We start from the raw sequence: 280,816 nt of genomic DNA on the forward strand, positions 1-280,816 counted from the left end.
GTTCAGCAGTGAAGGTGTTTGGCTCAGCTGCAGTGAAATGTTGTGATTCAAGACTTCCAGAGTTTCATTTCAGTTGTGGTATTTCAGTATTAAATCCCTCAAAACTTGGGTTTTCCAAAACAACCAAAAGCGTAACCTTTTGTTACACTCAGAGATGGAAGCGCATGTTGAAGGAAGCCTGGGAGATGTAACTTGGAGATCAATGGGAACAAGACCCTGAAAGAGCCTGTCTTTGTCTAGTGTCTTCTCTGAGGGGAATTTCTGGCTACCACAATGGGTATACAAAGGGTGCTCGCAAAGCACAAGAAGTTATTATAGCTAGACGAATGGATACACTAGCCTCCAGCAGAAAAGTACTTTGTTTTCTTACCCTGCTCACCTCTGATAGGCACACAGAAATTTTACCATTCACTAGCGGGGGGGGGGGGGGGTAGCACCAAATGACTGCAAACACTTAAACAAAACAGCATCCTCTTCGAAAGCGTCTGAGAGTGCTACTAGTTAGTTGTAGCACTTGAAGGTATTATGCATTGCAGCACGCATATTTTGAAGCAAAGTCTATCTGTTTGGCCGTTGTCTTCTATGACTGAGGACACACTTGTAGTCTCATCCTCCCGTTGTGTACCTGGTGGAGTGTACTGGGACAGGGATCATGCATGCCATCTTAGGTAGTCGGGCAGCTCGCTGTTTTGTATACTGATGCTGGCAGCTTTCAAATGCTTTAGAAGAAGGTTCAGATGTGGAAAAAGAAGTCTACAGAGTAATAATGGACTGTTCTGCCCAAAGAGGACTTTTGTTTCTGGCAGAGAGCTGCTTGGGAAACTCTCACCTGAACTTTGCTCATAAGGAAGGTTTTGCGACCCGCTCCTCAGAGCAGTGAGTCCCCCTTTTTGGACTCAGCCTGGCAGCGAGGGCACCCTCCTGGAAACTGAATCTGGGTCTTGAGATCATCATTCTGCCTGGTTTTAACACAGGGAGTCAGATTTGGTTCTTGTGTTTTACCTTCTGCTTTCCAAGCTGTTCAATGGCATCATGATCAAGCTTTTAAGCTTTAGTAAAACCAGTAGCTCATTAGAGACGTGTGGCAGAACTGTGCTATTTAGCTGCTCTCAACAGAGGAAGACTGCAGTTTCTGTATTCTTTTTCACTTTGGTTTAGCACCTTGTCTGAAACCGTGCTTTGCCAGAGGAGGTGTGTGATACTAGCTGTAGCAGGAAGCTACCCTTTCCAGAGACATTTGAAAATGGGATCTGAAGTAAGTGGGCACATTAAAATACACATTTTTGGAGATGTTTTCAGTTCTGTCCCTTTTTCTCATTGCTACAGGTTTGTTCTTTGTTGCTAGCACCCATCTGCTCTGAGCTCCTTGTCTGTCCTAGTTTTCTCCCCTATTAATTCTCCATGTCAGACAAATACAGCTTTCCTGCATTGCTTCAAAATTAATAATTTCTGAGACCATTTCCTTGGCTACAATTGCTTTAAAAAACGATAGAATATCCTCACTCGCTGAAGAACCACACAGGCAATCAGTCTGCAATGTCAAGCATTTTCTATTCAGCCTTTATTAGAAGCTGAAGCATTGGTTGCACACAGCTGTCATGCTTACAGACAGTTTAGGACTACCAGGCATTCGTGATTTTAAATGTCATTCACTATCCGCGTAATAGCCTCATCAGCACAAATGCTTTGTGTCACAAAGAATTGATTCCTGTTACGGTAGCACCTTTGCTGATGAAAATCATGTAGCTGACCTAATTTTTTTTCCCCCAGAAAAATATTCAGAACTTTGTTACTTATTCGGCACTCACTGTACAGTGATGCGGATGTGCAAGCAGAGTTGCAGAGATACAAAGGGTAAGTCTTCATTTGGGCTTCTCATATTTGCTTGTTAAAACTGATTCGTATTTGTGACAGTCCTGCATTTTGTTAGAAGAGAAGCCTCGTGTGCTTATCCTGCACCTCTCCCTAGACAGCCCTTCTGGTCACTGAACAGACAGAGGGCTAGATGAACATCTGAAATGACCCAGGGTGGCCACCCATCAGTCTCAAGGTGTTGTGAGTGCACTTGAGTTTCTTTCCATTATAGAGATTAGTTGGGTAAAATAACCAGCCTGAAACACTAAAAACAGTTTTAAAGTTTCTGTTTTAATTTCTCTTCCTAGTGCTGGATAGAGCTACATACAAGCAAAAAGAACGAAAGAAAAAGATGAAAGGGACAGAAAAGGACAGACTTTACACAATCCAATAACGTGAAGCTATTTCAATCGCGTGCGTTAGCGAAGCTTGTCAATCTATTGATGCAAAATGAATGAACGAACTGCACGTATCTACTCATGTCTGTCTGCTGGCCAGACTGTGAGCTCCAAAAGGCAATCAGTTGTCAGCAGCCAGGACGCCTCTCTTCCCGTGCAGTGATTTGTCTTTCTTGGGCCTCTGCCACCAGGTCGGCTAAGAAAGCTAGCATCAAGTCAGAAATCCGTGCCAGGGCAGTGGTGTTCCCCATCCCTGTCTGTCTCCTGTCCCTTGAGTGGCTCTCTCCAGCATCAAGAGCCACTGATGGGAAAACCCAAGGAAGGAGAGCAGATACATAACAGCTGCTTGTCTAGATACCCCTTGGAGCAGGAAGGAGGCCTTTCTGGGCAGTTCGATTTGCCCTACTGGGGACATCTGAACTAGCCGGGTGATTTCCAGCCCAGAGGTGTCTTTTTCTCTCTGAGGGCTGTGAACAGCGCCTGTGGTGACTGACTCAGGTGTGGAGAGCCCGCAGCCTGACTCTGAAGGTGAGAAGAGGAAGGTCCCTCCTTCTGTAGCCACATCTCTGCAGGTCCTGCACACTCCTGTTTGGTGTGCGTTTCTGTTTGGGGATCTTACTTTGCTCTGCCTTGGCTCTGCCTCGGCTCTGCCTCCCATCTTCAAATCCTCGGAGGCTGTGGCTTTTATTCTGTTTTTTGCCAGCTTGTTTTCTCACCAAAAATGTTAATTTTAAGAATTCTAGGCAGTTTTTTCAAGTGCATTTGGGTGGGTGTGGATAACTGTCTACATAGAGAGACCTCAAACATTTACTTAATGTAAATTCCCAGAATAGCCATCATCCCTTAGGATGATGACAGATCCTTAGGTCATAATTCTTTGTGCTGTGAGCAACTAACTCTGATTTATAACCTCAAAAGTCCAGAGCAACTGCATGACCCAGTGCCTTGGCTTAGCATGCTGTTGGGAATGGTTTGCTGATCAGCACACAGCAGTTAATGGTTTTTGCAGGGGACACCATGCCCAGGGACAGCAAGTGAGCAAGTTCAGCCCTTCATGCTTTGTCCCTTTGGGGTTAAATTGCTGTCAGCGTGGCTTTCCTGCACCGTCACAGCTGTTTTTCTCCACGCTGACATGCAGACCATTCCAACAGAGGGGCTCCAGCAGTTCCCAGGAGTTTCAGCTCCTGTGCTTTGCCAGGCTGAGCTTCCCAATCAGGTTTTGCAGCAGAGGATGCCACAGAACCCACCGCCCCCCTTACTAAGACATTTCTGTTCATAATTTTTCTTGCAAAGCCGAATACAGCCCAGGTACACTGTGGCAGGGGAAGCTCAGCAGGACCACCAACCTGCACCTGCCTCACTGGCACAGCCACGATGGAGAGGTCTGGGAGGGTGAGAAAAGAGCAGTAAGCCGTTATCTATCTGAGCCTGTTCCTCTGAAATACCCGCATGCCCCCTTACACTCTGTGTTGCGCATGGCAGCACATGTCTCTGCAGAAGGAAAAGCCTTTTGATGAATATGTATGGCTCTGTGAGAGCTCTGCCCTGGAAGAGCACTGACTCTGGCAGCCTAATTTCAGTCTCTGCAGATGATTTCCAGCAGCTCTAATTAGGGTTATCCTTTTCAATGTGGCTGCGTTTTCATTCTTTCTCCCAGCGAGACTCCTATGAAGGCCCCGTTACCAGGTGAATGCACCTAGTTGTTGCACCAGGTTTTGCAGTGCAGTATTACCATGATTACACTATGCTCAGGCCTTCCAAATTCACCTGGGCCACAGCGCCAAACCTTCCTTAGCAAAGACCTTCAAAGACCTTCGGTACACTTGTCAGTTTATTGCTCATATGACAACCAATATCCTACCATATTCAAATCATATTATTGAGCCTATTGTAAGTGCGAGATAATGAAGTTTTTATGAATGACTAATTTTTACCCGCTTGGATAAACCTACTCATCACAAAAGTGTCCTTGGAGAAATCTCTAAGGAGGCATGTGTCTCCACCATTTTCTCTCTCCTTGCAGCACAACCCTGCACAACTCGTCTTTCTTGCTAAGCCCTGAGCACGGCTTGCTGCCGTGGCAGTCTCGCATTACCCATTTTGTTCCTAAGGGTGCTCTTAGAGGCTCTTTACTGTGCTCTCAGCTGAAGCAGGGGAGCATTTGAGCTGCCGTGCTGAGCATTAAAGACACCCAGGAGAAAGCAGCCATACTCGCCTGGGGACCAGGAGCTTCTCCTATGTCTGGTGAGACGCAGCAGGCTCTATTTCAGGTATAGGTCAGGGCCAGGGGGACCTGTTTCTTGCTTTTAGCGTTGCAGAGACTTTTCCTGAGCATGACCCAGGGCACCCACCTGTAGGGACGCTGGTTAACAGTGAGAGTGCCCGGTGTTTCAGCCGCACGTTGCATCAGCAGCCGGGGCCCGTGTCGGGTTAGGTAGGGTACCAGCTGGGTACCTGCCTTCCCGAGCTACTTCGTGCCCCGCTGGTAGTGGCACCGAGGGATTGGCAGCACCAGAGATGATGCAGAGAGCAGGAGGTCTCTGAGTCAGACCAGCTCGGTGGTCAGCTAAGAAAGGTGCCCTTCCCTATGTCTCGAGGGGGGAAAAAAAAAAGCCCAAAGCCACAGCTGTAGTTATATAAAGGGAAACACTGAATATTTTCAGTATTTAGAAGGGCAAGTGGCCCATGTGAAGCCCGTGTGAACAAATGCAAGCGGTCACTTGTGAGTGTGAAGTGTAACTAACACAAAAAGCTGAGTGCCATGTCCCTTTCAGAAGTGTTAGTGACTAGTCTCATCGGCAGCTTGCTAAGATGTCCAATTTCCTGGGAAACAGGGAAATACACAGCTTTAAAATAAAGATAGCAGAGAACTCACAAATTGTGTCTTAGTTCTTTTATTGCAGTGAAAACCTGCACAGTTCTAGCCTACTGAAAGAATGAAAGCTGCAACTTTTCATCAGAAAGAAGTCAATCCAAGATAAAAATTAGAAATCATAGCCGTTACAAACTATAAAGACTGAGTTGGGACCTCCGGCTATTGTTTGTCATTGCAGTAGGTCCAAAGATCGCGAGATTCTTGATGGAAGTTTCTCCTTTAACAAGCTGGGGAAGGGAGGGAAAAAGGAGAAGCGGATTAAGGGACGTGTTTTCTCCACGAATTACACAGGATGCTAGGAAATGTTTTGCCTAGATGCAGGACATCAAAAAGGCAATTTTTTAGCAGTTGCTTTCCCCTCCCTTGTATTTCCTAACTATGATTCAGATCAGTAAAACCAAATTATGGTGAATTGTTTCCAGTACAAAATATGCTGTGGCATGGGTTAGAATTGGGTGAGGCTATTGGTTATCTATGTTAGATATACTGAAAGGTCAATCCTAATTAAAAAAAACAGAAGGAGGGGATCAGAAATTTCTGTAAATTTCATTCCCCATTTCTAAAGCAAAGCCTTTTCTCTCTTGTGATAAAGTAGATGTGAGTTTGGTAGCTGCACCTCTACCAGTGCATTAGCTGAAGGCTTGAGCTCACACCTGAGCCCGGACTACCCGTGCAGCCCCATTGCCCATAAGTCCCTGGCTTAGATGCGTTGGGAACACCCACCCTCTGTGCCAGAAGTCGGTCTTTTTAGGGTTTAGCCACTTCTTCTCGGCTCATGCCCTGGGTGAGGGCTGAGCTCTGCACCCACAACAGGAAGGCATGGAGACCCCATCTTGCTCACTCCCTCAGGCACGGCCCCTTGCCACGCCGGGCTGGCACAGCGCGCCAAGCACGGGCGCAGCACGGACCCCGCCAGGAGCTGTGGTGCGTCCATGGGGACACAAGGGACGGTGTCTCGGTCAGGACATTACCTGCCTCCACCACGCGGTGGTAAAAGCACCAGGGGACACCAGCGGGCTGTGCCCTGAAGCAGCACCCCTTCTTTTCACACTCCTTAGCCGTGATGCCGGGGAAGCCGCAGTTTATCCTGGCGTAAGGATCGTTGGGACATACTTTCCTAACTGCGTAAAGCAAAAACAAAGGAAGGAAGGAGGCTGTGTTACTTTATGCTCTGTGTACCTGGCGGCATAATTCACAAATAAAAGGTGCGGCACAAAGGTGAGGTCAGTGAGCAGACATGACAGCCGTGATGACCTTCTCCACACCGATTTCAGGCAGCAGGTTCACCCAAACCCTTACCATGCCTGTCAGGCAAAACTAAATACCAAGGGGTAAGGAATTGCTGCTGTGCCCCAGAGGTCAGAGGGAGCAGAATTCGTCCCTAGAAGTGCCTGTCAGGCAGGAACCCAGCTTTACCTTTCCTAGATCCAGCAATGGGGTCAAGAGCTGAATGTCTCCCGTAATGGTACTGCAGACGCTAGGCTCAGACCAGGGTATATTCATGACCTGACCCAATGCTAACTCCGGAGCAGCCTGGCTAATGCGAGGAGAGGAAAACCCAGCCTCCTCTGCATGCCAACTTGAGTTATGGAAAGCAGATAGGCCATTTAGGAGGAAATCACAGCTCATCCAGGCAATTAAAAGTAAAATCACAGATAAAGAGGTTATACCACCTTGCCTGACTAATTCAGTTTTCCTGTCCTGAAACAGTTCTGCTCAGAAAAGCAATTCTATGAAAATGACACTGTAAGCTGCTGCCATTTGTTTTTCAAGATTTTAATGAAATGCAAACTGTTTAAAAGCAAAATTATATTTTTCCTCTGACAACTCTGAGCCCTGTTGATCAATCTTGATTCATATCAAGATCTTTTATTGGGTAACGTCTTTGCACCCTCACTTCCTTCCATTTCACCTGTGCAACTGCTGAGACTGCCCTGAAGTTCTCCTACGAAGGAGCCGCACGGTCAGCCCAGCAAATGTAGCTTACATTCCGCAGCTATGTACCATACAGACCCTGTCCTTGAGGGACTGGGAGAGCAGCTCTTACCCTCTCAGAAAACAGGCAAAAAAAGGAGGCAGGAGTTTAGAAGCTTTAGAAGGAAGAATCTAATGGAGAAAAGGATTTCCCCTGGGATATTTTGGAGATTTCATTGAACAAAGACTGGGAGCAAAAACAGGAGAGAAAATAAGAATCACCAAGTGGAGTCATGCTGGGCAACAGGAAGGAAGTAGCAGTTGTCAAAACAGGCTGGAGAAAAGAGCAAAAAGCCTAGAAGTTACGGCATGTCTGTTATCTTTTGTACAGGTGACAAACAACTACAGATGGACTCATCTACTCAGGACTTTCTGATTTCTTTGACGTGCAGTGCTAAAGTCCTCCTGAGCCACATAGAAACCCATTTAAATAAGTGCTGAGGATCCCTTGCTCCACTGATGAACGAGACCACAACCGACAGTGAAAAGTTTTTAGCTAATCAGCATGGGTTATTTGACAACTAGAAGCCTGAAGGAAGAGGAAATATCTTGTGTGAAAAGGATGAGATAGAAGACTGATGGGTAAGCAAGGTTTGACTTTGCATTTTACTACCACTGGTCTTCTAACAGAGAGGTTTGTGCTCGCTTCATTGGCCTAAGAAGAGAAGCAGAGCTGCTCCCCGTTGTACACATATCTGCGTAATCACACATGAGGAAAAGCAGTGTTTCTGGCGGAGATATTACCTTTCTTTGCTTTAGGAGCAAAGCACCAGGGAACGCCGGGGAGTGCAGTGTTGAAGCAGCACCCAGCTTTCCTGCACTCCGCTGCTGAGATTCCCGGGTAGCCGCAGTTCCTCCTCTCCCTGAGGGCCACTTTACACTGGCATCTTGCTGTTCAGGAGAGAAGTAACATGTTACTGGGTGCCAGTTTGCACGCTTGTTACCAGAGGTGCATTTATCAGGTGTCCACTGGGAACAATGATCTTTCCCTCGACTCTGTCTGTCTTCGTAACAGTACCTTTTCTGTCGCTCGCTAAGACCAGAACTTGTGTGGTTTAAAAGCTACTTTTAAACTCCCACCAATTTCAGTAAGGGTTGTACTCCACCCTTTGAGAATCTGTGGTCTCACTTGCGGCCCAGCCAGCCCAGCACAGTGGGGTCTCTGGACTTCAAATAGACCACATCAAATGGTAAAAACCCATAACTTTAAATGTCATGCTAAGTAAATGTTTGTTGCTTTGCCCATCCCATGTGAATAAAGAAAGAGTTAAGGGTCCAGTGGATATTCGAACAGGTGTAAAAATACAAAACCTTTGCATTATCGTCAGGTGACTATAAAAACATAGGATTACATGCAAACAGTTGCATCTATACTTTTAACATTTTAAGTCTACTGCACAGTCATCCGCCACCAAGAAATTCTGGAGATGTCCCTAGGTGTCTGCCATTGAGCTACTTGCTTTCCAGTTCTTAAGTTGTCGAAATGACTTGTCTGCTATTGAGGAGGCAGATAGACTTCTTTGAAATTGTATTCATGTGGCAAAGTAGCATAAAATAAATGTCAGAAGACTATTTAGACAAAGTTAGCTCCTGTTCCTGTCCTGGTCCTGTTCTAGCGAGCTCCTGGACATGTCTGTCCCTCTACCTTTGTAGCAGGTTCCTGGTTATTCCACCAACACCAGAGCTCACCTGCAGTCTTTTTTATTTTGCCATAGATTTCTCTGAAAAAGTTAAAAAGTAGTCTCCAACTTCAGTAATAGTACCAGAGCAAGACATTCGCTGTCTGATACGTAAACTGGAGACATGGTCTTGCTGCAGTTACAGTCAGTAGGATCAGGCCCACATATATACCTGTGAAGGCAACAGCAGATGAATGTACTTACTTGGTGGTGTCCTTCCCTCTGCCAAGGTGCTGAGGGCTACAATGAGGATGACGGAGAGCACACAGATCACTTTGAGATCCATTGCTCTTGGAAGGCGGGTGGATGAGAGGTGCCGCTCTCCCTTGGAGCAGCTTGTTTTATGCACTCCTCGTGTTTGCCCAGCAAGGTCTGATAACATTGTTCCATCCGATGCTTCACCCAGAGGTTGGGTTTTCTTTTCTTTAATTAGGAAATGTTGCCATGCGTATTTTAATATCCCTGAGATAAACTTCTTAGGCTCCCGTGATCTGCTGATTATGTATCTATTACGTACCTATATATACGTATCTATTACGTGGTCCTATAATCTATTAATTGGATGCTGCTGGGTGCCTCTGGCAGCCCCAGCTGATTTCATTGCCAATAGAGTATTTCAGACTTCTGGGCAGCTCTAAATGTTTGCCACTGCTGAAAAATATATACATATACTTCCTATCCAAGTGTATCTTTTCTGCCTGAATTTTTCCCTCATTATGCTTGCTCTGAAATGGGTAAGGCAGGAGGGCTGGAGGTGTGACACCTCCGAGCTTCAGGAGACGACAGGGCAAACCATGCTGGGGAACCGAGAACCGCTGCTGCAGTCCTGAAGAAATATGTAAACAGAGAAAGTGGAAGGTATGACTGTGAAATACCGAGCCCGGCTGAGGCCGTTGTTTGTTTCCACAAATAAGGCAATTTACACCAGTTTATAATAGGAAAAGAAGGCAAGACCAAACAAGAGGCAACAGCATAAAGAGACTTGAGAGAGGAAAGGAGAGTTTCTGTATGATCTCAGCCTGACCCACAGGCACTGTGCTCATCTAGGAGTCAGACCCCAGCCGATATTTTGGACTCAAGGTCCTGCGCGAGGAGGAAGGTCAGGCTCCTGGAGCAGCCCCCCTCCCGGCCTGCGGGTCCTGCCCTGGGGGGGGCCGCAGTGAGGGCTGCCCCCGTCTCCTCTGCCTGGTCCCCAGAGCAGAGTATTGCTTTGCAACACATCCCACACCACAGGAACGTGATTTGCCAAAACCAAACTTCTGAAGCACCACATTTGACCTATTAATTTCCCAATTGCTTTTCTCCTGGTTTCAAAGGTGACCTTTAACGCAGCCTTTGAGCTGTGTCAGGACAGGCCTTGGGACTTGGACTGCCCAGTCAGGCTTTAAGCTCCCTTTTGGACCTTTTTCTACCATTTACTGTAACATTTCTTAACTTCTAACAACTTTTCAATGCTTGAACACAAGCAGAGCAGTGCCAGGGAGGGGGAGATGAGCAGCAAGATGGTGGGACCAGCTCCACACCCCCTCCAAAGGAGGCACCCACAGAGCAGGCAGGGCTGGCCGCAGCCCCGTGGTGCTCTGCACCATCCCTTGTCCAATGGGAAAACTACCAGGGAATTCTTCCTGTCCCTCAACAGAAAAGGGATTCAATGCATTTTTTTGATCTTTGACAGAATTAAGTCGTCATGCCTTTGATTTTTATGTATGAGTTTATTTTGTGCCTCTTTCCTTGGCAAAGTTCAGAGTGAGAACTTTTAACTTCTATGGTTGTGTTTTGAAGGTAATTTACTTGTGGAAAAGTATTTTGAACTCTGTAGGAAGGAATTTGCCCTACAAGGGAAAAATAATAGAGCTCATTTTCCTGCTGTTTAACTTTTTTAATACTTTATTTATGCCCATCCCTATTTAATATATTGATGGCACTTCTCATTGAAAGTCATGACTCGTAAACCAAACATTTCGTGTATCCTTCATTTCACACGATACCAAGCTGCAGGCAGAAGAGGACTGTGTTCCAGCACTCAGCAGTTCGTATCATGCCTTTTACGTCCATCACTGGGAGAAAACATCAGATTTAAAACTTAAAAATCCAGTTTTCTCCTCATGTGCAACATCGACGGTGCTCCCAAATGTCCATCGTGATGCCTGGTCCAGCAAAGTCATTAGCAATTTTTCCATAAGCTTTCTTCTTACAGTGCAGGGGATGAGATTGGCTGAAACGTTGCCCATCTACAAAAGGAAAGCCGTCATCCCGAGGGGGGGACCATGCTGCTTTCAGACCTCCATAGCAGTTCTCAGTAGATGATTGGCCCATCGCATGAGTCGGGTGAAACTTCTGATAACATTTGTCCCTCCTGCCTCTTACTGGACATTAATTAAGTCCTTATCTGTCAGCTGTCACCTCTTGGGCCAAATCCCAACTGCGTGCACAAAGGCAAATGTACCACTGAGTTTTCGCTGCGGAAAGAGCCTTTGATTGGCATCTTAAAACAAACACATTGAAAGAAATAAGCTTCTTGCTTTCTGCCAGTGGATTACTTCAATATCTTTAATATGTTTATATAGCAAAGCCTTGAAAATTATCTGGGGCTTTCCTGTAAATGTGTTTCCTTCCCTGAGGCTGGCACCTAGCTAGACTTTTTGGTAACTCGGCGCAGGGCGCTCAGGCTCAGCAAGTGCCCAGGGCCAGAAGGGGCTTGGAGGGTTCCTTCCTCCTCTCCAGCCTCTGTGTCCTCCCTCACCACCCTCCTCCGGTCCCACGGGGCTTTTAGCTGAACTGTGGGGCTCTCACTTCCTTCCCAGCAAGGAAACAAGAAATCACCATGGCTGGTACGGACTTTCTTGCTGTGGGTGAATAACAGGCTGCAAATTTGTATTCTGATATTGCAGAACTTTTAAAGGATGCGGGTATTTTTTTCTTTTCCTTTTCACTTAAAAACAAAGAACCAGCAACCAACAGCACAAATTAATTTTTCATCATAAAGGGAGTTTTTTGTCCTACAGGGAATTTCCTTTTGGGGTAACTGTTAGTATGAGCGCTGACCTGAGAAATCTGTCATTGTGCCAGCACCACTGCATGTGAGACCAACAAAGTAAACCCCAAGTTTTGAGTGTTCCCTAAAATAAATCATCATAAAAGAGAAGAAAATCAGAGACAAAGGAGGGGGAAGTCTTCATCAATTTTTTTCCTTCCAGCTGTGCAAGGGGCACTCAGCAGAAGGAGAGACTTGGAGCAGGGATAGCCTGACAACACCACTTAGGTGAACCTCGCTACATGCCACTCATTGACTGCAGTAGTGGTTGTTATGAGAGTGTTTCTAGAAACCATAGCAATGAGCAGTACTCTCTCCGATGGCCACTGGTGCCCTGCTATATCTCCCTTCCTCCATCCCATTTGCAGGTACCTGGGGCTTTGTGTGGGGAAAAGGCAGCGCAGGTGCCTGATCCCCCCCACAGTGTATGGCCTATAAGACCACAATGTTTAAAGGTTGTATTTTTCAGGGTGTACTTTCCCTGGGGTCCACAAGGCTGTGCCGTGGGTCTACTCTACCCTGATGAGTTATATGGATGGTTTGCATATGGAGGTTTTGTCATTCGACCACTGGAGACAGAGGGGCATATCTCGACATGGGGTCCCTGTGATGACCCTATTGAGGTGGAAAGCAGGGCTAGGACCTGCTATGACTCTGCCTGCGACAGCCCCGTGGGGTCTGGACGACCCTCTGCAAAGGCTGACGGCACCCCTGAGTGACTGCCAGCACCTGACCCTGTCCTAGTGCAAAGGGGGTGGCAGGGACACCAGCGAGGGCAGGGACAGGGAGGGGCTGGGGCTCCCAGGGGTCCCTGTCCCGCCTGGGAATTGCACACAGGGACCTGCAGTCCTGGCTGCAGGCTTTGTGCTATGCTTGCGCTCCAGGCTCGTCCCCTCCCTGTGCTGGGAGGTCCCAGCCACTGGCTCACACAGCAGGTGTGTGACTGGGACTTGGCATTTATTTTTGCAATAAGGAGGTGAGGCAATCTGCCCATGCAGCTTGTGGCAGCGGTGCCCAGGTGAGTGGGTGAGACGGTGAGCGGGTGAGACGGTGAGCGGGCAAACCACGCACAGAGCAGGCACCGACACAAACCGCCTACGTGTGCGTACTCACAGGGTGCCCTCGCAGGTGCTCCTGCATCTGTGGGCAGGGTCTGGCCTCCCGACGTGGGGATGTTCATCTCAGCGTGCATCTCTGGACAAGATGCTGTGGAATTAGGGACATGGGCCTCTTCCAGCTACTGTCCTGCGGACCCTTGTGTTTTCGATAGGCGCATTCCCACGTGCCACTTACCCTTGCAAGGCATGGTACAGCGATGAGCTTCCTTGCTGCTCTTGTTAAAACCTAGAGAAAATTAAAGAAAGATAAATAAAGTAGAGGGCTGGATTTGGAGCTGCAGGTTTCTGCATGTAGAAGGGATCCTGGCAGAAATAATTCCAGCCCTCCCCAATCCCTGGTGCAAATTAGAGTTACCTGGAGGTTGAAAAACTTGTAATGGAAACTTTAAGTGATGTTGCAGTCAGTTCCTAAGGTTCCTTCCTCTTCTGAGCCTCTACTCATTTATTTCTGTGCCAAACACATCTGGGAATGGGATTTTCAAGATGCCAGCAAGGTTGTTGGGATTGTGCAGGAGCATGCATTTGAACAGAAGCAAAAATACCAGGAAGAGTTTCCCAGTAAGATTCACAGCTCCACGCCTGTAACAAGATTCATGGTATCAAATCTGTATTGAGCTTCCCTAGCAGAGGTTATTCTCTAGCCCACACAGGAAATCTCTGTGTTTTTGAAGCTTAAAGATCAATATTTTGAGTGTGTGTGGGAGGTGTCTAACCATGTTATTTTTAGATATAGGTCTGTTGTAAAACATGCTTAAAGATTTTGTTTCCCACAAAGCAGGCTGTAGCTGTGCTGCAGCTTGGAGGTGTCTGGGCAGAGCAATACAACCTGTGCTCCTTGCTAGGGTCACCCTTGTTGGGCATAGGCTGGCTTTCCCTTTTTGTTTCAGGGTGGCCGCCATTTCACAAGCAATCAGCCAAGCAATGCTTCACAGCGAAGCTTAAAAATACCATATCTGGGAAAACACAGCTGGACCTAACTATAGTGATCTAAACTATAGAGATCTAAACTATAGACTCTAAAGCTTGAACCTGTGCATGTTGTTAAACATGGGCTGAAATATGGGACAGGTGACATTTTTGGAAAAATTTAAACATTCATTTATATATGTAAGCCCTTGGAGTCCAGTCAAAGGTTTTGCAATGCTCCAGTTGCATGGTTGCTGCCTGGCTTACTTTTGCAAGCCATGCTACAGAGAAACCTGTTGCATAAAACCATCAGCCATCAGCGCGGGGGCAGGTATGTATCACTAGGGAAAACAGGGGAAGCACTGAGTCAGGAGAAACTGGATATAGAGAGGAACTCTGTGACCCTCACGTACACCTAAGTTTGGATGTAGGTTACTGCAGCAGGCAGTGTCCCACCGCACTTGTCTCCCCAAGCTGCTAAACTCACCCTCTGTGGGATTAAAATCTGAACAGGTCTGGGGAAGGAACTGCAGAAAAGGGAAGAAGCCTTGAGCTGTAAAGGGCGGGGAAAAAAAAAAAAAAAGGAAGAAGAAAGTAGTAGGAATAAGAGGTCCTGTACAGTCTCTGATGACCTGCTGTGTAAGGTGTGTTGATCCATGTGTTGGGAGCAGTAGGAAAACCCTGGCATTTCTGGTGTAAATGAGGGAGGGTTCCGTTAGCTTCCCACATATTTTAACTAGATGAGTTATCACACAAAAGCCCTCAATTCAGGATGTTATCTGCCCACCTACCAAATAACACTGTGGGTTCAAAAAATAGAGAAAACCCTACATCTTAATGCTGGGAATGGAATTCAAAGTAACCATTGAGATCCATCGCTTTGATAAACATACCTACCTGAGATAGATATACTAATGCAGGTGTAAAAACCAACTTTAACCTGGTGACTCCTTCAGGGGAATTTTGTAAAAGGCTATGTCATTTCTATAAACCAGAGGCAGTGCTGGAGGCGGTCTTTTGTCACATTTCTGTGGCCAACATCCTTGCACAAGGTAGAATGAAAAAAATAATTACCTGAAGTTGATCAAATATATAACTTAGAGCTGAGTCAGACCTAAAAGCCTGAATTTCAACATCCAATACATGATTGCAAAAATTTTGGTTGCAACTGCAAAGCTCAGTGCTGATTTAGAAATACAGAACTGAGCCTGTTATTTTTCCTAATGCTTCTTGGTTCTCCAAGCAGCATGTGATACCCACATTGCCAGCATTCGCCTTTTTTTTGTGAGCACCAAAGCAACACCAGAAAATGCTTATGGTTGCTGAGATGAGGTGGGGACCAGGCTGTGGAGCTAAGGGCACACTGGCTGTAACCAATGTTAAGATGTAGTCTTAATCTCTTTTCTAGACCCCATCAGTCTTTGCAGCGATGCAGAGAGGGGAAGAAACTCTTGAATTCAGCCTGAGAAATGCGGAAGATCTGATTCAAGACATGGCCATTGAAAGGCCTCTTTATGATAGTGGTCATGATATATTCCAGTTTACCATGCCCCAAGCAAGAAAAAAGCCCAAATCCTGATCTATTACCTTCTAAAAAGGGAAATGTATAAACCAGGGAAACTTATTAAATTGAACTTAAAGGAAGAGTAAAATGGGTGAAATGCTCACAGACAGCAGGGTGCTATTTAAAGATGCAATATGAAAGACTCAGAGTAAATCATAGAATTATAGAATCACAGACTGTCCTGAGTTGGAAGGGACGCACAAGGATCATCGAGTCCAACTCCTGTCTCTGCATAGGACAACCCCAAAATTCACACCATATGTCTGAGGGCGTTCTCCAAATGCTTCTTGAATATTGTCAGGCTTGGCGCCGTGACTGCCTCCCAGGGGAGCCTGTTCCAGTGCTCCACGACCCTCTGGGTGAAGAACCTTTTCCTAATGTCCAACCTAAGCCTCCCCTGGCATATCTTCCTGCTGTTCCCACCAAACAAAAAATATGAAAATGCTGTCCTCAGGCACACATATAGACCCAGAATAAGTGAACAGCAGAGTAAAGGAAGCTACTAGAATAAAAAAAACTTTTTTTCAAAGCCAAATTAAAAAAAAACGGAAAAAAAACCCTGACCGCAGGAAAGTAAAATCATAAAGAGATAAACAAATAACTTCTTTTAAGATAGGAGACAAAGGTCAGCTATCACCAGGGAGAGAAGAGGATTTTTGTTGTTCAACTCATAAATGATCAGGAAAGGCTGGTGAATAATGAGGTGATGAATATGCTGATGATTCAGAATATTTTTCATATTTTTCAAAAGTACAGGTAACTAAACAGTTGAAGAAATGTCTTACAAGACTGAGTGACTGGGTGATAAATGGCAAATGAAAGGCAGAGTGGGTAAGTAAGTGCAAAGTAAAGTGCATGGAGGAAGAGTAACCTAATTATATAAACACAAAGATGGGCTGCAAATTAGCTATTGTCACTCAGAGAGCTTTGCATCACTGTGAATATGCCAATTGAATATTCAAAGTGTCAGAAAGGCAAATTGAGTTATAGCAGTTATTAGGAGAGGGACTGAGTACAAAGTGGCAAACATAATTTTGGTACTGCCGCAATCCCTGCTGCTCCCATGCCTGCTTCACTTTGTGATGTTCTGGTTGCCCCAAGTTAAGAAAGAGAAAGTGTAATTAGAAGAGATGCTGAGAAAAGCCCTCTGGCTCAATGAGCTATGAAAAAAAGATTTTGAAGAGTGTAAATATCTTTTAGAAACTAAGGTGTCATACGACAGACAGGGAAGTTTTCTCCTGGATAAATAACGAGCTAACAAGCAGAGAGTGGGAGCCAGTGAATGGTTTTCTCTGTGGGGAGAGGACACGAGAAGGCTCCTGCAGAGAGCTATGCTGGGGCCTTAGCAGCTTAACAAACTCATAAACCATCTGGAAGAGGAGACAAGAGGGTAAAATTTGTTGACAACACAATATTTCTGTGGTGGCAAAGATATGAGCCAATTGCTCAGATGGATTGTGCAAAATTGAATGACTGCAGAATAAGATGGCAGGTGATGCTTAATGTCCGTAAATATGAAGTGATGTACAGCTGGAAAAGGAGCAATCCTGCCTTTTCAAATAAAATTATGGGCCCTGAGCTGACTGTGATCATTCGAGTACGTGCAAGTGCAATGTAAGTATGACATGAGCATATGGAGGATAACAGACAGTTTTATGAAAACACCAGCTCAGTGCTTAGCAACCATGAGAAAAACAAATGGCAGGTTAACAATTATTAGGGAAGGGACAAAGAATCACACAGATTCACACTATTATACCATCTTATAAACCCACAGTACATCCACTTTTTTCATGCCGTGTTCTCAATCTCCCGCCTGTAGAAGGTCCCGTGACAGGGATGGCGGTGTGGGACAGCATCCACGCCAGGAATGACCACGTACACTATGTCTCTCCAGGCTGTGAGGTCTACACAGGTCACAGGAGACAGAACTCACTGTCTCATCTAATATAAAAATCTGAGTGGCAGGTTAGAAGCACGTGAAGGAAGATGGTTCTTCACCAAGCACGTAGGTACGATGCAGTTCAGCTGTGGAGCTCCCTTCTGCAGGACATTGTGGATGCTAAAACTTCACACAGGTCTGAAAAGCAATTGGATGAACTCATTGAAGAAAAATTGTTTAGGGCTAGTAAATCCCCAAACTATATGTCTATCTCAGGAAATGTCTACGCTGCAAATCACTGGAAGCTGGAGGAGTATTCTGGGAAAGTATCACTGCCTGTATGACTATTCTTGCTGCTCTTGAGGACAGGACACTGGCTGGCTGGACGTTAGCTAATGTTACTCATCATTTCTCAGAATACAACAACCAGAAGGCATTCAATGAAATGATGAAGCAGGGATTGTAAATGAGAAGAATGTAATGTATGACTGTATTCTCTGTACTCCTTCTTGAAGTCTTCCTGTAAGGAACTGTGACTGGCCATGCATAGCATGGGGAACTGGGCTGGGGATGGACTTAGCCTGGCTTAGTCTGGCAAATCCTATGACTTTATCATTGCATCTTTTGATTTTCATCATTTTTTAGGAGCATCTTTTCAAACTCTCCCAAATTGATGAGTTTAATCATCTGGTGAAAGTTTTGAGCTCAAAATCAAGAAAATCTAGTTTGTTTTTAATTCTGAATCTGGTAAAAGTGTCCCAGTTTCGAGAATGGAAAATGGGTGGAGTTTCACAGATGCTTCTGAAACTCACCAAAACCCAAAGCAAACCCACGCCCCGTGGATCAGTTGCAATTACTGGAAGACAGACTCAAATCTAGCACCGCTTGTGAAGATGGGAGGGTTTCTGGGTTGGCTCCCTCCCACGGTGACTGGTGGGAGGGATGCTCGCAGGTGCGGGGAAATGCATCTCCCGCGGTGCAGCCAGCAAGGGGTACGAGCAGGCCACCACCTCTCACCTGCACCTGAGACAGGGGATGGGGAGGCACTGAGATCGGCTGGCAGCTCCAAACACTTCCGTGCTGAGGGCAATGGCATGAAGCAGCTGATAAATATTGCCTGTATTGTATCATTTTAGCGTAATTCATTCATTAACATCAGAGCAGCTGGTAACATAAGTAGGAGGATGCAGGGGTTAGTAGCCATTAATCCTTCAAGCTAAAGGTCAATGTTCCCCTTTTAGTTTTCTTGCAGCTTCTTAGACCAGATTGTGAACTGTGGTTTTCACCTTACATGTGAAGGACTGAACATTATTCAGGACATATGAGAAAAAAAAAATCCGTAGTTCTCATTTGCTACTATGGGAACAGTGGGTGATCAAAACTTTGAAAACCAGGTGATGCAGGCAAAGGGCTGTAAGGTTATTTCTGGCATAAATAGTTAAAGAGATAAATACAAATGAGAAATTCTTGAAATAGGAGAAGCAGGAAACCTAGGAAATAATGTGATCCTAAGACATCATGTGGGAGGAAAAGGTCATTTTCCATTTCAAAAGCAGGTAGTGAAACGATACTGCCCAAACTGCTGTCTCCAAATAACAGTGAGGACTGGAGAAGGCTGAGAGGGAGGTACAGTGTGGCAGGGTCTGTATAAAAATTAGAGGGCAGAAAGTGACCTGGACTGGCTCAGCTGAGCTGCTAGCAAAAATTACCTACCGTGGTGGCAGAGTGGAGTCAAGACAATTGCCGCTTTTAGCAAGTTTCAGTTATTGCTCTCTTCATTGATGATAGTGAGTGGAGGAAATACTGGCTGGGAAGTGTTTCTTCTGTACCAGTTAAATGTGGTTAAAAATAGAGGGAGAAATATTAAGCTCTAATGTTAGCAAGAGTATATGAGGATTAATGGGAGAGCTACTTCAGGGAGAAACCATCTCTCTATGTAGTTAAATTCTTCAAAGGAGTTAACAAAATAATGAAAGAAAAAAGTAGGAAGTAGAAGGAAAAAAGTAGAAATTTCAAAAGAAAAGAGAAGGCTAGCTATAAAATTCCTTCGAAAGCTTCCTTTTAAAGATTTTAAAGAGAGTAAGCGTATGAAGTGAACTGTAAAGTTTTGGCAAGAATCTGAAAAGGAAAAAAAATATTTTCCTCCTCTCAAAACTATAAAACCTTAATAAGAATTTTTTTCTTTACTATGTTTTTTATAATATCATACTGCAGGTGAGAGCATTGCAGAAGCCACAAAGCTCTTTAGCTCAGGCCCAGACGAGCACGTCGGCCGTCTCCAGCTGGGATGAAGGATGCCACAGCGGATGAAACGGCACCTGAGGCTGCCCTTGCTGCGTCCTGCTTACCTGGTGTAACCTGACAAAAGATGATGCAACACACTGGACTGTAGCTGAGGTGCGAGAACTAGATCAAATGTACCCAGCAGGATTAAAACATTGCTCGTTAGAGCTGGCTGGGATTTTTTCAACATAAAGTTTTGTCAGGACGAGTAGATTGAAATAGACACTTGATGCCTGCAAGGATTGCATTGGCAGAACACCACTGTGACAGTTCTTCCCGATCTGAAGGTGTTTTGGGATGTGACAGACAGCAAGCAAGAGCGCTCTCTGTCAGCTCAACAAAAAGCTATTTGCAACAGTTTCTGGAAGGAAAAATCCATCCCAGCTTTTAAAAACCCCAAAATATCATAGTTGGTTCATGAATCCCCTGAGTCAGGAATACCCAGCAGCTGGGAGTACACAAGAAATGAATGCTTCCCCTCTTGCTGTGACCATGGAGGCTGGTGTCGAGGGCCCAAGGCAGCACAGCTTTGCTCTTTCACACTTGTCAAGGAGGTGGCACCTGCTCAATCTTTTCCTTTTATGTGAAAATAAGGCCCTATCTCAGATCCGTGAGGCAAAGTGAGAGCTAAAGCCAGAAAAACCCTTTAATAGTGAGAACATACGTCCTTTTGGGTGCAAATAGGAAAGCAATCAAATTTTAATGATAGAAGATATTGTTCACATTTTCTGTATATGTCACACAGACAATACAGTAGCCCAGGAGGGCTCTCACATTGGCTCACTGGATTAAATCTCTCATTTGTAGCACAATAAAGTAAATTGTCAAACACATTTCTGTCCACAGTAGCAAAACAGCAGTTGATTCATGCCCATAAATACAGGGAGGAAAATGTCAATATTGCAGTAAATCAAGCAGCTTCCCTCTATCATATTTTGCTTTTCAGAAGTGAGACCTGAATTCTCAATGTCTCTCTGCTAATGGAAAAATTCTAAAAACTAATTAAAAAGTCTCTATTCAATGGGCTGTGGGGAATTTATAGCAGTGAAACTGTCTCTGTCAGACAAATATGCTATTGATAGTCCTGTGGGAACCAATGATGAAGGGACTACAAATAAGAATAGAGAGAGAAAAAAAGAAATAGGCAGTACGCTGGGCACCGTTTCAGGCAGCTGGATGCTGGTGTGCGGGGAGGCCGAGGAAGGGAGAGGGCTGGGGGTATGCTGGTGTCAGCGCTAACAAATGCCGCTCCGGAAGAGGTTTTGATGACAGAATCAGAGATGTCTTGTGGGCTTTTACCTTTTCTCAATAACGGTGCTGCATCTGTGGTTTTGGTTAACCAAAAGGGCAGCAAACCATCCCACCAGGCATCACTGTCTGGTAACACCACAGATCCCTCCTGAAAGGTGAAGACAAACAGTGAATCACAGCACCAGACCATCCTGGACGCTCTGTTACCTCCAGTAAACACTTGGCCACCCTGGCAGTCACCCACAGCTCCCTGACAGTATACACCACAGCCAGGCTCAGCTATAGCTCTGTAGGACACTTTTTGGGAGTTCAGGGGCTGCTTCTTCCCTGCGGCTACCCCACACATGAGGGATGTCGGGGTGACCTGCACCCTGGGCTGAAGGAGGACAACGCTGCTGGGATCGGCTGTGAGCACTCTTTCTCCTGTTGGTCCCCAGGAGCTGTGGCATCTGCATTACAGCCTTCCACTGCTCTTTGTTCATAGGTGAAGGCACATTAACCACATCCAGGCTAGACAAGAAGCGTTGGTGAGATTCAGTGACCTGTTGTAACAGCCATCGAGGCTTCTGCTCTTCAGCAACCACGTCTGCAAAAACACATGTGCGGAGGGCAGGCTTTGCCATTGGTGAACTTCATGCAAACCTGGCAGACTTCAGGCTGAGTCTATGGCATTTCTCATTTCACCAGCCGGAGATGGAAGACTGCTTTTTTCCCAAAGTGAAAGCAGTTTTCCCAAAGCAGAAACAGGCTCTTGCCCAGCCGTTACAGGCACATTCACATCAGGGAAGCAATGGAAAGCAGGCCAGCCCTCTCACCAGTCCTGCCCCACTGAAAACACTTCCTTGGTGGCAAATGCCCCCCTCCCACACCGCTAGAGACCCACTGTGTCGCATCTTGAGCTGGTTACCAGTGCAAAGCATGGGCACACAGCACTTCGCAGCTGAGGGCATTGCAATGGCAGCACCCATTGCTGATGGGAGGGTTTAATTACATATAAACTGGACAATGAGTTTCTGTTCACTGGAACCCACTCTTACTTTGTTCTACAAATGCTGTTTCGGTGGTTTAGTCTCAGGCTGGCTGGACTTTGTTTGGAGAGGTTCAAAACCTCTTTATTCATCTCCTTGATAACAAAGGAGAGCTTTAGAAACATGGAAAACATGAGGCCCCTTTAAGAAGGGGCCTAATTTCTGAACAACAAGCTGGGGCCCCTTACGTTCCTGCTAAATGTCCTTCTCATTAGGCAATAGGATCAGCCACTCTCACCTAATGTGCATTTAATTGTTTGCATTAAGGAGGGCCACCTGCAAGGGGAGAAACTGAGAGAGGAACTATGTGAGTCAGAACGAAGCCTCAGAAGTTGGGAGCCCCAGCCATGTGCCCTCACCTGAAGGTTTTGGGGTTGGCGTTTTTCCCCTCATTCTCTCCTCTAGCCTGGACTGCAGGTAAATCCCTGTCTCAGTCCCTTTGCCCCTTTAAGATACTTTTACTTAGTGAAATTACATTAGTAGTAAGAAAAAGTTCTGCCAATACTTTAGTTAAAATTATTTGTTGCCATCTATACAGCCCCTGATGTTTGTGTTGGGATCCATTCAGAATAACTATTATTTAGTAAATGCTTTGTTTGCCATTCCTAAGGGCAGCTTTATACAAACTGTGATTAAATCATTCCCTGCCCAGCCAACATGCTGGTCAGAAATTTTCAGTCGGAGGTTTTTTTCCCATGCTGTAGCTAAACTTGGCCACTGTAACTGTGTGATGTAACAAAATGATTGCTATTTTAAGGGACAATTTGGTGAATTTTTTGGTATTACATTAGTCTCGGAGATTTTCAGTGTTCAAAACAAATGATCCCTGTTGTTGGCTCTTGGGAAATGCAGACCCGCAGATGGTGCAGAGTAGTGATCCTGATGAGATACTCTCAGCTAAAATGCTCCTGAAAAAGTAGTATTCAAATAGACTTCAAGTGGGAGATGCCATTAGGACAGCTGGGAGGTCCTGCAGAGGGTAACCTTGGCAATGAGGCTTGATCCCTTTCTGAAAGAGCCTGTCTGGCCACAGAGAGAGCTGGGAAGGTAAGCTTAGCTGGCTTTAACGGCCCCACGGTCAGGGCTTCAGCTCGGCACGAATGTTTGGTTCCCATTCACATTAGGTGGGTCATCCTAGTGCCAATAGGACTTTCTGGTACTGGCCTGACCTCATTCACTTTACCTTTTAACAGAAAGAAAGAAAACACGTTTACGTGTGTTCTTGAAGAGACCTATTCCTGTGCTGTGGTTGTAGCAAAATGGATGGATGAGGACAAATGGCTTAATATGCTCCATCTGTCGTCTTTATGTTACTCTATGATATAGAAATGTGAGTTATCTATCTGTATGACTGATGGGGAGAAAAGAAACCCTTAAATATTGTTTATTTCTTTCTCCTTCGTTTTCTTTCTTTCTCTTCTTAGTTGGTTAAATCGAAGTGGCTCTGGGCATATAGACCTCTACACAGCAGATGTGCTTTAAATCCTGTGCTTTGTTACACTTACATTTGGGCCATTCCCGTCTTGAACTCATTACTCTCCAATGACATGGCTGGAAGGAGGATGAGATTTAGGAGAAGGAAATAATTTTCTCTGAGTATCCTTTTACCTTTATAGACAATTTAAAATAAAAGATACACACGCTATAGCGAATACTTGCTTTAATGGCTTCAGGTTCCTGGTTGCACTATAGGGTACCCCTCCGACTACATGTCACCTGAAGCTCAGTGTGGGCTAGCAATGGCTTCATAGGGCTTGATGTGACTGCACCTTGCCACTAGGGAAAACAGCCCAGCCCTGGCTTATGCTAGTGTTGCTGGTTTGTTCCTGCTTGGGCTGGTGGCTTTTAGTCTGACGCACCCTGGACTAGTGTCCAGGGAAATGTGACAGCAGCCCCAGACTTAGATGGCCAGTCACCTTTTCTCCTGCCTTCACCAACCAGAAGGCAGCAGGGGTGTCTCAAGCCCCTCTGTTCATGCTGGGTCAGTGTTCACTCCTGAAGAAGCAAAGTCGCACTTGCTGGATCAGCCCTCTGCCCTGAACTTCGAGTGCCAGCCTTTCCCCCTGAGGTCTTGCCTAGCCCAGTGTGCTCAGAGGACATAGGCAGCAAACCCCCTCTGCAAGAAAGGAGTAGGAGGAAAGCAGTTTTCAGCAGGTCCTTTACCCCACTGCCTTCTCATGCGGTTAAACTTAGAAGGTGTCTTTCCTCTCTGGTCCTCTATACAAAGTCTCATGGGCCTAAAAGTTAGCAAAACTGTTTTTGAAATCCTCTTCCACAGGCTCTAGGGTAGGGTTAATTATCCAGAGTTGAAATCATAGGAGGAAACCCCCTCTGAAATGTAAGATCCTTGCAGGAGATTGAAAGAGACAGAGTCACAGTGGTTTTATTCAGCAGGTTTAACCCTGCAGCCAGCACAGAGCTCTGCTGCCCCAGCCTTTGCCTGTACCAACACCTTGCTGCCTGCAAGAGAGCGCAGCCAGGACCACAGGCTCCCGACCGCTGGGGCTGGCAGCAGGTCCATTTGCTCCTTGTGCTGTCTGAGCCTTTTTTCCCCAATTCCCACGAAAACACAAGTGTTCGTGGGTCAAGCAGCAGAAGTCCAACTTTAACTGAGCCACAGGAAGGGCTGAAGCCATGGCTGGACCCTCCCTGCCTGTCCCTGCCTGCCTGCAGCCCTGGACCTGGGGCTGTCCCTGACCTTGGAGAGCTGCTGCAGCCCCAGAGAGATGCTCCTGCCCTGCCAGCCCTCAGGGCTGTGCAGGAAGGGCGGATAATTGCAAACCCCATATTTTCCTCCAGCTTTTTCTTCTTCAGCAATATTGGGACAGGAAATATGAAGGGACTAATTACCGGAGATAGGGGTCTTTATTTTTTCTTTTTAAATTGAGCATGTTTTAATCTAGGAAGCATTGATCTTCCAAAGCACTGTGCCCTGCTTCATGAGTGGGCTTTGCACTCCCTCTTCTGGCATAGGGACCAGGTGTGCAGGGGGAGGAAGAGGAGGGAGGGTGGTGGTGGTGGTGGTGGTGCCCTGCAGAAAGGCTGCTAGCTGCTTGCAGGTGCTGGCAATGGGGTACCCTGCCTGTCCTGAGCCCCTCTTGGCCTCACTGCTGCCAACCCAGCTCTCCCCAGCCATCCTTACCTGCCTGGAGGGCCTTTGGCTCCTCTCTGCAAGGGAAACCACAGGAGCCTCCTGCCCCAGCTGCCTAAGTGCAGACCCTGGTGGGAGGGTCTCCTTAAGCAGAAACCCCACTCTGTGCGTTGTGCTGGAGAAATGACCCTGATGGTTCTGGCTTGTGGATTTGGGCGTGCCACGGTCCCTGCGAGCTTTGCATGAGGGCTCGATTTGGTTGTCTGAACCCCTAGTGCCGGCTGCACTACCCCATGGCGTCTTTGACACTCCTGGGTGCTGGTCAGTATCACACAGGACCTGGGGGGCTTGCTATAGGGCACCCAACACTCAGGTGTGAGTGACCCAATCCAGCCCTCAGCCTCTCTTCCCTGTCGTGGCCCCTGCGCACAAGTGACCCAATGCTGCTTGTTTAAACGGTTCCCGCAATCCGGGCGCCAGGGGTCCTGAAGGGTCATCCTCCTGTTTCCCCCTTCCCCTCCCTCCCTCCACCACCAGCTGAGCACACCCGTGCCTGACTTGCCCCACAGTGCTCCAGCTTGATGCAAGAGAAAGAAATCGATTGTTTCTAGTTAGTTTGTGTACTTAATGGCCTCAAGATGATAGAATTTTTTCCCTTTGGCTTGGGCCAATACACAGATAACCCTGAGTTCCTCCTAGCACTTGTTCTTGCTCCCCAGTTGCAGTCACTTGGAGGAGGAGATCTCAGCTATCAGCACACAGTGGCATTTGCCTCCCCAGTATTCCCAAGCGCCTCCTCCCACATCGCAGCCCTGGTAGGTCAAGCACCGAGGTTGCACCACACCACAGGCTGTCTCCTTGGCAGGACCTGAGGGTTGCACGTCACAGGGCCCCAGCGTCAGCAAAGGGGAGGGGAAGGAGCAGCCTCTCCTTGGCCCCCCGTTCACATCAGGGCCACACCTGCCTTTGCTGCTGTGCACGTTGGCAGGTAGCCAGCCATATATCTATATCATAGGATCATAGAATCATTTGGGTTGGAAAAGACCCTTAAGATCATCGAGTCCAACTGTAAACCTAACACTGCCAAGTGCACCACTAAATCATGTCCCTGTACTGCATACTGCTTTCCTTCAACCTGTGGCATTGTGCTATCAACCAGAGAGCAACAGAGCTGCAGGTGGTGTGATGTTTAGTTGACCCTGGGATGCATTCTGCAAGGTCCAGCATGGATCTTAAAGTGCAGGTGCACCAGTGCTGAGCCCTCAGCATAGCACAGGTCCAGGAGAAAGCCACAGACAGAAAAGCCTGCCGTTAAAAACTGAGGAGAACTGGCAGTGCTTCTGGTGGATACTGACTGCCTGGAGACAGGTCTGAAGCACCAGGGCACATCTGGGGCGGCTGGGTCAAAGCAACACATCTGTTGTAAGCATTGTGATGACTCCGTGATACCTAGAAATCCACGGTTTTCCCTGGCTTTTGAGTGCACATCACATTAGTTATAGTCTATCACCTAAAGCAAAGGATAAGGTAAACAACATGTATATATATCTATATGCCACACAAACATATGCATACACGTACATACATACATTTATATAAAAATATATAAAAGCATAGAGATACATAAATATTTTTTTTCCTAACTAATCAATGCAGGCACTCCAGGGTTGCATTTGACATTTGATCTGCCCAGTCAAATATCAAAAATAGCTGTGAACTCAGGGGTGTATTGCCTTCCACTATAAATAGGCCCAACACAGGTCAATCCTCTAAGCAAAGGGCTACTTAGTGAAGTAGGTTATGGTCTTGGCCCGCTATCAGAAGCAGAATATGCTAATCTTCGCAGTTTAATGGTTTCCCTCTCTTCATGTTAGTCCCTAGCACCTATCTGTGCATACTGCCGTAACATTGCTGTGCAGAGTGGTGTGCCTCTAAACGTCATCCCGAGGAGCTTCTGAGGGGCTGACACTGCACTGCTCTGCTTCCCTGTGGAAAAAGACTGCTGATAGTGGTGGCGAGTTGTAAACATCAGATATTAAAAGTTGGTTAGGTGTAAACATGAAGCAGGGTATGTCTTAGCTGTAATAGGACAGTGATGCCACTGAAACTGTGGGCAATATGTCAGGGATGGTCCATGTGAAAAGTAAAGGGGGATCATGCAAAAAATCTCAGCTCCGGTGCGGCAGCGACAATGGGGTGCCTGCCTTCAGCCTGCTCTGAGGCAAAGCCAGGCGTTTTCCCCTCCATCCGCTGGAAATGCTCTGCTACAGCCACCTCACTGAGGATGCCCCAGGGACCAGAGGATGAGCCAGAAGGTCTGAGTCGCTTGTCGCACCCTGCCTGGGCACCAATACCCCCAGCAGGAATCCTTTTTTCATATTTTGCAGAGTACTGCCCATACACGTCATGCTTCAAACACCTGAGAGACTCTCTGACTGACCCTGTGGCTCTTAAATTCCTCCTTTGCTGGGGAGCTGAAGGCAGCTACATAAGGAACATTTCTGACCTTTATACAGCAAGGATTATACAGAATGATGCCATAGAAACTTATTTAAATGAATCTTACTTACATTATGAACACTAGATTAACTAAATATTTAGAAAATCTCCTTTACTTCTGAATATTGGCTTATTTTTTGAGTTCATTTAACTTGGAGAATTAAAATTGATTAGATCTTCTGTAATGTAATCCTTTAGGGATGTTCTCAACACCACTTTATTTTTCCTGATGCCACGTACACAACAGAGTGAGAGGCACCCATACACAATTTGAAAGCAGCTACATAGCTTCACTCCCTGATTCTCTGCTAGTAGAATGGGGGTGCTCCCTTTGAGCTGCTGAATGGTTTAAATTCAAGATTAAACCTGCTTTTCACCAACTCAAGAAAGAAAAAAAATCTGCAGTAGTCCCTGATCAGATTCAGAAAAATGTTAGTTTTGAGCTGCTCAAAAAGCAGCGCTGCTGGGAAAGCAGATCTGCATGTGACTATGCTACCACAGCTAAGAGAAACATAAATCATTGGCACCTCAATCTCTCCCCTCCCTCCTTCTGATGGAAACAACACTGCAAGTGTCTCAGTTTGCTGTGTCTATCATGTCTTTTATGATCCTGTACTGAGTTATGTTTTACCTCTGCACATAGCTTTACACCTATGAGCATAGTATTCACTTAATGTTTAGTATTTCTCAATAATGAAGCAAGCTCCCCATGAAAAATGTTATTTAGCAGCACAGGCTAATTTCAGATGGTCTGATTTTACACTCAGTACAACTGCTGGATGCTGATATACAAACTCCTAAGCTCATTCTCTGAGGGGCCGCTGAGGTGGTGAGGAGCCAGAACAACATCTTCAGCATGGCTGTCCTCCATCTGCAGCCTTTAGGCAGGATGTGTGTCCACAGAAAAAAGTCACTTTTGAGGCTATTTTATATTGGTTGTGTTTGTCCAAATACTCCGATTTACATTTGCCTGAGGAGGAGCTTTTGGCTGTTTTATTTTTTTTAGTCACTCTTAACATGTTGTTAGCATATTTGGTGTCCCGTAAATAGGCAGGCGGCTGATTCTGGGCAAAGGCTGGCAAAGATACCCAGTTCAGTGTCACGTCTGTGTGGCAGCAGGGTTCGACCATCAAATTGATCATTCTCACCGGTGCTAGCCCGGCTCTCGTTTATCACTGGGTGTGCTGCCAGTTGCTAAAGAAGTTATTTTCAGCGTGGTAAATCACCAAGTCAATGCTTTTATGTGTGTGTACAGCAATATTTTCTATTTTATTCTTAAATTATGCAAGTGATGGGGAGCCTTCAAATAATGCTCAGTCCAGGGACAAAATGAACAGGGGGTGCAAGTGCTGGGAAAAAAAGGAAGAAATGGAGTTTCTTCTCTAGTAAGACACATAAGCATAGAGCCAAATATAAATGGATTTGCAGAGGGGTTTGTTATTACCCTTCCTTTCTTTTAACAGTGTCTGGTAGATATGTACTCCTAGGTAAATGGCAGAGGAGCAGTCGTGCAGCCCCTACACTCCCAGCTCTTACTGCATTGCTGGATAGCATACACAGTTGTCTGTAGCACTGGGGAAAACTGGGGCTATGGGTCAGGTGGAGCTGCACTTCTCCCCTTCATGCTGCAAGAACATCATCAGCAAAACGGTCTGGAAGAATTCAGGTTCCCACATATGTCTGTGGTTTCTGTTGCTTCCCAGGAATTTCAACAGGGCCTAAAGAAAGGCCTTTAAAATATTATGCTCATCACAGTTGCAGATGCTGTCCATAAGGACTGATAAAGGCTCAGTCAACATCGCAGAGCTGGGGACATTGGTGCTGTAAAAGGGGTGATGCTGCTGCCTGCTGCGCTGCACAGCGTAGGTGGAGGGGTTACGCTGGGCAGGCGCAAGCCTGGTGCAGGCAGCCCTCAGGTACAGGCAGCCCTCGGGTTCAGGCAGCCCTTGCAGGGCTGGAGAAGCCTGCAGTGCAGGCTGGGGGCTCTCCCGGAGCTCCAGGTGGGCGCTGGCCTTCCCCTGGGATGGCCCCGGGTCTGTCCCTGCTCTGCCGCAGTCTTCAGTGTGTGTGTGATTTATGTGGATCCTAGCGAGTGACAAATCCCCCATGACACGCAGGTATCCGTAAGGAGGAGTCTCACAGTGACGTCCCTGGTGTCTCTCAAAGGGATGCTGGCAGCACTCAGAGGGCTGCCGGGAACAGCAGTCACTGCTCTCCCCTCCAGCTCACCCATGTCTCGGGCAGGGATGAGGAGCTTCAAGTCCCACAGGAGTCAGTGGTCAGCATTTGCTTACTGTCTGACTGCAACGCGAAGGGGAATTAATTAATCATCTGGAGCGGCATTTCTGAGTCTCCAGTCCCAGTGTCTTAGTGACCACAGGGGGATCTGCACAGCAGCCTCCAAAAAAAAAGGAAAAAAAAATCTTTATAAATATGAACACGTGCCCACAAGTACAGGTGGATGAACAGAAAAAGGAAACTAGCATAAATAAAGAAGCATCTCTATTTGTAAATAAAAAATAATTTTGGCTGCATGGTGCAACATGGTCCCTAGCTTTGTTTAAAATGACTTTGCAGCCTTCAGATTCAGAAAGGTGGGAAACACTGATCCCAGTGTAGCACATATGCAGTATATCTGGCATTACACAGCAGGCAGGGCTGCCAGAGAAAAAGACCTTGCGTTGGCAATATGTAAACTGGGATGCTCCCAGTTTGCTCTGCCTGCTGCTGGCAGGGAGGGCAACGGCTCTGAGTCCCTCTGACAGAGGCAGGGGCTCTGACATGGGGGTCCTTGCAGCCGCCCAAGGCAGTGAGATGTGCTCTGCCTCTGTAGCCGCTGACTTGGGCTTGATTTTCTCTGTGGAGTCCAGTCTCCACCAAGCACACCCTTTGGGGGTGCTCCTGGGCTGAGGGCAGCTGTGAAATGGGGGAAGCAGCAAGGTCCTGGAGGGATGCTGGAAATGAACCGCAACCATAAAGCTCCTTAACTTTTCCAAGGCCTTTTTTGCTTTGTTGGTTTGCTGGCTTATGTTTATTTTCAAGCCTATTTGCTTTTTTGAGGCTTCATTGTTTTCCCCGCTTCACCCAAGAAGACAAACACCCTGGAGGCTCAGCTCCCCACGGCTGAAGGATGAGGCGGCCAGGAGGGCTGTGGATGCCCTTGGAAGGAGGGGTGGTTGGTGCTCAGACATCACGGCCACCGCAGGGGGTTGCATGTGGCCCCTCTCCCTGGAGCAGGGGACAGGGCTCTGCCCTGCGTGGCACCTGCGTGGGGACAGCAGCAAAAGCACAAGGATGCTCAAGTACAGACCGGGGCAGCGTGACAAGAGGCTTCACCCCAGGGACATGAGGAGTTCAGGAGGAGGAGAGGCTGCTACTTTTGGAAGTGAATGACGGCTTGAAGCTATCCCATGCCTTGGGGATATGTGTGGGGTTTTGCCTGGTTTTGGCAAGCAGGCTGCATGTCTGCCCTCCTCCTGCCTGGCTTCCCAGTCCCCTAATGGCTCCCGAGCCTGTTGGACATTTTAAAAAATTTGAGGGAGAAACTGGGGGAGAAACTATTGAACCAGTCATACAAACTTCTGACAAGTTTTGCACACATTTGCAGCTGGGAGGAAGAAAGAGATCTGAATGACTTCCCACTGAAGGAAAAGCAGGGAGGTTTCAGGCTTTTGTTTGGCACCAGCGGATCAGCCGCTGGGCTGACCGGCTGCTGGGCTGACCGGCTGGATGGTGCTTGTCCTGCCTCCTGCCCAGCCAAATGCCATGGGCAGGGGGACATGAGGGGCAGCCAGGGAGGGAAGATGGATATTTAGGGATACAGAGGCATGGAGAAAGCAAAGGGCTTGTGAGGCAAGAAAGAGGTCTTGAGAGGTGGAGAGGATCTAGGGGTATTGCAGAGGAGGCACTATAAAAAGCAGGGATTATCGTGGGGTGGGTGGATTTGGGGACACAGAGCCACAGAGAGGCAGGGACACAGAGCCTGACCACAGCCTCCCTCTGGCACGGCCGTGCCGTACTCCTCCCGCAGGGATAAGCAGGAGGAGGAGGTAAAAGAAACCTTGAATAGGTGACCATCTTTCCCTTCACTCTCACTGCAGCCATGGTGCAATGAAGTAATTTGTTTCTGGAGAAGCTGTGCTTTCATTTTCCTACCAGCTTTAAGGGTTTCTTAGAACTAAGCTATCTATCTAATGGGTATCTGCACATGGCCATAAGTGTCTGACCCTGGGTACCTGTACAGAAATATTTGTATGTGACAGTTATATTTTTGGCCTCAGGTCTGTAAGTTGTGATAGCATCCTAGACCTAGTAAAAGTGCTAGTAAAAAGGAAGGTTGCTAAATCTCTACATAAACTTTTTTCTTTCTGCCATTGGTGAATGACACAAAATAAACTGCAGGGAAAAGGCTCTTTTTCACTGTTATTGTCCAATTATATCTTCAGTCTCAGATGGAAATAGTCTAGCCAGGTAGTTGGAGATGTGGACAATACACTGCTCAACAGATCTCTCTGGATCAAAACCAGCTCTGCAGTGACATATTACTGCTATTCTGCTGTAATTCTTTAATATTTTCAAAATATTAAATATATCACTTTTAAATATATCAATGTATGAGAAAGCCTGAGGCTGTGATTTCCAGGGCATCCTGTAGCGTGCACAGCCAGGCAGCTTGGGGAGCTGGGGTCAGCACCCACCAGCGGAGACCTGGGGAGGCTTGTGGATGCTCTGACCATGCTCCTGGGTGCCTGAGAGTCCCTTCCTTTACTGGGGGAGCTGCATCTCCCCAGTAACCTCTCCTCAAATAGCCAAGAGTGCAATGGGGACCATAACTGTATTTGCATTCCCCACTTCTGGTGGCTGAGGCATGAACTATCCAGTATTAATTTTTTTCTCTAAAACAGAGGATGTAGGCAAAATTTTGATGTATGCTGCCATCTGCTGTGGGTTTAATATTATCATAAGCGTTTCAAATTTGTTTCTGATAGAGGTAATGCTGGTGAGGGTAAGGACACCCAAATAAATGATAGAAAGCGGTTACCCTCATTGTATAAAAAGGATCTAAAACTGCCTTCCACTTGACCCACTATGCAAAATGGACGTCAAAAAGTGGGAAATCTGTAGGAAGGAATTACGATTTACTGGTGATTTTATTTTTAAATGCAAATTATTTTGCCTAAGTGCTTTATGCTGTAGTGTTTCAAGACAGTCTTGTTCTTTACTCTTCCCTTCTCATTTTTCACTCCCTCACTGCCTTCCCTCTCTCACCTGAAAGCTTCAGGAGGACCATATTTATTTTAAGACCACACCTCAGAGAAGAAGGCCTCATTCCCACTATTGCCATTGGGAGCCACTTTAATTTAATTCCGCAAGAATTAAGCAAACCCTTTCTCAGGAAAGCCACAGGCGGTCTCCCAGCCACCGGAGCTCCACCAGCCTGCCCTGCATGAGGCTCAGCAGGGGACAGTCCTTGAAAAATGGGTGCACAGGGTAGCATCTCACTTGCTGCAGGTGATTCCCATTTATTTAGTCCTCTGCTAAAGGATTAAAACAGTTGCTTTGGCCTTATCTTCTAAGGTTGTATTGTGCCAAGCTTGTTGTCACAGTGCGGCTGTACCCAGCCCTGCCTACAGGGACACACAGATGCATGCTGTCAGCCTCAGAGCAGAGCACGGTGCCCGAGGTGAGGCCAGGCTCCCTGCTCAGCTGCCCATCGTGTGCCTGCATTTATCTTGTGAAAACACACTTCAGCGTTAGGAGATGAGGGATCATTAATTTTTTTCCTCTTGCCCAACGCATTTTACATTCGTATTGCTCAGACTGGCAGCTACCAAAGTGCTCTTGAGGAAGATGAATCAGTTATGGAGTCAGTTTTCTTTTAATCAGGAAAAATTGGTCTGGCTGTTTTGTGCCATCCACAAGGCTTTATTTTTACCTCTTCTCTGCCAAATCTTGAAGCAAACTGTTCAAAATCCTGCCCGTCTAACTGGTGTCGATGCTGGGGACACAACCTGCTGTCCTCTACTGGAGCAGGAGCTCCACCAGCAAGAAAATGTGCGACAAAAGCAACAAAACAAACTCAGAAGCCACTGCTCGTGTAAAATACACAAAAACGGAGATTAAAGGCAATGATCGAGTGTGCTCTTTCAGTTTAGATGAGAAACATTTCCCTGTACCTTCCTTCCCTAAAGTTAAACAGCTGAAGCAAGCTCACTTCTTACTGTGCTTTATGTGATCTCAGGCTCCTGCTGCCCGCAAGTGTGATACTGCTTCTCACAGGGCTATTTGGTGAAGAAAAGAAATTTGATCTGCACATCTTAAAATGGTACTACACTCACAGAGATACTGGAGAGCGTGTCTCTTTCAGGGATCAAACCAGGTTTGTCACCAAAACCAGCAAGATTTACAGTGTAGCACTTAGAATATAAGATTTCAACCTGCTTTGTTTGGATGTTGAAGGCGGTCAAAAAATTGGATGAGCCAGATCTATTTTTTTTAAGTTTAATGTACAGTTCTTGAATTTGCATTTACAGACTTATATGAATCTTGCCAGTGAGAGAGCCCCTATGAGCAGGGCTGTGCGGCATCCCCGCCTCTGCGCAGCAGTTGCTTGCTGGTGTGGGATGTGTTGGCATGTAAAAGCATGTCACCTCTCAGAACACGCTTTTGCTTTCTCAGACACCAAACTTAGGCATCTGGTTTTATGCTTATCTCTATATCTTTACAGAAATTGCCTTTTTATTGTACATCTCAAGTGAAAAAAAATTAATTTCGGATTGGCCAAAGGAGAGTTTAACCGTGTGATGTTTTCCAGAGTGTCTGGGAAAACTGCATATTGAATAAAAGTCACATCTGGTTCATCCAAACTTACCTCTGGAATTAAATGTCATGATGACAGGCATAGAAGATGAATGGTAAAGGAATTCTTCTTCACATACTGGACATTTCTTGTGAGGTTATACATTGGATTCATTTTCTGAGAGTCTATTACATGTTGATGCAAGTTTGCTCCGCAGGCTATGCATACAAGCAGGCTGTGTTTCAAAGGGATACTATGGCTGTAACGTAATCCTGTGTTAAAGAAATCATTTTAACTAGTGATCTGAGTTCACAAGCTGGAAGTTGTTTCATCAGCCTCTTTAATAATTTAGCAGATATACACTCCTTTAGTATAAAGATCGTAAATACTTTCAAGGTGTTTGCCACAAAATTCCTAATCAGGATTAGTTAAACTAGACCTGCCTTCAGCCCCACCTGGTTTGGCAGGCCTTTGTACATGCACATGCAGTGTAGCTAATTATTTTCATTGACCAGAGAGAAGACAATCCCAGGAAAAGAAAAGGCTTGGTAACTTGTCATATCACCTCTTTGAAAAGTTGCTTTACTGTCTGCCCGTTCGTTCCAGCTGTAATACTGACTACCCGTAGAGCCGAGCTCATCGATCCTACCTCCCTTCGAATAAAACACAATGCTCATCTCTGTACAAAACCCTTCCCACGGCAAACGTCCTATAACCCCATATATCTTCACCTGGGTTAACGCAAAGAAATATGCTAATATTATATTTCTTTTTAAACCCCTGGCATGCATGTTAATGGCATAAGTTGGGGGAGGAAAATCCAGCTTTACAGAATGACTCTTTTGTATTCTGCTTATGCCTAAGACACCACAGCAAGGGGCATGACAGAAATCAGAAGAAAGATTTGCAGCTCAGTGAGCCTGGGCTAGGTCTACCCATAAGTGACTGTCATTGATCTGGGGGTCAATGTGGCTTCTTGTTGGGAAGAGTTCACTAGCTTTCTATATTTTACATTGGATTTCTCTTTAATATAAAGGCAGACCGCAATGGGTACTTATTTATTGTACAGTCTTTTTATGGAAATAGAAGGAGTTCAAAAGGAATTTTCAGGAGTGTTTTCAGAACCATGAAATAACAGCTCCGTGAGCTCAGGGAGCAATGCCCTCATCTCCAGACTGCTGATAAGACTAAAACACGAGCCAAGTTGGAGCTGTGAAAATGTTATGACAACAAACAGTGAACATTAAAACTCTGGTTCTGTCAAGTTGAAATTTCACATTTCATTCCAATTTTTGTGTCAGCTTTGCAATAACGATTCCCTCTTCTATTTAACACCATGTCATTTCTGGAAGTGCTGTTTCCATTGCACTGCAGTTTCTTTAGCCAGGGTGAAAGGTACTGATGCAGTGTCCTCTGAGATCAAAGTTTGTATCCACAGAACAACGTGGAGGTTGACAGTTCATGCGGGTTTGCTGTTCTCTCTCAATTCTGACCCGACGCGTTGCAGTGACAATGCAGTTCCAATTCTGCCAGCGCTTTCTTGCAGCAGTGGTGGATGACAGTGGGATGCAGACACTGATTTAGAAGCGTATAGACTGCATCCAAAACCACATTTCAAGCAGATCAGCAGCACTTGATCAGATGATAAGATCAATTTTAGCTGATATTGAAAAGCTCTGAAAATATTATCCGTTGTTCACCCTACCTAGTCCCTAGCAATCAGTTTTAAAATTGACAGCTTTCATCCCTGGATTTTTACAAAGGGCAAGTGCAAAGCGATCAGGCGTTTTCCAACCTAACACCATGAGGCTGTTATATTAAAATGGCTTGTAAAACAGGAAACCACGGCAGCACTTCGGATAGTTGGCCCTTGCCTGGCTGACATCAGTTCATCCGCACCACTCACGTCACCAACAGGTTCAAAGAGTGTGGAATCTATATTGTCCTGTCTGCAGAGAAAGGGAGGGAAAACAGGGAAGGCAACTGAGCGTGAGTGCCTTGGTGAACTCTACTACATGATGTGAGCTTGGGAGTATTCAATGGCTATTGCACCTCATGGTGCATCATGGACAGAGCAATGATTTTGGCTCTCTAGCCTACTGAAAGGGAGTAAAGAAGCTCCTCTCCCCTTTAAGACTCTTCAGTAATCTCAAAATTTTTCAGTAAAGTTACAACCTGTGTGTTGCTCCTTTCAGAGCTATTTACCATAAGAAAACACCTAAGAATTCAATGTTTAGGGACTTTGTTCACAACCACATGATAAAGGATTTGAATCCAGAGATTTTTTCTAACAGGAGTTGAACATACTTGCCAAATGCTTGCCAAAATTGTCAACTGCTTGCTTTCTGCTTGCTTTATGGCTTCAAAGAAAGCTGCTGCTGCCTGTGCAACAGAGCATGGACCTTACATATGGATACTTTCAGGAAAAAGGTCTTTTTGTAGTCTGGTTCTTGGAAGGTAAGTACTAAAATAAGAGCTAACAACCTGATCTGAAGTTGCTCTAGTCTTTTACTCACGGTGCCTGCAAAACTTTATTGTGATAGCATCCTGGGTTATCAGTCTTAGCACTTTTTCTACATGTGACATTTGTAGCTGACAGTAAATACGCATGCCCATCATCGAGCATCCAAATGCCTCTTCCATCCAAAAGAGGCTGAATGTGCAACAGTTTTCATTAAGTAGTTACCGGTACCAAAAAGAAATGGTAAGAAGTATTCTGTGAAGGTACAAAGGTCAGAGCAGGTGTCCAGAAGAGTGTGGTGGGCCCTTCTGTGGGGCTCGAGTGTGATGTGGGTTTTCAGAAGTCCAGCGCACTGCCACTCTCCTCAGGTCTGCAGTTCTTCTCTCTGGGAAGTAAAACCAGTTATGCATCTATTCAAATGCTCATGTTGCTGCCTGTTGGACTTTGAAAGGGAATGACTTTTCCCCCCCACACTCTATACTAGGGTCACCAAAGGAACCGTGGGGCTGCTGGAGCCACTTCTGCCAGCTGAAGTTCTTCAGAAAAACACACCACCTTGACAAAAGATGTGTGGTCCAATTCCCTTGGCATGCACTGTGAACCTGAGCAAATACTGTCAGCTTCTCTAACCTCTTTAGCTCACTGGTTCTCAGTCTTGCATGAGCAAGAAACATAAGGCTCATAAAGAAATATGGTTAAGGGGGGGGATGGAGGAATATATTAGTAGTAGTGGTAGATAGTGTATGTATAGGACACATGGATACAGGGAGCTAAGTAGGCTTTAAAGGGGTTTATTTTGTTTCCTCTTAGTTGTTCCATTGATGTTTTTTTTTTTTCTTTTTTGCTGGGGTGAGAACCTTTCATGTCTATTCAGATTTAATAGTTGAAGCATAATATTTCTCGGACAGTAATGTATATAAGTCACTGGCACTCCCCTTAGTGCTATAAACTTTTTCCTTCCTCCCTAGTGGGAGAGCTGTTCAAAATGGAGGTGGCAGAAATTCTGTTCACAATGTTGGAGAAACATCTTGCTAAATGACATCAACTAATTTTCACCACTTAGTGGAAAGCAATAAAAAACTTTTCTTTGCACTCACAAGAGAGAGCCTTTAGCAAAACGTTTGTATCCTCCTGAAAATCTGAGAGGCAGAAGTGCTTTATTCAGGTTTCAAAACTGGAAATGGAAGATCAGAAAACACAAATGCCTCCTCTTTGATCATGCCTTGCATTAGGTGATTGGCCCTGATGGGTGAGCTCTTATAAAGCTAATTTCTAGAAAGAAAGCTTTTAAGGGCATGCTGATGGCCAAAGTCCTTATCTTGCAATTTTGCATCTCTTAGAATGGATCTCTTTCCTAACTCCTTTGCTAAGCCTTAGCTAGGAGAGTTAATTTTGTTTGAAGAAAGCACAGAAACTTCTGGAGAGACCAAATGGACCCCAGACCACAGTGGGCAATAGCAGGTAAGAGCAGATCAGGACCATTATGCCACAATACAAATCTGCCAGGTGCAAGCCATTCCCTTGGTCCCATTTTCAAAAGCACACTAGTTCTACTTTCTTTTGATTTGTTTCAGAGTCAATTAAAAAGTGTCCATGTTTCTGTGCTGCAGTTGAAAATCCTTTCTAAGAGGATAAATTGATGAATTAGTGTTTACATCTGAAAGATGCCCCTGTGAAAAATTATAACATGTTAGCATTTAGCTAAACAAAGATTTAGCTGTACTTTTTTCCCCTTGATCAATTCTTTATAATGAAGATCTGTGCTTTCATTCAATACAAACCCTTCATCTGAAATGTCTGGGCTTCTGTATCTGCAAATGAATCACAACGTATATATTTGGGGGGAAGAAAGAAAAGTAATATTAGAAGTCTTAAAGATTTAGAAATGTTATCCTGCATTCTTTAGCTTTGTTGAGTGACAGATAGGCATGTGATAACATAAATCTTCATGTGTAATATAGGTTGTGAAAACAGCGTGTGTCATACAGTATACAGATGGGGGCTGAACTGAAAATGCACACATAACCTTATTTTGGGCATTTCCTTGCCTGTGGATGCTTGTTATTGGCACTCTAGGTTTGAGGAAGAAGCCTCACATATTTCACAAACGCAAAGGGGGCAGGAGTGGTTTCACCACGTGCCATCACGGTGGCATAGGCAGCTGTCAGGGCTCGGGGCTGTATTGCTGGTGCTGGAATAGCATCATTGCTATTTATTCATTCATTCATTCATCCATTCATTCATTCCAGAAAACTGGGTGCTGGAATAGCAGCACTGGCACCACCATCTGTGAGGACCAGGCTAGAGCAGGATGGGATGTACACTCAGGTGCTTAGGATGGCTTTGCCATGAAGCTAAGAAAATGACAATTAAGAGCCCGTGCATAGGTGTCTACCTGTAAGCTATGTGTCTGGGCTCCTACCAGGGCAGTGGAGGATGGTTCTCTTGCCTTGCACATGCACTATCTAGTGCCGCTTGAGGTGTCTTAGTGCACTTTGCTTGACCTCCAGCAACTGGTCCGGAAGATCTCAGATCTCCCATAGATCCTCTATCATATCTACCTGAGCTGTTGCAGGGTATCTGAGACATCCCCACGGGGATCATGGATACAATCCAGGGCTAGCGGCAGATCCTTCCCTTCTGCAGGGACACCTGTGAGCCAGGCAGGACAGCCTGGGGTCTCTAAAATGGCTCTAGATGCCTCTGCTTAGGCAACAGATCCCTGCCCTCGAGTCTATGTGAAGCACAACGACTCTCCCTGTTCAGCTGACCGAACCCAGCATCTCTCTGGCAGCGCTGGAGGGGTGCTGACAGCAGAGGACCTGGTCTCCAGACAGTGGGCCACCCTCAGGTCAGGTGAAGGTGGCTGCAGCGTCCCCCTACTTCCTTGCCTCTGCTCTCCTCTCCTTCCAGCCAACACCATCTTTCCCGCTCCCCAGTTTCTTTGACCAACTCAGCTTCCACTCCCCAGGCTTTTTTTGTAGCGGCCTCATGGCTTCAGGTAAAGTCCCCTAGCATCTCTTCCCTTGCCTCCCATTCCTTACTCAGCCCTTTCACACCTTCCTGCTCCCTGCTCTGCACCTCCAGGCCCCCTCCCCAGTCACTCCCATGCTCCTCTCTCCTCTCTATGCCTGCCCTGGTGCTCCCCACATATTGCTAAGACCCCCACACTCTGCCCACTCTACGCGTGGACCTGCCCTGATCCCCAAATGCACCCTCGAGTCGCATGTGTCCGTATGACACAACTCAGCTGTGACAAATATGAGCTAAACCCTGTGTGGCACCAGTGGAGCAAAGCAACAACCAGAGATGGAGAGACAGGGCAAAACCAGACCTCCATCTGTTCGTGTATCCAGTCCAGGAAGGAGGTGGTTCGGCTGTAGACGCCCGGCTTGTTCTTTTCTGCACAGCCCACTCCGAAGCTGGTCGTCCCCACCAATTTCCAGATACTCATATCTTCGCATGCTAAAGGGCCCCCACTATCTCCCTGGAGGACAAAGAATTAAAACAAACATCAGTGCCCCAGAAAAAGAGAGAAACACCTCTTTGGGGGGGTAGGGGGAGAGGCATAGTCCAGTAATTCAAAGTCTCTTGTTTCTGCTCTCTTCTGGGTCCTAGGAAAAGCATATGTTAGAACAGAAGTTGGAGACCTCTTAGAGACATGTATTAGATCATACTTTTCTTTCCCCAGTTAACTTTACAGTACAACAGAAGCAACGTTGAAGCCTGCTGTTAAACAACATCTAGGTGCTGGGGAGCGTGCCTGTCCTGCAGGCAGGGCATTGCTGATCTGCAGTTTCCATGCCATGGTCTTGGTCTCTCACAGCTGCTTCTCTCAAAAAGCTCCTAGCTATTGAGCTGAGCTGAACCCAGAGCTGCAACAACAAGCTTGCTCCCCACCTCCTTCCCTGCCTGCTCCTGCAGTCTCGCACGCTACTTTTCTGGCCCTTCCCAGGCACTTTGCTAAGCAGATTCAATTCAACGGACTCACATCTAAGTACTGAAAACTCCCAATTTATTTTGCTGAGCAGTTTCCTGCCCTATGAGCATCAGAGCCAGCACAACCACAGAAAAAAAAGGGAATTTGGAACAAACCTCTCCCTTTGGTGAGCAGGGCTCATTTTGTCCCTTTGGGCAGCTCTCCCTGGCTTAGTGACGTGCTGGTGCCAGGTACCTTGCTGGGGGGGTTGTGCAAACAGGCGCTTAAATGAAGATCTATGCACCTAACGCCTTTGCTTTGTCTTGTCCCATGCGTAATGGGGACTGAACAAATCTGGAAACATGAAGCTCCTCCCCAGCCCTTGCTCTTCATCCATGACTAGTTAGGTGAGTCCACATTAGCGTGTATCAGGATGAGACCTGGCACAAGGTGGGCACCGTTATGACTCTGACAGTGATTTTTGACTCATCACCACCCTGTGTTGTGAAGGATCCTCTGATCCATCGCTGCTATGAACACCTCTCCCCCAGAGTCATTACCAGTCCTCTGAGTTACTCAAATACCTATCCCCTTCTTCCTTCCCCTGCCTCAATCTGCTCTTTCCAAAATCAAATACTTCTGCTTCTCTAATGATATATGCTTTGGCTGCTTTTCACCACAGGGTATCTACACCTTGCAGGTCTCCGGAGCTGCTCACAGTGCAGTGCAGTGCAATTCAGTGCAGTACAGAGGCCACAGGCAGGGCAAAGAAAGGATGGCACCATGCTGTAGCACACTGCAAGAAATTAAAAAATATCTTAAGTAAATTTGGCTTCAGAAGTGGCAGATATGGTCCACAGAAGAAATATAAGAAGGGAATTGTAGCATAGGAATGCATGCACAATCACTGATCGATATTCATAGTAAACAGAGTAAATGGCACAAAACCAAATGTTTGCCCAAGAAAAGCCTGGGAGTGCCTCCTGATAACTTATCACTCATGTTTTTCCATTGCTGCTGTTAATGAGCACAGTTGCAGTTTGGAAACTTTCATACCTGGCAAGTGTCTACCCCTCCCTTTAGGAAACCGGCACAAAGCATTGAAGGAGTTATGATCCCACCATAGACATCCCTGTGATTGCAAATTGCATTAGAAATCAGAGGAACACCTGCATAATTCATGGTGTCAGATGTATCACCTGTTAAAAAACAAAAAAAAAAGCCAAGGAAAAAAACTCTCTAACCTTGAAACTAATCTCAAATTATAAACAGAAAATGTTTTAGTATATGAAGAACTGGCAAGCAAGGGTGAAAGAAATAACAGTTAAAATTACAACATACAAGTAAGGCAACTAAGTGTCTCTCACTTACAGAACCCAGTAACCAGCGATTCTGTAGAGCTGTGGATTATCACAGTATATAATATAAAGCTGTACATTTTATGTTTCTACTTCAAACTAGACAATCAATGACAGTAATGAACTTAAAAGCTAGTTGGATGCTGTCTTCAAGACTAGTGCCAGAATTTGTTTTGAATTTATCACCTGTTCTGTTAGTCAACAAATCATCTGCAAACATCCGATTTATCTTGTAAATATTTATTTTATTCAGAGTATGAATGGATCATTTCTATAAATGGGAGTATTTGCACACTGCCTATTGTCAATTTATAGCTGAGGTTTTATGTGGTAAACCTTGCTTTCATTTTTTTCCCACCTATCGCTATTATCTGTAGGTCAGGTAATGTACTGTTCTTGTTCTCTGAACAATGGGAACACATTAAATAAGATGAATGAAGAATGATAAACAACAATGACGTGAGAATTCAAGCATTTTCCCATGAAGGTGATTCCGTATATATTGTTGATTAACATGACCTGTGAGTCATGGGGAAAAAAAAAAATCCATTTTCTTTGTGACATTATTCACAGATCCAATTTCTACATCATCCAACCTACCTGAAAATGCACACATGCTTTCTCTGAAAAAATGGATGGTTGATTATTGTATTCATGCTGAGCTTTCTATGCTTGAAATTACAAAGGACACAGGTCTGTTTAACTGAGACTGAGTACAACATTGCAGACAGTGTTGCTGTCTACATGTCATTTTCAACCTTTTCACAGAGTGTACCCATCCATTCCCTGTGATAAGGGTTTGTACAGCACTTTTGCAGTTCAGGGTGAGCATAAAATTTAGGAATATGTATTCTTTTCCCCCAACAGATATTCCAGAAAATTTAATGTTGAACAATGCTCCAACCAAATCTTCTATTTACTGTATGATGTGAGATGTTTTCATGTAGGGTAATCAACAGCAAACCATTTGAAAATACCTCCTTCCACAGTTGCTCCCCATCCTGATACCCAACACATTTTTCCTTCTGGGAACTGTTCACCAAAATTAGGCAGACAAATTGGCTCTATGTGACCTATTTAAAAAAAAAAAAAAAAAAAAAAAAAGTGAGAGAGAGAGAAGAGAGAATTGCTTTTAAAATTTAGCAAAAAATTGTATGCCTCAGTAAAACTTGAAGATTTGGCTTGCGGTAAACTTGTTATGAACACCACCCACTCCCCGCATAAATAGCCTGGCAGTTCTGCAGGTCTTTTCTCTAATGGCCAATACCATAAGTTTGAAACAATACCTACACCAGGCCTAATTAGTTTCAAGTATGAAGCAACAGGAGGAGGTGTTGGCAGGTCAATAAACTGAAGAATGAGCAAACAAGAAATGCATCACGTAAGCAGCTGGCAGGCAGATCAGAGACCCCACAGCATCCTGCTGAGGCAGAGAAATGGCCTTGGCTAACCATGGCACGACTGCGTGGCACCTCCTAACAGGTTTTCTGCAGCGGCATGTACAAAGAGCCTTGTGTGCACATCTCTGCGCTCTCCTGAAAGGGCAACAAGACGTCTGGGGTGCTCTTCGCTTCCCACCCATCGGCTCATAGAGTTCCAGTGCCTCTGCGCTCTGGGGCACTGAATGCCACGCAATATAATCAGTGTTTGATGCATGCAGGGACAAACTGTGATGTGTCAGGATGAGCTGGCACTGAGCAAAGGGAGGGAAGATACAAGGTATTACTGGGAGGTTCCTGGTGGTTCAGTTCACAGTGCAATGATCCCAGCTGAAAACATCAAGCCTCCAGCGTGGAGCCTTCAAGCCCCCAGGCTGCCCCCACCCCCCAGGGCACAGCGGGGATCTCGCTCAGGTGCAGAGCCATTACTGTTCTTGACAGCCTCGCAAACTTATTCCTGAGCAAAAGAAAACAGCACTAGCTGAGATATAAACCAGAACAAAATCAAGCTTAATTTTCATCCAAAGTGGAAGTTTAAGTATTTCAAGAGAATTGATTTAGGAACTGACAATCTAGATGCATCAGAGAGAGCCAGCTCCCCTTTGCAGAGAGCTCACAGTGATTAGGAGGTACTGGCAGGTGATCATTTAGATTCATACAATATTATTATACATTATTTCAATTCACTAACTGTGGCAGCTGTAGGTAGCATCCTGCTGAGAAAATAAAAGCAGTTTTAATTTAAAAGCATCATTATATTTGAATTGCCTTTTCTTCTCTTTGAAATTTAAGCTTGATTTTCAGCTTTGGACACTGCTGGATCTCCCTATATTCACGGAAAGGACATGATAAAAATCTCTGTGACCTCAAAGTAAAATGAGGTGGGGCGTTTATTTTAGATAGCAAAAATATTTAGAAAGAATAAAGTTAATGTTTGCCTATTATTAAATGCCTTCAGTGAGCCAATACCAGAATGGACTGGGAACATTTTGCAGAGCCCAGTGACCATGTTGCTGCTCTCGGTGCCTGGATATCAGGTACAGAGGAGTTCCTGATACTGAGGCCGGGGGGGGACTTCTGCTGGTGTAGTCTGAACAGGGATCGCTGTCTTGCCATCACAGCAGCAGGCTGGCTACATCCACGCTACACAGCTCATTGCTTTTAGAGGCAGCGGGGGCTCACTCAGCTGTCCTGGGTCACAGGCACAGGGCGCCAACAGAAATTTCCCTCTCTGTACTAGGAAAGACCCTTCTCGCTTTTAGCTAGAAAGGTGAGAAAGTCACGTGAAAGCTAACAGAAAGAATTACCATTGAGAGCAAGCGGTGCTGCCAGTTTCATCAGTGCTATATCATTTCCCATTGTCTTGGGTTTATAATTTCGGTGGTATATAATTTTTTCCACTGAATATGGGTGAACCTGGGTGTCTTGCTGAGTCACAAAACCAACCTGCACGCTCCATGAGCTCGGCAAGTACAGGCTGGAACAAAGAGGTGGGAGAGAGTGAAAAACCTTCAAGAAAACCCTCAGGTTTTCTAATTGCCTCCTGAGCTTACGAACCACATAAAACTCTACAGGCAAATAGCTACTGTCTGTTGTACTTGTTTACCTATCTATTAATATTGGCTATGTTTTGCATCTAATTTCAAAAAATATAGAAAAGGTGACTAATCTTGGTAACACACTGGGTCACTGGTATATTACCCCTGCAGCTTTCTACACAAATACGGGAGGTTCACATTGGCCTACGTGTCTGTCCTCCTATGTGACCCCACAGCAGTTGATGCTGCTGCTTGGCACACCTAGGCTCAGCCACCCGGCTAGCTCAGCAGCACTTGTGGCAAGGCGTTTTCAAGGGAAAAGCTTTCCTTCTGGAAGGTGCTTCTGCCCCCAGTTCATGAGCAGCCACATCGTTCAACCTCCCGCACACGTGCAAGTACTCTTCTCTTGGCTTCACCTCACCAGGATAGCAGCGGGTTAGCGGCAGTGCTGGGAAAAGTCTCTGGGGATGTCGGTTGTGTTGCCAGCTCCCATCCGCATCAGCCTTTGAACACACCACAGCCAGCTGGGTTTTGGGAGACAGAGCTAAGGACAAAAGTCCTAAATTGCTTAGTTCCTAAGTAATTATTTTTATGGCAACACGGAGCTCTAAATAGTATCTAGGAGTGCCATTTGTGTGTCTCATCTCTTCTTTCTACTGGGTATAAAAGTATCCTACAGGACTTGCTCAGAAGCAGGCATCCATGTCGTGGGTGCCTAAAAGTAGTCAGACAAATCCCATTTTAGCTGTCTAAATATCTTCGGTGGAAGTGGCCTGGAGTTTATAAGAGCAAGAAGAGCTCTCCTGCCCTATTAGCAACAAACAAGGCTGCAAAGCCAGACAACTCATTATAAACAAGAGAAAGGACTATGTTTATAATTACACAAAGAAGAGGAGTCTAAATAACTGTTTAGCATCTATTTACAACTCAAAGACTACTTCGAACAGCATAAAAAGGAGCAGTGAGTATGTGGTAAAAGGCACTAAGCACAGTACAACTCACTAACTACCACTGATTGATCCTGTCAACTTAAAAAGGATCGTGTAATTTATTTTGGAGATCCAGAGTACCAGAGCAGCCAAGTACAAATTCCTCCTGAGCTGTTAACTCACATGCAATGTCCAGAAATTGCAGATCGGAATACCTAAAATCTAGCACTTAAATGTTGTTTTAAGCTGATTTCCCAGGAAGCAGGGAGTGCCCAGAACATCTGAAAACCTGGGCCCCTGATTTGAACCACTTCTTGGGGAGACTTTTTTTTTTTTTTTTTTCAACAAAGACTTGCACTAGTGCAAGAAGAGAGAAGGTTTAAATGTTATGGAGCAAGCCCATGAAATAAGGATAACCCAATCTCTCCTGCAGTTTATTTTTAGGAGAAAGCACGGTGCATTAGCCCTCCTGTGCAGTGGTCCCACACACAAACCTGCTGCAAGCGGGGTCAGTGGGGCACCCCAAGCAAGACAATTTAGGGACTTACTCATAGACACAGTGGGCAGCCGTGATGATCCAGCGTGGGGTGATGACGGACCCTCCGCAGAGGTGGTGCCCGTGGAACTGCAGGCTGACCTGCCAGGGCCACTGCCGGGGGGAGGACGCGTTGCCCCCCACGATCCGTGGCCCATAGCTGGCCCGCGTCCCACACACTGCCAGAAAGCAAAGGTTATGGTCCGCAAAGGAAACGCAGGCATGTTTTTGGTCACCTTCAGCCCCTCTACTCCCAGCCTTGCTGAGGCTGAGAGGTCTCTGCAGCAGGACCATCCCCACGGCCCATATCTCCGGCTGTGGCTGCCCCCAAATGTTTCTCCTCCTCCCTCCCATCCCTGCAGCATCATGCCTAGCAGCCAGTATGTGGGCTGTGGGGCTCACATCTTCACCCCTGCAGTGGTAGTACTCAGCTGAGCTGTAAAACCCACTGTTCTGCCCTCCTTAAATGCACAGGGTCCCAAGGGCCCGCATAGGCAGGCTGAAGCATCTCGTCTCCCCTGGCGATTATTTTGCTGTCGTTTTCTGACTTTTCATATCCCGATCTGAAAACTAGCTGACATGGAGAGGTGTGGGGTGAAAGTTCAAATGTTAAAACAGAATTTCCCTTTCCCTGCCAAGATGGCAAAGACTTGGAATTACAGCATCAGTCCATGGACTCAACTCACAATCCTTAAACGTCTGCTTCCTACCTCAATTCTCACCAAAACGCTCTGGCTACCTGATGCTCCCAATCTGCCCTCCCAGCCTATTCTCACTTTTAAATTTGACATAAGAAATATAATTTTTCTTTGGTGTGATAAACTCATGGTATAGTATGCCTCGAGTACACAATTCCTCCTAACTCTTGCCCTGCAGTGGATGAAAAAGGACAATTTCTGATTTTATTTTCACTTTTCCTCATTCTTACCCAAACATTTTAAGATGATCACATTGCCAGATGTGCATTCCTCTCTAAGATGAAAAGACAGTGCAGTATTAGTTCCAATTCACAAATATTGGGGTTTTTTTCAATATTGTGTCATCTTCCTGTACAGCTATGTGCACATAAATATAAGTAACTCATATATTGAAAGAGGTACAAAGTCATTTACTCATCCAATCTACTTAAGGCATTTAGCTGAAATACTTAAGTTAGGAGCTTAGACACCATCGGGAGCCTGCAGATCATATGCTGCCCTGCTGAAGAGTGGTTCACTCTTCCCCCAGGGGAGGCTCATCAGCAATTTTTAACATGTGATCTGTAGTCTCCTTGGATCCATAGCTTGCTTCTCGGTGAAAGAGAAGTAACTAAGAAAAACAAGCAATTGTCTGGAGGAAGAAATGGACCGTAAAGGGTTCATGAGCCCACTGGGAAATATCTAGGGATCTGTAAACTGAAACAAACTTCTTCACGATGGTGAAAATATAAGTGCCTGATGTCTATCCATTTGCAAAAAAGGGATCATGGGACAAATAATTTTCAAATAGCTTTTTTTAAAGCCTTTGTTGATTTTAATGGGCCTTGGATCAGGCTCTTAACTTGTATTCCAGCAAGACTGCTACTGAACCTTGGTCTATGATGCATAACACCACCAACCACTTATGAAGTACTACATGCCTGCAAAAACAGGCAACAATCTCAAACTATTAGTAATTCTCCTTCTATTAATTGCTCTGTTTCCGTCAGGATGAACAAACTGAGGCATACCTGAGGTTTGTCGCATTGTGCAGGGATGTCACTTGATCAGCTGATAACCAGTGGCTGAGGGATACGAAATGTCTTTGAAACTGTTTTTCGACTGCAGCCACGGGCAGGTAACCTGAACTCACGTAACTGCAAATAAACCATAAACACAGCTTCCTCAGACCGCATTTCAGCAATCTGTTTAAATAATTCAGCGGTTCTGCTAATGAAAACGCAGTGTAGCAACCACAATAATTGGATTCTGACACTTGATAAAGTAATCCTATCCTCTCCAAGAAACGCTTCTTATAACATGCATATATTTTTGCCATAATCATGTGTGGAAGTCACACATGCTGAGAGGCATTTAACTGGCAGAGAAAGTAATTTTTAATTCTAATATTGCAATAAAGCTTTTATTGTAACTGACTGGCACATTTCCTGAAGCACTAACAAGCTCATTGTCTCCTATTTCTAGAGTTATGTTTTGCAGCAGGGAGGATGAATAATTTGTAATTTTTTCTCATCTTTTTTGTTGAACAATTGAGATGTATTTTATCCTAAAAACAACAAGAATTTATTTAAAGAAGCTTTATACCGCTGAGTATAATGTGCAGAAATCAGAATGACGCCATCATAAGAAACAACAGAGCATCATTGCAAGTCACAACTTCAAATGCTTTCTCAATGGTGCGTAAGTTTGTGAAAGAAATGGTGCTTTTTCAGGAATAGGATCAATCCAGTAAGAACCGCCTCGCCAGGTTCTTCTCTAATTGTGAGGTGGACCTTAATTCCTAACAGATGTCATGACATGTATTGTATATACAATTTTTCTACAGAGGAATTAAAAGAAATGGATTGCTCATATGTTTTTTAGTGCCTCTCTGACAGGCTGTAAGCTACTAGAGAGACAAGTAGGATTCAGGTACCTGTACCCCATAGGGAAGATTTAACCAAACCATTGTATTTAGCCATCATCCAGGATTTATCGAAGTAATAAATGGTATTTGCAGTGCACAAGTATTCAGGACTATTTCCCACATCATCCCAAATCTCCTCAACCATATCATTCACAAAGGTGGATTGTCAAGTCCTTTTTTCTTTTAAAGCACAGACGAATGCAAGGTTTCATTAGAAAGATTGAAAACCTCAGAGCTTGTTCAAAATGCCAAAGTTTCTCCCATTTTGTGTTCATACCTTGAGAAACCCAGGTGTTTGCAGGTATTATTTCCATATTCTGATTTCCAGTCATCAGAGCAAACTGTTCGCCACGATCCAGAAGTGAACACTTGCAGCACTGCTTTCTTGCCACTCAACCTGACTTTGAGATTCAGGAGAAGAAAATCCTGAGTGAGTTGTGAAGAAGAAACACCAGGTACACAACAGGTATACAACAGTGTCAATGTACCACTGTGGCATCCACATTTCTTGACTCACTGAGTTTTTACTACTTGTCTTTTTATCACTTGGATCCTTTGACAGAATTTTTCTGTGCTATTTTTTTCCCCCCTTAAGGAAGAGAACCAAGGTATGCTGAGCTTGAACAGCCAGGAGAAAAAAGTCTATGTTCATGGGAACGGATAAGGGATGCTAGCTCTAACACAGATAGAGAAGGCTGCCTTGCCCTCCAGTGAGCCTAAGCAAGTCTTGCTGATTGCAGTGAGTTGGAGCTGCAGATGCTTGGCACCGAGGAAACCTATGATCAAGATAAGTGATAAAAGGTGGTTGGCACCTCCTGCTCTGCACAGCACAGTCAAAGAGGTGGATGTACTTGCACCCAGCCACCCCTGGGGTCCCGTGGAGTTTCCTACCTGCTTCCCTCTGCTGAAAGGGGACTGGTGACTCTGGGCTGATTAGCATGTAGAGGCTGTGGAGAGGAGAGATGTGCAAGTTGGGAGCTTCGCTCCCAAGGACTTCCTCCCCACGCCAGCCTGGCTCTGTTCAGCACAGCCCTACCTACCCCGTGGGCGGCTCTTCACTAGCTCCACAGGGCTGAGCCACCCCATGGAGCTAGCACTGCTGCAAGCTGTGCTGCCTCTGGCCAAGAGACGGACAGGGAAATACTGCAGGAGGCCCAGGTACAGAGCCACCACCCACGGTCCCTTCATCCTGCGTGTTGCCATGTCCTGCGCACCCCTGCACCCTGCATCACAGCTGCTGCCGGGGCGCAGTGCCCTGGCTGAGCAGGAAGGACATGGACCTGGGAAAGGGCATGTCTACATGGTCTTCCCAGGGAGAAGGGAGGCCAGGCACATTGTCACTACTGAACAGGGGTTTCCTGCAGGTGCCCATGAGCCAGTGTCATGGCATTGCAAAGGCAGACAAGAAAAGCAGACGTATTGCCCACAGGCTCCACAGAGGTCTGAAGCCTCCCTGGGGAAAACACGCCAAAGGATGAAAGCATTGTGTGGGGTTAGCTGGGGCCAAAAGCTCATGGTTCTTTTCATTCCTCATATTGCACAGACGGAAAGCTGTGCTGCCTCATTACCTGTAGGTGCAGGAGTCAGAATTACAAGTGCACTGATCTAAAAATCAGTTATTCTGTTTACTAATATTAGAGTCCTCTCCCTCCAGTGGCTGCAAACACTACAGTCATCTTCCATAGCACAAGGCAGGGAGGGAGTGTTTAAAATGGCCCTGTGATGCCCAAAACCATTACAGAGAGAAACTCAGACATAGTGGCATACATTTCACACACGAAGAAGCAAACTCCACAGTACTCAATGCACAAAAGGTGGTGCTGATCTCTCCCATTCCCATGTCCCTTAAGATAATAATAGGCTTTTGCAATCTTCAAAAGTGACACAGTGCCACTGTGTGCCAGTGAATACAGAAAGCGTTGTGTATACACACCATAATGCAGTGATGGTATACCTTGCAGGCAGAGGAAATGCTAGCAGTCAAAAAACATCTAGACTTCTAATGGAAAAACATGCCTGGTATGGCAGTGGCAATACTCAGTAATCATCACATTTATCTTAGGAGCAGTTTGGCTTCTCATAATCCGTAAATCAATACCTCAGAGAGATTGTTCCTCTGAAGTGGTGATTTAGATAATCCATCAGTCTCTATCTTTCTTGTCTCACCCAAACTCTTTACAACATGCATTTCTTGATAACATGCCAGATGCTACAGGAGGAGGTAGGAGGGATTTATCATCAAATTTAAATTACCACATCCGTACTCATCCTCCCCTTCTTTACAGTTGAAGACACCATTGCACCTGGCTGATTTCTGGATACATTTAAAGGATGATCGGCAGCGAAACTTCCCAATGCAGTTGTATTGGACTAACAAGAATGAAAGAAAACAGGGTGATGAAAACACACTTAGATATAAATTTAACACTTCTGACTTCCATTATCTGGCCAGATTCCTGTCTTGCTAAGGAAAAGACCACTCCTGTACTCTAGGAACTTTTGAAATACAACCTGGACGTTGCTACATGGTGCTGCTAAACTCATCCATTAGTAATGACTTGTAGGATGAGTCAGCCTTGCTGTCTGTGGCGACTCCTTCCCAGCTCCCTCTACCCAGTCTATGTTTCACTCCAGGGTGAGTTTATGCCTGGTGCCTCAGCCTCTCAGCAGCAAAGCAAGGAGACCCTTGCAAAATATGGCCAGTGCACTCCCTTCCTGATGGGATGCCTCAGCCTCCCGCAGGCTTATCCCTGTTGCAAGTGTGAAGGCACTGCTCTACCATCAACATATTTGGCACCTAGACCTTGGCAGGTCACACTTTCCAGTCACAACTGAACACATTCTGCGTTCTTTTTTCCTTTGTAGAAGTTGTTTGTGATAGGGGAAAGTTCTTTAATTCTTTGAAAACAAACTTAGAGAATTCAATTACAGGACAAAAATATGGTGTGTGCTACCTGAAGCCTCCCACAGTTTCTAAACTCTTAGCTCACCACCCAAGAGGAACTGGTGAAGTTTTACTAGAGAAAGGTTTCCTGGAGCTGCAGGTTCCCCAGTGTTGTAAATATTACACCAATCTTCTCATGAGAGTGCCAGATCTATTTTGTCCCTACATGTAAATAAAATTTATAGCCATCACATCAACAAGATTTTTTACTTCAGCAAACAAGCTGCAGTAACAGTTTTAATTCCACTCTAAGTAAAAGGCTCATGAAAAATTAAGCATTTGAATGGTTAAGTGAGAACTTAATGAATAACTAATTGTACTCACCACCCAGGCCAATGGCAACTGCTAGGATTACTGCAAAGAATAAACCACAGATATATGGAAAGTATTTTAGGGAGATAAAAACATGGCACATTGAAGGTGGTTCGATATCTCCTAGAAACCAAACAGAGAAAACAGCTTCTGTGAAGTTAAACCAGCTTGGGTTGGCAATGAAAAAGATTTATCTAACATTATACTAGATGGCAGTAGTAACCCCTGCATACACTCTGTGAGCTGACCTGACCCAGAGGGGTTCAGATCCCCCGGCTCAGGGGCTGAGAAGGCTCCAAGTGCTCTCAGACACCCCTTCAGCATTTTCCTCACGAGGGGTCTGAATCATGCCCTTACAGCGCACCTGGCATGTCTTCAATGCAATCGAGAATATGAGCTCTAAATTTTTATTTTCATGGGCTACATCACACTGCGAGCTTTAGAAGTATACAAGCACCTCTCCTGAAAACGTGAGTCCCAGAATAAAAATGAAATTCAGACCTGTTTTATTTGTGTAATCAAACCTGTGTGCAGGATACAGGTATACTCTCTGAAGACTTCAGAAAGCTCAGGTGGACTAATAATTTTTTTCAGTGGCAGTAGCAAAGAACAAACTAGCTTGAGTCTGCTCCTTACAACCATTCCTGTCTGTGATGCCTCCTGACTCTTGCCGGTACCAAGCCCGCAGTCCCAGTGCTCCCTCCAGCCGTAGCCCCAGCTGGACGCGGCTCTGAGCACTGTGTCTGGGACAACGGAAATCCTGGGATGAGGCTGGGGGCCACATAGCTCCGCCTTGTGCACCGGGGAGCTAAGTCCCACATGCGATGCATTCCTCCAGAGTTGGGGTAACAGAGGCATGGAAACAAGTAAGAGGAGCCTAAAGATTTGAATAGGAGCCGGGATATCGGGAAAAGAAAGGACTAGCTAGTAAATAGGTGTTCAAGGCAAGAAGGAGGAAAGTCACTGGTCCTTTTGGACTCGGAAGCAAGGTTAACTGAAAATGATAGAAAGCTAAATTTGCAAAAAAGCAGGGCCCCCAAACTAGTCTTGAAAAATGTAGGAAAAGGTGGTCTGTTCAAAGTTTTGCTATAAAGACAAGGAGAGAACTGAGCAATGGCTCAAGGCTGAGTTTTGAGTTTTCAAGGAAAAAAGATGCATCTAAAGTTAGAATATACATCAGTAGTAATTGTTGAATGCATTTCATGAGCTGGACCAGTCCTGCTCACCAACCACCTCCATAGCTAACCTCAACTTAGTGGTATTGTCAATCTGGAAGACGAAAACAGATTCCACTGAAAATAATGAACAGTTCACTTGTTTCAAATGTATTCTGATATACAAAGGGCAAACTATGGGAAAATAGCATACACAGCTCGATCATGGGTACACACAGGAACTGGCAGAACCTTGTCTTCAATTTTAATTCATGCAGCTCTTCACCTCCTCATTCTTCAAGCTTTGACTTTGAGATTGGCAGACACTTACAACCAGTCAAGGATGAGGAGTGTCTCCCAGTGCCTACAGACTCACAAGTAAATCCCAGCCTACACAGCCTCTCTCAGCAGCAGCTGAGTAACTGGTTTTGGCAATCAAGTTGGTGTCTGGTATGCCAAAAATCTTAGACAGCTGCAGTAGCTAATGGACTAGAAAACTAAATTGCTCTATCTTCATCCTTGATGCTCAGCCTGCCTCTGTTGAAGTTAATGGTTATTTTTGCCACGAAATCTTTGGGAAGCAGCAAACATGCATGCTATTCCTCCAAGGCTGCTGTATTGTATATTCACTTTTAATGGACCAATTTCCAGGTTGGTAAAATTTCAAATAAGCCACTCAAAAATGTGTCTGAAAAGCGTGGGCAAATATTTGCTATGCGGCTGAAGTGTGTGAATAATCTGGCTGCGCAAAATGTTTGCATATGCAAGCCAACGCAGGGTGTCATCACCTGTTAATATGCTGGCAAACCTCAGGGCTGGGGGGGTGAGGTTGTGTTTCTTCTTCCTCTAACCGATTGCTTTCTCTGACTGAGTGGGCAAGCATAGTTTTGCAAGGTTAAAGACCTACATTAGCTATTTAGATTACAAAGGTCAAAAAGTTGTGCAGTATCCCTACCAGATCCATCTGCACTGGGGTCCACTTTTGCTTGCGGTATGAAGAAAAATCTTTTGAAGGAAAACTGAATTTCTGGTACTGGTGGTTCATCTTCTGTAACAGAGATGATTTCAAGACTTCCAGTAGTGGGATTTGTCTCTTGTACCTGACTCAACAGGAGAAAAAAGAAAGTAAAAAGAAGATAGCCACCTTGAAAAATATTATCATCGAATCATAGAATATTTTAGGATGGAAGGGACCTTGAAAGGTCATCTAGTCCAACCCCCCTGCAACGAGCAGGGACATCTTCAACTCGATCAGGTTGCTCAGAGTGCTGTCCAGCCTGACCTTGAATGTTTCCAGGGATGGGGCATCTGCCACCTCTCTGGGCAACCTGGTCCAGTGTTTTACCACCCTCATCGTAAAAAATTTCTGCCTTATATCTAGTCTAAATCTACCCTCTTTTAGTTTAAAACCATTACCCCTTGTCCTATTGCAACTGACCCTGCTAAAAAGTCTGTCCCCATCTTTCTTATAAGCCCCCTTTAAGTACTGGAAGGCTGCTATAAGGTCTCACCAGAGCCTTCTCTTCTCCAGGCTGAACAACCCCAACTCTCTCAGCCTTCCCTCATAGGAGAGGTGCTCCAGCCCTCTGATCATCTTCATGGCCCTCCTCTGGACCTGCTCCAACAGGTCCCTGTCTTTCTGACACAGTACATCAAGTTATATTCTTAAAGTTCATGAAAGGAGCTCTTGTAATTAATTTACCGGCAAACTACTGAAGTTAATTTTTGTTCAAATTTGTTTAAGTGCTGTAGCTACTTTTAATTAACTCACACTGGGGGTGTGAATCACTCCCCTGCTCTTTAATTGCAATAGGAAACAAGAGAAACACTAAAAAGCATATGACACCTGCACAGCACCTGACAGGATCCTCATGCAGGGGCCCACTGAATTTTATTCCATAAAACCTTTGATCACTTTCTACACAGTGAAAAACAATTAAAAGAGGCTACACTAGAATTCAGGGTAAATAGATTTGAAATGCTAATTTCTGACTCCAGTTCTGCACATTGTCAAGAATCATATTTTTGAACTCACAGTGGTGTGAAATAGGTCCAGGTTTGTTAAAGACAGTGGAGCTGGTAAGCTGTAAAAGCAGCATAAGTGTTTGCAGAGTCAGTCCCAGAAAATGTTCACAATGACACATTTTAGGCAAAGAATACATGTTTTTTCTGTGACACTGTAAGTCACCTGGAATATCTTTTCACCTTTCAGCAAACAACTGCAATAAGGTTTCCACTCTTTCATTTGATAAAATTTCATGTACATTTCAACGAACATAAATTAATTTTGCATAGAATCTCCTAGCTTTAAGGCAGAGAATAGGACAGCTTACTGTGCATGATTTTTAAATATTAAAAAAAAAACCTTCTAACCGGTGCATAAGTTGTCCATCAGGAAACAAAACAGCATTGCGAAGTATACTACACGAAAGCTCAACGCTGATGTGCCGTTTGTTTACAGGATAGCACATACTCCCAAAGCTTCACTCACCTCTTCCTGAGAAGTCATAGTTAAAAGCAAAATTGTTTTCTTTCTTCATTATCAAAAGAAACCAAAAGGAAATTCTGAGGTTGCTAAGCCAGTCTGCTCTGGAAAGGTTTTCACTGAGCTGCCCGTTCAGTCATCTGTTGCATATGGCATTATGGCAGCAGCCTGTGTAATTCAACCTGCTGAGGGGTATCAGGTAGCCCCCGATGGCATGGCTACGGAAAAAGGAAGATAAAAATTCAGCATGCTTTTTAATTAGCCAAAGAGCGTCAGGTAATATTGTAGTATTTGCAAACCTTTCTGTAACCCCTCAGCAAAGGAGCACCACAAACTGCACAGGCTCACACTTGCTCGTCTTCTACCAAAACTCATGCAGCTGAGAAGAGGAGCCTGCTGATAGCTGTGGGCGGCAGAAGGCAGAAGCCCCAGGTGCTTCGTCTCTTCAGCACACAAGGCCCATAGGCTCACCTTGCTCTTCCTTCACTTGGTTTAGCCTTTGCTGTGTGCTTGCAGCAAAGAGGACACTTAAAGAGGGTTTTTGAAAAAGACCCATGCTTTAGTTATGGATAACTTTTATAATTAAATATTGCACAATATTTTGGAAGTACTTTGCAAGCATCTCATGTTTCTGAAGTATCAACTCATTTGTAGTCTGGGATTTAGAAAATGAAAATGTATGCTCAGCTTCATAAAATGCTCAAGAGCAGTAATAATTTGGCTTGTTTTTTTTTACTAAGAAGAGAGACTGATGACAGAAGGGAGGGTGGAGGGAAGAAGGAGAAGGAGAGATGAAGCAAAAAGCCACAGTAGTGTAAGTAAAACAAGGCTCCTGAGAGGCCAGGGAAGAAATGAATGTTTTCCATGACAAAACTCATGTCCCTGGAACACGGCTGCAATGAGGGAAGCTGTTCAGTCCCTTTGCTGTGCACGATGGAAACAGGCACTTCCAAAGGAGAGGACACCATGTCACGATCCTGTTAACTGTTCACATCTAGGCCATGACATCAAGAGTTCTTCATCATCTCTTATGCCACTCTTTCAGCAGCCTTCCCTGGAAATGGAAAACACAGGGGAACACAAAGAAAAAAGAAAAAAGAAAACAGACAAGGATGTATAAAGCAAGCTGCACTTCTTGAGTTGCTCACAGTGCTCTGATGCTCTCGCCACTGGGCTTCAGAGACAAACGGTTGGAGAAGCAGTCTAAACTGGCCAGGTGCCCCAAGGGGAACTTAAGCCAAAGGGGAGAAAGTGAGGGCTCATTTCAGGAGACCAGCAGCTCAGGTGACCCTTTCAGTCCACAGGGTGAGATGTCCTGTCCTCTCCAGGGAGCGGTGGTACCTTCAATGAGAACAGCCCAGGCCAGAGAAAATTGTCTCCAACCATTTCACCATGCTGAAAACCCTGGGGACCAGCCAGTGCAGCTCTACAAAGGTGCCCATGGTGGGACTAGCACCACCAGAAAAGACAGGCTTCTCCCTGCTGCCACCCTGAGCTGCTCCAAGCCCAGCCTCAGGGCATGATGTCTAGATGGGACATTGGGTTTGACCTTGCTCAGTTGGCCAGCTCATTGCCTTTGGCTGAGAAGACCAAAGCAGGAGCCATGTATGATAGGGACGGGAGGACATGAAAATCAAGTCCAAAAGGAAAGAATTTGGTCTACAGACTAACTTCTTACATGCTGCAAGACATCCCCGCTTGCCTCCCCCACACTGCAGTAGCAGCTCAGGTGGATTTCTTGGCTTTCAGAAGACAATTTAAAATGAAAGGCTAAAAGATCCCATCTCAGACCCTTCAGCAAGTCCACCCGGACTGTGGTGTTCACCTTTGGACTACTAGTCTTGTTCTGCTGGGGTGGATGGGAAAAGCCTGCAGATAGCTTTTGCTTTTTTAGCCACCTTAAAACAAAAATTCAGAGATGCAGATGCTACGAAAACAGGATGTCAGCTTTTGTCAGAAAAGATCACAAGAGGTTTGAGGTTTTTTTTATTTTAGCTGCCTCTTTCTCTCTCTCATTTTCTTACTCCCTCCCTCCCTCGCACCCTCCTCCCACCTCCAAATTTCTGTCAGCACTCAGCACATGGCCAGGGGAAGATTAGAGGAGATGGCGGTGGCTGAGACACAGCTGTACGCAAAGGTGTCCAACAAGCACAGGAGCAAAAGCACCTCTGTACTCCTTGAGTCTCTCCTCGCCAAAGGATTCACGGCTCATATCGCGTGAGTAATGTGTTCGGCTGCCTTTGCACAGTAAGAGGTATTTAAGATATAAGAGGTATTTCTCATAAGAACCTGACAGCAGGCAGGATCAAGAGAGCATGCTGCTACCTGGGGGTGATGTCCCTATACAGGGGCCAGACCCGTCTTGCTTTGAATTTCTTGTAGAGCAGTGCATATTGCTCATATTGCAAAAACAACCTTCTCTGTATCCATTTTTATAAATACTGTGTATATCTGAAGACATGCGCCCTTCCACATCTTCAGGTTGAGAGGCTTCACAATGAGTTAAGAAGTTGATGTCCATAGTTTGCCCTTGGGATATATCCTCTTTCATTTTTTCTGCTTATCACTTTTACTATAAGGAAGTTAAATGTGGATGTAACGTCTATCCAAAGTTGTTTCAGGCCTGGCAAAGATCCGCTGGATTTTGTGACTGGAAACAGTTTTAAAAGAGTAAGCTTTCCTTAACAAGATGCCACATAAGTCTGTCAATTTTTCTTCCTGTCTTGAATCAAGATCATGTTCCAAGAGCATGTCCTACCTGGAAAATGTAATAGTAAAGAATGAGGCACTATTTTTGGCAACCCCAATGGATGAGAGATTAACTGGTGGCAGCTAACCAAGCTAATAAAAAAGAAACGTGGTGGTCACTCCTCCCCCAAACATCACTCTGGTTGGACAGGGAAGTTTTGGGGAGGATTTTCCAACTTCTGAAGGGCAAATATGGACACTTCGGTTCAAATGTTCAAAAAATAAATCTTTTTATTTAAATGTCAAAGAACTCATAAAAATATTTTAGAAAGGAGAGCAATATCTCTCCCTTTTGACTGAAAATTAAACAAGTCGAAAAGGCTCCATTCGTAAGTGCTGTGTTGCTTTTTTAGGAAGAGCTGTGTTTAACAGATCAACTTTAGACGTGATGGGCACTGCTTACAAGGAAACTATGGGTCCCGTGTTCCCAGTTATGCACAGTGGAATTTTAGCTGTGCAGCTGAAAACCTGGCTCATCATTTCTCTAGTAATACTATAAGTTTGGTCACCCCAAAGTAATGGCTAGTTTTGGAATTTTTTGTCCTGTATGTGAAGTTCTTCAAATTCCCTTCAAAACACTTTCTGCTGTTACTGAGATGGCTTTGTGCTTCTCAGGTCAAAATGAAGAAACAGTGGCAGAAGAACTGTGCAAATCGACATAAAATGACAAAATGTCCAAAAGCACTTTATTTTTTAATTTATTTGCTTTTATTAACTTTAAGACCTTCAAAATTTTGATTGCATTTTTATGAAACCTGTTAGCTGTCTCTGTAGTTCCTGGATTGAACTGAAATGAAAGTACTGAAAAGTTGTTCTTTAGAGATGTCCTGGCCTGAGAAAAATGAGGCTGGATGGAAATATTACAAAATCGTTCATAACGTAGAACCAGCATGCCACAGCAACATTTCCTTAAAGAAAAAAAACCAAATATGTGAGGATCAAGCCTAACATCAGATCAACAAAATGGGCCTCCCCTGGTGTTTACACAGAACTGAACTGTGTCAGCAGTTTCTGCTTTCGGGAAGAGCCGTTTATTCTCACTGTAAAGACACTATTTTTAATACAGATTTTCAATGGTTTATTCCTGCTCTCTATCTGTGAGAAACTGGTATATATAGAATTTATTCTGTGCATTATCTTTCAATCTTCACTGCCCATCTTTGAAGCATAGGATGTCTAGCAACAGCCTAATGCTCTCCTGATGCTAAGGGCTCTACAAACCCTGCTGGAAAGCATCCTACAGCCAACGTATATGATGAGACAAAAGGTGGGAACAGGCACAGAGAGGAGCACAAGGGAGCAAGGAGATAGCCCTGAGCAGCATGACAGTCCATGGTCTTAGGTCTCACTTGTCTTATTACATTTATGATTTCGCAGGCCCTATGGTAAAGAAAAGCTGAAGTCAAGCTCCGTTTGGCTTCAGGGCTGTTTGCACAGGGCTTGTCTCCAAGAGGGAGGAGCAGCATGGCATGAAGCGGTAAAACACTCACTTTGAGCTGTAACAAGTGGTTGACAAAGTCTGGCATCATTGGCCAAGCAGTGGCAGGCACTGACATTTCAACACGATACGGCAGGAAGGGCTGCATGGGGAGAACGACAAAAACACAGGTTGTTCGTGTTTGAGGTGATGGAGAAGGGGAAGCCAGCAAAGGCGTGGAAAGAAAATGTGCACTATTCAGTCACAGAGGACACAGGCTAGTTTTAGACTAGGTAGCTCATTGTTTTGCATTGATTTTGCTCTGGTAGTTGATGTACTTTACGGAGAAGAAAGGTAGAAGGTAAAGCTTGAGTGGAAAGACTCAGGTTAGCACTCATCCATGTTAAGTCCCCCCTAAAGAGCCAGGCATGGTCACACATACGCACAAGTCATTTAAATGTTTTTAACAAGCCCATGTGTAGTTTTTGCACTAGAGAGAAGACAGAAGGCTAGGAGGAAGCACCAAGGACAAACCTGAGTCCTGCTGCTTAATGCACTCATTGCACTGCTGATGCGTGCTCAGGTGTCACAGGGATGGATGGAGGATAAAAATGTGACGAGACTAAATGAATCAATGCCCTCGGGACCCAGTGGCCAGAAAGGATGGCCTCAAAAGAGAAGGAAAGAGATGAGCAGATGCCAAGTAATTTAGCAGGTTTTCCTCCATGTCCTCTGTCTCCATTTCCCCTTCATGTCTCTTCCAAGAAGTTTGTAGGTGGGTTGCAGGGTTGGAAATGGGGTTCATGGCTGCAGGTGCGGCTTAAACACTGGAACACCTGTCACCTAGTGTTTAATCACAAAGACTTGTTCATGTGAAGCACATAGTTGGCATTTTGAAAACTCTAGTGAGAAAAGGAAACGCGAACCAAATCCGATCCCAGAGAATGTCAGTTGCATTAACAGAGAGAAACGTGAGATATTGTCTCTCATCTTGGACTGAACTGGTGGCTTAGATCTGGCTCTCCGCTGGCCTATGGAAGATCCTCAATCCATATTTTCAAACCCCTATATAAGTATGTTTTGCTTTGTTTATATGTATGGGCTTGGGCCATCTTAAACCAGAACATTATCCTATGAACAGAGCAAACCCTGCTCTTACAGTGCATGGATGGATGGTTTACCCAACCCTAAGGAAATCCATATAGTCAGTAGGGCTGCTAAGGAACCACCTCCAGAACACAAAGGAGGACACCCTGTAGGGAGGACAGGTTACCAATCTTCAAGGAATTAAAGACTTGCAGTGGAAAAAACTATCTGGAGGGCTTCAAGAATGTTAATATTTGCCAGGAATAACCTAGTTGTTAAAGGTCCTGTCTGTGCTGGAAAACAGACTTGGTGACCACAGCATGTCCATTGTTTACTTTCTAGGAGTTTTGTTTCTGTTATTCTGATGAATCCATTTTGGTTTTTTTTCTAGGCTAAAAGCCTTGGCTGCTACTGGACAAAAGACAATAGAAGATGCTGCAAAATGGTAAGTACCTGTGATTTCTAAGGAGTGCTTTCACATTAAACCTGGCTAAAAATCCTTGTTCGTGTGCTGATTCTGTCACTGAATTTGAAGTTAGCTGTCATAAAAAACCCTGCGTCTAAGTTCTTTTTTTTAATTTTTTTTTCACACAGAGAAAGAAATAATTGTGTTTGTACTTATTCTGGGAAGCAAGGTTATTTGCAGAAGGTCCGGGGTAAATCAAAAAAGCTGGGGAGGGAAGGGCAGTCTTGGGCAGAAGCAGCTACTTTTACCACAGTGGTGTTAGTGAATTCATGGGACTGGCTGCTCTGGGCAGACACTTCTCCTCAGTTTTAAGCCTCCTGCTTATTTATGGCCATGGCTGCTGAGGTCTGCTCACTGCCTCTGCAAGGCGTTCCTGGGCTTCGAGCCAGGATTGTGGTCATGCACCGGTGCATGTCTGGGAAGGCGCTCGGAGGCACCCGTGGAGTCCATGTCCTTCCTGCCTCGGCACAGCGCTCACACCTCGTGGCATGCACCCACGGGAAACAGGCACAGGGCCCGAGGCGGGAACCTGGACTCTCCATCCCGGAGGAAAGGAAGAAGGAAATAGGGGAAAATATCTGTAAACCCATGGCTGGAGTTACAAATGCATGAAGGAACAGCATGGAGTTAAATGGCCATGGCTGAAGGCAAACAGCCCCTTCTTCCCTTGAGAAAGGCTCATTATAAAATAAGCTGAAAGGCTGATGGTCAGAGGGAAGTCGTTATCATCATTACAGTCAAAATCACTTGTTAGCCTTGATCCCTGCAAAGTTTTTTCCTCTGTACCAAGAATCTCACAGAGTATTCATATGTAATCCATATGCTGATAATTGATTTTTTGCTTAAATTCACCTTCAAATTAAATCCAGTCTTTCCTTGCACTTTCTTCAGGTTTTTGTTGTGCCCTTTTTTTTTTTTTTTTTTTTGCTTGGTTTGATTTCTTTTTTCTTTTTTTTTCTGTGAAAAGCCAGAGGAGACATTTGAGAATGGCATGTTCTTCCCAAATAATTTTTTGTCAGGGATGCTATCGCTCTTTCCAACAATCACTCCCAATCCAACAGCTGTAAAGCCAAACACAGCATGTGAAGAACAAGGTGAAGGATGTCATCACATGGGATGCGAGTTTCTGCTCTTTGCTTGTGCATTTTCTGATTTGTCTTGTTTGCTTTTATTAGGGCTGAATAAAAAGGTTAACTCTTTTTGAGTATTTTTTTAATCTTCAGTTAGTTTTCATTTTGTCATTCTTCAACATTTTGTACCCATTGCTTCTTTTTTACCCTCCAGTCCTCTGTTTCCAGTCATGAAAAAAGGGGAAAAATAACCCAAAAAACCTAAAAAAATCTTTTTTATTGTCTTTCATTTTCAGACATTGAAAGAAACGAAGGCACATCATAAAATGTAAAGTACACAAAAAAATAAGCAGGAAAAACCCTATTCTCTATTAGTTAGTACTAAAAATTTGTAAAGAGCTTTTATTTTAGCTTTTCATTGGTACGAAAATAACAACCTTGTATTTCCTTTATCTCGTCTCTACTATGGATGCCTTCAACCGCAGGAAACAAGAGGAAGCGGTGCACGCACTTACTCTCTGCTCTTGATTTCAGGTTGCACTCCCACTGCAATGACCCCTCTTTGGATGACCCAATCCCTCAGGAGTATGCTCTTTACTTGTGTCCCACCGGCCGTTTGCATAACCACCTTCAAGAGTTTTGGAAGGAGAGCAAGCGCCAGTGCGGGAAAAACAGAGCCCATGAGATTTTTCCACACATCACTCTCTGTGATTTCTTCACGGTAAGGCACAAAAGACATGCAAGGGTCATATATCAACTACTGGTGAAACTGGGCCACCTGCCGTTGTCTTAAACCAGAACTTCTCCTTGGTGATCAAACTGACATGACCCAGGGCCAGGCGCGCTTGCTTAATATTTGAGTGTTCAGCCCCTGGATAGGCACCAGGGGCTTTCTTCCCACCACCCACTTTAGCTACAAACCTTAGGCCTTGGCATACCTAAAAATTGGATGCTGGGGCCAGTCGGATGCTTCGGGGTAGCTGAATGACACATCTTGCATCCATCTAGAGCAACCCTGTGCAGCCCAGGCTGCCCATGGACCTGCCAGTAGGAAGCACTGCTCCTCATATGCAGCTATCGGCAGGCTTCAGAGACTGTGCTCATTACTGCATCGATCTAGGATGTTAAACCTTGCTGGCCAGGGCAGCAGTGGCTGCCTTCAGCCAGCTGTGCAGCGGTGACAGCGTTATCATAGGATGTAGACAACTTTGGTATTATGCCTACGGGAATCTCAGGGAAACCCCTGCCTTCCCGAGAGAGTCCCAGCCAGAAGGTCATTGCTATGGTGGCGTGTCCCAGGCTTTACCCTTTCTATTGAAGCTTGGATATTATGAAAAAGCCAGAAACAGAATGCACAAGGGAGGGAAGGAGCAAGGGGAGCCAGACTGGAGTCCAGCAGTGCAATTCAGTCACTTCTCAATAATTTAACATGGAAGTTAGGCTCCTGAGCTGGACTCCTGGTGGGCTCTTTTCTGGTTCTAGAGATGCTATTGTCCTCCTAGGTGGCCTTCTGAATGCTGGGTAACCCGCCAGAGAACTTCACAGCAGAGCTGCTTCTCCTGCATAGGTGAATGTGCCAGTATCAGCAAAGACCAGCAAAGAGTCACTGGTCTGGAAAAACTCTAGAGCCACCTGAATCCAGTTTTTGCATGTTGATGGTGCAGCACATGAACATCAGCTGCAGCTGAGTTGTGCTAAAACAGGCATGAGCTAGAGCAGCTGGACAAAAATTATTCTGTTAATAATACTTTTATGCTAAACCATGCCACTTAGTACAGACAGTGAAAATAAGAGTATTTTGTTGCAAAATATTGAATGGTACTGTGTGGCCATTAATCACAAGTATACAGAATAGAAATCATTAATTAATAACGAATGCCATGCTCTTGAAAGGTGTCAGGTTTAAAGGCCTGCCCCTGGAAGAGACAACTGAATTGCAACCCTCACCTCGCACATCTCAGCCCCGTTTCAGGTAGCATATTTCTAGGGATAAATGCACCCTCCAGTGCTGTTCCCTGCTCCTCGGCTGTCAGCAAGAGCTGACCCGGGCACCTCACAGGCAGAAAGCGAGACTCACTGACCTGGCTCCCACCTCCTTCTCCCAACCTGGCCCTCTCCTATTTCCTGACTCCCCATGTCTTTTGCAGCTCCCAGACTCATCGGCCCTAGAGGAGCCTGCTACAAGGCACTCGCCCTGGTGCAGAATCCCACCCACCCCGTCGCCCCGCAGCCCAGACTGCCCGGTGCCCCTTGGTGCATCCCTCCTCCCCGTGGCCTGAGAAATGCTCAAGAGAGAAAGATGGTCTAAGCAGGAGGAGCTCCTTTCTTCTCTTCTGCTCTTCCCTTCAGCAGCTTGACCCAGTGTCAAGGCTAAATGGAGCAAATAGCTCTGTGGAAGAGAATAAAGCAGCGCAGAAATTGAGCATCATTAATGTTCCTGTCTTTAGCTGGACAGCACAAATTCCACCTTTGTCTCTTCACTTCTTAAATTGCTTAATTGCCGCTTTTTTTGTGGAAGCATAGCTCTGTACAAGCCTTTCATTTGCTGTGATTTGAGCATTAAGGATCATAATGACAAAGATGCTTTATGAATTTTGCTAGGTATGTTGCTTAGCATCTGAGATCTTGAACTTTTAGCAGGAGCAATTTCAGCTAAGGACTGTAGCATAACAATAACACAAATTCTTACTTAGAACTGAAGAGGCAAATCATGATCCCTACCTCATTTCAGGCAGGTTACTGTACACCTGTCAGACGGCAAAATGTCTTGGCTCTTTCCTACCCAGGCTAGATACCCCTCCTGGTAGAAGGCTCAATCTCCTATTATAGCACCAGGATACTGTGGTGGTCAAATTGCCCAATATTACTGATTTTAATGCCAGGAATTTCAGGCAAGTTCGTAGGTGTGTTGTCTTTCTCAGGAAGTCCAATGCCTGCACTGTTTTCTGGTGCTACTGTACAACACAGGTTATGAGAGTGGCTGTTGAGCCGGTGGGTAAAGCCTGCTCCTCCTCTGTTTTCTTTCAGTGTGAAGACCAGAAAGTGGAATTATTGTATGACACCTTAAAGAAAGTCGGTGACAGTTTTTCACAGTGCTTTCCACCATCCATTTCCCTATCACTACATTCATCCACCAGCTACCTTGGCTTCTTCATTGGTGACAGCCATGCAAATATCCTCAAAGAGTTTGCTCTGGCATTCTCGTCAGAGGCTTCGTCCCTGGCAGGTAGGACCAACATCAGAGGGAAAGTGGGTGGGTCATAGCACAAATGCTTAGGCATGGTACTGAAAACATCTCCTGTGCCTCTGAGGGAGCTTAGCTGATGTTTTACTGACAGCAAGCACCCTTTCCTCCTACAGATTTGAAAACAACATGGCTTGGGGAGCATATTTTAGACTTTGAAGACACAGTGCTTTGTCTAGAAGCTGCAATGGTTGGCTGTGTGACTTAATAGGCCATCGATCAGGATATCCAAGAAGGGCAGGGATATAATACTTCCTATTCCTAGACCTCCATCCCCATGGTGCTATGGCCCAGCCTGATGGTCCAACAGCATCCTTGAGATCTAATCCTTGATCCTAATCCCCACTCCAGTGACATCCAAGGGAAATTGCATCACCAGTGGAGACTGAAGGGACACAGCCCCAGCATAGCTTCATCTGGGAGAAACAAGTTCAATACATCTCAGACTGGGAGAAGAATTCAAGCCCTGTTCATTTTTTTCTCCCAGCTGAAGCCAGGGAGCAAATCCAGTCCAGATTTGGAATTCTTTTGGCATGATTAAAACCATGACATTCTGCAATATGATCTACTCTATTACTAATTACTATGGTATTTCCTGCATCATGCAAAGCATGTAGCACAAAACAAGAAGAGTTTTACATGACCTTCGCTTCTGTGTTGTGACGTGATTGTTTCATTCCTAGATTGCCAGGTGAAGCCCTGCCTAAAGCAGCTCCACCTTACCTTGGCTCACAAGTTTTATCCTCACCATCAGAAGACTTTGGAACAATTGGCCAAATGCATTAACCCAGGGGAGACCTGCCAGTGGGTAGCTGCTCTCTACTCACGGGACATGCGTTTTGTGCATTACCAGGTACTGTCATCAGATTTATTTAATTTCCTGAGCCCGCGGTCAGGCTCTTTGCTACAGTCATCTTGCCTTTTTTTTCATGAAGAAAATTAGTGCATGCACAGTACCGTGTTCCAAAAAGCATGGTTGTTTCAAGTACCTCTTTGGGCTGAAAAACTGTACTCATGAATCAGTAGAAGATACCTTTATGGTAGGCTGCTTGACCTGCATGTCAGCAAGGTCTAATTCCAAACTCCAGCAGAAAAAACTAATCTTACCATGACATGAGAAAATAAAAGTGACAGGAAATTATGATCCTTGAATATTTGCTACGATTTGTCAGATCACAGCTTTGCAGTAAAATTCCATTCAGCAAAATTAGTTTTCTCGGTTGTTCCAACCATGATGAAAACTTCACAGATTAAATATCAGTGAGCAGGGCACAGTTCTCGCTGATGATTTTCTGCTTAACAGACTCTTCGTTAAAACCAGTCAACATTTTTCCGGTTCTCATTTCCGAATTTAAATTCTGGAATGACAACATTTTTCAGTCAGATCAGTATATCGCTTTGTCACAAGTCTCATATTGGATTTTGGTCACACTCAGGAGAGCTGCCAGTCGTCACGAAAATAGCTGATAACGCTTTTGCTATGTTTGCTTTCAAATAAATCTGTACTAGTTACAGGAAAAAAGTATTTTTATGAAAACTAAGTGCCTATTTTTACACAGACTGCAAATGTGCTAGTGTCTTCCTTTTTCGCTGCTGAAGTGCCATTAAAGAGCACCTTGCAGAGTGGAAAATAGTACGGGTCACTGTGTCCAGTAGAGAGTTGAACAAGCATCACCTGAACCGCTGCGGCACGTGCAGGAGCAGGCTCCGGGCAGCAGCCTGACCCTGCTGTATGTTCCCCCCAGACGCTGAGGGCCCTCTTCCAGTACAAGCCTCAGAACATCGATGAACTCATGATCAACGCCGGGGACTTCATCTACGTTGACCCAACGCAGCAGTCTGACGTGAGCGAAGGCTGGGTGATCGGGACCTCGCATCGGACCGGCTGCAGGGGTTTTCTTCCTGAAAACTACACTGAGAGGGCCAACGAGTCAGACACGTGGGTTAAGCACAGGTAAGTTGGGGTTTCGTGGGTGTTGCTTTACATCAGCCACTTTTCCTGCTGGGGAGCCGTGGCAGCGGCTGTGGGCTGCCAGGTGGGAGCTGGAGGTGGTGTGGGCAGAGGAGAGAGGGATCGTGGGAGCCTGGGGGGCATGCTGAAACTTCTGGAAGAAAAGACATAGGACACACACCCACAGACACGCAGAGTTCATTAGTTCAGCTGCTCAAGGGATCACCCCTGTTTGCTCTTGAACAACCTGAACATCCTCATGAATTTTAAAAGACCGCGTTCTGCCAGGCAGGCTGAGCCTTCAGCCTGGCTCACTGCTTTCTTCTTTCTTCTTTTTTCTCATTTCAAGAGCTTGCAAAGTTAACTTGAAATGAAACCACGCAAAGGTTACTCCACCACCTTGAGCCTACCCTCATCTTGTTGATTTACTCCGTATCAGCAGGCATCTGTCTGGCTTCCTGCACTTTGCTCTGCAGCTGACAGCGCGGCTGATGCTACTTGTAGATTAGAGTTGATTTTTCTAAGCAGGGAGGTGTAGGTGCACTTCTTGCTCAGTCCTCAGAGACAGAGAGGAGGCAACCGGGTAGTATTTTTTGTTTGAAGATCACACTTTAGCAGGGTTACACCCAATATATGCCATCAGTTCATATTATTTTAGCCTGATTTTTACTGGGCAGGTTCTAAATCAAGAACAAACTGATGAAGTGGATTGCAAGTGTGCAAAAAATATTGAATGGAATATGAATCCTGACTTACACGTCTGTAGACAAAATCATGACTCCCTTCTATTTGTGTGTGTGCTCCCCTATGTTTGTGTGTGTGTGTGTGTTGCTTCTGCTTTTTCTACAGGGAATATGTTTTTGCAACAGTTTCAAGATTCTCCACCCAAGCTGAAAATGAACTTAATGTAAAGCTGAATGGAGAAGTGCATAATCCTAATATGTCAAGGAGCGTAACCAATGTACTTTCTCTTCAGGTAATTGTTTTCTTCCATTTCTTATCTTTGCCATGTGCTTGTGCAGATATACTATTAATTAAAAGCATTTAGTAAATTTAATAGTATCTTCCCTTTTAATTTCATAACATTTACATGTTATGTTTTAATGCACACATATATATATATATATACACACCCACACACTCATATGCTTATACTGTATGGTATAATATAAATATTTTGAAACATGCATGATGTATATTACTCTTTTACCTTCTTTCATGAAACTCTTTTCATTCCTGTCATAATAGCACAACATATGAGTTCTCCGCTCAGGTTTCTCTGTGCACAGCCTTACTGGGCAAGCTGTGCAGAGGTATGGCAACAAGTCTGACAAGTGAGATGCAGGCACAACTTTCCCTGACTTTCACATGGGTTCATAACAGAGTAACTAGAGCAGAATTAGGCTCATTGTTCATTGTTACTTTTATGTCCAGATTCTATGGATGTCACCTTGGTGGTTTATGTCGTCCCACATCTTAGCACATTTAAATGTTTCATCTTCTTTTGTATTTTTAGATACATAGCTAATGCAAATAACTGCATAGAACCGCAGCAAGAGAAGAGCTAGCTGGAAAGGTTAGCAGCACTGATGGGATTACATTTTTGTCCTAGTTTCAAAATCAAAATGTATCATTTTTTTTCCCAGGTTTTTCACTGGTCTTCTGGTAGGAAGAGCAAAACAAATACAGGCTCTGTTTTTTTACCTATGACACATTTGCACCTGTACTGCCTTATTGGCTCTGACTGTCAGGAATGCCAAGACAGTCCTTTCTGGCACACTGACATGCTGCAGAAACCCCTTTGGGCTTGCTGGCCCCACGGCCTCTCTTCTCGATGTGCTGGGGGATAACCCCGGGTTCATTTGTGCTAACATCAGAGAAACCTGAGGGCACCTTGAGGGAACTTCCATCCTGGGGCCTCCCAGGACGCTGTGTGTATGACTGTACGACAGAAACTTCTGCACGGTTCACACGTCCTTCCACCAGCTCTTGATTGCTCGTGGCCTCTCTTATCTAGCTCAGATCTGTGGCAGAGCTACCGCTTGGCCTGAGGAACATGCTTTGCAGATGTGCACATCTTCTCCAGCCTAGGAGTTTCCCCAGCCTCTGGGTTCCTCCTAAGCAGAAGAGCAAGACCACAAAACCTTAGTTTTAAACTCTGATCTTGGGGCAGTTGATTTGTGTTTCATGCCAGAAACACAAGTGTTTAGCAGAATACATGAATATAAATCTCATACCACTTCTTAAGAATTCCCTTCTCTGCTGCTGAAGATACACATCGCTAACCTCAGTGCTGCAGCAGTAACACTGTGATGGGTTACTGCTGAAAAAGTTTTAAAGCCTTTGACCTGTTCCTCCTTATCTTCTCATCTGTATCTAACGTGCATTGTATACTAACCCCAAACTATTTAGAACTTATTCATAATGCCATGCAGTCTGAGTAAAAATGTGGCCTCAGGAGATCTGGGTTTACTGTTGACTTGGCCACACGTTTATGAAAAGTGTAAAAGTAGTGTTTTCATTAGGAAAAGAAGGATGAGCTTGATGTTAGTCCTGATGTAGACAAGAGCATTACCACTTAAATCTTAGCTAGTTTCCCTCTTTTGTTTATACCAACCATATGACATATATTAAAATTACAGTTCCTTCCCACACTGGAATTAAAAGATCTGTTATCAGCACTGCCTTTCACTAGTGTAAACATAGAGTTAAAACCTAATCTGTAGCCCATGAAGGTCTGGGATGTTTCATTTGCCTTCAGTAGAGAGCCAGTCAGGCTTAGTATTGTCCTAAAGATAGGCATCTATTATAGCAGCTCCTTTCTCTCCCCCTCTGTGCTTGTTATAAACCTCCCAGGACAGGTCTGCTGCTCCTTCCTCCATCAGGGAGCATCCAGGAATCTAGACTTTTAATGCAGGTTATATATAATATCGTAATGAAAAATCCTTTTTACACAGCTGACTCAGAATGCCACCCTGCGAAGAGGTGTGCTGGTGATGCACCACGGGGAAAGAGTTGATCAGGTCTTTGGCAAGTCTTGGCTTCAACAGTGCTTGACTTCAGATGGTGAGTGAGATAATGGAAGGATCTTAGCAAATCAGAACCAAAACCAATTAACGCCAGTAATGGGTACAAGAGATTCAGTCTCCTATGTATAAATGTAAACACTGACACAAAAGAGTGAGTAACATTGCAAATCAGGTACAGCACTGCTTTGACCTGCACGTAGCCCGTATTTCATAATGTGCTAAAGTCTTTCATGTTTATGTTGGATAAAATCTGCAGAACAAACAAAGATCTTGTGATATTGACAGATGCGTGTCTCATTGACGGATGTACAAAACACTAGATCTCTACCGCTCGTCACACAAGGTGGTGGTTGTCTGACCCCTCCACCTTTCCACGCTTGAGTCAGAACCATGGTCTGTTGATCAGAGTCACAGTACGTCACTAGTCAAACCTGGGGAAGAAGAGCAAGAGCAAACCATGGTGGAAATGAGATGTCAGCACCGACCTGAATTAAAAGCTGAATTTCTTGGCCCTCTCTCGCAAAACCAGTATGTTTTGAGGTGAAGAAAACTGACCCAGAACAGGGAAATATGTGTCAGGAGGAAGGAGGGGAAGAAGAAGGTGGGAGTTCAGAAGGGAGAGCTTTGTGCTGAAAGTCTCCTTTGTTATGCTGGAGATGTCCTATATTAAGTGTGTGAAATTCACACTAGATAATGAGGGTGGTACCTTCTGGCTGCATAATCAATTAATTGGTTTCATTTTTCTTCAGTGGGAATGTTGGGTTTTGTCATTTTGGCAATAGTAAAAGAATATCAATATGGAGTGGATTTTTGTTTCATTTGAGTCCCACAAACCCGAATTCTCATGATTTCTTGTCCTCTCCCTTCTCCCTCCCATTTGCTCCTTCAGAGCTTGCAGAAGAGGTGCTATTTTGTTAGGACAGGTGATTTTCCAAGCCAGTGTTGTGATCTTAAAATGTGATCTCTTTAAAGTAACAGCAGTCACCAGGTTTTTTTCATCAGTGAGACACTATGTCTGTAGTACTAAAATAATCCTGTAGGCATCTGAGTTCAGGCACTGCCCCACGATCCCCCAAACTGCTTAGTTATTAGCTGTCTCCTTGGTGTGGTCTCAGCTTATGGCAGCTCCCCATCGCCCACATGGTTTCCAGGCAAGGTTTGGGGAGAGCACAGACCATAGTCCGTCCCCAGTAGACAGACAGCATGGGTTTTTGAGGTGGATGGAAGAGAGACTACCTCCTTGGGCAGATGCCCTGCTTCATCACTTGCCCTCGTGGCCAGAGAATGGGCCTCGACCTGTTTAATTTGCCAGTCGAGTTGTCACTCTGGGCTGAGTTTTCAGAACCAGCCCTCCAACCATTCAGAAGAAACGAAGCCATTATAACAAAATGCCACCTGTGCATTCAGCTGCTGCCTCCCTTGTCCCACCTCGTTTCAGGAAAATACTACAGAGCAGATCTGAACCTCCCTTCCACCCTGCCGAAGAGGAAAGACAGTGTGAAGCATTTTGAATACGATCCTCCTTTATCTTGCTGTGGTATTTTCCAGTCAAGGCTTATAGGTAAGCTGGATAATATCCTACTGCAAATGTCAGGATTTGGGAAGCAGGCTTTCATCCTCTGCAAAAGCTCACACTGGCTTTGCAGTAGAGAAAACTTCCTAGCAGCACTTATTGTGGTAACACTTCTCTATGGGCAACCAGTGCAAGATCTTAGTAAACAGTAAAACAGAGAGTGGGGCTGGTTGCTCATCTTTGAGACCCATTCTGCCAGTTCCTGGCAAAGTTAAAAGAAAGAAGCTGCGACACTACCTGTGCCCTGCTGCTGGTCTGCAAGGGACTAATGTCTCACGCAGTTGTCACTGAATGGGCAGTGAGGAGTGAAGGGGCTGGCCAGAGGAAGCAGCTTCATCGTCAGTGGAGTGTGGTCACCTCATCACAGGCGCCTGATGGCTGGGTGGTACGGGTCACTCTGTCTCAATTCTCTCACCAGATGTTGTTTCTGCTCCCTGAGCAAGCGTGCCTGGCTGTGACAGTGCAAGTCTGGTGCAAATACTTGTCTCTGATGACTCAGATATATGGAGACAGCCAAATGCCTAACCGCAGTTTGCAGATTTGGAGTGAATCTTCCGTAATTATCTTTCCAACACTCATTTTAAATTTGCTGTTGCCACCAGAATGAGTTTTTTAGTGAGCTCAGTCAGCCGATAGTGTGAAAAAATGGATAGAAAGGGACTGTCAATGTATCCCATGTCAATGAAACTGAAAAGCTCCAAGCTGCTTTTTGCAGAAAGTATTTTGTAGTACTTTCTCATCTGTCATGATTTGCAAAAGAGCAACTCACTTTGGTGTTCCTATCCAGGGGAAGCTCTGCTGGACCAGGAGGTGACAGTCAGCTACGTGTACTCATCACCCGCACTCCACTGCATACAGACAGCTCAACACGTACTGCAGGGTAAGGCAGCAAAACGAGCCAGGTGCTTTTGCCATGGTGAAAATGTCTTTGTCAAACTTCTGTGAAGTCTCTGAGATGAGTAATTAAGAAGATGTACAACTTTGTGATTATTTGTTGTTATATTTAAGCAGGGAAGACAAGGTGGTTTTGTCTAGCTGGTAATATAGGCAGTAATAAACCTGCTGCCATGTGTATGGTCTGGAGAGTACTATCCCATTAACTGTAGTCCTCGATAGTTAAAATGGAATCTAATGTTATATGAAACAGAGGCGTTTCACATCAGGTTGAATTCAGCATCAGTAGTTGCTCATCAAATCACCACTGCCACCTCTTCTAGAAAATATTCTGAGCCAAAAAGCAAATGTTTCCAGTGCTCTGAAGGATATGTACGTGAATCAGGGAAGACAGCTTTCTCCTGAAAGCATTTGCCTTTGCAAGCCAAACTATTTTGGGTGAGGAATTGGCTGACGGGCTGCACCCAAAGGGTGATGGTAAACAGCTCTTTCTCAAACTGGCAACCCGTCACAAGTGGGGTCCCCCAGGGATCGATATTGGGCCCAACGCTATTCAATATCTTCATAAGTGATCTGGATGATGGGATCAAGTGTACACTGATGAAGTTTGCTGATGACACCAAACTGAGTGGGGAAGTAGACACTCTGGAAGGGAGAGCCACCTTGCAGGATCTGGATAGGCTGGAAGAGTGGGCTAACAAGAATCTTATGAAGTTTAACAAGGACAAGGTCTTGCACCTGGGAAAACATAATCCAGGAGTTCAGCTCAGACTGGGATGCACCTGGCTAGAGAGCAGCTCCATGGAGAGGGACCTGGGGTCCTGGTGGACAGGAAGCTCAACATGAGTGAACAGTGTGCTGCTGCGGCCAAGAAGGCCAATAGGATGCTGGGTTGCATCAAAAAGGGCATCACCAGCAGAGATAAAGAAGTCATTATCCCACTCTACTCGGCACTTGTCAGGCCACACCTGGAATACTGGGTACAGTTCTGGTCCCCGTTATACAAAAAAGATGTGGACAGGCTGGAGGGGGTCCAGAGAAGGGCCACCAAAATGATCAAGGGTCTGGGAAGCCTGCCGTATGAGGATAGGCTGAGAGAGCTGGGTTTGTTCAGCCTTGAGAAAAGGAGGCTTAGAGGTGATCTCATCACCATGTACCAGTACTTAAAGGGGAGCTACAAAAAAGATGGATACTCCCTTTTTACAAGGAATCACATGGTGAGGACAAGGGGTAACAGGTACAAGTTACTCCCAGGGAGATTCCGACTAGACACGAGAGGTAAATTTTTCACAATGAGAACAGTCAATCATTGGAATAATCTCCCCAGGGAAGTGGTTGACTCCGCTACGCTGAACACATTTAAAACTCAGCTGGACATGGTGCTGGGCCATCTCATCTAGATTGTGCTAGAAAGGTTGGACCAGATGATCCTTGAGGTGCCTTCCAACCTGGTATTCTATGATTCTATTTTAATTCCTTTATATTGCAGAACCTCTTTCTTCTCCCCCTCCCTCTCCCTCTCTTCTTTTTTCCTCTCCTGTCCCCTCCTACAGGTCTGTCAGAGGTTCACAGTTCATTACCATGTTTAGATCAGAATTACAACGGGAGTGCATTTCTTCCGGGAACTAGTACCACTCAGTAACCTCCCTTGAGAATAATCAACAAAATAATGTGTCTTTTGACAAGAAAATTCCATTTCTAACACTGTAGGACAATTTATTGCCCCACCGAGGACCACTGAGCAAAACACTGTATAAAAATGGTAAAAACATTTCCTGTCTAAAGTTTATTCAGATTGCAACATTACTGAGGTCTTTTCTTCTATTCTCTTGTGTACCTTGCAGATCATCACAAAAGAACTCCAGAAATAATGATAATAATGTAAGAATTTGTAGTGCCTTAACATTAGTCAGACAAGAATATAATGTTGGCTTCATTTAATCAACACGATCCTCTTTTGTTTGACAATAAGTAATTATTTTTCATTAATGAAAACATTACAATGAACAAGGTAGAATGTACAGCACGAATGTAACACTTGGAGCGTACCTTTCTCTTCTTAATAAATATTCCTTGTTCTTGCAGGGCTTAAATTAGATCAAAAAGTCAAAATCAGGGTGGAACCAGGACTATTTGAATGGACCAAGTGGGAAGCAAGCAGAGTAATTCCTAACTTCATGACTGTGACAGAACTGGCAGCAGCCTCTTACAAAATAGACACAAGTTACAGGTAATTTCTCTGTATCTAGCTGTTAAAGACTTTTTTTTTTTCTCTGAGGTATATCTCTTCATCTTTTTATTTGTCATAAACCTTTAGAAACACTGCAAAAAATGGGTGATTCTGATCAAATCCAAGTCTGTGTGATTTGTTCCCAAAATATGATATGCTGTCAGCTGTCTTGTGCCAAGAGTCAGCTTTGCTTGCTGCTCTGACAGGCACACACGCTTGTAATGTGCGCGCACGTAGCACGCGAGTGCACCTGCACATGCACGTACACCTGGTACTTGTGTATGGGACCAGCCCTGCTTTGGTGCTGCCTTCAGAAGCACCGGCTCAGGCCCACGGTTTGTTATGCACAAGGATAGCTGCATTGTAGGCATTAGTGTCAGGTACCAGCAGTTTTGTTTTTACCCTTGGCTCATGCGAAGCACACTTTAGAAATGTGAAGAATAACCTGTCTGGTAAATAACACGCTGCTTTTTAGCGACGAAGAAATGTGACTTTAGAAAAGGTTAGTAAGCCCTTTGTTTAGGGTCTGCAGGGCAGCAGCAAGAGGTCTGCCCCACGGCTGAGGATGAGCCCAGGCTGGGAGGTAGCAGGGAGCACAGCTCCGCACCTGAAACGCCGCTGGTTTGTGTCACTGAAGCAACAGCTGCACGAGGAAGGGAAAGCGGGGGACCATGCCCGTGCACCCAGGGGCAGAGCCACGCAGGGTCTGGGGAGAGAGAGGTGAGCCCGACACGAGCCAGCTGTCCTGGTTTTGGGGGCAGACAGGGTAACGGCGTCTCACTATAATTGATCTTTGTGCCATATTCGGTCGGGGAGGGGGGTTGTTTTGCTTTGAGTTGCTCAAAGATTAGCACTGTGCTCAGCAAGGACTTTTTGGGGCTGTCACAGCTTCGGGGGGTGATGCCTTTTCTGAGTGCTTGCAAACCACAGCAGGGCAGGAAGCGATAAGGCTCCCATTCAATCTAGCTCTGCATCTTGCTCGCAAACCAGGCTGCTCTGCATTTGCAGCGCACAGCCAGATCCAGGAAATTACTCAGCTAATAAAAGTGAGTGTCTCTGGGGTTTCCCACATACACAAGAAAGGGGGAAAGGAAACGTCTCATGTCTTAATGCATTTCTTACAGCCAAGCAACTGTCTTCATTTGAAATTGCATGAAGGAATAAAATCCTTCATTTTCTTGGATCATAGTGCTTTCTGGTGTGTTTTGCCACTAACAGAGTGTTTTCCCTATTTTTTTCTATAAAAAATCACCTGCCTCAAACTTCCACATAGAAAAGAGAGCAGTGGGAAGTTCAGAGGGGAAGCTCTGAAGCAGTGCTAACTACAGGCTTCAGACCCCTCACAGCTCACTCAGCTCCAGGCAAAAGTAGGAGAGATGAGCTATAAAATTGCACATATGATGCCAGTTTCTTTCCATCACATGCAGGGTTCAAAATCCTTCAGGTCCCAGGGGCTGGTTTTACCATATTCACCCACTGCAAATGACAGTCTTCAACTAGGTTAAGTCCCGGATCGTTCCCTGTCAGCAGCGGAGGCCATCCTGCCTTGTAGGCTGTGCTTTCTGGACCCCTGTTCACTGCTCCCCTCTGGATTTTCTCTCGTTGGTCCTCATCGCACTTGCACTGTAGCAGTCACAGCTGGACACAGGACTCCCACCGAGACCTTAGCCTGGGCTGAGCTCTCCTGTTGCTATTTAGCCTGGAAACCACTTGGGCCAGTGCTGGGGATGCTCAGTTCTGCTGCAGGATGACTAGTTAATAACAGCGTTAATACTGAAGGCACTGAGGTGCCAACAGGACAACACATTAAAAAAAATTGCAGCTCTGCCAAAAGGCAGACTAGTTTTGAGTACCCCAATCTAGACTTCTCCAACCTAGCCAGGATTAATATTAGCTATGATTAAGAAGCCCGCATGAGCTTTTCACATGGTTTTACCACCTATTTTCTACTTCTGCAGTTTGTGCTGACATAATGTACCGAAGACTCACCTGTGAAAGTACACTGCAATACCATACCTTACCGCAATATATTAATCCAGTCTTATTCCTGCCTATTCACTGACTAAGGAGACAATCAAATCAGGGTGAGGGGGGTGGTTGTTTGTAGAAAAAAAATTAACACCCTATATTGTATCACAACACGTGGCTAACAATGTTTGCCAGCTGTAGCAGTGAACTCCTCCCCTTCCCAGAGAAGACAGATTAAGAGGACGACAGGAATAATAGACAAAAAATAGAAGTGCTCAGATACTTAGGAGTGGTTCATCGTGATTAATGTCCTTGGAAACATTTTTTTTTAACTCTAGGAGTGAAACTCTTTACTATTGCTTTGTCTAGCTAATGCAGCTATGCCTTGTTTGTTGTTGATTTTGTTTTGTTTTGTTTATTAAGGAGACTAACACTGAGGTGCCAAATCTTGAAAGCATTCACATCATCAGTGTCTCGCCTTGGTTTGAACTCAGTCAGGATTGCTAGAGCTGGGCTGCTCTGCAAGTCTGCAGTTCATACCTGGGCAGTGGTCCTTGCCAACAGAATTGCTCAAAGCACAGCTTTTCTTAGACATGAAACCTACTTTAAATAATCTCTACTGTAAACCACAAGTTTTATTAAAGCAATGTTTTCCCTGCATCTGGTGTTTTATGAGCTATGAGATTCAGCTATAAGATTTAATAGAAATTACTGTGGGGGAAGCTAATGCTCCATGCAAGCTGAGGTAGCAGTATGTCAGCCAAGTCAGTAGATAAACCTACATCCTTGTCCAAGTGCCTTTTCTCTGGTATAGTCATTCAATAGTGCTAACAGTGTCCCCATATTCATCTAGATTAACATGTATTTGTGATTTTATTGTCAGGGGTACCTTCCCACTCTCTTCTCTGGTGCCGTCGGAAAGTTACGAAGAATATATTAGCAGAACCTCTGCGGTTATAAAACAAATCGTCACTGCCTGCCCCAGCAAAGGTAGAGGTTTCAGATCTTTGCATATTCTGTCACACACTTTCAGTAACACGAACAGGCAGAGATTTGGCAACAGAAGCACATTTAACATGAGTTGTTGGTATTGCACAGAGCTTAAGGTAGACTCTTAGTCCTTGTCCTGGGCTACACTAAATCAAAATACGTGCAATTTATAGGATAGAAATGAAAAAGCAAAATTAAACAGAAGACAGTAGAGTACTAAATTGCAAGAGTATACTCTTTGCTTGGTCTTTCTACATCAGGATGTAGCTCAGCATAAGATAATACACTTTTCTGGAAAGCTTTTTTTTCTCTTTTCCTAGCAAGTGCTTTCTCTCACTAGCTGGCATGCCTACAACACACCAGACTTTTTCTGACCAGTACAATACACCCTCCCACTTTATCAGAGGTCTGCAAAGATGAACAGCCCAAACAGAGCCTTATACCTGTCTGCTGATGGGTAACCTGACAGTGCTGCAGCTCCCTTACTACTTTTCTTCGCTTTCTCTGGTATATCAGGTGTCATCCTCATTGTGGGCCATGGCTCTTCCTTGGCATCTTTCACCCGACCTCTGATAGGGCTCCCTGCCAGAGACAGCAGCAACTTTGCCGAGGTAGTACGAAAGGTAAGAATTTTTTTCAGCGGGAAGCTTTCTTTTTGTTTTATTATACTTTCAATAAGGAGCCTGCCTACACAGTGATACATGCGTGCAACTGCATGCCAATACCAATGACATTAGCTTTCTCATTACAAAGGGAATCTCATGTAGTTTTAGCAAAGCACTGGAGGTCAAAAGAAGGATTTTCTCCTGGTGAACAGTATGTGACTAGCAGCTAAGTCTTTGGAGATTTTCGTCCGACTCCTCTGAAAAGTCAATGCCAGGTAACACCTACAGACAAGAGGCACATTTGGAAATCTCTCCATCTGGAACTAGCCTCCTTCCTTTAGAAACAGGGCTAAGAGTCTTCCCTCTCCTCCCCATGGTGTTGTGACTGTAACCTGCAGCTACATTGCATAAGTCACTCTTTAAGAAGCTGTGTGGTTTTCGAGTCACACTAAGTTCACAACTTTGGTGCTCAGCTACAGAATGAAGTGGAGAAAGGTTTTCGTGGCAGCTTCATCGCTTGAGACTTGGTTGCCAAGGGTTTTTGTTTACTTTATTTGTGTATTATCACCAGTGGCAGAATTCTTCACCCCAGTTTTCCTTACTGTCTGCGTTGGAACGACCAGAGAACTCAGTCTTTAGATATATTTTTACTACCACTGTCGATGCATAAGGAGGAGTGAATATATTTTGATCATCAAATCCAAGTATGAATGTGGGGTGATGACACAAGTTCAGCTTTCACCCCACAAGCCTCCAATCTGTTTTTAGTTCACTTCAGAAGTGGCAAAATGTCCTGGTCTCTCCTCCCAGAACAGACTCAGGTTCTGCTCTCTTCCATAGCAAAAAGTCCCCTCTTTCATGGCAAAGCAATGACCCCGCTAGTAACTGTGCTGGTAACTTCTTTCCCAGATCCCTTCACTGGGCATGTGTTTCTGTGAAGAGCTGAAAGAGGACAACAAATGGCAGATGGTCAACCCACCAGTGAAGACGTTAACTCATGGAGCAAATGCAGCATTTAACTGGAGAAATGGTATCGTGGAAGATTAGAAGGCTGGCTCTGCCTTTGCAGTTGTCAAAAATGAGCCAAAGACAGGTTATGGTTCAGCACAGTCCAGTGATTCATCCAGAAGACTTACAGAGGGTGGGAAATACCCTCTCTGAGTGTTAAAGCACAGAAAAACACTTCCGAGTTTGGTGCCTGAATTTTGTTTTTATTTCAGTGGCTGAGAAGAAGGAACCTAGGAACTGGTGTGCAAGTGAGAAATAACTCTTCTGGTGGTGAAGAAAGTACTTTTTAACCTCTTCTGAGATTACCAATGTTTAATAAATACGTAACTACCTGATTATAAATTCCACTGCTAAAGGCACTGAAGTAGACAATGTTGCATTTTCCAAGACCAAAGTACATCCAGTAAGAATTGCTTTTTCTCATGCACTTGGATATTTTCAGACAAGCAGAGAAACCGGGACTGAAAAAAGTCATCTCCTACCCGAACAGGAGACCAGCTCTACCTAAAGCCACTGGGTTTCCTGTTCACTCCGTCAGTTCTGCGAGAGAGCAAATACCACACTGACTATTCATTCAGCTCTGCTGCAAAGGGCATCCATTTTCTATCACAACAGCTCCCCATTCAGCAATTCCCAAATGATCCATATTGCAAAAGGGACTAAATGATTCTTTTTTGAAGCAAACCGAACTGATGGCTTTACTGTTGCTGGGAGAAGGAAAGACTCCCTTCGTTACTGTACTGGTGACAGAACCGTGACGTGAGCAACTCTAACTGCTGAGCACTTCCTGAGATGGCACTCGCAGGACGACAGCTTTGCTTTGTGCTGTTCCCTGCCGAATTGTATAAATGGTGACACACCTACCGGGTGGGTCACCTGAAAGGTCTCCATAGCTCTTCTCTTGGTGATTTGTTTAATTAAGGGAACGTAGCCCTAAAATTTTATGCACAAACAGGAACATGCCTTTCCACAGTCTGTTTCCCTTTCTAATTTTCCTTTCTAGATATCCTCTCAGATAACTACCTCGGGGAAAGCACAAGTGTTTCTTTCAATGAAAGGAAAAAATGCAGGTTTCTCTTTCTCTCTCAGCATGACTAAAAACGTTTTCATTTGCACTCTTCATCTCCCTGCTCCTTCCTGACATACCTCTGCATGCATGCTGTTAGCCATCAGGGCATGCGGTAGAGCCCATCCACCATTCAGGCTTTGGGGCTGAGAAGCGCCTGACAAGCACCCTTCTCTGTGGGTGTGGAGATTTCGTATCTCAGTCTTGCACCTGAAATGATTCATTTTGACTTTCCAGCTCTGGTGAAGTTGCTTGAGCTCCTGCTTTTCTGACAGCGCTGTAACTTTAAAGTGAAAATCAGATGCCCAGGGCCAAGGTAGGAGCTCTTTAGCTAGCAAGCAATGCAAGGAAGCGCACAGGACTGCATCACTGGTTGTGGCTTGAGTGCATGAGATGGGTTGCTACAGATGCAGCCCCGGAAAAAGGTAAAAACCCCAAGTGCCATCACAGTCTCTTCTTGCTCCAGGGGAGCAGGATGCCACTGCAGCGCTGAGAAGACTGTGGCTTGGTTACTTCTCCACATCTCACCCCGTCACGCATTTGCTGTCAGCTGAGAGGGGCAGGTGTGGTGAGGGGTGATTTTGCACTGAGCCCCGAAGGCAGTGGCAAGGCTCCTCTATGGTCTTCAGGGAGGGCTGTGAGTCAGAGGTCTAGCTGAGAAACTGCCGTATGATACAAGAAAATCAGCACGTAGGGGAAGAGCAAGGTGATGAGGAAGGAAGCAACATCTCCGCCTTGCGCCAGCCATCCTAACAGCAACGAGCAAGGGTCTCCCACCGCACCACCCGCTCCCTCGGGCTGGGCTCAGCCCCGGCTGCGGGGACAAGCCTGACCCTCTGTTAATGAAAAGCAGCCCCTTTGGGCGCCCTGTTCCCTCACCAAGGAACCTGTCCAGGTGGGAAGGGAGGGGGAAATGGGGACAGTGGGGCAATGGGGATGGCGTGGGGCAAGGACCTGGCCCTGGGTATGGCACATCTCCGGTCGCTCCTGAGAGGTTTGAGCTCAATGCCCACAGAGGAGTCAGCTCCACCTCACAGTGCTCCCATGGGGCTTCCCTCTCTATGAAAGCTGTTGCTTTTGGTGTAATTTGCTCCGATTTCATCAAATGATTTCAAGCCATAGGACAGGTGTCATCTGAGAAGCTGTCGCCCCAGACTGAAACCCTCATGTGAGAGACGGTCCCAGCTCTGACCAGGGCTTGGGGGTGTGCAGTACCAGGGTTGTGCAGGCATTGGTGTGTGTTTCTGGGTCGAGCTGTTGGTAGGCATACAGCCTCTGGATAGGGACCTGGCTCTGTTTTAACACGTGGAAGCGGCTGTACTTGTTATGGTCCATGCTACCATTGTCCCTCACTTCTGAAAAGCTGCCTTTTGAGACAGCTTTTGCAGTGTGTGTCCCAGGTTTCAGCCTATCTGCTTTCAGCCTTTTGGGTTGCTCCAGCCTTGGGAGTGATCCCTCCTCTTTATGTGAGAAGAAAGGCAGGCAAGTCGTGGGGAGTGCCTTTCTTCTCCCGTGGGGCACATTTCTATGCAACTGTATTGCATAAGGGAGGTCTTGATCTCGGTGGCCCAGGCATGGAGGCTGGTTGGAACGAAACAAAAGCCCAGGTGAGGATAAGAATGGGTGAGACCAACAGTGGTGCTCCAGGTTCGCGTGGGAAGGGAAAATGCCTGCTGCTCAAATGACACCCCCTGAGAGCGGGGCATGATGGCACACTGCCTGCCTGGGGATGGAGCCAGGGGCAGACAAGGGATGCGGGTGAGACCTGTGCTCCCCTCGTTACGGGACACATCTGCCTGCAGGGTAGGTAGTTGGCACTAACCGACAAGAAAGAGAAAAAGGAAACTTCCTTCAGGAACAGGAGTCTTCAAAGCCATTTAAAAGACTGGTTATTTTTAAAGCATTATTGGCATAAAATTTCAAGTGCTTTCCTGAGAAACTTTCCCCTATCTTTTTAGAAATAAGGTTTTTTTTTTCCATAATACTCATATATTAATCCTAGGTTGTGCTGCAAATACTAGTTTGGGTTAAGAATCTGGGTCTTCTTTTAAAACACCAGACGACATCTCTCCCTTCACCCAATGGCATCAGAAATATTGTCAGCGTGGGTCTGTTGTGAAAAGTAACCTGTAAGAACAGCATCATCTCCTTTGAACAGCTTTCCTACACTGCTGCCACCGTGTGCAACATAGCAATGAAATACTTCTCTTTGCTTTTCACTCCTTTTGATCTGCAGAAATAATGTTACTAAAAGCCAGTTTACGGCACCCTAATTCTGTTATTGTCCATCAAGTTCCTATCCAAAGCAAGTACATGCAGGCTGCCCTAGAGGCAGATGTTGAGAGGGGAGATGGACACGGCTGGGGAAGTGCTTCTCTGTCTGGTAGGACTTTTCTTAAAGGTGGGGGGCACATGGGGGAAGGATTCGACCAGCTTACCCAATCTTGGCATGTAATCAAATGGTCCACAGAGCATGAACAACACTATTTGCAAACTCAGTATGCTTAAGAGGCAGATTGCTAAGATACTTGAGTCAAAATCCCACTGTGCTTTTTTTTTTCCTACCATCCAAATCAATTGAACAGAAAGAACAGGCAGCAGAAATAGCAAGCCATTTAAACTGTATCTCAGTCTTAATAACAAAAGGGCAAGGACAAGGTCTTCTACTCACAAGGACTCCACTTTTGGCTTTCCTGGGACCCCATGTGAGCACAGGTTCACCTCTAAAGAACACTTTTTAGGGTCAGAGCTGAAATTATATCCTTAATTATATCCACTTATATCTAGTGCTTAGGAGAGAAAGAGAATTCCTAATGTGGTGTGTTCATAATATGAAGCTAATCACTGAACGCAGGCAAAATGAAGAAAATGTCCTTGGAAGCTTTGAAGTTGTTGTTGTAATAAGCAAAAGAAATAGGAAATTCTTTTCCAGTTTCTTGATTTTTTATGCAAATTCAAAAAATAGATGTTGCTTTACTCCATTGCAATTTTCTTTAATTGTATCTATTTCATTACAAAGTTATGTACTTGAATAGATACTTTAGTACTACCTAGAGAATCTGAATGTTTTGTTTATATCTTAAAAACTGAAAATATATATTCTTTTGATAAAGACCTACAGTGACGTGAATATATGGTGACACCTTGTGGGAAAACACAAGCTAAGATTTACATGACTAAGTAAGACCTGGTGTGATTGAGGGTTGGGGAGGAGGAGCAGCATTTTTTGGTTTCAAATAAGAATGCTCCTTCCATACACTTTGAAAGGACAGTAACATAGAAATTTATAATAATGTTTGGGCCTACTTTTAGACAGAAGTGCTTGGAGAGACACCTGAGTCCAGTTCGTCTGAAAAGCAAGATAAAAAAATGTTATGAATGTTTTGTTCCTGATTTTTCCAAAGTTTTTTCCTTGTGCGAGCATTGATACTGGTGCAAGGTGAATGTGCAATTCTGCTGACTCAGAACAATAGTTACTTCTATTTACTTTGCACAATTTTAAATCATCAGGCAGGGAGCAAAGCAGTTGAGTAGATTTTTTACTGTCTCCTGAGAGCTTTGTTATTGAAGTGCTCTGAAACAAAAGGAAATTTTTTGAAAAGACTGTATGCAGCTGTTTCTTGTGAGTTCAGAAGGATGTATGGGTCTGGTCTTTTAGTGCTTTCTTTAATGAGTGATTAAAAATTAAAATGTTCATGACTCTTTGAACTTGAGAACAGCACGAAAGCTTTGAACAAATGAAAGATTGTACTATGGAGAATAGGAAGGAATTAGTGAATCATTTAATTTTACAGTCCAGTTTTTTGTAGAGATCACAAAGGGTCTGGAAAGCACTTCATGCCTCTTGATTCTAACACCTAGTTAGAAGAAAAACTTGGAGAAAAACTGTGCAAAACCTCCAAATGGGATCTCCATGAGCTTCCTGGGTTCTCAGTGAGGGTATCCAGGAGGCAGCATCTTCTACCTCTGTGGGTGCAAGGAATAAAAACAAAACCATACTGTTAAAAGCATTTAACTTGATGCACCTGACAGTGTCCCCTTAATGGAACTATTTGTGTAATCAAGTGTTTGGAAAACCAGGGCCTAAATCTGTAGCATTTTGGTGTTCAGATATTGCTGGGTTGGGAGGGGAAGCAAATAGAGATGCTACTAACACACGCATGCTTTCTAATTCACAGCAGGAATCTCTGTTGCAAATCTGTTTATGAAAATTCATTAATCCAATTTTGACAGAGCGCATTTAAAATACAATGACCTTATTTCTGTCTTTTAAAGCTCAGTTGTCCCTAAATTTGTCTGATACTAAGATATCATTTCCCAGGTGTTTTGCCAGGTTTTTCTTGCCACCTGTGGGCTAGAAAGCTGAATAAGTAACACATGGAATGGAAAGTATATGCAATATAACCTATTATCCAGTACGAACTTATTCAAAAGAACCTTGCTAAAGCATCAGTCTTTATGAAAAATAGCAAGCTGGATGCACTTAAGAAATGGGGTTTTGTGGTCCCGCAGAACCTGTGTCAGGAAGTTGTTAATTTATGACACACTGTGGTGTTCAGTTTAAAATCATGTGGTACATTACTGTACTTGAGCATTGCTCAGAAACTGCTCCAGCGCATGAGAGTAACTATGCTATTTAAAAAAAACCTCTGAAGAGTCCTTTGTGGAAATACCTCTGCCAGTGAAAAGCTCTGTGATTGTGTGGGTTGGCAAATGAATCACAAACAATTGCTTGCCTTCAGAAGTGGAGCCAAGCTGTGTATGCCAGGTGGAAGAATAAGGAACACACATGTAACTCTCTTTTACAGCTTTGTTTCCCACTTTATGTACACAATAAAACTTCAGACCCTGAGGTCGTCTGTGCTCTTCTGCAGGGCTGAAACGCACAGACACCTGCATCTGCACTGTAGTTTCTCCCTTCACTTGCCCTGTACACAGCTTAGCAGCACTTCGTGTAGAGAATTTTGTGTCCGTGTTACACCTGGAGAGATGCTCTCTGCACAGAGAAGCAGGTTACATATAACCTCTTTGCTGGGCCTACAAGCTGAACAAGGACGTCCCTTGCAAGGGATGTCATCTTTTGGGATACTGTAGTGGTTTTGGCTGGGATGGAGTAAATTTTCCTCATAGAATCTTGTACGGTGCTATGTTTTGGATTTGTGACCAAAACAGTGCTGATATAACACAGAAATGTTTTAGTTATTGCTGAACTAAACAGCATCAAGGTCTTTTCTGCTTCTCACACTGCCATGCCAGTGAGTAGGCTGGGGGTGCATGAGAAGCTGGAAGGGGACACAGCCGGAACGGCTGACCCCAACTGACCAAAGGGATATCCCAGACCATATGACATCACGCTCAGCAATAAAAGCTGGGGGAAGAAGGAGGAAGGGGGGCATTTGGAGTGATGACGTTTGTCTTCCTGAGTAACCATTACACATGATGGAGCCCTGCTTTCCTGGGGATGGCCGAACACCTGCCTACCGATGGGAGGTAGTGAATAAATTCCTTATTTTGCTTTGCTTGTGCCCACAGCTTTTGCTTTACCTATTAAACTGTCTTTATCTCAACCCACGAGTTTTCTCACTTTTATACCTTCCAGTTCTCTCACCCGTCCCACTGTGGGGAAGTGACCAAGTGGCTGCGTGGGGCTGGGCAGCCTACTGGGGTTAAACCACGACAAGTACCTATGTGGGGAAGTCGTTGAATCAATTCCATGTCTCCTTAACTTGTTTTCTTCCCCTAACATTTGATTTCTGACATTACTTCTAATGTGGTAAAAGACACCAGGCTGAACACATCTGAAAAGTACACGGCCAGTTTAAAAAAAACCTACCTAACACTGCGTAACAAATTTATTGGCCTTTGAAAGGGGTGGGGTGAGGGGAGACAGCCTGCTGGAACCCTTTCAGCACAACCCTCCTAGAAAAGAGGAATGATGTTCACTCATGTGAAATCTTTCAGGAGAGAAAAGGCCCCGATACTACAAGATTTCCCTCCTGCAGTCCGTCAAACTTGCAGGAAGTGAGGACTCATAAAATTTGACAGAAGGGATTTTTCCTACATCTTGCATGCATGGATCATAGTGCTGTGGAAAATGGCATGAATTTCCTTAGCATTAAGTGGATGAAAGAGGGGAAAACTTGCTTTATGCAACAGCTCAAATAGGTCTTTGTTCCCTTATCATCTGTGAATGTAAAATGGACCTCTCTCCAAAGGTGTTTAAAACATCTGCATTTTCAGGCGGAAATAGGTACACTGCAAGGCCTTCTTGGTGTGCGAAGAACTTGAGAAACCCAGATGCCTCCTTTAGCTGCAATGAACTGTTGTGACCAGCTTCCTCATTGACTGTGGAAGAAGTCCCGTCTCTGGGGAAAAAGGAGATCTGCAAGTCAAATGTGACAGGGTCTCTTGATGTTTTTCTAAGAAGACGTGTGGAGCATAGATAGTCTCAGCACCATTTTTCATACACAGCTTTATATGTGGGAGAAAATTACCTGACTCTTAACCTCGAACTCATAATGTCTTATATGTCATTAATATACCAAGGTCTGGTTGGATGGGGCTGTGAGCAACCTGATCTACTGAAAGATGTCCCTATCCATGGCAGGGGAGGTGGACTAGAGGATCTTTAAAGGTCCCTTCCAACCTAAACCATTCTGTGATTCTATGATTCTGTGATTCAAAGGCAAAAGCTGGGCACCTAAACCAATATTAGATGCATGAAGTTAAAATGGTCTAATATTTTAAAATAATACTTCTACTAGCTTTGGAGTACACTTTGGACACCGGAGTGATAACCTAAGGATGAAAAGCTGGAGGGAAAGCTTCAAAACTTTAAGTTCAACATCATATCCTTGCATTCAGCACACCTTTTTTTTTACTTTATTTAAGAAGAGGTCTGAAAAATGACTGCTCTAATACTATCTAAAATGGTCTTTCTTCATTATTGAAAAGTGAGGAGGCAGAAGGATGAGAGAAGCTTAGCATACCTTGGTGCAACAAGTTTTAGCAGGGGTTCCTCCCTCTCCAAGGGATGACGGAAGTACTATTAACTAGTTTCCAAATTATCCTTAAGGTATTTCTGGAAAATACAGTGAAATTAAATGTCTCCTGCAAAAAAAGCACCAGTGGTTTCCAAAAGCAGCAAATCATCTTCTTGGGAGCACTTTTAGCACATTAGAGACTTCCAGATATTCTTAGCGGTTCTTGATTGTATTCCAGACAGGATGCAATTTTTGCAGGTATACCACTGGGGGTCACTCATGTACTAATAAACAGTACAGTACTGGCTGCTGTACGGGAGAAGGTAATTTCATAAATCATCCAAGAATGAACTCAGCTTGAACTGAAGATTACCTTAAAATGAAAATTAGTTGGGAAATATGCTGTGCAGATATTTCTCAAATTTACAGTACAATATATTAAAACTAGCACGTAAACTAATGATTTTTAGTTTTTTATAAAAAGACAAAAAACCCTAACATTAGCAAGCCAAGTTTGCTTTGATCTAGCTACAGTAACGATGGAAATTCAGCACTTCTCTTTGCCAAAGAAAGCAAAAAGAGGAAAAGGTAACCACCTCTAAAAATGCTCACTGAAGTCACAATGTGTGTGACAAGAAGTTGCAAACAAAATTACATGTAAAACAGGAGGGGAAAGACTGCATGAGAATTTTCTTACTATGAAATTCGTGATAGGAGAAAAATTGCAGGAAGAAGTAATAAACTCTATTTATATGACTTGTTTCCTTATCTCTGCTTTCTCTTAATCCATTTTTATCACTACCTTTCAAACTTCTGGGCATAGCTTTGCCGAAATTGTGAGTTGTCAAGAAAAGGAACTTTTTAAAATGTTTTTCCTTTTTCCCCTAAACTAAAATTTTAGTATAGATTTCATGCTCTGAGGTGAAGAATAAAAGAAATGCAGGTCTTGTTCCAGCAGTTATCAGTACAACATACCTTATCCCAACTGGGCCAAAACCAGTTATTTTACTTCAAAAGCAAACTGCTACTGGCTGGCAACTCTCTACCTCAGGCTCCAGAGCCATCAACATTCACACCCATATTCTCACAGCATGAGAGAGTCAATTAAAGTCAGACAGATACATACGTTGATAACTAAGGTATTGCTTACATATTATCAGGAAAAAATGTTTTAGAGCAGCTTTATTCACCTGGTAGGTGTGTAGTGGTCCAGGTGCTTTGTATCCAAGGACCTGCAGAAGGAAGCATGCAGACTGTTCACTATTAAGGCGGGTAAATGGGGTATCAGCAGGGTCTCCACAGAGGTGAGAGCCTGAGGGATGTCTAGGGGCTGCGCTGGATGGAGCGGTGGATGGGGACTCCCCTGAGGGAGGTTGCTGAAGTTCATGACTTCTGGCAGCAGGAGAAATGTTCCTCCTCCCTGCTCAGCCCTGAACGCAGAGAGCTGGTATTGAGCCCTAATAGCCATGGGAGGGGAACAGGGGCTGCTGAGGGAGGCTTCAGAGCCAGCTGCGCCCAGCTTGAGCATCAGCAGCAAGAGGCAGCAGTTGGAGATCCCCTTCTGTAGGGAACAGAGGAACCTGCCTGCTGACCAGACATGCTGTCATGGGAGGTTTGCTGTTTGGTAGATGCCCAGACACTGGATGTTGTAGAGAGATGGCCAAGGCTCATCCAGTCCCCTGACTGTTACCCCTCATTGCTCATCAGTGTAACCATCTGTCCTGGTTTTGGCTGCCAGAGAGTTAATTTTCTTCCTAATAGCTGGTATAGTGCTGTGGTTTGGATTTAGGATGAGAATAATGTTGATAACACACTGATGTTGTAGTTGTTGCTAAGTAGTGTTTACACTAAATCAAGGACTTTCCAGCTTCCCATGCTCTGCCCGGTGCACAAGAAGCTGGGAGGGGGCACAGCCAGGACAGCTGACCCAGACTGGCCAAGGGGCTATTCCATACCGTATGGCGTCATGCTCAGTATATAAACGGGGGGAGCTGGCTCGAGGGGGGGACTGCTACTTGAAGATGGGCTGGGCATCAGTTGGCGAGCAATTGCATTGTGCATCACTTGCTTTGTATAGTCTATTATTATTATTTATTTTATTTCCATTTTTAAACTGTTCTTATCTCAACTCATGAGTTTTCTCACTTTTACCCTTCCTATTCTCCCCCATCCCACCGGGCTGGGGAGGAGTGAGCGAGCGGCTGTGTGGTGCTTAGTTGCTGGCTGGGGTTAAACCACGACACCATCAGTGATACTGCTGAGGGACACCTGGAGCAAAACAAGAATAACTTCAGGATTCTGGGTGGCAAAGGACACGGAAACCCACAGGATGACCCCTTGATCCTCCATGGGAAGAGGTCAGGTAGGAGGGGATGCAATCCTGAGAGGTAACAACTGGTCACACGGCTATTGCCATGGATAGTGCTTTGGCTTTCATCACCATGGGTCCCTCCTGGAGGAAAGGAGACCTAACAAAGTGGGGTAAGAGTATCTTTGCCAACAGGTCTGTAAATCTGTAAACTTGATACCTTGGAGGATGGCAATAACTGCTTACACTAAGGGAAGGAATGGAGTTCAGGGGTGGTAAGTAAATGGGGCAGGGTGATGGGACCAAGATACCCCTTGGGCAAGATAAATCAAAAGGGAGCCGACTTTAAATATGTGTATACAAATGGATCCAGCCTGGGAAACAAAAAGGAGGAACTAGGAACTGCTCTGTATGCAGATACGGAACTGTGACATTCTTGGGAAAACTGAAATATGGTGGGACAGCTCACACAACTGGAGCTCCCAGTGAATGAAGGGCTCATTAGTAAAGACAGAAAGGGAAAACGAGGGGGAGACTTTTCCTCTATGTGAAGAAGCATCTTGAATGCATGGAGCTCTTCCATAATATAGACAACATGCTGGTTGAGAGCTTGTGGATCAGCAAGGGTATTAAGGGTGGCATAGTGTTGGGAATTTGTTACAGATCCACTTCCTCACCCTGATCAGTTGACAGTCTCCTTTAAACAGCTTAAGGAAGCCTACAAAGTACACAAGAAACTTGGGACTGAGCTGCAACACACACAAAAAAGTAGCAATATACAGAATATGCTGAATAAGTAGTAATATACAGAATATACTGAATTTTGTGTCAGAAATAGTGTGGCCAGCAGGTGATAGGACCCTTGTACTCGGCACTGGTGAGGCCGCACCTCGAGTACTGTGTTCAGTTTTGGGTCCTTCACTACAAGAAGGACATCGAGGTGCTGGAGCGTGTCCAGAGAAGGGCAACGAAGTTGGTGAAGGGTCTGGAGCACAAGTCTTATGAGGAGCGGCTGAGGGAACTGGGGTTGTTTAGTCTGGAGAAGAGGAGGCTGAGGGGAGACCTTATTGCTCTCCACAACTACCTGAAAGGAGGTTGTAGGGAGGTGGGGGTCGGTCTCTTCTCCCAAGTAACAAGTGATAGGACAAGAGGGAACAGCCTCGAGTTGCACCAGGGGAGGTTTAGATGGGATATTAGGAAAAATTTCTTCACTGAAAGGGCAGTCAGGCATTGGAACAGGCTGCCCAGGGAAGTGGTTGAGTCTCCATCCCTGGAGGTCTTTAAAAGACTGTAGATGTGGTGCTTAGGGACATGGTTTAGTGGTGGACTTGGCAGTGCTAGGTTAACAGTTGGACTTGATGATTTTAAAGGTCTTTTCCAACCTAAATGATTCTGTGATTCTATGAAAATGGAAGCAAAACCAGACTACAAAGGAAGAATTTAAAAACACTGCACTGGTGTGGTAGGAAAGCAAAATTCAGTTTGAGTTCAAACTGGCAAGGGGAGATTTAGGGCAACAAGAAGAGCTTCTACAGCTACACGAACAATAAAAAAATAAACAAGGAAAATGTAGGCCTGTAATTGGTAGTCTAGTGACAGGGGATACAGATAGAGATGAGAAGCCAAATGCTGCCTTTGTCTTTGTCTTCACAAGCAAGACTCCCGGGTCTCTGTGCCCATAGGCAGGTTTCAAGGAAGAGAAGAACTACCAGTAGTGGAAGAAGATTGAGTTTGCTTCTGCAAACTTGTGAGGACACAGCTTCATGAATCCGGAATAATCCCGTACTGATTTCAACAACTGACCACCTGCTACAGCAAATAAAGTTGTCGTGAGACTGCACACTCCGAGATCATAAAAGTTTCAGACGTATATCTTCCAGACAGAACAGTGACAGAAACGTTTATTCAAAGTATCTTAACTCAGACTCTTATGAAGAAAAATATTTCAAGTTTACCATAATAAATGATTCATTCTGAAATGTCTGGGTTTTGGCTCTTTGTCTTTAGTTGTATCCAATTACTCTTCTTCCTTTGGTTCATCCTCCTTATCCTCTAAACTAGTAGTTCCTGCGGAGGCGAAGGAAAGACAGGACATAGAGATGCATTTTATTACAAAATACTGGAAAGCAATCCTAGTAACCTAAAATGTAATTCTAGGACTATGCTGTCTTCCTCAGTCATCTTTCCCATTGCCTTTCACTGCCAATACTTGAATTTAACTGTTATACATTGTTTGTCAGCTGCCAGACAGACTCAGTACACATGTATTGACTGCCAGCCGGCCCATATGTAACTCTGGAATAGCCAAAGAATGTCTCCTACTTAGACAAGTATCATAAGAAACATAGAGCAAGAAGGATGGAATTCCTGTGTGGAAAAAACTGATGGTAATGGGACAGAGTACACAAGGCTGTGAGAAACCAGATTTTGTTACATCTGCTCTTCACAGTATGCATGTTTTCTTCAAATCATTGCCTCTTACTATAACTTAATCTTGCTAAACATAAAGGCAAGGGGAACAATATGTTGCCTAATTAATTATGGATGTAGACCTAATGCTGAAAAATGTATAAAATCCAACTCTTTGATTCTAGAAATAAAGAGCTGGAAGGAACTTGGAGAACATCTATCACACTCCTATGTTTTCATGCATTGGAATCTGCATCTATGCTGCCTCTGACAGATACTTGGGTCCATTTGTTCTTTTTTAAAAAAAACAACACAAAAAAACAATGGGAATACCATAACTGCTTCACTGTGGTAGGCCAGAAATTTTGTTAGAATCAAGTTCAGTCAAAAATGGTTATTTGAGTCCAAGAGGCTTTGAGACAAAACAGGCTCAATGAACTTTTGCCAAATCGAAAGCAGAGCTATGCAGGAAACCTGCTTAGATTTCTGCTGGATCTGATCTAAGCCCAGGGATCCTGTAAGATGTCAGCCCTACACACCAGATCAGCTAGCTGGCTAGTCTATCCTGAAGCAGGAGTGCACCTTCAGAGGTGATGGGTAAAAAATGAGAGCAAATAGACTATGAAATTTCCAAGAGCTGGCCTAAATGTTTAGTGTATACCTCCAGGCATTTTCACATGGTTTAATAGTCTTTCTGATCCCTACGGATAGTGCTTTGCTTTGATTTATTGTAAAATGGACTGATTACAAATGGATAAATTTATCTTATGTTTTCATACATCAGATATGTAAGCTTGTAAGTTTTAACACTGAATAAAAGCAAGCAACACAATTGGGTGGAGGCTAAATATGAGTAAACATAGATGCATCCTTTTGTTGCTTCTTAGTAATTTTGTATTTAAAACAGGCTTCTGAACTGCCTGGAAGAAAACCTGAGCATCTGAATTCCAAATCTCTTTGATTTGTAAGAGAAACAAATCAACCAGAGACTGTTCAAACCATAATGCATAACAATACCTAAAATTTGTTTCTTCAGATGTGTTTTGCCCACTTTTTAACTTCAGTTGAGAGAATAAGAATACACAGTTCCATTCTTGAGAGAAAAGTGGAGTGATCAAAACCCACTGAATTTCCCAGGGTCTGAAATCTTCTCTCTCATTTTTGCACAAAAAAAAGTTTGCAAATGCAGTCACTTACAAACTCAGCCCTGCAAGTGCTGTCAACTGTACATGCATAGATAATGCTGCACGAAGTGTCACTTCTAATTTGTACTGTTACAGTATGTGAACTTGACTACGCAAAATCAGTTTACATCTATAGAGGACTGCCCCCTTTATGAAAGGTAGAGATTCCCATGGTCTCTTCAGCTTGATAATGGACCTCTCAGCAGCCGCATGAGTTCAGCTGATTGACATACATCACTTCAAACCCTGACTGCTAATTGAAGAATGAGCATGCATGCCCCATTCCTCACCTTGATCCTCCTGATCTTTGTTTTCTTCTTCCTCTCTGTTTCCCTCATCTTCCTCTCCTGCACCCGTTGGTGGGCTAAAAGCTTCACTGGATACTTCATGAAGAGAAGGCTCATCATCCCTACCCTCAGCAGACTCATCAGTGACTGAAATACGAGAAATTAGAAATACCGAAGAAAATCATTGTTTACAAATTTGCACTCAGCCACCATTTTCATGCAGTAGCTAATAACTCCTACTGAAGTCTGCAGTCTTTACTCACATGAGAAATCCCACAAAATCTTCTGTAACTGTTTATAATCAAGTTTGTGTAACAGGCCATGATACAGACTAAGATCATTCACAGGCTTCCCAAGACAGTTGTATCTCATTATGCCAGGTAAGATAAACCAGACATGTATATATTGTGCAGTTTATGAACAGGCTTGGAAGTTCCTAACATTCAATATGTGGTAAATTATAGGAAAAAAACCCAAAAAACTCTCTCCCACCACTTGATATTAAACCTGAAAAACATGGTTTCAGGGGATAGTCAAAGCATGGAATTTCCAGCTGTCCAGTAGAACAAACCTGCAATTGATGGCATTTTCCTCTCTTCAGTTGCTGCTTCTGCGGCTCTTTCTTCCACTGCTTCTGCTGCTGCTGCCGCCACTAGGGAGGCTTCTCTGGGAGAAGGTGGGTTTTCCCCATGGGGAGTCCAGGGTGTTAATTTGGTAATTTCTGATGCTTTCCATTTTGGTGCAACATGTAATGAGGGTTCCTCCTCTTCTTCTCCCTCTCCTTTACCCTAGAAGACAACTCATGAAATCCAGCATCTCATCTTACAGGTGTTAAGGGAGCAACTAAGATGATGGGTTTGTGTACTAAAACCTCTTTATCTGGGCTCAAAACAACAATGACATGGCCCTTTAAAGTATTTACTGGTGGAGGAACTTCAGCAGCCGCATATTTTGGAAGAGAACTACGCTTCGAACCGTGACGAAGTCAGTTGACTATTACTAATGATCAATGCTTGCCAGCTTGCATTCTTTAAGGTAAAATTTTGTCTCTTCCTTAAACAGAATGGCTGTGAGGGGCCTATCAACTACGTCTCTTCTATACCTTTCTACAGTATAACAGCGGCAAATAAGACCTGATGCTCTGCCAGGTAGATGCTACACTGTCTATCTCACCTTGGGTTCTTAAATTCATGTTTAAACTCCCACATCAATGGCCTAATATTCCAAAATCAGCACAACCAACAATTCCCAACTGAACTGAGGATACTAGATACACATCACTTTGGATACTCATATGAGTCTGATACTTAATTTGAGGATCTCTTGCTTTTAGCCAAAAAAGCAAAACAGTCTCCATGTTTTGCAAATCTCTATCAGTAATGATAGGAATTTTTATTATTATTATTTTGTCCTTGTCTTAAGAAACAATTGCTGCATTGGACAATTTTCAAAGAGTGTGTAATGGGAACTAATGTGTCAGACAACAGAGGCAGCAAACAGCTAAAATGTGGCATATTTTCTTGAAATCAAAACAGTAATATTAAGATATATTTCTTATTTCTATAGCTATTTTGCATTTGCACCATATTAATCAGAAACATTTCAAGACATTCATGCATGAAGGAGAAGGAAAAACAGGCCCTAATCCCATCTGGTCCCTATGATTATTAGGAGCTGTGGATGTTAAGCTCCTAACAGGACCAGGACAACAATGAGACATATTTCCAAAACACAAATCTGCTGGAAATTAGCATTTGTATACATAGCATCAAGCAATTCAGAAATGTAAGAAGAAATATTTTTCATTGTTTTCTGGTGTTGGGAACAAAGTGGAATACAGGCTAAATGTACAGACAAACACATCTACATTCTTCTGTGGTTTGAAACGTCAAATGTTTTGGGAAGGTCCTGATTCTTCTAAACTTTAAGCAGAAAGGACTCCTGTCTGCAGGTAGTGCAAAAATCCCACCTTGTACTTGTCAAAGCTTACACAATAGAGAAGCTAAAGAAAAAGCAAAATGAAACCTCATTCAGTTCTTAAGAATGTATGAGTTTCTACCCTTTTTTGACTTGTTAGATCTACTTTAACATCAGTATCTATGAGGCATTTTATAGATTACTCGACAATAGGTTTGATTTACTGAGTTCTCTGATATGCAGCATAATTTGCACTTTCTTTTACCTGCTGTGATTGTATGTATTCACCATGCTGTTCACATCCGATATCAAAGACATATTTGCCATGACCTACAGGCTGCACAAAGATACAAAAAAGTCAGCAGAACTATAAAGTTAGTACATTCTAAGCATATAAACGTAAAATATGTTTTACTACAAAATTCATACAATAGCCAAGAACAATATAGTTTGAAAGCAAAGTTGCAGAGAAACTCAGCAATCTGTCCTACAGATTAATTCAGTTTCATACGTTACACTTATGGTACAAGAAAAACTAGAAAAGATCAGGAGCCTAGCTTCTTATTTTAAGTGGAAACATATCATATTAAGGCAATTCCATGGTAACTGTTCAGATCAATAGAGAATTTTCCAGCACACTTACATTTCCATTCAAAAACTTGCCCTTAAATCTATGGTTTAGATGGATAAGTTCAGCTTCTCCTTCCTGGTTTCCATTTACCCAACCACCAACATACTTAGATCCTGTGTCTTTATAGACATATGTACCTTGCCCATGCCTAAGGAGAAAATAATAATTTTGCTTTATATTACTGAATATTAAGAATTTAGGATGTTGTTATGCTTAGGGTATTAAAACTGTATTATTTAAGTAGCTGGAATGACTCAAGTTGGACTAAATTGCTGAGGTCATCCAGTAGCACTTGATTTGCTGCAGTCAGCCATGCTTTGAAAATAACCTTTGCATTTTAATGCCATTGCGTGATTTGAAACATCACTGTAAGAATGAAACAAACCTATTGTTGTTAAACCATTCTCCAGTATAGGTATCTCCATTTGCATATGTATACTCTCCATAGCCGTGTCTCTGGTCATTCACCCAGTCTCCTTTAATGAGAATATGATAAAAACAGAGTGAGACGTGGTGTATTTAATTGTGTGATATAGTGGTCAGTTTGTAAAGTTATCATACATGAATTATTAAGAGAAGGAAAAGAAAGATATGACACCATTTTGATTCCTTACCATTCCTTACACCATTCCTCACTCTAAGCCCTTGCTCTTTTTATTTCTGCCTGTCCCTCTGCACACATATTTATGCAGCTGCCTGACCTTCCTTTCATTTTGTCCATCACAGTCTGTCTCCATTATCACTCTCCAGTATAATTATGAACACAAGAAGCCGTGTAACATCCTGCTCCTATGTATTACAGTTACATTAGATAATGTGACATTTGCACTCAAATAAAAAGAGGGACTACTTAAGTTTGACTCATTTGCTAATATTGTTCTGTCAGTCAGTGGGCATCTATACTCAAAAGGATGGTATATTGTGTGTCTTAATTATTCATCTATTCAAACTTAAAGAAATAAAAAAAAAAAAAAAACCAAAAAAACCCCAAAATCACAGGTGCATATGCTCCCATAAGGGAAGACAGGGCTGCTCTTTTTGCTCTCTGCTTCTAGCCCTCACAATGTGAATGTTCTTTCTTGCCTAGCTTAGAAAGGAGGGGGGGAAATATTGTCCCTTGAAGCCTAACTGATATTCAGAGTGTTTCAGGTACTCTCCTGGAAGAAGGGAAACAATGCACGTTTCAACTTCTTCAAACTTCAGAGGCATCCCAGTCCCTGAGTAAGTGCTCTAATCAGTAGACTATTTTTTAAGGATTGACCTAATGAAGTCCTAAAATACTTTATACTCAACAAATCTGTGGTTCTAATCATCATTCGGAAATAAGTAACTATACTCTCTTCTATCAAGATTGCACTGATTTGTAAAAGATGCTTAATATTTGTCAGGACTTGGAACACCCCACTTGAAAGGAGGACATGACAAGAATAAACTGCTACTAAATACCACACTTCTCAGAATAATCGACATAAATCCCCATAAATAAAACCCACACTTCTCAGAGCTTGTAGTAAAAAAGGAATAAAAGGAAAACATTTTGTAGCAAATTTATCTTCTTGAAATAATACATTCTCCAATGGAGGAGGTGAGGGGGGAATGTGTCCTTTCACTTACAGAAATCCTTGCAACCGTGTTCAGTGTTTTACCTTCATATTTCGATCCATCTGGATAAAAAAAAATGCCCTGGCCATGCTTTTTGTTTTGAAGATATTCTCCAATGTAGCGAGCACCATTTCTAAATCTGTAGGTCCCCTGAAACATATTTGGTATAGATAAAATACTTGTCAGTTCTCCCTCTTGTTCCAATATAGTGCCAAAAGTAACAGAACTGCTGAAATGTAAGCACGACGACTGTCTTCTGTCACTGTCTTACCCGTCCATTTCTGAAACCATGTTCATATTCTCCATCGTATGTGTCACCATTGGGTAGAAGTGCTTTTCCACGTCCATGTCGCTCACCTTCTGAATTGCGTTCACCATCATACTCCTGATCACATGTGGAAAAAAAAATTGTTTAAGAGGGCTGACTGAACCTAACCTCATTAGGCAGAGGAAAAAAGGTGTTTGCTCAAAGCTGCTCCAATTCGGCTTGAATCAGAGACTGCAGGAGCACCTGGCCGACAGATGCACTGCTTACGCAGAGGCTTTCGCCAGGCCCTGGCACCTAGAGGCTTTCCTCCCTTCCTGACACACTACTGGAAAGTATGGGTGACTCATTCTCATCCAGCGGACAAAGTTTAGGCAGGGCCCAACTGAAATGGGACAGCCCCGCTTCCGAAACTCCCGTCCCACGGAAGAAGCGCCTCGGGAGCTCTCCCAGGCCCGGCACGGCCGCCATACAGCATTTAAGACCCCGGGACCGGTAACGTTCACCCTTCGGGCGCTCCCCCACCCCCTGCCCGCCCCGCTCCTCCCCAGCGCCCTCGGCGGCGGATGCTCCCAGCGGGGACGGGAGACGGGGCAGGACCGCCTCCGCCGGTGCTGCAGAGCCGCCAGCGGCACCCCCACTGCCCCGGCGGACCCCCAGGTCGGCCTCGGCCTCCTCGTTCTCCTCCGAGCTCAGGTCCGACATGGCCGCCGCGCCGCTGTCACCCCGGCAACCGAGGCGCGCGGGGGAGGGCAGGGCGCGCCGTTGGCTGCCGTGGCAACGCCCGGCGGGGCGCGCGGGGGCCCGCGCTGCTGTCCCGGGTGCTGAGCGCAACGGCCGGCCCCGCCCCTCACGGCGACGGCGGCGGCGGCGGGGGCGGGAGCGGTGCCTCCAGTGCCGCGAAACGGGCTGGTGGCCCCTGAGGTGAGCCCCGAGACCCCTCGGCCTTCTGAGAGCTCCCAGGAGTTTGGCCGGTTTGGCCCGTAAACAACGCTTGTTATTTTTTTTTCTGTCGGGTTTAATTACGTTCAGAAATTCCAGTCTGTGAATCTTTATCTTTATATCTTAACAGTTTCAGTCCGATGAGCCTCATTCACCCGCTCAACAGACCAGACGTTCCCCCCACACAGCCCGGTGAATCCCACTGGAAATTCAGTACGCTCCTTAAACTGGAGCCAGAAGGCCAACGGCATCCAGCTCCAGTCTCTGCAATCCCACAGGATTCCACAGCCAGCCGGACGGTGCGCATCCGATGGCGCGGTTCGAGGCAGAGGACCCATGTGAACTCGTCAAGAGGCGTCACAGAAACGTGCTTTGGCTGTCACCGGCGCACCCGGGGCACTGTCGCACTCTTAGCAGACAGGCTCTGCATTTTGGGGCGCTCCGAAGGGATTCCCTTGGGGTTTTTTATGCAAAGCACAGCAGAATGGTCCGTATGGGTAATTCAGGGGTCAGGACAGAGGCGGGAGAATGCTCTGGCGCTAATCACTGCTGGAGCTTAGGCACAAGGAGTCATCAACCAACTGTGTGGTCTGGCCTGGAAAATCCTGTGGTTCTGCATAAACAAATGAATGGAGTGCAAGTAACTTCTCCCATTATTTTTTCTAAATTGCACTGACTGCTGTGGTGGCAGGGGCACTGTGCAGTTCTAACAGAGTTACTAGTGAGACAGCAGAATGATGAGTCAGTCAGGTTTTTACATCACTTAAGTATCTTCTGCTTTCACACATACAATTACTTTTACTTCCACTGATTTTTTTTTTCTTCTCCTTTTAGTAACTATAATTCTCAATGATCTTAATATGTAGGAAATTCTCAGTATTCTGACTTTTCTCTAAACCCCTCTACTCAGTCAGCCTCAGCAGTGATCTGCATAACTCCGATGACAAGCTCAGTCACCTCAGCCAGCCAAGAGCCTCCCGTACTAATATGATTACAGCTAAATCGATGCAGGGAGGCAAGAGAAGGGCTCTTCTTTCTCAAAAGGCCAAGAAGAGTGGAAGGGAATACCTCACAAGGAAACGGAGAGAGGATAGTACATCATAGCCACCCTCAGTCCATATCAAGCAATAACAATACCCCAAGTGGAAAAGACCTGTTTTGCATTTCATGTCGTTTTTTTGTTAATGTTTTGTATGTGAGCTGCAGAATTCAAAACCAACCACTCTTTAAAATGATCTTATTTGCCTCAATGCAAGGTAGTGCTTTGCTATTCTTCACAGACAAAAATGCCCTAAAAATCTACCTTGGCTAAGGGAGTTGACGGCGACTGCATTACGGCTCATGCCCGCCTTCTGCAGATGTTGAGGACGGCTTGTCTTGCTGAATGCAAGTGGCACTTTTCTTCTCTGCAAAGCGGCGGCTTCATAGTGGTTGCGGGAGCCAGTGATACAGGAGTCAGGCAAACCACCTCACTATCGCTGTGCACAGTAATGTAATGGCCGAGGTTTCAGGAGAGGGGCTGTGCGAGGATATGTGTGGTCAAAAGCAGTTAGCTAACGAAGCACTGGGCAGAGGAGGTGACGCTTCTGAGGCAGGCAGCCAAAGGACTGGCAAGTGGCTGGAAAACGTGGTGGAGGTCACCTTATACCCTAGGCCAACGCTTTACCACCCAAACCAGGAGAAAAACAGTGCTGCCTCTACACAAAGGTACACCATATATTCAGGTAATTTTCTTAGTTTTCATAGGTAGGAATCTAAATAGCCAGTATTTAGATAATAAATAAATGCTATTTATTTATTAAGATGTGTCACTTATGTGGCATATGTGTGTCTCTGTTTTCAGTCGGGCAAAGATGAAAACAAAAGAGAACTATTGCTAAATACCATCATGTTCTTAGCTCATAGGAAGCATTTGGGCTTCCGAGTTAACACCCAGTTCCTAATTTGAGAGTGCCTTCTGTTTGAAACATTTAAGAACACTGAAATTAAATTTTGTTAGCTGGCAGAGCTTTAAGAAGCTATACATTTATTAACTCAAAATTGTATGGTTATTTCTCTTTCCTGCACATCTCCAGCATTTGATTAGGGAAACCTCATTTGCATAATCACTGTACTGTTAGTGACTGCGGAGCATGCAAACTACTGCTCCGACTGCTTACCTCCTGCAGAACTGGATGTAGGTGAATGTTATCTAAACCATAGTCTGTGCATTTCCTCCTTTCTCACTCTTGATGATGCCTCAGGTTCTTCTTTCGCCTAAGGATGGCCAAATTCTTTTATCTGCAATAAGGTAAAGTCTCTAACTATAAAATTGGTTGCTTAGCCTGTGAGTGGCATGTTAATTCTAAGCAGACACTGCGGCTCAGAGTTGTAAGGGAAAATATGTTCGGGATGCACATAGAGGTGCTCCCTGTTAAACTGGATGGCAAAAATAACCGGATATGTCTTTTGGCTTCAAAGTTCACGTAGCCCAGGGGACAGCGGTGACACAAACAGGACGCGGTGACAAGCCTTCAGAGAGACTCCCCCTAATGATCACTAACTGCTCTTGCGCTGCGTAGTGTTTCAGAGTCCTGAAGGAGGAAAGGGTCTGAAGGAAGAACGGTTCATTCTCTCAGGAAACAAACAGGAACTATTTCTTTATAAAATTTAAACTGCTCTGAACCTAGAAATGGCAGACAGCACAAATGTCTGTGTGTCAGGGTCACATAGTTTGACCTACATGAGGGAGGCATCATTTAAAATTTTCTATACCTAGAAACTGCCTTGTGAGGACAACTACAGCTTATACGGATGCATATAATTAATGACAAGGAGGATATATTTTGTAGTTTCTGGTCTTTCCATTGCATTTGGGTGTGTTTCGATGTCAGATTTAAGTTAAGCTTTAAGTTGGTTACTATTGAAAGGAGGGCTGCTATCATCCTTATTTTCTTGTTCTTCTTCCCCTTTTTCCATCAAAGGACCAACACAATACCATAAATATTCTTAAGGTCCTGCTGATCTTGTATATGAATTTCATTTGGTGAAAGGCCTGAGAGGGTTAGCACTGTGCTGGTTATCTGCTCTGCTTTTACTGCTGGCTCAGCTGGCAGCTGCCGGCACCGAGTGCCAGTCACCTTGGCAGGAGAGGGCAGAAGCTGCCATATCTGTGAGCTGCCCTGGAGAAGCTCCTGGTTTGCAGTTTGAGCAGAAGCCCCATAGGGAGAGAGAGGTCCAGAGAAACCCGAAGCCGTTGCTGCCGGAGATGCTTACAACCAGGGAAAGACAGTGACACAGAAAAGCAAAAGGCTGCTAGGCACAGGACCCCATAAGGTACCTCCTGCAAGGGAGAACAGCCCTGGCTGTCCTTTTATCCTGCTTTGCAGGTCCTCACTCTTAAGCTAGCCAGAGCGCTCTTCTGTAGGGAGGAATGGCCCACTATGCTCCCGGCTCTCTTTGGACTTCATCCTGCGTTAGGAGGGGGGAGACTTTTGGCAGCGCTGAGGTTCTGCAGGGAAAACGCTGCTGTGCCAGGCCTGGCCTCAGGGGCTCCTTCCAACACTGACTGAGCTTTGAAAACACGTGTTGCACAACGAACGTTAGAAACGACAGTACTATCTGTTCACCCCTACGTTGCAATCAGTGTCTCGCTTCAAAGGGGTGATAAAAACACAGCAAGGTGCACACATTACCTCTGATGTGGTAAAGGCGGCGTGCTTCTTAATTCACGCTAAGTGCACTTTGGCGTTCCTGCCCCCTGGGAGCTCTCTGCTCTATGCCCCTGTCCTACCATGCATCCTTCTTCAAGGGCAATGCCTCTGTGAACCAGCTTTTCTCCACCCGGCCAGCAGTGTGGCTTTAGGGAGCTGCCTTTTCAAATTCTGCCATCAAAATTATCAGGCAGAGTGTAATTTGCCTGATTCACAGGTTGGTTTCCTCACTTTACCTACGGGTCAATCATTACTGACAGAGCCGGTTACTTTGTGAGGGTCAGTCCTTGGGCATTCAAGTCAGTTTGAGTTTTGCTCTGGGCTAAATTAGAGATGCAAATGACCATTTATTACTTTTGGTAGGGAAGACCTGGGCAAGATTATGTTTTTTAACAGGAATTTAAAGAACAGAAATCTGTAGGGAGATATTTTGTTATGTCTTAGAAGACAGTAATTTACATCTTTCTCCTTATGAAAGCTAAAACCACAGTCCTAGTGTACTGCGTGGTCAGTATCAGATACTAGCAAAGTGTAAACTGGAGTTGTTAGGAAAAACTTAATGAAGTTAGCTCTCTTCCTCCTGAAACTTTATATAAATCAGGTTAATTTCATCAGCCTTTTCGAGGAAAACTGTGGGATTAGTGAATTAAAGTAATATCTAAAGGGGAGTTCCCATTTGGGAATATATGTTTCAGGACTTTTTTATTATTCCGCAATATATACTATCAGACATACTTAAAGAAGTCAAAATATTTTCTTAGATTATGGGAGCAAACAGTGGACAAAGTGGAATTTACCGTCACTAACTTCAATATATTGGTCTTTTTCCTCCAATTCAGGATGAAGCCAGATTCTGAAATCTTAAAATCCTTTGCAAAATGGGAACTTCTCCCCGCACAGCCCTTTTTACGCCCTTTACAGGCAAAATGAAAGCTGCTTAGTATGAAAGCCATTCTTGAAATACCGGTAATATTTTTTTGCATCTTGGCTAAATATAACCTTTCAGTTCCCTCCTGCAAATTATCAGGGAAAGCGTTCTGCTGTATTTATACCCTGCCTCCCTCTTCCCTGACCTTACTGCTCATTTTGAAGTACAGAGCGCATTCCATTCTTCAGACATATGGGAAAATTGTCAAGTTTTTCTTTTATATATGGGGTCTCCCTTTCCACTAAAGTGCAATAGGGACATACACAAGTCACTTCTATTCCATTTAGGAAATTGTTGCTAATGTCTTTTCTCAAGACTTCTGTGACAGTCAGCGTTACTACTGCTACCAAGAAAGCAGTTGGCATTCATGGGATGAAAAAATATCTTATGGTCAGTATAAGAATAAAGTACTGTTAATATTACATTTTTCTCTACTTCTCTCTGGAAGAGGATTTTGTTTCATTAAATAAACAAAACCCCAAACCTAAGCTTCTTTATTTAGGCAGAGCTTGTAATGACATAAAGCTAAAGCAGCTCGATCCTTTTGTCCATACCATCTGAAGTCCTAACCTGGTAACTCAGAATGAATTCAATAGAGACGAACAAAACGATCGAGGTAGATGGGACTAATTTGGTGCCTCCTCCCTCCTGTCAGCTTGAATACCTTCGTACTTCATCTTCTTATACATGATTTGCAAGGCAATTGCTTTAGTGTAAGCTCTCTGTTGTGGTCTGCTTTCTATTTTATCATGGTATTTGTAACTGTTCTGGTATTTGGTTTCTGTTAAAATATGCCTCAGTCCTCCTTCTCATATGACTACCTTCCAGTGATCAAGTCTGCAAGCAAGCAGAAATGAAATCTATCAGTAGTCTACCTGCCTATTTCAATCTGTTTACTCCTCAGCAATTGTTTCCGTGGCCATTTCTTGCACTTCCACTCAGCTCTCCAGGCAATTTAAGAAGAGTAGAAATAAGGGCAAAGTAACAAGAGAAACTCTCCCATTTCCTGTTGGAAGCAGAATTAAATTCTTCAAGATAAGTAAGTTCCTCAAGACAGATGTTCTTATTTTGTAAGGAAAGATGGTCTATATATTGTTTTACAGATTCCATTTATAATAATACAGCTTGGTTGTGCTTTTTTTTCAATTCTATGTTCTCAGTACATTCTTGCTCATTTTCTTGCGAGCGGGTGGCTGAAGGTATGAGAGCTGATCTGGGTCTCCAATCCCTGTAGCAACAGGTCACGTGCAGCAGCTCTGCCCAGGACTCCCTCCAGTAGATCCTACCCCAATAGACACCTCTGTTCCTATAACCGCTTTTTTTACAGATCTTCCCTTAGGCGGCACGAGGTGATTTAACAGTCCCACTCTCCAGCCCTCTGGAAAGCCTTGGAGAGAGTCAGAGTAGCATACTGTCAGCACTCCTGATCTCAGTTTTCTGAATGGAACAGGAGACTGATAGGCAACTCACAGGGTTCAAATAAATGCCATTATTCCTCAATGTCTCCTGCAGTCCTAGCAGTATCTATCTTTATGTAGGAGGCCTGGATGCAGTTTTACACCCCTCCACCCTCACCCCCCATCCGCGTTCCACCTGCTAGAGGTTTTTCTAAGTAGCCTGTGGTACTCAGGTACTCAGGCTGGGGAAAAGGCCGTGCTGGCACAGTGGTCTTGTCCGCTGGTCTCTTTTCCTAAAGATACTGACTGGTGATTCTCACTAGCTTTCTGGCAAGCCAGATGCGATGAAAGTACCGGTCTGGAAACTATGTACTCGTATTAGTGTGGCGCTGGGCCGGTGCTAAAATTTCTCATCAACAGGCAGGAGATACTGTGCTAACTCAGCTAGACAGCTTCCAGATCACAGCTGCCTTCCCTCCAGCCCTTTCAGACTACGGCCACAGCAGGGCTACACCCATCTACTCCCAGCCATATGGGCATATCCTTTACAACCTCTTTCTTTTTTGGCTTGTTAGGATATTTTTTTTTTTTGGCCTGCCAAAGCTCGATGGCAGGTTATATTTGGATTGCACCCAGTGTTGATGTGAGTTGCTTATACAATATCCCAGCTGCTCTGTTGGGAAAACAAAGCATGTAAAACTAATAAAGGCAACTAAAAGCTGTGATTATATCAGTCCTGAGAATCCTGCTACTTGTGTGGAATAAAGTCTAAGTAAATATCGATTTTTATATTGTAAAATACTATTTAACAACCCATTATTATGTAAAGAAGTTACGAACTGTTCTGATACCCTAAGACAAAGAGATCGCTCAGTGGCTAAACAGATGAGCTGTTTCCATCTGTGCAATTAGGAATCATAAAATGTACTTGTGCGATTTACTGGAAAGAAAATAAATGTATTAATCAGCTAAAGGGTGCAATAATCTGCATTCAGCCCTCTGTTCAGCCAGTATCACCTATTCAGCAAAGGAAAGACTGTGCTGACATCCACTCAGGCCAAAGTGTTTTGCTCTGTCAGGACTTGAGGAGTTAAGAGCGCCGCTCTTGTTCAGTGGAAGTAAAATTTAACCGTCAACCAGGAAATTAGATTATCTTTTCTGAGAGAAGCGCCAGCAGAGGCACACATAAGCATCTGTCAGCTCATACATCTTCAGTTCTGTTTGGTTTTGCAGACAAGAACACGCCCTTTTCTGTTTCCTCTAGTATGAACGTTGCCAGAGGCTTAGAAAGCCAAGCTGCCGCCACGCTTGCTACCCCATACAACCGTTCACTGGACTGCAGCCTTCATTTGTATTTCCTTCTAGAAAGGAACTGGCAAAACGTCCTTTCTGTTCTTCCCTGTGAGGCTCTAGGTTACATATGCTATTTTAAAAAACGGGGGTTTGTGTTCTGTTTTTTAACCATTTACTCCTGCATGTAGACCCCTTTTTACCTCCGACGGAGCTCTGGCCCTCTGTTGATACCCCGCACCAGCAGGCTGTTGTGCGATCCGCAGCACAAGCCCGGGCGGCTCCTTCTCCCTGCGTTCTTACTCGTTGGATGGCTGCTGGCAACTGTAGCTGCTGGTGGCCAGCACTGGCACAGCAGAGAGAGCCGCTGTGGCATGCGTGGCCGCCAGCAGGGTTCAGTGATGTTAGAGGAATGGGTTAGGAGGGACCTTTATTTTAATGGGAGATGCAGCTTCTACTTTAAATAGGAAGAATGTCAGGGGGTTTTGTGGCTGTTTGGCTCGTGCTTTTTTGCAAGTGGCTTGTAACTGAACATAGAAAGGTACTCGAGCAAGGTTAAATTCTTTAAGGGACTTAAAAAGGGCCAAGCCAACATCAAGTTAACAAGTATGAGACTCCTGCATGATGATGATAGTTGTTGTGATAATTTGGGATGGCTAATCATGCACAGAAACAAATGCACTGTGATGGGTCTGACCTTTTCTGCTGTAAAGAGACAAAGCTTCATTTCGTGTGAGTGTGTGTGTGTGCCAGTCAGACTAGATGGTGCCTGGGTGCCTTCCCGTGCTGGCGCAAATGTGCAGCCAGGGATTCATGCAGATCCCTTTTCCTAGAGGAGCATTCCCTGTCTAGTTTTGTCTCTGCGAAATGGTTGTTACAGCAGAAGTGACAAACATCAACATACGTAGGTGCTCTGCTCTGGCTGCAATTACCCCATCTATATCTGATGTTAGCGTGTGCTTTTCCACCCCAGGGAACAAACGCCCTCTTCGTAAGGCAATGGCATTTCCATCATACACGTGCTCAGAAGAATAACGAAGCTTGAACTATTTCCTTGTCCAGTTCATGCACCATCATACGGGGCACAGTACACACGGAGAGCCAAAGCGGCTCTGGGAGATGCCTGTTTATGCTCCACCTACACGTGTTACCAGTCGCTGAACTGAGCCCTGCTGCCCAGGGCATCCGCCATTTCAGCTGAGCTGATGGGGGTTTGGGGCAGGTGATTTTCCTTTTGGATTCACAAGGGATCATGGGCCTGCGTTGTCAAAAAGCAGCTACGCGCTGTCCTTTCCCCGAGACACTGGATGAAACCGTGGTTTGTCTTATACTGCGTGACAGTGCTGTAAAAGCTGTGCTAATGCGAGACCTTTTGATGCTGAGTAGCGGCTTTTATCTGCGAACCAAAATCTTGTCCTTAGAAGCTAAGATTGACGCTAATCAAGAGCAGTGCATTTGCTTTTCAAGTAGGAACTTTGTAGCATTTGGGGGCATAGTGAATACTTTTGTTTTTTAGCCTCCGATTCACTACTTACGAATCTCAACAAGAAGGATGTGAGCGTGAGCAGGAGTCGAGGTCTGCCTGTGACAAGCTTAACAGCGGCAGGTTGTGCAACACCCACCCGCATTGCAATGGTCTGGTGCAACTCTGCGACCCTGCTTCTGCAAACCTTGCTGTAAGGGAGAAGGGCTTGTTTATCGACTGGGAAAAAGGGAAGGAAAGATGCCGCTGGGATCGCGGAGCAAAGCCATGCACGTGTCTGAGTCTTTGAAATGTGAGGCCTAAGCAATATCATACTGGGAGTCAGACAGTTTCTTTTATTGGAATTACTGGCAAAGGCAGTGCAAGAGGAGAGGGAAGAGACAAAATAAAACCGAACATTTCAGATAGCGCCTTAAGTGGGCTGCTTGTGCCAGGCAGGGGATACTCTGCAAGGGACAAACAGTTATACAGATAAATTAAAACCTGCACAAGGTAACTGTTAGCAGCTATTCAGTGTTGGATGAAATAAACAGCGTAGCGTTACCCGCACTGGTGAGGTGGTCACAATAAAGAAATACACCTGCAGCTGAAAGTACGCATTTATAAAAATAACCAAGCTTTGAAATATATATGGTTGCTGAAAACGAAAAAGCCCTGCAGGATCAGGAAACCAGAAGGCAAATAAAATCAATAATTTCTTGCTTTTTTAAGTAAGTGCCACCGAATTTTGCCGTCAGTTTTCAGACGAGCTGGTGTGCGATGTCCTAACGCTGGCGGTCTGGCACCCGCAACACCTCCCCGCGTCGCAGGCGGGCAGCCGGCGGCGCTGCCCTGCAGCGCCCGCGCACATCCCCCGGGGCCGGGGCCAGCACTGGCGATGCCGGGCGAGGCAGAGGGCGCCGGGCCGCCTCCGGGCCGCCGCTCCGGAGCGCCAGAGGCCGCCGGGGTGACAGGTGGGTCGGCGGGGAGGGCAGGCAGCACCGGCTCCCGGAGCGGCTTTTCCCTCCGCGGCTCCCCGGCGGGATGGGGGCGGTGTGGGGCCCCGCCGAGGAGCCACCGCCCCCTCAGCCCCGCGGCGGCGAGGCCCGGGGAGCCGCGGGAGGCCGGGCCGGCAGCAGCGGTTCCCCCGCAGGCTTCGCCGGCCGCTACAGAGGCGGCCCGGAGCCCCCGCGGGCCGCGCTGCCGCCACGCACCAGCCCGCGGCGCCTCTCCCACCGCCCGCCGCGGCCCGGCCAGGCCCGCCCCGGCGGGCTGCCCGCCTGCCCGCCCGGCCCGGCCATGGCGCGGCCCGCCCCGCCTCGGCGGGGCGCCCTCCTCCACGGCGCGGCGGGGAGGGGCCCGGGCAGACCGGCCCGCCGCGCAGCTCCCGCGGCCGGGCGGCGATCCGCAGCCGCGCCCGGCCGCTCCGCTCCGCTCGGCTGGGCTCGGCGCGGGCCAGGCAGGAAGCAGGAAGCTACCGGCGGCGGCAGGGCGAGAGCAGCGGCAGCGGGTAGGGCTCGGCTCGGCGGGCGGCCGTGCACCTGCCGTGCCCGCGGCGGGGGCGGAGCGGGGGCGTCGCCGCCGCTTCCCGCCTGGGTGGCGGCGGCCCCTTCCCCTGCGGGGCTGCTCGGCAGCGGCGGCCGGGCGAGGGGTGCCCCGGGCGCGGCGGCCCCGGCTCTCCGCCGGAGGCGTGGGGAAGGCGGCTGCGGTGCTGCCGGAGCTCAGGCGCTCACCTCCCCTGCCGCCGGCGCTCCGTTTTCTTCCCGTCAGCTTTTGTCTTGCGTTCCCACTTTTCTTTCTTGGAGGCTGGGCTTGCTGCGAGACCCCCCTCCTCCGCCCCAGCCGGCGGAGTCAGGCCCCGCACCCGGGGCTCCCGTGGGCTCCGTTGGTCGCAGAGGGGCCATGCTGTGCCTGTGCCCCTACGGCTGCGCGGCTGCAGGCGGAGCCCGCTGAGCGATCGTAACCCAGAGGCAGAGACCAGCCCCCGGCTGGCACCGACCTGCCCGAAGCCTCCCCGTGGGGTGCGGGGGGGACTCCCGGAGGCCACGGCGCCTCGTACCGCGGGGGAGCCCCGCCGGGGGAGAGGCGGGTGCTGCTGCCGCCCCCCCCTCGCCCGGCTCCTGGCCTGGCCCCGCAGACGGCGGGTGCGGGAGCGCTGGCCTTGGCCTGGCTCGACATTTAGGGAGGCCGGGCCGCCGCCCGAGCTCCCTCTGGGCCGTCTGGTGTTGGGGTCGCGCCCGGTGTGGTGCGGTGCGGTTGTATGCAGGGTCCTGGGACGCAGGGGTGGATTCGCTGTGCGTTCACAAGCGGTCTTGTCCCCTGTCGTTAAGCCAAGGATTAACCGCTTTCCACGTTCTGTATTCAGTGGAAGGAATACGGCCATTTAAGGTCCAAAGCTGATGGATTTGGCAGTTTATGGCCCAGGTGCTGAGCTGTTGGGTATTGCGCACAGTATGCGTTTGATCTGCTTGTGTCTAAAGGCCCTTGGAGTCCTTGAGGACACCCTGATGAGGACTTGGCATTACCCACTGTCTGCACGCACAGAATTGATGTCCGCCCTCCCGGGGAGCTGTGTACCACGGGGCAGGGGCCAGGCAGGAGTTTTGCTCTCTCTCTGCAGCGCGCAGCACAGCTGAGCCAAGGGTTGCGGTATGTGCCGTGGTAAAGGCCAGTCACGAATGACCATGTTTTCCTGAAACAGGGAGGGGGCTATGCTTCAGCCAGTGCAGCAGGAAGCCTGAAGAAGCAACACAAAGTTTGGAAGGTAAATATGGATTCAAAGTAAGTACCAGAATATTGCTTTATACGTTGCGGTACAAGGAGGAAGCAAAAGTATTTGTTTTCATTTTCAGGTAAAATAGTTGCTGAAAATGAAAGAACAGACAACCAGTTCGAGTGATTGAACTGGAGCTTGTCCTTGGGCTTCATTAGCAAAATGGAAATATAGAGGATGTGTTGGTAAACTACCAGTTATGTGTTGTAGCCTGTTAATGTCATTTCTGAAGAATAGCTTGGTTTTAAAATGTGGTTTAATCTCCAGCAGGATGTAGTCTTTATAACCTGGTACCACAAGTTTTATTGCCAGAAGTTTCTTTGCTTTTGTGGAGGAAGTTTTATAAGTTTATTTTCATGGGTATATGGGGACAGAGATAAGCTGTTGACGAGTAAATGAGGACTCCTGTCTCTCTGCCTGCAGGAGATAAAATGAAATCAGCCCCTGTCAAATAGAGTTAGGGTGCAGTTCTCTTAATGCTGCTCATAGTCCAGTTGCCTTTGCTGGGGCCTCATGACTCTGGGTTTATGGCCAGGATACGCTGTTAGGAGGTGGTGTGAGTACGATCTGTGCAGCAGGTGCACAGATGTGCAGCCTTGTGTGACCACTTAGCACGGAAACCTTTTGGTAAGATGCATGAAATCTTTTCCTGCTTACACTAAAGCTGTTAAATAGTAACCTGTTAAACAATTACTTTTCTGTGACGACAGTTGCCTTGTCCCATTATACTTTAAGGGAACCGTTGAAAGAGGTTTATGACCTCAGATTTTTGTTCTTTGCCATCCTCTCCGTTTTTTCCCAGTAGATATTTCCGTCACCTCACTTGAAGTGTGGTCAGTTAAATAATAGTTTTGGTGTTTGGGATAACTGTGAGAGAGGGGAGATGGGGTTTGGGATCACCCTGAAATAGATCTGTTACTGCTGGCAGAAAAGCTCACTCCTCCTCAGGACTGCTTGTGCCTACCTCTTCTTACCTTTCTTCTCCCACTGGAGCTATCCACAGCTCATTTCAACCAAACACGAAATTACTGATAAGCAGTTGTTGGTCTGAAATTAAGAGTTCAGCTGACCTACCTAGCTAGCCATGGCTATAAGGGGCAGGCCCACCTTTGGTCCCTGCCTTCATGTTCCTGCTGCTTCGGATTCATCCTTTGTAGCGGTTTTGTGGCCACAGAGTGAGTTAATATTCTCCATTGGATCAGCTGTTTTTCAGGGCAGTTTTTCTGATGGATCAGCCACCTGAACCATCGCTGTATGACTACAAGGTCTGACACAGAGGGAGGCAGGGACCTGCAGCTGGGGGTGGGAGAGGGGAGGAGGGTGTAGGGTTGCACTTTCCCTAACCTCTGCAGCCTCAGAGAGGAGGTAGGAAACGCATGTTGGGTGGGAATGATTATGGGCTTTGCTGATTAATTGCACAAGCAGTTATCTGAATCGGGGCTGGGGGGGGGAAGGAGGTGGAACATGCCAAACCAGATCAGCAAGTCAGTTAGTTCACTTTTAGGGGAGGGAGGTGTCAAGCTGAACCAGGACACTGTGGAAAAATTAAAGGTATGACAAAAATGTGTTCGCATAAAGGAGCAGACACTTGATCTTTTGGTGTGATACTCTGTTATGTGAAGAGGTGGTAGTTTTGTCCATTCCTGGGGAAAAAGCCTATGTGAATAGTGAAGCTTTCAAGTTGCCAGCTTTGACCCAGCAGATACTGTTTGGTGGTGTCATTCAGCTGGCTAAGGAGGAGTAGTTTTGATTTCTGTAGTAAGATAGGGCAATAAAGATGGGAAGAGAGAGGCTCTCGCCTTTGCCTGCTCTGTGAGAGCCTTTAAAATTCCCAAGTTAAGACAAACCCTTGGTCTTGGCAGGTGTGTTTTCTTCAAAGGAGATTTTGCTGTTGTTTACCAGGAGAGCTAGTCCTGTATCCTGCCAGCTTCCCGTCAGGAGCGTGGCAGTGGCTGGTGCTGGCATTAAACCCACTAGCTGGGCTACCGGGAGGGTAGGGGTTATGCTGCAGACCCTGGTGTGTTATCTGGCATCCTGCTGGGGTGGCTTTGCTGTTAGCACAGAAAAGGAGGCTCGGCTTGCACGCATGAGGTGTAGTCACACCTTTTGCCTACAGTGCCTTTTGTCATCTTACTCAACAGTTGGCTCAGACTTGCTGCCAAATAACCATGCAGCTAGTTCCTGTTGCTGTACCTGTAATAAAGGGCACTGTGCATCTTTCTCTCTTGCGGGGCTTCGGCCCAAATTTGAAGAAATGGGGAATTCTACAAGATTTTTAACCAAACCGAACTGATGCTGCTACAGTCTCACTCTTCCCTGCATGTCGTGCACGTGAGCCTGCTTTCTCCCTTGTGCTGGATGAGCTGGTGTGGGGAGCTCAAGTGGTGAAAAAACTTTTTCTTTTTTTTTCTCTTTTCCAAGTTTTCTGACGATGTGGTGCTTTGTGCAGGACTGATACTGGGATGGGGGAATCAGGCTGGAAGAGGGAGTGCTGGTCAAGCCTTGCTGGCAGCATTGTTCAGCAGCACCCACTCTCAAGCTGGCGGAGTCTCTGTTCTGAGCTGAAAACACTACAGTCATTTTTTTAACAAATTTCAACCTCATGAATGTTTCTGATGTGTTAAAATAGATCTTTGTAAGGTGGGGAATTGCCTATTTGTAGTCTTTCTGGGACAAAAGCAGAGTGTTTTGATGTCAGCTGGCTTTGGATCATGTTGTAAGTACATCTTTCTCTTTTGTCCCCACTGCTTTATACTATGCTGACTTCTCAAAATAGATTATACATGATAAAATTCGGAAAAGGCTGTGATTTATATTGGCTTAAAATTCTCCATTACATTTTTGATGTCTAGAAGGTTAGTTACAGTAATTACTTGTCTCTGAAATAGGTAATTGCTGATTCAAATGTTATGATTAGAAAATATTACAATAACTCAGTAAGAGTATTTACTTATCAGCTTCTTTTATTTGAAGATCAGCAGTTAACAAAGGCAGAGTGAAGAATTTGCCACATCGTGACTGAAGGTATATTAAAAAAAACCCCACAAACTACAAGGAGATCAACTTGGCAGCATATCTTCCACATTTGTTAACAGCCTACCATCGCACGGCTTTGGCAGGATCTTTGTTACTCATTCTGAAGAACAGCTAACGTTGTCACAAGTACATAATTGTGTTGCTGAAAATTTGGTACCAGCTGTAGAGTAGATGGCTCAGCTTCCTCCTGGGATTCGCCTCATCACTTCATTTTCACGTGATCAGTGGTAAGTCTTGAAGTATGGTGGTGACCTTTGTTTTGGACAATGTGAGTTCATATCTGGGAAAGATGATACTGTTGCCTTACTCTATTTTTGTTTTTTCGTTGCTTAATATATACAGCAAGAAAATACAGTCAGTTGTATAATAAATAAATATTGCTGACATTTAAAAAGTGAGATACTTCATTGGGGGAAACCAGACAGACCCTTACTAGTCAAGTGTGCTAGAGAATAAAGCTTTTTGTCCTTTCCTTTGCAAGGTATTTGAAGGGATAAATTTTGGATTTTTGTTTTCAAACTCGTAGGTGGGAGGGGTGCTCGAGGTTAGCTTTCTTAACCAGAAGTGTATTTTCTCCCCCATATTTTGATGTGTAATATAGACTTGTAGAATTACAGTTTTAGTTCTTGCTACTGTAATGTTAAAAAAACAAAGCAAAAAACCAAACCCAAACCCTCTTTGCTTTAGGAAAACTAATCCTGGAAGTTGGATGGCATCAGTTCTTGTGCTTTCTGAGATAGAATACCAAGTCAATTGTGTGTGACTAACAAAAAAAATATCAAATGAAAGACGAGGCATTTCCCATTTGAGCAATTTTATCACATGCTTTCTCTAGTAGAGCATCAAGGGCAAAGTCATTTCAGTTTTATCACTTGTGAGGATGTTTTTAATTATGGGGGTGAATAACAACTCATGGGATAACTCGCTCTTTTTTTTTTTTTTTCCTAATGTCTCTGTGAATATGCCAGAACTATAAAATGACCCGTGTTATGTAAAAGTTTATATAAGGCAGAAAATTATTAGAAAAGGTTAATTAAAAGTTAGGGACCATAGTAGGCTGTGTGATATCAGATCTTTGTATGTATATATGTAGTTTTATTTACAGATGTTAATTTTAAGATCAAGGCTAGAAGGAGCCAGTAGACACACTCTGATCTCTGTGTATTGTTAAAAGCACAAATCCACAAAACACTCTCCTTTGTAAACAACTGAAACATGCTGCAGGTAGAGAATACGATAGAATAGAAGAGATTGTTATCTTTGTTCAATGCTTGCAGTGACAGGGAGTTTGAGATGCCCTTTTAATTCAGATGCACCGCAGGGAAAGACCCAAGGATGCCAGTGAGGTACAAGGGAAAATTCCTTCCCAATCCCAAAGCTGGTTAATTGTGTTCATGTGCTCCAGCTGACGGTACACAGTCAGTGTCAGTCCCCCCGTCCATCTCTAGAAAGGGATGATTTCTGTTGTTACAGAGGAAGGTAAAAGTAAAGCAAAATCCTAAAAGCAGTAAGGAAAGAAAGAACTAATAACCCATAGTAGCCAAATTGACAATTCACAGAGCCATCATGTCCTAATCGTACCAGAAAACCGAATGAGACAGTGAAATGTGAAATCTGATTATCAGTATGTTTAATGTTGAACTGCCTTTTAATAGCCCCCAAAGGAAGGTTGTAAAGCAGATCAGCTCTGTAGACTCCAGAGCACTGCCATGTTGTCCTGCCCATACCCGTGTGCTGCTAAGCTCCCTTCCAAAGCCAGATCAGAGCATGTGATGTAAAGCAGTGTAACTGCTAGAGTTGTTCTTCAGGCTGTTAGAGAACATGAAAAAAGTTGTCTTCTACTATTCCAAGACTACCAGTGACTTGTGTAATGTCTTTATGTAACTTAGTGCTAAAAAGAAATCTGAATAAAAAAATTTTCAAATACTTTTTTTTTTTTAATATTGTAGGTACAGAGCCTTCATTTTCTCTCTCACTTTCTTATTGTATGCCAGCTTCCATTTATCAAGGAAACCTATTAGTATAGTTAAGGTAAGTGAGGTTGCGTCGTTGTTTAAATATCCTTCTACTCCTGTCAAACACGGAAGTAGTCGTCTTTTTCAGTGTTTCCTTTTGTGAAAGGCAGTGTTTAACCTGGAATGGTTTAAAAGATGAAAAACTGATAAAGCTAGTACGCAGTGACATTTACTTGGTAAACTTTAGTAAGACCACACCTAGAATATTGCGTATATGTCTAATCTTAGGGCTTAAGACTTGAAACAGCTATGCCTACTCTTAATTCATGTGAATTAATCTAATTATAGATATTTAAGAGTTTACAGGTTTACATTCATATGTTTGAGAAAAGTTGCTAATAACTGATGAGTCACACGTGATAAAATTCTGCTGGCATTTGCAAGACTGTTCCAAGTACTGTTGAACATCATAGTCATAGTTGTCTGTATACTTGGGACTCTGTTCCCAGTGAAGCTGGTGGCAAAATACTACCTAATTCTAGGTTTGTTAGTTTAATCTTCTGCCTGTATAACTTGCCAAACATAAATCAAATCCCCCAGGGCTGTATTGTATATAACTGATGAGTAACAATGGGCAAAGTAGCTTGATGTTAGTGAAGAATTTTGAAATTCTGCAGTATCAGAAACACCAGTTCGCTATAGCATGTTGTTTCTAACCACGTAATTACTCTTTCATGTAATGGTGGCTTCACCCAGCAAAATACCAAGCAATTAATAATGGCTAACAGTTTTACTGATTTCAGTGGGTTTGACACAGGTTCATAGAGAGCTAGAATTGTTAAATTTATTGCTGTATGGGGATTAACAGTCACAAGTGAATTTTCCATTTTCAAATTTCCTTTCTGTATCAGGGAGAGCTGCATAAGCATTGCGCTGCTTCACATGAAGTTGAACTCGTCTCCTACAAAGAATATGCTGCCCAGATTCAGCCTGTCAAAAAGCCATCTAATGTATCTCAGTGTGGTTGGGAGCCATTTGGTAAGGGTTGTTTCTTTTTGTTTCCTTTTTTTCTTTCATAATAATGAGCTGATATTCATAATTAGATTATTTGCCTCTTCCTATTTCTTCTCCATGTGTGGAGGGATTCAGAAGATGCGTATGGGAGGAGTGTTTTGTTTCCATGTTCTCATTGATTTTTCCAAACCAAGTTAAGTTGTGACTTACCTTATGATGCCTTTCCTACTTAGTCACTTAAACAACTGACATTATTTTACCTGTTATAGCTATGAGATGGTTTCAGTAGATCAGTTTTCAGTCAGAAAATGGGATTTGTCTTTAGAGTGTCTATTAAGGAAAAAAAGGGTGAAGAATAAAATAAACCATTATAATTTTCTGCTATTTTAGTTCAAGGTCCAGCAATCATTTAAATGAAATTACTTGGTGTTTATCTAAATTGGAACTTTTCAGAGTTCTTACCTGCCAGAAAGAATATTTTTCTCCTCATTTTAATGGAGAAAAATGGGAGAATTTACTGCAGAATAGAGTTGACAACTTACTGAACAGCTTATGAACCTGGTCTTTCACTGAAATAGAAAGAAATATTTGCCTACTTATAATTAAATTTGAATTTAATTGTATAGGAATTTAATAGAGATTTTGAATCATTCCTTGACACTTTTATCATTACCAAGAATGTCAGTGAAGTAGAATAGACCATTCTGTCAATGTGCCAGTCCACTCCGGTCTATCTAGTCATCCCTTCTAATTATTCTTTAATTAGCAATTAAAAAAAATCCTGCTCTGTTCAAAGATAATTAAAGATCAGAGCTCTGGGTTTTCTGTGGACAAAATTCTGTGTATTAACTGCCTGCTGCAAGGTAATCAGTCTACTGAAATTATATGGTCCCACAGGTTTCCAAATGTATCGGGATGCAGTTAAACTTGGTTGCTGTTTCTTGTCCCTGGACCAAGGGGAGACTGAGTTTGCTTGTCTAAAACACTAGTTAGCTTTCTTAATGGAGACTTCTGAGCTCCAGTGTCCTCCTTTTTCCATGAGCATACAGGTTATTGCAAAGCTACCCCCTTGGGATAGCACTCTAGACTTGTTCTTTCAGCTCTGTTTTTCAAGCAACATAGCTGGCAAGCTGGGAGTAACACTGAAATAAGGAATGCTTTAATAACTCTGACTCTATTCTCAAAGTCAATGGGAATTGTGGCTCCTTGCAAATACACAAACTGTCTTTCTTGGTATGAGCTCAGGTCTCTTGAGACTAGACTTGGTGTTTCTGTCTGGTTGGAGTCCCTCCTGCTCCCTCCATCCTGCCTGCAAGTCCCATTTAGTTGTGATTGTGGTCATTTCTGATACAGAGCAGAACCCTGGTTTTTTTTGGTTTTTTTTTAAACAAGACTTCTATGTCTGTGCTTTATGAGTAGTTGGAAAACGAAATGCAAAAGGCTTTAGCTATTTAAAAAATATTTATTAAGCTAATTCCTTAAAAGCCTATATGATGATGGCTTTTTTTTTAGCCATTTTGACTGTTAGGACCTCACACATTTGCAACGCGTCTTTCCACTTTTAATAAAGTCCATTAAAGTTTTTTGTGTTTTTTTTTTTTTTGTCTAAGGACCTATAAGAAAAGGGCACCTTGTTAATAACTGATGTTTCTTCTCTTCCAAAATGCTGTTTTGAATAAGATAGAATTAAGAATTAAGTTACAGGCAAAAGGGTCAGTTGTAGAGGGGATTTTTTTGGGTAAATAAAAAGTTTTGCAAAATGCATGCTCAAGTCTAAAAGTGCCTATTGAAAATTAAGTGTCTGTGCATGTTCACTAACATTTTTCTTGTAATATGTAAAAATGGTTGGGAAATTATTGGTACATTTAAACTGATAATTTGTGTTGAAAATTATTCTTAGATAAGAACAACTACAAACAGTTACTGGGAGCACTGGATTACTCATTTCTGTGTGCATATGCAATTGGAATGTATTTAAGGTAAACCTCACTCTCTTGGAAACCTGCTTTATTGCTTACTGTTAATTTATGAGGCTGTACTACTTCTGAGATATTGTCCTTTCCCACTGTAAAGTTGCTGGTGAAGAGAGTGAGAACTTGGTTGCTGAGGAAAAAAACCACATCATTCTCAGTCCCCAGTGGTGTCGTACCTGCTGGTATATAGAAGGCTTCTTACCTGCACCCATCCTGACTGCCTTTCCAACTTGCAGGCTAGCCTGTCTTTCCTTCATGTGGAATAATATACGCTGGAATACATGTCCTCAAACTTTATCCGACTCCAACTTGCACGTGTAGACTAAACTGATTGTCCTGGCTTTCTGTGTAGTCACAGGACAGAAGCAGCCACCTCCTAAAAAATAATCCTGAACCCGTCTTAAAATGTGCGATATTAGCTGCTGTTTGGAGATGCTTCTTTTTAGTGACTAAAACCAGAACCTTCATAACTAGAATCATTAGCAAGGGAGACAAGTCTCACTTTAAGTGGCTGGAGACATGTCCCACCTTATGGGTCATTTGGAAAATGACTCTGTAAGTAAATGACTTCCAGTGTGCTCCAGGTGTGTATCTCCCTGAAAGACAATTGTGCAGATGTCAGCGCTTGGCAATTAGTGAACATCAAATGTTTGTTGTTGTGTGTTGTTTTTTTTTTGTCAGGTGCTAAAAATTGCTCATTTGCTGCTGTGAAGGAAAACAGCAGTTACCAGTAAAGTTTCTCCTCAACCAGAATTAAACAACACAAAATATTCTTTATTTGTAAAGGCTTGGGATATGATCTCATTTTTAATTATTACCTTTCTTTTTATTTCCTTCCACATTCCAAGTGGAATAATAGGAGAACGGCTACCTATCCGGTACTATCTGACAGTTGGGATGCTTGCTAGCGGACTCTTCACTGCAATGTTTGGATTGGGTTATTTCTATAATATACATAATCTGTGGTTTTACATAATGGCCCAGGTAGGCACGATGTTATTTAGATACTCTGAGTTTCCATGGTGCTGTTTAGTGTAGTATTGGGTTTTTTTCAGTTGCAAACAGTGATTAGTGTGGTTGGATGGGAGGATGTAAATGCTGGCGTACATTGTCGTTGATGACAGGCAGAAATGATAGAGTGGATAGCCCCAGGTTTTATCTTTGAAAAATGTTTTTTTAGTGGAAGAACTCTGAAAACAAATTTAAGTGTTTCAGTCTGTGTCAAATCAGTGATCGAAGCTTAAATGTGGGCGAGTTTTAAAACAAGTGTGTTTACTTTTGTCAGTCTGCCAAGACCTGAGTGACTCATCCTGGCTTTCTCTGCAGGAAAATTACATTTATACTGCTAATGATGAACAGTCTCCCACATTGGTGCGGCTGAGAACAGGCAGCTTCTGTAATGAGATTCACTGTGTGGGATTTTTCAGAGCACTTGTAGATCTAATCAGGTGTCACGAGAATATTGACCATTGATGTAAAATGGAATTTAGGTCAGGACCAGGGTATGGTTAGCACTTCTGAGTCATTTTGGACAGGTCTGCACCTTGCACTGCTGCTTTCTTTGTGCTACTGCAGTAGGACTTCCACCACTGGCACACGTGCATGGCATTGTGCAACACAGCATGCCGCGATACTAACTTGGGTACCGCAGGCTTTTATAACCGTTTCACCACGTCATCCGTTTAACCGTGTCGCTGCCCCAGCGCTCTTGGCTTATGTGGTTTCCCAGGCAGGAGCTGGCTCCTTTAGGGTTAAGCCAGCTATCTCTACCAATGCTGCACTGCATGACGTGGTCAGTGAATCCTGTAATGCCAAGGGTGGTCTCGCACCGCCAGCCTAATTCGTTTTTGTTGGGTAGAGTGAGGTCGTTTCGTTGCATGTTCAAATGCTCATTTTACAAGTGAATTATTGTATTGTGACCTTTGTGTTAATGTGTAATTCAAGATAGGGAACTTTTTAGGAGTTGAGATGAGTTAGGGTTATGATCTGTGCAGCATGGAGGCTGAAATAGTTCTTACTTCAGCCCAAATATAGTAAATTAAATTTCTCCTCTCAGTGTATTTACAAGTGTCTGTTAAGCATTTTAAAGTTAATGTTTAAAGTTATCCAGTCTCCCCTAAAGTTTTCTTTTTTTTTTTTCCTTTGTTCGATTGCAAACATGCTTTGCCATATGTTCAAATTGTGTAGGAACCTGACTTATTAAGGGTATGTTTATTTATTATTATTTTTATATACTTTCAGATAGCTAATGGGTTGGTGCAAACTACTGGCTGGCCAAGCGTCGTTACATGTATTGGCAACTGGTTTGGAAAAGGAAGGTAAATGATACGTAATCCAAAGTTTTGGAAGTACAAATCAACACATTCTGGGCTGTAATATTATAGTCAATTTAAATATCTTTCTTTTGCTTCAGTGTTTTTTTTGGGATGAAACAAGCAGTTACGTAGGTCTTTGAGAGGAGTTTCCTTTGTTACGTTGATTAGTTTATTTATCGGTTTGAAATTCTCTCTCATGTCTAAACAGTGTTCTGTGGTAGCTCTTTAGTCTGATGTTTAATTTTTCAGATGAAATATTTCAGAATTGAATTAAGAATAATTCTTGCAAATATTAAGTCTAAAACAGCTTTAATAAAGGCTGTTATTATGCCATTTTAATGTGGAATTTCCCGTGTTTTCGTTTGTGTTTCAAATCAGTTGTCAGGGTGTAACTCTAAAAGTATCTTCTTGTCTAATGTCTTTTTTTCTAACACACTTACAGAACCTTGAAAATTTAAATAAAAAAAGAAAATACATATGGCAACTGATTTAACCTTTCTTTTTGTCGCTTTCTTTAAATCGTCTTTTTTTTTTCCTTCTTAATCCTCCATAGAGATCACTCATAATGTTTATTTTTTCATACCATACAGGAGTTTTCCATACATTTTGCAAGAGCTGCATGCTAAATCCATTGGCTCTGATAATGGTTGATGCATGTAGCATATAGTAATGCTACTGTAGTGCCATCCATTGTACATACATACCATTGAATGAACATTATTGGCAATTGGTTCAAGAGAAGGACATGTGAAAATTAAGTATATGCTTTCTGTATAAAATCACAGGATAGTTAAGAAGATGTGGGCTCAAACTAGTTTTCCATAGTCTCTGCAGCCTTTTCGGTGAATGTTACAAAATGCAGAGAATAATAACTGTCATACAATGCTGAACAAAATTGGTGAGTCTGTGCAAAACAAATATATTTATTTGGATTTTGCTTTGTTTGAAAGCAACAGCCTTTACTTTCAGGACACTGCAGAGTGGACTGGTGGATAGGGCTCTGGTTTGAATGTCAGTGATCTGGTTCTTGTTTTCATTTTGCTACAAATTCTGTGAAACATGAGCAGACCTCTTAGATCTTGTCTTCAGCAAAAGGAAAAGATTTGGTTTAGTTCGAATTAGGTTGCTCCAGGTAAACTCCTGCTGAGGGCAAGGCAGTTTTCCTATGATTTACAAGGAAAAAAAACCTGCTAACTGTCATCACTTCAGTAGGATTTTTGTGGTTTACATTAGCTCAGCTGGAGCTATTCTACAGCAGCTCTAATCTGGGATTTCCAGGCAGACAGCAGTTTGATGCGTCTGTTAGCCAAGCTTGCACAGGAGTTACCTTCTCCTAGTGCCTAGCAAGTCCAGAATGTGATCAGAAAATACTGAATTTGCTCTACGTATCCTGTACAGATTTTTTTCTTGTGCATGATAAGTCTAACATATCCTGAAAGCATCAGATTATCAGTGCAATGTGTTTGCAGGAGGACTTCCATTCCCTGAAGCATCAGACTTAGCGTGCATGTGATACGCGACATCTGCATATTTGTTTTTATCAAAGAAACTCTCTCCAGAAATATACAAGCCCTAGTGGTGCCTTTAAATGCCCTTAAATGCAGGATGAGTTCTGTCGTGCACGGAGAAGTATTTAGAACACTTCTATTAATAATTGAGGTGCCTTGAAATTGCCGGATGAAAGACTGTAGCATAAAGAAGTGGTCAGTTACAGAACAGTAAGATTGCAAATATTTCACTAACACCACAGATGAACAGTCATTTGTGATACACTTTTCTCAAGACAGTAATGCTTATTGTTGGAATAATAAAAAATGTTTGTGGTTTTTGGTTGTTTGTTTTTTTTTTTTTTTTAAATGCAGGAGAGGTTTGATCATGGGAATCTGGAATTCACACACTTCAGTGGGAAATATCTTGGGATCCTTAATTGCCGCTTATTGGGTGTCTACATGCTGGGGTCTCTCCTTCGTGATGCCTGGTGTTATCATTGCTGTGATGGGGATTGTTTGTTTCCTGTTTCTTATTGAACGTAAGTGCTTTAATGGGATAGAACCATGGAGGGCTCATTATGGGTGAAGAACACCAGCTGTTTAAGCTAAATGACCCAGTGCAAAGTATATTCCTCAAGCTATGCCAATACTTCGAGAACTTCCTGGAACACTAGATGGAGAGGAACCTGTGTACATCTAAAGAGTTGATATGCTCAGACGCTGGCATACCTGAGAGAGTAACAATTCAGAATTCAGTCCACTGCCCTGGCAGTAGTTCCCTGTCTATAAATTGTTCAAGTGTATCTTAGCAGAACGTCCCACCTGGCTGCAATGTATATTCTGTGCTACCATTCAACCCATGCCAGCCATATTCTGTGGTATGAAATACAGAAGTCAGCCGATGAAGCAAGTTTTGTCACTTTAAATTATAAATTAAAAAGGAATGCCTCATCTAGTCCCTGTGTAGACTCAGAGATACTAGTATGAATGCTTATTTTACTGTACCTGTCCTATCTCAGGAAGTAAAAAGTTCTGCGAATGTAGCTAGAATGCTGTAATGAGCTGGACTGCCAGAATAACGCTTAATGTGGTCATAGGATGGGAAGGGTACCATGGAGCACCCTTTTCTTTTTTTCTAAAGCTACCGTTACACATTTCTACCAGGACTACTTCTGTGCGATCTGTACTGTTAGTTTATTGTCGGTAAATTACACTGCTGGTAAGTGTTTCAAGAGATATTCATTATGCTTGTTTTCACTATTAACTATGCATGGCATTGTATTTCAGATCCTAGAGATGTAAGTTGCTCCTGCACGCCATCCAGTGTAAGTGAATGCTTTTTCTATTTTGATTTTTGCCTCCTAATACACGTTTATTATGATAGTTCTGGAAATCAGATAAGCTGTGTGGCCCAGGCTGTTATAACCGACTCTATGCTTGAGGGAATGATTGGTCTTCTGTGCTTCACTGGTAAACCAGTAGCTTACTTTCTATTAAAGCAATGTGAATCAAGAGGTGAATGAGTTTGTTTTAACTAGAGTTTTGGAATAGATGATCTTACTACAGTAAACCAGGTAAAAACTGTTCATCTTTTTTTTGAGTTTTCTTACTTTCCTCCAGTCCTCCTGGGCATCTTCAGAGCATCTTGACCTATCTCCCGCTGTTGCCTTCCTTGCTTAGGTATGGCATGATGAGAGGGAGGCAATCCAAACAGAACGAGAAAAAATAAAAACCAAGGAAAGCGAACAAAAAAGAGAGCATTAGGAAGACCAGCTGTGTATAACTTCTCGTAACAGAATGTCATTTGCAGCCCAGTTTCATTTAGGAGTGTGTTTGCAGGTTCATCCCCATTTCATGTTCCGTAAGACTCTGGTATGTGTTTGTCTCTACTGTAACCAAAACCTAGAGCAGCCTGTTGCTCCAGGCAGTTTCTGCTTTGGCTCCCGGGGACCTGTGGGCAACCAGGTCTGCCACATTTTCAGCTAGTTCTTTGGAAGAATAGTAGGGGTAGGTTGGCAAAGAAGGTCTTAAGGTTCCCCATGTGTGAGGGCAAATCAGGGCTGTTGGGGAAAGTATCGGAGGGAAGGTCCCAAGGGAATCCCACATATGGTTTCCAGTGCTAGGGGGTTATACATGGAGCTTGTCTGCACATGCAGGTATATGTGAACTGTACCTTTTAGTTGCAAGTCTCGCACGTAGATTGTACAGGGATGATTGCTGTTTTTTTATCACCCCCCCAGTAGTTTCAGATAGATGGCTTTTTACATTTTAAATGCTCTCTTCTTCTTGAATAGTAACCAAAGGCGACTTTTCTAGTCTGTTATCTCTTTTTTACCAGTTAATGGGTTTTTTCTCCTCATATGAAGTACTGCTGATAAAGCTTCTGAATACTTCTAATGGTCTGTGGAACTCCTATTCTTAATTTATTACTGTGAGATAAGGTGTGCTCACAATGCTTTCTGTATTTTTCATTTAATTCTCTTTCATTTCTTAAAGGTAACTTCTGTCAAGTATGAGAATATTTTAAGTGACTCTTCAAGACTCCTAACAGGAGGCATTTTTTTCCCTAGCTTTTATGTAGTTCAGAAATGCTCCCATGAACATTTCAGCTAATGTTTATAATGCCTAGAGCATAATGTTTACAGAATTTCCTGTTAAGCTTTATGGAAGTAAATGTTTGTTATTTGTTTCAAATACACTTTTACTGGAAAGCATAACATAATATGTTGCTCATCTGTCTCAAGGAGCTGGTATGGAAAAATATGACATTCAGTATCTACTTGCCATGATATTTTTAACAAAAACTTAGTATTTTAGGAGCTTTTTTTTCCCAGAAAAGGGCTAGCAGTTGACCTAATCTTCTCTAGGACACCAGCAAGACCACTGCTCCAGGCGCAGTCTCATTGCGTAGGGATGCATTTGACCTTCTGTTTCCCTGGAAACCTTGCTCTCCAGAGCAAAAGGCAGCACTTCTTCCTTCCGTACTTCATATACGCACATCTGCAAATCTTGTAGGAGGCTTGTAAAAGTGCTTCCCCGCCTGCCTTGGACCCTTCTCAGATTAAGATTTGCCATTGCCTTGGGAAGCCGTATGCCATTTGAATTGCTCAGATACCTCTCTTCAGACCTGTGTGGTCTGCAAAGTACAATGGGTTCTAAATCCTTAATGAATAGGGCTCACAGCTTCTGTGCGCTGCAGGGAGGGTGGTTTTAGAAGTTAAGGAAATTAATAAGGTAAGAATAGAAGTTCAAGAAGATCTACAAATGCAGATGTGGTAATGACAATGTCTGACTGTAAAGAAAACTGTTAATTGAAGGAAGGTTCATATCATAAAATAGACTGTGTTATTACAGGGAACAAAAAATTTCAGCCGTGTTGTACAAGGGGTAGAATTTGCTGGCAGGAATAAAATGCTAGCTGTCCTTTTTTTGCTCAGTCATTTCAGTGACAACCTGAATATCCTCTGTGCTTTTGCAAATAGTTAGAAATGTTTTTTTTTCTAAGGCATTAAAGAAATATACACACTTGCTTTTCTTATAAGGCCATAGTAGGTCAGTTTGGACAGATGTCTTGCTTAGGTGCAGGCAGCTCTGCCAGTTGGTGCCAAAAGCCAAACCTCACTGTGGAAGAATGAGGCCAGTTAAATTTAAGCACAACTAAAATAAATGCTCAACATGAGAGAAGGACTTCGGGTAGATTTATATTAAGATTTGTAGATCAGATTCATCTCTGTGTGATATCGCTATCTTGGATGAATTTGGTCTACTGTTTATTTGCAGCATGATCGTGTGCCCAATATTTCTACAGCGTTTGTAGTGGTGAGTAATCCGATTTCATCAAGTTGTCCAGAGGCACACAGAGAGAGCCAGGCACAGAGCCTTGAATGCACGGTTCTTATTCTTTATTCACTGATTTCTTGGGCTGTGCTTCATTTGCTTGTATTCACCTTGGCTCTGATTTATGAACCTGAAATTTGTTTCAAAACAAATATTTGAGTACAATAAAGTGCTTTTAAATGCTAGCATTGGAGGCTTAATCTATGACTTTCCAAAAGGCTATACCTATGACAAATGCAAGTGAGAAGTCAGTGTGCTTATTAAGCATTGGTGCACTTTCATAATGAAAGTTAAAGAGTAGCTTTAATGACATCTGTGAAATGTGATGATTTAGAACTGGGTTTGTTGCTTCTCATCTTTTCTCCCTGTACCTGTTTTTTGGGGTTTGTTGTTGTGTTTTTTTGTTTTTTGGTTTTTTTTTTCCCTAGGTAAACATGTTAGTTGCAGCATGTTCACACAGACCTGTCTTTATGTTCTAGGAACTTTCTTTTAACCTGACTTCACATTTCCAGGAAACTTAGCTCTCAAACTCCTGTGGCAAAGTGCTTGTGCATTTAAAAGATACCAGGCTGCAATTTTTATCTTCTGAAAAGGAGAAAGAAGTCTAAGTATTAAATGTGCAGCCTCTCAGTCTAGTCCTTTTCCCCAGACATTTCCTCCTTACCACAGAAAATCTTTTTTTTGACAGTCAAATGAAAAAGTCTTTCATTTTTTCTCTGCTGAGCTGCTGAATAAAGATGTAGATGACTTGTCTCTAGATAAGGGATTTTCTTCCCCACAGATTATTGTAAACCACTTTTTTGACAAGAGCCTAATTTTCTGTAAGATAAAATTTAAAAATCTGTTTTATCAGACCCTGGGGGGGGGTTGAGTGTTGTTTGTTTATGTTGGGGAATGGATGCCCAAGAGTGCTTGCGCCTCTGCTCTGCATTGAGCAGAAGAAATACTTTAGTTTATCCTCAAAAGTTTTTTGCCTTCTTAGAAGGATTTGGTTGATGAATGGCAGTTTGTCTAAAGAATACTGCAGCACATATCCTTGTGTTTTTGTTGGGGAAGAATTACCTAGTGATGCATTTTGAATTAAAACGTTCAGTGAGGATGGGCATTGTTTTTTTTATTCATGGTGGTGGGTTTCGGGGGTTTTATTTGGGGCGGGGTTTGGGATTTTTGTTTTCTTTTGTTTTTTTTTAATGTGGCATCCATAGTGTGATTAGACACTTAAACAAACATCTCATCCCTGAGGAATGCACACTGCCTCTTGTGGTCTTAGCAATCGGTTGTCCCTGCCTGACTGCAAGCCTACTTTGAAGCAGTATATTTAATTCAGCGGACAAACTTTAATGTTCCTGGCAAATCTTTTTGGACCAAGGATCTCAGAATGATGTTTTCCAGTGAATTCCATTTTTGTGTGAACTGATACACTAATGGGTTTGTTAATAAGTAAGTATAAAAAGCAGATCCATCTGGGGCCTAAAATATAGCTTGTTGCCTTGATTTCGATACTGAGTATACTGGAGATGCTCAGACCCTTCATTAACCCTCCTGCCCACAACAGCACAGTCTGTTTCTGGCTTAGAAGAATATGCACAATAACTAAGCATAAGCTAAAGGGATAAACTTTTATCTTAAAGGGACGGGGAAATGAAGAATCAAGGTTTTCCTGAAACAAATCAATTTCTGTAGTTGCTACTAGGATCATCTACTTATGAGAAAAAACTAAGTTTACAATGTCAATGAAAGTTCAGTAGAGGAAAAAACAGCTAAAGATGTTAAGAATGGCATGACTGTGCTCTGAATTCAGTATGCTTTTTCTGTCTAAAAACAGTATGAAGTTAGCCTTCAAATAAATTTGTGATTGCATGTTATGTACATTGCCATAGGTCTGCATAAGAACTTCGAAAACCTGAAATATACAGTCCTTAAATTAAAGATGCTTCATTTGGGGTTATGTTTATGTTACAATGCACAAAGACTTTTGTTGCAGAGAAATGATTAACGCTAATATAGTCTTTTAAAAAACAGGCAACAAAAGTATGGGGTTGTTTTGGTTTGGTTTGTTTTTTTCAGAGTTCTAAAACCTTCCTGAATGGTGCAGCTCGATTCAGAGTCCAGATGCCAACCTTAAATGCTAAGGAAACCAGCAAACCTCAGGTACAATATAACGTATTGTAAAATAATATAGAAGACTTCCTAAAGCTCACATGGAATATTTACAGTAGATTTACTATCAATAAAGATTTCTCCTCTTTTTATTATGCTGAAATCTACTTCCATCTTCATATACAAATGTAACTTCAGATGAGGGAATTAAGCATTATCTAACATAAATACTGCAAACTGAGCTGAATAAGATAGCATGCTTACTCAGTTGGTCTTGTGATCTTCATACAATTCCCGCAAAAGTATGCACTGCAAAATATTTTAAAAATAGCCTATTTGAAATCTTTAAACTACTTAGCATGTTTGTCCCCTCCTTGCAGTCTCACTTCTCTCCCTTTTTAATGTAATAGTTGTATGTACTTACAAGATTATATGTGGAGACAGGGAGTTCTAAAGATGAGCAATTATTCATAGAAATCATGCTTAAAATTTGTAAGCATAAGTGCTGGTAATTCTCACTGGAAACTGAATTCTGGATTTGCCCATTTGTGGGCAAAAAGACATTTTATCTTGTGATGGACATTAACTGAAAATTTCCATTTGAAATTTTGTGTTTGCATTCAGTACACTTGGCGCATCATATCCTGAGAGGATAACTCTCTTTTCTTAACTTCTTTCAGACTTTTACAGGAAAACAGAAACTTCCTGTTCTTTTCATCCTTTGCCCATAGAATAATCATCATCGTTCACAGGCTATAATAATCAGCATTGATGAAAAGGTTTTGAAATTTTTAAGGAAACACTTTACTCGTATTTTTTATCAGTCCAGCTTAAACCCCCTCTGTACTGAGTTTATTTGTGTTCATTTTGAGCTGCCCAACAACAGTCTCCAGCCCAGAAATCATTTGTCAATGTTATTTCACAGCCAGCTGGAAGATAAGGGGAGAAGATGTAAAAATATCAGTAGGTGTCTTTAGACAAGTCATGAAGACAACTAAAATACAGTCATCAAATTAGCAGGCAAATATTTCTCTTCTAGCTCTGCTAGTAACTCTGATAGGCACCCTCGCTGTCAGCCTGTGCAGATGTACCTCCTCTCACACTGACCGGTGCTCCCTCGTGGGCAGGACAGAGAGACCACATGGACAACAAAGCACAAGGGCACTCGCTGGCAATCCCGTCAATATTCCTTTTTTTTTTTTTTTTCCCCCCCCTCAATCCTGCCAGCTGGGTTGGTTGTTTGTAGTGTGGAGTCCCAACAACACTTTAAGAAAAAATAAAAAATAAAAATCCTTGCTTGCCACTGTTGGGGACCCCCCTGATTTTCTGCCAGTGACAAAAGATAATCTTTTTGCTGTCAAAGCAGAGTTGAACGTCTTTTCTTTTTACAGTGGTTGTGTTACAGTTATGCTGAGCTGATTATCACAGTCAGCTTTTGTGCCTGTACAAACAACAGATGTTTTGCATTTATGAGCTGGTCTCCTCCAAGCATACTGGAACAGCAGCTTTTACTGATTTTTCATTGACCTCTTCAATTACTGTAAAAAGAAAGCAAATATTCAGGATATGCAGTGATTGAAAGCAGAATGTGTTTTTACTGCGTGACCTGAATACCTCCGTGTGTTCATTACCACTTATATCAGGTTGGCCTCTTAAAAAATTACACAAAATCGAGGTATAATGAATCCTTCCCCAGAGATCAAGAGTCTGCCATATGCCTAATCACACTCTATGACAAGCTGGCAAGGCTGAACAATGTTATCTCTGCCAAGCACAAACTGCTGGTTTTATTTATCATTTAGCTATGTGCAGTATAAAAATCCCATATTGTTGATAAAAGTTTCCAGCATGAGTTGCTAAATAAGTTATTTGGACTTTGGTTACTTCTGTTTCAATATTTAACCCTCTCTTCTTAAATAGGCTTGGAGCTACCCGTCTGAGAAATGAGCAGCATTACTTCAGACAATCCTGGTTAGGGTTGCTGTGCAAATTGTGCAAGAGAGAGTCACTGAAGACACTGTCTAGACATGTCTTCCATTGAATCCAGTGGGGAGCTTCACTGCTTAAGCCCTTTTTCATCTGCCTTTTCTCCCCATGTTTTTTCTGTGTGTTTCCCTGGTGTTTTTTTGGGGGGGGTTTGGTTTTTTAATTTTTTTATTTTTATTTATTGTTAATAGCTGGTAGTTTGAATTGCTACTGTTAAAATAGTTCAAGTTTTGAAGTTGCTCCAGTAATTCAGAAGATAAATACTTACAATGATGATGGAATGACTCATGCTATAGCACAGGTTTACAGTGCATGTCAGAGGTCCCTAAGATGTTTTTCCTGTCTTCTAGTTAATGCTTCATCAGGGTGCAGGGTCTCCTGTAAATCCTGAATCTTGTCTACCAGTCCTGTGCAAACATTTTGGATGCTGCATGGTAGCTTCTAAAATTATGCAAAGTGTCTGGGCTCAGGTGCCCAGATGGTTCCCTAGTGTCTTCTCCTAAATGAAGTTCTTTAAAAACAGAATTTATTTAGAATCACTGAGTGTAAAATAACAGAATTGAATTTGTCCAGCACTTGATTTTTTTTTTTTCTTTCTTCCTCCTTCAGCTTACCAAATATTAATTGGAAAATTTTAATCTCTGTAATAACTACTGGAAATGGAATGGCCTGCTGTTTTATCCTTACTAACCTACAGCCAAATATATATTTTGGGCTTAATTCTCCACTAAGGCTTTACTCAAATGCACAAGAATTGGGAGAAGCAAGACAGTATGTAGAATACATCCATAGCTAGTAAAAGTACACAGCTAGGTGAGCTTCTCAGCAAGCAGGTGGAAGTGAGGATAGCTACAGCCTGTCCTTTTTCTGAGTTGGAAAAGACGTGCCGAGGATTATTTATACCTGAAATTTCTTTTTCTATGTACAGCTGTAAGATGTAAATTTCCAATTCTGTCCTGAGAGTTCACTTCAGTGTGGTGGATGGATAAAAATAACAAGATATCCGTATGGCTAGACTGGGATGGCTTGTTCTTGTTGAGTGAGAACTTGCTCCACAAGTATTCTTAGCAGCCAGTGGAATTATTAGAGTAAAATACTTCCTAGTGCTAGAAAAGAACTCAGAATTCACAACTTAAGTAATATTGGTAAACTCCAGGCTTTTATAATTTGTGGATTGCAATGTTCAAATGAAACAGACATGAAAAAATAAGTGATTGCTTAACATAAAGCACTCAGTATCCATAATTCAATTGCAAAGATGGCCTGTATCTAAATCGGTGAATAAGGTGATGTTAGGGAATCTGAAAAATGGGCTTAATATTTGTACAGAAAAAAGATAATACATGCTTTTATACAGAAATGCACTGTAGTACTCAGTAGATTGTCAGTTTTAGTTAGACCACATTTATGTAGTGGGGTAAGGGAAGACTGGAAATCATTTTATTCCATTGAATTGTACTCTTAATATGTGTTTTTTGCAACTTGAAATTGTTCCACAATAGAACAGAAACTTGATTCTGTAATGGAGTATATGCACTCAGACATAAACAACCAGGCTTGTTTCACTTGATATTCTGCATATACTCTCTCTCTCTCTACTCTGCATATCCAGATCAAGAGATTTTTAAAAGCTGTAACTTTCTGTGATAAAATAGATAATTTTTTACAAAAATTATTTTGGAATTATTTGATTCCTTGATACGTGTTTTGATGCATTGTTCCTTTCTTTTTTATATGGTGTCACTGGGGGAAATTGCAGGATCCGGAGATGCAGCATTTACTTACTGACTGTGAAAACTGCAATGTGTCACTGAACTCCAGCACTGTGGTCACAGTAGAAGGTAGACATGGGACATCAGCTATCAGCTTTCTTGGGGCCTTGCGAATACCTGTGAGTACATGCACTATTCTTGCCTGTTCCTCTAAGAATTAAGTTTTGCCTCAGAATTCATATTTCCATGAAGTTCTAGATGGAGTGGTAGATGACATTAACTTTGCATCACAAGCTTTGATTGGCAGCTCTGGTGTATATAGGCTAAAGCAGATTCTGGTACACAAGACAAGGTGTGCCCCCCCTCAGAGGAGGAGTGAAAATAGATACAAGAGGACTCTCTTCTCCAGTAAGCAGATGGCATAAGCTCATTGGTTGTATCTTAGAAACTACAAGCATCTAGGCTCCAGTACCCATATAAACGGCTTTTTTTTTCCCCACCTCATTATAACTAATACTAGGGCAGCCTATAATGTAAAATGCATTTTTTGCCTCAGTCTTTAATAATATTTATAGACCTTGGGCTGCCTGGTTCCCTGAGTTGGAGGACTATGAGTGTGGGAACAGTGACTTTCCATTTCTGGACACTGAAATTGTAAGGGACCAGCTGTATCAGCTGAATGTTCACAAGTCCACGGGGTCTGATGGGATTCATCCCAGAGTACTGAAGGAGCTAGCGGATGTTGCGGCAGGACCTACCAAAGGCCTGGGGAGCCTGGGGAGGTCCCTGTTGAGTGGAAGCGAGCCAATGTTACTTCAATCTACAAAAAGGGTGCGAGGGAAAGCCCAGGGAACTACAGACCTGTTAGTCTAACCTCAGTTCTTGGAGAAATTATGGAGAAGATTATACTGGGTACTACTGAAAGGCATTTAAAGAATAATGCAGTCATCGGGCACAGTCAACATGGGATCACAAAGGGAAAGTCCTGTTTAACTAGTTTGATATCCTTCTATGATAAGGTCGCCCGCCTAGTGGATGAAGGGAAGTCAGTGGATGGAGTTTTTCTGGATTTTTGTAAGGCTTTTGATACTGCTCCTCACAGCATCCTTCTGGACAAGTTGTCCAGCTGTGGGATGAGCGGGTTCACAGTGCGCTGGGTGAAGAACTGGCTGAAGGGCAATGCTCAAAGGGTTGTAGTGAATGGGACTGCATCTGGCTGGCGACCGGTCATCAGCGGCGTTCCTCAGGGTTCAATTCTAGGGCCAGTTCTGTTCAATATATTTATTAACGATGAGGATGCAGGAGTTGAATGCACCATTAGCAAGTTTGCTGATGATACCAAACTGGGAGGTGCTGTTGACTCTCTTGAGGGACAAGAGGCCTTGCAGAGGGATCTAGATAGACTGGAGCATTGGGATGAAATGTAACAAGTCCAAATGCCAGATCCTGCACCTAGGATGGAGTAACGGGCTGGAGGGCAGCCCTGCAGACAGGGATCTGGGGGTGCTGGTCAACAGCAGGCTCCATAGGAGTCAGCAGTGTGCCCTGGCAGCCAAGAGGGCAAACCGCATCCTGGGGTGCATTGAGCACAGCATAACCAGTTGGTCAAAAGAGGTGATTATCCTGCTGTATTCAGCATTGGTGCGGCCTCACCTGGAGTACTGTGTGCAGTTCTGGGCCCCACAGTTTAAGAAGGTCCTTGAATGCCTGAGGGCAGCAAAGCTGGTGAAAGGGCTGGAGGGAATGTCCTGTGAGGAGCCACAAAGGACTTTGGGCTTGTCTAGTTTGGAGAAAAGGAGGCGGAGGGGTGACCTCATTGCTCTCTATGGCTTCCTGAGGAGGGGACGTGGAGAGGGAGGTGCTGAGCTCTTCTCCCTGGTATCCAGTGGTAGGACGTGTGGGAATGTTCAAAGCTGTGCCCGAGGAGATTTAGGCTGGACATTAGGAAGCATTTCTTTACTGAGAGGGTGATCAGACACTGGAACAGTCTTCCTAGAGAGGTGGTTGATGCCCCAAGCCTGTCAGTGTTTAAGAGGCATTTGGACAATGCCCTTAACAACATGCTTGAACTTTTGGTGGGCCCTGAAGTGGTCAGGCCATTGGCCTAGATGATCATTGTAGGTCCCTTCCAACTGAAATAGTCTATTCTATTCTGAAGTCTATTGTAAAAGTTTACTGGTCTTAGTTAATGACACAAGGGTATTAAGGATGGAATGGCAGGCTGTCTATAAGCACTTCTCTGTGTCAGGACTTCCTTCCATGGCTTCCCTTTTACACTCTTCAAGATTGTTTTTAAAAGCTTTAATTTTAAAATCTCTTGTATGGCTCATATTGAGAAGTTTCAGACAGCCCAAACATTCGGACTGCTGGTAAAAGGAAAGGTAGTTTCCTTTAGGTCAGGGACTATCATCCTTGATATTTCCTCTTGGCTTGAAGCATAGCAGCTTCAGTAGGTTGCACAAGTAGAATTATAGGCAAATTGATTTGGACCGGGTGTAAAGGCAGGGGAGGAAATCCCCAGCACCCAGCCGCTGTATTCCTGCATTTTCTCGTCCTGTCCAGTCTGATGCTCTGTCTCAGCTGTTTTTCCTGTGGCAAGTGGAAGTAATGGGTAGAAAAATTGCTGCTGCTGCCACCTGGAATCTCTGTAACTGTGGTATTTTTCCTGCCTGTTGTTGGGAAGGGTCACAGCTGTATGTGAAGTAGAGCCAGCTGTGTATGTGTGTTGTCCATGCAGATAACTGCAGTACTCCATACAAGGGATTTAAATTTGGTTTCAAACAAAAAGATATCAGATGGTGAGGGGAACAAAGATAGGTTAATTTGGCAGTTTAGTCGCAGCTATGTGCAGTAAGTATACTTTTTGTATACCCAGCAGGAAAGAGGATGGAACAAATTAGTATTTTAAATAGGCATATGCCCTGTCTGTAGTGTGCTCTTACCACATACTGATTTGAAGTGTGTCACACTGGTTAACTGGCTTTTTGTAGAGAGTTAAACAATAAGGGAGAAATCATAGACCCATCTGAAGGAAGGATCTAAATAACAGAAAAATGCCCCAATTTCTTTGTAATACACTCCAAACCTGCTATAATGCTGTATGAAAACTCTTTACATGAGAAAAAGAAGTGATGCAGGTGTCCCAAACAGTGTCAAATCCTTCCTGTTCATTTTAGTGTTCTCTCTTTGGTCAATTCAGTACAATTTAGAGAAGAGAAACCATATTAAGTAGAACACCACAGTCTGCTCTGTAAGCTTTGTGCTCTCTGGGGAAGAATGCTTCTTGGTAATTGTTGAGAGAAAAAGAAAAGCCTAAATGTTTCTTAGAAACCATTTTCATAATGGTCTTTGAAAGCAAATAGCATCCTCTGTCAAGATACTAACTTCCTATTTTCCTTCTTCTCTCAGGGAGTCATAGAGTTCTCCCTTTGTCTTCTGTTTGCAAAGCTGGTGAGCTATACGTTCCTCTTCTGGCTTCCCCTCTATATCACAAATGTAGGTAAGTAACACAATAAGGGGATATAGAATTATGACTGCAAAGTGCCTGGAAATAAGAGCTTGAAATAAATAAGAAAATAAACATTACTGCTTCTGAAATAGGCTATCTTTGCTACAGTAGCAGGAGAGTTGTAAGTCACCAACTAACATATTTCTTAGTTTTATGAATTCAGTATTATGAGAAGGTATTTTCAAAACAAACAAACAAAAAAAGAATCTGGCTTATTTTCAGCAATTCTGCACATAAATGCTGCGGCTTTGGCTCTTGCAAACCAATCAAAAAGGTTTACTTTTTTTTTCTATTTTTACATGATTGAAGTGCCTTATTAAAACATATACAAAAAAAATCTAAATGAGCTTCTTTATCTGTTCAGTACTGCTTTTTTGTTTGTGCTGTAGAGTACAGAGAAAGGCGTTCTCCCTAGCCAGAGAAATTCGTGTTCTTATGAGTCGTGATGTGACCTTTAAACCCCCAGCTAACAAAAAAGCTGTACTGGACAAGTGTGGCAGTAACAACCAGCAGAGAGAGACAAGTTGAACACCCTATGAAAACACAGAGCTGCAAATCCTATAGCTAAAGGCTGTTGTGTGTGGACTCCAAATAACCAGTGCTCCTGCAGGACTGGGTACCTTGAAAGCAGCGGGCTTGTAATAGCAAGGTTAATGATATTTACCACAGTACTGCCATCTGTGCTGTGGCAGATATTGGTGAGGTTATGGTAGTGCCATTGACACCACTGTTTTAGCACATACTGCTCTTTCAGTTGTATTTCAGAGACTTTAAAAAAAAAATACCAAAGGGGTTTAGAAATTCAACTCCTTTTGAAACTTGACACTTAAGACAATAGGATGGGCTTTCCCAACTTCCTGGTGTACTTTTGGAAATCTGACCCCGTAGCGTATCAGTAACTACATTAGACTAAACGTAAGTATGTGCAAACAGTGGTCTTCACTGCCTGTGGCAAACAGTGGAGTTAAGGAAATCGTTGTCTCTTCATAGCCCCCATAAACTGCACAGTGCATGTTGTGCCAAGCAGGGTTGCCAGATATAATTTAATGATGAATATTGCCGGTCACGTGATGGAGACCTCCATGATGAGGCTCTATAAGTGATAGGAATGTACGCTAATCATGATTTTAGAGCAAAGAGCCTCACGAGCATTTGTTAACTGTTTATGAATCTGTGGCTATTCACAAATGGGGATATTGTTAGTCCAGACTTTAACAATCGACAGCTCTATTGCTTGGCCTGCATCTATAGTTAAAGTGGTAAAATGTCCTGCCGTGAGTGTGATTGCATTCAAAAGACTGTATCCCTGAATACCCATTTATGATACATTCTTATTTGTCATATACAATGACAGCGTATGGTAGCTTATTCCTGTGAACAAACAATACTGCCATAAGATGCCTTTATCCTAGCATGACAAGACTGTGTTGAGATTACTATGTTTTGTAGTCTGGAAATGAGACAAATGTTTTCCTTCTGTCACTAGAACATCTTGATGCCAAAAGAGCTGGGGACCTTTCTACACTGTTTGATGTGGGTGGAATCTTCGGTAAGTTTTATATATAAATATTTCGTCCTTCATCAGACCAGTTTAGGAAAAGCTGTGGTACTTACAGCTTACATATATTATTACCCCTTATGCCTTATGTCTGCTGAAAAAGAGTGGCAGTAAAGGTACTAAGTTGAGAGCTGGATTAGTTGTTGAAAACCTAGCAAAATATCTTTAAATTGAACAACTCACGGAGCCAATGATATTGTCCAGTACAGATTGTAAGAGCCAAATATTATAGAATCTTTTTGCTCCGTCAGCTGTGGCCCGTGAGCTCTGGTCACACCACCTGTCAAAATATCTTCCTTTTGTTGCTCTAACGTAACAGAACTATCACAGCTTGTACAGTTGTGTATTTTTTGTGGGCACAGAGGCAAATGGCCAGAGGTGTTTCGTTTTTGTTTTTTTTTTTTTTCTTGATGCCTCATATAACTGTATGTGATAAAATTGGGAGATTGTAATAATAATGAGACTATTCCTTTGTAATTTGTGAGGTGACCGCTGAATAATTAAATTTTTATGCCAGTGCAGACAGTATGGCTTACAGTAAAACAAGCATCATCATCTTGATGCCCAGCTGATTTGTGTGACCCGCCATCCCCCTCCACTTCCCCCAGTTCCCTTATGGAAATAAACCCTGTATCAGTCTATTGGAAAATGATGCTTATGCTAGAGAAGTTTCACTGGATCTAGAGCTATGTAGACTCTGGTAGTTCAAGATGCCAGTGTCAAGGTGTGTTGCAGTTACTGTTCCAGTCTCATGCTGGCTGTGACCTTTGCCATTTCTTATGGCTCATTTCATCCCAGATAGCTAGAAGCCAGAGTTAGCAGTACCTTAGAGATGTGGGTGACTTCTTTCAGCAGCATCTTATTCCGCTGTGAATACAATCTTAACAAGGTGCTGTGTGCTGCTTAGACCTTTGGCATTTACATTTAAATTCAAGTGGGATGTGAGCACTTTAGAGATGGGCAGCTGGGAAGGGAGAGGCAGGCCCAGTGATATTTAGGAATCTGGAGAATCCAGAGAACCTCCTTTCCTTTTCCCCATACCAAGTTCCCTTTGAATCATTTTGGCAGCTCTTTCCCTCAGGCCTTCCAGTCCCCTCCTGCCACATGCTCCGATTAGTAGTTCTGTGTACAGTTGTTGGCAAACACAAGAAGTAGGGAACAGTAAAGAGCCTGGAGTTACTGCCTGAAGAGAAAAAAAATTTTTCATTTGCCCCAAGATCTAGAATAGCTCATTTCCCCTAGTTGCAGTGCAACATGGACAGAGCACTTGAGAGCCAAGTTTATTGTTGAATGTGAGGAGTTCAGACAAGTGAGTAGCTGGGCACAGCTGGATTCCAGAGTGCCAGCAGTGGGGCCACGTGGCACCTGGTGAAAAGGCTTTTTACATTCAAAAGCAGCAGAACAATGATTTCTAAATATTTCTTCCATTTCTGTTCTGCCCCCGCCCTGTCATCTTGGATATTTGGTTGGCATAAACAATGAGGAAGAACAACTGTCTGCTTCTGTTATCTTCCAAGTCAAAACGGGTTGGGTTAATAAGGATATTGCTAAGTGCAAATTATATTGTCAGTCTCATGCTCTGTGCTGCTGTGTATAACTGTACATTAAAAGTCATATCCTATCATTTTAATCTGGGTTGGGTTTCATTAAGTATAACTGATGTCTTTTGTGTAAAACATGCGCAGAATGTTTTCCTCACAGACCTATCTCTTCTTTCAGGTGGAATTTTGGCAGGCCTTATTTCAGACAGGCTGGAGAAGAGGGCATCAACCTGTGGAATGATGTTATTGCTTGCAGCACCCACAGTAAGAGTTTGCCCCTCTCTTACAGCTGCAGCTGAGACTTACACAGCATCCCTTGGGAAGTTCTGCAAACAGCATCTTCTAACTTGGATATAAAGAGTTCAGGCCAGGTTAAAAGCTGTCATGAAAAGTTGAGCACGTGAGCAAGTATAGGCATTGGGGCTGCCTTTACTAAAGAAGCAAACAGGTCTAGTGCATTGCTTGTTACAGGACTACATGGAAATTTTATCACTGTTTGGTGTGTGTTCTGGCCAGTTCTTTAGCTGCTCAAAGGCTAAAATTTCTGTGCTGTAACTATTGGTAAACTGGCAGTTGGGCATATGAGGTGCGTTTTTTCTTTAAGTTTTGATTCTTTTGTGAACAGTATTCTATGCTGTGTTGAAGCTGGCAATTTGAGAGTTTAAAGTTGACTAGTCTCATAATATAGCCCTTTTTTCTGAAAGGACATACTGAGGAATAGGAGCGCATCCCTTATCTCCCTCCTCTGTCCAATCAACCAACCATCCGGCTGTGGTCTAAAAGGGTTTAGTAAAACCTAGGATGCTAGAACTAGCTTTCACATAATCCCAACTAAGATATTTTTTAGTTAGCATGGGGAAAATGGGTAACCTAAGATTAGTACATACGTTGGTATTCAACATGGTTTTTTTCCATCTTTACAGTTGTACATGTTCTCTGCAGTCAGTAAAATGGGCCTTGAGGCTACTGTAGGTGAGTATTTTTAAGTTGTTTTCTGCCTGGCTTTATGTGAACTTTTCATTTATGATCCTTTGATGCTCTTTCCTCTTTTTTTCTTTTTATTTTATTTTTTCCCTGAGAGGAGGAAGTATGGAATCAAATTTCCTAGACTTTGTCTTGCAGGCTTTTTATGGGGTAAGGAAGGGGGCTAGGAAATAAGTAAGGTGTGGCATGAGAACAGTGATTTAGTTAATATCATTAGTCTTCTTTCTGGAGCTTGTTGCTCAGCACAGGTTTTATTATATTCTCTATGCCCAATGTCAGAAGTGTTTAAAGACTACTTGTAGTACTTTTGACAGCAATGTTAACTTTACTTGTTTAATCTGAATTAACTTGTGCCTTTCTATCTGTTACCTCAAAACAGAAGTTGAAACACAAGTTCTGACAGTATTGTCTCCTCTACCTAAAGGCTTTGTTAAGTTTTAGAGCCCTCTGGTACTGGGTGCTGTACAACCAGAGAAGGGGCTTATGGGTGGGTCCCTGTGAGCATCCCCTGCTCTTAGGGTCAGTTTGGTCAGGCTTTTCCCTTTCTCTGACCTACTAGGATCAGTAAAGGCCCAGGAAGTGCCTTTTAACTCAGCCCTGTCTACTCATACATTTGAGAATTCACGTCATGGAGTAAGTGTTGCAGGGAGATACAAATACATGTTGCTTTTCCTCCTGTCCCAATTCTGTAATGGGGCCAGGGAAACCAAGGAAGGATTAAACCATTTGAGAACCACAGGCTATGATGTTTGCTGTTGCTATGATTAAGAGTCATTCATCAACTCACATTTTCTGGTTTTGTTCCACTTGCAACAGTGATGCTGCTTATCAGTGGTGCCCTGGTGAATGGTCCTTATGCGCTGATCACCACTGCTGTCTCTGCCGACTTGGTGAGTTTGGCTTCCCCTCTGCTTGCAGTGTAGCAGCTTTGGCTTCCAGAGAGAGCCCTTTGACTTTTGCAGGGTCGTCAGTGAAGGGGCTGCATTGTCCCTAAGTAAAGGGATAAGGAGCTGGATAGGCAGTACTGAACTCGGGCATTGAGATTGTTTTAGAGTTCGTGTATTAGTATGAATGAGTGTCATGCTTGTGAGAGGCTTCTAAATTATTCTTGCCCACTAACAAGACAGCCCCAATCTTGTAGGTGACAGCCCAAAGTGAATATGAAGGTTTCGTGTAAGGTCAAGTCTCTGTACAGGTGCCTCCTCCTCTTTTATACTTTGCATCTTTAAATGAGGGGAGAGGCTGTGTCTGTGTGAGAGATGAGCTGGAGACCTAATTCCCATCAGTGTGGAAAGCTATACATGGCACATACCCTTACTTTTGTCCATGCTACCCTCTGCCATTTCTTGTACTGGTTGCTGGCACTTGCAGCTGGATCAGGTCAGTCAGTCACAAGTGCCATGTGAAAACATTGACCCTAGTACCTATCATTAGGTAAGCTTCGGAAGGTTGCTTTCAAAGGTCCTCATTCCTTAAGGCACCAAGCAGGAGGCAAAACTCCTCTAACAACAAATGCTCTAAATATAGGAAAAGGAGCAGGACAGAAATCTCCAAACATCCTCTGGAGTCCTATCCTTGGTCTGGAGGTCTTGGCAAGACAAAGAAGGCCAGCCACCATGCATTGCCCATTTTATCCTTAGCCTTGTTGAAGGGGCTGCTAGCTAGAAGGTGGGGCCTGGCATTGCAAGATCCCTACTTGGCCCTTGGGAAGAGGGTTGAAACTGCCAACCAGTTCCTAGGATGTCAGCAATCAAACATCTGACACAAGCAAATGTAAACTGCTGATTATCTGACTCTGTTCTCCTCAGTGTACTGGAGATAAAGGACAGTCTTAGCAGTTCTCTGAACTATTCAGTTTTTTCTGTCTTTTTACTAAGTCATTCCCTTCATCAGTTGTTTTATTCTGAAGACCTGGCTTCTAAAATTGGGACTGAACAGCTTCTTTTGGCTCAAGAATTCTCTGAATTAGCATTTCAGTATATATACATACTTCTGGTACTCTAATATTCCTGTTATAGAAGTGATTTTTTTTTTGGCGGGGGGGGAGAGGGGGAGGTTTCTTTTGTTCTGCAGAGCTTTGCTGTATTAGCAGGGGAAAAGAGGGCCATGGAAACAGCCTTGCAGCATAATGCAAAGCTGAAGTGCCGTCCTTGTTGCTTGAATCCACAGTGTGCAGAACAGAAAGCTTCTTGGCTCTTGTGGTTTGAATAACATGATGTAATAAAGGAGAATGCTGTAGGCAACAGATTGATGGGACAGAAGGCTTCTCTAAGTAATGATAAAAGAGTCTGAGCTAGGCTTTTAAGGCATCTTCACAATGCACATCTAATGTGGAGGGGTGTGAGCTAGATGATGTTGTAAAGACTTCTTCGGAGTTCAGCTCAGGATGGATCTAAGCCCTCTTTGTCACTTTAGGGTACCCATAAAAGCCTGAAAGGGAATGCAAGAGCCTTGTCCACAGTGACAGCGATCATCGACGGAACAGGATCTGTAGGTAAGCCAGAGCTGCAAGGTAGCCTGCCTTAGCTGTGGTAGGTTAAAACAAAGGATCTTTGAGAAACTAGGCTCTCTCCAGTTCACATTTTGCCAGGATTCAGTACAGCTTTGGAAATGGGGAGTAGAGCAAACTTAGCCTTAAACCTCTCTAGTGGTCCCACACCTGAGGGAGGGAGGAAGGAAGAGGGTGGTAGACTGATACTGGGCACAGACAGCAAAAGTAGATGCCATTGGGCTGTTTCTGAGATCAGGGCTATTTTATTTATGCTCTCTGCACTGGTATGTGGAAGGGAGAATTGAGTAGGATTCAGCTTAATACTGGATGGGCATTTTGTTGAGCCAAAGGCAGGCATTTCTCAAACTTCTAGTCTTCCAGCTTCCCCTGTGTTAGGTTTCCCATTGGCTTGCAGCTGTACCAGTAATGTTTTGCACTTTCTGGGACCTTTTAATACATAAGGTAATACTGAGTTAACTAGGTGGAGAAATTGATATTGTAACTCAGAATAACTGTCTTTCAGCATAGTGAATCTTACGTTGCATCATTCTGACTATCAATATTATATTTTAGGTGCAGCTTTGGGGCCTCTCTTAGCTGGTCTTATTTCCCCATCTGGTTGGAACAACGTGTTTTACATGCTCATGGTGGCAGATGCATGTGCCTTGCTAGTAAGTCTAAAAATACTATTTAGTTGCCATGTATTTCCTTTATGCTAAACTATCTTAAAATGCAAATTTTCCTTTTGCAATTTCAATACTCTGTAAGAAACTTGCAATTGTGTAGGAAATTTTCAATTAAAGAGCAAATTTGCTCATTTTGAAATTCTCATCTAATTTTAATCAAAAGTGCAGATTAGTTCTGATGCACTTCAATTCCTGAGCAAATACACATCTGTTAATTGCTGGCTGAGCAGATTATAGCAGCCATAATTGTAAGTAAACCTTCATATATAGACCTAGAAGATGCCTCAGATTCCACTCACAGAAGAATTACTTCTGTTTTCTTTAAAGCCAGTTTAGCAAAGCAGTAACAAATGTTTTGCTACATTGCTATATCATGAAAAGCACCGCGGTAATGAAGCTGTTGAAAGTTAATACATCACATTCTCCAGATGGGCCCTAAAACTGCTGTACTAGGTTAGACGAAAAACTGGCATCCTAACTTTTGACAGTAACCAGGAGCAGATGTTTAGGGAAAATGAGTGCAACACACACGTGGTGGCTTGGTACAAAGCACATCCATTTTCCTTTTTTTCCTGTCTGAGATCCTGTATGATTGATAGGAAGATCTGAAAAGGTAGTTTTGGTTGGTTTTATTCCCCCCTCCCACTTCCGACTTGCCCTGCTTTGCTTTTAAAGACCAAAGTTGACATGAGATGAGGCAAGGCACGTCTTGCTGTACCTTTGAAGTCAGTCTTGCTGCACCCAGCTGTAGGTTAGCCTGTAGGTTACATTTTTGCGTTTGCCACGGATTTCCCTGGCAGGTGTCTGTACCAGCTTTGTTCTCCGGCAGAGCAGAATGCTGCTATGACTACCTCGGAGATGTCTTGAAGTGTCACCTGCTTATCCTCTCCTTCTGAAGTCCTGGGTGGAAGTAGTCACAAAAGGGCAGGGTGACTGTGAAACACTTCAGAAATACTCCTTCCTCTGTACTGGCTGTGCCCAGACAAAGCCCTGTGCCTGCACGGTATTGCACTGAGCTCTGTCCTCCGGCAGAGGAGCTAATGCTGAATGTGTCAGACCACTCTTCCCTGACACAAGAAAAGCAGAAAGTCTTGCTTCGAGTTACAACTGAGGTTTTTTTCCTAAATTCAAGTTAAACCCAAAATTTTAAAGTAGTTTTTTCCACATTTAAGATATGAAATCTCTGGAAATTAAGTAAATAAATTAGGTAAGTTAATAGTTGAAGTATGTTGCCACTGGTAGTCAGCAGCTCTGTAAATCCTGATCTGTGCTGTTTTCAGTATTAGGTATTCCATGCTGCAGAGTGAGGTTTGGGAGATTGTTGTAGTTTTCCTAAGTAGACTTAAAGCTCTGCTTTTTTTTTTATAGTTATTTATTCAAACCAAATGAAAAAATCCCATGTTTCTTTGCAGCATCAGTTAAAATGCCTTTATAAAGGTCTGTTTTTGAGAAGGGTGACTCTGTGCTGTTGTAATAAATCCTGGGTTTTGTTACTCTTGTTCTGCCTTTCCTGTTCTTTGCAGTACAGCATATAGATGCCTGTTTTCAAATGTTATTTCTTCAAGGATATTGGGAGGGGCTTTAGCCTTTTATGTGGTATTCAGTTCTGTCATTCTTGGCCACTCTCATACTTCTGAAACCTTAGGTTTAACTTCCTAGAACACCAGTACTTATAATAGTGAAGAAACTTCCATTTATAACAGTGAGACTCTGAGGATAAGGAAACCTGTAACAGTGAGGAGCCCTGGAAGTTCTAATTCTGTCTTTAATGTACGTGGGAAGCATCAAATTTTATTCATAAAATCACTTTCCTGGGTACTATCATAGTACACCTTTTAAAGTGCACTTCAAAGTCCTGATCCTGCACTTGCAAGTAAACATGACTGACTTTAGTCATCTTGACTAATTGTGTGGTTAAAGCTTTTCACACACAGTTGTTTTTCAGAATAGCAGCTAAAATACTTTTAGGCTCCAAAATTTCCATCTGCCATGTTTTCTTGAAGTCTTGGGTTCCCTCTGCTGGTTTCTTTACGCATCTGCTGGTAAAGTAACTTTGGAAAGCCCTTCTGGTTTTTACAAAGAAATTGATCTCTCAGTTGCAAAAAGGACATTATTTTCCTCTTGCCTATTCATTATGAAAACTCCTCTTCCAAACATTGACTGAGCATCCCTAAATATTTTTTTTAAAACTGATTTCAGCATTACAGGGTAATGAGGAACTCTTCAAATAACAGTGAGCATCTTATCCTGAACCTTAGCTTATTTGTATGTCTGTATAGCTATTAACACAGTTATTGTGACTGTTTTTCCAGTTCTTACTCCGTCTTATTCAGAAGGAACTTCGGTGTAATGCAGATCAGACCCTGTAAGTGTTATGCATGGCTGTTGCTCCTTAATAACAGTTTAAAAAGATGTTACTAAGCCTTTGCTCCATAATACCTAGATGTAGACTGAACATGTTAAGGTTTCTGTATGTCCATTTCTGTCTGTTTTAGTTTTGCTTCAAAAGAGTAATCTCAGTTTGATGTTTTCAAATCATGAACGTTTTTCTTTAGAACATCTTATTTTGAGGAGTATCTGAAAACCCATCTCTGTCACGGTCTCTTGGTTATGGTTTGTTTTTTCCCAAATATGTAATCTTTCTGGGCTTCATCATGGAGCATGCACGTGGGGAATGAGAAGCTACTCAATTGCTTGCTCTGTGTTTGTTAATAGTTTCAAATGTAACTTTTTCCAAAAGGTCTCCTTAAAGGAAAGGGTGACTGAATTTTACGGTGTTTTGAATAGAGAGGAAAAAAAAATCCACCAAATCAATGGGGTTACACTTGCGTACACAAAATCTAAATCGAGCCCCTTTGGTTGTAGTTTTGGAGAAGTAAAATGGACAGAGAATAGAAAAATGCATGGCAAGGGATGGAACCTGCATTTTGAAGTTAGTGGCTGTTATGGCTCATACCTCAACTTTTCCTGCCTGGTTGCTGTTCTTTCCCAGGTTTAAAGAACACTGAGCTACGAGACCAGATTTGGAATGAGACCGTGTCAGTGATCAGAGTTCTGCCCTGAAAAACAAACTTCACGGAACGCGTTATTCTACATTTAAGGGATTCTGTTTGGTGAAGAACTTTGCACGTTTACTGGAAGCAATGTGAGAAACGCAACTGGTAAATCCCTGAAGCTCTTATTTTTGCACAAGAATAAGTACCTCCAGATGGCAACTATTCATCAGATGAAGAGACAGAAACTTTGGGAAGGTTTTAGCAGCGCGCCTCAACTGAGCCAAAGAGAAATACCAAGTGCCTTTTTATTTCTTTTGATAGGATGTTTTTAATTAAAATGCCGAACTGTGTATTTTCCAAAACCAAGTCAATACTAGAGCAGAAGGAAGTTGAAATCATAATAGTCTAAGCAGTGAAATGTTCCAGTGTCAGTGACCCAAGTATGTATCCCTTATGTCATCTAGTGCACGTCAAGGGCATCACTTTATAGAGGATAATACCAGCTGATTATTAAGATGCACTGCTACTAGTATTTTGAAGCTGCTCCGACAATAATAACCTCACCATATTATTAGTTTTTAACTACAGTACTACTTCTAATCCCAAGGACAACATCCAGCCTTTTGGTAGGTAATGAAATGGAATTTACTGTTGTGGTGTACCGCAGTTAGCAGTTTTCACAGACTCTTTGGATGGATGTTAGTCCTCAATTAGGATTGTGCAAAAAGGAGCCCTAAGCAACAAACAGCAGATTATGAGTCAGAATTGCCAGTGGGGGGCTCTAATGATATTCAGGGCATTATAAACTGGTTGTGCAAACGTCACATAATTATTGTGCTGCTCCTCTAGGCTGGGTTGAAATGAGAGGAGGTCCCTTTGGGGTGGCAGAGAACTGTGAGCTGTCATACTCTAGCACTACAGGATTCAACAGATTTGCTGCTTTTGTGCCTGCTGCCACAGTGATCTCTGTGGGTTACTCCCTGATTTCAGTGCTGGTGTGTGCACGTGGAAGTCATTGTCAGATCAGGGCCTTAATAACCAGAAATCTCTTTGAAGTGGCTGATTTCAAGTGGCTCTGAATTTTAGATTTGGAGCCAAAATATCAGAAAAGAAAAATGACCTGGGTGGTAGGTTGTAAGAGGACATTTCAGTAACTAGTGTTATCCAGCAAATGGACGGTTTAATGTCTTCAAAACATATCATTTATTTGTACAGCTATCTCCTTTGCAAAACAGATGTTTCTGCAATTTTTTTTTAAAGATGTACAAAGTAAAAAGGAGGTTTTTTTGTATGAGGTGTTTATACTTAGATCATGAAGGCTAGATAATTTAAACTGTGTATTATTAACTGTATTTATTAAAGTTCTAGGCATATGTCTTGTTCTGAGCTATGCTCTAAGTTTTGTGAAACAATGCAGTAGTCTTTACACTTGATTAACAAAACAGCACACTCTAAAATAGTCCTGCAAAACATGGAGAAATGTCTCATCAGCTGCTGGTGTTGTTCCCTGTGCTGGCACAACACTTAATTTCCAGGGCTGTTTTGTAATTGTTCAGTCTTCGATGAGTTATTTCACTGGCTTGATTGAGCATGTGCTTTATGCCTGACTTGAACAGTATAAGAATGTGTTCATTTTTAACTGTTTTGCTGAACAGAGATACAGGGAAGACCTCAGTCCCACAAAGACGTAAGGAGGGTACCAAAGTCCTTGCAAGTGAATGCTCTACGTAGGTCCTGGACCTGCAGTTACCCAGATGAATGGTTAACTTCACACATTTTGAGTAAACCTGTTGAGACCGGTGGGGATACTCAACATGCGCATTCGTAAATCTGCGCTGCGTTTGGGCTTTAGGCTGCAGTTAAATGCGACAGAACTCTGCAGCGACGTTACTTGAAAGGACTTCCATCCCGGTGGGGTGGCACGCTGCCCCTCGCTCAGCCGGGCTGGCTCTGGGGGACTGCTAGCCAGGCCAGGGGACTGACCTACCCTCTGATGGGGGGAAAAATAACATTGCAACCCCAAAACCGCTGTACTGGCACAGCTTCAATGGCTGTGTGAGGAGGGAGAGGTGGAGGACTTCTTTAGCTGAACATGTCATTCCCTTCCCCACGGAAAGGTGTGTAGAGCTACGTACTAGTTTATCGAAACAATTTAAACTCTCAAACTCTGCTGTGCTCAGATTTTGAGAGGCTGTTGCCTATGGGCTGAACTCTTAGGTTAAAATGCTGTCAGTTGTATTTAACAGTTACAGGTTGTAGAGATATTTAACTGTGGTTTGGATTTTACATGTTATACTTGTTGGGGCTGCTGCTGTTATTTATTTATTTATTGGAATAGCTTTTGCACTGCAGTGACTCGGGTATGGGATGATGACAACGTCAGAGACGCCGGGCTGAGTCCTTCCTTCCATCGACTGTAGGAGGGAGGTAAGACTCTTCAGCGTGCCGATGTCTCCTTCCTTGCTAAAGTGCAGCATTTCAGTTCCTCCCAGCTACGAATTTGTGGGACAAAAAGACAAAGATTTGCTTTTCTTTCTTAACAACCGTAAAGGTCCACAAGTTGTAAATAAACTGTGCTTTGTTAGTATTGGGTGTCAATATCCATTCATCTGGAAATGAGCAAGACTGACAAAATTTTGTATGTAGAAATGTGAGTGACCAGTAGGTAGGGCCAAATTTAAATATGACTGCAGGGTTGGTTTGTTGTTTTTTAATGCTGGTTATTGTGAATATTATCCATTTACCATCCTGTGTTGAATAAAAATAGATTCTGCTTTAAAATAAGAACTGTTGGTTACTTCATCTTTTATATCTCCTTGAAGAAATGCTCCATTTATTGGTTGGAAGGATAGACATCCCTGCTGGGACAGCACTCCTGTCTCTTGTGAGGTTCATTAGGAGAACAAATTAGAACCTTTTGTTCTGAAAACAGTGCCCTTCTCAACTTGTAATTATTTTCATTTCATGGGATTGCAGGTTGTACAACATCAATATTTCCAATCAGCTGCATCAGATGGGTATATTCTGCCTACTTATTTTGGTCTAGTAGGGAAGGAGGACACTCACTCAAGTCAGGGACTGAGTCCAGCTCCTACAGCACAGTTTTAAGGCGACTTTTTTTGTTGTCTGCTTTGCTTGCTCTTCAGTTTATATGGAACTGAAATTGAAAAGCTTCATCTTTTCTCTCTAGCTGTAATCATCTTCAACATTTATTGTCTTGATTCTGTTATGATGTTTGATGGGGTTTGTGTGCCTCTACCAGAGATACAATGTCCAAACAACAGATGCGCTGGGGAAAAACTGCTTGGAAAGGAAAACAATTTCTGGTTAGAAAAAGATGTCTGAGGGTCTTGGACAGAATTTCTCATCAAAATGTGCCCAAAGCACCTCCCAGGAATAGGCAAATAATGGCTGGAGCATCTTCTAAAAGAAGGGAGACTCGGATCCAAGTTTCTGTTCTGCCCGATTCAGAGCAGGAGCCTCCAGCAGAGCACTTGTCCGTGAGCTCATGAGCGCCCCGGCTGTTGCTGGACATGCTGCAGTGGAGGTTTGTCTCCGTTGTGTGTAGGAAGGGTTTATTTATAGGGTGGGAAAAAGATGAAGGGAAGGTGGTGTATTCACAGGTCACTTTGAGACTTCTTTTGCCTCTAAGTTGAACTGCTAACCCGCTCCATGCACTGATACACCTACTCCTATATGTTTTGCCAGTTAGGAAATTCCAGAAGGAATTCCGCCATCCGCTTTGGGAGGTTATTGCATTTATTTCTGGCCTAATATCTTTAGAATAACCACGGCAATCCTCCCTGTGCGTTTGTGCCAATGTCACACTGCCTCAGACTTCGGCTGACCTCATGATGTGTGCGCGTGGGAATCTGTTGGGTTGCTGCTGGTGGGTGTCGCCAGTGACTGATGTGGGGGGTTGTTTATATCAGAAGTGCTGCTCAGAATTAGGTAGATGTAAGATGGTATACATGAAATCAGAGGATGTTTAGAGCTGTTGGAGGTGACTGTTCTTCATATGGAATTAGTTTGGGGAAGATTGTTTACAATCCCATCAAATGATAAGGCCCAGAATTGGTAACAGTGGTGTTCTCTGGTCTGAATGAAATTTTATGGCCTGCATATTACATAGGAGGTTAGACTAGATTATTTCATGATTTGTCCCAGCCTCAGAGTTTATCTGATACGATGTTCTGATTGCTGAACTATGTTGCTTTCACCTTAGAGCAAGTCTGTTTTGGTTTTGTTTTGCTCTCTGCTAAACTAGCCACGCAATGGTACGGGCTCTTCCTCCTGCCCTCCTCTCGCAGCCTGCCGTAGGCAGTTCGCTGGGAGGTCTGCCTCTGCGTGCTCTGGGGCTTTGGTAGCCTTGAACTACACGTTCTGCCACGCCGAGTTAAAAAGCTGACTCTCATCCTTAAAGCTGAGGGGGGGAAGGAGAGGATTTAACTGCTGGTATGCTTCAGCCTTGTGTTCGGTGACCTTAGTGTTGTGTTATGCCGCGCTGCCTTGGAGTTTATTAAACTCAATTGCTATAAAATGTTGGTTGTTTCCTTCTTTGGTTAGTTTCCAGTTTGGAATAAGGAGAGAACTGGTTAACATCACCAGCTTGGGATTTATTTTTATTTTTTCCTCTGTATTTCTTGGTGTAGTATGCCAGTTATCCTTCACAGCTCTGTAAACTGTGAACGCAAGAGCCAAACTTTGTTGAGGCATATTTCAGGGAACCTGCTACTCTCCTGCATCAGGAGATTAGCTGTCAAAAATGTGTTGAAACTCTCTTTTGATGCTGTACTTCACTAGAGGATTCTAAGGATGTTTTCTTCACCTCCTGATGCTACTGGGAGTAGGGCTTCTCTCCCTTCTTCGCTTATAAAAGCAGCTGACAAATTTTTAGCCACATTTCCACAATACTCCCTTTGGTCCAGTTGTTTCTTTCAGGCAGAGGAGGACACTGAACTGACTTCACATGTACTGCCAGGTAAGTATAAACATTGAAACACTGTCAAAAGGCTGATGCACCAGGTAATGTGTCTCACTTAAATGGGATTGCAGAAACTTTCCTTCCTGGGGGTTGATTACAGTCTTCACGCCAAGCGTTCCCAGCCATTCAGAAGTGTAAGACAAGCGCTCTTTTCATGAATTATTTACCCTGCAACTTCACATCATAAGGTTGAGAGTTGATATATGTATTCTGTGCCATACCATAAGGGTACATACACACACATCCATAGAATATCCTTGCTTGTGGCTGTTAAATAACTCCTGATGTAAATAAATACAAATGAGTGGTTTGTTTTTTTTTTTCCTCCCCCCGGAGAGGTATATCTGCATGTCAGTGAGGTTTTAAAACAAAACAACAAAAAAAAAAAAGGCAAAGGAAAGTAAGGTGCCCGCTAGCATAAGTCAGCAGAAGGATGCAGTCAAGAGCTTGAACAGATTTCATATGAAAAAGAGCAAGGGCCTTTGTGTATGAAAAATTGGCTACAGATAAAAAAAGGAAGGAAAAAGACAGAAAGGTGGTTCAGTTTTGGAAATGAAAAGAAAGAGGAGGACATCAAATGATGATGCATAATTAAAATGCAGGGTGTAATTGCAGTGCTAGAGAAATGTGAATGTGGGATGACGTAATGGTAAAAATGCGAAGAAGGCAAAGCGCAAAAGACTGAGTTGACTGGAAAACTGGGAAGAGAGGTGAAAATCTGGTGTCAGGATAAAAAAAGGTGCGGGGGGGGCGGGCGGGGGGGTGGGAAGAGCCACCTAACCCCAAAGTCCTGTGTGCTGAGCAGTGTTTGCAGGTGGGAGCAAGGGGGCTGCTCTCCCCGTCTGCCTTTGGTGGGCACTGGGCTTGGCCTCAGGAGGACCTGGGACCCCCGAGGGACATATCCTGAGGGTAGAGGGCTGCCGTGGCTGCATGTGGAGCTGGGCAGCTGCTGGGTCCCTTCCCACCTGTTATTTAGGCATACGTAACCTCTAAGGTAAATAGACGCTTTGGCCTGAACAACCTTTTGATTTTTCAGTTCCCAGAGGGTTCATGTGAAGTTTGGCATTTCTGTGCTCACAGCTGTAATTTTTATATTTTTTTTTTTTTTCTCTCCAGGAGCCAGTTGGTTCCTGTGCTTGTAAGAAACACCTGCAAAGGTTGGGGTGATGTCCTATCCCAGTGCTGTAGTGACCAAGGGCTTCTGCAGGTCCCTGTGGAGCCATCGCAGGACTTGCATCCAGTAGCGTTCAGTTGATTTTTCACTTTTTGGCATCAGCATGCTCCTTTGCTCGTGTGATGGCAGGTGGGAGGCAGGGCTGGGTGAGCAGCTAGTGGAGAACCTGAGTGGGGCTGAAATTTTGGATGTCCTTTGCAGGCAAGGTGCAGGCCTGTCCCTGTGCAGCCCGCTTTGAATTACTTCCATCATCTCCAGGTTACTGTAGTTATTTGAATCTAGGCTTGGGCCTAGGGTTAGTGCTTCAAAAATAAACATCTTAGAACTTGAATTACTCTCATATTTGCATTTATTTACCATCATACTAATCAATTCTCGTGGTCTAATCACATTTATAGTGTGTTTTTAAAAATACAACAGAAAAATTTGAGCTAAAACTTACTTCTCATCTTTCCTCATCCCTATAGGTCCCTTTCTTGCATAAACCTGGCCTTGCATTTGTAGGGTTTCTCCCAATATCGCAGGGTGCAGATTTCATATGTGTAGAAAATTGGCTTTTTGTGGCCTGCCATCTATGACTGAGTTAATTTTGTTTGTTTCACATAAAGATTCGCAGAAGGCAAAACCTTGGCGAGGTGGTATTGGATAGATGAACTGTGGCAGAGCAGGGTGAAGTAAGTTCATAGAATCACAGAATGGTTTGGGCTTAAAGATCACCTGGTTCCAACCCCCCTGCCATGGGCAGGGACACCTTCCACTAGACCAGGCTGCTCAAAGCCCCATCCATCCTGGGGCTTGAACACTTCCAGGGATGGGGCATCCACACCTTCTCTGGGCAACCTGTGCCAGTGCCTCACCACCCCCATAGTGTAGAATTTCTTCCTTATATCTAATCTAAATCTGCCCTCTTTCAGTTTAAAGCCATTACCCCTTGTCCTATCACTATGTGACCTGTAAAAAGTCCCTCTCCCAACTTTCTTGTAGGCCCCCTTCAGGTACTGGAAGGCTGCTGTAAGGTCTCCTTATAAGTTGCTTAACCTTTCCCAGCCATGAGTATTTTGGCAATTGTACTCACAGGCTGCAGCAAAGATGTAATCTCTTCCAGTCTTTACTCGTAGAAACTGATTGCCCTTTCGCTTGTGGAACTCAGGAGCAAGCGTTTGGAGAATCCAAAACCTTCATTTAGGTCCTTGCTGTCTTGGGCACTGAAGATTTTTTTTAGTTTATCTGGTACCTAAATCCTTAACAGGTGGCCTGACTTTCTTAGGTTATTCAGAAACCAGCAGCAGCTCCTTGCATTGAGGTCAGAACTCAAAGCAGCAGCCTGAGTTCATACGCTAAATCAAGAGGGATGCAGATGCGTTTGTGTTTCAGCACGAACTGGGAACAAGCTGAAAGGGCTGGGTTTCACTGCCCGATAGGTACAGGGAGTCTCGCTCAGAAGAGAAGCGACAAAACAATCAATGACTCCTAAGTTCTCACCTTCTCATTTTTGTGATACGAAGGGTAGTTGGTATAGGCAGCCCATCATAGCCGAGTGACGTACAGGCAAAGCTTTTGGAAGGAGTGGGTTTCTTCTGTGATAACAGTGATGGTATTTCTGCTGCAGAGGACAGAGTTTTATATTTGAGTCTGAGTCACCCAGCTTCGCCACAGGCCGTGTGAGACTTCAGCCTAATAAGTGCAGCAGGTTCTGAATCTATTATTAAATTGCTCTGATCATCTGGTAGGAAACAGCTGAACGTTGCATTGTTGTGGCAGAATCTGCAGGTTTGGTTTTATAACGACAGGTGTAACAACAGGATTTGATGTAGCCATCCCTGTTAGAAGTCTTTACAAAGCTTCCTCCCCCTTTTCCTCTCCTGCAGCTTTCCAGTTACGTGAAAGGAAGAAAGCGCATTAACAAAGAACAAAAGAGGTCACTAAAAATGTATCAAAAGCATATTCTATCTCCCAAATAGAAGAAAGAGCCGAAACGGCATGCAGGGTCACCCGTGCTGGGGTGACCATCGCCCCACCTGCACATGTGTTCAGCTCGGCACCAGCTCTTTACTTCCCTCTTGGCCGTGGTAGGGATTTGGAAGTAAGAAAGTTTGCAGCTTGCTTGGCACTGAGGGGAATCCATTACCACAGCTGGTCTGCGTCCTTGTCTGCTTGCAAAACGGTGCGGTTGCCGAGAGCGGAGAGAAATAGAGAGAAACCTTCTGGTTTCCTTGCTCTGATTTTTACACTGGCAGTTCTCAAAATAGGGGTCACCAACCCAGAAAGGCAGAACTGGGCTGGCTGACAAATCCGGGGTGCAGGCAGAGAAGCCTGAGAATGTGCGTTTTAGGACTGATACCTGTATTACAGTTACATTAGACAGACTAACTTCCCATATGCTTTGCTGTCAGACAAATCACGAGACTCTAAACTTACCCCAGATTTCAGCAAATAATTTTTTCAGGAGGATGAAATCCCTCTCTAGCAAAGCACCTAGAAATGGTGATTGGATTAAATCCCTTGAACATCTGAAGTAGAACTAACACATCTAGTTCTCAGAACAATTTTCACATTGCTGTCATTTGAAATGAGACCTCTTGGTAGAAAGGTTACAGATGATGTAAGTCATACAGTAACAGGGAAAACAAAGCTTCTGTATTTGCCTGCTTGAAGTCCTCTAATAAAATAATGCATCTGTTGAAGCAGCATCTAAATGTCATTTCTGTGTGTAATCAGAAAGGAAATGTTATTCCTAAGCCTCGTTCCTATATACAGTTTTTTCAGCCTTCCCAGGCCCATAAAAGGAGTCAAAATTACTGATTAGCAGCTCTGGTACATTCACCTTATGCATCCCTGTAAACATCAGAAACTGCCTTCCAAGTTGTTTTTGCTGTCTCTGTTTTTCAGCCGCAGTTGAAATTGTCCATGTGAACGTGCTCTGCTGAGAACAACAACAACCAACCTAATGATAAACTGCTAGTCTTACTTTTTAGGCCAAAAAATGGATCTAGCAAGCACTCGGGTGCTGCGTGACTTTCCCGCAAGTTTAGTATTCTGTGGCATGAGTCTATTTTTAAGCAAGTTTGTCCAAGCAATTACTTTGTGAATTACAGTTCGATTCGCCCAGAATCAAATCCTGGATGGTTTCGGAGCGTGCAGCCTTTGCTGGGCTCAGTCTGTGCAGGTATCTGGGCTGTCGGTGGCAGCTAACGCTCCCTGGGGGATGCGCTGGCTGGGGGAGGCTGGGCCGGGATGCCAAGGGCAGGATGTTTTCACAAAGTGATCCGCAGTGATGGATTTTGTGTCTCGGGAGGACCCAGCTGAGCTTAAACCTCCTCACTTTTAGAATGTGAAGCAGAGCTGGTTGCTGAAGCTGGCAGGCTCTTAAGCAATGGTGTCAAAAGAAACACGGAGCAGATGCACCCAGAGAGCAGCAGTGGCAGCACTGGGGGAGAAGTTGGACTCCAAAGGCGTGAGAAGAGCGTGTGGCTCCTCTCAGGTACTGGTGGGATGTCTTAACCTTATAGGAAGCTTGGATATCCTCGTGGAGGACTCCGTGGAAATTCCTACAAATAATATTCAGCAATGCAGAAACAGCTAGTAATGGTGATGCTTTGTGTATTGCAACATGATGCTATAGCACGCTAGCAATATTTAATTCATGGTAGCCACCACACGTCTAGGGGGGTGTGTTGTGTGTTTGGGGGGAGCACGTTCATAATGCATGCCATACCTTAAAGATTTATAGAGACGCACACAGACACGTGCACATGAACCAGGCACACCTCTGAACAGCAGCTCTTCAGCAACAGGCACAGTTCTTCAAGTAAAACTCCAGTCTCAGTCGCTCACTCTGGGAACATGGTGTGATTGGGTTGGAGAAGGGGAGAGGGATGTGTGGAAGACAAATAGACCAAAAGCACCATTTTATTAAGAGAAACAAAGTGATGTGTTGGCTTTGGCCTTCTCCCTAGCAAGTGCGAGGGTCAAGCACTCGTATGCTCCAAAGCAAGCAGGGCTCGGCGTCTCTGCAGGAGCCCTGTTTTGTTGGTACATGATTCTGGCTCTGTGGCTTTGCTGCTGCCTGTGGGCACCATTCCTTCGGCAGAGGGAAGGCGGAGATCTGGTTGCACTGCTGGCAGGAGAGCCGGGTGGCAACCAGTAGGGAGACTGCACCCCTCGGATGAAATGGGGCAGGGGGAGAAGTGTGGAGCCCCTTCAGCCGTGGCAGATGAAGACACTGGGGCAGATAGTGGGGAGCAGAGCACTGGTCAGAGGAGATGATGATGGAAGAGCAGCAGGAGAAACCAAAAAAAAAACCAAAAAAAGTGCAGGGAAAAGGCGTGGGGTTGGAGAGAAGAGCTGGGCATGACATTGTGCCCTTTTTAGTGGAGGGCTGCTGGGTTTTACTTTATTTCTGTATGTCCTCGATCTTCTCAGTTTCTGATCTGAAAACTTGTTTGCTGCCTATGGGAAGCTTCTAGACAGTGGCTAAGAGCCAACAGTGCATTTTCATCAAACACTTGGGCAGAGCGAGAGATCCAAGGAAGGGAAAACCTTCACATCCAGCGTCCAGGTTGTGTTGAAGCAGCTGAAGGTGGGTGGATAAGGATTTTAAGAAAAAATCCGAGTGAATCCAGTGAAATCCATTCAAAGAAGGAAAAAGAAGGAAGAAAGGAGGAAGAGGAGGAAGAAAGACTAGGAGGGAGACATGGCTTCAGCTGTGTTGGAGAGTGACAGGAGAGGATCCAGTCACTAACAAAGCCCCTCTGGAAGAAGCTTCCCACTAAAAGCCAGCAGCTGTCATGCCAGGAGCCCTTGGAGATGGCCGTGAGGGTTGTCCCTGCTGATGGTCCCTGAGCTGCTCTCCTCAATTTTGAGGCTAAGTGCATAGAATCATAGAATGGTTTGGGCTGGAAGGCACCTTTAGAGGTCATCTAGTCCATCCCCCCTGCAACTGGCAGGGACATCTTCAACTCGATCAGGTTGCTCAGAGCCCCACCCAGCCTGTCCTTGAATGTTTCCAGGGATGGGGCATCTACCACCTCTCTGGGCAACCCGTTCCAGTGTTTCACCACCCTCATCGTGAAAATTTTTTTCCTTGTGTAAATGCTATAGACCCACCTCAGCGTGGTGACGGTGGGTCCTTCCCTGCGCAGGAGCTAGGAGGGGAAGCACTGGCTTGAGCTTGCGTTCTTTACCTCTTGCAATATCTTGGACATTGATGTTCACATCTCAAAACCAATGTTACTGGTCTCAGGGTTGACCTGGGGCCACCTCTAAGAAAGGGAGACTGCAGGAGGGGAGGGGAGGTATGGGCTGAGGCCCAGCACCATGGTGAAAACTTGGGCTCTGCAGGGCAGAATCAAATGGAGGATGGAGAAAAGGTAGTGAAAAATATTTACAAAAAAAAAATAAAATTCCGTTTCTGTGTGAGGCACTCCCTCCCCCCCATAAGCTACTGCCATTTGATTTTCTGTAACACTTCAGTGCTGCCCTTTCTCCTGACCATACCATTACTTTATGATATTTACTGTTTTACTTGGGAAATGGAATTGTCTTATTGCATGAAAATCTCGGTTCAATTTTGTTCCTTAGTGAAAGTTTCTGGCTTTCAAAGTTGTAGAGGAAAGCTCACATACGTGACCTGGATGAACAGTCAGGTTCAGAAAATAGGAGATAAGTAAAAAGAAGAGCCACAAATGTGTTATTTGAAAACAGACGCTAATGATCTCTCATCCAATCTTTTGAGTTTCTTTGGTCATGACCTATGATTTTTAGAAAAGGTGATGATGCTAATAGAGAGACCTGTGATGGGTGATTGTCTAGGTAAAGCTCCCAGGGAAAAGCATCACTCAACTCAACGTTGTTTTGGAAACTGCAAGAACAGTTAAAAATTTGCCCATTTCATGCAGCCTTCGTTATTCTGGTGGAGCAGATCAGGAACTTGCAGCGCTACCTGAGGCTTTTGTCATCCTTTTCACACAGTGTCTGTGGCTCTGTTCTGTCCTCCCACCCTAAAAGCTGGGACTCTTTAATCTCTTATTGAGAAAATGTGCTTCTGCCCGTTAATGGAAACAGCACTGAATGATCTGTGCAAACAGAACAAATATGAGAAAATACATACGTTATAGAAAAATGTTATGTATTTGAAGTGTTATCTAACTATTTTTGAAGATCAGTATTTTTTAAATTATATTAAAATAGAAGGTCTAATTTTTTACGTACTGCAAAGAACTGTGCAAAGTCCCTTTATGCTGACCCCCCAGGCTAGCTCCGATTTTTATGGGACGGTGTGATGCAGTTGAGGTACAATCTCTCACCCAGGGTCCAAACTTTGCCAATGCACCTAGGCTGCTGAAAAGCAACCCCAAGTAGCGAAACATTTTGCAGCCATTCCTGCTGATGTGACAGTGGCTCGGTGTTGTAAAGAGGGGGTGATCGCCAGCCTGCAGACGAGGAGGCACCCAGGGATGAGTCACGGATGCAGCAGTGATTGCCTCCCGCTCTGCCCACTCGGGTCTTTAGCCCAGACACAAAAGTGCACGGACACCCCCATCCCCCGGGCCCCACATCTTGTGAACGTGTGAAATACGCCAGGCTGGCACCGGTATTAGCAACCCTTCGTTAATCTTTGGTTTGCCAAGACTTTAGGGTGTCTGAGGTCTGCTTGTCAGAAAGATGGAAATAGCTGATTTACAGTGAGTCACTGAGCTGCTCAGATGGCAGTCTCCCAAAACAGGCATCTGAAGTAACTTCACTTTCCTGCACCACATAAAATGCCAGGCGGTTTTCTTCAAGTCGAGCCGTGTATTGCTTCCCTCCCGTTTGGGAGCATGGGCTGCGGCCCCTGCGCAGGCTTTCCTGCCAAGAGCATGAGCCAACCTTGTGCAGCAGAGGGAATTGACTTTTCCACTTCTTGGCTATCGTCCCTCTGAACGATCTAGCGAGTGACTCCAGACACAGTTAATTTCATTTATTTTTTTCTTATCGGCTCTTGAAAGTTCCAATTGGGTCTGCTAATTTCTTCCATGACCTTATGAAAAGACAGCTTTTACAGCTGGGCTTTCCCAGAAGCTCTGTACCAGGGATCCAGCACGCTGACTGCGTGTGTCATTAGCAGCTAGTTAGGGGCTGTGTTTATGTATGTATTGCATGCTTCATATACAGCAGTGCCTAGGGCAAGATTGCAAGGCACTCAGGTGCTCTTGGCTCCACATCAGTACTTTAAATGAAGGGCTAGGAACAGATAGCTGGATTACAGAGATGGGAAGGGAGCGAGAAATGAAGGGAAGAGATGGAAAATGGAAAGCAGAGAGGGAAGGGAGCCTATAAATGAAGCTGCGAGGTTGCAGGATTGCTGCAACGGAAGAGGGTGCAGCCAAGTCTCTCTGTAGGCAGCTGGCAGCGCTCAGCACCGTGGCATGGGGATGCCCGTGGTCCTGCTTGCTCCTGGCAGGGAGAAGGGAGCCAGGAGAAGGGTCTCCTGGGGAGGCGCTGCAAAGCGCTCTTAGCAAAATCAGGACCTAAGGTTGTCTGAGCCACTGCATTGCAAAGCCTGTGTCAAGGACCTGATGAAAAAAAGGTCCTCTGCAATGAAAAAAAATGCTTGTGGAGGCTGAGCTTCCTCCACACCCAGCAGGGAGCAGGGAAAAGGCAATGGGTTTACACTGCTGGGAGACCTTCAGGAAATCAACCCAGGGAGCTACCAGATATTACAAGTGCTTTAGAAAACAGATTACTAAAAAAATTGCTAACATAGAGCTGGAGAAAGAAGGTTTTTTCCTCAGTAGACAAAAGAGGAAAGTCAAGAAATGCCAGATGCTGTAATGGACACACGCTTTCATAAAGTGGAATGATCGCCTGTGGTTTGAGACTGCTCTTCTTCTCCAAGCCAGTATTGCACACATGGATGAGTATTTGTGAGTTAACAGGGTTTGCTATTTTTACTTTCCCAAGATTTGAGCCTATTAACTGCCATGTGTGAGTGTTGAGACACAAGTGAGAACTACTGTTACCAGAATTTTAACAACTGTAAACAGAAGAAAGGCAGTATTATCACCGAGGTGGCCAGCTTTGTTGGATTAAAGAGCAAGGCTGGTTTCCAAGTGAGTAATACTACATCTCCAGCCCACAGGGCTGTATATCTGCACCCTGCTGCCCCGGACCAGCCACGTCAGGAGATGCTGCAGCTCCCCTCCAGCCCACGTTCCTGGGGGTTTGCCATGGAAACCGGGATGCGGGCGATTACGGCTGCACCGTGTGGATTGGGGCTGGGGCTGGGGTGAGCAACGGACCCAGAAATGGGGCTGGAGCCAAAAGTGAGGTGGAGAGCTGCGCCGCTGCAATGTGGAGGGCCAAACGCGGGCTTTCAGGGCCTGTGTAGACAAATCATACAAAGGCCCTGATATTAATAATCAGTCATTCTGTAATTAGCATTAAATATGATCATTTCCAGGACCGGTCCTGTGGAAACGTGGCAGTGTATAAAAGAATCGTGCAAAGAAGCGAGCTAAAATTTCTGTATACAGCAAACCATACGCTTTCCATAGGCTTATGGAAAGGAGTTAGAGCTGGCCTGAAAAGGTCAGTCATGCTCTGCAACAGGCGTGATGGAGGAGCTTACACTGGCATAGCCATCGGTTTAGCGACTAGCAGCATAACTGCCATGGAAAGTTAATTCCTGTATAGACTCAACCCTGACTCACGGGTTTGTGGGCAAGAAAAATCTAGAAGCAAGAGTGGCGAAACATCAAAGGTGGTGTGTCGTGGTTTAACCCCAGCCAGCAACTATGAACCACACAGCCGCTCACTCACTCCCCCCCAATGGGGTGGGGGAGAGAATTGGAAGGGTGAAAGTCAGACAACTCCTGGGTTGAGATAAGAACAGTTTAATAATTGAAGTAAAATAAAATAGAATGATAGTAGTAGTGGTAGTAATAATAATAATAATAATAATAATAATAATAATAATAATAATAATAATAATATAATACAATAATAATGTACCAAGCAAGTGATATACGACACAATTGCTCACCACCCCCTGACTGATGCCCAGCCTGTTCCTGAGCAGCAATCCCTTCCCCCCCGGCCAACTCGCCCCAGTTATATACTGAGCATGACGTCATATGGTGTGGAATAGCCCTGTGGCCAATGTGGGTCAGGCCCCCTGGCTGTGCCCCCTCCCAGCTTCTTGTACGCCATGCAGAGCATGGGAAGCTGAAAAGTCCTTGACTGGTGTAACCACTACTTAGCAACAACTAAAACATCAGTGTGTTATCAACATTATTCTCATACTAAATCCAAAACACAGCACTATACCAGCTACTAAGAAGAAAATTAACTCTATCCCAGCTGAAACCAGGACATGGTGAAAGGAGGGAGAGAAGACTGAGCGAAGAAGAGAGGGGAAGAGGAGCCGGGAAAGCGAAGGGGAAACCTTCTCAGCTCCAGGGGCAATCAGGCGTTTCGGTACGTTTGAGGGAAACGGCGTGGAAAGGTAAAGTAGTAAGATGAGGCCCTGTGGGAATGTGCAGACAGACAGACATGGGCAAGAGACCTACAGATCAAGGAAGGTGACTTGCAAGAGAAGGGATTAGTGGGCAGAGGAAGCAGCTGAGAGGCTTAGATACGGAGTAGTTAAGGAAAAAAGTTTATTTTTAAAAGTTATTATTCTCTGCTTTTTCTTCTAGGCAAACTTTGTTCAAAATATATCACCATCCTTAAAATACTTGGCTTGAGTCATGTTCCAGCTGCCCATCACCTTCTCAGGCCAAGCCGCACCTTCCCAGTCCCAATGGCGCAGGAAGCATTTCCAAACACAACCTTAGACCCTACTAGGCCCCCTCCATAGGCACCAAGGTATTTTCTGTGCTTTGCACAAAACCCAAGGTTTTCCCTCCCCAGCTTTGAGACCACAGGCACCTCTCCTGCCCTTCAGGTGGGGCGAGCTATTTGGTGCTGAGCCTGGCCCCGCGCAGCCTCCCCGGGAGGGCGCAGGGCAGGGGCAGGCACCGCAGGCAGGGCACCGAGAGACCTCGCTCCATCACGGCGGACAAGGAGAGCCAAAATGCAGCAGAGATTGAGGAAACGGTCCAGCGATAACTTGTGGAAATGCGTTTCTCTGAGGGAAAGTGAATGGGAGATCTTTCACTGAAAGGTTTAACTAACTTGGGGTTTTTTTTCCCCATCTAAATCCCTTTGAATATTACCGCCCTGTGCTCCCCCAGTTTGGATGTGCAACTGCTCACAGCAGGTTGCAAGGGGCACTTAATTTCTTGAGTGCTGCAGGAAAACTAGGTTTTAGAGAGGCTGGGGGGTCATGGTCTGCAGTGTGTGCCAGCGTGTGAGCACAGAGGCTTCAGGACTGGTGAAGCGAGCCCTGGAAACCCCATCCCATGGTTGTAAATAGGTGACTGTGATTGACAGGGATGCTTCAGAGAAAGGACAGATTTTGGAAGACTGTTGCAAAAGGATGTTGCCACCTCCAGATGTGTCTGACAGGAGCAGCTCCTCGGAGGAGCCGCACAGGCTGGCAGTCCACGGGCAAGGTGGGCGGAGGCAGCGGCGGTGCTGTCCCTGCCTTGTCCTCGACGGCTCGCTGCTTTGGTCCCTTCTGTGTAGTTGCAGCCGTGGGCAGCGGGGACAGAGTGGACAGGGATGGTGCCATGCCACCCCATGCCAGCCCTGCATGGAGAGTGGCTGGGGCAGCCCTCTTCATCCCTAAAACTTTACACTCACCCTTTAAGCAGGGTTTGCAGCAGGGGGGGATCTCAACCCGTGTAAAGACAGTGTGGATGTTTTGTGCCTTGACAGCAATGAGTCCAAGTGCAAACCGTGTGTGATCTGAATATCCTACAGTTACACCTTGGAAACCCTAATAAAGCTGCCTCTGAACCGCATACGTGGAGCAGATGCCGGGACCGGGAGACAGAGGCACCTTTTTTACTCCTTGGGAGCACCCGCCGGGGTAAGTGACACCTGGCTGGGGCACCGCCAGATCGTCGGGCCAAAGGCTCAAGTCCCGCAGCCCTCTGAAAGCCACGTCTACGTTTAAGGGCTGTGTGTACAAAGTGGCGTGTGTTGGCCTCTGTAAACAACTTAGCAGAAAAGGCAAAGCAGAGCTGTGCAACACTTGCCGTGCTGCCTGCAGTCTGGGAGATAACAGCTTAGTGCTGCCCGCCGTTGGTCAAAATGCTCCTTTAAGGCAAATGACGGAGAAACATCACCTGGCGCTGTATTGCCAGGATTCGGCCCAGCTGATGAACTGTTGAAGGGTTTGATAAGACAGGATAATTCTTCCAAGTCGCTGTTGCCCCACATTGCACAGCGTATAATGAAATAAGGACATTCAGGAAGGTTAAACCAGCTAAAGGAAGGCAGTGATCTCACGGAGCTGCACAGCCTCTTTGATGAACACCGTCTTTTGTTGCCTGAGCTGTGCCTTAGATTGCATCAGGCTTTTACCATAATTTCTGAGAGCTCAGCTTTTGTAGATTCACTTCTACATGAAAAGCTCTTGAAAAGTGCAGTAGTCAGCAACTTCACAGCAAAGCAAATTTTCCAACAAGTATTAATGTAATTGGGGGGGTGGGATGTGTGCTGGAGCTTAAGAAACACAATTTAAATACACAGGGACAATAGATACAACAAGGAGGATGGAGAGGCAGGAACAGGATCATCACCTGGATTTTGGAGCCTGTCTTTTTGCTGGCTGGAGAAGCTAGTCACTTTTTAAAATAGAAATCAAAAGGTGGATGCTCACTGGTGTGAGGTTCTGATCATCAGATGTCTCAACGATGTGCTCTCAAATCCTGCAATGCACCAGTGACCTCGTCCAACCACTCTTGGAGCAGGTCATCAGGGGGGAGGTCTCAGCCTCCTCCTCTACAAGACCAAATGCGCCATGTGTATCTCCCAGCGTGAGTGCTCTTGCTGCCTCTTTCTAAATGGCTGCATTTTTGTCTTCATGGCCATCTCCCTCAGGTACCTGCTACTTGTCAAGGTCAATCAAATCACTCGGGAGTGAACCATGGTAAAACGGGGTTAGGGCAATGCTTAGCAGAGCAGGGTATGAAATAATCAGTCACAGAAGTCCCGACTGATGTACAGAAGCAGTGGGGTTTATGTGGAAGGGCTGATGCAGTGGGAGAGGCTGCAGCCACCTCAGAATAGCCATGGGGATAGCCTAAGGGAGAGTCTAGAGGACAGCCTAGGGTATTAGCTTACATGATAGCCTATGGGATAGACTGCAAAAGCCTAGAGATAGCCTAGGGGGTAGCCTCCAGGACAGCTTACGGGATAGACTGTAACATAGCCTAGGGGATAGCTTACAGGATAGCCCACAGGGTAGCCCTACAGTGGCAAGGGCTCTCTCCTGGAAGACTTCAAGTGCCTGCTCCAAGCTGGCAGGGGAAGGATGTGAAGCAAAGGCTTGCACCTTCCAGAAGAGTCACCTTGCTACTGGCTCTGAGAGCATTAGGAGTACTGCTGGCATCGGTCCGAAAGGCCAGCCTGGCTCTGGCTCCCAGACTGGCTCCAGGACCTGCTCAGCCCCACGGGCTCTTACGAATCCCCTTCATACAGCAAATGAGCCCTGCCCGCATGTTGCAAGGGGCAGCTAAGGCTACACTTCGTGCAGTGCTGTAGCCCGCAGGGCCATGTTGGCCTCCTCTGCAGGTCAGCTGTGACTTGCTCATGTTGCAGTGAGGGCCCCGGGGTGGGCAGGGAAGGCAGCAACAACCCCGCTGCCACAAGCCCAACTCTCCCAGACTGCAGCGCAAAAGAGACCGGGAAATGTTTTTGCAGCTCCTCCGTCAGAAGCCGCAGAAAACACCAAGAGCTAACGCTCGCAGGATGAGCTGTTTCCAGCCACCGTGCATGCTTGCAGCCCATCAGCCAGCCTCTCCCCTGCGAGGGCGGAGGAGCCACCGTCTCCAAAGCTCTCTCCCCTCCGTGACCAAGTGTCACCCACTGCTGCCGCTGCCGCTGCTTCAGCTCCCCACAGGCGCCGGCACTGCAGCACAGCACAGACACGCAGCAGATGGCACTTGGCATCCACTCAGAGAATCGACTGTCAGATGCTTTGCTCCCTCCTGGTTTTCAGCTGCGCCTTCCCATGGGAGATGCCTTTGCCAGGATACTTCACGTTCCCTTAAATAACAAATTCCTTCGCTCCGGGGGTAGCATGGACGGCGTTGGGGGAGAGCATGGGCTTTATGATTTCTTCGTGCTTCTGGAGCTTACAGAGAAAAAAAAGCTACTTGTTTTTTCTTTCTGTCCTTGTAATGGTAACAGGAGGGATGTGGAAATTAACCTGCCAAGTTTGGCCTGAGACAGTCCGATCCCCGGCTGCAGCTGGTGTCTGAAAGGACACTCCCAGCACAGGGCACAGCTGGGAGCCTGTCACATCGCTTGCAGGGTGCGGGCAGCTCACCAGAAAGGTCGGCACTAATTAATAATTACAGTCCTATTTCATCACAAAAACAAATGACATCCCTCACCACCCTGATGAAGGAGGTTCCCCCCCCCCCCCCCGCCCCAGTCCTCCCCCGGGGGACAAGTGCCACTTGGTCTTGTGCATAACGGGAGCTCATCAGCCCCAGGATCAGAGCTACAATGCGGGTGCCCAGCAGCCCTCAGCCCTAAAGCCAAGAGGGGTTGTTGCTATGGGAATCGAGAGGGCACTTGGCAGACAGCATCTGGAGCCTGTGTCTTTCCCTGTCCAAGGCAGCTGGATTTGGAGGGAAGCAAAACTAAAAGGAGGTGGCAGAGAGAGACAGAGGCACAGCAAAATGCATGCATGTTAGAGGAGGGACCTTCCCAGAATGAGAGTACAGTGGGATACAGAAGAGCGGGGACACCAAACTGTCAGGCAGTGGTGGCTCGGCTTGGTAGGATAAACCTTATTTTCTGCTCTGTTTGACACTGGAAAAAGGTCCAGTGAAAGCCCAACTGTAACAAGATGGGATCTGCCTCCTCAACTTACCGGCCCAAGTGTATTTATTTGGATATTGATGGAAGAATTCAAAAGGTACTTTTGCTGTTTTTCACAAAGTAGTGTCTCCAGACGCAGCAGCGGCTGCGGGCTGTGTTTGCTGCACGAGCTATTTCTGTAACGCGAGTTAGACGCGTGTTTGCATTCAGCGCCGTTGTGGGCTTCAAATCTCTTTGGGGGGGGGGGGGGATCTTGAGTGGCTTCTGCTTTGTACACGGATGTTTATTTAAAGGGGAAGGGGAGGCTGGCAGCAGGGGAGGGCTGGGCGCTGCCAGCTCTCCCTGCCTGTGTGGGGATCCTTGCTTTAGCAGCCGTGTAGGCTTCCTCTCCTGGAGTAGCGTTGCGACGTGTTTACAAAGTTTTGCCTGCAGAGAGGTTTTCACCCAAGCAGTGGGAGCTGGAAAGCACGGCATAACGAGTTATTTGGAGATTGCCTGCTGGGGGGGGGGGGATTTAGTGATGGACGGTTTCCTACTGCCAAGCTGAACGGCAGGCAGGTGCCCGGCTGTTGTGCGATGGGGTGTGCCGCTGCATCGCCGGGGGGCTGCGGGGTCCCCGCCACCTTCGCCAAGTTGTTTGTAAATGCCGATAAACGTTAATTAAAACTTCCACTTCCATTAGCCTGCCTTGTTTGCTTAGCCACGGTTCACAGCACAGGGAAAACTGTGGGAGAAATGGATTCTGGCTAAAAGGGAGAGCTCGCATGCTGTCGAGCTGACAGCCCATTGCTTTTGAACAGAAACAATGCCGCCACGTTTTTTTTAAGTCATCTTTTTGTTCTTTTTGTCAGCAATTCTTTGGCCACAAACCAAGTGCCTTTTTTGTAATAGAGTGAAAGCAGCCATGAGGCTCAAGAGCAAGTAAATGCTGACCTGCAAAATCCAAATCTCTCCCTCCCGTCTTCCTGCTCTAAATCTTCATTTCACCCAGCCTCGCCTTTTGTTTCTCCTTTAAAAAGGAAAAGCAAAGATGCCCTTTCCCTTCCCTCCCTTTTGCTGTATGAATGACCACAGAAACGAGGTAAAGGGAGAGCTGATACTCACAGTCCCGTCCCACCACGCACGCCTCTGTTGCCTATGGTCCCCTTGGTCACTGCCCTGGAGACCCACCAGGACTGCCAGAGTCCTGTCCTCAGGAACAAGACCTCGGAGAATCCAAATCTGTGCCAGGTCCCCCACAGCAGGTTGCTCCTCTTCATCCATCTCGGGGCTTAGACGTGATGGTGGTCCCTCTGCCACTGCGGGCTCCACCGTACCAGCGAGCAGGAGCGTGCCAGCTCCGCTGAGCCGAAGGTGCCGCTTCTCCTTTGCTGGGACTTAATGAGTTGGTCGCCTGGCAGCCCCCAGAAGCAAGGCTTGTACAGAACTCCCTGGCACCTTTACTGTTCAGTACGAAAATGGTTTGGTATTTTGAAAGGGTGGCGAGTGTTTCCATAGATGTTGGTAAAGCACATTGTCTGTCATCTACTCTGGTTTTAAAAAAAATAGCATTTCTCAGAACCAGTCTCTGGAGAGTAATTTTTGACACTAAAAACGCAGAAGAGGCACAATCGCATGAGCAAGCAAATGAAAACTCAAGCAGCATTAAGGTTTTTTTGCTCAATAAATGTTATCTGTTTCTTTTGTCAGATGTGAAATTCCATCTGTGCAATGTTTGGAAGGATTCCTGCAGTAAAAATGCTGCATAAATGGGGTTCACCCAGGGGTAAGCAGGGCATATCTCAGATTCTCATGCCTCCTCAGTAACAACATCATTAGAAAGAAAAAAAAAAGCAACCCTTAATCTTCCAAGGAATGCAGTATTGGAAGCTTCTAAAGGGAACTCATTAAATCAATGCTGAGCTACTCATCAACCCAGTAATAAGGTATGAGCTTCGTTATAACAGCACTTGTTGAGTTTGAAAGGGCTCAGCTCCAACTTGCAACTGGTTTGCTGGACACCGCAGAGCCATGCAATAGAACTGGGCATCCTATGATAGTGCTAGCTGGGATGGCAATTATTCACAGGTAATTCTGTGTTTCCACAGCCTCATTCTGAATTTCCACCAGTGCAGCCACAGGGCGTGCTACTGACTTTGGGAGAAGTTGTTTTGCCTCGGCACTGGGGTAAATGAAGGGACACACCAGGCTCAGAGAGCCACATGCCGCCTCCCCCAGGAACCTGCGCATTGCAGATGAGCACTTGAAAGTGCTCTGCAAGAGGAGCGTTGGATTAAGCTAAGTAGGTTTGTGTGTCAGCAGGTCCAGAGGGGCACAGCGGGGAGGGCAAAGGGATGCAGCAGTTGTTGGAGGAGGCTTTGCTGGCTTTGAAACCCTTCTCAGTAGTTGTTGAAACAAAGGAGGCACCGCCAGCAGGGGTTGAACGCAGGACTGTGCCTGAGGCCAGCACGTCCCAGAGGAAGGGCTGAGGTCCATACCTGCAAGGCCAGTGCCACGAACACCCAGTAGCCTCCTGCGGGAGGGCGGTGGGAGGCTGAGAGCAGAGGGGAGCCCAGCCCAGTGCTGCTGTGCATCACTCCTACATCACACTGGGGAAGCCTAGCCCTCGCCTCAGTAACTTCCTCGGCTCCTGCCCTTTCCCCTTGGCCCCATCCCACCTGCACCCGCAAAGGCTCCTGGTCATTTGTCGTAGTTTGGTAAACTGACCTTTCAGAGGCATGGGCAGGCACAAAATGGTCTTCGCCAAACCTGACCACAGGGACGAGCTCTCCTCCAATGGGCAGAGTTGACTGAGCATCTCCCCATGCTGGGGCAGCACGGGCTCTGCTTTGGGAGGGACACGAGATGACCCACCCCGGCCCAGCAGACACCAACCGTGGAACACCCCACAGGCACCTGAGCTCAAGATCCCCAAAGGGGTGGCTTTTGTGTCCATCAGGGGAAGGGTTTGGGCTGCTGGTAGCTGTGTCCTGGCCAAGGGGCAGGGATTGGGGGATCTCCCATGGGGCGGCCGCCTGCCAAGCTGGTGGAGGTAGAGCCAAACATGAAGCAGGAGGTGGAGGGGACAGCTGTGCCAGGGCTGCTGGAGAGGGAAGATCAAAGGCTTTGCAGCATTACAGCCACACGCCGAACCCGGGCTCTGTGCAAACCGGCTTCAAAGAGGTCGCTTGTTCTCAGAGCTGGTTGAAAAATGAAGTTACAGTGTAATACGCTTCCTATCCAGTGCCTACATAAAGGGGATGCACGCCTAGGGGAAACAAGCGCTGCTCAGTTTATTTATTTTTAAAGGATCCTCTCCCCCGGAGACACCCAGCCGTTCATTACCCGCTTGCCTGGACACACATCTCCCTCTGCGCGTCACACGTGTGCCCAGGGCTTAGCACACCCAAGAAACACATCCGCATCCCACCCCTGCCACAGCCTGGTTTGCTGCCAGGCAAAGGAGAAGACGGCGGGATGGGGGGAAGCCATGGCCGTGTTTCATATAGGATAAGGTGATTTTGCAGTACCACCGTGGATGGGATTTCTCGTTGTTCCTGGAGTGCCACTAGATGGGGTCAAGCACCCAAACCCCCAACGTGCAAGCAGAGAAGTGAGATTTGCTACTCCAAACTTAAGCCGAATCTGGAGTCTTATTTTCTTTCATAATGTTATTAACCCTTTGGCTGCGTTTTTAAGAAAAATTCCTATTGAGTCTGTTTTGAATTAAAAATCCACCAGCAAGAAAACGTTCCGCAGCCCCTGTCCAAATTTTTTTCCATGAAGAAACTATTGGGGAGCATTTTATTTTGACCTTTGAGATTTAAATGGCAGCAGAGCCAAACCAGCCATGGCCATATTCCCAGATGAGTGGCTTCGTGCCTCTTATTTTCAAATGTCACAGGTAGTGGCTTTGCTCACAGAGCTGTAAGTTGTTCCTCTCAGAAAAATGCTTAATTTGAGAGGATTTCTGTTTCCAGTGTCTTAATCAGCATCACATTTGTAACAAGGATGGAAAGTCAGAGGGGTACAGAGCCTGAGCTAACTGGAAAAAAGAAAAGGACCGCTGCCTTTGTCAAGGATTCAAGGAAATCACTCAGGGTGGTATTTTCTTCCTTTTCAGAAAGCAAGTAAAGAATTTTGGAGCCATTTTGCTGGTTGACTGAGTCATTCTGGATGCCAAACAGAGAAATGACCTTTTTTTTCTCAAAGAAATGTATTGAGTTCAACCTTTCTGGGTGTCTACTGGACTGACCTGTGGAGCAAGACACTAATCCACCCACAGCCATTGTTCTTCTTGGCCCGAGGTCCATGACGAACAGAACAAAGCTAAGACTGCATTTTGGTGCTGTGGTTATTGCATTGAAACATCAGCGCATAGGAATCATTTCAGTCATGTGAGCTTTTCTTTTTAATTAGAGCAACAGCAACTGTGGTATAAATGCCTAGACTCTAGCAAACCCAACAGATTTTTCCAAAGCTTGCTGTGCTATTTTTAACACGCCAAACTGGATTCAGATTAAAAACAAAACACAGCAGAAAAATAATGGCGTGATGATTGGTTCAAGGCGATTAAATATTTTTGCATCCCTGTGACTCTCTTGGCACAGCAGGGCAAGCATGCTCTGTGGTGTCTGCGGACCCAGTTCCCTGTCTGTTTGGACTGGGGATTTAGAGCAATACCCTTTCAGGTTCCAGCCGTCGGAGGGGTGCACAGAGGTGGGATTCATGGGCAGTCGGGACATGGACACCTCAGGGGGCCGCTCTGCCTGGCCCATGCTCGCAGGTTCCTCCCACGCATAGACAAGCTGATGCCAAAACCCTCTTTAGCATGGTGAGGCATAAGTGTGGTTTTGCGGGATCAAGGCCATTTTCTTAGCGCTGGCAGATCTCTGTGGACGAGGGAAGGTGCAAGGTAGCACAGCCTGAGTCTGGCCAGTGGTCTTGGCTCACCTTGGCTCTCTGATTTTAGCTGGCCCCAGTGAATTCAGGGCAGGTGCTAGATGTTCTCGTTGTAAAGCAGCAAGAAACGAACAGCGGGTTCCTAAAACACCGCCGCATTACAGCACATAAACATTTTAAAGAGTAAAACTGACTTAAAACCAGGCTTTGAAAAAAGTGAGAGAAAATGTCATACTTGAGGCCTTTCTCTCTCCTACTCACCCTTCTCTTTCCTCCCCATCAAGGGCTCCTCAGAGCATTTAGAGCACCAAACCTAATCCTAGCACAGCTCTGTAATTCCAGCATAGCACCATCATTCTTCTGTACCCATCACCCAAAAGGGCTCGTTTACTGCTGTTTATCCTTCTGAAGTCACGTGCAGTCTATTATAGTTATTACAGTTTACGCTTACATTAGCTAAGGCAAAGTTTAGGTCTAACACTCTCCTGCTGGCCTTACGTATGGATTCAGACAAGCCAACCATGGCAGCTTATGCTACTCACATAGAAACTCTTTTGGCTTGATACAAACAAGACAAAACCATTTTTTTTCTATCACCTTTCTAGTGAACTTACTTCTACAGCTGCAAATTGGCCTCTCACTGGCCTCTCACCGTACCTGCTTTTCCTTACTCGGTTAACCAACATTACCCTTCTGACAGTCCTATATTATCAAGCATGTTGTAATGTCAGACCTTAATTGCGTGAGTAGTGTTGAAACAAGCAGCCTAGCTTCACTCACATTTAGTGAGGACATTTGGTGCTAAAGCATCCTTATTATCCAGTTTACGAAACATTTCAAGTTTAATGCATTAATGTGCTACAGGGTTAATTGCACTTAGTACTCCATTAGCAGCAATCGTGTGCTCTTTTTATGTTAAGTAAAGCCAGAGTGTAGACATTTCTGTTATTTGCCAAAGGTTGAAATACTTTTATGCCTGCTGCAGAAAATAAGAAACTTTCAGCTCAGCTTCTCACAACCAGCCTTGCTGGTTGCTGGTTACATTCTGCCATTAATTATTAGTACTGAAAGACTGAAGAGTAGCAATATGTCCCTTAGTATAGTCAGCAGGCTCTCTTTAATGTAATCTGGCTTCCTCTACGAGCCCCAGTGACTCTAAGAAGTGATGAGACCCTTCCTTGCTCATAGTGACAGAGCCGACCCCTGCCATGCTGTCCCTCTCGATGGACGTGCAAGATTGCCCCGGGAGTCACACGTATGAGTGTATCATAGAGTGTATCATATCATGTAGACATTTTCTCTTTCCTGAAGAGAAAAATCTCTTTTCCCATAGCTCGCTGTTCAGGGATGTTATAAGGATGGGAATTGCAACTTACCATATAGCCACGTGCCTCGGGATCCTGATACGTCAGCTCTGTCTGGCAGCTCCTGTTTCTCATTCTAGGGTAATGTATATAATTAGGAAACTAACAGGATTCACCCTACTTAACCGTTAACCGTAGCCGTCTAAATGTTAGTGATGACTGCTCCAAGCTAGTCATACAGGTTCCCCCGTAGTCACTGGGGAGGCAGGTGATGCCTCCAGAGGATGATTCAACCCATCTTAAACTGGATTTTGGAGACATGTGGGCTGATTTACCCTTTGCAAGTTGTCCTTTTTCTCTACTGGCAAGAGAGGGAGTCTAGCAGAGCAACATGCATGAGATGCCAAATTTGTAGATGTTTGAAGTTACGTCAGATGAATCCCACCCATACATTTCACTTACGTGTCGTGTTGAAACGAATGTTGTCAAGCCGCGTCACTGCCCGAAGGTAAGTGTGAGTCAGCAGGACTGCAGAGCTCCGGCTGTTGAAAGTAAGACATCTACCACGTTCCTCATCCTCTAACAGCAGTGGTGCTTGAAGAGCTCGGGGGAGCCTTCATTTTTGCTCATACTCTCAGCTGAGGGCTCTCGCGCTTTCTTCCACACACACGTGCTTATTCTCTGTTCCTCTCTTAGAGAAGCTCCTACTGCATCAAACAGATGGTAAATCTGGCATACTATTTTTAATTCTGCCTAACATTTGAAGCTTAGATAAATGGAGTGGTTTTCCAAATATCAACTGCTAATTAGTGTGAGAAATAAAAAAAACAGGTATTTTGGATATAGCTGGGCTCATGCTATGCCTGTATCTGAATTCAAAGTATGAGAAAGCTGGGAGATGTTTAGATGGGGGGTTTTAGGTAAGGCTTCTGTTGGCTATTGGGAACTATGACTGATAAGGTAATTTATCACCATTTTTTGAGGAAGACCTATTTGCTTACATGTTTAGAAATATGAATTCCTTCCAATGTTTTCTACAGAGTGGTATCTAAAAGTTCTGGATCCTGCTTCATTTTGATATGGACAAGAAAGACCGCTGGAGAGACAGGGAAAATGACAGTGAAAAATTTCACGTCAGCCTTCTGCCTTAGCAATTCAGAAATCCTCTGTGAAAGCTGCTGTTACAGAAGCAGCAACAATTTTCACAGTCCCTGCAAGACACGTAACTGAGTTTTACCAGACTCTTTTCTGACACACTCTCCACTCTCATTAGTGAAAGATAATTTTAGATTGTTTCGACTCTGCACTTTCAGCCCCGACTCTGAACATTGCTCACTGAGCTGAATGAAAGACATCACCAGGTGCTAAAGGTCTTGAACACAGCAGGTTGAGACCAGCAAAGGGAAGGAGAACTGGAAACCGAGGATAGGCTGGCTTTGAAAATATCTCTGCATTATTTATTTAGGAATTTTCCTAGGGTAAAAAAAAACCCCAAACACGAGTTAAATTCTTGGAAGAAAACCCAATTACCAACAACAGATCAGAACAGGATAACATTCTGGACAGGGTTTACAGTTTACAGAGAGGATTAGCTGTTCTGAGGATCAAATATAGAACAGAAATTGGATTTGTAGGCTGTGTTTTTACCCATCCTATCTGAAAGCAAAATATAATGTGATTAGTTGTAAGCTGGTAGGTTGCAGACTATATGCACTATGGTCCCTTAGTAGTACTTCCATCACAATCCTTAATATCGAACTGCTCCTCTGAGTGGGAAAGCCAGCCAGAGTAGCAGGGCTCTTAATCCCTGTTCTTTCTGAGAGGGCTTTTAAAATCCTTGTCCTGGACCAGAGGTGGATACTATGGATTAAGAGACAATGGCCTCTTATTTCAGAAGAAGATGTTTCAAAAAATGCAGAACTGTCTCCAGGAAAGAAACAAGTCCCACAGAAGTGAGCTCTGAGCCGGGAACCAGGCATCCCCATCGAGTCACGCTGTCCTACTTCGCAGTCACCGCATGCTTCATCAGAACATTATTTCCACTCCAAAAAGCCTCAGTTATTATTCATTCTGCTTTTCCCCCCTTTGCTTCACGTTACTTTCCAAGGCAGGCAGACAGCGTTCCCCACTTAAATCAAATGACTACTTCTTGGTCTTGATGGAGAATTGTTGAAATGATCAAGCTGAGAATTCAGAAAAGACTAGTTTTCTTGTCTTTTTTTTCTACACATAGTAGAAGTTTTGCTAACAGTAACAAAGACAGAAATATGAAATAATGTTAACTCTCAAACGGGGGAAATGAATTGTTTGCAGATGCTGCATAATTTTTGAGGAATACATTCTTTATCCTGCTGGCACAAATCCAAGGGAGATGCAATTAACAGGGTTTATATGTGGCTGATTTTCTTTGTGGCATTTAGTCATCAATCCGCAGGCTGAAGCAGATTGTTTCCCTTTCCCATGCAGTGTATCGCCTCTGTGACATGGTTTTGGCTCTGCCTTTGCTTTCAGAAATTACACTGGCAAATGAGTGTCTTGTGTTGTTCAGTCTTGCAGAGACTATCATGCCACCAGGCAATATTGGAGTCCCTGTGTCCACTCCTTCTTGTAGGAGGTGTGTCAGGATCTGCATCCCTGGCTTTGTTGGGTGGTGCTGACCTGCATGACTATACACTGTTTTGACACGTATTATGGGGAAACCTGTCTGTGCCCTATACGTGCATGATCTTAGCCCACTACCACAACTGTAGAAACTGCTGTGGTCTCCTGCCTTTGGCCTCTGTTATGCTCCATAGCAAGGTCTCAGTCCTGTCCTAACCAGTGATTTCTTCCATTGCTGGGCATTAATGCAGAGAGCGAGGTGCTGCGAGACACATCTCAGCAGTGGCTCACCACCCAGGGACAGGAACAAGGACCTAAACAAGGTGACAACTGTGGGTCAGAGACAGCTGAGACAGGTTTGAAGGGAGATGAAGTCACTCACTGCTGACTGTGGATCTGGATCAGACCCACAAACAGTGCCAGAAAAGTACCATCATGGAGACCTGGGCTGAAGAGCAATGGCTTCAGGACATCTGCCCAAGTAAGGACATCTTCACAGGACTGGGTAAGATGCTCACTTCTCCACCCAGTGCCAACAGGGCTGCCTATCCTGAAAGCTTCAGGTCAACAATCTTCCCTGGCCATGGGAGAAACCATGTGTCCCGTCTGGCTGAAGTATGGCTGCAAGCCAAATGTCACTGTATTGCCTTCATGTTCCTAATGTCCCCGCAATGATAATGGACTTTAGCCAAATAGGATTCCTATACTGTGCTGGAGCCATCAATTGTATGCAGTACTGTCCTCCTGTCTCTCTAAAATACATTACAATTGTATTCCATCAGCACAACTAACATTGACTTTATTGGGAACATAAACCTGCAGGCACTAACAGGAACAATTGCATATTGCTGGGAAACGTCTGAGGCTGGCTGCTTTGTTTTAGAGCAGAAGGAAGTTGGTCAGAAAAGCTCAGCAGGTTGCAACAGAAGAAAACTTCAGTAGCATATACTCTTTGATTAAAAAAAAACAGCCAGCTGAGGACAACCAGCCTGAGATGAGTATCAAAATGTGGTGGGTGATTCACAAATCCACTTTTAGCAAACATAAGTAAAAATGCCAAGTATGGAAAGCTAAAAAGCATGTATGGAGATAGCTCATAATCTAGAAAATATTATCTACAGTCTTTGTTTTGCTTCCCACTCTTTCACTATTACATGGAGTAAAGGAAGCATTAAAATTCATCCTCAATGCATTGAAAGTTCCTGCTGCTTTCTATGAGTCAGGCCAGCTTTCTTACCTTTAATGTTTTTTGATTTTTTTTTTAATCTTTTCCTCTCTTATGTGTGCTGGTCGATAATAATTGATTTCCAGAATAAGAAACCTCAATACCTGAAATAGCACTCCTGGCACATCATAAGCCTTTACCCTCTGTTCAGCTGCAATTAACATCATCTCCTCGGTTACTGCATGTACCAGTTGTTGTACCCTCCAATACTATCGGCTGATTTTAGCAGCTATCACTCCAGTAGGATGCTGTGTTCTGCTAGGAGAGGGGTTGCAGCCCTATCTGAACTCGATTGGCTATGTTTTATTGCTTTGACCGCTGCTGTATTTTAATAACCAAGAGGCAATCACTGAGCAAAGCAGGCTTTTAAAAGGTATTAATCCCACCCATTTCCCTGGTAGCAGTTACTAACTATCTCAGCAGTCACATGCCTTGATGTTTTATAAAGTAAAGATATTGCCTGGTGTAATCTCATCCGGCTCAGAAAATAGAGAAGGTGGGTGTGCATGCACGTGTTAGTCACAGCCACCTCTTGAGGTGACCAATGTCGCTATCGTCTCTACCACAAAACTGCTGAAGCTTCCCCCAAGAGTACGAGGGCTCCTCACCACCAGTGAAAACTGAGGTCTGAAGCCTTGCTTCAGCATCAGCGCCAGTGTCGGTGCATCACAGGCACAGCAGGACTCAGCCAGGCTGGCCAGATCTTGCCATCTTGTCCTGACTCTCCCCATACTTCAGGCTTGCAATGTCCCGAGCTGTGAGCAGGCTTTAGCAGCTCCTCAAGGGCAGAGTGTCCCGTGGGCTCTTCCACGAGGCATGAGGCATGGCAGAGAAAACAAACCACTGGAAGGCCATCCTGGGTGACATGTTCCTCACTTTCTGAGTCACCAGCCTCGAGGCTAATCTGTGGGCATGCACATCCCCTGTGCCTGCAATGGACGGCAATGGAAACTGTGCCTGAGAATATGGCACACTACGGGTGGTCGTGAGGGGTGGAAAACAGTGTTTCCAGCAAGGCACCTGCACAGGGAGACTTGTGACCTTGATCTCCCTGTGCTTCAGACCTCATCTGTGAAATATCACTTTCTTGCTCCTCCTGAGTTTTGCTGTTAGGTCTCCACAAGTCCCTTTGAGCTGCTGCATCCTGAACCCAGAGTCTCTGTGGCTATTTATTCTTTGGGGGCGTGAGGGAGCTGAGCTCCAGTGCTGGCCAGGGAAGCTGCCCTGCTCCACACCACCGCCTCCCCCCGCTCCCCACAGCAAGCTGGCCATCGCAGCCTGTGGCCGCCCCAGTGACGCCAGCAGCCCCCAGACAAATCAGCCCCACCGCTCGCTGTTGTTCCTGGCTTTGAGAAGATGAGCCAGGCCCGACTGCAATGAGGCATTTTATAGGATCATAGAATTGTTTAGGTTGGAAAAGACCCTTAAGATCATCAAGTCCAACCGTTAACCTAGCACTGCCAATTCCACCACTAAACCATGTCCCTAAGCACGACATCTACCCATCTTTTAAATACCTCCAGGCCTGGGGACTCAACCACTTCCCTGGGCAGCCTGTTCCAGTGCCTGACTGCGCTTTCGGTAAAGCAATTTTTCCTAATATCCAATCTAAACCTCCCCTGGTGCAACTTGAGGCTGTTTCCTCTTGTCCTATCACTTGTTGCTTGGGAGAAGAGACTGACCCCACCTCACTACAGCCTCCTTTCAGGTAGTTGTAGACAGCGATAAGGTCTCCCCTCAGCCTCCTTTTCTCCAGACTAAACAACCCCAGCTCCCTCAGCCGCTCCTCATGAGACTTGTGCTCCAGACCCTTCACCAACTTCGTTGCCCTCCTCTGGACACGCTCCAGCACCTCAATGTCCTTCTTGTAGTGAGGGGCCCAAAACTGGACACAGTACTCGAGATGCGGCCTCACCAGTGCTGAGTACAGGGGGACGATCACTTCCCTAGTCCTGCTGGCCACACTATTCCTGATACAAACCATTGGCCTTCTTGGCCACCTGAGCACACTGCTGGCTCATCTTCAGCCGGCTGTCGACCGACACCCCCAGGTTCTTTTCTGCCAGACAGCTCTCCAGCCACTCCTCCCCAAGCCTGTAGCGTTGCATGGGGGTGTTGTGACCCAAGTGCAGGACCCGGCACTTGGCCTTGTTGAACCCCATACAGTTGGCCTCAGCCCATCGATCCAGCCTGTCCAGATCCCTCTGTAGAGCCTTATCTCCATGGTGGCTTTAAAGTCTCCACCACAGAAAATCAAAGGCACACAGAGAGGCTTTCTGCCCCCCACCCCATCTGCAGAAGAGCTTCTCAGCTGGGGATCACCATTGCCCACGTGCCCTGATGGACATGGGAGTCTTGGGGAAAATCATGACATGGGATTGTGTCATTGAAGGCCTCATCGCAACAGGGGTCAAGGGGATGTTGCACTCCCAGACCCACTGCTCAAACAGTCTTCTCCGCATAGGGCCTGCCTGGCATGTGTGGCAGGGCAGGGGGGTGAAGAGGTGCTTGGGTGGGTGAGAAGGTAACAGTGGCAAATTTTGTAATTCAAGGTCTGAGCTCTGACCTAGCAGCAGGAACAATACAGCCTGACAGTTGGCAGGAAATTTGGCACAACCTGGGGTGACAAAACCCTCGGTTCTGTTTAAAGCTAGCTTAAGCTGCTATAGTCCAAAAAGCAGTGCCCTTTTATACCATGCAAGGATCTCCCCACATCTGGGCTGTTTTCTTCCTAAATCTGGGCTCTTACATCCTTAAATTTGCAGTTGCTATCACCCTGCAGCAATACTGCATTATGAGATACCTTTTGCTCTTAGTTCACATACGTTATTGCTCTACTTCTGAACAGCACAATTAGGTCTCCACAGCTTGCTTGCTTTATCAAAAAAAGCACAGGTATTAAACAGGAGTAGAGAAATATCCCAGCTCACAAGTCAAATCAGATAATTGAAGTGATGAGCCTTAAAATTAGCCCAGTTCACGCCTAAATAGAGTTCGTATCTCACTGGGAACTAACCGTCCTTTCTCTTCTTTGTCTTCCATTTTTTTTTCCCCTGCTGCTGTTCGGTTTGGAAGGTGATCTTTAGTAAATATTGCAACTCCAAAGATATCATGGACCTCTTCTGCATTGCAACTGGGTTGCCAAGGTAGGTCTCTCTTTTCATTTGTGACATTCATTTCACTTTTGTTCCTTTAATTCTGGGGACGATTTAAAGACAGGCCCCAAATTATGCATTTACCTGGTATTCAGGCTTCTCTCTCCTTCCAGTCTACTGGCAGAAGAAATTGAGGCAACCCAGAGATCACCAGCTGGAAAAGTACACGAAGCTCTGGCAGGCGTTGAGCCACCTCAGTGCTGGCTGTGCCTGAGGAACAGAGTGGAATAGAGTAGAACAGAAGAGATAAAGTCTAAAAAAATAAAAGCACGTGCAGAAGCCCAGCCCTGAGTGCACATGGGTTGTGTGCGCCTACTAGTTATCCCTCAGCACTGCATTTTTGCCCATATCAAGTGAAACGCAGCCATATGTTTAGAACCTGGTTTTTAGGGAAAAAATTGGGGCCAATGAGAAGCGTTGCCACTAGGGGATAAGCTTTCTATTTAGGTACAGTACAATCTCATCCCAGGTATGGGGTAGTCAAACACAAAGTACCCCAGCAGAACCATTTTATAGAACATAAATATCCCCAAATCCATTGCCCCGGCCAAGTATTTCCTAATTTATGTTGTCCTGCAAAGTCCATGCATCTCTCCTGCTGTAATTTCCTGGAGGGTTTGTTTCTCTTACCCTCAACCTAGAGAGCAGCATCCAACTTAAATCTCTGTGTTGAAAGGGACCCAGGACCAGGTGTAGGTGTGTGTCAGGGTGGGAAATGCCGGTGCGTGGTGGAGGGTGGCAAGGTGTAGCACCCAGCCACTTCTCCAGCGCCTGTCCGGTGCGGTGGTGCAGGGGGAGGGAAGCCCCTTAGTCACATCTAGAAGGGGGCATCTGCTGTCTGCATACGGGCCTTAAGCTGCCCAGGCCAGATGCACAGCAGCATGCAATAAGCCGTAGTCTTTACCTTTGTACATACAGGTTTATAATACAGAAAAACTACAGGAAAAAATAAGCCAATCCTTTTATCCTGGGTTTATTGCATGACTCCAGCTCTGGGGATTGAAAGATAAAATTGTCTATATTGACTCATAATTTGCATAAACTGCTGGACAGAATTAATGCCCTTTGCTGTTTATCCTGGGTTATCTCCTCCGATTTGACAGTAGAGAGGTTAGTGTCTCTCATCTGCCTATGATGTCAAATACTTCCACTCCATCACCCAGGAAACTTTGTTTAGCAGTTCTAGTCATTCATTCATTAACAGGGTGTTCACTGCATATTTGTCATTTTATTTTCATCAGAAGACTTCCAAAGAATTGTTCATTTCAACCAGTCTCCTGGAGCCAGAGTAAACCTCCAAGGTTTACATCTGAGCCTATAAGATCACACCTAGCACAGTATAAAAAAAAAAAAAAAAGGCCCCATATTCAGAAAGACATTTGTTTTGCTTGTTTTGGTAAAGGAATAACTAGACAACTTCAAGACATTCATAGCACTGGTAGTCATTTGTATAGTGTGAGTCAATACATAGCTGCAGAGTCAATGTATCACAAAACATATCTTTTTAATAGAAATTATTAGTTGGTGACTCAACAGAATACATGAGTTAGCAGGGAACAAAGTCTGCTCCGAGGTCAAAAATGATCACACTTAACATTTTACCAGAAACATCTCTGGTAATTGAAATGGGTGAAGCATCAAGCCTACCCTGTCCTGAGCTTTGACCCTTTCTGCACCAAAGTAAAATGGGTCCAAGACAGTGCCAGGCCAGGCCAGGAGTGCTGCAGGAGAGAAGGTGGCTATGCACCACATGCAGCAGCACAGAGTTTCAGCCAGTATTTCTAGGTCAAATAAACCTCTTTGGCACATGTTTTTCAGGAACACAACAATCTCCCTTTTGACAGCAGACAATTGTATGGTATCCATTGATCCGACAATGCCTGCAAACTCAGAGAGGTAAGCCTTGCTGCAACCTGCTCTTCAAAAATGGGGTCAAGCCCAAGGGAAGGGATGGTGGTTGCCTGCAGATGCCTTTTGTGTGCAGTGGGAGGTGAGCAACTCCCTGGAAGGAGGGAGATGACAGCAAGAATTGCATGCTGGCTTAGAACACTAAAGCCTGCTGGTTTTGAAGATTTTTGCTTGTTATTAAAGTAGGAGTAATCATCTGAAGAAAAAATACTGCTTTTAAGTGTTTAATGTAGAACATCTGTTCCCATCCCGCCCTGTTTGCTGTCAAATGTGAAATACAAACCGCTTTCTGAGTGTTGCTAACATCAATCCTCTCTGACCCTTCCAGGTCTCCATACAAAGTGATACCTGTTGCCACTGGGCAGCTCTCAGGTAAAATGACCCTTTTGAACTGAATTTACTAAAGCTGAATTTGCAAACATTTGCACATGGAAATTATGTGGCTATGATGCAAGAAAGAAAGATGATGGTGTCATGGTTGTAGCTACGGTGGAATAAGAAGTGTTTGATCACAGTGTTCCGGAGGAAAGCTAAAAAAAAAAAATCCCCAGATTTCAAAGTATTTGAGGGTGAGGTGGAATGGCTGGGGTCCAGGGGACTTTCACAATGCTTAGCTCTGGTCTGACTCAGCACCACTGGTGTCCTGGGGAAAGTCTCGCATGGAGCAGTGTTTTCTTTCAGGCAACACAGACACTGTTTGAAAGCCTGTCCAGCAGTGTTTTGTTAAACTTGTTCATCTCTCAGCAAAGCTCTTCTGGAAAGCTGAGCACAACATTTGAACCCCATGTTATTTCCAAATGGCTGAGGAGAGAGCATAATTTCTGTTGTGGGCATGGTAGCTCAAAGTGTAATAAATGTTTAAATACACCTGACAAGACTAAAGCAGGCCTGGATGAAAGAACACATCTGGAACACATTCCCCAGCGCACAGCGCTGTTGTACTCCACAGGCAGGACTGAAGCGGCACTTCTACCATTTCTCTTTGCCTGCCAGTGTCATGCTCAGGCCAGTAGCTCTCAGGCACTGGGGCAGAGCATTTGCTTGGGTCAATTCCTGTAGAACATCTGGCTCACGATCTCTCTCATCCATGCAACTGCAGTATCTCCTGTCACTCGCTCCGAGGCAGCCTGAGCAAGAGCCCTAACCTGTACGCTGTGGAGCTATAGGGAGAAGCTGGTTGCTGGGGCAGGGGCTGCAGGAGGGTAGGAGACATCACCTGGGGACACAGTTTGGAGCAGTAAAATGAGAAGACAGGAGAGACAAGAGGCAAGAGGTTAAGATTATCTTGGAAACGTAGGCTGCACAGAAAGAACAGGAGGGAGCCAGGAAGTCTGGGGCTGGAAAAAGTAGTGTGCAGGAATGGGCGAGGCTCTTGGATTAGGGGCAAGGCAGTTTTGCTGGTCCCACCTCTTCTTCTTGCTAATGCTAATTGCTCTTCTTCTTGCTGAAGCTCCTGTGTTACACAAGAAAACATAGTGTTTCACAGCACTGCCTTTTTTTAGATGGGGAGGCAGAGGGAACCAAAGCTGCTCTCTGAGGTACCCACGTCCACCGAGGCAGAAACATCTGTAGGAAAAGGACACAGCAAGGCAGCGCAGGAGGATGTGCAGGGGGGACAGAGAGGCAACAGCAGGGAGCTCGTGGATGCAGAGAGCAAAGACGAACAGAGAGCAAAAAGAATCTAGGAAACAGGGAAGAACTTTATCACAGTAAGGTTTGTTACAAGCCATAAACAGGTCCCACGTCAGTGATTGCCACTGTTGACAGAAGGAGGTAGTCAAAGCCGAGGGATGCACGTGACTGCTAAGGGAAAAGAAGCTGTCTCCTTACTGTAACAAACTCTGCTGGAACAGCATCACTCTTCTGGTCCAGGAGTACACTATTTGCATTATCAGATCAGAAAAGGTGAGGTCTTAACTGGAGCATGTGTCTCTGTGTACCAGATGGCGTGGGTAACCAAGAACCATTTGCCCCAAGATGGAGAAAGACCAGTGAACGGGGCTGGTGGGGCTGGAAAAGGGCAAGAAAAATTCTGGCAGTAGGTTGCCAAAGCGTAAGACAGAGTCTGCTATGGAAAAAGGAGGAAAGTTGAACTGAGTGTGACAGAACTAATGTTCCTTGGTATCTGTTTCTCTTTCACATGGGTTGTCATCAATCTTAAGCATTCCTGACATTTTGCTGAGAGTAGGAAGAATAAACAGAGTGGGAAATTGTTCCTCTTCATTAAAAGAAAAAAACCAGCTCTGTTCTAGTCTTCACTTCTTAAACAACTCTGCCTGCGTGATTCTGCTTCCCAAAGCAACTCATCCAAATACATGCCAAAAAAGGGGTCACCCCAATTTTCACAGCAGTGGGAGGTAATGAACCTCTTTTCAGCAGTATCCCAGGCAGCTGGAAAAGAGTGACGCACACTTCAGCGGAACAAAGACTGTAAAAGGTGGGACTGGAAAATACGATCCTTTGGGAGGAAAATATAAGCAGTGGCTTTTATCCAGCAGAGGAGATATCCACTGGAGTCCTGCTAAGAAACCATTCTTCATTTCCTGGCCATAGTCATGGGAGAGGGTTGGAATTAAAAAAAATTATTATTCCAGTGAGTGTCCGTTGGATGCAGCGGCGATCGCCGCATCACCGCGGGGTCAGCTGTCTGCAAGGCGAAGGCAGGGGCCCAGCTGGCCGGCTCTGAGCCTGTGGGGCTGCTGCATCACGTGCTGTCCCTCCTCTCGCGGCCCCGGACCAGGAGGCGCACGGCTGTCCGAGCAGAGCATCAAAACCCCAGTGCCAAACCTTTCCTTCTCTCTGGGGTGTTTAAACTCCCAAGCCTGCCGAATGGGCATCTTCTCTCTCCCAGCAGCAGAAAGGCTCTGGTCTGTGTCCTTGCAGTGGAATGGGCTCAAAACTCACAAACCGATGGCCGTGTTGTGGCTGTAATTAGTAGGGTTCAGGCACTCTGTAATATTGCTGGAGATGCCAATTAAATGAACAAATCCTACTAGCAGCACACTCTTGAGAAATAAAATGGAAGTCTGTTACATTTCTGATAGCATAGAGAAAGGAGCTATTGCGGAGCTTAAGTAAGCCTGATCCACTGCAGTCCTAAACAGGGGCTTTCCTACCACTCCAAAGTTAGGGTAGCAAAACACACAGGCAGCTAAATGAGCCCTTAAAGATCTCACCAAGGATGTGACCTGAAAGAGCGTGACATGTGTCAGGCTCAGCCCCAGCTCTCTCTGCACCTCTGTCTCCAGCTTGTTCTGGTGGGTCCTTCAACACAAGCATCCCCTCATCCCTGGGGAAACGGGCAAGGCAACCCAAAGAGAGCAGTGCCCGATCGGGATGGCAGCCAGCGCACGGGGAGAGCTCGCCACCTGCCACTCCTTGCTCAGCAGCCTCGGCATCGGGGAACCCCACCAGCGTCAGCGCTGCTTGGCCAGGCTGAGGCTGTAGGCAGCGTCTTCGCCTCCCACTTCACTTGCCGTTCAGTTATTTGCCTTTTCATCTAACGAACTATCTAGCACTTGCACAAAGGAAAACCCACGGTCTCTCCCCAGGCATATCGGCTTGCAGCGGGAGAGCTAGCTCAACCAAGACCTGTGTAGCTGCCTGCTAGAAGGCCCACGTCTGAATCGGTGCTAGCCCTGCCTTGCCTACTGCTGAGCCCACCGACAACATGTACAGCTGCACCAGAGGTCTCCAGGGACTGCTTTTTTCCCCTGAATGATTAAATACACAAGATCTTGTGCAGATTGCTGTTGGTAAAGTGACAGAAGCTTGTCACTGTGTCTAAATCTTATTCTGGGATCTCTCTCTTCTCCTTTTGGAAGCATATTCACGCTCACAGCTCAGGCAAGAGGGAAAAGGCAGAGACTGTGAAAGAACAAACCCCTCCTGCCTGCTGCTCCTTACACGCATCCCACATGGATGCATGCGTTGGGATGGGGGGGCAACTGCTCAACTGCTTCAGGATTACTCACATAAGCGGAGACTTCCATGCAGCAGCCCAAATTAACCTGAGCTGTCAAGCAAATTTGGTGCTCGATATGACGTGATTCATGGATGTGGGCTTGGATTTGAAGCACACCCCTTCCTGAGGCTTTTGTCCACCTGATGCTTTTTTTTTTTAAATTCCTCTGACTGCCCAGATCCAAACAAACCACAGAAAGGGAAATACAGACAGGAGCCCAAGCCAGAGGTACAGGCACACGTGAGAAAGAGACTATATGTGGCAAGAATTCGCCAGCCTGACACTAGCAGGGAAAGGCAGACGCCCGTGTCCTCACAGCCTTGCTTGGCCACATCAGAAAAGATGGGGGGAAACCAACCCACCCCCACAACCCCATGGACTCCCCGCTTGCACCTCATTGAGGCTGGCAGGATGGCGAGGGGAGCCGAGGAGGGTGGGAGGATGGAGGCGGCTCCCCAGCCATGATCTCGGCGTGTAGGACGGGAGAGGAAGAGTCACTGCCAAGCAGGGTGGTGTGAAGCAGAGCGTGCATGCCAGTGGGTTATAAGCCATCTGTGTCAGTGCACGCATAACCTGAGCTGCCCCAGTGTGTACCTAGTCCCCGTCTGGCAGGGAAGGTGCGTGCTCACTGCCAGCCCTCTGATTCGGCCACAGCAGGAGCCGCGGGAAAAAGTGCTGCTGCCATATTACCCCGCACCTGCTTTCTGCCCAGACCTGCTGGAGACGGGGCTGCCGGGAGGGAAGGCAAAATGGCTCCTTGCTCTGTGATACCCTGGCCAAGCTCCCTGCTGAACTCAGCAGGGGCCATCAGGCGAGGAGCTGAAGTCCCTCTGCCTGCAGCGAGCGTGGGAATGAGCCATGGGAAGCCTGGGGAGGCCTGAGCTGGCCTCTCCCCTGCCCAGCATTACGCTATTGCAGCATCTTCTGGAGGGGGGTTTTCTAATTTCCATTTGTCAGCTCTAAAACGCCCTGTGTATTGTATATATGTGCAAAAATCTGTCCTGCTGAACACCTGCATTTGCAAATGTTGCACATTCACGGTGCTGGCAGGCGGTGAGCTGAGAAGAGGGTTGCTGTTGGCTTTTGGGTTACTACAGGCAGGAGCTGGTGACCCTCGGCGAGGTGCACGGATTGCATCTGCCCATGCCACGTGCAGCAGCATTTCTTTTTCCCGGAGGGAATCGCAGAAAAACAAATAATGCGACTGAGGGAAAAGGTAGCTGCATGCACCTGGGGTATCAGCCCTGCCCAGAGGTATAAAAAAATAAAGAAGACAGAGGGTAATGAAGGGAGTAAAAGGACACCTAGCCTTCCTGTTTTACAAAGGAGTGGGCAAGCGAGACTAAATGATGTTGGCGTGATGTCTCATTTTCTTCAGAATCAGGGGTTAGCAGAGGTCTTCCCCTCGGAAAGGAAGAGGGCAAAGAAATGGATCTTTGTCTCTTTAAGATGAGATGAACTGCCACTCTTAGTCATATATCTTTACTGCACCCTAGGGTTATAAAAACATACATCTTCATTTTGAAAGTCTTTTATTACATCCATAAACATCAGATTGCAGCTGACTGTTCCCTGGATGAGAATGTCCTAGTACTCCAAGTGAGTTTTGACAGGGGGAGGGAGTGAAAGTAAGATTTTTTTTTTTTTTTACTGGGACTGTGTTTATAGGGAACTTGTCAGTCTCTGGCATGCTACAGCCACTGTCAGAGCTGAGCGGCACCGAAGTGAGAGGACACAGGTTTCTCTGCTTGTTCTCACTGTTGGACTCGGGTACCATCCCAGGTGCTGCATACGGTAAGCTTTCCTCCTGTCTTAAATAGGACACAGCATTTGCTTTGTTTCAGTGCTTGGGTTTTCAAATGGGTTTTGTGAGAAAACTGAAAAATGGGTCTCTGTGAAAAGAACTAATCTCTTCATTTGCTCTGCTAGCCACTCCGTTGGGAGTCGGATCGCAGCAAAAAAAAATAAAAGAGGGAATTAGATGTGAGACTTTCAGAGCACAGAATGCTTGCTCCAGTTTAGAGACACGGGGTAACAGCCAAATTGTTTTGACCAGAAAAGTGAATGCTCTTTACAAGTATTTCTGACATCTCTAATACCCGAGGAATTGCAAATCTTTTCAACAGGTGCAAGAGCTATTATTTAGAAATACGTTGTGAATGCTGGGTTGTATTACTGTCTGATGTGTTTTGCCTGGGTGATTCCACCCGTGAGGCATTGTGCTCCCTCAGGCAAGTGCAAGAAGTAGCTTCAGAAATGTCATTGGGGTATTTCTATGCAGGGTATAAATGGGTGTTCTGTAATCTGCAGCATGTATATGAGAGGATGCAACATTTCCGCTCCTTAAGCATGAGAAACCAAGAGTACATCCAAATTGCAGGCATGAGAACGACTGCAGCACAGTGCAGTTTAAATTAGCTGGTGGGCGAAAGTGGGAGCAATCGCAAGACAGCAGCTCGCAGCTCACAGCTCAGCAAAGGTGATTTATGCTTCCCCTGTCTGTGTGAATACAGTGTGGAAAGACTGAAAGATGGGAAAACATTGCTATCGTGCTTTTTCCTTCCTGAAGTGTAAAGTCCCTTGAAATCTAGGGTCTTGTTTTAAGGACTCGTTTGCTTTTCTCTGTGTTAGTGATTGCAATCCTGTGATAGTCTCGGGAAGGGGTTGGGGTTTCACCAGGCTGACTTTCCTGAGCCGGCTGAAGCACCTGAGCGCTGGAGTTGGCAGCGGGAGGTGGGGAGCTACCAGCGCCAGTGCTCCCAGTGTAGCCTCTGCCACAGCAGCTCAGGCAGCGATGGGATCCCTGCGGGATCCCCGTGGCAGCTCTGTCCAAGTTATGTTCCCAAGGGAAAAGGGGTTGGAAAACTTGTGCCCTGCTGTGTCCATCCCACAGGAATGGCAGACCTCATTCTGCAAGGACAGTCACTTTGGCATCTCATGTTTACCTGAAGGTTATGCACAGCAGTACAATCCTTGTGAATTTGCACCAAAAAATTGGTCTCCAGGATAATGCCCCAGTGTAAATCTGAAAGGCAAGCTGGGTTTTCTTGTCTACATAAGCTGTTGCGTTGTTTGTGGGCACTCTGGCACAGTGTGCTGATGGTGTAGAGGCAGTCTTTGTAAGCCAGACCTTTCAAAAGCGGATGGCAATTCTGGGTGTCGCACTCAAGAAATGCGAAAGGAATCTCCTTTCCAGAGAGTGCTGCCATAAAACAAGCCACCTCTCAGAGACCCAGCACCACCCAAAATCCTCTGAGAAACCTTGACTGTAATCTGCAGGCAGAGGAAGGCAGGTGAGACGAGCAGTCATTCCCAAACGCTGTCACTCTTCAAAGGACCAGAAGGACTTTTTGGCTAAATGCCTCATCATCAGAGCTGGAAGTATGGGGATGCCACTCTGCGGGGGCGGGGGGGGTTGAGGGTGTCTTCTTTCCTCTGTCATTTTCTGTTATGTCTCCCCCCTATTTTTTTCAGAGAAAGAAGAATTGTTCCAGAATTTATTGGGACAGATTGCCGAGCAGTTCTCAAGGTAAGAAGCTGAACATCATTATTAATTTAAAATGCTATTTCTTTTATCAGCCTGAAGTGAAATTTCCACAAGAGGCAGAGAGGCATTTAAGATCTCTTTCAAATCCCACTCTTCCTGCCAAATTTAGGCCTGGTACACACCTGATTTCCTCCTGACAGCAATACGGTATCTTAAACCAAAAGTGATTTTGGCAATTATCTTTGATCTAAAAAAGGAGATCAAGTATTGAATATAAATGTCCTTATTATGCTCCTGCCCTCTTAGGAAGCAAAAGAAATGCTTCTTTGCTGAACAGTCAAATAATCTGATTTGTGTCATTTTTCCCTTTATCACCCAAACATGTCTCTCCTCCAACAGGATTTCTGAACATCTGTACAGCAGTCTAATTTATTCCAGCTGTTTTCAATAAGACAGATCAATCCCACCACAGCTCAGCAAATCACCAGCATAACTCAAAAGGAGGAGGGCTTCAGAGTGTGCAAACACCAAGATGCTGCTGTTAGGCGAAGCATTATCAATTTAACTTTGCTTCCCTAGGGGGTACAATAACAAGTCACTGCGGAGAGAGGGGGTGATGAAGTGTTGCAGAGCCACAGTACATTCCCAGAGCCATAGCAAAATCATATGTTGCTAATTTTTCTGAAAATTAAACTCAGGTGTATTTTCTGCCCAAATCTTAGCACTTCGATGGAAAATTTTCTTTTCCTTATGGCAACTGCCATTGGACTGATCAGTCCTCTGAAAAAGGTAGACATTTCTAGCAAAAGTCCTTTGCACCTAGGGTAGGTACGGCACTAAATGTATAACATTAATACATGAGGGTTTTCTTTTCAGGGTTTTTAAAATCAGTGAGCTGAAAACGGAAGTAGCTAATCACTTGGCAATGCTGGAGAAAAAGGTTGAATGTGAGTGTCCCTTTATTCGTATCGCAGTGGGAACCGATGCCTCAGAAGCCCTCCACCTCCCTGCCCCTGTTGTACCCCCACTGCGTCCCCCTCCTCACAGCCCCCCTGCTTTCTCCAGTCGCTCATAGTTTGGGCAGCCTTGAGCCCCAAAGGCCGCAGGCCAGTCCGGGGTGAGACGCGGGGAAGGCGGGAGCCCGCGGTGGCACCGGCTGGCCGGGCGAGGCCGGGGAGGGACGCCTGGCTTCGCAGGCATCTGGAGCGCCCCGGTGGGCTCCCCTTTGAGGGGCTGCCGAGCCCCCTGACGAGCTTTGGGCCCTGGGCCACGTCCTCCTGCGACCATGTCCCCACGGCAGAGGGTCTCCACCACCCACCTCCCCGTCCCCCACCTCCAAGCCCCCTGACCTGCCCTCCCACGTCCCCTCGTGCCCCGTCCCCGTCCCCCCGTCACCTTCCCTGCACACAGCAGTGCCCCCCATGCCTCTGCACGGGCACTCCCTGCAAAACACCCCCCCCACAACGCACCTGAGCTCGCTGCTGTATTTTGTAATTAATTAAAGGAGAGTACCGCAGCTGCCTTCCTTCTACTTTAAGTCGGATATTTGCACAGATCAAACGTGTTGTCTTGCAGAGAGAATTTCTCCTGTCAGAAATGCATTTACTGTGTATTAAGCAGTCGGGTCGCTCCTCACTGCTGACCGAGGCCCAGCGCCAGCACTAGCACCTGACTACATTTCTGCTAAGTGTCATGTCGCGCACCTCCCTCTGCCGGGAAAGGGCCCAAAATGGGGCGAGGTCTTTCCCCGCAGCATGTTTGTGCACTACACCTGCAGCACAGATACAGCGCGAACACCGTAGCGCCCATAAACAGGCGGCGTAGCATGTGCTGAAATACAGCCAGAGGGTACTGCCTGTCTCGCGAGGCAGTAATTTCTGGGCTGCAAACATGGGGGTTCACCCCTTGCTGGCCATATTGCCTGGCAGACTACCAGGCAGCATCAATTTCCTCGCTTGTTCAGTGTGGTAACAGTAACACAACTGCATTTAGTTACTCTGCAATAGCCAAGTTAACTTCATCTGGTCAAAGAGCTCCTTTTCTGGTTTCTTGGCTTTTGTATTTTTTCCCCCATGCAGCATCTGACTTGCTGTTTTTCAGTACATTATGTAGAACACAGACCCCAGAAAGGCAGAGAAGGAGTATGTGCTGTCGCACAGCACCATTTTGACACCAAAGGCTGATACGCAGCATTTAAGCCAGGAGCGGGCAGAGTCTTCCCCAGCATCACAGCTGCAGCAAGCACTTTCTCATTAGAGCTGACTGGAAAAAAAAAGTTTCTGGTTCATGGAAGAAGTTGTTTTCTTGACATTTCCCCTGACCAGAAGCTACCTTGACCCTGCAGCTGCTCAGTGAGACTGATGCCTTTGTCAGCAGGGAGAGGAAAAAATGTCCTTATTCAAAGAGCAGCTGCAGGGGAACCTCTCCCAGAGGCGACCCCAGCTGCAGGCTCCTGGTGGGGTGGGAGTCCTCTGGTGACGTTCATGGAGGGGTGCACCCTGCGGCGTGCCTACCCCCGGCACAGACCTCCGCGAGACGCCCGAGTAGCAATCCCTCCCAGTCTGCTTGGCTACAGTTCACCCGAGGCTCCACTGATTTATTCTTTTGTCCAAAAGAAAAAAAAGAAAGGGGAAAAAAAAGGAAAAATTAGCTCAGTCGCTCTGCATTTTCTGTGAAACTTCTGACCAACTCCAGTCCTCAGGGCTAAGCGGCACGGACTAGAGCAAATAAGGCAAGCATTCCTGTGGGTCTGCCTATCCCCTTGGTAGCCCAGGCGAGCAACTACCCCAGCCAGCTAGGGGCTGCTTTCAGCCACTGGCTCTCCCCGATGGCCCCCTAGGACTCCCGGCTGCACCCTGCACACATGCTGCCTTTCCGCACGGGCAGCCCGCGGCAGTGGAGGGAGATAACAAAGATTTCCACGCCGCTGCCGGCAGGGAAGAGTTGTGCATTTGCATTCTCTGGCACTTTATTGCCGGTTTAGGGAAGGCAGCATACCCAGAGCTGCCGTGCCGTGCAGGTGAACTGAATTCACTGGTCCCCAGATGAGGCTTCTTTCTGTAAGTGGGTCTTGCTGATGATGGAAATAGCAGCAGACATAGCAATCTGCTGCCATTCTGCCTGAGCGCTCGCGATCCCATCTCCAGCAGCCTCAGCCTGTGGGAAGGAGCTCCCCGGGTTGCCTGTCTACAAGTGCACCCATCTGCTTGAAATTGGACTTCCAGAATTTGCAACAGAGCCAAATCCACATCATTTTGAAATAATCCCAGGCTTTCGTGTTTAAAAAACAAAACTGTGAGGGGATGGGAGCATCCAACCTCCCTACTCGAGCTGGGCTCCCAGAGGTTGCTTTAAGAGCCATGTTTCAGTGCTGGATTCAGCCCAAGGATTTCTTCAGACAGCACAGGGTCTTTATAGAAGGTATTTCTTGCTGCAGACTAATATAATGGGCCCCTAATCAGTGCACATGACAAGGCCATTTACCATTTGTGAGCCAAATGTGAAAAGAATTGTGCTTTTGTTTTGCTTTTTCTCCTACCTCCTTCGGAGATCCCTTTTCCACCACTTTCACATGTGATCTCCAGGATTTCTTCCCCAGAGGGGATGTGTGTGTGGGCATAAGTGCTCATGACAGCGCTACATCTGCACCTCACATAAAATGTTCTCAGCATCCTTCGCGCTACTATCTAGAGACCACGTCACAGAGATGTGTTTTCAAGGAGCCAAATCTTTTAACTGATTTTTAAATCCCATCTAAAGCTTGTGACTTCCCCTTGGAAAATGCATCCACGCAGGGCAAGCGCTGGGCATGCTTTGTCCTGGGGCTTGACTTACTCTGCTCCAGTGTTCGCGCAGCGGCCCACACATGAATAAGGGAGCTGGCAAAAACCCTTTACAATCTGTAAGCGTCTCACATCTACCTTAAGAAAATAATTATGTAAATTCTCTGCTCCCCTGGAGAGGTTTTGGAAGAAAACTAAAGAGACGCAATACGAAAAAATGCTCAGGGCTGCCATTTTGCACCGTAACTCCTCTTCTCTCTGCAGTTGCCTGCCCCACTACCCTGCTGGTCTGATAACTCCGCTTTGCTCCTACTGCTTCAAATAGGCACTGGCCACCATTTAGACAGCTTGGCAAATGGGCTACCCATGAACTTCTCCTAAATGAATGCACCAAGGTGGTACATAGCAGCGCAGGGCCTGCAGCTCAGCTGCAGCTGATCATCGGCAGTTGAACTGAGTACCCAAAAAAATGCAGCCAGGTATCCAGAATGAAGATATCGAATAAGCAGGACAGCATCTTGCCTGTATCATCCCATTGTGATCACCCAAAGAAACTGATTGTAACAATGCTAGACAAAAAACCATTGATCTGGAAATGGGATTTTTAAGTGGAGGGTATCCCTGTAATCAAGCATAAATCAAAACCCTTTCCCTTTCCTCTCCTAATATGTGGCATTTTGGACTTGGTTCATACAGCTCTCTGTTTTTCCCCTTTCCCAGTTCCAACGGCAATCTTTGTTCTTACTAGCATAAAGAAAACAAAACTGAGGTCTCTGCTTATCTATGGAGTTGTGCCCTTCCAAGGCAGTTTTTTATCACTTACACGCTACCCTCCAGATAAGTGTGATCTTGACTATTATTTTCTAAGAAAGTGACCGAATACTGATTGTATGAATTGCACATTCCCCTGAGTTCCCCGAACCACAGCTTGTCCATGCAAACAATGAGTTCAGTAAACAAATGAGCTGTGAAGTGATTGCACATGAATGACATGTACTTAATAAATGGTGCTGCGTTATGTCCTTGAGCACGCTGATAGCTCAACAAGAGGGAAAGAAAAGGGAGACTATTTTCATTCTCGCACCGCGTTAGGTTCTCACGGCTACATAGAATGAAGTGCATTGCTGCATAAACAGGCAATCAAACTTTTTGCCTTGTGGCTCTCATAATTACATACAGAAGGGGAATATAGGTTTTTTTGTGCCACATGCAGAAATAACCTTTGATTACAAAATTGATTGGCAAAAAGTGACAGATCTTCAATACCTAAAAAAAACCCAAACAACTCAATCGTTAGAGCAAAACTTTTCAACATTTCTCTCTCTCTCCTGCATTCTCACTTTGGTTTCTCTGTATCTAGCAATGCCTCTCAGAGCTCCTTAACGCTCTGCGTGAACTTTCAAATTAAAATCTTTTATCCTAATGGGAATTCTGATCCTACCAGGACATGTTTGCCTAGCTGCGCTTATCATCCCATCACAGGAGGGTATTTTTTGCTCAGGATTTCCTTTGATTCGTGTTCTACAGCAGAGCAGTGAAGGCACCAGAACAGCTGACTGCTGCTAACAATCGTGGAAAAGCTGAGACGTTATAGCCGTTTTGTGAATTAAAATACTGTGGCTATTATCTAAAATTGGCAGCAGAGAATTCCTACGGGTTTTGAAGATATATCGCTTTGGCAGCACCTGCCTATGTGAGAACCGGGGCAGACTGTAAGCGCTTGCTGGCTCACTGGATAACCCCACTGTTAAAGCCCTTTGAAATTTTGCACAATTGGGAAACGAGATCCTTCGACTTTCTCCATGGTAACACCCCTGTTGTTTTCTTTTGTTGACAGTGGAAGGCCTGAAAGTAGTGGAGATTGAGAAATGCAAGAGCGACATTAAAAAGATGAGGGAGGAAATGGCAGCAAGAAGCAGCAGGTAAGTTCTGCTTTGGACCTAACCAAAGAAATAAGCATCTGGTTTCAAACCCTAATGCAACGTTTCCGCAGAACTGAGTTACCTTCTGGGCTTAGAAGTAGAGGAGCAAGGAAACCGATAACCATTAAGTGGCTTTAATTTAACATTTGAAGATCTATAGCCACTCATCTGTTAAAATAGCTCAGGCTGCGGGAATAGAGAAAAAGGTCTTGCAATGCAGAGTTATTTTTCACCATACAGAATGGGAATTCTTCATCCAGATTTACTAGGAGAGAGGGAGAGGGAAAAGAACTTCTGTAAAGTGCGGTGTTTGGTAGGGAACCAGCTAACACTCGAATCAGCTCCAATATATTCTGGGAAAATGTCAAATAAATATGTAGGAGCTCTTCTAATTATGATCTCACGCTATTATAAAACACCCATTTCAATTTCAACAAGAAATTGGGAATTTACTTTCTAATTCAAGGGCTCACTGTGATTGTGAAGTTTGGTTTCACTGTAATTACAAGTACAGCAGAAAATTGCATTTTGTACGGTACGCAGTCTCAGCTGGAAAGTTTGCCCCCTGTGTCACTGAAATACCCCATTAGGACAAACAAATCATCACTGTGAGATTATGAGCACTTCTGGGAAGGTTGCTGAAAAGGGATATACTGTGTTGCTCAAAGTGTGGGTGAAGGGGATTTTTCTCAGCAAATGTAACAATACTATCTTGACAGCCTCTCTCTTTTTCTTCATTTGAGGTTAAATTCTCTGACCCTTAATCAAAGCTATTTCCTATTGAAGGCAATGGGGGATTTGCTAAAAAAATTAGGCTTTATAGTCACTCGCTTTCATAAATTTTGCTATCCAGATATGTCAGGAGGCACAGTGTTAATACATTCCTATTAAGTCTAAGGCCAAATTCACCTGTCATACTAGCATAAATGCAGAGTAACATTATTAACTTCAGATCTGCTCCAGATTTATACCAGTAGGATGAATTGCAGTTTGCCCTGGGGCTTGCATCATTTCTTGTTCAGGTGTGAGGAATTCTCATTAGAAAAATCAGAGCTCAGATTGGCAGCACACGCAAAAACACATATGCTGATTTGCGCCAGGTGTGACGTGAATAACGTGTGTGCCCGTGCATGTGTCTTTACTTTTCCTCGACTGTTGTGGGGAGCTGGGAGAGCTGCATTTATGAGTGCAGTGACGCATAGGCAGATAGAGAATTAAAACCAAAAAAAGAAGTTATGGCAACTTCAAGTTCACCCCGTTGCCGTCACACACATCAGGAAGTACGAGACTGTCCCAGCAGCAGCCGTGACTCATTCCCATCCCAGACCTTGTCAACTTACAATCTATATTTTGTCGTATAAACAGCAATCTGTTAACAAGAAAAACAGGAATGGGGCGTGCTGCATCTGCCCAGTGCAGCCAGCTCCAGCTGAGGTGGAGTCTTTGCCGAAGGCTTCAGGTGGGATATTACGGCCACCAAAAGCCAGAGACCAGCATGGAGTGTGATGCTGGAAAGCTGTGGCAAAAATGGGTTCGGTGCTCGGCAGCAGGTAGTGCTGGGCACAGACACCCAAGCTAGCTTGCTCTGAGCTTGCACTGCATAGCTGCTTTAGCTGAAGCAGGAGCCTAACTCAGTGTGCTCGACATCACTTTGTGCTGTATCGATGTGACAGCTACCTGTCACAGTTCTTCTTGGTTGCCTTGAGCTGGGTCTTCCTCCTGGCTGCACAAAAGCTCCTCCTTGCACAAAATTCTGTCCATGATTATCTGTACCCTAAGGGTTTGGGTCTCAAAGCAGCAGCTAGATGTGGCTGGGTTCAGCGTATAACCAGCGTATAACTCTTTTTGCTATAAGTGAGGAGACGATGCTCCTTGGTGGCTGGCCATTAAGAGGGACCCCATCAGGAGCTGCTGAGGAATGAGCTGGGCTTCCCTATTCCTGAGCAACCACGGCTCTGCAGGAGCCGTGCCACTAGCCCACGGCAACCCCAGCCTGGGGGTGCTTCACTCCAGAGAGGGTGAGCAAGCTCTCTCCCATTGGCATGAGATAAGTGCATGCTGGGGATGGGGACAGAGGCACCCCAGGGCAAATGGAAATGGGTTTGCTCCTGTTTAGACTTGTCATCCCTTGCGCAATGTCATTTGCTAGATAATGCATTACAGTTGCAATTACAGCTCACATCTAAATTTAATTATATAAGTATGTGTGAGTGTGTATATTCCTTCAATAATATCACAGTGTACACAGCTGTATTCTTGTATGTTTACATATTCTTACTTTTGCTGTTACATTACCAAATGACAGAGTAAGGATGAACAGCTAAGTTTGTAACAGTAATCACGCACAGTGAATTTTGCGTCTCTCCCCATCAGAAGAGCAAAGCAGCCCCACTCGCATCCCCTCAAATTGCTTTTTTTGCTAGTCTGCTTTTTGTGTTCACCACTGGCAGATGCTAATAACATTATAGTGTCATTTAAAATCATGATCATTTGCAGACACAGTTTTACATTTGCAAAGGTCTGATGCATCCTGGCTCCAGCGCGTTCCCCAGTGTGGTAGGATGAAGGCTTCGATGTCTTACTACAGCTGGGAATTACAGATAGTTGGCTGACCCTCAGCTAACCCTGGCAGCCGGTTCCAATTAGGGCAAGGAATGCCCCAATCTCACTATTTTTATCCTACTAATACCCCTCACAGTGGGTTTTTTTTTTTTTAGCTGTTTTTGAGCTGTTTTGAGGAAACAGCTTTAGAAACAATTACGACAGCTTGTCACCAGCTGAGAATCCCCTTAAGCAGGGTGGGAAAAGGCAGATGGTTGAAGCCAGCTGACCACCATGAACCATAAGATGACATAACTTTCTCAGGATTCAGACACCACCATCAGAAATGATAGCAGACATCAATGTTAAGAGGAGAAAATAAAAAAGACCAGGACCGATTCCCAACAGAAAAGAGAAGCACTAAAAAGAGACACAGTACAGAATATGTGAAATAATTTTAAAAGGGACAAATGAAGTTAATGGAATACTTTGGTTGGCTTCTTTGAGGGGTTTCTTTTAGCTTCATTTGGCAGGAGGCTTTAAAAATGAGAAAGGATAATCCAAATGTTAGGACTACAGGGATAAATGCAAAATGCAAGCAAATCAACATCACTTGAGAGTTATTAAACTCCATGTGACCAGCTACCTGGGAAACACGTATTGAATTAAAGTATCACGATTGCCATGGGTGATACCACTGAGCTCTTAGTTTTATTGTGCCCCCTGTGGCTGTAAGGCAAGAAACCGCTCTTGCACTGCAATGCAGCAACCTGGATGTTCTGCAGAGGCTGTAAGGCTGATGTGCACCTCCTGCCATCATAGTCCTCTGCTCAGGTGGGATAGCATCAGCTTGGCTCTTGCACATGCAGAGGAAGAAAGAGTAGATAGCTGCCAGTGGGTGCTGGTGTTAATAACTAGGCAAGGGTTAATTACCTGCAATTACTGGCAGCAGCTCCCTTCCTCTAGGACCGGGGAGCCAAGCAGACTGTGTCTGCTGAGCCTGTGTCTCACTGCTGTTGTTCCACCTGAAGGTCAGCAGGCAAGATGGTCATGCCATCCAAATGAATGGTCTCACCCGAGCTTTTACCGAGGCCTGGGGCTGGGTTGCACTAAGCCATGGGCTCAGTGGGTGCCTACCCTAAACAACTATGCCTGCCACAGACAGCAAGCTGCTCTCTGAATGGAAAGTTACTTGGTTTAAATAGAAGTGATTGGGTATCCATGGATACTTTTCTGAAGACAGACACTCTTTGCTTGAATTCAAATAGATGGAGAATGGGCGACAGGGGTGTTGCACAAGGGGAGAAAATCCTAAAGAGGATCACACTTTTAAAGCATTAGAAAGGGAGAGGTTGGGCAGTGGGATAATTCTCCCAGTGATACCTACTGAGAGAAGAGAGGACTTCTGGCATTTTTCAAGGCACTGCGGTTCTGTTGCCACAACATTAAGCACTGAATATTTCATTTCAGGATTAACTGTCCCTGCAAGTACAGCTTTTTGGATGAAAACAAGAGGCCGACTCCCCGGCGGGATGTACCATCCTACCCAAAGGTACCACGCAATGTTTGCCCTTCCCAGAATCCTACCACATGTTTCCATCCTGACAAGTGTTGGTTTACAATGCATGATTCCCTAGCCATCTACCTCCTGGTTATTCTAAACCCAGAGCCTGATCCAAAATCCCTGAAAGCCAATGGAAAAACCTGTCATTGCCTGCAGTGACTTAAAGTTGGATCCTCAGTAGTCTTTAATACTTGAAAGCTCGTTAGTGTTTGAAATGTTAATGAACATTTTGCATTCGTCAACATTTAGTGCTCTTTTGTCTAGTTATATTTGTTTATTCTCCATGCTCGTAGCAAACAATCAAAAATAGCCTATAATGTTGTACTGTAATTGAAAATAGTGCCGCTGCCTGTTTTCTCCTAATGGATTATTTTTTAATTTAAAAAGTAATTTATGGAGATGCTTCACCTAGGGAAACAAAGAGAAAATGCGACATTGGATTCTCTCCAGAATGATTCATTGTCCCTGTGAAAATGAGTTAGTGTATTTGCTAGAGAAAACAGTAATGCTTGAAGAAAAATGTCTACTGGGCAAGTACAAGTACAAATCCACAGTGATGAATGAGGCTGAAACCATGAAGCACACAGGATCTTTGGTCCTAGCACCGACAGTCTTTGCCGACAGGAATTATTCAAAGCTACCAGGTTATACCTGCTCAGAGCCCAGCTCACACACATGCAAATCGTAGTTTAACAGTGAGCATTTGCCTGCACACATCAAAGCTGGCTGAACCACTCTCAAATTCACTTGGTCCGGTGTGATGCGGGTGTATGATATGGACACGCATCCTGATATATTTGTCTTCAGGGCCTTACAGAACAACAAATTATAAGTTCTGCTGTTTATTCTGCTCTGCCTAGAAAAAGTGACCTCTAGGTCTCTGAAGCAGACATCATGAGACTTACATTTCTTTTAATTAATTTTTGCCCAAGAGGCTTGTGCTCCTGATGCTAATACATGTTTTCACAAAACATATCAGTTCTAAAAATTATTTTTTTCCCTTGGTAAGTATCTATGTCACATCAACCTTCGATCTACTGCTGTGATATTAGGATCTTGGATTAATAACAAGTGCAATGAAGAGTTGTACTGCTTGACTGCAGAGTAAACTGGTAGTCTGTGTTGTCCCTAGACCAAAGCTCATAGAAGTTTTGGTTTCAGGAGTTTGGGTTCTGTTTGACAGATTTGCAAAATTTGTTATCAGTTGTCAAGTGCTGGATTTGTCCAATATCAGGGAGGCCAGGAAGTGATGAGTACACTGAAAGAAGATGTCATTACAACACGGTTATCAAATAACAAATCTGTACTGCTAATTCACAGATTTCTTGCAGAATGTCATATTAAATGTACATTATATAGGCAAATGCAAAAATCGTTGCCTTCTCAAGAAGCAAAATTAATCTTCAGTGTTATTCTTCTTTGGATTAAGTGTCAACAATTTGATGGCACATACAATTTCATTCACCTGCTTAGTACACTAAGCCCAAACTAATTAGAGACAGCCATGGTAAATGGGCCAATTAAAGCTACAAGGTTTTTGTGTCCCAGAAAGACTCTGATCAATAGAGTCTCGAAAATATGATTCGGTAGAGTCCAGGTCTCTCCTGGTCTTTTAACCCTCCCCATTCCTTTTTTTTCATTTTGTATAAAAATCATAACTGGCCAATGAGCTTGATTTTGTTTTAAGCCTCCAAGCACAACGACAAAACATCACTTGAATCTTGCAGGCTGAAAACCAATTTGAAAATGTGGGCATTCTTGAAAAAATACTCAAAATTAGAGTATAAATCATCTGAAAGTAAATATATCATACCCACCAGCTAATTTAATGCTGTAACCATAGACACTTCACACCACTCAGCCATGACTGGCTGCACTGAATGTTGCTGATGCTCTGCAGGCAGCAGAAGCAGTGCAGCCAGGGATGGATCTGTGCCCTGCACCCCTTACATCCCCATGCTGGATCTACCTGCAACCCCATCCATAACACCTCCCTTTTCTCCCAAACCCAACACCTCCCTGCTCCCTAAGGATCTCCACCCACCAGCGGCCTGCCAGCTGGTGCTGTGGCAGGCAGCGAGCTGCCTGGGGGCTTGCTGCTTGCCAGGTGTGGGCATCCTGGAGTGACCATGAGCAGCTGGTGGGGTGGGAAAGAAGAGTTGGGCAGGCAGAGGGAGAGATCAGTTGCTCTGTCCTTGGGAAATACTGCTAAACCCCACGTGAATGGGACCCCAGGTGTCCCAGGGACATGCCGACAGCAGGTCCCATGCCGAGGCTGCGGACCCTCATTTACACCGACTGCCTTTTTGTCTGCAGTACATGCTGTCCCAGGAGACCATAGAAGCACTTCGGAAACCAACCTTTGATGTCTGGCTGTGGGAGCCCAATGAGGTAAGGATGCCGTGTTAGCTGGGTTAGCACTCTTTCTGGGAGCCAACAAGGCCAGAAGAGCCATTTGAGATGGTCTGCAGGGTTTTTCCCCTTTTCTGCCCCTTAATCTCTATATTTTTTTTTATTTTCATATCACACCAGAATACAGTACTTTTTCCCTACAGATGCCAGATAGATTATGCTGATTATCATAACCTGATCCCTCTTTATTTTTTCTTTAATCTCTTCCTAGTAACGTCCCACAACAACCAGTGCACTATCATTGCTGCCACATGAGTTCTCTCATGCCATTTTATCTGAACAAATCGATCCCTAGTAAAGTGTATGCTCAAGCACATCATCAATAACTCCGCTCAAATCAATGGAGCTGTGTGCTGCTGTGTGAAGCCAGGCAGAGATGCATGCATTGATTCACAGCCTTTTAGGCAAGGGTTTTATTGCAGTGTGTTCTGAAGAGGTTGCAAAGCTGCATGCACAGCCTATTAGTGTTTTCTTATTGCTTCATTTTCTTATTTTCCTTGTTGCTCTTATTATTATTCTTTGTTTATCACTGGCATTGCAGAAGGTTCTGGAAGGCCCATGTGTAAACCTCTGCAGAAACATGAAGGAGAAGGATTTTTCTGTAATGGACAGCTTACAATATAATGTAAAACTAGATTAAGCAAATCTCACCTAGGAAAAATGTAAGGAAGGGCAGGACTAAACTAGGGTTTTAGTGTTGTTTTTTTCCCAAGGGAAGGATTGGGTAGTTCTAGCAGCACCCCCAGCAGCAATCACCTTCATTACCATCTCAATCAGTTGCTGTGCATACAAGAGTCATTCTGGCTCAGCACCTGTAGATCAATATGACAAGGAAAAATACCCCATACCGCACCCACAGGAACAGCATATTCCCTTCAGGATATTTCATCTGGCTGGTAGAATAACAGAAGGACTCTTTGATGGCTTTAGGTCCATCTCCCATTCACAGAGGCTGGCAGAGCTTCCTTGTGCGGTCTGCGCCAAGCTGAGGATGGTGCTCTGTACTTACTGCTCCTTCTCCAGCCCCTTTTCCCTGTACCATGGCCACAGAACTGCTCAGGCAAAATGGCTTGCCCCCAGCTTTTGAATGTCTGTCAGGTCTTTACAGCAAGAGAGAATTACAACCTGCCAGGTGGACCATAACACTGTTGGCTCATTGTTGTTCTGACTATTAAGAAAGAATAGGGAGAGACAAAAACCATTATCCACGGATTCTTGTGTGCTGAGGCATAGTATTTTAGCACAGTAACTCATTCAGTGTACTAGGAAACACTATATGGGGGCATGAACGAGGCTAACAAGAAGGTGCGGAGATTAGACGTGCCCTGCAAGGGGGAGTGCTGCTCAGAAATAAGATACCAAACAAGCTCTAGTGAGCTGAGCACCATATGGGTTTATCTCACCCTTTTAGCTCTGGTTCATGTTTACAGAGAATATTTCAATTCTGTCAATGCTTGTTTAGCAGTGAGCATTTGCCCACATGCTCAATGTGGGGCAGGCAGGTTATAAACCGTAATCTTCTGTAAGAAGATTAATAATGTGCTCTGTAGCATCTCAGTAAATAGCAAGCTTGCGTTATCTTTCTCAAATGCCCACTCACTTTCAAGCGTCAAGAGAGTCCAATATTCAAGCTTTTGCTGTTGACCACAAAAGCTAAAAATGAAAACTGAGATTCTCATGTGTTCAGGGACAAAAGCTTGGGGACTCAGAGTCACCCTGCCACTCACCCAAAGCTCTCTTGGCAACAGCTGGAGGGAGATAGGCATTTCTCAGGGTAACTCAGCCCTTCTGGATCAACTTCATTGTCTCGGAAAGTCTTTTCTGAAACTACTGCAAAACATATATTCTACCTCAGGGACTAGGGACTAGGAACAAGACAAGGTGGTCTACAGCAAAATCTGTCTATGAGATCTGAGCACAACTCAGCTCGTGACATTGTCCCTCAAGTCTCGCAGGAAAGTCTCTTTCATCCTGTTTGGATGACTCAAAACCAGCTCCCTTGTTACTGCATGAACGATGTATATTCCCTGGATAAATATAAGGTTTCAGTAGATGAAATCATTCTTCTGGAGAGTTTTTAAGAGCCTAAATAACAGAAACCTAACTAAAAATGTCTCCAAGGCCATATTTGTGACATTGCACTCATCATGTTAAAACCCCTGGATCAGTCTACAGTCTAAAAACTGCATCTGCTAATATAATGGCTACATTTCATCCCCTGCAGATTTTCCCTTCAGAAATGGGAATGTAGATATATAAACTCCTGAACTCCTGGAAGTCTCTTCATTTCTGACTGGTGACAGCTCCTATGTGCCCAGACGCATCAGATTATCAATACCCTTCTTTTGCAATATTTTCATACCCAGAAGATTAACCAGGAGTGGTAGTGCTAAACTATATGCATCCCCCTTCCTACCTCAGAGCAGATGTTGTCTCAAAAGAGCAGACTGCCTTTGCATTTCAGCTATTGGGGTTCATAGTTACAGTTCATAGGAGTGGATGGTCACAAACCTGCTGCAATTTTGTAGGCTTATAATGGGAGATCTTTGGTTAAACAAGAAATCAGAGTTAAGATAGCAGAGTTAGGAACTCACGAGAAGTCATAAAGAAAGAAGATATTGTCACATATCTAGAATGCATGTTTCTTTAAGGATCACTTATTTTCTGCTGTCATTTTCTATACAGTTAGGGCCTGATCCATTTCTGTACAGCTAAGGCCTTTGGAGCCAGTGGAAAAACTCCCACTGATTTCATAGAGCATTAGAACATATCCCAGATGAAGTAGAAAAACGGGAATACTTTTTTGTGAGAAGGAATTGCTATGATACGCCTGAATCACAATTACTAAAGAGAGATGGTGTCATTCAAAGCCCTGCACAAAACCTATGAAGTCAACAGCAATCTGTCTACTTCAAAAAGCTTTCAAAACCTCTCTTGCACTGGCTTTAATCATGCAATCTTTAAGCATCTTTCTTTCATCTTAACAAGAGGGCTCTGCAATTATTCGATGCTTGCAAGGAGGAAATTCACTCTGCAATGTATCGTAAAGTAAAGTGATATTTACCAAGCCAATAACCTGTCTGTTCCTGGCTGCAGATGCTGAGTTGCTTGGAACATATGTACCATGATCTTGGGTTGGTAAAAGACTTCAACATCAATCCTATCACGTTAAAGAGGTGGTTGGTAAGTATTTCAAATTCCTCATATTTGCAGTTTTTCAAATTCAAAACTCAATAAACAAAACATTTAGTCATGGAATTAACTTGACTCACATGAGTAATCCCACTGAAAGCAGTCAATCTATACAAGTTCTTGAAATATAAGTACTTCAGCAAATGTTTGCATTCTTGTGGTAAAAGATGACTTTTTTTAACTGTTTTACATTTGTTTGCTGAGCTTTCTATTACTGAAAGCCATTCATTTCTGGTGAATGCTCTTGGTAGCTACTGTACATGGAGACAAGATGACTATCTTCAGATATGGCCAAACAAAGCCAGTATGTGCAATAATCATTACATGTCACAGGGAGTAAAAAAGCAAGGCAGGAAGGAAAAGGAATTGCTGAGAAGTTAAATAACTTTCTTTGCCTAGGTCTTTAATGTTGAGAATGTTGCAGAGATGCAAGTCATGATAAAGATGAGATCATACCAAAACCAAGATGTCTAAAGAAAAAACACTGGAGTATTTAAAAATCAATAACTTTTCAGGTCCAAGGGAAAGCATAAGAAAGAATTTTCTAAAAAGCTGAAGAATACATTGGCTTTCTCAGAAAAACCCATCATGTTCCTAGAGGACCGTAGAACAGTAAATATTTTACCTAGTGCTTAAAAAGGATCTAGGGATACCCTGAAGAGTTATGGTTAGAAAAACTTCTATCTCTACCTGAAAAATTGATTGAAACAATAACTAAAAACATCATGATGTGAAGTTCATTATACAGATGTTTCATATGATTCCTGTAGCGAAGAATTATATCTCACTAATCTCTTCTAATAACCTGAAGAGTATGGACAGAATAGAAGGAACTGTTTTACATGACTGATGTAGACTCCCAGGAAGGCCTGAACAAATTCCACAAATTCAGAAGGTGGCTAGAAAACACAAAGCAAAACACTGGATTCATCATATCATGAAGTACAGCAAGAGCAAAAAGCACCTGGGCACCAGCGTACGCAGGGCAGTGACTATCACAGCTTGGTGTGCCGCTGCCGGCTGAAGCTAACGCGGCATTAGGCTGATCAGAGACCGGAATAAGGGATAAAATGGACCGATGTTAACGATGTATCCATAGAAGGCATAAGGCTTACCTAGAATTTATGCCTAGGACTGGTTAAGTCTTTTTAGAAGAATGGTATGACTACATTAAAGGAGATGTAAAAAATGATCGAGACCTGGGAAATCTCTCCCTGAAGAAGGCAGACGAAAAGCTCAGTATTGTTGACCTTAGAAAGCAGCTGAACAGAAGGGGTGGGACGAAACCCAATACAATCAAGGCTAGCATGGAGTAGATAAACCAGAAGACTTCCTCCTCCTGTCTCACAGTCTGAAAACATGGGAACAAGGTGATACGTCAACACACATCAACATGCTACCCACACATGCAGGCAGCTCCCTGTTAGCTTGTATCTCCCAAGTGATTTGTTACCACTAGCATTTAACACAGCCTCCTTCTGAACAACCAGGGGAGTTTATTACCTATTTTCTACAAAGGGTAGAAATTCTACAGAGTGACATTTCCTTTCTTAAACTCTAGCTTCGCAGAAAGAAAGATGATTAAAAAAAGCCCCAAGGACTCTGCTTCAAACTGTGATACTTCCCCAGGCACAGTATGGGCACCAGTTTGAACTTAAGTGGGTGAGGAAAAGCCACCTCATGCACGTGCTTGCTTTCTTGCTCCCACATCCACTGGCTACAGAAATGTTCCAGAAAGGGGAGGAAAGGATGACTAATACAACCCAGTCACTCCAGCCCTTCAGTGCTCTGAGTCAGGAGTCCCCTGGGATGCTCTGGGCTCCACTGCTGGATGTATACATTACATCCGTGCAGTGTTGTGCAGTGCCTGGGCATGACCACGGTGTCCATGTAGAAGCTGTGAGATACTGCCCACCACCTGCGAGCCTGGCTGTATTGTGCCATTAGTTATTCATTTTAAAATAGTGTAATGTATTTCTAAAGTCCTTGCTGCAGAATAATCTGAACAGCTTTTGCAATGAAGCCCCCAAATATTGAATAAACATTGAAAACCCACAGTTCTCTTGACCTCATCCAGAGCTTTGAGGCTTCCTAGAATTCACGTCCCAGGTTGAAGGGTCTGATCCTGATGAGGCTTGAGGACTCTCGAAGTAAATTCACTATTTAGCTGGAGAAGGGGACACGAATTCCGCCCATTCATTAATTCAGGCTCAGTAATTGAAGCATGTGCATAAGGGCTCCCTAGGGTCCAGGCTGTGGAGGATTCAGCAGAAGGGGTCCAGCAGTGCTGCTGATGCCTGGCTGTTTTGTGCAGGACAGGATACCAAAGGCTATCCAGTGCATTGGAAAAATGACTGTGGCATGTGTTAACCCAGCTGTGCCAGCTTCACTCAGCTAGCCCGGCTGACAGTAGCGAGGACACATGGGAAGACAAGCTTTAGCTTGCATTTGTAATGAGGGCACATAGCCAGGATCTGTAGAAAGTTAAAACACACAAAAATCAGTCCCATGTGCCTATATGGCTAAATCTCTCCCATGCTGCCTAGCATAGGAAAGCCACAGAGGTATGCTAGTTGCATGTGCATTCACATCTTCACTTTGCCAAGCAACACATCCCGAAGTGCCACCTCTGAGCATTTGCAAATGAAATAACAACTACATTTCAGCCTTGAGGATTTCAAAGCTGCAATTTGCATTCAGCGAGAGAGGGGAACGGGGATGTACTTTGAGCTCTTTACACACCCCAAAGTCACCGTTTAACCACCACACAGTTTGAAGTACAAATTCAGGATGAGAGCACAGAGTCCTGTCTCAAGACTGAGATGCACTTGCAGCTGTGCTGGGATGTTTACCCATTGCTAGCTGGTATGAGAGAGAAGCTGCTATATGAGCTTTACCTGCTTGACAAATTCTGGAAAGGCAGTAATCTCTCACCCCGCCCCAGGAAAGCAGACAGTGTCAGACGGCCTTGTACTGTCACTCTGTCCTAGCAGAAAATAATACTGGGCTCCACAGGACTCCTGTAGGGATATGCAGTGCTTCCAGGGAGGTTGGGAAGCATATGTAATCATGTTTTTATAAAGAAAGAGCTCTCCTGTCTCTGACTGCTTCATTCCCTCCCTCTGCAGCTGTGTATTCATGACAATTACAGAAACAACCCCTTTCATAATTTCCGGCACTGCTTCTGCGTGACCCAGATGATGTACAGCATGATCTCCCTCTGCAGCCTCCAGGTATGCCCCCCACCTCAATAGTATCACTCCATTTCCATCATGGGACACATGTTCGTCCACTGAGCACCATGACACCTGTGACACTTTTCTTGCAGAACAGGCCACCAGCTTGCTAGCAAGCGACGACCTTTGCAGTAGCTGCACTTGTTCAGTCCCTGGGGAGAGGAGGAGAGGTGTTGCATTTCCACCTCTGGCTGCCCGCTCAGCCATCCCATCCCAGACCCCAAGCACCTACACAGCTTTCTGAGGCTGCTGGGAAGACACTTTCACCTCCTGGGTATCCCCAATTTGTACACTGAAGATCTTTTGACACTCTGGTAGCATGAAACACCTATGAATCAGATCCAAAAGCCTACTGAATTATGGTCTGTGGATATGGTCTTCGTCTGTGACGCAAAATGTTCCAACAAAAGGTTTTCTCCAAATATGTGCTTGTACCTGGGTGAGCTACTGCAAATAATACCTTGCATGTACTGTATGCAAGATTCATATTTGACCTGTACTTTGTCCAAAACTATAGGCATCATTTATTTTCATTGACTGGATAACCTGTGTATATAGATTCATTTCATTTCTGTACAAATCAGATTTTATTCAGTTTAAAAACACCTTTCTTCTCCATAGTTAAACGTTTCAGTTACTGGCCTAAGTCTATTTTCTTGTCAATAAGAGTATGAAGAAAAACTTTCTTTAATGGAAGTTCATCCTATTTTGAAGCTATGGGAACGCAACACTTAATTTTTCTCACTCTTTTCATAACTTCAGTTAATGCAGAATGCAATGGCAACTAAGCTATGTTCCAGCCCTCCCTTAACTAATCAGGATGCTGGAATGACTTGTAAGCGACTGTACTAATATCTCAGCGCTTTTATATGATCTCTGCAGTAATAGCAAGTTTCAAGCAAATTGCCTCCTCTGAGCTGCTGTTATTTAATGCAACAAAGGCAAATCTGAGTCATTTTTATTGGAAAGGAAGGCAGAATTCTCTTTCTTGACTGACGTAAATTGATCTATGGAAAAATACTTCGTTTTGCTCAGATTTGCATTTCTCTAAAAAGTAAACGTGGGTGTTTTTTTCACTTCTTTTCATTTATGGGGATAGGGGAAGTAGAAATCATAATACTACATTAATATTTCATATTTTACAGGAGAAATTTTCCCAAATTGACATCTTGATTCTCATGACTGCAGCAGTATGCCATGACTTGGACCATCCAGGCTATAACAATACGTAAGTCTGTCTCTTGCTTTGTCTTCCCTTAAAATTTATTGGGAAGGTAATACCAGCTGGCATTTTTGGTAGATCAGCTTTTCCTTCTCACAGCTTGAGCTGGCCACGACCTTCCCCCAAGGCCCTGCTGTTCACTCACACGTGGGCCAAGGCAGAGCTTCATGCAGAAACCTCAGGTCTGGGTTGGGGTTGCCAGCTGTCCTTGGCTCAGTAAGGAAAATGATTTTTCAGATTTCTGTTCCAACACTTTCCCCCACTCCTGAGAAAACACGGTAAAATGTTTTATGGCTGAGAGAGAGGCCATAAATTATTATAGCTCCATTGACTGAAATGGAATAATTACACTAAAATGCAAAGGGTGATTTAACTTACGTATTATTTCATAATTATAAATCATGAAGTGCATGTTATTCTATTTATTATCATGTGAGAAAATTAGAATTGTTGACCCATGGACACTTTTGTGTGCATGTATGTGTGTGTGAAAAAGAGAGTGAGAGAATCTAATTTATTTGTAGCCATTCATTAAATAAGGGCAGAACCCAATTCTGACTTGGATCAGTGAGAACTTCTCCATTGACATTAGTGGGGGTTGAATGAAGCCCAGGCAATTCCTTCTGTGTTTGTTCTGTGTCATTTTAAGCTACAGAGACTTGGCAAAATTAAAAAAAAAAACCAAACATTTACAGGGGAATAGTGCCTGAGATTATATTAAAGTAATATCTATATCTTCTCTAAAAATCTGATTTAGTATTAACAATCAAAAAACAAATGGCAGCTAATTGAATAAGTATTGAAAAGAATGTAAATAAAAGTGAGCAGCATGGTTTAGAGCAGCTGGTGTGTGTCTGCAGGAGTTCTCATTGTTTTTCTTCACATCAGCTATCAGATAAATGCACGAACTGAGCTTGCAGTACGCTACAATGACATCTCCCCACTGGAGAACCACCACTGTGCTGTGGCTTTCCAGATCATTTCCCAGCCAGAATACAACATTTTCTCCAATGTCGACCAGGACCAATTCAAACAGATAAGACAGGTATGAATGCTGCTCCCATCTGTGTCGTACAAACTGTTCCTGAAGATGTAAGCACGCACAGACTTCCCTGCTGTACAATGTGAGTGAATCATTCTCCCTAGAGAGCAGGACTGAAAAAGCCCCTCACACTGGAAGGATCCAAGAGGGATTCTTGGAAAATTTCCACAGCAACACTCCCTGGAATGTCTTGCTGAGAAATAACGAGTACATCCTGACTATTAAAGCCGACGACATTTTGGGGGGTAGATATTTATATTATTGAAGGAACCAATTAGCTCTGACTGGGAAAGGATTAAGCGCTCATGGCAGAAGTTTATGCTTTAAGAGAACATTGTATTAATTTTAGGATGGGCTTCAAAATGGGAAAAGATTTACAACAGCAGAGCACTTGTACTGTTGGAGGAGGCTCTAGTGGACTGGGAGCCATCACAGTTATCTCTCAGACAGTAAACAATGCTAGAATTCCCATTAGAGCACTAAGGGCCAAAATTCGGTCTTAGTTTCCACGTTGTATCTTCCTTATACACCAAATGAAAAAGCAGACCAATGTAAGGGCTCAGATATCGGTCTGGTTTGAGTGATTCTGCCAGTGCATGGGAAGCAGGCATGGGTCCAAAATGGATAGATCTGTATGAAAACCCACGAATTTAAATTAACATTTTCCCATCATAAACTCTGCCTAGCAGGAGGATACAGAGCTCCTAACACATTGGCTGCGTCTGGGTATTTCAAAGCCCTTAATCCAAGGAGGATGAGCACAGAGGGCATCCACATCTACTGATCTTTGTCTCTTCCTAGAGCCACTGAGAGTCAGCAGCAAAACCTATAGTGCTCTCCAAGGAGCCAAAAGCAAATCTTGGCAAACAGAGTGTGGCTTTTAACATCCTGTTGTACAGTTTCTTTTTCCACAGTTAGTCAGTCAGAAAGGGAAAACCTCAATGCCTCTAGAATATCGCACCAGTGTTACGGATTGATCCAACCATGATCTTCATATGCCATGAACTCTTTATAACCCTCTTCCAGTTTGCTTGGCAGTTTCAAGTCAGAAACTTCGCCTTTCAGTGTTAACAATGTAATGCATCTGAGGCTTTTTGTGTGTAAGAAAGACCCGACTTTGCTCTGCAATAGTAGACATTGTAAAGAACGTCAAGTTAATATGTGAACATATTTTCTTTGCTAGGGGATAATTACGTTAATCCTGGCTACAGACATGGCGAGACATGCAGAAATACTGGACTCTTTCAAGGAAAAAATGGAAAATTTTGATTACTCAAATGAAGAACACATGACCTGTGTAAGGAGGTTTTGTAGATTATTATTTTTCTGTGCATGGTGTGAAAACTTGTAGCTTAACATGCGTTTAAAAACCAAGATTCGATATACATTATCAAAAACGAATCCTTCCTACATCCTCTGCCCCACCAAAAAGAATTAAAATTTGGAAGTGCTCTATATAAAATAGATTATTCCAGCTTTAGAAATCCTCGAGTCCCATCAAGAAAAAAAAAGTATATTTACTCTGTCAGGATACAAATTCTTATTGTCCATTACTGTGGGGCAAAAAGTATCCACAAGAGTACAAACGCTAGTCTCCTCTACTTCTAATCCAGTTGTCTTTGACATCCAGGGAAGCCTCTCCCCAGCTGCCACTGAGTGCTCCACAAACAGCTTCATGGTTATTTGTGGCTGCAGCTCTTCATGCAGCAGATAAGCACACGTCCCACTGTGGCACATCCCAGTGCTATAGACAGGGAAACTGAGGCAGAGAGGGGACAAGTGATTTACACAGGGTAACTGAGCGAGTGGAAAAGAACCCAGATCATTTACGACCTCTGATTTAATCCTAAAACTGTCCTTTCTGTTTGAAAACATTGCCTCCCATTGCATTGTAAAGACACAGGTTTTGGATGGCAGAAAAAGGGCTGGCATTAAGACTGCAGTATTAAAGTATTATCCTCTTTCAGCTGAAGATGGTACTGATAAAATGCTGTGATATCTCCAATGAAGTCCGCCCGATGGAAGTAGCGGAGCCCTGGGTAGATTGCTTACTAGAGGAATATTTTATGCAGGTAAGAACGAGGGAGAGACGCAGTTGCACAAACTGCTGCTCTTCCCGAGTCCCACCTCAGCTACAGGTGCTCTGCTGTCTGACAGCCCAGTCTAGCTCTAGGATGGAAAGGCATCTTTTTTACAGAAAGTGGGAGAAGGCTGTCAGCAAGAAAAGCTGTTCAGAAAGCAAGTGAATGCAATTGACTGTAATTTGCAGATGAATGACAACAGCAACCTAGAAACCCTAATGCTAGCAGACTGAAGCTTGTTCTCTGTAAAGAGGCTGCCTTGCAAGTTCACTTGACATATAAATGATTTTTGAGCCAAAAGGGAAAAAAGCAGTGGCAAGAGAAAGTTGTCAAGTAAATGATATCAAATATCACACAGGAACTAGTTTAGATAATTTTCACTATGTGTGAACATTTCCCTAAAGAGAAAGCAGACAACTTGCCGAGGCGTGCAAAGTCAGACTTTACGCTCCCCAGACCGTTGCTCCTCACTGGATTCCCAGCCGGACACAGTTTCTGACTGCTTAAAAAAGGATCCCTGGAAGAGCAGCCTTCAGCTGTCTCCGGCACACAGCTCCCGAGCAGCGTGTACGTGCTGCAGCAGTGGGATCTCAAGAGACACACAGCTGCGGTGCTCTGAGGAGGAGATGCCAGAGCTTTCCTGTGTGTTTTGTCTACACCTTGATAGGGTGCATGCTGAGGAGGGCTTCTCACAAGAGACAGACACCTCGGATGATGTGTCAGAAACACTCCTCGCTCACTGCATCTGCAGCTTTTTACTCAAAATTGCATTATCATCTGTGTGCCTTACTGTTTTGGCCACCCAGCGAGAGCACTGTGTGCCGAAAGATCCAATAACTGAGAAATAAAGTCTGCTACAGGGTATCTTTTCTGCACGCACAGCCTGTGACCTCCTTGCACATGAACCCCCATAGAAACAGTGAGTTACGCCGTCAAGTAGGCAGCTTGGTAAACCCATCACAGTCAATGGAAATGCTCTCCATTGACCCAGCTAGCCAGAACTAGTTTGAGTCGTCAGTAAAAAAGGATATGTAATTTCTGGTTGAATACCCAAAAATAATCACTCTCTGGAGAATGATGAGGAAATCAAAGACCTATTCCTTCTCTTCCAGAGCGGCAAAAGCCATTACCATCTTTCTGAATGTTCAGAAATAATTTCCCTCACAAATCCCATGGGTTTGCAAAGGGAACCAGGTGGCCTCATCGTCCTGTAAGCCTGGAGGTGAACGCTTTCATGCCAGTACTCTGCGGACGTAAAAGAACAGAGTTCTCTTTATTCAGACGCTTGCTCTCAACAAAGTAGGATACATTGGCCTGAGGGAAGCATATTGCTATTCTGTGCTGTCTTCAGACACCACTGAGATCTGTATCTGAAGGCCACTGCTCTTTAGCTAGTGATCTACTTGGTACATCACTCTCCTCACAGGCTTCTAGCCAAGAGTTAATATTTGTTAACTCTGGCTTTGTTCCAGAGCGACCGAGAAAAATCTGAGGGGCTTCCAGTGGCACCATTCATGGACCGCGATAAAGTGACCAAGCCGACAGCACAGATCGGCTTCCTGAAGTTCGTTCTCATCCCCATGTTTGAAACAGTAACAAAGGTAAGTCACCCAAGGCCAGGAGCAGGAGCGGGGGCGTGCAGAGCTTCAGCGTTTGCTCCGGCAGGTGTTTAGTTAGCCAGGGAAATGGGGATGTACAGTTCACACCCTGTCTTTCGCCCCATTTCTAGCGTGTACAAGTTAATGAATAGAAAAGGAAAAGCTGATGATATTCTCTCTCTTGTTTTCACCTAGCTATTCCCAGAAGTGGAGGAGGTAATGCTCCAGCCCCTTTGGGAATCCAGGGACCACTATGAGGAATTAAAACAGATAGATGATGCTATGAAAGAGGTAAGCACTAAATATCTCTTTGATAAAGCAAACGTTATGATTTAATAAGTCAAACATTATAATGTAATAGCAGCTTAATTCTGAAAAAGTAGGAATGCTTATGGCATAATCATAATCATGAGAAACACATTCATTAGACCTGGCTGGAGAAAGGCGTGTACCATGAGCAGAAAGTGTGCACAAGAGCGTGCTCTTGCAGAGTCGACCAGGCACCACACAAGTACAGCCGTGGGAAGGGAGCCGCTTGCAAGAGAGGGACCTCAAGGCAAAACCCAGAGATAACCACCTGAGGGGAGTGTGTTAGCTAACACCTCTTCCTGGAGGGAGCTGGAATTTTATTTTCTGGGAAGAAACTTCCACTCACGTGTCTATCATCAAGGATGTGCTTGAAATTTTATGAGGAATTGCCCTCTAATACACAGCACCCAGTACGATTAAACACACAACCAATGAAGCCATTTTATGGCCCAGGCTGGGTGGGGACCTCCCATTTTGTCTCTCATTTTGACATGTAAGGCTTAGGGGAGGTAGGATATACATGTAACCACATTTGCTTGTCTCTGACCACATCGGCGTTGCCTCAGGAGCCTGACAGGGTGGAGACCGAGGCTAGGCCCCGGGAGCAGTTGCCCCATGCCCGCAGGGCAGCAGCCGGCGTGCTGGCCCGGCTCCTGCAGTGCCCTGCAGCCTGCGACACTGGGCCTGCACACCTTCCTTGCACGCTTCTTCCAGTGCTTCTTTTCCCTGCCAAGGCAGATGACAAAACCAGCCCAAATGGCATTGCAGTGTAGGGGTTTTCTGACATGAACAAATTTATCATGTAGACAGAATACTATCAGTCGCTCTGTCATCAAAATAAATTGGGAAGTACCCTGGAGCACTACTTGTGCTGATATTGTTTGATATGTTGGAAATGAAGGTTCATTCACTTGATCATCCTTGGCTGGATGAGAGGAATAGTAGCTTTTTGGTGTAGCTCCTACCCCTTCTCCCAAGTGCTTTGGAGGAAAAGCCCCTCAGCAGCACAAATACTAAGGCTGGTTAATCAAAGAGCACATGCTTTGACAGCACTAAGTTATAAATAAGAAGAAAGTCTTTTAGACATTCTTCAGTTTAGAGTGGAGCATTTCTCAAAGGAGGGAAGAACTCAAATATGACTGCCAGACTTTCTGGGTCCTATTTGTCTTTCAAATTGAGCTGAGATTTTACTTCTGCTTTACAGAAACTGTCAAACCAGAAATTTTATACAAAGTGATGGAGCTTTAATAATGGTGTATTGGCACAAGAGGTCTTAGGAAAATAGGAGCTGCCTGAATTCAGAAATATCCTGAAACAAGAGGAGTTAGTTAATAATCCTAGAGCCTAGCATGGCAGATGATGAGAAACACTGAGTACTGTTTACTCAGGACATACATCCAGAGCTGTTTGGATTAAATGGTGCCTGTGATATACCATGCTGCTGCCTATTATTTCCCAAGAAATGTTGCACATGCCTTGTGGAGAGATGAGCGTTCGGCTCACAGCAGCAGAGGAAAGCGGCAGTGTGTGAGTCGGGGGTATTAATCCTGCTTTGCTCTTCATTTCAGCTGCAGAAAAAGAAAAGTGAAAGTTTGACCACTGGCGGTACCGAAAAGTGAGATGAAAAAGACTTTGAGCAAAACATAAGCCCTAAGGTTATTCTGTTTTCGAGAAATACTGTATTTGCCAGACAGACATGGTGGCTACGTCAAAATCCAACTGGGACGATGTACGCAGAGAGGTGGCAGGCACGGATGCCCTGCCTGCCTGTCTGCCTGCCCAGGTGCCTTGTCTACAGCCCGCAGCCTGCTCCCACAGGCGCTGCCGCCATTGGGCGCCAAGGGCCCCCCTCACTCCGGCATGCCCACCGCAGCCCCCCGGGCAGGACTTCCCCTGCGGACATTGCACAGGTTGCAGCATGGCTCAGATCTGCAGCAGATTTGCCTTTTTGGTGACCACGCTGACCACAGTCTGTAGAGACAAAGTGGAGTTTAGCTAAGGAGCCTTTTCTGGAAAATGATCCACTGGCATCCAAAAACAAACGAAAAAGTTTTTTTTAGTCAACATACTATATATATGTGTACAGCAGTATGCTAATTCCAGCATAGCTTAACAGATGCTTATATTCTGACCGGGGTCCTGGCATATATTTTTGTTTGCCTAGTAGGCCCTAATGACACATTTCTGCATTATTCTCTGAATTTTATAGTGTTCACAGTACATTCAGAAGCCCAGCACAGTGGATGCATTTTTTTTTGTTTTCTACACTAGAAGAAATCAGAAGAAACCTTAGTGCAGGTTCGCTTTGTGGCCTGGTACAGCTAGACGTCACAGGATCCTTCAGCACGAGCAAAGAAGGGAGCACAAAGCTGAAACCACTGTGCAAGCACATTTTTATCCTGGTGGATGCAAAAAGCAACAACAAGAAAAACCTTCAAAGATGTACAGATTTTTTTTTTAACTTTTAAACTGATCTGCTAAATAATATATTCTTCTACAGAAATGGGTGTTGTGCCTGTTTTCTTTTGTGTATGCGTTCTCATGAGAACTGTGTCTGTTCCTAAAGACAAATGCTTTCATAATGAATACAAGGTAAGGGACTGTAAAGGAGAGGAGAGGGTCGGTTCTCCTTAAGAAGAGAAGCTTTACAAACATTTTTTGTGGTATACTTGCATCATAAGCGCAATACCAAAAGAACTTCACTTCCCTTGGTGACTTTGTAAAGGCTGGGAGCCGAGCTCTGCCCACAGTTGCAGTCATGCAAACAGACAGCAGGCAACGCTGTGATCGACTCCTGTGTGCCGCCTCGCCAAAGGGGGGGGCAGAAGAAATTCCCCTTCCTTGTGCCCATGAAAGGTGAGCCGCAGCCACGCTGCTCACCTGCTCCTGGCTTCTCCCACTGGGGAAAGGTCGCCCTCGCTGGGGGTTTCAGCGGACAGGATCAGTTCCTATCAGGGCATGGCTGCTGCGACCAGGGATTCGCTTGCACCCTGGCTTGCTGGCATCCTCCCCCGCCGGCAACCATAGGCATGCAGCCAGTGAGCATCATGCGTGTTGCACCAATCCTCCCTGGCTCAGTTCACGAGGCTGCCCCATCAACTTTGCTAGCTGTGTTAGCAATAAGGGTAACACTAGTGCTGTGCCTCTGCAAAGTCCCAAGCCGCATGCGTTGTCTCAGCTTGTTTTTCTAGAAGAGATGAGCAGGTGGGGGCCAATCTTTCCCCTCATGACCCAGAAAATCCCTTAGGAAGCTCAGCCTCTCTGGCAGGTACCTAGTACCAAGCTCACCTCTGAACAACAAACCCAGCCTCCTGCTCTGGAAATTCAGATTTATTCTCCTGTTGTTTCTGCATATTAATTCTGAGCTTAAGTCTTGTTTCTCCCCCAGTGCCATTTCCCATGTTTGGTCTCTTTCTTTTGCACAAAACTGCATTACGTCAGATACTCTCCAGTCTCTCAGGGAGATCAATATTACCTTGAAACACCCATCCCTCTACCCTGTTCCTGCTTGCGCATTTCCAGAGACCCAGGACAGACCCACAGCTAGTTCTCTCTGCTGGTGCCTCTTTCTGCCCAAGCTGCCTTCTCCTTTAAACAGCTTTTTGTGTGTGTGGTTTTGGGCTTTCTGCTGCAAACTGGAAAAGGGTCTGATCCCTGGATTTGAACAGTCCTGGGGGACCCCAAGGGAGACGGAAAGATCCAAGCACAGGGTCAGCTCCAAGCTATGCAGACATCTTCATGAATGGATGAACTGAATGCTAGTTTAGATTAACCTCAAACTTTTGACGCTTCAAAGTTGGATCTGAATTATGTGGTTTGGGCCTTTTTTCCGTACTAAATCTTATAATCTAAAGTACATCGTGACCCAGATTGTTCTGCTGTGGAATTCTTCACTTCTTTTTCACAAGTAAATCAAATTTACCATCTCCACTCAAGCGGATTTCCGTCACAAATCAGCTCCCAAAGCAGATGAGCTGTGCAGAAGCTGTAAACAATTGCTTAGGATATGCCAAGTCCAAATCCTGCACTGAGGTAGTTACATTAGATGAGAAAACCTGCTGTAGGAACTTGACTGCACCCTCCTCCCACTACAACTGTTTAAGAGTTAGATCCTGATAGGAAGTTTTGCTTCAGTTGGAAGGATTTTCTTGAACCGTAAACCCTAATCCAACAAGTATTTATGCATGCGTTTAACCTCCACAAGCCCAGTCATGGACCCTGGTGTACAGCAGCTAATTGCATAGTGCAGGCTCCTTCGCTTTCTCTAATTGAAGTGCATGGGAGTTTGAGAGTTGATGGCCCTCAGTGCTTGTTTTGACTCCATCATTTTTAAGAGCAACCTGAAAACTGTTTACTGGAGAGAGATGATCAGAAGAGGTTGGTGAAATCCCGCTGACTTTATTGGAGCTGCATCAGAAACGCGGAGAAGCGAATGCAACCCTTCCTCAGGGCTGCACTAGTGACTGTCAGGAGGCTGTAACACACTGTGCGGGTTATTGAAAGAACAGGCAACATCCAGGCTGCTATTCATAGACAGCTGTAAAAAAGACCACATGCAATCACAAGTAGCTATTGGTATAAACGGGAATACCACAGCATTTTTTAATCTCATTTGCCTTTGTAATATTAGATTTCTAAGAGACAATCCTCCCAACATATGTTTAACCAGGGGGAATGCAAGGCATTCTCTCATAATTCTAGTTTCTTATACTTTTTCCATAATATTTGACGCTGTGATTCATATGCAAATTAACAGATTCGAGAATCTTGGCAATCAGCCCATTAAAATGTCACACAGTTTCAGGATGATATTTTAAAACTACACTTAGCATGAAAATGAAGTTTTTTGAGGCAGCCAGACAGATGTCTCAAGTGTGATTTAATCTTTTCTCTCCCTAATCCAATGAATAAAGAGTGAATATTATATCTCAGTGTTGTTGTTTCAGCTTACGGTAGGTGCCTTACAAAGAACTTTCTATGATCTGTGGCGTGCATCTTTGCAGCATCATGACGGTGCCACATGCATCCCAGCCTTACACTGCTACTCCCATACCTGTGTTCAAAGATGAACATGAAACAGATTATAACTATTCCATGCCGCTTAGCTTGGAAAACTAACAATGAGCCCTGGGATTTTACTTCTTTTTTTTTTTTTAAAACGATGAGATCCCACAGCCCCATACTCACTTCATTTTTTAGTGTGGCTTTCATAATCGGACCAAACTAAGGCTGTAGCGTAACTGCATGTCTTGGGAAGGAAACAGCTTTTTAAAAGTGGGAATACCCCCACAGCAGCCAATTTGCAATGAAAATTTAGTGTGTGTTAAATACATGGATTATGTAATGCCAAAGAAGTATCTGTACATGGAAATTGTTAATCTCAGTGCTGCCTCTGAGCAGCAATAATAACAGCATCTGTTCCATATGAGAGCAAAGCAGAGCGCTGGTGTGGAGTATGAGCCCATCAAGAGAAGCGCTGGCAAGCAGCATTCAATTTTCCTGTTTAACAGTGGGCTTGTCCTGCAAACTGGCCCTTCTATCTGGAAACATCTTCCCAGCATTTCTCCCCGTATTTACAGCTTTCCCACACTATCGTCTTGATTTCCCTGTGGCAAGGCAGGGTGTAAAACACAGCAGCATGCCTGCTAGTGACAAGGAGCGCTCAGCCCCAGCCTGCAGGAAGGATGTTTGTGAAAGGACAGCTCTCATGTCAGGCCATCCAGCTGCTGCTCTGACTCCCAGTGTAAAAAAATTACTTTCCAAGAGGTTGCTCTGGAATCAGGCACATCCCAGCTCCAGGCTGTGGTCCAGAGGACACCAGGGAGGCCTTGCCCTCCTGAGCCACCCCTCTGGACGCACAACCCTCTGCCGCGCAGCACCCTTGCGATTAAGGCTGTTCAGTGCCGGCAAAGTGAAGCAAAGACTTTCTGAAGTGTGTTTAAAACTGCTTGGATGCTTCTTTTCTAGGCAACATGACAGTGCAGCAGGCAATCTCTCCATTCTCTCAGCTCTCCAGGGGAGGCCCTAGGCAGAAGTAAAGTTTGTACTCCGAAAAACTGGTACATTGCAGCCCCGGCCTGTGTGTGGGTGCTATGATAGCACAAGAAACCACCAGTAAGTCTTAATAACAAACCTAGCTCTGCCACTGGCTTCAAATACCACCTGGGGTGAGTCACCAAGCCAGGGCTTCCCTCTGCTTTCAAACAGAGACCGACCTCTGCCAAGCACCTTGTGGTATTCGGATGTAAAATGCTCCTCACTGCAAGAACCAAGAGTTACCATTTTCAGAAAATATCACTTCGTAGAAACTTCTAGCCAAAAAAACTTATTAGATGTTCTCATAAATGAAGAAGCTGTAACCAACAAGTCAAACATCTCTTTCTTTCCGATCATGTTGTAGTAGATCTGGCTCTTTGCTAGCGAGAGGCCATACTTCTCACTATCATCTCACACACGCAAAAAAAGCTTTCTGACTATTTTGGCATGTAATCAGGAATTACAGGTGTACTCAGGCACATGCACACACACAAAATGGCTATCTGTAGACATTTTTATAATACCGCTCTTGGCTCTGTTGCAAGACAAACTTAGAACCAGGAGGGTTTGGAAAGTGTAAACTTGTCTTGTCACAGCCAACATTTGCTATAATGTCTCTGAGGAAAAAATCTCTGTTTTCTAAACTGTGTGGAAGCACACTTACTGCCTGGCTAACAGACCCGGCAGATCCTCTGCCCTAAAGGAAGCTCCAAGGTGACAGGGACTTGGAGCAGCTCTATTTCTTTCTAGACAAAAAAAGCTTTCTCTCAGCCCACTGATGGTGTTCTGTGCTCAGGACAGCTGGGACGTGCTCCAGGCTGAAAAACGCAACAAGAAAATCAACACGAAAACATATAAATCCTCCTCAAATCTGTGTGCCCAAACCATGCCTTCTAGCATGCTGAGTTAATAGCTCCCCTGGTTAACCCCTGCAAGCCAGATGCCTCTCCAGCTCGTCCCACAGCGCCCGTGCCACCAGAGAGCTGTCAGGCTCTGCAGCCACCCCATTGCACACAAGGATGTTCTAAAGCACTCCTAACTAATGGACAACTAAACTACAAACCATTAGATATGCATGCATCTCAGTAGAAAGGCAGATCCAGGCCTGGCCTAGCCTGGCCTAAAACAGGAGCGCACGCTGAGTCAGAGGGATGGGCAGCCAGGTCACCACGTGGTATGGGGACATAGCATCCCCTTATAATTTTTCAGCCTCAGATATTATGGGGTTTTTTTCAGGCTTTCCCAGCTAGGTTTAGTGTTTAGCTGTGCACGGCTCACTCCTGGCATGGTGTCTCTGGCTGTTTGTCTGCTGCCTGACCTCCCCTGTTCCCCACATCCTAGAGGTAAAAATGTCCCCCCACCAAGGACTGTTGGTGACGGACGCTTTGGGCTCTGACCACTGTGGCTCTTGTGCCCGGCCACGACCGCCTTCAGCAGCCAGCATTGCAAGGGCTTCAAAGTAAACGCAAATGACGGGCAAAGTGAAGGGCACACGAACGGGAGGTTGGCTCTGAGGCCGTTCTGCTCCGGAAGCGAAGCTGGTTGAAGTTGCTTTTTGAAGGGGAGCTTCTTTTTTTGGGCTGGATGGGGTTTTTTCAAGCACTTTTCCATCTGGCCCTGCAGCGCTTGGTCTGCTTTTCAAATCAACATGCTGGAAACTTAGCGGCCACGTTCGCGTACCGCTGTGGTCAGTGCCTGGGGATCGGCCAGGCTTTCTGTCACAAAAAAGCCACCTTGTCAGGCCTTCACATTTGGGGCCACATAACATGGCACCGGAGGCTGAAATCCCCTCCTGTAGTCTAATCATAAACGTAGCCGACAAGTGGGCCTGTGGTTCTGGAAAGCGCATGGTGAGGCAGCGCTTGAAATTTCATTTTCTTTACTAAAAAATCCTCAGCTAAATACAATGAACATTCAGAGCAATGCTTATGTGTTGCTACTTTCTTGAGCCATTATTTCCCTTTCAAAAAGTGTTATTAATTTCAGGCAAAGTTATCCTTGAAACAAACAAACAAACCCACATCATCACTATTAGAAATGTTTTCCACCACATTTCTTTGCCCTGCCTTGAAACAACCTGCCCAATTTGACTTCAACCCAGAGGCGATGCCATGGTGGCCTGTGGCCATGACCGGGATCCCTCCTCCAGCACCCTTGGGCCCCGCGGAGGATGGCGGGGGCAGAGGACAGGGCTCCGGCTGGGGGAGGTGTGTGGGCAGCCGGTAAGCGCCTTGCATCCGAGAGGAGGCCGGCACACCCCAGAAAGCGGGGAAGAGCCTGGGATGGGCACTGGTGGCCCCAAACCCCACTCGCACCAGGAGATGGGTGCCTCCTTCTCCACCAGCAGCCATCTCCCCACTGCTTCCCAGCACAGTCCAGGGCACCCAGGCTCGCAGGGTGCCGCCGGGGCTGGCCGGCAGGGTTTGGCTGCAGGGCGATAGCTGCTTATCTTGGGGAAGAGCTGAAGAAATATGTTCCTAAAGGTTATAGGATAACAAGTCTCAAACACTATGTACTTCGTAAAGTTCACCGGGGTGATGTGCATGTCATAAATGACAATTTCATTTCTTCCAGGCTGTATTTTTTTTTTCCCTGACTCAAGACTTTGATCCTCCTTGTCATGCTGGCTACCGTGTGCGTTGCCAAGGGCAGATCTCCAGCTGCAGCGGCTCATCCCAGCTCCTTCGCTTGCAGAGGACACACCACTCGCTTCAGGGGAGGTGAGCCAAAGTTGCGTCATCCAGAGCTGGCAGAGGCTGGCCACGCTCTGCCAGAGAAGGGCGGTGAGTTTCATCTCTGTTTGAAAGGCAGCCTGAGTCCAGGGATATCCTGGTTTGTAGGGCTTTGGTGGACAAAAAGTACAGGAATCTCCCCTTTATTTATAGTGTTTCATTTTATCCTACCAGCTGTTTCATTTAATCATCCTATTAGTGATGATTAAATGACATTCATTGACCTGTGCTTCGTGTTGCCATTTCCACCCATGCAGAAAGCATCAGCTGCTGCCCAAGCACTGCACAGGGCTAAGCACCTTCACGAGAAACAGGGCATCAAGCCTCATCCCCTGGAAAGTACATTTAAAAAGCAGCAAAAAAGCGTTCTTATGCCTACATCTTTCTTTATTTATGTATTTCTTTAACAATTTTGACTAAGGAGAAAATTGTGAACACTCAGATAGCGAGTCAAAACGCCCACAGTTTTGAACTGCACTGAACTATAGGCATTCATATAGCTTCATTTAGGTGTTCTACAGAATCAAAGCTCAACATGTGTCTTTTGCATGAAGATATATAAAATTAAATTGAAAAGGTTACAAGCTGATTAATATAAAAAGTTTGTACCGATTAGTACTGTAGATCTCTTCCTTTTAAACATCAGCTATGGATGCTAACTCAGGAGGCTTACTTTTTTCAAAACTGAGATTAAATCCATTATTTCCAGTGTAATAACCTTATAACACCTCTGAATTTATCTCTAGGACAAAGGTCTTTTCTCATCCCAGTTGTTAACATTTAACTAGGGAGATAATAATCATCTCGAAAGATACATAGCACACAGAGGGGGATCTGGTGGCGTGACTTACAAGAGGAACACGAAGTCTGCAGAGTAAGAACGATGTTTGCAGACTGTAAAAGAGAATAACAACCACTGGGACATTCTTTCAAGAAAGAGGTGAATCCTATGCTGTGCTGCAGGGGAGGATTTGCTCTCCATACAGTGGGGTCAAAATCAAAGCCTGTTTCCCAGATGCAGTTTGCTTGAATTTTTGAAGTTTTTTTCTTTTTTTAGCCCTGCTTTCTTTAGAGCTCAGTAAAAAGTTAAGTTTCACCACCGTAAGATCAGAATTCGCCCTCTGAGTGCACGTTTACACAGTGCAGTCTTCCTGAAGCTGCAGGCAGGTGCCTCCAACTAGTTGCCTTGCTTCTCTGTAAACAAGCCAGATAATCAAGAGCAGATAAAGGTGCCTGGATTAGCCCTGGGAATGTGTGCACATGCTGCCCTTATTCTACTATGCCAACTGTTGCTGTGTTTTTATCGCCAGGTGATTGGCAGCATAGCCATGGATGGTCTCTGCTGTGGGGCTCCCCATTCCTTCCTTGCCCAGAGGAGGAGGAGGAGGAGGAGGAGGCGGCACCATGGTAGGCATTAGAGGGTGATCAGCAGCCAAACCCTTTTACCATTTCCCTCAGTGCACAGCAGGAGCATTTCAGTCTGCAAGAAGGGGAGCTCATGCTCCAGTCCGCGCTCCCAGCAAGGCCAGCCCCCTTAAAGCACCTGAGTAGCACAGCTCACCCTTTTTTTGGGTGGTAAACATGGCAACGACCAAGGCACAATACTACTAAGGATGGCAGCATGGCTGTGACCTTGCTGTCAACACTAACACATAGGGAAGGTGGCAGCTGCCAGGGCAGGGTTAGCCTCTGCAGCAGGGATGAAACTATAGCAAAAGAAAGAGCAAACTTGGCACCCTCAAAATCCACATCCCATGGCCCCAGCTTCACCCCCAGCGTTCCTGGAGGGGGAAGGGGTCCCAGGTTTGAGGCTGCACATGTCTGCTCTGCTGGTGCTGCTGAGACCCTCAGGGGGTACCAGGCTCGGGAAGCGCAGTGGAGTCCCTGCTGAGGACCTCCTGTTGCATGGCATCCACGCAACATCACCTCCCATGGCAGTGGAGGTAAGAGCTGGCACTGCAAAGCCGGAGGGAGATAGGACATTGCCCCCCACACACCTGGGCTTTGCATGTAAAGAATAAAACTGAGGACTGTGCTGGCCCTAAGGAACAAAGTGCCGGACACTACTGCCAAGTAACCAAAGCATAAAATAAGAAGTACTGGTCACCTGGACACAAGAGTCAAAATACCTTCATGCTGTTGGTGTGTTTTTCAAGTTGCAACATGGCATTTAACAAAGTAGGTTTGGCAGTTAGATTTGAATACAAATTTGCATATTGGCCTCATTAGACGAAATTCCAATTAAGCATTCAGCGCATGCAAGAACGGCCGATGCGCAGGCCTCACAGGTGTACTGTTCTATGCTACGTGATGGCTGTGATGTTTACATCAGACATGATTATACCCTCTTCTGCCCAAATACAGATTCATTAGCTTGCATCAGCTCCATCCACTTCCCACATTTTCCAAACCTGAAACCTTTTATCTTCTCCACTTCCTTGTTTTTTCAGAATTATATTATTATCTACTCTACTACATTCAGAACTGCTTTTTAGCCCATCTAAATGTATTCTCATGTATGTAAAAGCAGCATAATAACAAGGAAAGGTATAGGAGCCTGACATTTCTTTTCATGCTGGTACTTACTGTTCAAAATGTCCTAGAAGAATATTAATGATGTCTGTCCTTTCACAGGTGAAGGGTACTAATCATTTGAAAGGACTCTCCATCTTTGGAAGCATGTTGCACCAAGCAGGCGGTTTCATTATCTTCTCGCAAAACACATTGAAATCCCTTGGATGGCACCCATGTCAGTCTCCTCACTCCCAACTGCGCAACCACTGTGTTATAGAACTGCCAAGAGAGGATCAGAGAAGAAAATTAGGCAAGATTTTTACATTTTCTGATTCTCAAGGAGTTAGCAGGGTGGGGAGGATAATAGCCACTATTCTCAGTGACTACATGGCCCTGGAAATAAACAACTTTTTTAACTATCATATGTCCGTAAAAGCCCCTGATCACTTCAAGCGTCTCTGCCAGGAATATGATTCCGTAAGTAACGTGGATCAGCCACCCGTAGGCTCCAGCTTTGAGTGGCCCCATAAGTGCAGTTCCCCAGAAAGACAAGCAGGCTGCACGGCCACTAAAACCACATCAGTTACAGATGGAGCCGATGCTTACCCTCTCAACACTGAGACCACTGTGATTTTTTTCCGGTATTTTCTTCCTCTAGATCAAGTTGAGATTAACCAGTTGACAATTTTACAGTAATCACAGATCTTGGTGAGAATCTCTGATGCGAATCGTCCCAAATGGGCTTGGCTCAGTTGCAACCCTGACCTCAAATCTTAGACTACATCTACCACATCTAAACACTGCTTCTTCAGTCTAGCTTTAATAAAGACCCTTCCACAGTGGTTATCCACATGGGTACGTAAACCAGCAACATTTCACTACAAGCCTCTCTGTTGAGAGTTCATGGAGCTTTCTCCAGGGACAGCCAGGAAACAGACATCTGTAAGGATAAAATGGAAACTGGTGTCTCCCCTTCCTAGGAGAAGTTACAGTAGATGTCATTAATTTTCTTTTCACTTCTCACCCCACATATTACTTTCTGCTGGAAGAAGACTTCATACTGTGGTAGACTTGAATTGCTGGGCAGTCCGCAAATGTTAAGAGAAGCATGGTTTCTACCTCAAGGAGTTGACCGCAAAACCCAAAATGGGACATAAATGAATTCAAATGGTAAGAAGAAGGAACAAAGCTTTTTGCAACACACGCCCTAGGACGAGCGAGCAGATGACAGCAGCACTCTGATGATGCTGAATGTTCTTCAGCAACAGCAGACTCCTCCTCCCACCCCCATTCCTCATGTCGGTCCTACTCATTAACCCCTGTGCGTGAACGCAGCGCTGGTGCCATCTTTGGTCACCGAGAGGTCTGAGAGAGAAATCGGGAAAGTCATAGAGATGCAGAACTCAATCAGTAAAACACTAATTGCATTTCTCCAAAATGAAGTCGCCAGTGCAAACCCATTTGCATTTTTTCAGCTGGTTTCTTGCTTGGTTCGTGGCAGTGATGGTCACAGCGTGTTTCTTCTGCTGTAGTTCAGGAAAGATTTGCTGGTTGCACGAATCCAACCCATGGCTGCGCGTGCAGGGGCTGATGCAGCTGCTTTGCACCTGGACAGAAGCCTGCTAGATAACTCTGTGTAGAGGTGATCTGTGCACTTCTCTGAGAGGCGTGGTTGAAAACTTAGATCCAGAGAGCCTTTCCCTTCATCCCACTGGGCCTCCTGTTACTCCTGCAGGTTCAGCTTATCTGTTGATTTTAAATACAGCTAATTTAGATATGCTTTCCTCCTGAATGACATAATTTTATTGTAAGTAGATGAGCCGAGCTGGAAACACCGTGCTCAGCTAAGTGCAAAGAGCCCATTAAACTCACAAGTGGGACAAAGCAAAGCACACTGGGGCAAAAACCAGGCTGCCTTTACCCTCCCTGGGAAAGACTTTTCCTGTAAATGGGGGTGTACTTGACTAACCATGAGCATGCGAGCTGGAAATCAGTGAGTACTGCTGCCCAGGGAGCGGGGCAGAAATGTCATCGCAGGGTCACGCTCACACACTTTACCACCTCCTGGGTGAGCAAGGGCTCATTCAGGTACCACCCGCTGCAGGGCTGGTGCATCTGTGTCTCTTCCAAGAGGAGCTGGCTTTCCTCCTGCCAGGGCTAAAAACAAGTGGTCAGTGCTCACTAGGGCTACACTGCCTTTGGTTTGAGGCCCTGAGGGACCTCATTCAGCCAGAGCAGCCTGGGCTGAGGCTACGTGGTGCGTTGCAGGCAGATAGGAGCTTGCTCCATTCCGAAAAGGAGCCCGGCCAATGAAGCTGGGTATGTGTAGTGGCTGTGCAGCTGTGCTGCCAACTGGGTGGACCAGTTCAGGAGCATCACTGCCCGTAAAGCCTGACTGCAGGTTGGTTTTTCTGGCATCTGCTTCTGCAGAAGTCCTCCGTGGCTTAGAGGTGGCCAGGGTGGGATCAGCTCCCAGCCTCTGTAACACTATCTGCCCGCCTGCCCCCCCTGCCCGCAGCTCAGGAGCGAGAAAAGATGGCGAAAGCAAGCTAGAAACACAGCCACAACACTTCCTTCTCTCTGTGTCCTCATGATGGCCAGCCACAGCCAGCTCCCTCAGCTTGTCGGCATGTCTCGGTGCCTTTGCCAGGCTCACTCCCGCAGGCCTGCTGTCACGAAGGGGAGCTGATCAGCAAGGGCAGCGGGTAGCCCTCTCACCACCACCCCGTTCCGCAGGGCAGCGGAAAGGACCGAACATCCAAGTGGTGAAATACCTTCTCAGCCCTAACATCTCCCACTCAGGAATAAAGCGGCAACCACACTTGCAATGCCACTCATTGCTTACAGGGAGCACCATTTCTTGACCCTTTCTTCCTCTCTCGCAACGTTGATGTGATCTGTTTTAGAAAAAATAGCTTATTTTTTAAAAAATCAGAATTTTTAAATAGGCTGACCAATAGGCTTTGCGCACGTTAATTGTTCTCAGGCAACTAAGATCAACTGGATTCTCCGTGACAATTACAGAAAGAGCCAAGATGCACACAAGGTATGCAAGCCTGACTGTGCCTGCGGAAGAAAGACGTGGCACCTCTCACCGAGCAGTAAAGGATGAGTGTGGGAAGGGGAAGGCAACAGTACTTCCCAGGGAGCCCTAACAGGAGAGCGAATTCTCTGTTTCCCGTTACTGAACTGTTTGGTGTAATTGCATACCTGGATCAGCAAGACATATTATGCCAGCGACATCTGCGGGGACAGCCTGATACCTGTCACTTCTGTTAGTGTGACATGAGGTGTCAGAGCCCAGAGCGGAGCAGGAGCACCAGGCACTGCACCAAAGCACGAGCAGCATGGACGAAGGGGAACTGAGCAGAGGAGAAGACATGAGGCCAGAGGGAGAGCTGGACATAGGGCTGTGATGGCTCACGCAGTCCTGCATCCCCCAGCAGGCACAGGAGCCTCCTTCCCATGCCCAGCAGGCAAGAAGCAGCTCTTGCTGTGCCGCCCGTGCCCCGAAGGGGATGGGGCGGGAGGCCCAGCCACAGGCTGGGTCCCACAACTTCGCCATCTCCGTACCAGCGTGGGGAAAGACGGGTGCCAGGGCAGGGTGACACGGGGCAGGCAAGGAGCGCTCCCTACACAGTGCCAGCAAAGCCCCAGGTGAGGCCACAGGGCAATAAGCGAACTGGGAACCTCCGAAGAATTACAGTAATTGTTATTAATTCATGCATGGATTTCCCCTATGCTATCTAGGTAATGCTGCAGTCTACTGGGCTTCCCAGCAAGCAGAAAAAAAAAGCAGATAGGGTGAAAAAGCCTCTTGTTTTTTAATTTATTCAACATATTTTCAGTGCCTTCTTAAATATACCCATTGCTTATTAACAGGAAGCAAAAATGCAGCAGTAGCTTTTCCATGCCGATACCTGACGTGCCCAAACAGAACCACTATACCTAACTGTTGCCCAAGCTGCTGCATCTGACCAACGAGTGCTTCGAGTTTTAAGCCATTAACCTTTTATACAGAGGACTCTCTATAGCTGCAGAGGTGAAATAATCAGGAGAATTGTTTCATTGTATTTCTTTTTACTGCAGATCCTACCTGTGCTAGGTTACAAAACCAAAACCAAAGAGTGGCTGAAACTTTCTCCTGGCTGTACCATGTGGTGTAGAGAAGGGACAGAGCCTGATTTGATAGGACTATTTTTGACAAGCAATTGAAAATCTTATATAGCTGCCTTTACACTGAGCAGAGAGGGATCCCTGAGGTCTTTTGTCCTAATTTGGCTGTGGGTTCTTTTGACTGTTTGGGTTTTGGAGAGCTTATTTGTTTTTTAATGAAGGCAGCAGCAAGAGCGGGAAAAGGCTGAAAATGCAGTCTTATGACATAATGACAAAAGTTCCTGTGTCATTGTATTAAAACAAGCAGGTAGAAACTTCTCTCTAAAGAGACTCTCTTAAGAAATTTCGGGAAAACTGAGAACTACTGGTTGATTTTTATTGTTCTTCCTAGAAGTTGTCTGACACAACGGTTCTGCCTTGTTTACAAAGCAGAATTTCTTGGTAACATATTCTAGAAACGCAGTACTTGCAAATCTTAAGACAGTGACTAATTATTACAATTATTATTTCCTTGAAGATAAGAAGCCTTCACTTTCTAATGGCTGGTTTATTTGCTGAATACTGTTGGCCTTAGACATGATGATGAATTATTATTTCAGGTAAATCTAAGTGGTACATAGATAATATGAATTCTGGCATAGACCAGGAAATAGGAAAAAAAAAAATATCAGACCCATGTTGTTGATTATTTAAATAGCTGGTGTGTCTCATCCTACCTTTATTGATCTTTGGCATATTAGAAAGCAAAGGAATCACTGCAATGTGAAATACTGCAATTATAAAGGGGAAAAGTCAATGGAGAAATCCAAACCACCCAGCATTGCAGAAAACTAACTAGAATTTATATCAGATGGTGCCACCTTGACAACATGCTGATGAGAAAATATAGTAACACAGTTCTTATTTAAAAGCACAAAACCCCGTTGGGTTTCAACACAGCGGTAAAAGCAGTTAATCAAGCTACATGCCTAAAAACCTGCACAGATGGAATGCTGAAATGGATGTTTTAATTGGTGTTTCTCACATTGAGTACTGTGTTTCATAACTGCCGTTCCCCAGCAGCCACTTCAGAAAGGATTAACAGCAACAGCTACTTGCTTACGCTGCACTCTTTTCCTTAACACAAGGCATAGAAAACTCAACAGTGCCAGCATATACTGCTCCCTGGCTATCGCGGAGGATTTAGCCTGTCCCCTTCTCCTCCCACCGCGACCAAGGGGGGTGAGGGCAACAAGCCGTTTACTGGGTATTGGTCTCTTCCCATGTACAAGTGAAGTTTAAGCTGAAGGATGACAGCAAGATACAATACAAGGTGAGGGTCTCCGCACTTTGGGTCTCCTACTAATGGTTGGGGTTTTTTGCTTGTTGGTTTGTGTGTCTGTGTGTGTGGGTTATGTGTGTGTGTGTATATATATATACACACACACACACACACATACATATATGATTAGGTCTGATGATGGTCCACAATTAAAATTTCCATTCCAGATGAGACTATTAAATTATTCCCTGTATCCTTATGGACAGCATGCAGAAGTTCTGTATCATGCTTGCAGATGTAAACCTGATCGATCTCAGACAAGGGAACAAGCGTACAAACCTTTTCCATTGAGAGCTCAAGCCTTGCTGTTAACAGGAGCAGGGGAGCTCCATGACCGTGTTAGTGTCCTATTTGCTTATACCTGTATCTGCTTTGTGCAGATTCTCTGGAGTTAATACATCCACCTAGCTATCATGTACTGTTTGAATTAAAAGTTGAATTAAACAACCAACAGTACCTAACTTCCATATCCAATGAACATCAGTCCCCCAGGCTTTTAACAAACTCTTACCGAAAGTCATTGAGACTCAAGGCTGTAAGTACCAATGAGAAAATGAAGGGTAGCTGCTCCCAGATGTTAAAGTTAGGCACTCAGGAACACCTGCCTTACGCATGTGCAAACACATCCATTATCCCTATTAACAGAAAAGGAACAGGGGAAAAAAATACAGTATTAAAAGAAATACATTGCTGGTTTTGTGATCTGCCTTGAACAAAACACGAGGTCACACAACACATGCGTCACCTGCGTAATGGTTACTCGCAGCTGTGGTCCAGCCTCTGGGGCACACGTAGCCAGGGTAGCTCAGTTCGGAGATGAGCTCTGATGGATTTTAGCTGTTAATCCCTGCAGGATGCGGTGGCCGTAAACCACAGGCTCGCAGAGCGTCACACGCTACGCAAGACTGGCGCAATCACCATTGGTGGTGAGGTGCGTTTGCCCACTTGCTGGCCACGCTGTCCTCAGAACTGGCCACAAGCCGTGACACTGCTGCTTGAGGACCTCAGCACTGGAACGGGGCTTGTGCTCAAAGGTGCCCAGGAGACGAACCGCCCCTGCCGCAGCCCCTGCCGGGGTGGGTGACTCAGCCTGAAGCAAAGGATGGTGCTGGAGAGAAAAGCAAAGACAAAAACAACCATAGCGCAGAGCAAAAAGCCCGAGCGTTCTCATTTTGAGTGGCAGGGGTGGAAATCAGCGTGCCTGCGGGCTGCTGCTGGGTCATGCTCCGCGCCCTGCTCCTCCGCTCCAAGCAGCCACGTGCCAGGTCAGTTGGCACCCACCTGCTGCCCGCAGGTGCCTACAGGTGTGCCCCCAGCCACAGCCTTCACATGCAGGTCCTGGCCTTCTGCAGGGACATTTCATCTCCTTGCAGCCCTGGTTTATCCCTCAGCTGCTCCTTTGCCTTCCAGAGTCACGTTAGTCCCCGAGAGGTTTTTTTCCCCCCACAGAATTTCTACTCTGCCCTTGACCTGACTGAGGGAAGGGGATATGCAGAAGGTCACTGGGTAAAAAAGTGCTGATGTGGGTTATCAAGCAATGACCCACTTCAGGAGTGGAAGAGCCTTGACTTCTAGTTCTTGCAGGACTTTCCAGAACCCCATGTTCAGAGGTTCACAGTAACCTGTGCAAACACATTGGAAATCGAGATCTGTCAGTCTCTACAGCCATTCAATTCTCTAGCCACTTTTCTTTCCAGCCTCTGCATCTACAACTATTGACAAATCATGTCCAGCCTGTTTCTTCTCATTTGCAAGCCACCACACTCAGCTGAGTCATCCTGGCCTCGTTCACACCACATCACCAGGACTGATGGCAGCAGGGACAACCAGTAAGAGTTAAGCCCATAGGGCTTTTCCTTTTCAGATCAAAGCACTTCATACAAAATATTCCAGCAGAGAGCAAAGAAAGCCGAAGCAGACTGGAGTGTAACAAAATTGGCATCAACTTTTTATTAGCCTGAGGTCAAAGCAACTGTATTGTATAGAGATTTTTTTTTTTTTAAGGAAAGGAACATCTTTGTTTACAGACATTTCTGTTTATAGAGTAAATTTGCTTTTGAAGTTTTGTTAAAAATATAAGGATTGTTCTAAAGCATGCTACTGGGCTGCGTTTGATTAGGATTCCTTCCTGCTACGACAGATAAAAGATCACTGTTCAACAATGTGTTGCTGAAGGGGTTTCAGTGAAATCCCAGCAATGGAGGTAGGAAGCATGTTTCGGTTTAAAATGCCAAGGAAAAGAAACTCAGTATTGCTTCAACTTTTTCCTTACCTGCATTTTTAAAGGCTCCTTGGATTGTCAGTGCCCAGGAGAGAAGCAGGGGAGTCGCAAAATCACCACAAATAAGTCTAGCGCAGTGTGGGGTGAACTTACATGGCCTACAAATACTCCTTGCAATGGTCTGAGGGTTCCCAGTTCTGCTATAAAAATACACCCTAGTTGACCCATCCCCTTTTTGCTAGGCACACATACATGCTTTGGTTCAAGTTCAGAAAATAAACATAAGCAAGTGACATCAGGTTTAACCACTAGAAATAAATAGTTCAAATACCAGGGAGAGGAGTGTTGTCTCACTCTTTGTAGCAGTACTATTCACTCCTTTTTAATGATCTGCATGTGTCTAACTGTTTTCCATTCATGGTGCAGGCACACTACAGTGGATTTAGACCTTCCAGCAAGTTTCCTTCCTTTGATCGCTTTTCACAGACCCCTTCGAAGCAGTCCACAGACACACACGGCCTCACACCTTAAGCTCAGGAACTGCTGCATGCAGAAAAGGGAACACGAAATGGAATAGGAAAGGAAAGGAAAGGAAAGTTTGCAGGAAAAAGAACAAAAAGGCCTGCATCGTCTGCCAGATATCACATCTCATGTCACTCCCACACGCCACGATCTGTCATGAGTTCAAGCGTTGGAAGAAATTTTGGGTTTCTTCCAGGACAGCAGGCAGGGTGAGGATCACAAGAGCACCCCACAGCCAGTGAGGATCACTGCCAAGGTCTATCCCACGCTGAGAAAATAGCTGGGGAAAAGTATCCCTCAGGGATAGGAATTGCCAACATGGCAGTCTCTTATCCTCTAGAGGTATAACAATACCGACGTTCATGCCAAAATCCCATATAGGATCTGCAACCAACCCACTGAAAGCAGTTATCACCGTCTTCCTCAAAAGACTTTCCTCCTCTGTGAGTAAATAGTTTTGTTTAGGCACCCAGACTCGTAACGCTCAACATCAAAGCTGCTAAAGAGAAGGTAGGGTTGGGCAGAAACCTTCGTCGTGAGCAGGAGTGTCACAGAGAGCAGCTGGCCTGCCCCGTCAGCCCCTGCAGGAAAGCCCCACAGCTCACGGGCTCCAGCATCCCTGCAACTCTTCAATGCTCAGACAAGAGCATCAGCAGCAATTCTTGGGACCAGCCCTCATTATCTCAGATGACTTGGCTAAAATAATGGTTTGATGACAGAAAAAAAGAAAACCTGCCTTTGGCTCACGCCACCACTTCAGAAACAGTATTACCTCTTGAGATGCAGAAATGATCCAATACAGACTCCTGCTACAGACTCAAATTAGTTCAAAAATTTTGCGGTTTGCTACATATATCAGCAGGCTTCATGCTGAGTAAAGAATCGTTTCTTCACCAACAGCCAGCAAAAAGGCTAGTTGGAGCTTTTTCCTCCTGTCCTGCCTAGTTGACAAGCAGCGTGAGTACTGGCCTGTGTTTGGTAAGATGATACTACTGAAACTGTGCACAACCAATCTCCTCACCTGAACAGTCACAAAGCTACACCCTGGGCTAGAGACTCCTTAATTGCTTCCCCAACTGCTTTCCCTAGAGCCCCCTCTTAAATTATGAATACAAGAACCGCAAAGTTTTAATAGCCACCATCATACAGCAGGTATCCCAGTCTCCAAGTCACCATTCCCAGCCATGATATCAAGCACTTCAGATGGCAATTTCTTATCCTTTCTTGAAGACCAAGAAAAACGTGCATCACCAGTGTTGTACTACTGTATTTACTGCTCCAGATACAATCAAACTGTTTCATCTCACACATGCAACTGTCCTTCAGAAGACTGAAATTACAGGGTTTCGTAATCCTAGCTTCTATTCAGCGTGGGATGTAAGCAAAATACCAGGAAGCTTGCCTACCTGCTGTTGAGCTCTATTACTGACATTCAACATCTTCCACTGGAGAAGGGGAGGCTACAAACTGTCAACAAACCAAGCAGCTGGGCCTCACGTCTGCATCTGAGCTCTATGTTTAAGCCTTTTACCACATTCCCAACCTAAATATAGGAAAGCATTTGCTCCATTTATATGACATCACATATGTACACATACACAATGATGCACTGCAGAAATAGTTACTTCTAATAGAGCGTAGCTAAGGACAGACACCACCTTCCCAGAGCAGAGAGGGCAACGCGCATACGAGAACGTGATCCTCGCTAGTCAACAGTACAAATCAAGAAACCCAAGCCAGCTCCTAGGAACTGGCAACGACTCCACGTAGCACGAGAGCCTTGAGGAACTTGGGGTGCTCAGACAGTAACCCCCTCCTAAGGCTGGGTCTCCAAGCTAGGCCAGCTCTTTGCCATGAAAGGCAGTGAGCCACTCCACCAGGCCAGCCTGGTGGTTCAGGCACTCTCTTGAAAGACGGAAAAACACATCAGCTCAAAAGTCTTTGCTCCAGATTATGTAAAGTCAGGTCCATTTATCTCAGCGGACCCTCTAATAAAAGGGTTATTGTACCCGAGGGGGTAAAACTCCTTGATCAAGCCCAAACATACCTACCTACCACGTTCTCCTTTGTCCAAGACCCAGCATAATCCAGGAGCACTTGACTGATTTGGTGATACCCAAACACAATGCTTCAGACCCCTGGTATGCAGATATTGGACGAAGGGGGATGAATTGCTACACGAGACCATAATCTTTGTGGACGCAACACTGCATTCTTATGTCATGTAACTGTACACAGAGTAGAAACTACTTCACATTTTATGCATGCCAAGGCAGCTCCTGCCAGAATTGAGGCTTTTAACCAGAACAGACAATACTACTCTTGAGACTTCACAATTCTTGTCCAAAGAGACCTTTGCCAAGGCAGAAGGTTCTTTACGTAAAAGGAAACACCAAAAGAAATCAGACCCTGGAGGTGAAGGACTAGCTCTGTTCTAATGCATGCAATGCTCTGTCCTTAAGGAGGCACTTCCAGACAGAAGGAATACGAAAATCCACATGACGTCCTACAGCACGAGAGAGACTCGTGGCCTCTGGGACACAAAACAAGGACAAGACTGCAATTTTGAGCAGACATAAGCAGCAAGTTCTGCTTCACTGCTGAATACCCGATATTCTTAAAACAAGCTGCATCTCAACAATGTCTTACACATTAGCCTAACTAAAATTTGAGTGCAAAATTTTTAAGTGTCCAGATACTCCAAAGAGGACAGCTATATAAAGAGACCTAAAGGACTATTCATGGTTCATAGGCTCATTCTAAATACTTTTAATGGATTGTACGGATTTCTACACCTGGTTTTATGAAATACATTATATTCCATATAGACATGATGCCGTCTGGTAGATGAATGCATATCTTCTGCCCCGTGATGAAGCGACAAGTGATCCCATAAGGCTCTTACTGGTAACTTTTCAAAAAGATGTATTTCTTGGCTAATTGCAACATTAAAGAGTTCTTGTTGAAAGAAGCAGAACGCACTCCAAGTTTTGCTCATAGGCCTCTCAAATCATTCTCACAGACACACTAGGATCATATTGCAATAGAAGGATCTTCCAATAACACAAAGTTGACTGACACATTTTACTTTTACTTTCCAGTGTACAAAATCTATTTTTGCACTTCTTCCTATAGAAATATGCCACAAGTAAGAAGCGATGGATTGGAAGCTAGGCAGAATCCCTATAATATAAACTGAAGGTAAAGGGTAAAAACAGAGATGACGAAGTCTCAGCTAAAACCTTTCATATACAGCAAGAATTTTGCTATATTCCCTTTCTCATAGCCAGGTACACTAAGTTAGTAACATTAACTAACGAACATTCAAAAAGTTAAAAGCAAAACCAAAAGAAACAAACAAAAAACCCACATCAACTTTAATCAGTGCACTTCCACCTGAAGAAGAAAGCCTGAACACAGTAGGCAAAAAGAAAATCCTGTTTCAAGGAAAATACCATCTCCAATATTCATATATCATGCATTAGAGATTACTGGGACTGAACCGCTAACACTTGTATGCTGCTAGAAGCTTAGGCATGTTGTAAATGCATTATCTGCTGCAAGCAGGATATTGTCATATCAGGCTACCTGAAAACCTGAATCTGAATAAAAGTTTAAATCAGTCTTCTTCTATAATTCATTTTACATTTAAAAACAGTCCGCAGTTAGATCCGTTCCTTTCAGCAAGGCAGAAGTTGCAAGCTAACAACAGGGTCATAGTGATGATTCTTCAGTCTTCATCTTTTTTGTTTGTCCATTCGAACCACGTTGCAGATCCTGCCTTTTCTTTTTCTGCTGCAACCTTTCCTCTTTCCTCTGTAGGAAGGCAGTCATGTTATCAAATGAAACTTTGTAGAGACTGCTGTAGTGGCTCTCAGTGCCAACAAAACCTGCAATTGTGCAAAGCAAGAACACAACACGAGTGTTAATTCCCTTAGTGGTTTCACCAATTACTTCCTGTATTGTAATTCTAGATAGTGGCATTTCAACGCATTTACTGTAGTCGTATCCACTTCATTAAATATCAGCATTTACACTGTGTAAGCCTGATTTGTGTTGGTAAGCATCTGTCCTGCATTCACACAACCAAACATAGCCTCCGTTTTTAGGCTAAAAAATTCACACAGAGGCAAGCACCTGACATTGAAGCAAGGAGGGCACAGAGCTCTCTTTACGTGTTGGACACTTGCACACTTCAAGGCTTCTGTTTTTAAAATGACTGCTGTTGCAACTTATTGCCAGACACCCCATTGGAGTCGTTCCCCAAGACCTAAGCACTGCAAAGGGTATATGCTACCTAACTGTGCTTAGCTGACTTGTCTCCTAGAGTATTAACTTAAAAGAAGCCCAAAGAAGTAGACTTCAAACAATGATGTCCTCCAGCACATACACATTTCTAAATATTCACTCTGATAGTTCTGTTACCCTGTCTGTGAATTCAGTGTAATATTCATCACACCATCTCCAAGACTAAGTTACATGAGTTTAACAGGGAACTAACTACCATCCAAAAAACCCCAATCAGATTGCTTCTGTACAGAATACAGAATAAGATTAGCTGGCTAGGTCCACATTCCTAAAAATTGTTAGAGTGGTTCCTGACAAAGCCAGTTACTTCTACTTCTTTTTGTATTCCTACCTTTTCCCACCTCCAAAAATTCTTGATCTTAAAGGGCAAATGCAAGGAAATCTAGTATTTGCTAGGGTCTGGTCCTGAAGCTAGTGTGCTACTCCACAGTAATGTACATACAGCATCCCTTTGTTTCTTGGTAGACAAATAAAGCAACTCTCCCTTGCCGGTACTCAGCAAAGCACACGCTCTTACTTTTGAGGGTCTTGCATTCACACAGTAACCAATTTATTGGCCTTTGGCCCTGGGAGAAATTGCATGCTGTCAGTTTGAATATCCATGCTACTCTCTACTCGATCAGTCTGCACTAAATTTTGCTCTATCTTTTTCTGGGATCAGTTATAACAGAATGTCAAACTGTTCAATGTGTACTTCAAGATTGACCTGTGCATCTTAAATCCTACAGGGTCAGCAATCAGGTGAAACAAGTTTAGAAAAGGACAATATGCAGGCATTAAGACTGGGTTTAAACAATATAATGATTACCTTTTTTAGAACTACCTTCTCAAGCACTAATTATGCACTGGAATAAATGCTCATCAAGTGAGCCTCCCCTTACTAATTAACAATAATAGACCCCATCATCTGAGCAGTCCTCCTTTCCCAGCTGCAGGCACAGCCGGCTACTGTGTATCACAGTAATTTGCTACAATGGCTAATTATGCTCAAAACCTCTTCCCCTGCCTGCTCTTTTTACTTGTCTGTTGCTCATTTTCACTCAGACCTCATACTTCTAATTATCTGCCTGGCTGTAACTATCAAGTCTGCAACATCTACATGCAAACACTCTCCCTTCCAAACTTCCTCTTAGGTTTCAAAGACTGTACCAACTTAATGACCAACTTAATGACAACTACACCCTAAGCCATCCAATACTAGATATTAAGGAGACTTTACATAGACTGCACATTCCTGCAACTCTTCCATCTTTACATATGGCCACCAAGAACAGACCGAAAGACCAGTGGGGACTGTAACACCTTTTTTTAAGGAAGGTTCCCAGTCTCCCAGCAAAGTACAGGAGGGAAACTGCAATTAATCAACTCTCAATACGTAACAAGACATCCACTAGCACATGCCGCCACCTTTCTCTACCTTGCAGCCACCACTGCCATAATTGCAGCTTCTAAAGAAAGTTGGGTAGTTTTTAAATACAAAAAACCCTGGAAACATAGGGTGCTTCTGAACTAGTAAACCATGTATTATTTTTCAGCCAGAGACTGGGGGTGGGGCACAAATCAAGAACAAAATGAACCAGCCCTGATACCAATCAATTTCATCCATGATACTATCCGGGGTCACACCCTCCAGCCACAGCAAGCTCCACGTAATCTGCCTTGCCAAGGTGGACCCAAATGGCCCGTCTTTACAGCAAAGCTGCTCCTCCCATGGCTATTGCATTCTTACTATCTCCGCTGTACTTCTGATGAAGTGTCACGCCCAGCTAAGAGACAAGACGACAAAAACAGTATTCACTATCACAGCAGTTAAGACAGACTCCAGCAGCTCTGTTTAGATACATCCCTGTGATAAGGTGCCTATGTAAAACAGTTATAATGCTACAATTCAGATATAAATATGTACATCATTTTATGATAACAGTAACCTGAACACACTTCATGATCTACACTAACATCCATACCAGATGGAGTAATGAAACAGGAAACTGAAAGATTAACCAACTTTAACAGCCAGCTGAACTGACCCAAACTCTAATCCTGCTCCTAAATCTTACACTTTAGCTTTAAAAATTGCATTTCCTGGGCCTTTAGGCCAAATTTCTCACCTTCAAACACTGTCCAGTTGTCCTGAAGATATTTTGACATCTTCTGTAATCCTTTGTCTTCAGTTACAGCCTAGGAAAAGAAGGAACATTGCATGATATTTTGGGAATAATAAACAATCTCATGTTTCACAACACACTGAAAAATGCAACAGCTCTCAGACAAGTACAGTGAAAGAAGAGCAAGTGTAAGCCCTCCATGATCTCTTTTAGGCTGCTTTTTTCCAGGACTGCTATAGAAAGCTGGCCTGAGATTAGGCATCCTTCTGGGGAAGCTTTGCAGCTTGAAGAAAATGGATTCCCACTTACTAATCTGTGAGGAAAAGGAATATCACGAGGAACATGTAAGAGTCAAAGAACATACTTAGAAGTTTCATTTAAAAATCACTTCACAACTATACCATAATTAGCTGGGGACTTACAAGGATAACAAGTGAGTTTCCAGTCATTTAATAAGCTATTACAGAGAACTTGATAGTACATCCCTCAAATTTGACTTCCTGTTGTCAGTGAAAAAAAAAAAAAATCCCCTTAATGCTCCCAGAATGCCTTGTCCCCCAAAGGATCCCTCAGAGCCAGGCACAGGGCAGGCTGTGTGGAAAACACTCCTGAGCAAACCACAAAGGGATTTTGTTGTTTTGTGGGTTGTTTTTTTTAAATAATCAAGTGTAGCATACAGAAAGCACAGGCAATGGTTTAAAGTACTGAGTGCAACGTCTGACAATCACTCTGCTTGATCCTGCTATACCCGATGTTAGCTTTACCAGAGAACAGACTGGTATTCATAACAAGCTCTCAGCAGCTTTGCATTATACCCAGGTGAGAAGCAGAACAAGATGTCTGTCCATGACTTTTACTCCATCTCAAGACACAGATAAAGAAGTGTGCCATTTAGCTTTCATGGAACATAGTTTACTTCATTTTTGTTATGGCCTCAAGACAACACAAAACATTCAGGATGTTAGCGTCACAAAAGTGTCTACCTTCCACTGTCCATCACATGGTCTGTACAACTGAAGAGGAGCTTCATTGTCTTCCAGCAAAATCCATAGATCTCCCGTTTCCTCAAATGCAATGTCCCAACCTTTATGTTTCAAAGAGATTTGCTGTCTGTAAACTAGCTGCTGGGCAATGGCATCAAGCTGAAAGACGTAGACTGTGGGAATACTTTTGAGAGGAAAAACTTAATTACCATTATTACCAAATCCACCTACAGCCGTCACTTGTACAGCAAACTACAAACACCCACTCTAATTCCAAATGGAGCTAAAGCAAAGTCATGAGGAATTGCAAAAAATACTCCAGCACTTCAAGTGCAGTTTGCTTACATGATCTGAGGCAGAAGCTGTAAACACCTAACACGACAAATGGCTTTTCAAGTGTTATATGAAAGAAAAGGCAGTCAACGCTGCCTTTGTTTTTTAAAGGAAAGGTAGTAAAGGGAATTTCGTAAGGATTGCTAAGGATTTATGTAAGGAATGTTGCATCATACCACGCTGGCCTACAGGGCTTCACTTGAAGGAATATGTAGCTGAGCACCAGGCAAAATAAAACAGGAAAGGAATTACATGCTGAGGAGGGGAGGAGGGAATGAGAGGGCCAGGAAACCTTGACACGGCTGAAGAACAGGATTCCAGCACTGCACTCGTCTCCACCTCCCCCATCAGCACTCACTCCTCTAACAGCCACAGCCTCTACGTGCGGAGCTTCCTAACCTCCCTCAGACAGGTCCCCAGTGTGCCAGGCAGGACACCTCAGCTCCCTCCTGAGGGGCCTACCAGCTCCACATGACAGCACCGTTTAGAAACGTTGGGCTGTGGAGCTGGAAATAAAAGCCTGACGCAGAGCACAGCCCAGCCCTCAGATGACATGGCTTCTCCTTCCAGGGCCAGTTTGGATGCCCATGCAGAAGGCGTGATGGGAAGCAGCTAAGGCTTCTCGCTCTGGTGAAGAGTGAGTCCACTGAGGGGAGAGATTGCCGATTTCACTGTACAAGGCAGTTCTGGCAATCTCTTCCTTTCCTGTTGGCGAGCTTTTGTCAGGAAGAACAGCTTCCTTGGCAGGCTTAAGGTGCTGTGGAAAGAGAGGGGAAGAGGGCTTGTCCATCCCCACAAGACATTTCCCCACCAGCTGGATTTGTAAGGTTCCTCAGTGCTTAGGCCCTTCAGCTCCCGAACGCTCTCTCCTTACGCAAGCATGTGCATTTGAACTCAAAAATCAGCATTGCCGCTCCACAGTTTTAAAGTGAAGCAATGTTGTGGTTTTAAACAGAATGGCCAAACCCATTTACAGGAGCAGAATATGGTAACAGAAGTTTGGCTGCTCCATCGCCACAGCACCCTGAACAAAACAGGACCCAAAACACACAGTCAGGCACAGTGATTTATGGCGACATCCTGAGCACCGAGCAGGGCTCTCGTGCATCCTAGCCTTGCGTCTCCTCCCATGAGGGAAAGGCATCACAAAGTCTGCAAAATTTAACTAAACCGGCTAATCCTCGCACTCACCCCTGCACTCAGAGCAAGTACAGTAAGGACTCAGAGACTCCCTATGAGGCCACAGGCATGCCTGGGATGTTCGGAGACCCACAGGACCAAGTACTGCAGGCTAGGGGAAAGTCAGGAGAGCCAGCAGGGAAAACTGCTCTTGCCTTTGCAGGAGCTGTGATGATTTTAGCCATTATTCCATTTATTCTTACCAGTCACATAGAATGGCAACATAACCACCTTGACAGCAGTAGGTTATTCTTGACACAGGGTATTTCTATTAGGAAAAGAGAAAGAAATGTTCCTGTAAGTTAAGACCATTTATGAGCAGAAAATTCACATTCCATTTCACGTCTTAGCCTTTAAAATTTAGCAGATGTCTTAATTTACAGCAAGTTAAGCAAAATAATTACCTTTAAACTGCCGTCAAGTATATTTTTGTACTAGCGTTTGCTGTTTTATGAAGTTTTCCACACTTCTCCCTTCACAGCCATCCAAACAGAGATCAAATGCAAAGGTTTTAGTGAACTACTCTTAATAGACAAACTAACAGATGAAGGGAAAGTACACCACCTGCAAACATTTTCTCTTGTAATGCTAATGGCAAAAACATCAACATTAAGCCTGCTCAACCAGGGTATCACACTAGCAGCTTAGAGATTATAAACACAAGCCATTAGCTGCTGTTATGTTTGTTAAAAAAAAAAAAAAAAAAAAAAAAGAAAAGATAGTAATGCATCGCTAATACCCTTGCTGCGTTGTCTCTTTTTTCAACCTGTGTCTGGGTGAAGCCATACCACTTTACAGAAAACATGTTCTGAAGAACAAGGCAAGACTGCCTGAGGCCATTTTCCTCATTAAAAACTAACCAAACAAACATCCCACACCCAACAACAAACCCCACACCACACTCCTAGTTTAGGAGATATATAGTTTTATTTCGGAGAGAATCAGAAAAATACCTTTGCTGCACAAACCATACTGCTTGAAATATATAACAACTGATTTGAGGCTCCTTGAGTGGGAAGTAAGAACTTGGGAGGAGCAGAGACACTGCAAGAAGATGCCCTAGGGTACTTTTTCAAAAGTAGCTGTTATATAACGTGAAAGACGAAACTGCAAAGGCAAAAGGCTTGTTCTCAAGTATACTTTATAAGTAGCGATAACACCAGCACTTCTGATTAATAAAACCTTCCTACTAGAGAAGTAGTGAGTTATTCCCTTCAGGGCAGGGAAAATACATCTTGACACTCTGCTGGCAGAATTCAGATGCATCCTCAAGTCCTCTTTCCTTTTACCTCCTTTTCAGCCTTCACCTCTTTCCCTAACACGACACTGGTCACTGGGTAGAACCTCTGGTTCACCAGGTTAAGCTGAATTTGGGTGTAACCACGGGGTTTTACCCTTTGGGCTACCAGCTGATGTACAGGCATTGTCAGGGTGCTTGTTTCAGAATTTTGCAATCAATGTAGGAAAGCAAAACAAGCTGTACAGCTTCCAAACATTCAAGTCAACAAGTTCAATACCAGAAGCTAACTATTTTGGCAACAGTACATGATGCAACTACTAAAAGATAAACCAAATGCAGGAAAGAAAGTTAAGTAATGGTATAAATATAGCTGAAAACCAGTGTTACACAGTGCATCTCCAGCACATGAGAAAAAACAAAATCCATTGTGTGATACAACCTCATGGCGGGGGAAGCAAGAAGAACAGCATGCACACACTTTTCACTGACACACTCGATTGCCTCTTTGGACTGAAGAGGAGCACTTTATCAAAAGGATGATATCTTTCAGAGCTCATGGGAACAGAGGGGACTAATCTCTTGCTACTCTGCAGAAACACAAAGTTGTTTGTCCATATTTAGCATTGGGACCCACAACCCCTGTTTAACACAGACATAAAAAATGCCTACAGTTCCAAATACCAGGGTAGGATGAATGGGCTGAATCAGAAATGTTCTCTCTAGCTAATACGTCTAAATGTAGTTATTGCAGCATGGAGCCATTTACACCACAGCTTTAGAGTAGAACTGACAGCTCCTATCGTAAACCACCAGTGGTTCTTTAGACATTTAAGGGAACAAGCCAAGAGATACATGTATTAAAAAGCCACAAAACTGTGACGTTTATTTCTAATAACAAAGCTCTGCCTCTCTGCCTGTCTCATGACAAACATGCAGGGCAAGTGCAGCGATGGGAAGTGCCCACCTACACAGCTGAAGTGCTTTGTCGGAGAGACAAAGGGTTCTGTGAACTTGGAAGTATGCAGCAGCTCTCCCCCACCCTCACTGGGGGAGGGAGGAGGAGGCTTTCTTGATTTGAACCAAGTGTTATTCACAGCTGGACAGAGACAAGAAAATGCATGTTCTTTGCAAGCTCTTTCCTTTCCATGTGTGGAGAAGTTAACAATCAGCAAAATGAATGCAAGCCCCAGAGTAGTATCTTGCTCAAGGACAAGCCTATGAAATCAGTTAACTTAAAGAAGAGCTACAAGAACAGTCTGTGATAAACAGATGTTCACTTGATACTCTGAACTTATTCAGCATCTATACGACACTGTTATCAGCCTGCCAACACCTTAAAATTAACTTTTGCTGTCATCTGTGAGAAGAGGTGACCCTATGAAAAAATAATATACTGGAGCACTGGGGTAGAGTTGTGCAATTCATGTTCTGGACTTTAAACAAGCTTCTGCTGCCAAGAGGATCAGATGAGGTGAAAGCTCCAAAGCAGGAAAAATATTTATATAGCACTACAAAATTAGAGAATTACTCCCATTCTAGTGGGAAAGTGAACTGAGGATGTGCAACCCATCAGCTGAAACCAATGCTACACTGCTCAAAAACACTCCTACATTCCCAAAACACATATATTCATCATCTGCCAAGCAAAATAAGCCCACATTTATGTGCTCACATGACCCACTATTACTGATGATTCCATTATCATTGTGCTTCGAGTTGTGTTCCAAGCTTCAGTGCATTCACAGTGGTTATCGATGGTAACAATGAAATGCAACGTGAAAGAAAAGAAAACACACTTCTATCCCCATCTGATCTTTGGTTGCCAGAGTCATTTGCAGACAGTGTGCTAGTTAGAACCTACAAAGTGCTGACTCGAGAGACTGTTCCCTTAAATTCAGACTATAGATGTCACACTAGGTTGTGAAGATGATCTTTGATACTCCTGGCTGCACAGCACGACTAAATACTACCACCAGACGTCATCTCTGGCATTTCTAGAACTCTGATGCCAGCAAAACACAAGTCTCCTTTCCCCTTTGGTCCTGTTGGCCATTGAGACATTAATTGTTCTGAAAGAAGTACATACTGACAGCTGTGTAGCAACACAGCACAAAGGTGGCAATGCACTGCATTAAGGTTTAAATCTGTCATTTATCTGTCTGTAATCACTGGAACACTGCCTGATCACTCTTCCAAGTATGCACAAACTCTGGAAGTCAACTGAGTTTTCTGCACCCCTCAAGCATTGTACAAATTTAGTGTCATCAGAGACATATTTTAAAATGCTTTGTAAGAGTGGGCAGTAAGCAGAATTTCACAGATTCAAGGAACGAGTCAGCCCGAAGCTTCCAAGACCACTGTTAGGAGACAGATCTGGCAATGGATAAAAGAACTGCAGAACACTGCAGGAATCCAGTTCATTAACTGCTGTGTTATATTCCTTAACCCACGCTTTGTGGGTTTTCCCTTTCTGTCATGGCTTACGCATGCCAAGGTAAAGAAGCTCAACAGAGACACCCCAAACAGTCAAAGGGCACCCCAAATTTCCACTGAGAGACTCCATCAGCATAAAGAGCATCCTATGGAAGGGACTTTATCAGGTGTGTTAGGAGACAAGGCAAGTATACTAAACTACATTCAAAAGCATTCAAAAACATTCTAAGAGAGTTGGAGATTATTTTTTAAATTAGTTCCTGCTTGCAGCAACAAGTTTTTTTCCTCTAACATTTGTTAGTTTATCCAATGCTACATTCAAGGTTTATTATATAGTTTAATACTATTTTTTGATAAACTTGTTTATAAGCAACAGAGTTAGGATTCAGTGTGAGATCAAGCACTGTTAATTTACATGCAAGCTATCTCACTAAATGCTAAGCCAGTCTAAGCAACAAGTAGCATTTTGTAAATTGATAATAGGATTCCCCACTTCACAGCTAGTTGCTTACTAGTCCTGAATGACCCAATAAAGCTAGAAGGCAAGGTATTTTAAAATAAAACCATTCTTCCCTCCAAAAGAAATGCCTTGCAACATTACTGCAGACATGGATTCAATTGCCATCAAACCACTTTGTTTCAACAAACATTAGCTACTTTTGAACACAAAGATAAAATACTTTCCCACTAACAAGATCCGGCCAGACGTACATGGACAGCAAAGAACCTCTGAGATCCCCAGGAATGGCTCCTGACTGCTGGGAGAGGCCGAGCACATCACACTTCGACAAGTCAAAACCACAACAAAACACAAGGGAGGAAAGACAGAACTTTTCAATTCGATTTCAGCCTGGATACGAATTCTGCAGTGGATTTGCCTCAAGAGCCATGCATGGCTACAGGCTTCCCAGTCACCTAACAACTGGGAGACCGCTGTGGCCTTCAGAGAAAGAAGCGTGTTTAGTGATTCACATGAAAAACACACCCAGCAGGATGGTGGTAAGATGAACAACTCTTAAACAACCCAACAGATTAGCAACTGGCTTAATGTGATGTACACAGCAGGGACAAGAACGAGTGCTGTTTCACTGCTAATAGGTCGTGTGCCAATTCACGTGACAAGAACAAAGCCAGAGATCAAGTACTACCAGAACTGCTGCTCACATCAGATTAGCATCCCAAATCATGGTAGCACCCCAAACATGTATGCATGACACCACTCATGTACAGGCTGCAAGCTAAGGAGAGCTCCTGGGGTATTCAGTTTTCACATAGGACTCATACATTTTAATTCTGGACACTGCCCAGCTTCAGAACAACTCAAAGGAACAAGCCCAGTGTTTTCATTCCACAAGGCAGTACTATTGCAGGTGACTGGTTACAAATGTTACACAGCTGTTTTTTGCTCAGATAAACTGCAACTTTAACACTTGAAATTCTACGCATTTTAAAAAATGAGTGAATTTTTAGATCTTTCCAGTGTTACAAGATATTTTCTGGCTAAGAGACTAAGGCACCTGTGTTTTTGGAAAAAATTTCAAGTGAAGGCTTTGTCCAGTGTGCAGAACTTGTATTTGGGAAGAATTACAAACAGCTTCTTTTGGTCACTGCTTGGCACTCTTTAGAAATGCACACAAGACATAGGAATGGATTTCAGGGACTTTCTTCCTTTCCTGAAATCCCAGGCTGTTATAACAGTTTCTAGGTCTCACATAACTTCCAAACCCACCGACAGAAGGGAGGCATTCCTAAACAAAAAGCAACAAACACGTTTGAGAGTCACAAGGATCAGGAGTATAGCAAAAGCACTGACACACATGGGCGTACCTGGTCAGTTTTGGTTGTCTCAGGCCCACAGATGCTACTTAGATGACAGCAGTACACTTCTTCGCCACTTTTGTACTCCCAAAGTCTCAGAGTCAAGTCCTGGACAGTCGTAAGCAAACAAAAGTCTATTACTAACAGCACCTCAGGCAAAGAGAGGCCACTCGTGGCCTTAAGCTAAATCCTATTTCCCTGAAGAGCTTCCCACAGAAGCTTCTAAACAGTCACTTAGTTAAGACTTCAAATTGCAGATAAAGCACTTTAATTAACATAATTTTCCCCCTCCATTCTAAATTATTCAATCACGCTAACTTTAATTCTCCTTTTGAAGTGGTAATTGGGTAGCTGGAGGAGTACATTTCAAGTCCGTCTCAAATAGCACAGTAATACACGTGCTCAGCATTTTAATGGCAATTCTTTCAGGTTGCCCTTCTCCGCCCCTACTCTTGTTATCACCCAAATTTCTCATTTGATTTAGTAACCTCCTGGAGAGAAGCTAAACACCTCTCTGGAAAAACAGAGTCATCAAAGAGCATTTGCTAAGAATGAAATACAGCCACACACAGCACTAACACTAGAGTTGCTTAAAGAATTGGAGGAACGAGAGACAAGAGCCTTAGGGAAACAAGAACAGCAGCTGAAACCAAATGCTAAGAATTACTATGATCTTCACAACTTCACAGAAAACATTATTTGTTTCCTACACAGTTTTGGTAGTCTGGGAAACAAAGAATATAGTTTCCCTTCTTTTAGGCCAACTGCGTCTACTCACTCTGTACAGGTCTGGCATGACAGCAGGATGTCATCAACTTAAGAAAAGGGCTGGGGGAGGGAAAGGAGGGAGCACTCGCTTCTTCAGTCCTCATCCAAGCATTGTGTAGCACTGCACTGCAATCTCTACACAACAGGCACTGGACGTACTATGAGGACATACAGACAAGGACATAACTCAGAACAAGTCTCACAGGGGAAAGCAAGTGGGAGGGTGCAGAGGGAACAATTTTCTCATCTTAAAAGCTCTAAAAAAATCTGTCATTCTAAGGCCATTCATTCTCAAGGCATCTATTATCATGACAGGCTGGCATAATACCCATTCGCTTCCAAGTTGTTTAATAGCCCAATGATTGAAGTTCGTCTGTGCTCCGAAGTAAGAGTTAATGTTTAAGAAATACTGAGGACTTTGCAATTTCTCCATCCCAAAGATCTTAATAAGAAGCTAGCCTTGCTGTAAACACAGTAAGCGGCTCTTATATGATCTAGCAATAGAGTGGCTGAACACTGAACAGAAAGCTGAGAAAGGGGGTGGAAGGAGGGAGAGAGAGGGTATGCTGTAAACCATGAGAGATCATTCCAAGTATCCCAAGAAACTTGGGGGAAACACAAGCAAACAATGGTTTTAGAATCTAAATTTTCAAGAAAAATACTTTTTTTGAAGAAATTGCAATACATACCCCAGAAGCTGACAACATCAGATCAGGATAGTTGGGTATTACAAGTATTTTGCTTACAAACCTAAAGGGAAAGTAGTCAGAAGTTGAACTCTCTTGCATGACACTCTGGTCTTTAAACACACAGTAAGAGAAAACACCAGTTTTAAAGAGAACCTTATAATAAACAGATTCTCCACATCAAGCTAATTAGGAGGAAGAAAAAAATATGTCTACAGTACTTAATATAGCATATATATTACACAAACTACTGACTTTCTACTTAATAGAAAGAAATATTTCTCCATCTGCACTCAAGGAATTCTATTGACTTCTTCCCGACTGAGAACACTGCCATTTAGACCAAAATATGCCAATGGAGACAGATTTACTCGGGTAGCATGTTCCCCTTTCTCAACTCACGATGCAGGTGAAAAACATGAATCAACAGATGCTTTTAAAACACAACAGTGATGACTCAGCTTTCAGAGCACCACATCTCTCTGATCACAGTTGGGGATCACTCAAAAGCAATATTTACAAAATTTTAAAACAAGCATGTGGCAATTTACCAACAGTGTCTACATTCAGCCAGAAACCTTGTTCTTCAGAAGTACGTAATACTGGTGTGTCTACCATGACTTGTCTTTGCTGAGCAATGAGGACCTGAACTTCTGAAATCCGTTATTATCTTAGAGCTCAGCAACTTAAAACATAGTGGCCTGAGCAGAACATTACCTGAGTGGGACAGTCTTGCTTTTGAAAATGGGGATAAGTTTGAGGCCATTAAAAAAAGAAAGAGAAAAAAAAAAAAAATAGAAGGAAGAGATTTGGTCACTGTAATACAAACTTTCGTGACAAAGCAATAATGGCAGGTATGTGCAGGCATAATAGATCCAGCAAGAATCACTGTGCACCCCATTGAAAGAAGAAAATCCAGGAGCGTGAAACAAGACAATTATAGTTGCTTCATGTAATCCTTTGCTTATTCATTCCTAATTTAAAAATTGAATTTTTAAATATATTTCAATCAATTTACACTAAGTGCCTTTCCACTCTGCAGCCACTAATGAACTCTTTGTGCAGATGCAAGTTCTATTCATTAGAAAGTACAACTGTGTACACAGTAGGTGGAAACATCAGACATGGCTCTGTAAATATGCTATAGAAACCGACCTGATCAAAGACTACTAGATCTTTAACATGAGTAGTCTTTTGCTTTTATACTATGCGAATTCTACACAGGTTAGACTACCAAATGATGTTATTAAAATCAGACAGACACTCTAAATTAATGTGTCGTAAATGCTCTATTAAAACACTTCGGTGGGCAAGTTTAGATAGGTTGCTACCCCTATCTCAAGTTCCCCAGTCACACAGTCTTTCTTTAACTCTTGTTTCTGATACAGTGTGTTGTCTGCACCATGTTGCATCATCTTATTGAAGAACGTGCCTGGAAGGGTGTTGTTATGCCCAAGTAACTCAGCGGCCAGACAAGCAGAATTACGTGCATTCTCCACCCTATGCAGGGTCAGCTCTCCTCTGCTACCTTGTCATTGTGGACTTCAAAATGTAGCAGTGGCCACACAAAAAACAAACAAACAAAAAAAAAACTTGCACAACCCCCCTACCTTACCCAAAAACCCTAACAACCGACAACAACAACAAACTCCAAAATCCCACAAAAAACACACAGAGGTGGAAGGCAAAGTCAAGAGACTTTGAAAATACCACAACTGATAGACATTTTAAGCAGAAAAATGTAGAGGGAAAAGTCTTTTAGAAGTCTACTTGCTACCTGAGTCTTCTTCATGGGAAAAGGACTACTGGGAAGAAAAGGGAAAGTACAGTCCCTCCTGTAGGCTGAAAAGGAAGTCCTGATAAACTGGCTAGAAAACAACCCCTATTCCTGTACCAAAAGAACTACTGGTCTCCGAGCAAGTCAGAGCACATCTGAATCACATCAGCATAGCTAGCAGGTTGCTTTGCTGCCTTCTGCTCTTCAGATCACTGTAATTAGCAGGACCTTCACTTCAGAATGGAGGAGAAAGGAATGGAAGGGAAAGATCATCCTTCCTGTTTTTATGCAGAGCGAACCCTGCATTTTACTAGACTTCATAACACAGTAGTACATCATCTTTCCACAGGGATATCCCCTATGATCCACCTTCCACAGATCCTTCTACTTGCCTAAGTGTACTTGCCCATAGCAACAGAACCAATCTTAAGAAAAACACCAGGTCCCTTTTCTCAGCTACATGAAGCGCGAAGCTCAAGAAGTGTGATTCCTTGAATCTATTTTATGGGACTATTTTGCAGCCTCTAGCTCACTGCAGTCTAATGTCCAGGAAGAAAGAGTGCTCTGTCCTTCCTATTGATACAGCTGGGTTTTTTTGTATTACCACAGAACCTCCAAGTCTGAGCTCTGCCTTGAGATGCCATTAGATAAGCATCTGTTCAAACCACAAAGACTTCCTAAGACTTCCCTTCCTAAGACTAAGGTAGCCTCCATCCTGAACTAACAGTCTCCAGGCCCTGGAGTCTCTTGTGGCCAGCAGGTCAAGGGAGGTGATTCTGCCCTTCTACTCCACTCTGGTGAGATCCCACCTGGAGTACGGCATCCAGCTCTGGAGCCCTCGGCACAGGAAAGGCATGGACCTGTTGGAGTGGGTCCAGAGCAGGGCCACAAAAATGGTCAGAGGGCTGGAACGCCTCTCCTATGAGGAAAGGCTGAGAGAGCTGGGGTTATTCAGCCTGGAGAAGAAAAGGCTCTGGTGAGACCTTATAGCAGCCTTCCAGTACTTAAAGGGGACCTATAAGAAAGATGGGGACAGACTTTTTAGCAGGGTCTGTTGCAATAGGACAAGGGGTAATGGTTTTAAACTAAAAGAGGGTTTATTTAGACTAGATATAAGGAAGCAATTTTTTATGATGAGGGTGGTGAAACACTGGAACAGGTTGCCCAGAGAGGTGGCAGATGCCCCATCCCTGGAAACATTCAAGGTCAGGCTGGATGGGGCTCTGAGCAACCTGATCAAGTTGAAAATGTCCCTGTTTATTGCAGGGGGGTTGGACTAGATGACCTTTAAAGGTTCCCTCCAACCCAAACCGTTCTATGATTCTAACATAGATCTAGCTGTTGTTTAATATGATTTGAGATGACCACTTCATCCACTGAGGCACAGTGAAGAGCTGCACACGATAACTTTTGCACACAATGAACTTACTCTGTGTGTCCCAGACAATAGGATACAATATTATAAGGAGCCTTTGTCAAGCTGACTCTGATCTTCTCATCTCTGTCTGCAGTTATGATATACCGGTCATCAGGACTCAGTGCCTGTTGGTAAAGGGAGAGTTTTAGTGCCCAGTAGTTCAATGCTTGTTTTCATATAATTCTTCTCGACCGGGAGAAAAAAAGATAAGTAGACTATCTGTTTCTCCTGACTCTGAATGGCAGGTGCAAACATTAAGCCACACTTTTCCACCGACAATGGAAGAATAAATCTTTATGACAGTAACTTTTTTGCTCACTAATACAAGCAACACTGAAAAAAGAACTCCCAGATCTGAGACAAGAGCAACAAAGAAAGACCCAAACACAAGTTGGAATGCAGGTTTGTACACTAACTACATGGAGGCACGTACTTACCACATCCAATAGCAGAGACAAGTGACCCAGCTCAAGTTTTCCATCTGCTTGGGGTTCTGTTATTGAGTAAGAATAGACATCACCAGACTTGTCTGCAACCAGAATCTTATCCTCTGCAGCTGTAATAATCAGAGAAGTGCATCTCCTGCTCACAGACCTGAAAGAAAAACGGCACAGTTTGAACAACTCTGGATGGCAGCTTCAGCAAGTCTGGATTCAGACCCAGTTAAACCAACCAAGAGACTGGACAAAAAGCTCTCAGATGCAACATTCTAGAAATAGCAGCAATGAGAATAATGTTAAGGGAGGGTATGGGGCCAAAATAGCACTTTTGAGACCTATTACGTGACTGAACTATGTAATAGCAAACACATGGGGGGGTGGGGAAAAAAAAAATAGAGAGACCATTAAAGCTGCATGCCTGCATTTTGCTTAGGTACTTTCTCAACAGACCATTTGCCTAGGCAGCCTGCCAGTACTCTAAAGAAAGCTGGTAGGCTTTCTTGCACTCTTCATCATAAAAATACAAGTTAAACACATAGAAAAGAGAAGACAAGGTAGGAGTTCTTCTAGTAAAAGTCCTTTGCAGCAACACATCTAAAAACTGTGTTGAAACTACTTCTCCAGCTGCCACTTCATACTGTAAAAGGAAGCCCTTCCTTGGGAGCCTCAAGGACTGTTCCTCCTCGCATCCAGAGTCAGAGAGCCACAGGCTCAGGGTACCTTGTTCAGACAAAGCCCTGAACTTGAACTCTGACTTTCCCTCATCATCTGCCAGTATCTTAATAGTTCCAGTTGCCAGTGTAGCAGGTAATGGTTTTCTTACAATTTTTCAGATAAATGTAAGGACCATATATGTCAGAAAACAAGTTTTAAAAAAGGTTTAATCACTTGGTCTGGAGAATACATCTGCAACTTAACAGCTATTGTTATTACTGTTATTCTTTTCTTTTCACAACACCTCTTTTCCAAACCGCTCTATGTCCTGTGTGTTAACATAGCACTGTGGACACTGGGGATCATAGGGATGGACATTTCTGTTCACCTACTCTGAAATTTTGTGACCATCTGGAGTCAAAAGAACAATATACTGTACTTCAGGTAGGAAGACAGAAATGCTAACACTTTTTAGCGACTGTTTAAAGGAACACCGTAACAATGGGAGAATGTATAGGACAAGAATGGCTGCTAACACATTGCAGGCTCAGGCAGCACAGTTTCAAAATAGGTTACCTTGCCAACAAGAAAAAGCCTTGCTCCAAGTTCATTATACTGTTTTTGATCTTAAAACACAAAGATTCAAAAGTTCCCCTTGTTTGAAATGAGCTGACTACAAAAGCTAGCACTGCGTGAAACCTTTTATACAGCTTGCCACAAAACATTGACGCAAGTTACATAGCTCAACTTCGGCATTCGTTTTTTCATGCAGACACCCTTTTGCCTGTATTCCCAGTTTCCTAATAGGAGGTACTGACGTTCCCAAAAAATCTAGCTGTGGTCCTAGTTGATCTTTTAGCAGAAAACTGAAACATCAATTATCCAATGGCATATTATGGGCAAGACACACAGGGCAGGGCAGCAGGGAAGACAGAACACAGAATGAACAGAATTTGCCATTTCTGGTTTTGTCAGTGATTACTTACTCACTACAACATTGGCTAACCCACCAAAGGTCCATCATGTACCCTGCATGCACAGCCAAGCTGACAGAGACTCCATTTTGTTTTGCAACCAGGGCCTCACATTTGTCAGAGACCACCAGAAGCAGAGACATCACATGCTGAGGTACTTTCTCAATAAGTCCTTCATGGTCCTCTTTCTTACAGACAATTGTCACAAGCAGCAGCAGAAAACTTGTAACTGGAGGACCTCTGGTGGACAGCTGCAGACTGTTTTCTCAAGAGGACCATATTATGGAAGGGAAACAGCTGGCAGCATCTCTAACGATATGCTTTTAAGAAAGTTCACAAACTCCCCCAAAACATCTTCTCCTCCAAATCAACAGAAACGGACAGTGCACTCACTAAATTGCTCAGTATCACTCTTACAAGCCCAACCGTAGCATTCACTAGCAATGGGTAAAGTTTCAGTTCTTAAAAATGCAAATACTGTCTTTTGGAATAAGAAAAAAAGTTATCGTTTCCTTGGCCAATGATATAAACATCTGCACTCCCATTCTTGGTGTGGGGCATACCACACATCACTTCGTGACAAATATCTTTGAATTCCCAAGAACATCAAATTTGTTTGAGCAAGTACAAGGGAAAAAAAAAAAAAGAGGAAGCTTAGTGCTAACACATGGCAACATCCCAAGTACTACTATTTTATAACTCTAAATTAATCGGCCATAACTCCACAACAAAGTGACGTGCAACATCCTGCTTCCTTACCTGACGCTAACACATTCCCAGGAAGGCTTTGTACGGAACAGAATCAGACGTTTGCTGTCATCTGTCAAGGCAAAATACTCTCCTGATGGGGAGAAGGCAAAAGCTAGGATGTCATCACTTCCTTTATCAGTTGGTTTTCCATCCTGCCTAATAGAGAGAAGGGGAACAACTGTTCACAACCTGAGAGTTACTGAACTCCTTAAGAAGAGAAGGTTGTTCTCACACCACCAAGGAGGAACGTGAAGAAAAAAGTACAATGCTAAAAGTTGTACTTGTGCTTAAAATGTTGAGCCAGCTTGAACATTAATGCAAAGAAAAAAAGCCAAGAAAAAGGAAACTGATATAAGGTCTAAGCCTGTATCATTACCTGCTTAAAAAAAACACACCAGGTTTTGTGCTAGCAGATCCTGATACAAATTTAAGGGAAAACAGTAAAACTAGCTACAGGTAAAACAATGTCCAGTGGCTAAATTTAAACTAAGATTTTTTTGGGTTTTGAAATCTCGTGACTTAGAGAGTAGACCTGAACGGGGAGTAAGATAACTGGTTTGTGGGGTTTTTTTCTGCCTTAGATGGTCTAATAAAAAATGCAGTATTTTTCCATAAATATCTTGACCGAGAAGAGTCATACAGAATCACTGATTATACTACTGGTGTCTCTCTTAAAAAAAAAAAAAAAAGTGTACAGTCTCCCCTCTGAGATGAAACATAAACAAAAAAAATACATACATAGATCTCCATCAGGGGTAGCAAAAGCAACCTAGCTACCACCTGATCAAGGAGTCATCCCGTGACTTTCTTTTATTACCTCCACTGCCACATAACCTCAGGAGGAGACGCACCCTCTAAGAAAACAGCAGATTGCCTGAGCAGATTTTCTCACCCTTTATTTCCCAAGGTCTTCTTCTCCGCATTGACACAATCGTACACGAAGAGACTATCATCACTGCAAATAAAAAACAACAGACTTGAGAACACGGGAACTAGAACCACCATGAGCTTTACTACGAAAAGCGTCAACTCTTCTGTGACGTGCTATTATTTGGTGGTTATCTGCACAACTGACCCCTGTTCTCGAGAAACCACCCCTGTGAAATGGGCCCCCAAAGCGCTACAGATGCGGTAGGGGTTTAAAACCCCGGCCTGTACGCACATCCCGAAAAAAATAAAGCGTGGTCTGTTGGCAAAGTAACTGTGATAGCTTACTTTCGTCAGGCTGCACGTATTTGTCACTAGCATTTGCCCCGTTGCCCCCATACCAGCGGCGCGCGTCTGCTGGCGCACAGTCGCGCCAGGCCGTTCCGACTGGAAAGCGCCAAGGCGGTGCTCAGTAACGCAAAGCGCACACCTGGAGCGCCCGAAGGCCCGCGCCCGGCCCCGCAGGCCTCCCCCGCAAGCCAGGAGCGGAGCGGAGCGGGCCGAGCCTCCCGCCGCCTCCCCGGGCGAGCAGGCCCGGGCCCCGCGCTCACCCGGGCTCCCTGTACCGCGCCGCCAGGAGCCGGCTGCCGCCGCCGGCGGCCATCAGCGCCCCGCGGAGCGCAAGCGCCGGCCTGGGACCGGGGCTGCGCCCCCCGCCGCCGCCCTCCATGCGTCAACACCGCCACGTGCGCTCCGCGGCGGGCGCAGGGTAGAGGCGTCACGTCACGACACGATGACGTATCGGCTGCGGCGGGCGGAGCTTCATCGCTGAAGCCCCGCCCGGCGGGAGGGCTCGGGGCCGCCGCGCAGTTGGGCTGCACGCCAAGATGGCGGCTCCCTCGCTGCTGGGCTGCGGCCGGGTGGCGACCCGCAAGGTACGGGGCAGGGTGGGCGCCAGAGGCGGGGGAGAGGGGCAAGGAGGAGCGGTTCGGGCCGCCCCTACCGCCCCCCGGTTGCTCGGCTCCTCTCGGTACCGGCACCTACCTGGGCCGGTCACCTTCCCGGGCCCGGTGCGCAGGTGCCGGCCGCCTCGCCTGAGGCGAGGCGGCCGGCACCTGCGCACCGGGCCCGGGTGAGGGAAGATGCGCATGCGCGGGGGGAGACCCCTCTCCTTGAGGTCATTTGTATCCCGTTTCGTTCATTTATTTTATACGTTGCCTTGCAGGTTTTGCGGCTGGAGGCCCGAGGGTTGACCCCCTCCGCGGCGCTTTGCACCAGGCCGGTGGGCTCCGGGACGGCGCCGCCAAAGAGTAAGATGCTTGTTTTCGTCCTGAGCGGTGGTGGGGTGTAAATAAAATAGCTAACCGCCTTCCCCCGCAGCCTGCCAGCCTCGGGAGGTGTCTGCGCCCTGTGGTGGCACCCGGACCATAAAAGTTTTATCTGCCCGTTGGACCGTCTGAAGTCCAAGTCCCTCTGGTTGTCGTTAAATAGGCAAGAAGAGCTTAGAAATGCTCATGGCCACGTCTCTGAGCAGCTGTTATGTAAGCCAAGAAAGGGAAAGGTCATCACCGTGTAAACAAAGATTTCCCTTCAAATGTACTGCGTAGTAAGAAAGCTAAAAGTAAAGGTCTGGTAGGAATGGGTCTGCGTGGGATATATTTGTATTCATAGGCCCTGCAACAAGCTTGACACTGCTTTCCTGTTTACCTTCACCTTAATATGTTAGCTGCTGGCTTTGGATGTTGCAGTGGGCCTGGGTTTGGATGCTGCAGTGCAGTGCGTCTTATGTTCAGAAGTATTTGAACCCCTTCTGTCCCTGACCAAAGTCAAAACATGAATACAAATCTCAAAGAGGGGTATCTTGTGCGAAATGCTGTTTGTAAATAGAGCCTCACCGGTTCAGTGAGTAGGATTCCCATCCTAAATTAGAGATCCAGGTGCTTAAACAGCAGAGCTCCATGGGACCATATGCAGGAGGATCAGACTTGTTGACAGCTGTTGAAAAGATTGCTGAAAGAGTAGATGAATGCAGACTTCTGGCTTCTAGTGTTAGCTTCTTAAATGCCAAGGCAAATAAAAGCTTGGTTGCCATTAAGAAAGCCTTTGCTGCATAGATCGATATAAGCTTGCTTGAACAACAAATCGCTTTTTATTGTAATTCATTGTTTTGAATTATTTTAAGCATCTTTGAGATGTATTTTAGCATCAATTTCTAGATTCGTTGTCCTGCAGCTCTGACTTCAGAAGGTGTCAGGAGACTTCTTAGGCCGCCTCTTTCAGCCAGCTGCTTCCCATGCACATGGTTAAGGTTAGTTAAGGTGTATCGGATGCAGCTGTCTCTTTCAGATTCTAGCTGGAACAGGGTGTGCAAATGTTCTTTGCTTTGATAAAATGGTCATGTTTACTTATGAAGTCAGTGATGGGGAATAGACCTGTAATTTCTGCATGCTGCCTTTGTGAGTGCAAACATGTTTTAAACACGTTCCGATAATGATACTGATGTTACAAGCATCAGTAAGAATGCATCTGGGAATAATATTCTTGTTACTGATTTGGATGTATTGTTCTCTTGGCAAAGCAATGCAAATACAGATCAGGTGGTACAGAGTTTGAAGTACTGTAATTAAAGTGTCTGTACCAGTTGTATTAGACTTTATGATTAAAAGGTGAAACGTATCTTTTTCGCATATCCAAATATTACTGTTTAAAGTATTTTTCCAGTAACACCTACTGTTGATGGCAAAGTTGAATGTTACCTGCCTTCTTGGTTTCTTAGGATGTCTTAACATTAGTACTTCAACTTTTGCTCAGCTTTCCCTTGTCTGTCATCCCTTTGGGCATTCTTGTGTTTGTTTGACCTTCCTGTATGCTGCTTTGAAGAACTCTTCAATCCTGAGTGATGTTTCCTCACATATTAGTTTCATTTAGAGGCTGCTGTTTGGCTGTGTCAATCTGTGCAGGGAGTCAGGCTTCTTTCAAAGGTGGCTGCCCATCTGCTTCCCTCTGACGTCCCTCCCTGCACCTTCCTTCTGGCAGAGAGAAGCACATGTCTGAAATTATTCAAAAGTATTACTTGTATAGTAAACTGATATTTTTTTCATTTGTACTTACATTAAGAACTCTGTATTTCTTTCTTAAATACTTTGCTTTTAATTTCATGGGTCTGTCTCTTCTGTGATGTTTTCATTTGGGCATTGCTAAAGACTTCCTTCTTATCAGAACTAATTATGGTAAGTCCTTGGATCATACAAGGTATTACTGTAAAATACTAGTAAGGGGGAAAACTGCATCTAGTTTATAGTCTTGTAAAGTAGATCTGGGTTTCCAAACTGTGCAGATAAATCTGCATAATAGACGGGAAATCTGTTGAATTACACTGCTGGTTGGAAGTGGTGCAACTCATAATGGAGTTGGTTTTGCTATAGCAAATTTCATCATCTTAATGTGCTCCCAGTCCTCTTTGTCCTCCTGTTCTCTGTAACCACAACGGTATTTGCTGGTGATCAGCCTCTTGAGGATATAATTGGCACAAGCATCCGAGGGGTATTTGGTACTGTCTGAAAGGGCCTGAAAGTTGCTGCTTTCTCTTCAAGTGTTGGCTCCTTCTCTGGAAAATTTAGCCTAATAAAAGTGTTCATGAGGGAGAAGAAATAAAGGCAGGCTAACATGAAGCATTAGGAGATCTTCTAAGACTTTCTTTACAAAGAGGTCTCAAACCAAAAATAGGAAGTGGAGACTGGAGGAGGTAAGGTCATGGGGAAATAACGTTCAACTGTGTTAGACACAATTCAGTTGGTAGGTCACATGGACACATGAACAAGTAATAATTTAATGTATAGCCTCAGGTATCTCTTATTCCACTACTTTGTCTCTTCAGAGTCATCCCTCCCTTCTGCTTTAAAGATAACTGTTGCAAGAGGCTGGCTATTCCTATGTCTGTTGATGTCTTCTGCTTCGCTGGCTTGTTCATAGGCACATATTATCTCTGTAGCAGCATATTTGAAGAGCTTGGCTAACAAGCTATCTTAATATTCATCTGAGATAGGAAGGTGTCTGTAAACCATTTTCAGTGATGCAGAATTGAAGCACAGAGGAAAACAGCACTTGCGAGGAGTCTGGCAAACCAAGGAGCAAAAGGCGTTATCTCATGATTTTCAGCACCGCAGCAGCAAAAACTGTTAAGTGCTAACTAGAACTCTTCAGTGCCTTAAAACTTTCTGCTTCATAATGCCTGTATTTAGTATAATAGCTTCTTTCAATTTGCTTTATGTACCAGATTATCTCAGAAAGTTAAAATTTTATGACTAAGATCACTAATTAACAGTGGTGTCGGATATAATGATGATAATCCTCTTTATGCCATTTCCTAGATGTAGTGGCACCACAGGGAAGCACCAAGCTGCTAGCCACCAAGGCACCAGTTGAATTTCCTAAAATGTTGTCTTCTAGCTCTCGCTTAGTATCTGCAAACAAAGGTGAGAGCGTATCTAGTACTAACCTTGAGGAAGCTTCAAAACCTACTGCTGAAGACATGAGGATGTTCATGTCAAGAAAAACCGTGGTTGCATTTCCTCAGCGAGTAGTTGTTTCTTCCCTTGAGGAGGAAAGCCTCACTACACCTGCAACAGAAGGAGGCTTGAGGAAGGAGTTAGCTGAGGAAGAAACTTCGTCTTCATCCAGCTCAGGTTCAGATTCTAGCTCGGATTCTGAGGAAGAAAATGATGATTCAGAAGTTGCCATTAAAACCAAAGTTGAGTTTCCTAGACGAGATTCCATGTTTTCTGGGAACATAGCAGGAAAGTCATCAATGCTAGCAAAAGAGAACTTGTCCCAGAAATCCCACAAAGAATATGTAGCTAAGAAGCAGGCACGCAAAACAGAAACGGATGTGTTTCCTGTCAAGCAGGTCGCATTTTCTAAAACATCAGTCAGCCATGAAACATCAAAATCCAAAGCAAGAGACACCAAAGTAAAATCAACTCCAAAAGAAGCAGATCGGCAGAAGCTGGTCTTAGAACCACACGTGGTTGAAAGCCAAGGCCTGACCGATGTCACTCATAAATCTGATTATTTGGAGAAAAAGTCCATTGGAACCCAAGTAGCAGCTATTCAGCTGAAAGCTTCATCAGTGACTCAGGAAGACAAAAAGCAAAAACTAGTATCCAGAGGAGAAGAGAAACAGGTGAAGGAGGTGCAGGGGTTGGAAGCAGAAGAAGTAACTGCTCCTAAACTAGAAGAAGAGACTTCTGGAAGCACCATGTTGGTGATGGGCGATACAGCAAAGGAGGAGACCATTCAGGAAGCAGGAGTCCAGGCTGGAGAAAGCAGCACAATAGAGGGTACAACTTTAAATTGTTTGAACTGTGTTGATTCATCTGGGCTAGGGTTTAACTTTTTGTAAAGGGTTTCCAAATCTTCTCTGTTCATGATTCTCTGATCTTTATACTGAAACTAACTGTGTAGCAGTGACTTTCTGGAAGATAAATTCTTGTTCATTGTTAATTGTTACAAGCACTCAGTAATACTTGGTTTCCATTTATGCTGTGAAAGGAAGTGGTCTTGATTTCACTGTATTTACAGTTTCATAAACTGGTTACTTATAAAATGAAAACAAGGTTGTTTTCACTGTGAGCAAAATCATGGGTTTTATATGACAAAACTTGTTTTCCCTCTTCTGTTTTCTCGGAAAGATTTGGTAGCTGCCTTTTTCCTGAGCCAAATTTGATGCCGTCTGATTTTTGCTTAAATCCTGCTGTCTCTCTCTCTCTTTTTTTTTTTCTTTTTTCTTTTTTTTTTTTTTTAAATCTTGCAGCGTTTCAGATTTCAGTAGACTTAAAGAAATCATAGTGTAATGCCAGAAACGGGTATTGATTCTGAGATTGGTAGGTTGTAAGCAAGTCGTGTTGAAGGAGCACAGAGTTGACCTTGTAACCCAGTTCTCGTAGTGAGCTGGGGAGGAGACAGTGATGTGTTTTAGGAAAGAGCATCGTGCACCGTATAATGATCTCCCTAGTTATACTTCCCTATCTAACTTACCTTCTTATTTACTACTGGTCCTGTTAACTTACCTACTGATCTCATTCTGTGTATTTCAATAGCAAATGCCCCTCTGTCCTGGTCTGTGGTGGCTTGCCATTCTTGCCTTTCAACTTAGGCAGCATACCATTCTTAAGACCCCCCGCCTTCTGGTTGCTGCTTTGAATTAAAGAATTTGCCTGCTTGGAAGTAAAAGCAGCATAACTGTAAAGCTGCTTGGATATCATCCTTCAAGTGACATCCTTGCAGAAAATGTCTTGGGGGTGCCGGTGGACAGCAGGTTGAACATGAGCCAGCAGTGTGCTCTTGCATCAAAGACCACCAGTGGCAACCTGGGCTGCATTAGGAGCAGTGTTGTGAGCAGGCTGAGGGAGGTGATCCTTCCCTGGTGAGGTGCACTTGGCGTGCTGTGTTCAGTTCTGGGCTCCCCAGTACAAGAGAGATGTGGAGCTACTGGAGAGTCCAGTGAAGGGCCACTAAGGTGATGAAGGGACTGGAGTATCTCTTCTGTGAGGAAAGGCTGAGAGAGCTGGGACTGTTCAGCCTGGAGAAGAGAAGGCTCAGGGGGGATCTCATCAATGTATGTAAATACCTGAAGCAAGAGTGTGAAGATGACAGAGGTGAGACTCTCTTCAGTGGTACCGAGTGAGAGGACAAAAGGCAGTGGGCACAAACTGAAATACAGGGTTTTGCCTGAACATCAAGAAACACATTTTTGCTGTGAGGGTGATGAAGCACTGGCACAGGTTGCTCAGAGAGGCGTTGGAGTCTCCATCCTTGGAGATAATCCAAAGCTGCCTGGGTATGGTCCTGGGCAGCCTGCTCTAAGCTGACCCTGCTTGAGCATTTGGAGTTGGACCAGATGACCTCCAGAGGCGTCTTCCAACCTCAACCATTCTGTGACTCTGCAAAGTGTCTAACCAGGTTAAGTGACAAATAATTGCTTTTGTACATCTGTTTCCAGGATACAGTGCTGAGTAAAAGACCTGCCTTCTGTTTTAAGGAGTTAGTCAGCTCATAATTTGGTCTGTTTTAAGAGCTGGAAGCTAAGCTTACCTTCCTCCCTGACCACAGCTCAACTGGTAAAATGCAGCACTGTTTGCAAGTGACGTTTTCATTTACTTGTTCCTCCTTGCAGTCATCAGCAGAAGCTTTCTTAAAAAAAAATTGGGAAAGGCCATTTGTGGTTATCTACAGATAATGCTTTTCTCCCCATTCATCCACAGTGGACTTCTAGATGCTCAAGCGTTATTTTTTTTTTCCACGTTGAAGCTGATATGAAGACCCCAGAAATGAGTTCAATTAACTTCAAGTATGAGAGGGAGGACTTGGTCTGAAAATGTGCTAATCATTCAAGGTCAAGATTATGACACATTGAAGGTCTATGGAACAGCCTCTCCTACTCTGATGCTATAAATCTAGAATAATGTTAAGACCATGTGACAAACTTTTCCTGCAGATTTTTAATGATGGGGCAATAGCATCACTGTGCCTCAAACCCATCATCATCATAACCACACCAGCAAAACCTTTTGGGTACGACCTGGCTTTGCTGAAAACAGCGCTTTTGCTGTTGAGCTCCTCTTGCTCTGCGGAGGCGGTAAGGCTGTGACAGCAGGAAAGTTTCTGTTGGGTACGTCCTGCACCCCCGCTAAAGGAGGGCTGCTGCACTGGCTGTAGGAGAGGTGGGGGTTAGTACAGGCAAGTTCACACCCCTTTTACTGCTGGTGAAATGTCTTTGGGTGGCAGGGGGTAGCAAAGAGTCAAACCTAGCTACACCGTGTTCAACAGCGTCACTGGTATCTCCAGGCGTATCTTGTTCTCTCTTCCTTTTGAGGCCTTCTTTGAGAACAGCTACTGCTTTTCCATGTTTAATGTTCACAGTTAATGATAACGCCTTCTGTAACCTGTACTTCTGTCCTGTTTCTGTGTTCTGTTGTTCATCTGCAAACTCTGCAGCAGGCATGCTGAAGATGTAAAAGCAATTTTTCCCATTACAAACCTGGATGTTAAGGTGATGTCATCCACTTCGTAGAGCAGGCATGCTAAACAGTCAGCAAAAACTGCTGACTTTAACTGCGAAGTAAATAGCAAAATAGTAGCATGGTAACTCAGAAATATACCTCCGATTCATTTCGGAAGAACATCCTGTGAAGTGCTTGCTCTTTAAGAGAGAAAGCATAGATGAAGTCTGAAGTATGGGGAGGATGAACTCAGAGATAAATTTTTCCTTTGAGAAGCCAAGTACAGTGTATTTGGGCAGGAAAAATGACACTCCATCTGCTTGTCTTCCTGAGCATCTGTCTCTTAATTTGGAACAACTGCCTCTTGCAGGTTGAATGTACACTTGCCTACGCTTGCCTGTTCTTGGGGCTATTTGCAGCAAAGACCGCATCATCTGGCTTTTATATCTGTAGCGTTGTCTCCTCTGAGCTGTCTCAGTAGGAACTGAGCAGTAGGCACAGGGATATTTCCTTTCGTAGGTTGTGTGTGTTGTTTTGCTGAATCCATGGCTTACTACATTGCGTTTTATAAGCAAGTCTTGCTAAACGTTGTAGATACGTGCTCTTAAACTGATAGCATTATATTGCAATAATTATGTTATAATTAAAGGAAATTCTGGTGTTTGGTTGCTCGAGTTCTTGTATTTTTATTGTAGACGTTATATTACAAAAAGAAGCTTAATACAATCTAACCTAAACCACTACATACAAATTTATATGACGAAGCTTTTCACTAGATTGTACTTCTGTCTTTCCTATTGTTAGAACTCTGGGTATATGAGAACAAATTAATATTGGGAGTAAAGCTTGATTTCTTGCAATTTCCTTGGTTGTAAAATCAGCCCGTAACAGGAACCTTTTATGTAAATGGTACTGCCTAAATTTGCATAATATCCTAAGTGTAAGAATTAATGTTGGCTTTAATGTGAAGTAAGGAGTTCTGAATAACTTTATTAGGTTATTCTTTTAGAAAGAAGAGCTGATACAAAGTTTAGAAGATTATGAGAAAGGAATTTTACATCAAAGGCTCTTGATATATTACTGTTCAGTATAACCACATTTGAAATTAAACTGTGGAGATCTCAATAATTCCATGACTTCTCCCCATGGAAAAAATTCAATCTGTAAAGTAGTTCTAATAGCTGTATCTCGTGGTCTGACACGATGATGTATCATTTGTACTGCTGCTTTGCCTCTCCTGGCTTGCTAAGAATGTCACCTACTGTTCTGGCTGGAGTGAAAACCAAGGCAACTATGAAAAAACCAGGAAATGCAGCCATATATCTTCAAAATATAAACAGTGTGTTCTGCCCTGTCCTCCCCCAGCATTAGGTGGTAGTTTGGATTTGAAAACCTGTGCTGTATTAGATGACTTGTGCTCATTCCTGTTCGCCTACTGCATACTCATGTGCTGCTTTAGTGTCAGACAGGGTACCAGCAGAACTTAGTAAACGGATCCTTTTGTTATAGTTGCTGACTTTTTTTTTTTTTTAATGTTGACTGGATGAGGGATCTGACAGTATATGAAGGTTGGTTCAGTAATTAAGAACATTGCCCTCTGGTGTGGCATCCTTATAGTCACCAATTACTGTTTGTTTTCACAGAGACCACAGCAGCTGCTGAGCCTGCTCCAGAAGAATTCGATAATTCTACCTACAAGAACCTTCAGCATCATGAATATAACATTTATACCTTTGCTGATTCTGTCACGGTTCTCTCAAAATTCAGGCAGCCTCAGCCGTCTTCTGGAAGACCATCACCAAGGCACTGAAAGAACCGCATTTAAAACAAATGCCCAGGCAGAATGATAAATTGTTCTATTTAGCACTGTTGCTTCATCTGTATTATAAATCAGATAATAAATAGTAAATAAATGCATGAGAACTTATGCCTGTGCTTTTGAAAGGTTATTCTTGGTTACTGGAGTCCCTCACTTCTTGAGGAACATGAATGATCTGGAAATGAACCATCACTGAATAAAAATAGCTTTTCTACCTCTCAGTAGATATTATTTGGTGATAGTGTAAAAAAATTCCTGACTCTTCAGTGTCTCCAAACCTTTTGATACTGGCCATTCTTTCAGTACCATGTCAAAGAGCATAATGGCCCTTATGCATGTGTCTGTTCAGTATGTGCCATGATTTTAGTAGGTGCTGTTATCACTGTAATGCAGCTGGCTGTTCTCCTTGCACACAAACATGTTCCCAGCTCTGAAGAGGTTATGTTTACACTGGATTTGAAGTTAAAAATCATTGGCTGGAAACAGCATAAGAAGTATTTGTCTCTTGTGGTAAGAGTGTATGTTTTGTGTTAGCAGAGGAATGTAAGTTTATGTAATGTGATTGAAACATCTCAAAACCTCTGCTGTTGTAAAGGGAGAACGTACAACTTCATTTAATCTTCTGTTGGGAATTCTAACATCCAGGTTCTGCAGTAATTGAAATAATTTAAAATGTAAAGGAATCTCAGTGGGCAGTTCCTAATGAACTATACTACATTGATTAAACTCTGAGAAATAATGTATTTCTATGGGTAGAATCACTTGACTGTTATTTTTAAATGTGATGAAAACAGCATTATGATAAAATCAGCTCCTGGTACTAATTGTTCAGTGGGACTATGCTTCAGTTCCCACTCCCTCCCCCCCCCCCAATAAAAGTTAAGATTGCTGTCCAGCTTCACTCTCACTCTGCAGAAAATGTGAGAAATGAGGCACTTCTCAATATGTGTTATCAGTGGTTACACTTGGTCTCAGTAAATTTTGTATTTCCATCCTATTAGTAACAGTCTTCTGCCCTCTGGGAAAACTGCCTTGATGACCACCAGCTGTTGTGGGTTTAGTTCCATTTTGACTTCTTGTTCATTTGGGGTTTTTTGGTGTTAATTGGTCTTTGAGCAGTTGTACTTGCAATAGCTCCAGCATTTTCCATCACCTGTCTGTATTCTTTCAAGCAACAGAATACGCAAGATCAAAGGGAAAATGGAGTCAGCTTTAGTAGTCTATCTGGATATTGGACGCAAATCCCTGGGTGCAATTAGTAGAACAGCTATTTTATACTCCAGCTTGGCAAAAACGTGGTAAGAAGGATCAAGAGGCCTACATCAATCTGCTGTGTAGAATTTTAAGTCGGGAACTTCTGGCAAGCAATTTTATTGTCCTGTAAAAACTAAAAAGCGTATTACTGACTCTAACTATGAAATGTAAAAATCAGCAAATGTATAAATCCACGTGCTTAGGAATAAAGAGCAGAAAGTCACTTTGAGACACCAGTGGTACCACGTACACTGTTCTTGTAAAAGGGAAAGAAATTTGCTGTTAATATTAAAAACATGAAAGAATAAGGAAAAGGGTCTTCCTTTATTAAAGGCCCACCGGAGGGCCCCGGTAAAGCTGCTGCGTTTTGTTATTAGCTGAGACTCAGTGCAGTAACCTGAACCCCGTAGCTTAGATCTGCGTTGGTGCTGAGCTGTGTTCCTGTTTCTTTTGCGATTACGGAAGGAGGCTGCAAATTATCGGATGGAATCTAAACAGTAAAAGCTAAATGTAGTCCATTAATGCGCTTATGTATTTACTAAATCTACCCACGTTAGCTGTGATTGTTAGCTGTTTGGAGTCAGGCTTGTTCACCTAGTGCCCTTTTAATTTGTAAGGAGGGTTGGTGTTATAAACACTGACTTAATCAGCTAAGGAGGAGTGGGTTGAAACAGAAGTGTGGCTTGCTTTCCGTCAACTCCTACGCTCTCCTTAGCTGCGTTTCTAGCTAAGGAGATTCTAGCCTGTATTTGGGCTAGGCATTTTGCTACCCTTGTTTCATGATTACAGCAAAAATTCATGGTGAATGCCCTTCCTATCTGTGTAATCCTGTCTCAGTGTCTTCTGGTGGTCTTTTCTGCGCCTCTAAAATCAAGCTGAAAGTCAAGTAAATTCATAACTCTTCTGGTACGTATGGTGCGTGTCTGGCATTTGTTCTGTTCAGTGAACCAGTCTGCTCCGGGAAGGGCAGATAATGTGAGGAAGGGCACCAGGACTTTATCCCACTATTATGTTTTCCTGGCCTTCGATGAAAAAGGCTTCATTTTTTTGTACTTGGCTATTCTCAGATGTTATTGTGTTTGAGTCGTATGCTAGCATTTAAATTTCACGCAGGATGTGATGCAACATGCTCAAATTCTGTAACCTTAGTGAGTAACTTTGTCGTGCTGTGCTAGGCACTTGCCGGAGACAGTCAGGGACCTTGTTTTAAAGAATGTATAATCCAGGATATTAACATAATTCCTGGAAAACCTCAAATGTGAAAGAAAGAAATTAAGTCTCAGCTTAGTTTTTGTGAAAACCAGCTCTTCAGAACCAGCATAAACTTCAGAAGTGGGGTATTCAGTGTAAGTAGCGTGTTACTGTGGGAGTACGTAAAACTCTGGAAACAGGAATCCACTAACTTCTCATTTAAAAGATGAAACAAGTGCTTTCCTTGTCAAAGGGAGCGATTTTCAAACTTTAAGTCCTTCTTTTTTTTTTTTTTCAGGGTAGCAAGCTTAAGTTTCCTGCTAATAAAATTGCTTTTCATAATTTCCTTCCAGTTAGATCCTTCAAAAGTAACCTATGAACCCAGAAGGTTCTGGATAGCAGTCGAAAACTCACTAATCTGAGGTCCAGAAGTAGTAATGCAAGCAGAGTTTGTGGTGATCACTTCAGTTATTACAAGGTCAAGACTTTTTTGGTCCTCCTTTGGCATCCAGTCATGGTAAGCACTGCAATTTATAAGGCTATCTTCAATATTTATTTTAAATTTGAGAAATGAGACTTTTTACCTGAGTGCACTTAGAGATCTTCCACGGTATATCCCCAGCTTTCAACAATCAAAATGCATTCAGTGCATCTCGCCCTGTCTGGTTTCCTGTAAACTCATAAGCTATAAAAAAATCTGCCCTTAGTCTTTTCTCCCACCACAAGAGATGCTGTCATCTAAGCTACTTGTATATTGAGTCTGCTCTTACCATGTGATTAAAAAAAAAAAAGATGATAAGTTTCAAGGCTATTGCATTGGGTTTGCAAGGCAAGGTTTTGGTAGCGGGGGGGCTACAGGGGTGGCTTCTGTGAGAAGCTGCTAGAAGCTTCCTCTATGTCCGACAGAGCCAACGCCAGCCAGCTCCAAGATGGACCCACGGCTGGCCAAGGCCGAGCCTATCAGTGACGCTGGTAGCGCCTCTGGGATAACATATTTAAGGAGGGGAAAATCTTACTGCGCAACAGCAATTGCAGCCAGAGGGAGGAGTGAGAATATGTGAGAGGAACAGCCCTGGAGACACCAAGGTCAGTGAGGAAGGAGGGGGAGGAGGCGCCAGAGCAGAGATGCTCCTGCAGCCCGTGGTGAAGCCCATGGTGAAGCAGGCTGTCCCCCTGCAGCCCATGGAGGCTAATGGTGGAGCAGATATCCACCTGCAGCCCATGGAGGACCCCATGCCGGAGCAGGTGGCTGTGCCCGAAGGAGGCTGCGACCCTGTGGGAAGCCTACATTGGAGCAGGCTCCTGGCAGGGCCTGTGGACCCGTGGAGAGAGGAGCCCACGCTGGAGCAGGTTTGCTGGCAGGGCTTGTGACCCTGCAGGAGACCCATGCTGGAGCAGTTAGTGAAGAACTGCAGCCCATGGGAAGGACTCGTGTTGGAGCAGTTCATGGAGGACTGTCTCCCGTGGGAGGGACCCCACACTGGAGTGGGGGAAGAGTGTGAGGAGTCCTCCCCCTGAGGAGGAAGGAGCAGCAGAGGCAACCTGTGATGAACTGACCGCAACCCCCACTCCCTGTCCCCCTGTGCTACTGGCGGGGAGGAGGTAGAGAAATTAGGAATGGTAATAAATTAATTTTCCCCAAGTCAAGTCTGTTTTGCCCATCGCGGTAATTGGTGAGTGATCTCTCCCTGTCCTTATCTCAACCCACGAGCCTTTTGTTATATTTTCTCTCCCCTGTCCAGCTGAGGAGGGGGAGTGATAGAGCAGCTTTGGTGGGCACCTGGCATCCAGCCAGGGTCAACCCCCCACAGCTATCTCAGGATGATGTGCAGTTCTTTCTTCAGCTACTCACAGTAATGAGAACATGAGCTAAGAACAGTCACCAGACTGTCGAAGGCTGCTGAAGATATGTAGAAGAGCAAGACTTCTAAGCTTTATCCTGACCAGCATCCCAAAGCTCATAAAGTGCTGTGGCAAGATTTTAGGATCTTGTGGCATTTGGGGGGAAGAGTAGGAGAAGCTGGTGAGAGCAGCCACTCGTCTGTTCCGAACAGTTTTAATTGCAAGTGATGATTTGTGCAGCGAGCGAGTGAGTAGAAAGCATGCTCACAGTACCCTGTAGCATCGCAACATTAGAATCATGGAAACTGATGTTGGAAGGGACCTCTTGAGATGATCAGTCCTCTGCTCTGTAGCAGGTGCAATGAGGTCTGGTTGTCCTGGACCTTGTCCAGTTGAGTTTTGAATATCTTCAAGGATGGAGATCCCACAGTGTCTCTGGTCACCTTCTCCAGCATTTTAACACCCTTGTGATTTAAAAAACAACAACAAAAACCAGCAAGCAAAACCTTTACCTGTTATCTAACTGGTTTTGGTTTTCTGACACTCATCCTTACTACACACCTCAGACAAACCTGGCTTTGTCTTTTCTATATCCTCCTAGGAGGCAGTTGAAGGTAGTAATACGGTGCCCCTTACTGCCTTCTTCAGACCAGATAACCTCAGTTCTTTCAGGCTCACCTTGTGTGCCATACTCCAGGTCTATTTGCATCTTTGTGTGGCTACTGTGCACCCTCGGCGCATCCTACTCTGTTCTGTAGCGACGCAGGTTGCCTAGGTGGTCCCTGACTGTCTTCCTTCCCATAGCTTATGCTTCAAGGTATAACATGCTAGATGGGGGCTTATGTTAATTTTCCTAATTTTTAGCATGGAATCTTCTGTAGTGAATGGGAAGGAACCTGGGAGATGCACGTTCCTCAAGATGCTGTGCAGTGACAGTAGGGCAGGGCAGGCTCAGGTCCCCACTGTGTCCTGCTCTAGAAACAAAAAAAAAGTCTTGGAATCATTCTTGGCCCCAGTATTTGCTATCCGCCTGTGATTTATAACCCTCCTATGCTATTCTGTATTGTATGCTGTTGTTTGCATACCGAGTTAGACAAAAGGAGCTAACACAGTGAGGGTAATATAGACGCTTTAGTACAGGTGCTTTGAACGTTTGAGTGACTGACTTTACAATCGTGGTGGTCTTGTAATGTGGCTTTGTTTGTTTATTTGTTTTAATTTTGTCCTTTGAAAGAAACTCCTCTAAACTCTGGATGATTTTAGTTAAACTCTTAGGACTCTCAACAAAATATCCTGTCAAGTTTCCAGATCATCCTTCTCCTCTCATGTGGTTCTATTTTGTGGAATTATAAATACCTATTTATCTTTTCTATGATTCTATGGTTTTGGTGCTTACATATTATCCTTAGTGTTCACCTCAGGATGATGCCACTCCCAATACAATCTGCACATATTTTTGAGCTCCCTTATATTTTTTTGCCTACACACATCTAATTACATTTGGGAATTCATACCCACCTCTGAAAGTCTTAGGATATGTGGCAGCTTTGGGATAGAAAAGACTGTGTTAATGCAGAGTTAGGAACATAAGTTTAAGTGTGTGTGTTTATGATAATAAAGTATCCCACAAACTTTGGGTCACTGTATGGAGTCAGTGGGTCGGCTCTCAAAATTTCTTTTGGGCTCCCTTGTGCTCTCAACAAACTTTTAACTGCAAAACAGGTGAACAGGGACCAGGTTCTGTACATCTGTAGTATCACAGAATATGGCCTGTATGCGTGTTAACTTCTAATGCTCACAGAACCCATGCCATATATCTCAGTTAAAATTAACGCCTAAAATTCTTAGCAGCACTCATATCGTCTTTGTTCCTCCAGTCTGACATACGCTTCAAATGGTAGGGCCCCTTTCCAGACCTGGGTGTTTTATCAAGTCTGGATAGATAGTTCCTAAAGCAGTTAATATTCAGTAATGTAAAAAAAGGAGCTAATTAAGATTATTTATGCTTTCTTTTTTTGTTCGTTGAGTTTTTGATTTGTTTTCAGTTTCTGTCTTAAGTGTCCCCATGGTTATGAGGTGCTCTTGGTATTCCGTTGGCCTGTTTGCACAGTGGAGATACACTTGGTTTCTAAAATCTAGGACAGCATCTATCTAGCACTGGAGAGGGAGCATGCAAGCCACAACACACCTCGTACTGGGTAAATGCTAATGTCTTCTATCAAAGAAGGGGGCAATAGTTACTTTTCCCTGGAGGCCTGGAAAGGGACTTGAAAGAAAAACACCCCTTCACGCTTTCATTTCTCATTTTCATGCACTCCTTTTCCAAAAAGCATCTCCTGTGCTTAATTTAGTTTAAAATCGTGCCAGACTAGGCCATTCTAAACTGTATTGATGTTTCCCAAACTCTTGTGGGGTATCCCTAAAAGTGAGCTATATTCTATTGTTTCAGGACTGGGAGAAATGTGAGGGGAGCTGGAAAGAAATTCAGAATATAGGAAACAGCAGGGTAATGTAGGAACCGAGAGCAAGGATGGGCCTTATGACTCAAGTATTGGACTGGCTCTGGATTCATTTGTGAGACCCCTGGCTGCCTGCATAACCATTGGCAAGTCGCGTAATTTCTTGGGCTCTCGTCCTCACTTTATAGACGAGGAGTTAGTGGTCCCAACTTTCTCTTTCTACATCACGTCTGTTTACCGAGCAACTCAGAATAAAAACTAGTAAAAAATGGGAAAGATTTTTTTCTTACATCTTCTGTGTTGAGCGTGCACATTGTTGAGAAACTCTGAGCTAGCTGAGGTTCTCCCAGGAGACGCAACACTTATTAACAGCATGTCAAAAATACACTTCAGATAGTCTGCGCAGAAATGCCAGCAATTTTGAAATTGCATTCAGGCAATGGCAAGGCCGTTTAGATACAAAAAAAGCTTTACAACTGTTCCAAATACTTACTAGTGGAAGACTGTTAACAGACGGGAAAAAATGGGGAGGTGTCCAAAACCAGCAATCCACCCTGGTGAGAAATCCAGCTGCTGGGAAGTGGAATGGTGCTGGAATTCATACCAGGTTGTTGTCTCTGGACACCAGTCAATGGCCTCCGTCTTTTATATCACCCTCCCATTAGCCATAAGGGTTTGGTGTTTTTCAACTCCTTTTCTCTTGGTGGCTGGATAAGGAGAAGGAGCTTTTTCTCTCAAGTCCTTGCTGAAGAACCATTTCAAAGCTGTTGTCCAGGGGAGGAACATCACTACTCTTCCCCCACTCCTGCCTCCTGAAGGTCACCGCTGGGCAGAGAAAAATCAACCAGTTAACCCTTCCTCCTGCTGCTTAGCTCCTGTTTTACCGTTGTTTACTGATGGGCCCTGAGCTGCTTACCCTCATAGTCTTCGTCCCCTCTGAATAACTTCAGGATTTACCTCCAGAATCAAGGAGTGCTTTCCTTGGCAGAGTCTTGGGAAACCAGCATGTTTGAAAATCTCGAGAAAGATTTCCCTGCCCCCGCAAATTCGAGATGACTATAAAAAAAGAGAACTAAAGAAAAAAATAATTAGGAGTCCTTTTCCTTGATGTTAGTTGTACTTTTATGATTGTGTTTTTTGAGATTTTCCACATAGCCTCAAGGAATGGGGAAGCTATTTTTTTGGACGTTAAGATTCCAGGTAACAACTACAAGATTCCAGCTGCTCGGGCCTCGGGCTTCATGATACTCACTGATTTATGTGCGCTAATGTTAAGAGATTTGGCAGCACTTCAAGCAACCGAGTGAAAACAACGTGTTTATTCTAAGCTTCACTCTTGCCCTTTGACTCGATAGCGGCTGTGCAACTGGCCTGGCTGCTCAGCTCTGCTCTGCCGGAGCATGGGAAAAGTAGGAGCAGCAGCAAAGAGACAGCTGGCTGGCTGCTGACTTAGAAAGACATCATTGCGTCACGTCACGCTTGGTAAGTTATCTCTGCAATCAGAAGGGCCAGGATTTTCCCTTGGTCTTTTTTTTAAGCGGCAGGTAGGTGCTCCACAAATTGACCACGGGGATTTGGCCGTGGCGAGTAAAGCGTCCCATTTGTCAGCGGCAAGGTGGTTTTTCAGCCCTGACATGTAAGGCTTTTCTGACCCTTAAAAAAAAGATCTCTGCTGGACGCCTTTCGAATCCCCTTTAAATGAACTGTTTGTAACCTTATTAGGATTTTCTTTTTCATTTTTAATATGTGGATTGTTTGAATGGAAATACTAAAGCCAGCACAAGCAATAAAGATGGATTGCCAGTAAAATAAACAGTTTGGCCTCTGACTGCACAGAGGAAGCAGATGAAGTCAAGAAAACATTTCCTAAAAGTCACTTCTTTAACTCTGACTATTCTAATAGCTGCTTCTTATTTAAAACCTACACTATTTTGTAGCTTACTAATCCACACATTTAACTCAGTGTGGAAGTGCAAGTTAATTGACATTCTGCTTCCAAAGTGATACTGATATTATGAAGGGCACTAAACTGATACATGAAATACAGAGTAAAAGTGAATGGGAAGCAATAGAGATGTATTTCTGAGAATCCAGGAAGAGTTTACAAATGATAGACAATGAATGACCATGAAATAGTGTTTACATGCATAGGGGTTGCTAGTAAAAGTCTGGCTCTGGATGCATCTCATGGAAAAATTATGATAGATTTCTGTCATGCCAGACTTTTGCCTTGTCTCTTTAAAACTCTTATGGTGAAACTCATAGGGAGGTATGTCTTGCCCAGTTCGCATTTACTGTTGTAAAAGTATACATATGTAGAAGACTCACTGGTAGGGAATCACATATGGGACTCTATCCTTGAAGTCACTAAGCCGGTGAGTGTATTTTACACCTATTTACGTTGAGCGGGCTCAGCAACTTGCATGAGGAATGTAATGTCCTGAAGGGCTGACTTCATAATTTGCGGCTGTGTATATATTTCCTTCATGAAACCACATTTATGTTTCTTTATTATCGTTATTATTTTAAAGGTTTTTAACTACTCACAACTCACGTTTCTTTTTCCGTAAGCCCTGCTACCCCGTCTTCAGCATTCTGACTTGTTAGATTTCAAATCTTGGCTATGGTGTTGAGGATCAGGTTGCCGTCTGGGGACATCTGGATGGGTTTGAGATCTGTGCATATCATAATCAAATCTCTTAACTATATATTTTGAGTCCATGTTTTCATTCTTCCTCTGCATTTCTCATTGTTTTGTATCCTCTCTATTTGTATCAGCATATGCAATTACATAAAAATGGTTTCTTTATGCATGGTATGAATTTTTATAGCTTTACATTCACTTTCTTTCTTTCTTTCCATCATCCCATTTCGTGTTTAAATAGGTAGAATAAGTTAGGTAATATGTACACAGGGACTGCTCCACCATGGACCGGAGCTCTAAGTATCTCTGTTAACACATGCTGTAGCCAAAGAAGTTTACAGCATGCAGAGGGAAAAGGTTATTGTTAGTGTAACTGAATAAGTATTAGGGTTAATATATAATGTATAGGTCTATGTAATGGATAGTTTTTATTCATCATAAAATGTTCAAATGACTTGCAGATGTATGACTGCTGCAGCTGTTGCAGACCTTGTAATGGCATTAGGCTCTGACTCAGAAAGCAGCTCATTTGCCAAGAGATTCTGGCAGTGGCTACGGCTGTGATATTCCCATTGAAAAAAGTATTGTCAGCAGCGGAGGTGGTGATACGAAACCGAACTGGAGTATGAGAAAGGGGCAAGGCTGGGTCTAGGTACAACAGGAAAATGGGGGTTCTGAAAGCTTTCATTTTTTTCATGTTTAACTCTACGAGTAGCATCCTACCTAGCGTGGTCTACTAGGGGAGCAGCTGGAATTTATAGTCACCACAGATTCTGGCTACATGCAGTTTATGCTATACTAATTGGGGAAAAAACACAAAACACCAAACCTTTGATAATGTAAAACTTTGCTCCCGAGTTTTAAAAAGAAAAAGCAAGCTACAGTCCCTAATTGAATCTCACTGTGCAAACACAGTCTGTTGCACAAACTGTGCAGCATGGGAGCTCGGCTACTTGCTGCCTGTGGAGACCGTGCAGTCAGGGAGTATGCTTACTTAGCAGTCATCCTATAGATGCATACAGTACTCTGAAGCAGTGCTGAGGAAGAAAAAAAATCCCCTGCATGTTTTGTGATTCTTTTCCTAGGCCTGATTGAAGTAAAGAAAGTAATGAAGATTGACATCCGAAATAGGCACACATTTTATACGTGGGATGCCATACTGAGATAAACATGCTGGGTTTGATACAGCTTTTTGATTCCTGTGCGACTGGAAAAGCAGAAGCATGATCATTCTTAGAAGAGAATTGGAGAAGGCAGTGCAAAACAAAAGCACAATTTTGACAGGGTTTGGTGATAATACTCAGAAAGCAGGATTGAGGGAAGCAAACCCTCGAGACAGCAGAACTGTAAATCTCTGAAATGGTGAGGGAGCAGAACAAGAGTCACCTCTCAATGAAGAGTGGATTTCGTCGCTGCCTTTTCTGATGCTTTGAACTACTTATGGAGTGTATGGGTTAGTTATGAAATGGACTGCAATGCTGACTCTTTCTTTCTATCAACAGTTACAAAGCCATAAGCAGTATTGTTTCTGGCACTTTTTGAAAGGCCTCTGCTGATTTCAGTGTGTTCTTTCTGACCCTGTTCAATGCCATGTTTATCAAAGTAAAGCTACCAAAATACACAGATTATTAGAAAAGAGATGCAATCTACATGAACTTCACTTATTAGACTTAAAAACCAAAAATTCCAACCCTTACTGGTGTGACTTATGCCTCACATGAGTAAAAGGGAACGAGTTGCTAATAGCTCTCTTCTCCGGGGCTCAAAATTCCTTGGATAAAAGAAAAAAAGCCAGCCAGCATGACTGCGTTGGCTGTTGGTTGGGGCTGTGAGCTGGGACCTAGGTCTCCCCTCTCCCTGGTAAGTGTGCTGCTCACTAGACCAGGGTTACTCATTCAGTCTGGACAAGTCTTGGTCAGCAGACCAAGGTCTGCTGGAGAACTTCACCAAGGTCCCATCAGTGGGAAGCAGCGTGTGACAGCAGCGGGCTGCTGGGCAACCCCTGCCTCAGGGGCTGCACTTCAGCTCCTTCCTAAGAGCACGGTGTGAAGTATGGGGCTTTCTGATGGATGCGGGATGCGACTTGGCTTGGACATGGGGCATGAGAGCAATCAGGGCATGATACAGGGCAAATTTTATTTCTGGTCTGGTTCTGGATCAGATGTGCTTGAATAATCCCACAGAGCATCGTTCCACCATCGCCTGTGCTGGTCAATAAACACTGTGTGCGATGAGGAAGAATCTCAGCAATGGATGGGTGCAGCTCCTGTCCCAGGAGGCCCTACAGCAATGGTATGAGGCATGTGGTCTTCAGATCTGTGGGATTTCATGCACCCCTTCTATGGGAGGAGGCTTAAGTCTCTCCCTGGGAACCTGCACCCGCTCTGGGAAATAACAGGATGTTGCAAACTGAAAAGCGCTGAAAAGTCACTGCCCTGCAGCTTCCAGGTTAGATGTCCATGGGGGAGGTGGGTCTGTATCCTCAGGCATTGCAAAGATTTGGGAGCACGGCTCTCAGGATGTGCCAGCGTGGCACAATGTATCTCTGTGCTGCAGATCCCCAACCCAGGTCTGAATGGGCCAGTCTTTCTCGGAGGAAGGAGCAGACCTTGGCAGGGATACAAGCTTGGATCCCAGAAGCAGTATTGCCTTGCTAGCATAGCGCTCAGTCTCCAGCTAATTTGCCTTGCCTCTCAGCCCACCAGCTAACCTGGGCACAGCATGAGGTTGGTATTACTTCTGCTGCTTCCAGATCCAAAGCTATTTCATGCAGAGCCAGTATAGGGACCTCTGTGCCTTATTGCTCTGCAAGCTGTTGACATATCCTTTCTTCCCTAGAATGTTTTCTTACCGATAAATCTTAGAAAAAATGTTCAGAAAGTTTCCTGTATCTCCTCTTTCTTGTGAGGAAAGGCTGACTTAGGTAGTCTAACTCCAGGAGAGACTCACTGGCAGGCAAAAGGACATTATAGAATTGCAATCTGTAAATGGGTTCAAAAAAGGGAATAGAGGAATTAACAGAAGTCTGCCAGTGGCCATTGAATGTGATGGTCTGATTGCAACTTCTGATTCAGAAAGGTGCCAAACTATCAACCCCGGGAGCTCCTAAGATACACCAGAGGAAGGCTGACCCCGTTGTTTTCATGTTTCTTACACTCTTTCACTAAGCACTTACTACTGGCCACTGTCGGGCTCAAGGTAGTCAGATCCACATGTACATGTGGAAGGAAGGATTGCCCTGCATTTAAGAACTGGGTGCCAGCTAGGTCCACCCAGGCTGCCGTGCGTGCACGTGTTAGCCTTGTACTCAGACGACAACAGCCCTTCGTGTTGAGGAAGAGCCTGAAAGCATTAATGGGAATGCTGCCCCAAACATCAACCATCAGCAGATCCAGAGCCTGGTCCAGGTGCCTGACTGCTCCAAAGAGGAAGGGCTTCAGCTAGATGTGGCGGTAGGAATGTGTGTCGCATCTGGAATGACGGTGTGGATGTGGGCCTGGAGGAGATGGTGTAAGTACTGCAGTGCGGACCATCGGAGACAGGCTTGTCTACTTTCAGCCCAGGGATGGGTGCGCGTTGTAGTTTCCACAAATCCCAAACTTGGCGGCGATGTGAAGGGGGATGTTTGTGGAACGCTTCTCCCCTTGGCATTTCCTATTTGCTTTTAGCTCAGCGCAGGCGTCTGTGCGGAGCTCAGCCTCTCTTTTGCTTTGTGCTAGGAGCTCAGGTGCTTGGCTAGACAGTTGCATTAGGCAGCAAAGCACCTAATCCTCGCTGAAGGCCACCTAATCCTCTCAGCTTAATGGCCTTCTACTCCTTCAGATAGTCCCTTCTTTATTTTTTTTCTCTATTTGCTCAGCAGCTGAATTATTTCCCCTTCCATTTGCAAAACAGTGTCGGGAGCAGGCTGGCTGGCCGGCCATTCTCATTCCCTGTTACCAACACCTCTCGATTCTTCTAGGCTCCAAAATACAGAAACCCATAAAAGCAGCTGGAAGTAAATGAGTAATGGAGAGGAAAGACAGGTCTCCATGGACTGAAGAAAGTGCTCTGTAGACCAGTGTTTGAGAACCTCTCATTAATGCTTCCTGGTTATTTTTTCTGCATTTCACTTTGCCGAATCCAAATCCCGCTCAAGCCGGTGGGAATTGTTCCACCGACTTCTGCGAGAGTTGGATCTAGCCCCTGGTCTGGAAGGTAAAACTAGCCTCACTGGTTTTCTTTTATTTCAATTGGTTTCACTTTCTGCTTCACAACTCCCAGAATAACGTGAACGCATTCATAGTCCTCCATGGTGGGATTCACACAAAATATTCTCTTTTTGTGTTTTCCGTAAAATAAAAATCAAGATGTGTATTAGCAATTTCACTTCTGTCCTTCTGACTCTGCTTTTCTGCCCCTTTGCCCTGTTTTTTGCCCCCTCCCACCCTTCCACAATGAGGTAAATGAAAATGTCTTTTGAAGTACAATACATTTTTGAAGAAACTTTGCAGTCAAACAAGATACTCTCAACTTTTGGCATCATTAAAAGCAGACAGTTTGCCCTCAGAAGGTAATCTGTTTATAGTATCTCAAGTGGAAAAAAAGATACGTTGGGTTGTGAAAGCTGTTTGTTCCATCACCATGGAACTCCTCGCACGGTTCCCAGGGCAAGGCATTGCACATGGGGAGGTGACAGCCGATTTCTACATCACAGCTCAGTCTTCAGCTTTTAAGTGGAAGCTGTACTTTTATGATAAGGTCTTTTTCCTAAAATAGCAGTTTGTTCAAATTAACATCTCCGATAGCAGAAAGCGAGCGATGTCGAGTATGGTACTACAGAACATACAGAAGGGAACATTATCTTACCGAGCTTTGGGGTTTTATCCTCCAGATCGCCTAAAATTCTTTCCAAGTAACGTGTTAAGATATTGGTAATGCAGTGACTCAACCATATAAACAGATGGAGTGAGTAGTATGCAGCCAGTGATTCAGCTAATGTACAGCTCTGGAAATTCAAATTTGGTTTAACGAGAAGTGTTGAATAAGACATTTATAATTTTTCCTTTTTTGAAGGACGCTTTAAAGTACGTTGGTTTTTCTACTGAACAGAGAGGGTGGAAAAACACAGGCAATAATAGCTCATCAAAAGGATCCATCTTGATCCCCACACAGAAACTCCTTGCAGTAGTACTGCACTGCAGTGCCAGCTCTTGGTCTGAGCCCAAGTCCTGCTGCGGGACACAAGCTCTTAGCTTCTCCAGAGGGAGCATCCCCAGCTGAGTTACACAGATCTCCGTGATCTAGTTCAAGCAAAGCTTGACATTTATTGAGACTGAGTTAACTCATTAATTTCAGCTTTAAAATCTTAAAAGCCGTATCCATTATAAAATAAGTCACACATTTTTCCCAGGCTCCTC

At 44.5% G+C, this 280,816-nt stretch overlaps 8 protein-coding genes and 1 long non-coding RNA gene across 22 annotated transcripts; 4 read left to right on the forward strand and 5 right to left on the reverse strand.

The window, feature by feature from the left end:
- Positions 1-5,346: 5,346 nt before the first annotated feature.
- LOC104020859 (uncharacterized) lies at positions 5,347-9,162 on the reverse strand. The gene is made up of 4 exons (XM_009474338.2): positions 8,985-9,162; positions 7,846-7,992; positions 6,099-6,248; positions 5,347-5,354 (listed from the first exon to the last, which is right to left on the reverse strand). The coding sequence occupies exons 1-4, from the start codon at positions 9,160-9,162 to the stop codon at positions 5,347-5,349; spliced, it is 483 nt and encodes a 160-aa protein (XP_009472613.2).
- A 10,371-nt stretch (positions 9,163-19,533) lies between these two features.
- On the reverse strand, positions 19,534-54,515 carry TMPRSS3 (transmembrane serine protease 3). Its single transcript, XM_087757030.1, has 12 exons — positions 54,384-54,515; positions 52,287-52,397; positions 51,272-51,388; positions 49,296-49,419; positions 48,123-48,248; positions 47,343-47,386; positions 46,428-46,593; positions 44,720-44,889; positions 42,951-43,046; positions 41,672-41,814; positions 40,031-40,183; positions 19,534-19,566 (listed from the first exon to the last, which is right to left on the reverse strand). Exons 2-12 carry the CDS (start codon positions 52,375-52,377, stop codon positions 19,534-19,536), a joined length of 1,263 nt encoding a protein of 420 aa, XP_087613156.1. The 5' UTR covers positions 52,378-52,397; positions 54,384-54,515.
- Positions 54,516-58,008: 3,493 nt separating this feature from the next.
- On the forward strand, positions 58,009-81,165 carry UBASH3A (ubiquitin associated and SH3 domain containing A). Its single transcript, XM_087757006.1, has 14 exons — positions 58,009-58,130; positions 61,556-61,609; positions 63,235-63,421; positions 65,728-65,926; positions 66,628-66,797; positions 67,690-67,898; positions 68,745-68,871; positions 70,853-70,961; positions 72,363-72,485; positions 73,285-73,377; positions 75,477-75,621; positions 78,473-78,579; positions 79,096-79,202; positions 80,094-81,165. Exons 1-14 carry the CDS (start codon positions 58,018-58,020, stop codon positions 80,229-80,231), a joined length of 1,881 nt encoding a protein of 626 aa, XP_087613132.1. The 5' UTR covers positions 58,009-58,017; the 3' UTR covers positions 80,232-81,165.
- An 11,345-nt stretch (positions 81,166-92,510) lies between these two features.
- RSPH1 (radial spoke head component 1) lies at positions 92,511-99,557 on the reverse strand. The gene is made up of 9 exons (XM_087758520.1): positions 99,499-99,557; positions 98,851-98,964; positions 98,624-98,729; positions 97,363-97,453; positions 96,990-97,125; positions 96,612-96,683; positions 95,001-95,217; positions 94,433-94,576; positions 92,511-92,616 (listed from the first exon to the last, which is right to left on the reverse strand). The coding sequence occupies exons 1-9, from the start codon at positions 99,547-99,549 to the stop codon at positions 92,567-92,569; spliced, it is 981 nt and encodes a 326-aa protein (XP_087614646.1). The 5' UTR covers positions 99,550-99,557; the 3' UTR covers positions 92,511-92,566.
- Positions 99,558-108,897: 9,340 nt separating this feature from the next.
- On the forward strand, positions 108,898-149,305 carry SLC37A1 (solute carrier family 37 member 1). Of its 13 annotated transcripts, XM_087756175.1 has the most exons (22): positions 109,798-110,065; positions 111,257-111,319; positions 113,750-114,044; positions 114,302-114,591; positions 116,314-116,395; positions 117,231-117,357; positions 119,234-119,312; positions 120,155-120,290; positions 121,548-121,624; positions 123,484-123,650; positions 124,399-124,436; positions 129,016-129,099; positions 132,794-132,925; positions 136,155-136,245; positions 137,741-137,803; positions 139,532-139,617; positions 140,277-140,325; positions 141,154-141,227; positions 142,753-142,831; positions 143,402-143,499; positions 145,827-145,879; positions 146,507-149,305. In XM_087756175.1, exons 4-22 carry the CDS (start codon positions 114,536-114,538, stop codon positions 146,520-146,522), a joined length of 1,587 nt encoding a protein of 528 aa, XP_087612301.1. In that variant the 5' UTR covers positions 109,798-110,065; positions 111,257-111,319; positions 113,750-114,044; positions 114,302-114,535; the 3' UTR covers positions 146,523-149,305. The 13 variants fall into 13 exon arrangements, with proteins under 13 accessions (XP_087612310.1, XP_087612308.1, XP_087612301.1 ...); XM_087756176.1 differs by lacking the exon at positions 113,750-114,044 and having other exon boundaries at positions 111,176-111,336; XM_087756171.1 differs by lacking the exon at positions 113,750-114,044 and having other exon boundaries at positions 111,257-111,336.
- A 17,176-nt stretch (positions 149,306-166,481) lies between these two features.
- Positions 166,482-216,486, forward strand: PDE9A (phosphodiesterase 9A). Its single transcript, XM_009474317.2, has 18 exons — positions 166,482-166,685; positions 179,675-179,745; positions 181,573-181,650; positions 181,991-182,034; positions 189,101-189,155; positions 189,990-190,060; positions 194,733-194,817; positions 198,829-198,910; positions 201,239-201,313; positions 204,431-204,517; positions 207,655-207,759; positions 208,908-208,990; positions 209,873-210,029; positions 211,210-211,323; positions 211,994-212,098; positions 213,580-213,708; positions 213,901-213,996; positions 215,583-216,486. Exons 1-18 carry the CDS (start codon positions 166,617-166,619, stop codon positions 215,631-215,633), a joined length of 1,557 nt encoding a protein of 518 aa, XP_009472592.2. The 5' UTR covers positions 166,482-166,616; the 3' UTR covers positions 215,634-216,486.
- Positions 216,487-225,417: 8,931 nt separating this feature from the next.
- On the reverse strand, positions 225,418-231,838 carry LOC148055735 (uncharacterized). The gene is made up of 3 exons (XR_015705156.1): positions 231,479-231,838; positions 231,245-231,368; positions 225,418-225,575 (listed from the first exon to the last, which is right to left on the reverse strand). It is a non-coding gene; the product is annotated as an uncharacterized LOC148055735 (long non-coding RNA).
- Positions 231,839-236,546: 4,708 nt separating this feature from the next.
- On the reverse strand, positions 236,547-256,989 carry WDR4 (WDR4 tRNA N7-guanosine methyltransferase non-catalytic subunit). Of its 2 annotated transcripts, XM_087756920.1 has the most exons (11): positions 256,820-256,989; positions 256,234-256,296; positions 255,351-255,497; positions 252,961-253,117; positions 252,536-252,648; positions 249,333-249,393; positions 247,885-247,983; positions 242,588-242,652; positions 240,873-241,056; positions 239,893-239,962; positions 236,547-237,366 (listed from the first exon to the last, which is right to left on the reverse strand). In XM_087756920.1, exons 1-11 carry the CDS (start codon positions 256,936-256,938, stop codon positions 237,191-237,193), a joined length of 1,254 nt encoding a protein of 417 aa, XP_087613046.1. In that variant the 5' UTR covers positions 256,939-256,989; the 3' UTR covers positions 236,547-237,190. The 2 variants fall into 2 exon arrangements, with proteins under 2 accessions (XP_087613046.1, XP_087613047.1); XM_087756921.1 differs by lacking the exons at positions 240,873-241,056; positions 242,588-242,652.
- An 8-nt stretch (positions 256,990-256,997) lies between these two features.
- NDUFV3 (NADH:ubiquinone oxidoreductase subunit V3) lies at positions 256,998-266,135 on the forward strand. The gene is made up of 4 exons (XM_087756919.1): positions 256,998-257,143; positions 257,434-257,518; positions 260,579-261,547; positions 265,852-266,135. The coding sequence occupies exons 1-4, from the start codon at positions 257,096-257,098 to the stop codon at positions 266,016-266,018; spliced, it is 1,269 nt and encodes a 422-aa protein (XP_087613045.1). The 5' UTR covers positions 256,998-257,095; the 3' UTR covers positions 266,019-266,135.
- Positions 266,136-280,816: the final 14,681 nt, after the last annotated feature.

This window comes from Nipponia nippon, unplaced genomic scaffold (assembly GCF_047370975.1).
Source record: "Nipponia nippon isolate SJK-2023a ecotype South Korea unplaced genomic scaffold, ASM4737097v1 scaffold_2, whole genome shotgun sequence".
NCBI lineage: Eukaryota > Metazoa > Chordata > Aves > Pelecaniformes > Threskiornithidae > Nipponia > Nipponia nippon.

Coding starts and splice junctions, on each gene's coding strand:
- UBASH3A (XM_087757006.1), top strand. CDS start 58,018: ATGGCGGTGGCTGAGACACAGCTGTACGCAAAGGTGTCCAACAAGCAC. Junction 63,422..65,727: donor CTCTCTGTGATTTCTTCACG/GTAAGGCACAAA, acceptor GTTTTCTTTCAG/TGTGAAGACCAGAAAGTGGA. Junction 65,927..66,627: donor AGAGGCTTCGTCCCTGGCAG/GTAGGACCAACA, acceptor TTTCATTCCTAG/ATTGCCAGGTGAAGCCCTGC.
- LOC104020859 (XM_009474338.2), bottom strand. CDS start 9,162: ATGTTATCAGACCTTGCTGGGCAAACACGAGGAGTGCATAAAACAAGC. Junction 7,993..8,984: donor AGAGGGAAGGACACCACCAA/GTAAGTACATTC, acceptor TCTCCTGAACAG/CAAGATGCCAGTGTAAAGTG. Junction 6,249..7,845: donor TGCTCCTAAAGCAAAGAAAG/GTAATATCTCCG, acceptor TGCTTTACGCAG/TTAGGAAAGTATGTCCCAAC.
- SLC37A1 (XM_087756176.1), top strand. CDS start 114,536: ATGGCTCAGCTTCCTCCTGGGATTCGCCTCATCACTTCATTTTCACGT. Junction 116,396..117,230: donor AACCTATTAGTATAGTTAAG/GTAAGTGAGGTT, acceptor TTTCTGTATCAG/GGAGAGCTGCATAAGCATTG. Junction 143,500..145,826: donor CAGATGCATGTGCCTTGCTA/GTAAGTCTAAAA, acceptor CTGTTTTTCCAG/TTCTTACTCCGTCTTATTCA.
- NDUFV3 (XM_087756919.1), top strand. CDS start 257,096: ATGGCGGCTCCCTCGCTGCTGGGCTGCGGCCGGGTGGCGACCCGCAAG. Junction 257,144..257,433: donor GCCGGGTGGCGACCCGCAAG/GTACGGGGCAGG, acceptor GTTGCCTTGCAG/GTTTTGCGGCTGGAGGCCCG. Junction 257,519..260,578: donor CGGGACGGCGCCGCCAAAGA/GTAAGATGCTTG, acceptor GCCATTTCCTAG/ATGTAGTGGCACCACAGGGA.
- PDE9A (XM_009474317.2), top strand. CDS start 166,617: ATGGGATCTGCCTCCTCAACTTACCGGCCCAAGTGTATTTATTTGGAT. Junction 179,746..181,572: donor ATTGCAACTGGGTTGCCAAG/GTAGGTCTCTCT, acceptor CATGTTTTTCAG/GAACACAACAATCTCCCTTT. Junction 189,156..189,989: donor ATTGCCGAGCAGTTCTCAAG/GTAAGAAGCTGA, acceptor TTTTCTTTTCAG/GGTTTTTAAAATCAGTGAGC.
- TMPRSS3 (XM_087757030.1), bottom strand. CDS start 52,377: ATGTGCCATGTTTTTATCTCCCTAAAATACTTTCCATATATCTGTGGT. Junction 49,420..51,271: donor GGAGGATGAGTACGGATGTG/GTAATTTAAATT, acceptor TGAATCTCAAAG/TCAGGTTGAGTGGCAAGAAA. Junction 48,249..49,295: donor AAACACCTGGGTTTCTCAAG/GTATGAACACAA, acceptor GTTTATTTGCAG/TTACGTGAGTTCAGGTTACC.
- RSPH1 (XM_087758520.1), bottom strand. CDS start 99,549: ATGTCGGACCTGAGCTCGGAGGAGAACGAGGAGGCCGAGGCCGACCTG. Junction 97,454..98,623: donor AGATGGATCGAAATATGAAG/GTAAAACACTGA, acceptor TTCTCATTAAAG/GAGACTGGGTGAATGACCAG. Junction 97,126..97,362: donor GAATGGTTTAACAACAATAG/GTTTGTTTCATT, acceptor TTTTCTCCTTAG/GCATGGGCAAGGTACATATG.
- WDR4 (XM_087756920.1), bottom strand. CDS start 256,938: ATGGAGGGCGGCGGCGGGGGGCGCAGCCCCGGTCCCAGGCCGGCGCTT. Junction 241,057..242,587: donor GTTGCCATTCTATGTGACTG/GTAAGAATAAAT, acceptor TCCTCTCAAAAG/TATTCCCACAGTCTACGTCT. Junction 239,963..240,872: donor CATGTGATGGACAGTGGAAG/GTAGACACTTTT, acceptor TTCTTTTCCTAG/GCTGTAACTGAAGACAAAGG.